Genomic DNA, 250,789 nt, shown 5'->3' on the forward strand with positions numbered 1-250,789 from the left:
CAAATACCTGGCACATCACAGCTTAACAAACTTTGGTGTTATCACTCTTGACTATAACTCCAGTGGCTCAATTTTAACTGCAAGAGGCTAATAACCAGATATTTATACCTAAGTTTCTCTTTATATTGTCCCCCACCTAGATCATATTTCCAAACTTTACTGTAAGAAACAGCTGAAGAGGTTATAAAATGCTAACCCCTGGGCCCACCCCCTGGAGATCCCAACTAAGTGGTCCTGGTTCCTGGCCCAAGAATCAGCATTTCAGCAAGCTCACAGGAGTTGTGGATGCAGGTGGCCCACTGACTACAGCTTGAAAATCACAGATGTAGAACTTATAAATAGACCTGGGATAAGCATGCCATGCACGGGATACTGTGAAATTAACCTGTAAGTAAAATAACCTTCCAGAAAATACATAAACTCTGAGTGATGGAGTTCTTAGCACTCAGTTTTCTGCCATACTTTTCTATATGTCATGACTTTTATGTTGAGATGAATGTTTTTAAAATCAGAAAGCAGTGTTTTAAAAATAATTAGAATTAGAATATGCACTATTGCTTTTAGTACATGCTTTTAGTTTGGGGTCCACTCACATTAAAGATGGAATATTGAAAATATTCAAAGGAAAATACACTAAAATATTAGATGTGGTTCTACTCCTTGGTGGAGAATGAGATATTTTATTTCTTCTTTTACTTTCAGCACTTCACCCCCTTTTCCATTGGAAGAACATTAACTTTATTTTTTAAATAAAATAAGAATGTTTTCTATTCAAAAAGTTATCCTCCCTTCTCAAACCATTTCATAAAGTACCTGACAGTTTTGACAGAAATGATACCAATTCCTCACCACAATTCCCGCTCAGACACTGAAAATAAACTGAGGCAAAGCCGGGAAGGCTGTGAAAACATTTTTCTTTATGTGTGTCTCCAACCTCCTCTTTTTGTTACGTTCTCCCTCTCGCACCGGAATAAGTTTCTCCACTCCAACTGTATTTTCAGGCCTTGACGTTTCCTACTTTTAAATCCCCTCCTCCTATCCAAACAGATATAATAATGAGTATTATCTCATTTGTATCTTGAATTCACTCAAACTCAAGTACTGATTCTCTCAGGGAGCCCCTTGTGCCCAGAGAGATCCCACCCGCCCTGACCCCCTCACCTCCTCACTTCTTTGCTTCCTTTGGCAGAAAGAACAAGGGGCCCAGAAAGTCACCCACCCACACCCACCCGACCTCCCCCACCCCCCTGCCAACTTCAACACTCACAGCCTGGCTGTCACTGGGAGCCTGGAGACCACAGCGCTAATCCCACTGTACCCTTTGCCTTTTGTTTAATCCCCAAGCAGCTCCAGACTCCCAGGTCACACTTTACACCCTGCATTCTCATAATCCCTTTACTGTCCTCTCTTCCTGCACCTCCTTATCTCCTCAAAACCCTTCCAGGATGCTCTCTGGAGCGTATGGTCCATTCATCAGCAAAATCCACTCAACGGCAGCCTATCTCTAAACACAGGTCTGCGGTAACGCAACAAAAATCACTGTGCTATTTAAAACCACCCTATAGGGCTTCCCTGGCAGTGCAGTAGTTGGGAGTCCACCTGCCAATGCAGGGGACACGGGTTCCAGCCCTGGTCCAGAAAGATCCCACATGCCGTGGAGCACCTAAGCCCGTGCACCACAACTACTGAGTCTGTACTCTAGAGCCCGCGAGCCACAACTACTGAGCCCACGTGCCACAACTACTGAAGCCCACATGCCTAGAGCCCATGCTCCACAATGGGAAGAGGCCACCGCAGTGAGAAGCCTGCACACCACAACGAAGACCCAACGCAGCCAAAAATAAATAAAAAACAAACAAACAAACCCAAAACACTGCCCTATAAAAACCACAGAGATTATGGGGAAAACAGCATGGGGGCAAAACATTCGAGAACTTTGTCAGTGACATATTAGAAAAACACAGGAATCGAATAAAAACAGTAGCACAACCTGACACCTGTGAAATGGTGAAGAAAGTCATATACGTTCCAATGAACGCGGCGTTTTACCTTGAACAAGACTTCCAGGTGCCTGTGGAAGCGGCTGTCGACGGGCTGCAGCTTGTGGGTGGTCGTGAGGCAGTGGGAGAAGGGCCCGCTGAAACCAGAGGGCATTTGTAACACCTAATGTGAGGGCGGATCCTAACGCATGTGGGAAACCGAGGCCCTGCTGGAGGCTGGAGGGTGTGCATTTCGTGTCTGCCTAGGGTGCTCCAGTCACCCTGGCGAGCTCTTCTGAGTTTCACTTAGTATTGCTCACAGATGAAATTGCATCTAAGCAAATGTACAATTCACCTTAGACTCAAATGGTTCCCTAACATGTCAACTGTGCTGCACAAATTCCCGTTTCAGAACAAGTGTTACAGGAGAACTGACTCTAGTCCATTCCTGCTCAGAACCCCAAAGCCGCCTTTCCCCTGAGGACGCTGTGTCCTCTCCAGCTCTTCCAAGTGGTGGTCACTGGGACTCAACCTCTCGCTCTTGACCCACTGGACGTACAGATGGGCTAAGTGTCCTCTTTGCTCCTCGCTGCTGCACCTGGACCATTCTCTCCCCTCTCATTTGCCTTGAACACCTCTTCTCTATTGATTTTTTCAGGCATCTTACCTCTGTCACTTCCACTATGGTAACTCTAGGACCTTCTCATTATCAGTTATTGATTACCATGTATTAGTACTAATACATGTAATGACCATGTATTAGTCAGGGTTATCCAGAGAAACAGAACCAATAAGACATAGATAGATAGATAGACAGATAGATAGAGGTAGGTAGATAGACTGATAGATAGATAAAGATATGTACGTATATAGATAGATTTTCTTATGAGGAAATGGCTCATGTGATCATGGAAGATGGCAAGTCCCACAGTCGGCTATCTGCAAGCTGGAGTCTCAGGAAAGCTGGTGTTACAGGTCAGTCCAAGTCCAAAGACCTGAGAACCAGAAGAGCTGAAGATGTAGTTCCCCGTCCGAGGGAGGAGAAGACCCTCCTCCCTCAGCTTAAGCAGTCAGGCAGAGGGATGGTGATTCCAGCCTTCCTCTGCCTCTTGCTCCGTTTAGGCTCTCAGTGGATTTGCTGATGCTCACCTATGCTGGTCACCTGCATCGGGGAGGGCAATCTGCTTCACTGCGTCCAATGACTAAAATGCTAATCTCATACAGAAACACCCTCATGCACACACACCCCCAAAATGTGTAGCCATCACTTTAATATCACTTCAAAATATGATTACAAAGTAGCCAGGTAAGCTTCTTCTGTTAATACAGTTATGCATCCAATAACACATGTGGTGGTGTGAGCATTTTCTAAACATCCTCATTATGCAAGTATTCTTTTTTTTTTTTTTTTGCGGTTCACGGGCCTCTCACTGTTGCGGCCTCTCCCGTTGCGGAGCACAGGCTCCGGACACGCAAGCTCAGCGGCCAATGGCTCACGGGCCCAGCCGCTCCGCAGCATGTGGGATCTTCCCAGACCAGGGCACGAACCCGTGTCCCCTGCATCGGCAGGCAGACTCTCAACCACTGAACACCAGGGAAGCCTGCAAGTATTCTTTTTTAATTTTTTTATTGCAGTATAGTTGATTTGCAATGTTGTCTTAGTTTCAGGTGTACAGCAAAGTGAATCAGTTATACATACACATATATATATCCACTCTTTTTTTAGATTCTTTTCCCATATAGGCCATTACAAAGTACTGAGTAGAGTTCCCTGTGCTATACAGTACGTTCTTATAAGTTATCTATTTTATATATGTAGCTGTGTGTATGTCAATCCCAATCTCCCAATTTATCCCTCCCCCCACCTTATTCCCTGGTAACTGTAAGTTTGTTTTCTAGCTGGTTTTAAGTCAGAACAAAACATGAAATGCAAATATCAGACTTTATAATTTTGTAAACAATATAGTATGAAAAAAGAACTGAAGAAACACTCATCCTCAGACTTGTGGTAGAGATACAGGGGTAGCCGAGAGGTGAGTGAAGCTAGGATTACATTGGCTGGCCTAGTGGAGCAGAATTTAGAGGCTCTCCAGATACAGAACTAGCTGTCCCTGCCTGTCTCAGCAATAATGCTGAGTAAACAGCACCTTGGGGAAGATGAAAATGGGGCTGGAAGGCAGAGAGCAGTCTGCTAATAGACTCTACAGTTCTGATCTCATTCTCAAAACAAATGGCACCAGAAATAAACTGAAAGTAAGTAAAGCAGCAATGCAATCCTGACCCTGCTCACTGACTGCTGAGAAAAGAAATCAACCTCTAACCCTAAAGGGTAAGGCTTTTCTGGAAAAAAAGTATTCTCTACTTCAATCTCTAATGCTCTTTTGTCACAGAATGATATGCAATTGAAAGTTACAGATATGAAGGGGAGCTGGAAAATGTGACTTTAAATCAACAGAAAAAAAATGATCACTAGAAGCAGATCCCCAGATGACCCAGATGTTAGAATTAGAGACAAGGGTTTTAAGAGAACAATCACGAATATGCTAAAGAACTTTAAAGGAGCGGTGCACAAAATGAGAGGAAATTTCCATTATAAGATGAAAAGCCTTAAAAAGGAGTCAGATAGAAATCCTATAACAAAAAATATAATATCTAAAATGAAAAATTCACTGGGAAGGCTTAATAAGAAACAAACTTGACACAGCAAGAAAAAGAATAAATGTTCTTGAACAGGTCAATGGAAATTATCTAATCTAAAGCACAATGGGGAAAAAAAGTGAAAACACGAACAGATCTTCAGAGAATTATGGAATGATATGTAATTTGAGACCCAGGAAGAGAACAGAGAAAATTACAAGGCAGAGCTACATGCGAAGAGATAATAGCAGAGAGTTTTTCAAAAGTGAAGGAAGACATCAACCTATATAGATTCAAGAATCTCAGGTCCCCAAACAAAAATTGTTCGACAAAGAAAGAACATTACACCTACGCATATAATAGCCAAACTGCTGAAAAGCATAATAGAGAGAAAACCAAACCTAGAGAGAAAACTTTAATAATATCCAGATTAAAAGGATACTTTATATTTCAGAAAACAACTTCTATTCAAAAACAATGAAAACTAGAACAAAGGAATGACATTTTAACATGCCAAAAGAAAAACCGTCAACTTAGATTGTTATACTCAGTGAAAAGGTCCTTCAACACCGTAGCCAAAATGAGCAAATTTTCAAGCAAACAAAGTCTGAGAGAATTCATCACCTGCACTACAAGAAATACAAAAGAAGTCCTCTGGGTTGAAGGAAATGATCCTGAATAAAAGCCTAGACGGAATGAAGAGCATCAGAAAAGGTAAATATGTAAGTAAAGATGTAAAATTCTTTTTAATGCTTCAAAATTTTTTCTTTAACGTCTTTAAAACAACCATAACTATAAGGTAGTGTGGGATTTTTAACATGCGCAAAATCAAATATATGACAATAATTCCATAAAAGTCACAAAGGGGAGTAAGTTAAATTATAGTTTGCAAAGGTTTCTTACATTGTCTAGTAAGTGGTATTCCAGATGGATTTTGATATGTTCAGTTTGCAAAGCTTGCATTTTATAACCTCTGTGTAATCCCTAAAATTATTCAAAGAGGTATCGCTAAAAGCCAATAGAAGAGATAAAATGTAATACTAGAAACTACTTGATTAATCTAAAAGAAGACAGGGGAAAAAAGGAACAAAGGGCAAGTGGGATAAATAGAAAACAAGTAAGAAGATGGCATTAACTACATCAGTAGTTAAACATAAATGACTAAATGTTCTAATTAAAGTAAGAAATAGTTAAACTAGATAAATAACAGAGTCCAGTCATTGCTGACTACAAAAGATACAATTTAAACATAAGACAGGTCCATAGTAAAAGGATGGGAAAAAAATCCCTTGCATACACCAGTCATAAGAAAGCTATTGTGCCTATATTAATATCAGAAAAAGTAAACTTCAAGACACAGATCAAGAGGATATTTCATAATGATAAATAGGTTGATTCACCAGAAAGACAAAACAATCCTAAGTCTGCATATACATAATAACATGGTGAAAAATGATAGAAGTAAAAGAAGAAACACAAACATTTATAAACATAGTTGAGTATTTTAACACACGTCCTAGTAATTGATAGAATAAACAGATGAAAAAACAAGCAAGGATGTAGAAGGTCTGAACAACGCTATTAACTAACTCAAGCTAGTCAACAGAATACTGCATCCAAAAACTGGAGAATATGCATTCTTTGCAAGTGCACGAGAACAGTTAACAAAATAGATCATATGCTTTTTCAAAGGAATTTCCTGATAAGTTTCAAAAGACTGAAATTATAAGACTATGTTCTCTGATTCCAATAAATTAAACCAGAACTCAATAATAATAATAAAGTAACTAGAAAATCCCCTGAATATTTTTTTTTTCAGTTGGCAAATTAATTTAATTCACTTGCTTTCACCTTGAGAGCGTATTTCCCATCAATTCCCTCTTCTCCACTCTTTTTTTTTTTTTTAACATCTTTATTGGGGTATAATTGCTTTACAGTGGTGTGTTAGTTTCTGCTTTATAACAAAGTGAATCAGTCATACATAAACATATGTTCCCATATGTCTTCCCTCTTGCGTCTCCCTCCCTCCCACCCTCCCTATCCCACCCCTCCAGGCTGTCACAAAGCACCGAGCCAATATCCCTGTGCCATGCGGCTGCTTCCCACTACCTGAATATTTTTAAATGGTGCAGCATACTTTTTAATAAGCCATGGATCAAAGAACAAATCACAGTGGAAATTAGAAAATGTTTCAGACTAGATAATAATAAAAATATGACATATCAAAATCCATAGGATGGAACAAAATTAGTGCTTGGAAAAAAGTTATGTAACTGAAATGCATGTATTAGAAACAAAATATTCAAAGTCAATGATCTAGGAAGCTTCCGCCTGAAGAAGCTAGAAACAGAACAGGAAAATAAAACCAAAAACACTGTAGGAGGAAATAGTAGATAAAAGAAGAAACTCCTAAAATAGAAAAAAAAAATGATAGAGAAAATCAATGAAGCAAAAGTTGGCCCTTTGAAAGATTAGTAAAATTTATAAACCCTAGAAAGAAAAATATCAGGAATGAACACAAGGACATCACTCTGGATCTCTGACATAAAAGGAATACTAAAAGGACATTATGAAAAACTTTTTCTCTATAAATTTGAGAAATTCCCTAGAAATGAACAAATTCCTTCAAAAATACAACTTTGTAAAAGTAGCACAAGAAGAAATAGAAATTAAAGAGTAATATATCTGTTAAAGAAAATGAATGCCTAATTAAAAAACCTTCCTGGAAAGAAAATACCAGGCCCAGAATTCACTGGTGAATGCTACTGAACTTTTAGGAAGAAGTAATTACAATAATACAGAATTTCTTTCAGTTTACAAGGAAGAAAGAACATTTCCCAATTCATATTATATACTCACTATAACACTGATACCAAAACCTAAAAATGACATTACAAGAAAACTACAGACTAATATTCCTTGTAAATGTAAACACAAAAATCCTTAATAAAATATAAGCAAATCAAATTTAGCAATATATAAAAACGATAGTACTACAATAACAAGTGAGGTTTATTCCATGATTCAAAACTGGCTTAGCATTCAAAACGCAAATAAATGTGTAATTCACTACATTAACAGATTTATGGAGCAAAAATATGCAATTAATTCAGTAGATAAAGAAAAAGGCCTTGATAAAAGTCAATACTGGATCATAGATAAAAAGAGCAAGGTCATAGATAAAAACCAACAGCAACCCCGTATCAGAAGGAAATTTTCTCAATTTGATAAAAACGTGTCTTATAAAAAACTCATAGCTACTACTGTTATTTTTTTATTTTTTTAAATATCTTTATTGGAGTATAATTGCTTTACAATGGTGTGTTAGTTTCCGCTTTACAACAAAGTGAATCAGCTATATGCATACATATATCCCCATATCCCCTCCCTCTGGCGTCTCTCTCCCACCCTCCCTATCCCACCCCTCTAGGTAATCACAAAGCACCAAGCTGATCTCCCTGTGCTATGTGCCTGCTTCCCATTAGCTATCTATTTTACATTTGGTAGTGTATATATGTCCACGCCACTCTCTCACTTCGTCCCAGCTTACCCTTCCCCCTCCCCATGCCCTCAGGTCCATTCTCTACTTCTGCATCTTTATTCCTTTCGTGCCCCTAGGTTCTTCAGAACCTTTTTTTTTTTTTAGATTCCATATATATGTGCTAGCATACGGTATTTGTTTTTCTCTTTCTGATTTACTTCACTCTGTATGACAGACTAGGTCCATCCACCTCTCTACAAATACTCAATTTTGTTTCTTTTTAAGGCTGAGTAATATTCCATTGTATATATGAGCCACATCTTCTTTATTCATTCATCTGTCAATGGACACCTAGGTTGCTTCCATGTCCTGGCTATTGTAAATAGAGCTGCAATGAACATTGTGGTACATGACTCTTTTTGAATTATGGTTTTCTCAGGGTATATGCCCAGTAGTGGGATTGCTGGGTCGTATGGTAGTTCTATTTTTAGTTTTTTACAGAATCTCCACACTATTCTCCATAGTGTTTGTATCCATTTACATTCCCACCAACAGTACAAGAGGGTTCCCTTTTCTCCACACCCTCTCCAGCATTAACTGTTTGTGGATTTTTTGATGATGGTCATTCTGATTGGTGTGAGGTGATACCTCATTGTAGTTTTGATTTGCATTTCTCTAATGGTTAGTGATGTTGAGCAACATTTCATGTGTTTGTTGGCAATCTGTATATCTTCTTTGGAGAAATGTCTATTTAGGTCTCCTGCCCATTTTTGGACTGGGTTTTTTGTTTTTTTGATATTGAGCTGCATAAGCTGCTTGTATATTTTGGAGATTAATCCTTTGTCAGTTGCTTCATTTGCAAATATTTTCTCCCATTCTGAGGGTTGCCTTTTCATCTTATTTATGGTTTCCTTCGCTGTGCAAAAACTTTTAAGTTTCATTAGGTCCCATTTGTTTATTTTTGTTTTTATTTCCATTTCTCTATGAGGTGGGTCAAAAAGGATCTTGCTGTGATTTATGTCATAGAGTGTTCTGCCTATGTTTTCCTCTAAGAGTTTTAGAGTGTCTGGCCTTACATTTAGGTCTTTCATCCATTTGGAGTTTATTTTTGTGTATGATGTTAGGGAGTGTTCTAATTTCATTCTTCTACATGTAGCTGTCCAGTTTTCCCAGCACTACTTATTGAAGAGGCTGTCTTTTCTCCATTGTATATTTTTGCCTCCTTTATCAAAAATAAGGTGACCATATGTGCATGGGTTTCTCTATGGGCTTTCTATCCTGTTCTGTTGATCTATATTTCTGTTTTTGTACCAGTACCATACTGTCTTGATTACTGTAGCTTTGTAGTATAGTCTGAAGTCCAGGAGCCTGATTCCTCCAGCTCCATTTTTCATTCTCAAGATTGTTTTGGCTACTTGGAGTCTTTTATGTTTCCAAACAAATTGTGAAATTTTTTTCTCTAGTTCTGCAAAAAATGCCATTGGTAGTTTGATAGGGATTGCATTGAATCAGTAGATTGCTTTGGGTTGTATAGTCATTTTCACAGTGTTGATTCATCCAATCCAAGAACATGCTATATCTCTCCATCTGTTTGTATCATCTTTAATTTCTTTCATCAGTGTCTTATAGTTTTCTGCATACAGGTCTTTTGTCTCCTTTGGTACGTTTATTCCTAGGTATTTTATTCTTTTTGTTGCAGTGGTAAATGGGAGTGTTTCCTTAATTTCTCTTTCAGATTTTTCATCATTAGTGTATAGGAATGCAAGAGATTTCGGTGCATTAATTTTGTATCCTGCTACCTTACCAAATTCATTAATTAGCTCTAGTAGTTTTCTGGTAGCATCTTTAAGATTCTCTATGTATAGTACCATGTCATCTGCAAACAGTGACAGTTTTACTCCTTCTTTTCCAATTTGGATTCTTTTTATTTCTTTCTCTTCTCTGACTGCTGTGTCTAAAACTTCCAAAACTATGTTGAATAATAGTGGTGAGAGTGGACAACCTTGTCTTGTTCCTGATCTTAGTGGAAATGCTTTTTCAGTTTTTCACCATTGGGAACGATATTGACTGTGGGTTTGTCATAAATGCCTATGTTGAGGTAAGTTCACCTCTATGCCTACTTTCTGGAGGGCTTTTATCATAAATGAGGGTTGAATTTTGTCAAAAGCTTTTTCTGCATCTATTGAGATGATCATATGGTTTTTCTCCTTCAATTTGTTAATATGGCTTATCACATTGACTGACTGGCATATATTGAAGAATCCTTGCATTCCTGGGATAAACCCCACTTGATCATGCTGTATGATCCTTTTAATGTGCTGCTGGATTCTGTTTGCTAGTATGTTGTTGAGTATTTTTGCATCTATGTTCATCAGAGATATTGGCCTGTAGTTTTCTTTCTTTGTGACATCTTAGTCTGGTTTTGGTATCAGGGTGATGGTGGCCTCGCAGAATGAGTTTCGGAGTGTTCCTCCCTCTGCTATATTTTGGAAGAGTTTGAGAAGGATAGGTGTTAGCTCTTCTCTAAATGTTTGATAGAATTTGCCTGTGAAGCCATCTGGTCCTGGGCTTTTGTTTGCTGGAAGATTGTTAATCACAGTCTCAATCTGGGTGCTTGTGAATGGTCTGTTTATATTTTCTATTTCTTCCTGGTTCATTCTCAGAAGGTTGTGCTTTTCTAAGAATGTGTCCATTTCTTCCAGGTTGTCCATTTTATTGGCATATTGTTGCTTGTAGTAATCTCTCATGATCCTTTGTATTTCAGCAGTGTCAGTTGTTACTTCTCCTTTTTCACTTCTAATTCTACTGATTTGAGTGTTCTCCCTTTTTTTCTTGATGAGTCTGGCTAATGGTTTATCAATTTTGTTTATCTTCTCAAAGAACAAGCTTTTAGTTTTATTGATCTTTGCTACTGTTTCCTTTATTTCTTTTTCGTTTATTGCTGATCTGATCTTTATGATTTCTTTCCTTCTGCTAACTTTGGGGGGTTTTTGCTCTTCTTTCTCTAATTGCTTTAGGTGTAAGGTTAGGTTGTTTATTTGAGATGTTTCTTGTTTCTTGAGGTAGGATTGTATTGCTATAAACTTCACTCTTAAAACTGCTTTTGCTGCCTCTCATAGGTTTTGGGTCATCGTGTTTTCATTATCATTTGTTTCTAGGTATTTTTTGATTTCGTCTTTGATTTCTTCAGTGATCTCTTGGTTATTTAGTCATGTACTGTTTAGCCTCCATGTGTTTGTATTTTTTACCAATTTTTTCCTGCAATTGATATCTAGTCTCATAGTATTGTGGTCGAACAAGATACTTGCTATGATTTCAATATTCTTAAATTTATCAAGGCTTGATTTGTGACCCAGGATATGATCTATCCTGGAGAATGTTCCATGAGCACTTGAGAAGAAACTGTAATCTGCTGTTTTTGGATGGAATGTCCTAAAACTATCAATTAAGTCCATCTTGTTTAATGTATCATTTAAAGCTTGTGTTTCCTTATTTATTTTTATTTTGGATGATCTGTCCATTGGTGAAAGTGGGGTGTTAAAGTCCCCTACTATGATTGTGTTCCTGTCGATTTCCCCTTTTATGGCTGTTAGCATTTGCCTTATGTATTGAGGTGCTCCTATGTTGGGTGCATAAATATTTACAATTGTTATATCTTCTTCTTGGATTGATCCCATGATCATTATGTAATGTCCTTCTTTGTCTCTTGTAGTAGTCATTATTCTAAAATCTATTTTGTCCGATATGAGAATTGCTACTCCAGCTTTCTTTTGATTTCTATTTGCTTGGAATATCTTTTTACATCCCCTCACTTTCAGTGAGGGACTTTCAGTCCCACTTTCCATCTGTATGTGTCCCTAGGTCTGAAGTGGGTCTCTTGTAGACAGCACATATATGGGTCTTGCTTTGGGATCCATTCAGCCAGTCTATGTCTTTTGGTGGGAGCATTAGTCCATTTACATTTAAGGTAATTATCGATATGTATGTTCCTATTACCAGTTTCTTAATTGTTTTGAGTTTGCTATTGTAGGTGTTTTCCTTCTCTTGTGTTTCCTGCCTAGAGAAGTTCCTTTAGCATTTGTTGTAAAGCTGGTTTGGTGGTACTGAATTCTCTTAGCTTTTGGTTGTCTGTAAAGGTTTTAATGTCTCCATCGAATCTGAATGAGATCCTTGCTGGGTAGAGTAATCTTGGTTGTAGGTTTTTCCCTTTCATCACTTTAAGTATGTCCTGCCACTCCCTTCTGGCTTGCAGAGTTTCTGCTGAAAGATCAGCTGTTAACCTAATGGGGATTCCCTTGTGTGTTATTTGTTGTTTTTCCCTTGCTGCTTTTAATATTATTTCTTTGTATTTAATTTTTGGTAGTTTGATTAATATGTGTGTTGGCATGTTTCTCCTTGGATTTATCCTGTATGGGACTGTCTGCACTCTCTCCCCTTTTAGCCAGTTTTGTTTTCCACTTCTCTACAGACAACACATCCTCTTACTGCCTATTCTGGGGCTGGCTGCTCCCACTGCCATGCCCTGGGCGAACTCCTGAACTTCAGAGAACATGTTTACTGGGCCCTCTCCTGTCCTTTAGTCTCAATGTCCCTTGACATCCCCCTCCACGCCGGCGTGTGGAAAGCAAGTCAAAGCCTCTTAACACAAGTTTCACTGTGCAGAACATTCAGTGCAGGGAATGGAAGAAGTGCTGGGTAGAGCATGGAATCACAAAAATAAAGTGTCAGGAACCTCAGCCCTTGGGTGATGATGCAGGGCAAGTGTTGGGGGAACTCAGCACTTTGCCCTGCACAATGGCATGGATGATGATTTGGATGGAAAATGGAGCTTTGATTGACAGAAAATAGTGATTCTGATTCCCGGTGCGAGAGAACTCAGAAAATGAAAAGAAGAAAACAAGTGTTTGAAAATGGCTCTTTGCGCAAATACTACTAATTAAGTCATTCATGTGAACGCATTGCCATTTTCCCTAATTGCCATTTCCACCATGCTGCCTATTAACAATGATCTAGACCACCACATATGTCAGATGGACTCAGTTTAACTGGACAGTGTATACCATCATCACAGTTTATAGCTCATGTGGCCTAACCTACCCTATCCGCCCATAAATTTATGGACTTCAATGGAACATTCGCCTCATGAATTTTGTTTACCCCTATAAATGTTGAATTCTAGGAAGCTTTGTGCTTTCCACAGTTGGGAACTTAATCTTTGTTCTCTGCTTCTGTTTATGTCTCTCTCCATGGTCATCCATTGCAAATGCTGCTGCCCTGTTGCCCTTCCATCTGTTGGAACTCAGGCTAACTTCGAAAGACAAAATGGAAACGTCCAGTGTCTCAACAAGAAATTGTTTGGCGTTGTCTCATGGTACTTAATTAAGAAGGCACAAAAGAAGGAGCTCTGCCCTCTGCAATGCTTACGCTATTATCCACCAACTAAAGAGACCGTAAACCATCACTCACTGAGCCATACATCTGAGAGTCACAGGTTCCAAGTTTCCTAAAAGCCCAATTTTCAATATTCTGTCTTTCAACTTTTGGTTCAGAAAATATGGTTTCTGTACTCAGGGCCCACGACTGTCCAGCTGCACATTACCTGAGTTATGCTACCCGAGAAGTGAAGTGTTTCTGATGGCAATGGGGCCAGGTGCTCTGTAGTCCTCTTCACTGTTAAGCATCCCTCAGAGAGAAGAAACGGTGGCAGTGGACAGACCACTCTGTCTGCACAGACCAAACCTCCTCGTGCAGATCTGGCTACACTGATGTCATTGCTGTTTCAGAATGCTTGCTCTTTCAAAACAAGGAAATGAGTTGGGAAGCTATGGTCCACTGTGACAACAACAGGAAGCAATTTTAAATGATGATTGTGTTAGATCCGGATCGTAACTGTGACAAATTACCACACACTGAATGGCTTAAAAACAACTTATGTTTATTATCTTCAATTCTGAAGTCAGACATCCAAAATGGATTGGAAGAAGGCTCTAGAAGAGAATCTGTTTCTTTGGCTTTTCCGTCTTTTAGAGGTAGCCCACATTCCTTGTTCTTGGTCCCCTGGCTCACTCTGATCTCTGCTTCCAAGGTCATATCTCCTCAGATTCTCCCACCTCCTTCTTTCCCTTAAAGGACTATGGTAATTATATCAGACCCACCTGGATAATCCAGGATATTCCAGGACAATCTCCCTATCTCAAGATGCCCAACCTAACCACATTTGCAAAGTCCCTTTTGCCACATAAGGTGACACATTCACAGGGTCCAGGATTGGGATACGGACATAGTAGAGGAGAAGGTGGCGATTATTCTGCCGACTGCAATCATCGGGAAATTTATGCCAAAACAAGGAAAAGCATTCCTAATACAACATTAATTGAAGCAACTGAAATTATATGGCATATGAAAATGTACACATGGAGTAGACAATCAGGGTTAAATGTGAAAAAAGTTTTGTAAAAATAGCAGGATAATACTAGATGCTTTCACCATTCCACCTCTAGCCAATCATTTTCTTTAACGGTATGTTCTAGGCGGGGGAGGAGGGAAGATTTGAGATTCATAGGAACACACAAAGAAAGACAGTAATTAAAATGGAAAAATAGGAAATACGTTTCCTTTATCTCAACAAATAAGCAGAACATTTTCCTTCCTAATTTTTAATGAATGGGACAGAAATAAATGAATGAAAGCAAAACCAAGGTTAGCTTGGTCAGATGGAAGAGTATCACTTCACTTCCATGATTCAGTCAAGCAGACAAAGGTAGTACAGTTATTCATAATAGTAAAAGAGAAGGCAAACGTGATATATGAATCGAGAAACCTAACAGCACCATTTCTTTAGAAATTCTGTGTTTATAATCTGAATTTAATTGTTATCAATTTTTATAACAGCTTTCTTGACATATTTTATGTACCATAAAATTCACATTTTTCAAGTAAATATCAAATGCATGGTTTTTAGTATATTCACGAAGTTGTGCAAGCATCACCAGTATCTAATTTTAGAACATTTCCATCACCCCAACAAGAAACTCCATACCCATTAGCAGGCTTTCCCCATTTCCCATCTCTCCAGCCCCTGGCCACCACTAATCTACTTTCTGTCTATGAAGTTACCTACTCTGGATGTTGCACTTAAATGAAATCATACAACATGTGGTCTTTCGTGACTGGTTTCTATTACTTAGCGTGATGTTTTCAAGGTTCATCCACATTACAACGTGAATCAGTATTTCATTCCTTTTTATGTCCCATGAATACTCCATTGAACGGATACAGCTCATTTTATTTATCCATTCATCAGCTGACAGACATTTAGGGTGTTCTACTTCTTGCTATGAGGCATGATACTGCTGTGAACATTTGTGTACAAATGTTTGTGTAGAAACCGTTTTCATTTCTCTCGGGTGTATACCTTGGAGTGGAATTGCTGGGTCACATGGCGACTTTATATTTAACATGTTGAGGAACTGCCAAGCTGTTTTCCAAAGTGGCTGCACCATTTTACAACCCCGCCAGCAATGTGTGAGGAGCTCGATTTCCAGATATTTTCATTAATACTTGTTATTGTCTGTTTTTAAAATTATAGCAATCCTGGTGGGTTTGAACTGGTTTCTCATTATGGTTTTCATCTTCATTTCCCTAATCATAATGATGTTGAAACTTCTCTTCATGTGACCATTAATGATTTGCATACCCTCTTCAGAGAAATATCTGTTCAAATCCTCTGCCTATTTGTTAATTGAGTTATTTATCTTTCTATTGTTGAGCTGTAAGAATTCTTTATATATTCTGGACACACGTCCCTTACCAGATATATGATTTGCAATATTTTTGCCATTCTGTGGATATGCTGTTCATTTTTCAAAACCAAATACATTTTATGCATGCTTATTCAAGATTATAACAATGCCAGGAAAATTGACTGTGCATGTTATTCCTTTCACATTTTTATTTTCTCTCCATTTCTTTTTTTCCCTTTAAACTTCAATATTACCATTCTAAAATTATTTAATATGTGATTGTCAAAGACAAATCTTACCTTGACATTCAACACAGAGTGGAACTCCTCTCTATAAAACACTTGTTCTTTTTATCCTGCACTGCAGTTTTCATTTCTTTGTACCTGTAACCACCCCAAAAACTATATATATATTTTTCTAATACACGCTCTCACCTCTTATCTCTTACTTATAAAATCGAAGGTAATATCCCACCTTGTGGCTCTACATAGTCCCCGTGGGTTGCTTCTTTCAAATTCAGAACCACTGAGCATGAACTTCCTGCTCTATCTGCTAAACGCTGCTTTTTTCTTTCCTGCTGTCAGTAGTTGCTGCTACGCTTTTGAAACACGAAAATCTTTTTAGAAGCTATAATCCCTAATCGTGCAGGTGATCATCTCTGTCTACAGTGTCTCAAAATTTTAATTTTTTATTAAAAGGATCATCAACCAAAATAACTGTCCTGGAATAAAATGATTCCAGGTCTTTCTTTCTTTTTCTTTTTTTTTGGATCTGCCCATTATTCTTTACTCTATCTTCAGAAAGCTACTGACATACTTTCAAATCATGTCACTTATTTCTTTCAGCAGCTTTTTCTATGACAAGATAACTGTAATCAGACCTGAGATATTCATTCTGCTTTTAATACTTTTTCACTCTTTGGACCTTTCTTAAAACCTAAACTGTTAGCAGTTAAGGTCCTTTCTCAATACTCTCAGGAGGCATTTGGATAAAATGGTTCCCATAGAAAACTACATCCTCACTATGAAAGGGGAGTTATGTGCATCCTTTGGTGATCATGCAGCGTAAAGTACTAATATTTGATAAGGCAAAGCAAGAGTCTTCTCTGTTGTAAAATTACTGTGCATAACTTAAGTTAAATTTCTCAATTGTTAGTAGAGATTGTAAGGACATTTTTTACCCTCAAAGCCTATATAGTAGATTCCATTACCATGTCTGTTCACTTAGCTCTTACTCATATAAAATTACCAGGAAGTTTCACTGCAGCTTGTGAATTTGGCTAGCTAAATTTTCAATGAGGTAACTAAGAGGATTACTGGGTATCCACATAATGAAACATTACATAAGAGACTACTAAAAGCAACTATACACCAATAAAATGGACAACCTAGAAGAAATGAACAAATTCTTAGAAAGGTACAATCTCCCCATCCTGAATCAGGAGGAAATAGAAAATATGAACAGACCAATTACAAGTACTGAAATTGAATCTGTGACTTAAAAACTCCCAACCAACAAAAGCCCAGGACCTATGGCTTCACAGGTGAATTCCACCAAACAGTTAGAGAAGATTTAACAATACCTGTCCGTCTGAAACTACTCCAAAAAACTTCAGAGAAAGGAACACTCCCAAATTCATTCTATGAGGCCACCATCACATTGATACCAAAACCAGACAAAGATACCACAAAAAAAGAAAATTACGGGCCAATACCACTGATGAACGTAGACACAAACACCCTCAACAAAATACTAGCAAACTGAATGCAACAGTACATTTAAAGGACCACACACCATGATCAAACGAGATCTATCCCAAGGATGCAAGGATTTTTCAACATCCGCAAATTAATCGGTGTGATACAACACATTAACAAACTGAAGAACAAAAACCATATGATCATCTCAATGGATGCAGAAAAAGCTTTTGACAAAATTCAACATCCGTATATGATAAAAACTCTCCAGAAAGTGGGCATAGAGGGAACCTACCTCAACATAATAAAGGCCATATATGACAAACCCACAGCTAACATCGTCCTCAACGGTGAAAAACTGAAGGCATTTCCTCTAAGATCAGGGAAAAGACAAGAATGTCCACTCTCGCCACTTTTATTCAACATAGTTTTGGAAGTCCTATCCACATCAATCAGAGAAATAAAAGAAATAAAAGGACTCTAAATTGGAAACGAAGTAAAACTGTCACTGTTTGCAGATGACATGATGCTATACATGGAAAATTCTAAAGACTCTACCAGAAAACTACTACAGCCCAACAATGAATTCAGTAAAGTTGGAGAATACAAAATTAATACAGTAAGTCCCCTACATACGAACCTTCAAGTTGCGAACTTTCAAAGATGCAAGCCTGCGTTCGCATATCCAACCACGTAAGTTAGTTCACATGTCTGGTGTACACTGTCAGGTGCGTGCATCCTCTACAAGTGCTTGTGCGTTTGTGTACTTTACTGTACAGTACTGTATAGAGTAAAGTCGTACAGTATGTTTATTTCAAGCTCAGGATGTCTGGAAGCAAGTGTAAAAGCAGCGGTGATACAGCTAGTACTGCTAAGAAGCACCAAGCAATAACAATGGAAACAAAAGTGAAAATAATTGAGACAGTGGAGCGAGGTGAAAAGATGGTAGACATCGCTCATTCTTATAACACTGAACTCTTTGCTGTGCGGCACAAGGAGCTTACTAATGAAGACCTGATTGAATTGGAGGCCCAGAATAAGGACAAAGAGAGACAAGAGGAAGAAGTAACTGAAGAACCAAAGAGATTCACAACGCAGGAAATGCCAAGGGGATTTTTTTATGTGAGGAGACACCGTTAGTTTTTGAGGCACAGGACCTGAACACAGAATGGTACACGAAGGTTTCAGCAGCCACTCAGAATGCAATCCAGTGCTACCGTCATCTATGATGAGCAAAAAAGAGCTATTACCCAGACATCACTGGATCATTTTTTCACGAGGGTAGGTAGAATCGAATCCAGCAAGGAACCAGAACCTGTGCCATTAACGTCAGGTGTGAGCAAAATTGCAGCTTGCCCTCCATCTCCTATTGCTGACAATCCTTCAGCTCTACCATCTTCCATGTCCTCTCCCTCCTCCAGTCAGTAACTCTTCTTTCCTGTTCACTTGATGCCAGCCCCTGTATGCCAGCTGTTGTACTGGACTATTGTACTTTTCAAGGTACTGTACTGTAAGATTAAAAATGTTTTCTTTATATTTTGTGTTTGTTGTTTTTTATGTATTATTTGTGTGAAAAGTATTACAAACCTATTACAGTACAGTACCGTATAGCCGATTGTGTTAGTTGGGTACCTAGGCTAACTTTGTTGGACTTAGGAACAAATTGGACTTACGAACGAGTTCTCGGAACGGAACTCGTTCATATGTAGGGGACTTACTGTACACAGAAATTTGTTGCATTTCTATATACTAACAATAAAAAAAAATTAGAAAGAGAAATTAAGGAAACAATCCCATTTACCATCACATCAAAGAGAATAAAATACCTAGGAATAAACCTACCTAAGGAGGCAAAAGACCTGTACTCTGAAAACTATAAGATGTTGATGAAAGAAATCAAAGATGACACAAATATATTGAAGGATATACTATATTCTTGGATTGGAAGAATCAATATTGTCAGAATGACTATACTACCCAAGGGAATCTACAAATTCAATGCAATCATTATCAAATTACCAATGGCACTTTCCACAGAACTAGAACAAATAATTTAAAAATTTGTATGGAAACACAAAAGACCCCTAATAGCAAAAGCAATCTTGAGAAAGAAAAACAGAGCTGGAGGAATCAAGCTCCCTGACTTCACACTATATTACAAAGCTACAGTCATCAAAACAGCATGCTACTACCACAGAAACAGACACACAGATCAATGGAACAGGATAGAAAGCCCAGAGATAAACCCATGTACTTATTTATGGTCAGTTAATCTACAACAAAGGAGGCAAGAATATACAATAGAGAAAAGATAATCTCTTCAATAAGTGGTGCTGGGAAAATGGTCAGCTACGTGTAAAAGTATGAAAGGAGAACATTCTTTAACACCATATACAAAATTAAGCTCAAAATGGATTAAAGACCTAAATCTAAGAAGGGATACTACAAAACTCCTTAGAGGAAAACAGGCAGAACACTCTTCCACATAAATCACAGCAATATTTTTTTGGTTCTGGATCCTGGATTAATGGAAATAAAAACAAAAATAAACATATGGTACCTAATTAAACTTAAAAGCTTTTGCACAGCAAAAGAAACCATAAGCAAAATGAAAAGACAACGTACAGAATGGGAGAAAATATTTGCAACTGATGCAACCAACAAGGGATTATTCTCCAAACTATACAAACAGCTCATACAACTCAATATAAAAAAAACCAAACAACCCAATCAAAAAATGGGCAGAAGATCCAAATACACATTTCTCCAAAGATATACAGATGGCCAAAACGGCACATAAAATGTTGCTCAACACGGCTAATTGCTAGAGAAATGCAAATCAAAACTACAATGAGGTATCACTTCACACCAGTCAGAATGGCCATAATGAAAATGTCTACAAATAATAAATGCTGGAGAGGGTGTGGAGAGAAAGGAACCCTCCTACACTGTTGGTGGGAATGTAAATTGGTGCAGCCATCATGGAGAACAGTATGAAGTTTCCTTAAAAAGCTAAAAATAGAGCTACCATATGATCCTGCAGTCCCACTCCTGGGCATATATCGGAGAAAACCATAATTTAAAAAGATACATGCAACCCAATGTTCACTGCAGCACTATTTACAATAACTGGGACATGGAAGCAAACTAAATATCCATCTACAGAGGAATGGATAAAGATGTGGTATGTGTGTGTATATATATATATATATATATATACACGTATATATACATATATATATGTGTGTGTATATTTATATATATATATATATATATATATATATATATATATATATATACACACACACATATACACACAATGAAATATTACTCAGCCATTTATTCAGGTCCAAAATGGATGGACCTACAGATTATCATGCTAAGTGAAGTAAGCCAGACAAAGACAGATACCATATGATATTGCTTATATGTGGAATCTAAAAAAAAATTGATACAAATGAACTTATATACAAAGCAGAAATAGACCCACAGATATAGAAAACAAACTTATGGTTACCAAAGGGGAAAGGGGAGGGAGGGGATAAATCAGGAGTTTGGGATTAACATATATACACTACTGTATACAAAATAGATAAACAACAAGGACCTACTGTATAGCACAGGGAACTATGCTCAGTATTTTCTAACAATGTATGAGGAAAAAGGATCAGAAGAAATATATATGTATGTATAACTGAGTCATTTTCCTGTCCACCTGAAACTAACACAACATTGTAAATAACTATACTTAAATAAAAAATTTAAAAACATGTAAAATAAGACAAATCCTTTTTTCAAATAACATCTTTTCAACTGTTTGAAGAGAGCTGTAATATGACTTATGGGTCTTCCCTTCCTTTGTTCTTTTCACTGTTCTCAACTTGACTTATTGACTTTATTCTAGAATTATAGAATAAACCAGAGCAAATACTTCCCCTTTTCATTGAGGTGTGAATACATTCAGTAAAGAATGTTAAATGTTCAACTCAGTGAAGGGTTGCATCTTTTTATGTTTACTTAATCATCACCCAGATAAAGATACAAAAACATTTCCAGCACATGAGATGCTCTTTTATTCCCTTCCCAATAAACAAGCACTCCCAGCAGCTATTCCCTCTAGCTTAGCACAGAGTGAGTAGACAAAAATACCCAGTTCCTAGTTTCTCCTTGATATGGTCTAAACCACATATTTAACCTCCTGAAATACCAGCTGCTGCTTGAAGCTCTGGCTTCCAATTAGCCTGATTGGGGACCTAAAGGGGCAGGCAATTAGAAGTCCCCCAAGGGCCTGAATGGGTATGTGGGCATCTCTCATGCCTTTGGGACACTGATGAGTCTTGGTACATCCTATTCTCCCGGGAGCCATTAAAAATAAAGACAGCAGGGCTTCCTTGGTGGCGCAGTGGTTGAGAGTCCGCCTGCCGATGCAGGGGACGCGGGTTCGTGCCCCAGTCTGGGAAGATCCCACATGCTGCGGAGCGGCTGGGCTCGTGAGCCATGGCCGCTGAGCCTGCGCTCCGCAACGGGAGAGGCCACAGCAGTGAGAGGCCCGCGTACCGCAAAAAAATAAATAAATAAAGACAGCAGCTTGGACAAATACAAAGGTGTAAGATGTAACCAGGAGGTTGGGCTGGGCTGATTGGAGAAGTTCAACACCTACGTGAGGGCACACTACCAAGACTGCGAGGACAGACGGTTTTGTTTAATGTGAAGAAACCAACACAGAGAGAAAAGGAAAGTGAAGAAACAGGAGAATATGTTCCCAACAGAAGAATAAGTCTCCAGAAACGGATCTTAATGAAAGGGAGATAAGTGATTGGTCTGACAGAGCGTTCAAAATAACAGTCATGATGTTGCTACTGAAGTCGGGAGAGCAGAGCATGAACAAAGTGAGAATTTTAACAAAGAAACAGAAGATATTAAAAGGTACCAAACAGAAATCAGAGCACTGAAGTACACAATAGCTGAACTGAAAAATTCAACAGAGAGGTTCAACAGCAGAGTCTCGATCAAATGGAAGACAGGATCACCATATCTGAAGGTATGTCAGTGGAAATCAACCAGAGGAGCAAAAAGAAAGGGAATGAAAAGGCATGAAGGTAGCTTAAGGGACTCATGGAACACCATAAACGTTATTCTCACCAGATTTTTCTTTCATTTTGTTTCATCCAAGCCTTCTGAAAGGTGGCACATTTTAAACTTAAGTCACAACATTTCCACTTTCTATTGCAAAACTGCTACATGGCTTTTAAAGAGACTAAACCATATAATACATTAAATCTAAGTCTATTTATCAAAATGGTAAATGAGTAGGAATGCATTTAAAACACATCGTTAAGAGTTTTCTGGAAAAGCATTGGGCAATATTATTCCGTAGGAAGTAATGAACTAAAAATGAAAACAAACTTAACACTAATAATTTTAATTTGCATAATGCCTAATAAAAGTGCTTTCAAAATGCCTGAAGGAAGGTTTGTGAAGCACACAGAAATAGTAGAAACTACACTACTTGTTAAATTAAATGCTAGGGAATATGATTTTTATTCTGTTGGTCCACATGCCTTAATTTTTTTTTTTTTTTTTTTTTTTTTGCGGCACGTGGGCCTCTCACTGTCGTGGCCTCTCCCGTTGCGGTGCACAGAGCTCCGGACGCGCAGGCTCAGCGGCCATGACTCACGGGCCCAGCCGCTCCGCAGCATGTGGGATCTTCCCAGACCGGGACACAAACCCGTGTCCCCTGCATCGGCAGGCGGACTCTCAACCACTGCGCCACCAGGGAAGCCCTGCCTTAACCTTTAACTGCCTTCGTATCCTTAGATGTTCAAGAGGAATAATGTTAATGACTTATTACATTTGGTCATGATGAAGAAAAACTTAAGACTATGTACTCTAAATCACATGATGAATATAAATTACCATCTGATTAATCATGAATGATTCACAGCCAGGTTGCTATCCCTGTCCTGATGTCTGAAGGTTCCAAAACTACCTTGAAGGAGCCATTTGGTACCTTAGAAAGAATAGCAAAGTAACTCAAAAGTGTGAAGTTGCAAAACCCATTATTTTAAGAGCATGATTCTAACATAGCAGCACAAAATAAACCCTAACCTTTCCCTTTCTGTGACACAGCTGTCATCTTAGCTTTGACCGTGACTGTTAATTTAGTCGATGACTACTTCAATTCCAGCTGAGCAAAAGAAACTGTCGTTCATTAAAATCCATTTCTCAATTCAAACAACTACCAGCCATACAAGCTGTCCCTGCAATTAAGGAAATGTAAAGTGATGCCCCGCAGAGAGGAAGGAAGTCAGGTCAGAAGCTAGGCCAACAAATCATTTTCTCCTTACAGCTTCCCAGAAAAGCTCTGGCAGGGGACATGACCAGACCATGAACCAGAATAAATAGGTGAAGGTTAGTTTGTATCATGCCTCTATGTATTCACCACACAAAAGAATTCTTTTTCCCTGGACTGCACTAAATTCTGGATTCTGTCCAGATTCCATACACGTTCACTAATTCTGCTACAATCATGTTTTATATTATCAAGAAGTCTGGAGAGTCTTAAGATCACAACATTGGGTAGATCAAGTCTACACTGCTTTCCTTCTGAATTGCCTTAATTATAAATTTAAATAAGCCTCAGGCAGTTATAATTCTACTTCTCAATGCATTCTCATAAATGAACCATCAATTTCTTTGCACTTGAAGTAATTCTTTTTTTGCCTTTCAGCCTAAGAAAATATGAATTCTGCACACAATTATTGCAGTGTTTATTCAAACAGTCATTTATCCCATGTCTTCCTGAAAAACAAAATTATTGTATTCAACATCACCCTGCTACTTTCCTGATAGCATTTTTGCATGTCCTTAATCTGAATACCTTTCTAGGTTGTTTGCTTGATTTGTTTTAAGGAAAATATGAGAACCTGAATCTAGTTCATTGCCATGAATGACTCATTTGGAAGACTTGTTTAAATCAGATACTAATAATAAATACAAAGTGAATGCTCTATCAAGTCTGACAATTCAGAAGCTGCTTGGAATCCACGAACTCAATAGAGAAACGTGGGCTAATTATTGCATGAACCCCAAACAATTTACCAGCTCGCTAGTTCTAGCCCAACCACCACAATTTATCACCACCTTGTTTGTCCTTCCTCACCTCTCCCTCTTTCTGACACAGACATACCCACACACAGACACTTGTACCCATACTCAGCCATTATCTGAGAGATTTAAGTCAACCTAAAAACAAAATTATATGCAGAAAATTAAATGATTGATCTCTCCTTTCATCACACACATAGTCTCCCCATCTCTAGAATATCTTTCAACTACCTATCGTGCAGAGTTGACACAGAGATAAATACACAAACCAGGGCTTCCCTGGTGGCGCAGTGGTTGGGAGTCCGCCTGCCAATGCAGAGGACACGGGTTCGTGCCCTGGTCTGGGAGGATCCCACATGCCATGGAGCGGCTGGGCCCGTGAGCCATGGCCGCTGGGCCTGCGCGTCCGGAGCCTGTGCTCCGCAGAGGGAGAGGCCGCAGCGGTGAGAGGCCCGCGTACTGCAAAAAAAAAAAAAAAAAAAAAAAACACAAACCAATGGGATAAAACACAAAGTCTCAAATAGATCCCACTATACATGGATTTCTGTGGTTACGAATTTTAGAGTGAAACATCACAAAGGGAAATAGAGGGACTTCGCTGGTGGTGCAGTGGTTGAGAATCCACCTGCCAATGCAGGGGACACGGGTTCGATCCCTGGTCCGGGAAGATCCCACATGCCGCAGAACAACTAAGCCCATGTGCCACAACTACTGAGCCCATGCACCGCAACTACTGAAGTTTGTGAGCCTAGAGCCCGTGCTCCCCAACAAGAGAAGCCACCACAATAAGCATGTGCCCCGCGATGAAGAGTAGCCACCACTCGCTGCAACTAGAGAAAGCCCGTGCGCAGCAATGGAGACCCAGCGCAGCCAAAACAAAAAACAGAACAAAAAACAAAGGGAAATAGAAACAGCTTGTGTAGACAAAAGCACTTGTGTCCACGGGGAGTGGGGTATGGGCAACCTACAATCACAAGACAGCAGAGAGGAAAAGAAACTGCAGCAAAACCAATAGACAAAGATAAATGTCTCTACCAGATAAACAGCTCTTTCAAATTTATAAAGAAAACATCAAGCGTTTTATAGATGCAAACAGTGAAAACAATGTTCATCTTAGAAGACAACGCTAAAATACTGGGTTGGCCAAAAAGTTTCTTCAGTTAGTGAAGCCATTGTTCAATAAAATTCTTGGTGAAAATGAAAACTGTCTCTTTTATTTTCACTCAAAACTGAACGAACTTTTTGGCCAACCCAATACCGTTTTACACCTAGTAAGTTAGTTTCAGGAAACGTTTTACAAATGCTGGTGAGACTGGAATAAAAGGGTAAAATTAATAGCACTGAAAATTAGTATATACAGATGGCCAAAAAGCACATGAAAAGATGCTCAACATCACTAATTATTAGAGAAATGCACATCAAAACTACAATGAGGTATCACCTCACACTTGTCAGAATGGGCATCATCAAAAAATCTACAAACAATAAATGCTGGAGAGGGTGTGGAGAAAAAGGAACCCTCTTGCACTGTTGGTGGGAATGTAAATTGATACAGCCACTATGGAGAACAGTGTGGAGGTTCCTTAAATACCAAAAAATACAACTACCATACGACCCAGCAATCCCACTCCTGAGCATATACCTGCAGAAAACCGTAATTCAAAAAGACACACGCACCCCAATGTTCACTGCAGCACTATTTACAATAGCCAGGACATGGAAGCAACCTAAATGTCCACTGACAGAGGAATGGGTAAAGAAGATGTGGTATATATATACAATGGAATATTACTCAGCAACAGAAAAGAACAAAATAATGCCATTTGCAGCAACATGGATGAACCTAGAGACTGTCATTCTGAGTGAAGTAAGTCAGACACAGAAATACAAATATCATATGATATCGCTTATGAATCTAAAAAAAAGGGGGTACAAATGAACTTATTTACAAAACAGAAGTAGAGCCACAGATGTAGAAAACAAACATGGTTACCAGGGGATAAGGGCGGGGGACGGATAAATTGGGAGATTGGCATTGACATATAGACACTACTATATATAAAATAGATAACTAATAAGAACCTTCTGTATAGCACAGGGAACTCTACACAATACTCTGTAATGGCTGATATAGGAAAAGAATCCAAAAAAAAGAGTGGATATATGTATACGTATAACAGATTCAGTTTGCTGTACACCTGAAACTAATACAACATTGTAAATCAACTATACTCCAATAAATTTTTTTTAAATTAGTATAAACATCTGAAAAAGCCACACAACAAAAAAATGCATCCAGAATTATTAAAATATTCATACTATTGAATCCAGTAATGTAACTGATTGATATTTATTCCAAGGAAATAATACAATAGAAGAAAAAACTATCTGCTGAAATGTGTTCACTTCAGAATTATTTATACAATAATGCAACTGCATAATTACAAGAAAACAATTTAAGTGATGAAAATATTATCTGTTAGAATTTGCTCACTGCAGCCTTATTTATAAAGGTGGAGGAAGAAGGCTTAGAATCAAATCAAATTAATATCCAAAAAGAAGAAATTACATAAATAATATCAGTTCCATGAAATACAATATAGCTGTTTTAAATAATTAAAACTGCTATACATAAATCTGAAAATTACATAAGTAAAAAATTACAAATATTTTTCATAAAATAAGTAAAAAATTACAAATATTCTTTTTAAAATTACAAATATAAGTAAAAGATTGCAAATATATTAAAATATAGAGTGGAATTATGGGCTTTTTTCCCTTCAAATTTTCTTTGAATTTAAAAATTTTTTTTTTTTCTATTTTTTGTGCTTAATGGTTTTTAAAATTTATTTAAGGGGAACATTAATAGTTTTTGGTTACACAACAGCTATGTCTACTGAGCAGTATCCTGGGGTTTGAGATTCTAATAAAACTGTCTTAGGTATATTTCTTTCATGTTGTGAGGGAAATGCAAATTAAAACCACAGTGTGTATTGTATTCACCTACAATAAATGGTTATAATCAGAAACAAACAAATAAAAATGCTGGTAACAATGTAGAGAAATTGGATCCCTTGCACATTGCTTGTGGAAATGTAAAATGGTACAGACAATATGTACAGCAGTATGGCATTTCCTCAAGAAGATAAAAATATAATTACAGTTTGCTCAAGAACTCCATTCCTAGATATGTGCCACAAAGAACTGGAAACAGGTGTTCAAACAAAAACTCGTACACGAATATTCATAGCAGCATGGTTGACACTGGTCCAATGGTAGAAACAATTTGAATAGCCATCAGCGGGTGAATGCATAAGCAAAAGAGGGCAGATCTATACACTTCCCTATTACTCCACATACACAGAAATAGAGTAAAATGGTGCAGCAGCTATGGAAACCAGTATGGCAGTTCGTCAAAAACTTAAACATAAATTAACGTATGCTCGTCAATTCCACTTCAGGGGAATGAACCCCAAAGTTCTGAAAGTAGGGAGTGAAATAGATGTTTGTACACCCATATCCACAGCAGCATTTCTCACACCGGCCAAAAGGTGGAAGTAACCCAAGTGTCCATGGATGGACAGATGAATCAATAAACAAAATGTGATATATACACAAAGGGATATTATTCAGCCCTAAAAACTATGGAAAGTCAGACACATGCTACAACATGTATGAGCCTTAAAGTCATTATGCTAAGTTAAATAACCCGGTCACAAAAGGACGACTCTTATGATTCCACTTCTATGAGGTATCCTCCAGAGAAGTGAAACTCAGAGACAGAAGGTGGAACGTGGTTGACAAGGGTTGAAGAGAGTCAGTGTTTAATGAATGCAGTTTCACTGGGAAAAAATGAAAAAGTACAAGAGATGGATGGTGAGGATATCTGTACAACAGTGTTAATGTAGTGAATGTCATAGAGCTATATACTTTAAATGGTTTACATGGTAAATGTTATGCTCAATAAATTTAATCACCATGGAAAATGTGAACAAAGTACTGTTACATGTTACAACACGCATGAACATGGAAAACATCCTGAGGGAAAGAAGCCATACAGAGAAGGTCACCCAGATCATACTCATCTTGTATGCTTTAAAACCGTCAAGGTTGTGAAAATGACGGAAAGTCTCAAGAACACTTCCAGGAAAAGAAAACTCGATCAGAATGGAGAAAGACATTTTCATGCTCTGGGACAGGTGGTAAAAATGGAAGTGGGCCTGTGGCTTGGATTAGAAGGTGAAAACCATAATGATTTCTCATTTGGGGTTATGTGGGTGTTCCCTGGGAGAGTGTCCCTTTCTGGGGGTAAAACACAATGGAAGGTGTCATTTAAATTGGCAAAGGTGGTAAATTAATGATGACCAGGGAATCTGAACTTTAGATAAAGAGTACATTGTACTTGGACAGCAAGTTTTCTGTATGTTTGAAATTATTAGTAAGTAAATAACTTTTGAAAACAAACATGTCAATACCAGGCCAGAAAAGTAGGTAAGACATCAAACTTCATGACAGGCGCCAAGTCCTACACAGATTCAGTTCACCCCAAATAGTTAAGCTAACTACTCTTGTAGGAATCCACATATAATCTTTCCACAGTACCTCTTAATAATACTAGTAGTCACTATGTCTTGGGTGTTGTGGATGAACTGGGATACAGTAGAAACAATGGGATTTTTAAATTACAATTTTCCACATCAAATCACCAAAAGGTAGAAGTAATACATGAATTGAGTAAAGTTGCATTATATGAAAGCAATACACAAAAATCAGTTGCGTTTCTATACACTAAGAAGGAAGCAGAAGTATCAGAAAAATTCAGAAAACAGTCCCATTCACAACTGCATTGAAAAGAACAAAATACCCAGGTGTAAATTTAAACAATGATGTGAAACACCTGCACAATGCAAACTGTAAGACACTCATAAAGAAACTGAAAGAAGAAATATTCTGTGATCAGGCACTGGAAGAATACTGTTAAAACGTTCATGCAACCAAAGCAGTGTACACATTCAATTCAATTTCTAACACAATTAAAATGGCATTTTTCACAGAAACAGAACAAACAACCCTATCATTTGTGTGGAACCAAAACAGACCCCAAATAGCCAAAGCAATCCTAAGAAAAGAGAGCACAGCTGGAGTCAACCTGGCCCCAGACTTCAAACTACACTAGGAAGCTACAGGAACCCAAACAGTGTGGAATGGGCACAAAAACAGGCACCAGAAGAACAGAACAGAGAGCCCAGAAATAATCCAGATGGATATGGATGTGGTCAATTTATGACAAAGCCACCAAGGACATTCACAGTGGAAAGTCCCTTCAAAAAATGATGCCGGGGACTTCCCTGCTGGCGCAGTGGGTAAGACTCCGCGCTGCCAATGCAGGGGGCCGGGGTTTGATCCCTGGTCGGGAAACTAGATCCCACGTGCACACCACAACTAAGAGTTCACATGCCGCAACTAAGGAGCCCACCTGCCACAACTAAGACCGGGTGCAGCCGAATAAACAAATAAATATATTTTTTAAAAAATGATACCAAGTGGACTTCCCCGGTGGTGCAGTGGTTGAGAGTCCGCCTGCCGATGCAGGGGACACGGGTCCGTGCCCGGGTCTGGGAAGACTCCACATGCCGTGGAGCGGCTGGGCCCGTGAGCCATGGCCGCTGAGCCTGCGCGTCCGGAGCCTGTGCTCCGCAATGGGTGAGGCCACGGCAGTGAGAGGCCCGCGTACCGCAAAAACAAAAACAAAAAATGATACCAAGTAAACTAGATACCACATACCAAAGAGAGACACTGGAGACTGTCTACACCACACATAGAACTACCTGAAATCCACACTTCTCCACATCAAGCCCTTCCTCTGTGGGCCCTTCTGAAAACGGAACCCCCTCACCCGTCAGCCACATACCGGAAGCTTCTCCCCATTTTTTCTTCACCTTTCACTCTCATGGCGGCACCTCCCAGCAGGTCCTGAAGACACTGGGGTCCTGTCTGCGTGGACGGGGCCCAGTGCTTCCCAGAAGCTGAAGCCCCAGCGTGTCCGCAGGAGACCGACCTCCTGTCTGCGTCCACTCCGCCAGGCATGGTCAATCCCAGAAAGCCAAGCCAAAGCGCTGGCCCATCCCAGATCCAGGTCAACCACACGTGTGACGCTAACTGGCCCTGCAGGAGGCCACTCGCTACTAAGAGACGCTGAGAGAAGACGCCACGGGCCCTGTGGACTTGGCGCAGGCGTGGTCGCTCTCCCGCCTCCATCCTCGGGGCGGGGCTACAATGGGCGGCGTGGGGACGCTCCACCCTCCCGTCGGAGCCGCTGGCGGGAATGGACGCTCAGCCAGGAGTTCTGGCTCCGCGGGAACCCGGGCTCCATTCCCCGCGCTGGGGGCGGGGCCGCCAAAAACATTTTTTAAAAATAAAAACGAAGGCCCATTGGTAAATAGGCACCAGCCCATAGGCACCTTACAGTGAAAGCAAGTCTGGGGTATGTCTGTTTGTTTGAGAAATAAGGAAGTTCTTCACCAGCTTGTTTCCTTTACCTCCAGGGCACCAGCATCCTTTGTTTGCTTTGGCTTCATGACCAAGTCTTTGCCAGTGGAACATCTGTGAATGCCACGGCCACGTCTGGCCCATAAAACTTGCTACACGCGAATCTGTGTGTCTCTCCTGCTGTGCTAGCTGGGTACAGACAGGCACGTTGGTCTTGGGAGTCATATGTAAAACCTGGCCCAGGCAAGGGCTAGAAGGAGGCTGGGTCCCCAAGTCACTGTTTGGAGAGAGCTGCACACCAATCCGTTTTTGACTTTATGGTAAGTTGCTGAGACATTTGGATACACTAGTTAAAAGAGCTAGTTTTCCTCTACTACCCCCTGACTTTTAGTTTGAGGATTGCAAATTAACTTTAGCAAGCAATTAGTAGGAAGTAAGCTAGACCTTTGTCAGGCGAAAATTAAGTTAGAACTCTGTAGCTCCCGTGCACATAACCCTGATTTTATTCTTTCTATTTCCATAAGGATGTTAATTAGACTTATTGTGATGATCATTTTGCAGTTATACTTAGGCTGAATCATTATGTTATACACCTGAAAATAATATAATGTTATAGGTCAATTATATTTCAGTGTTTTAAAAAACGGTTCTAATTTCTTATCTGCCATGCCCCTTCTTATTTAAACTTTATCTTTTCATCTAAGCAAAACTCATAGTTTTGGTGTCCAACTATCGTATCAATAAGCATTTGAAAATACCCTACCCGATATCATATGGAAGCAGAAGCATTATTGGTTGACTACTCCATAGCCAGTTACACCGGGTGGGTGTTTGGTAGACATTGGTAACCTGTCTAGCAGCCAAAAGTAGGTCGAGAGCAAGGAAAAGGAAGTCTGAGAGCTTATGGCCGTGAATTGCATTCATGTGTCAAAACTCAGTCCCTGTGTCTCTCTTTTTCTTTTTTGTATTCCCATAAAACTTTATTTTACAAAAACAGGGCTCAATCTGGCTTAAAGGCAGTAGTTTGCCAACCTAGAGCATACTGAGAGAATGATGGTATGTGATGAAAGCGATGAGGTAGGTACAACATTCTTCTGAGGCTGATATTAATTTCTCCATTTTATGGATGTGGAAATTGTGGTTCAGAGACATGAAGTAACTTGCCCAACATCACCCAGCTCATAGTTGGTAGCTCCATAATATAAAAAAAGAAGAGAGGGACATGATCTTTGGTGTCAAACAGATTGCTTTTATATCATGGATCTACCAACTATCAGCTGGATGACCTTGGGCAAGTTACTTCATGTCCCTGTGTCTCTTATGGTTCAAAGAGTTTAAAAGTCAACGTGGTTCAGAAAATTTCAAGGGTTCAAAGGCTTTGGAGAGAAGGCTAAAAAGAGTGGTCTGATTTCTCAGCACTGCCACCAGATTGAATTGTTAGAGTATATTCTCCTCAGCAGGGGTGGTAACACTTAGAGACACACGCCACCACTGGCCGTCTCCTGCCCGTACAGACGTCACTCATGATCTTGGCACGATTCCGAGTGCCCGGCACAGAGCCCCGGCAGCCACTAACCATCAATTAGTTGGGAGAACATGAGAGATTGCCGCGCCTGCTCCAAAGGCTGGGAATTTTCTCTAAAAATCTTGCAGTTGTAGTTCAAGGCTGTTCGCCCTCAGACGGTGGAAGGGCCTTCTTGAGCTGACAAAATGATTTACGTGCCTTGAAACAGGAGTACAGACTCAGAAATAGGAACTCTCAAAGAGAAAAGGGAAATACTTTCGAAATCTTAAAAATCACAAATTGTACCATTAACTTTACCTGAAACAAATAAAACAGAAGTGTGTAACTTTCCGTCTGTAATGAACTTATCAATTCAATTAATCAAAACTGATGTGTGATCAGAACCAAAGTGTTATTCTTACACTTACTGTATAATACTTGAGAGCTTTTTTAGAGAAAGTACTATTAAACAACACCCGGAATTAAATATAAACTTTAATACAACAGCATGTATGCATTGTCTGACCCCCTCCTCCCTACAGGTCCCCTTTCTATCACGAGGTGCCCCGATCAGAATGACCATCGTACATGTGCCTTGTGTCTCCTTCTATTTCATAATCTAGGCTCTGCCTACACCTCCATCCTCATGTTCATCACCTCTCAGAAGATACCTGTGTACCAGCCGCACAGAAGTACTTGGAGTTTCCCAAACTCCCCCAGCACTGCATGCTTGAGGCTGCAGTCGCCTCTGCCTAGCACACCCCGTTCTGTCTTTTCCATTTACATGAAATCCGCCTAATCCAGCCCCAGCCTGGCCTCCTCTGCAGACTGTTTCCTGGGTTAGCTGCCCCTCTTCTGTGCTACCCCTCACCCCACAAAGCACTTGACACACGCATTTTTAGTTGCAGGCTGACCTGTTTTTTCTTTTATTTCACAGCCTGTAAGGCCCTTGAGGGTAGGAACAACCTTCCATCTTTCCATGCCCAGAGCACGGTGTTGGTATATAGATAGTTGTTGAAGGAATTTTGTTATGTGATTGCTTGAGTGAATTCTGAAGATTAGAGCTGTTTTGAAAAATAATGCCCAGATCACTCATTAACCTAAGCCCACACCTCAGAGCTTTTTCGTTTGCTAGAACTCAGTGAAGCAGCATGGTTACCAAGATGTTGTAGATTTTGGATTTGTTAAGACTAGGCTTTTTTTTTGCAATTACAATTTACCAGAAGTAGTTTACCAGAACTTTCTAATGAGGTGCTTCTCTTAACACATCAGATGCTATGTTAAAGGTACGTGTTAGCAATGGGAGTATCTAACCCCTATGTTCACTGCAGCTCTATTCACAATAGCCAAGACGTGGAAACAACCTAAGTGTCCATCGACAGATGAATGGATAAAGATGTGGTACATATATACAATGAACTACTACTCAGCCATAAAAAAGAATGAAATAATGCCATTTGCAGCAACATGGATGGACCTAGAGATGATCATACTAAGTGAAGTAAGTCAGAAAGAGAAAGACAACTACCATATGATATTACTTATATGTGGAATCTAAAATATGACACAGATGAACATATCTACAGAACAGAAACAGACTCACAGACACAGAGCACAGATTTGTGGTCGCCAAGGGGGCAGGGGAGGGGGAGGATGGATTGGGAGTGTGGGATGAGCAGATGCAAAATATTATATAGAGAATGAATAAACAACAAGGTCCTACTGTAGAGCACAGGGAACTATAACCAATATCCTGTGATAAACCATAATGGAAAAGACTATGAAAAAGAATAGATATAGATATGGATATAGATATCTGAATCACTTTGCTGTACACCAGAAATTAACACAACATTGTAAATCAACTATACTTCAATAAAATAAATTTTAAAAAACACAGAAAAAAACCCGACGGGAACATCTAGTATGCACTTGTGGAATTCAGCCTTCTGTTGACTCCATTAATTCAATAAATATTTCAATATCTGCTCTATGCCAAGTTGCTCTGGGTGTTGGAAATGCAGTAACGAAAGAAAAGAAAAAGACTAATCACGCCCACGTTGAGTTTACAGTCCCTATGAGGGAGAGACACAAACTATATAGATACATAGTTTGTCAAGAGTTATGGAAAAAAACTAAGTTGGAGTCTAATGCCTGGAGAATGCAGTGGAGGGAATACGGTTGCTACACCATATGGTAGTCAGGGACGGCTGCTCCGGCAAAGTGACAAACACCTAAAGGGAAGGGTAACAGCAAGTGCAGTGGCCCTGAGAAAGGAGACTGGATGGCATTTTACAGGCACGGCAAGGTGTCAGATTTGGCCAGAGCAAAGTAGCAAAAGAAAGTGAGGCAGAAGGTGGTAGTGAGGCAGCAGGTTATGGAGGGTTTGTAGGCTATGGTTAGAAGGTCTGCTTTTACTCTAAGCGAAGTGGGGAATTACTGGAAGATTTTGAGAAGAGGGATGACGTGATCCTACTTTTGTTTTAAAGATAACTGACTGCTAATAACCTAGGTGGGAAAGAATCTGAAAAAGAATGGGTATATGTATATGTATAACTGAACCACTTTGCTGTACACCTGAAACTAACACAACATTGTAAATCAACTATACTCCAATATAAAATAAAAATTAAATTATAAAAAGATAAGTGACTGCTGTGTTAAGAGCAGATGACAGGGAGCCAGGGAGGAACTGGGGAACATAGCTAGGAGACTACAGTAATGATATAGGCAAGAGAAAATGGCAGCCAACCCCCAAATGGTATCAGCAGTGGAGATGGGAAATGTTTGCATTCTGGATATGCTTTGAAGGTTAAGGCAACAAGCTGTGAGTTATGAGGGAAAATATTATGCTGATGATGACTGCAAGGTGAGGAAAATAGACCTGCCATTTACCGATATGTGGGATTCCATTAATGTGTATCTTTGGGGGAAATATAAACAATGCTTACTGTGTTTTATTTTTCTGTTAGATGATAAGATCATATTTATAACTTACATGCTGAAAACTCAGAGGACCGTTTGAGGGTGTACTTTTTCCTCTTCCATCTCTCCCCAGGCACCAAACCCTGGAGCGTCATTCTTGACAAGGTCTCCAATGTCTCATCCACCTTCGCTTTTTCTCTCATGTTCCCTCAGTCAAGTCTCTCAGTGTTTCTTGCTTGGAATAATGCAGCAGCCTCCTAATTGGTCTCCAGCCTTCGATCTTTGATGCCTCCAGCTCCTCCCACGATGAGGAAGTACAGGTGGAATCGTCAACACCACGTTCAAAAATCTCTGATGGCCTTTGCCTGCTGAATAAAGACCATGACTCTCCACGGGGCAAGAACCCACACAACGGCCCTTGTAGCCGTGCGTCTTATTACGTAGCCCACCGTGTGCCTGTTGGTTCTGTTGTACATGCTCTGGCCTCTTAGTTTTATAGGTTTGCACTACCCCCTCCCTCTTTCCAAACCTGCCCCAGCCCCAAACTCACTTCTAACTCTGCATATTGGAATGTTTCCAATCCTTAATGCCCATCATTCCAATGAAGTCCTTTAAGCTTCACCCAGTAAGAATTCATCTTCTCCCTGGTACATAGAAATGTGGGTAAAGATTTGCTCTTAGACTCTGAGATGCTGACCAGCGAGCCTCCTGCCAGACTGGCCAACAGCTGGAGAATGAGACCATGGACTCTTTCCTTACCATATCTCCAATACAGGCAAAGAAATAGATTCCATGACCCCTTTTTCATGGACCAAAATAGCTATAACAGATGATCACAGCCCATATTCCCATGGCGATGACTTTTAGGCTGGGAATGTACCCTAAGGGGACATACTGTCTTAGAACAAACTGAGCTACCCAGGGAAGAAAAGGATCTGACCTAAGGTTGTCCTTTGTCATCCAAAAGAGAAGATCCCCACCTGTAGTCTCTCTTCTTCTAGAACAGGGTCAGCAAACCTGACCCTGAGAGGCAAATTCCACCTACCACCCCTTTCTGTAAATCAATTTTTTTTAATACAAAAGAAGTTTCCTCCCCAACATACTCGTACTTCCTTGGGCCTCTACCTAGTACTCTGTATTGGTTAGTTATGAGTATGTGTGTCTATACCTCCTTTTGGGCAGTGGCCTACTGTATGAGAATGCAGAATTTGTTTTATTACCCACATTTCCACAGTGCCCAGCAGAGCACTGCTCAGAATAGATCCTTAATAAACATCCATGGTGGGCTGAAACAGCAAATTGCCACTCCAGCGACAACAGTCTTAATATTGAGAAAAGACTTGCAGAACTTGTGGTTGGTCCCCGCCCACACATAACCAGTACACACACACGTTATTTTTCAAATTCATTTTCTTTTATTGGATATTATTATTATCATAGTCTGTTTAGAACAACACCACCAAAATAATGTAAGTTTCTTAAAAGTCATATTGATACTCTCCATAAATATAAGTCTCTCTGGAGTAATATTTAGAAACCACTGTAAAATAAATTAGATTTTTTTTCCTTTGAGGCCAACCATGTTTTCATCTGTGTGCAAATAAAAAAAATATTGATTTTTTTTCTCTTTCTTTTACTAAGAAGAATTCTTTAAAATACACTAGGCAAACTGCTTACGTGCTGCAGAAAGCCAGATGTCTTAGGGCACTGAAATAGAAAAATTAGTACTGTGTCTCATAACTTAAGGCTATCTGAAGGGAAAACTGATGAACGTTGTGATTCGGAAACTTGGGGCTAGCTAATTATACTCTGCTTAACATCAGGGATGCCTCCAGCTCCCACTTAATATTATTGGTATAAATGTCTTTTCCTACTAGATTGCTGCCTCAGAGCCACACTTCACTGCCATGTATTAAAATTACTGGTATAAATATATTTTTCTTTACTAGATTATAAATTCCTTGAAGGTTGTATTCCCGAAAGTTATTGAAGTTTATAGATGGGTTTTTCCTCACTAGACTTTAAGTTCCTGGAGGACAGGAACTGTCCTTCACGTATCTTCCACCAGCTCTTACCGTAGATCTTTGCACAGAGCATTCACTCAACAAATGTGAAATTCATCTTGCCCCTTGGCTACTACTCTGTCTGACTTCCTTTCTTTGCTAAAGGACACTGCACCCTCTTCCCAATTTAGAACCTTGTGTGAACTGTAACGGAGGTTCAGCACCTGTAGCAGAGATCCAAAGTAACAGTATTTGAAAGAGTCTAGGTGTAAGCTTCCCAAGACTTACTCCTCGGGGTAGCCCTACCTGGAGCAGGTGACGCTGGGATACTGTGTATGGTTGTGCAGGATACTCATTTTTCCTGATGTCTGTTGCACCACTCTATGGGGTCATATTCACACTGTGGTCTCTGCGACGTGTACCCACTAATGTCACGTCCAACTGCACAGTTGTATCCAGCGGCCCTATGGCTGCTCCATGATGGGAGAGATCCATGTTCCTTTTTCCTATTGCTCTGCTATTCCTAGGGAGTTCCAAGATGCATCGTGCTCCAAAACGGACGGCTGCCACTGCGTCCACACTCCAGTAAGAGCATGCTTCCTGGAAGCCGCATGTGCCACTTCTCATCACATGCTAGTGTGACTAGAACTTAGTCATACAGGCTCACCTAGCTGTAAGAGACCCTGGGCAATACCCTTATTCTCAGTGGCAAGTTGTAAGTCAAGGGTTCAATTACCATAAAAGAGAACAGATTTGGGAGATGGCTACAAGCCTCCATCACAAGCCAGTATGTCCCCTTTTGTTTTGTCACCTACATTTTTAGTTCTGCAATCTTTTTCCCAGCTCTCGTTCTCCTCTGTTCCTGATAACCAGGAATACTTCATTGGCTGCTTTAGTTTCTGCAGTATCATCGGTGAAAAACGACAGCTTTGTCTCCTTCTTCCTCATACTTTTACTCCCCTTATTCTACTAGGCAGGACCTCCAGAACAAAGCTGAATTGAAGATGTAATAGCGGACGTACGTGTCCTGTTACAAGAAGGAAAACATTCACTAGATCACCCTTCAGTATGTCTGCTGTAGGCTCTTTGTAGGTACTAGGTATTGGATTAAGAAAATCCCTCTTTTTCTCAATTTAAAGTACAGGGTAGCTCTAACCAAGAGTTTTTGAGAGATGAAGTATCTTTGGGACCTCCAGCATCCCCTTTCTAATTCCTCTGAGATTTCTTCAGATGCTTAGAGACTCAATGTTCTTCTGTTCTAGCCTTCCTACCAAACAAACTCTGGCTTTCAGTCATAAGGGTATACATTTAAGATGTCTTATCTCTATCCACCTAACAATGTTTTTGTCGTTGTTCCCTTTATTCATTCATGTACTCTCTATTTTATTTTACAAAAGATTTTAGAAGATTTATAAGGACCATACATTAAACTGGAAAAGTAGAAATAGATAGCAATTCACCTCATGGAACATCTAGCTGGTATAGAAAATCATCACTAAGGTGTAGTTAACGCAAATGTATGCAAGTCGTACACTACAGTATTATTAAATTGGACCTGTAAATTTTTCGGATGTTCTTTATAATCAGTTTTGCATTGACTATAAGAAACAATCGTATCAGTTCTTCACAGAAAGTAAAGATTTCCTAGCACTAGGATTTGGAAAAAATTCTTTAATGCTCTTCACATAGGTAATGTAGAGGATATCATCCGTACTCTGAGAGAAATGCACAAGCAGATTGCCTGTGATGGTTTATTGTTTCCGTCAAGGTAAGCAGAGGGCATTAATCCAAAGCAAAACTCACTAAACACAATTTTTCAAGCTACCCAAACGTTTTGGACTAAGTTGCCCGTTACATTCCTCCTTGTTCCACAGGGGGTAGGGCATGCAGATTTTTTGTTAGTCATAATCTTAAAATTTTCTGCAAGTAAGTTTGTAATTCTCTCAGCTAGGACTTTTTCTAATATGAGTTGTGCAGGGGATGTTTCAGTTGTAATTAATTTCTGGCAAAGGCTTCCTGCGACTGCTTAAAGATGGACATAAATGATTTGTCACTCTCCCCATTAGGAGGTGGCTTCATGTCCCCTCCCCCTGACTCTGGGCTGGCCCTAGGTCTGCCTGAACAACAGAATGGGCTGCAAGTGATGCTGGACCAGTTCTCAGTCTCACCTTTATGAAAACAGCGTCCCCTCCTTGCTCTGGGTACGCAGTCTCTCTGCACCCAGCTACCCTGGAGAAGCCAAGGCCAGACAGAACGTCCGTATCCAGGAAAGCCAGTGAAGAGCCCCGGCTCAGCTCCCAGGTGACAGCCACGCGTGCAAGTCATCATGGATGCCCTGACCCAGTTGAGTCCCCAGGTGACTCCAGCCTCGGCTGATATCACATGAAGAAACCGCCCAGCTGAGCCCAGTCAACTCAGGCCGGTGGGAGAGTAAAATGACTTGTTTTAAGCCACTACGTTTTGGGTGGTTTCTTTTTTTCTTTCTTTTTTGGCCATGCTGCAAAGCTTGCTGGATCTCAGTTCCCTGATCAGGGATTGAACCCGGGCCCTCGGCAGTGAAAGTGCTGAGTCCTAACCACTGGACTGCCAGGGAAGTCCTGGGGTGGTTTCTTCACTCAGTAATATACAATAAAAATGCTTCTCATCCACATTTCAATTCACAGCACGCAGTCTTGCTTCAGCCACTCACATACCCACGAACCTGTTCTGGTAAAGTTCATAATTTAACAAATCATTGGGAAACACGATAGACACTTCCCATTCTCGCCTTACTGAAATTCCTGCTGCATTTCACTACTGACCACTCCCTGTTAAAAAAAAAAAAAAAAAAAACATGGGTAATACTTTCACGTGGCTCACAAACTAGAAAGTTTAAAATTGTCACCAGCAAGAAGTCTCCTCTCAGGTTTTTTCCACACCTGGCCAGTTCCACCCCCATCTCTGTCGCCAATGGGTAAAAACCATCTGTATTTTATTAGATATCTTTCTAGAGTTTCTGTATATACATACAAATATATGATGTTTCTCCTCTTCCCACTTTTTAAACAAAACATGCACCTTACACACACTAGTCCACCCCCTTGCTTTTTCCCACATTAGCAAAATATCTTGGGGATTTTTACATGGAGGGAACTCGATTTTTAAATCATATTCTTTAAGAAAAAAGAAAATCTTCTACCATATGGCTATTTCTAGATTAAAATTCTGTTTGGGCTTCCCTGGTGGTGCAGTGGTTGAGCGTCCGTCTGCCAATGCAGGGGACACGGGTTCGTGCCCCGGTCTGGGAAGATCCCACATGCAGCGGAGCGGCTGGGCCCGTGAGCCATGGCCGCTGAGCCTGCGCGTCCGGAGCCTGTGCTCCACAACGGGAGAGGCCACGACAGTGAGAGGCCTGCGTACCTCAAAAAAAAAAAAAAAATTCTGTTTGTCCCACTAAAGGATTTCTAGACCGCCTACACAAAGGTAAGAGATTTTAGAACCTAGGTGGCTCCTTCCTCTCTAGATACATAAATGCCCCCCCAAAACACCATTTCTAACAGAGGCCTGCCCTTACAAGGGGAAAAAATAAGCAAAATTAGATCATAATGGATTTTTCCTATTTCATCTCGTAGGGTACGGCGTTTTTGATTGTCATGTAGGTACCTGACCTTAAGCTTCTGATAGCTGAAGCATCTACTTCAAAGTCATCTATCTCGAATACACACAGTGTCAGAAACACGACTGGACGAAGTCAGGCCCCCCTGCATCCGTGAAGTTCCCCTTTTCGAAAGCCCTGGGTGACCTAGATAACTGAGCACTTGAGTGACCTCGCTTTTCCCTCCTGTAAAGGCAGAACCCAAGTTTGCTCCCTTTCTCTCCCCACGACCTTGCCGTGTGGCCCTGGGATGTGTCCTTGTGACCCTCCAGGACCTGAGTCATGAATCTTGTTTTGCCAAAGTTCCCTGATGGCTGTTGAGGTGCCTTTGGTAACCATAACGAGAACCACGAGGGCTGGGCTGGCCACACCATCACAAGATGGGCTGCAGCCAGTGGAGTGTCTGTGGGGCTCCCACAGGTGGCACGGGCCAAGGTGAGTGCCCCGGGCATTTCTGGGCCACAGCATTGCCACTGATGGGCTGAGACACGAAACACACCTCCACCAAACACATATTCCAATCTCAGAGTGAAAACAGACCCATGCTTGTACTGGAAGAGACACGGAGACAAATATAGAGGAAAGAATGGGAACCGCAACACACAAATCACCTCCGCGTGTGACGAGGCCAAGAGTCTCTTCCTCTGTCTCACGACAGTATCGTAGATTCAGACCACGCGGAAATGAAACGTTCCCCTGACACTGACGCAGGCCGCACCCCGCTTCGGTGAGAAGAAGGAAGATCTTGTTCAGTGAATGCTGTTACAAGTTGAGGTTCATGCGGGTCAAAGCACAATGATTAGATTCTTACCCTACCCTACAGCAGAACACTCAAAATTTCAAATGGAAAGGAAGTTACACAGGCCGAAGAAGAATAAGAAATTGTACTTAAGGTTTTGAGATGTCTAGGTCTTTTTAAGCAAAACATAAAACCAGGGAAAATATTGGCAGATTTTGTACATAAAAACTGAAATCTCCTATAAGACAGAAGCCATCATAAACAAGTTAACTATGAGCACACCATAGACAGAAACACACGTGACAAAGAATGCGTGTAAATAACATACATGCTGTCCCATACCAATAAAAAAGACTAACAATTCAAGAGAAGAGTGGGCAAACAATAGGGAAGGGCAATTCACAGAAAAAAATACAAATAACCAATAAAGATCTGAAGATACGTTCAACTGAAATAATCAAGTAAATATAAAAGGGAAAAAAATGAAAAGATTTACACTGTTTAGTGTAAGAATATGAAGAAATATGTGCTCCCATACCTTGCTGTTGGGATTAAACTGACATAGGTTTTTTGGAGCACGATTCAGTAGTATCCATCAGAATTTAAAACGGGTGTCCTCTTTAACCTAACAATTTTACACCTAGGAATCTCTCTCACATGTGTACATCCGTAAAAAGGTCTAAAAGTACTTGGGGCTGTTCCCTAACCTCTCTGAGCCTGACCCTTCGATGGTAAAATATTTATTATAATATGTGTACCTCATTTGCTTGTTAAGTGAGATAAATTAACACATGGCCTGGTACACAATAAATGTCAGTAAATGTTATATATTGATACTACGATTGTCAGCATTACCGTCTCATGTTATTTTCGTGTCCCTATCAATGATTATAGATTATGGACAAAAATGTCCATCGATGGAGAAATACATATTAAGAAGTAGCATGCATACATACATATGTACACACGTGAAATCTCCAAGACATGCAAGCAAAATAATACATGTTTAGATTATTTCCATTTATGTAACAATTTGTGTGTGTGTGTGTGTGTGTGTAAAGGGGAAGAGAAAGAATAAATGTGTGTTTTTTAAGGGTCTAAAAAGATACCAAATTGTTATTAATGCCTGAAGTATTGGAACAAAGGGAAAAAGTGAAGAGAAACTTACACTTTTTTACTCTAGGTCATTCTGTATTGTTTGAATTTTGACCTTTCTGAACAGCCAGTAGAAGCTGCAATGTTCCCTCCAAAGCCCGTGAACTTGAGTCATCTGAAACCATAACAGTTGGACCATATGCCTTCGGTCAACTCTGACCAATGTGGTCACCTAGCTCTTCAGATTAGACACGAGAGAAGATGATTTACCATCTAGATTTTGCACACCATTTAGGATGTCAGAGATTTATATCTAATTTTTTAAAATGGGGACTTATGATGAGCTTAAGGTTTTTGGAGAATCATCTTATTGCTAACAATGGCAGATTAACGAGGCGTTTCGGAGCAAAATTATTTCATCCCATTCTGATCAAGGAACTCTTCATTTGAGAAACCTGTAACACTTTTATATTCTTTTATTAATACAAGTTATTAATAATACGCTGACATAATAGAATTCTCTAAAAAGATCTTCTGTTGTAAAGATAGTTCTTTCAGCCCAGGGACTCCTGTCAGTGAATCAAAGCCCGCGCCCCACTCCTGTGAGCACTGCCAGGGGGCCAGGCTGGCTGGAAAATATCTCACTACAGCTTCTGCCTTATTTGAAATATTCACTTTCAAAAGGCTTGTCAATCGGGATACCACTTATATCCTAAAAGAGACCAACGCCTAGGTAGCTCCTCTCCACTGTTCCCCTACTAAATGAAATTATAGCTTTCTCCTTCTAATTCAAGATAAGAAAAATAGCTAAATCGAAGCCATCGTTCAAATCGATAAAAACAGAAAAAGTATAGGAAAAGAAAATTCCACCAAAACAATTCTCTGGAAGTGATATTAAATTCTACCCCAGAAGTAAATGGGTTTGATATGACTTCAGAAATTTCACCTGGCACAATATAGTTGTTACAAAACCATTAAAAGCAAATTGTCATTAACTGATTACGTCTATTTGCCAAGCTCTGTGCTACACGGTTATGGATGTTATCTCATTTGCAACTCAGACAATTCCTTACCCCATTTTATGGATGAGGACTCAGAATCTTCAGAAAATTAAGTACTTCCCCCCAAATCTAGCACAGGTCTCGCTCCCAGGTCCCAGTTCTTAGCTGTTACAAGTGTCACCATTCTTTCACTGAAAGTGGCTGATGAATTTAAAAATACCTGCCATCAGAATCTAGTAAAAATAACCTACAGTATTGTTTATAATTTTATTTTGTTAATATTTGTCAAGAAATAAATCTATGTACATTTTACCCCTAAAGAAATATTTATAGCTTTAAATTAATCCATTTCATTCACTACAAGGCTAGAATTAGTACTAAAACAACTCAGCCTTAATTTCATAAAAGTTTAAAATGAATGTGGCAATGACTTCTTTTCTTCTTTTAATGTTTACTGAATGAAACACGTATTTTAAAATAAGCAGACTCCGCTACTATATATAAAATAGATAACCAACAAGGACCTACAGCACAAGGAACTATACTCAATACTTTGTAATAATCTATAAGGGAAAAGAATCTGACAAAGATATATATATCTGAATCACTGTGCTATACACCTGAAACTAACACAACATTGTAAATCAACTATACTTCAATAAAAAATTAATTAAAAAATTTTTTAATTAAAAAAATAAGCAAACTCGAGTGTTCACAAGGTATATATGCATCTAAAATATTTTTAAACACTTCTTCAGGGCTTCCCTGGTGGCGCAGTGGTTGGAAGTCTGCCTGCTGATGCAGGGGATACGGGTTCGTGCCCCGGTCCGGGAAGATCCCACATGCCGTGGAGTGGCTAGGCCCGTGAGCCATGGCTGCTGAGCCTGCGCGTCCGGAGCCTGTGCTCCGCAACGGGAGAGGCCACAACAGTGAGAGGCCCGCGTACCGCAAAAAAACCAAAAACACCCCCAAAAAAACCCACTTCTTCAAAAACTATCTGAATGCATTTACATAAAGCAGATAATTCCATAAGCATAATAATAATTAGGAACTTTTCAGAGCCAAAAATGCTTCGTAACTATGAACATGTACAGCCTGTGAGATAACCAACATTCTTAAAACCTGTTTTTATTTTTTTATTTTATTATTTTATTTTATTTTTTTTGCGGTACGCGGGCCTCTCACTGTTGTGGCCTCTCCCTTGGCGGAGCACAGGCTCCAGACACGCAGGCTCAGCGGCCATGGCTCACAGGCCCAGCTGCTCCGCAGCACGTGGGATCTTCCCGGACCGGGGCACGAACCCGTGTCGCCTGCATTGGCAGGCGGACTCTCAACCACTGCGCCACCAGGGAAGCCCAAAACCTGTTTTTAAAGGTCTTTTTCACTAGCTATGCTCATACCTAACTTTTGCTATCACACTGTTAGTTCATACTACCTAGTACAGATAGTATCAACTCTTCTGCAAAAAAAAAAAAAAAAAATCCTCAAATTTTGAACTTCCTGAAATTTTAATTTCCATTTTTAAAATGTGATACATTTTTTAAAAATTTATTTATTTGTTTTTAGTTTTGGCTGTATTGGGTCTTCGTTGCTGTGCGAGGGCTTTCTCTAGTTCCAGAGAGCAGGGGCCACTCCTTGTTGCGGTGCATGGGCTTCTCATTGCGGTAGCTTCTCTTGTTGCGGAGCACGGGCTCTAGGCACACGGGCTCAGTAGCTGTGGTACTTGGGCTCAGTAGTTGCGGCTCACGGGCTCTAGAGCACAGGCTCAGTAGTTGTGGCGCAAGGGCCCAGTTGCTCTGCAGCATGTGGGATCTCCCCGGGCCAGGGCTCGAACCCATGTCCCCTGCACTGGCAGAAGGATTCTTAACCACTGCACCACTAGGGAAGCCCCTAAAATGTGATACATTTTTAATGCTACAAAATCAGTTTCTATATAAATTATCCCATATATGTTGATTTTGGAACTGAAACAAAAAAGTAATACCTAATCTTAGAGCAAATGCTTATGCATATAAGTCACAAAGTTGTAGCTTTGAAAAAAAAATTTGATGCTCAAATATCAACATTCTCCCAGCTGAAAACTAAGTCATTTTTTTCTTCTTGAGCACATTTAATGTAAATTAATCTTTCCATTTCCTCAGTTCTTAAGATTAATTTCTGTTGTAAAGGTTTTAATAAAGTTCAGTTAGAGTATACTCAATAAAACTAGCTTCTGAACACACACATCTAACCACAAATCTATTTTAGTCAACTGATGATTAAGTCATAAATCACTCAGGCAAAGTATAATTACTTTCTGTTGTGCATATTTCTCAAAAACAGGAACATATACGTTTTTCACAATCTTGAATATATTCCTAAGAGGCGTGCGTGTGTGTGTGTGTGTGTGTGTGTTTAGGTTATTGACCAAAAAAGAAAAGACTAGAAGTTCTGTTCAATAAACAATACTATTGAACTAAAATCATTTAGCATATTTTTTTTTTTTTTTTTTTTTTTTTTGCAGTACGCGGGCCTCTCACTTCTGTGGCCTCTCCTGTTGCGGAGCACAGGCTCCGGACGCGCAGGCTCAGCGGCCATGGCTCACGGGCCCAGCCGCTCCGCGGCATGTGGGATCTTCCCGGACCGGGGCACGAACCCGTGTCCCCTGCATCGGCAGGCGGACTCTGAACCACTGCGCCACCAGGGAAGCCCTAGCATAGTTTTTAACTACTGAAACTATGATGTCCATTTATTTCATATCATTAAATTCAGTACAAGAAAAAAACCTGATTATTGCTCTGGATTTTACTACTGTTCTCTGTCTTACTGCCCTACACTACTTAAGTGAATGGACAGACCAATTACATGGCTATAAAACAACATATGCTTTAAAGAGCACATAAAAAATATCTTACTACCTCACCCTATGCAAATATCGAGTTTTTCATTTGTATAAACTTAAAGCTATGGTGTTCATTTTGGTTAGAGATAATAGAACATGGAATGCTGATTTTTTTCTGTTTTATTAAGTACACGGAATATGGCATTTGTAAGAAGTCATCTCCCTCCGCCCCAATATTTCTCTGTGGCAGTGTTTCTTAAAGGGGTGGTGGAAACTCAACTGCCTGCATCAAACTACCCAGCACCTTGCTAGGAATGTAGATTCCTCAGCCCTACAGCCACTGACGCAAAGCCTCCAAGGGAGGGACTCTGGGGTCCTAGGATCACTCTTATAAAAGCTGTGATCTGAAACCCATTTTTCTAGTCTTTATCCTAAAAAGTAAAACCCACAAAGTGTTAAGTGGATTTAAGAACAACTGCATTTAAAAATATAGGGGTAAGACACTATCCTAAACCAAAAAATAATATGTATTTTTATTTTTCTATTGGAGTATAGTTGATTTACAGTGTTGTGTTAGTTTCAGGTGTACAGCAAAGTGATGCAGTTATACATACACATATATCCACTGTTTTAGATTCTTTTCCCATATAGGCATTACAGGGTATTGGGTCTTCGTTGCTGCGCGCAGGTTTTCTCTAGTTGCGTCAAGCAGGGGCTATTCTTCGTTGCAGTGCATGGGTTTCTCACTGCGGTGGCTTCTCTTGTTGCGGAGCACAGGCTCCAGGCGTGCGGGCTTCAGTAGTCGTGGCGCACGAGTTTAGCTGCTCTGCGGCATGTGGGATCCTCCTGGACCAGGGCTCGAACCCGTGTCCTCTGCACTGGCAGGCAGATTCTTTAACCACTGCACCACCAGGGAAGCCCTCAAGGTCTATTTGATTGAAGCCTGACTTGCCTACTCAAAGGAACGCTTTTGGGAGATTTTCAAAAGAAAATGTTGTCACAGCAGACAAGTGCAAAGGACTTTCAAATACTCTCTTTTTAAAATGAAACTACCATTTAAGCACTTTATTTTCTACACAAAAGACAGCTTAGAATTTGTTGAAACAAAAGATCCTGAAGATAAACTAAATCTAGGGGCTTCCCTGGTGGCGCAGTGGTTGAGAATCTGCCTGCTAATGCAGAGGACACAGGTTCGAGCCCTGGTCTGGGAGGATCCCACATGCCGCGGAGCAACTAGGCCCGTGAGCCACAACTACTGAGCCTGCGCGTCTGGAGCCTGTGCTCCACAACGAGAGGTCATGATAGTGAGAGGCCCGCGCACCGCGATGAAGAGTGGCCCCCGCTTGCCACAACTAGAGAAAGCCCTCGCACAGAAACGAAGACCCAATACAGCAAAAATAAATTAATTAACTAATAAACTCCAACTCCCAACATCTTCTTTAAAAAAAAAAAAGATAAACTAAGTCTAAAGTTTCGGCATGCACTGAGTATATTAATATAGTCCCTGAATAGTTTGACGTATTTCATTTTTATTAAAGTTGATCACAATTCCTACTTCAAGATATTCCATCACTTAAGGGAAAAGAAAAGAATTACAGCTGCTGGTAGGGAGTACAAGTTGAATTAATGCAAATTTTAGGAAAAGGATTGAAAATATTTTTCATAAGACAGGAATCTAACAAGATAAATATGTGAGCTTCTTATACTATATTACCAAAAGGAAAAAGTCCCTGAAAATTTCTTCCGTATAAAAATTCAAGATGAAAACGATCAAAGCCATGTAAACGCAGAATGAACATCAGCGTTTTTGAGAATTAGTAACCTAATCCTGCAAAGGAAATATTAAAAATGTAACATAATAAGAGAAATAGCACCTTCTTAAAAATCAAGTTATCTAAAATGTAAGTTTGCAAAACTATTCTGCACTACAAATCTTCACATGAAATCATTTGAAAAGGAGGTAGTAACACAAAACAAGCAATTCTGAAAAGTTACATGCTGATTGTAAATGCAAAGAATACAGAATAATTAAAGCCAAAATGACACCTACATATCTACAGCAGGCCCAAAGTTCCCTTTCTTTTAAAGTCACACATTTAATAGTGTCTCTAAAACAGGCCAGCAAAGCAGCTTACCTTAATATAAGGGGGAAAATTTTAAGGACATTTTTAAGAATTAAAACATTTTTAGAACTAAAGCATTAGTAGATTATCTTCAGTGTATCTTTCTATTCAACCCATGGACAGAAGCTTTACCATAAGATTTTTGCTATTCAATGGAATTCAGAATAAACTGAGTCTATTTCAGATCATACCCTAAAACGTTTTGTTACCTAAGTACCACAAAGGGATTGTCACAAGATGATTTTTTATTAGATGATTCCACGGTATAGAGCAGCCTTTTTCAGCCAGAGTTCTGAATGTAACAGACACAGTGTTACCATCAGATTCAATGTTACTATGTTTTTTTACAAGTGAGGCCAAGTATATATACATTCTTTCTAATCCCTTAAAATCCTTACAATTGAAAAGCTTGACCTTGAGTAGTTAATTCAAATAAAAATAAACTTGCTTAGGAGTATAATTTCAGTGGCCTAAACATATTTCCAAAGAATATTTTCCAACTGTGACACATACTTGAATATTTTGGGCTTTTTATATGACTACTTTATCTAGATCAAAAGATTTACCATAGCAAGCTATGTCTATGTTTCCAAAAATTGTTATTAATCAAAAATGCTACCTTATAACTTAAGAGAAATAGACCTTGGGTTCAAGAAATGCTAATACATTATTAACAGTTATTATAATTCTGTATTTAGTTTCATTTATAAATATCACTGGCAGGCATCATAATATTAAATCATTAAACTAATTTCTAAATATTGATTTCAAAAGCTTTGAACATATGTTGCAAAAAAAATTTAGTAGAACTTATTTTTAGTTTAAAAACTAACAAAAGTTGTTTTTCCAGGTAATACACCCAATTATTTGTTTTTATGATCATCACCTACCCAGGAGTTGATAATAAACACTTGCATAGTTCTTGGAGAAAACGGACCTGGCACAATCTGAAGGCAAATATTGGCAAATACCACATGTCCCAAGTTATAGTTGAAGAAATAACACCATCCGCGATCTTTCATGAAGCTGTTTATTCTTATTATTAAAACTTGGACTCAAGTAATCCTGGTTATTCTGGAAAAGGCACCTTGTTGTAGGGATCATTTAATCATCCTTTTCGACAATCACCTCTCCGTGAAGCACCTTTCTTCTCTGACGTAACATATGAAAGTAGAGTTGTGGAAACACTTAATTGAAAAAAGAAAACAGAGAAGGTAAGCTATGGTTGGAGATCTTTTATACTTGAAACCTCTTAAACATGGCGGCCTTTGAAAGCAAGCACATCATATACAGTTGCTACCACCCCCTAATATTTACAGTGTTCAGGGTAAGTGTACAAATGGAGGGCCACATACCAGATGCCTAAATATTTTAATGCCATCAACTGTCAGTCTTCTCAGCAAACTTAAATATTTTGATAAATATCTCTTCATAATGACCTGGAAGGCCATGTCTGATTTAGAATTCTATAACTCTTCGGAACACCGTGCCGGAACAGTGCTGCACACGGAAAGCTGCCCCACCTGGCCCCTTCTCTCCACTCCATCGGCTGTCCTGTACCATGAGGGGTCTCGTGAACATCTGTGTGGATGTCCAAGGCCACACAGCCCAGCTGCATCCACCCCCCTCACAAACAGCTGCCCCCTGATCTCAGGGATGTGTACACAGGTAACGGTGCTATAACCCCCAGGAGAACAGACTGGGGAAGAGAGCTATGCAGTCTAGATGCGTGCTCAGTGCCACCTGGGTTGCAAATTCCACGGTCCCGGGTTTCCAGGATGTGATCTGAAGGAAGGGGGTCCTGTGTGGAGTGGTGACCAGCAGTGAGCCAGGACACGGCCCTCTACCTAAAACTGGGCCCAGAGCAAAACCCCTCTTGGCTGGGCATAAGGGTGGTCTGGTACACACACACAAATATATATGTATTAGGTCAGTTAGACAAATGGTCATCCACCCTGTCAAACTTGGAGAATGATTTTGAGCCAATTTGAACCAATACTTTAAGTTATAGGGTAGATGTTGGTGCATGAACAAATTAACATCAGCTACAAACAAGTATACAAATATCTCTGAAAACGATGAACAGAATAGCCAAAACTAATGAACCTAATGACAAAACAAGCTTTGAATATTTTGCTTAGGCAACTGTGGGTAACTACTTCTTGAACTTAGCTCAAATGGAGCCAACATGCATAAAAGATTTTATTTTTTTTTAGGTATCCAACCTTAATTAATGTAACCATCATATTATACCTAAGGGCCTAAATATATTCAGGCCATATAGACTTAAAGCGATTTTTGCAAATACTTCTATAACATCTTGAGTAGTTTAGTAGAAGTATGGGCTTGAGTTCAAACCTTGATCTTATTCACTAGCTGAGCGATTTTTAAAGCAATTCACTTAACCTCTGTAATCTCTAATGGCCCCATTGATAAATGAGAACTAAAAGGACTTCTTTTGAGCACTAAGTGCTCAAAATGTACTTTTATACTTGTAATTAGCAAAGGATTTAATAAGCAAAGTAGAATTAGTTGCTATTACTACTAATACTAATAATCAGGTGGAAAACACCCCCCTGGCTGGCTGATCCTCCAGCAGGTGGGGCTCTCAGGTAACTGACAGCCTCCTAAACTGAGAAGCAGCTACTGGCAAAGGCTGGTCTTCATAGGACACCTGAAAATGCACAGTCACAAGTTACTGGTTTGATGGTTTCAAACCATGATCTCTTGGGCCCTGGGTTTCCACAGAGATGCCTCAGTGGCTGTGAGGAAAAAAAGGCAACCCAAGACCTGAACCTGTAACTATGATAGGACAGGTCTGGCTCTGCTCCAGACCTCCAACATTCACTAGATGTTGCGCAAAGCAGGGGAAGAAACAAGTGTCATAGGCACACCACCCCCGAGCCCTCCTGAACTGGCCCTGGTGGATAATCGGAGGAGTCAGGCTGAGATGGGAGAAGATGAGGGGAATAAAATCACTATATGACCATCAAGGCAATTTGGATTTTGGAAAAGCTTAGAAGTTGGAGGTCCCAAGGAAGTGGCCAAATTTTACGTTCATCCTCTTTAGATGAAATTATTTCATATTGCATCAATGTCGATTTTAGATTCTATGAACATTTCTCATTTCTCTTTCCCCCCGCACTGACCCCAGAGTCTCTAACTTTATTGAGGAGGGCAAACAACAGCTTTGCTTTATCTTCATATTTCCTGCTAGTGATTATCAAAATCTGACCTAAAAATATACCACTTTGTATTTAAATGAAATGACTAGCGTCTCACCAATGCATTGCAACTATTGAAAGGTGAGGAGAAATTAGTGGAAAGACTGAGTTATTCAAAATATTTTAAGAAAAGCAGCTTTTTTTATTATTTTCTAGTACACAGGGCAACACACATAAGACTAACAAGTACTCCTGGATGATCTTTCTAAGTATGTGCTTAATGAATAGAAATGACCTTAGATTTTCTTGGATAAAATGTTCATGTTCAGATACATAATTCTAAATGCTTTCAAAGAGTTCACTGCAGGCTTTATCTTTTCTTTAAAAACATAAATCATACTAAGCTTATTTTTAAGTGATTTTGAGAAGGCAATCATTTGTGTGTTAATTTACTTACCTTTTTTTCTCACAACTCACCCTTCAGTTATTTCAAATTATGAATACATGTGGCACTGAACGGAGGTTTTGATGTATTTTTAAGACATTATTTTTCCTTGTTTATTAATCTGGCATCTTATGACATCTTTTGAAAAACTTTGACAGCATATGCTAAATCAAAGTATAATACTAATAGAGACATACTTACATGGTATATACGAGGCCATGGTTATAAGAAGAAAATAATAGTAGTCAAAAGAGACATTGTATTTATTGGGAAGTCTTATTGAGAACATTCCTGTTTTCTTCACATATGGTAAGGCAGCGTATATTGTAAGAAGTTCACCAGCAACTCCAACAGGATATAAGATGATAAAAAAATTATATCTGGAGAAAGAAAAACCTGACAATTATTTTCTAGAATAATTATTGGATTTTATATCATGATTCTTTTGCTACTACTTTATTTAAGCTTAAAAATTCTCCTTTCTATACATACTTATATTAACCTCACGTAAAAATGTTAATTTTTTTTCACTTTAATCATTTGCTTATTAATTTAATTATCATCGTTTTTTTTTCTTATAGTAGTTTCCATTTTAAGTGGCAAGATCTTAATAAAGTAAGAAGTCAACTTACTTTACAGAACTGAAATAACAATACATTTTAAAGTCAGTGACTGATTGATGCAGTTTTTAAAGTATAATAAAGTATACAAGTATTATAACTATTATAGTGTATTGTAAAGTAAATGTAAGCATTGTAAGGCATTGTAAAAGTAACTGCTTTGACACCTGGAATCATACTGATTTTTTTTTCCCTGCAGCTAGTCATTTGTTGATCAAATGCTGTGTTTTTAAAAAAGACCAGTTATGATCCTAATCTTATATCTAAATCTTGAAATTGCCAAAGTCGTTGTTTGGAGACATTTGGAAAACGCTTTGTGGTTACTAATTAAAAGAATGACTACTTTAGAAAACTGAAAACCACCTGAAGCATCAGTAACTACTAACAAACATACTGCCTAAAACTGTTTTCATGACAAAACAAGGAAGACAGGTTGTTTCCTGAATTTGCACATTAAAGGAATAGTCAGCTTGCTTAAAAGAGAGCTGAGAAAGTTCTAGTCAAAATCCAAGTCCCAGTTTGTTCATTTGGATTGCGGACCATCCTCCAACACAGAGCGGGGCCAGCATCACTTCCACCTACAGTTAGAGGAACACTGCACAAGTGTCCACTAGTGGACCCGCAGGACAGCCTCAAGCGCCCAAGGTAATGACATTTCTTAAGAGTTTCCTTATTCCTATGTGCCAAGGATATGCAAGGACAAGAGGGGACAGAGGGGGGCAGAATTATTTGCCAAAATAGATGAACTGGTAAAGAAAGAAAATGATCCTTCTACTGTCCCTCTGTGTCCCCTCCTTGCCTTGTGCATGGCCTGCTTCCTCACCAGCCTGGTGTAGTTATGTGTGTATTATTTAAATCAATTTTTTCCAACCTCGATTTCCTACCTCAATTTAAAAGTACATAACTGGGCATTTTATATTCCCTTAAGTAAGACATTCAAACCTCTTAAATTTTTTTTTTAACTTTATGTGACTTTCAGATAATTTTTTGGGGGGTAAGATTGTTCTTTATTTTATTTTATTTATTTATTTTATTTAATTTTTTTTTGCGGTACGCGGGCCTCTCACTGTTGTGGCCTCTCCCGTTGCGGAGCACAGGCTCCGGACGCGCAGGCCCAGCGGCCATGGCTCACGGGCCCACCCGCTCCGCAGCATGTGTGATCCTCCCGGACCGGGGCACAAACCCGTGTCCCCTGAATCAGCAGGCGGACTCCCAACCACTGCACCACCAGGGAAGCCCAAGATTGTTCTTTAACTGAAAAAATATCACACTAAGTATAAACTAGGTTAAAGCCTTAAAGACGTGATTATTTTTAATGAAATGGGAAAAAATTACACAATTTATTTGACTTTACTTGCACTTTGAAAAGGCTCTATGTCACCAACTCTCTAAGTTCTGATGGCAGCATGACAGATTTAACTACTTATTCAGAAAGAGATGTGATGTTTCCTTACAGATTCCCAATTGTCATCAAAAATTTTCTGAAGGGACTGCATTTTTGAAATTAAAATGGAAATCAATATGAAAACATAACATTATGCATTTATCTATTCAGTGGGTTTTTCTAGGAACATGTCTGGCAGATAAATAGAATCAAAGTATATTCAAACCATCAAAGCAGGGCAACTCTATAAATAAGAAGCCATTTTTAAGCTTTACTTGAGAATAGCTTCAACACTGGAACATAAATATAAATGTTATTTTAGGTTATTTAATGGGGTTGGCAAATATACAGCTGGTTGGGATCTTTAAGATTCTTGACATGAAACATGATTATTCACGATTATGCTTAACTGACGTGATGTGTTATGTTAACATGTGCATTTCAAAGTTGAAAGATTTTATAGTAACCTGCTTAACATTAAGGCAATTGACAAAGGATTTCTAACAGCAAATTTAAACATGCAATGGTAGAGTTTGGAACTTTTCCAGAAATTCAAGACATGCAAATGCATTCTAAAAGGCGGGCAAAGCATTAGAGACCATTATCTCCCGCAAACAAATTTTATAAATACAGCAAATAAAAAGAGACCATATTATGAATTAGTATTTTCAAAGGTGCTAGAAGTCTGAAAGACGGAGGTCATTCAAAATGGCATGAGATGCATTCTGGGATTAGAATCCAGCTACATTCCAAACTGCCAATTTTGCCAAACGCTTATAAATGGTAGTGCAACCTTCTTATGACAGATGAAACGTTTAAGCTCCAACTATAATTTTGAAGTATTTTGTCATATTCAAAATGGTAAGCCACAAATATCTAAAAAAGAGCTAGAGAATATAAAAACGTTTGAAAGGGTATATAGTATAATTAAGAGTGATAATCCTTTGTAGGGGGAATATAGACAATTTAAAAGGTTTTTATTCTTTTAGGTTATTTATATATACTAATTTATTATATTTGAACATGTATAATATGAGTTATTTAAAAAGGAGTAATTAATAAAAAATGTTAGGCCTTTTGTATAAGGGGAGCAAAAACAAGTCTGACACTAGTTATGAATTACCTTCATAAGCTAGCTATGAATTAATACAAATATCAGAGTTTTAAAAAATAATGGAAATACGGATATTACATTGTTTTTAATATCACAAAGCAGTATTTATAGCATCAGAAAACTGGGAATAATCTAAATTCTAGCAATATAGAACTGAGTCAGTCATACTATGGAATATTATGCAGCATTAAGATTTAGAGAGCTAGATCTAAATGGACCTGTACTGAGTTAAAAAAAGATCTCCAATATATAAACAAAAATCAAGTATCGTATCCTATTTATGTTTTTTTTTTTTTTAAAGAAGATGTTGGGGGTAGTTTATTAATTTATTTATTTTTGCTGTGTTGGGTCTTCATTTCTGTGCGAGGGCTTTCTCTAGTTGTGGCAAGCGGGGGCCACTCTTCATCGCGGTGCGCAGGCCTCTCACTATCGCGGCCTCTCTTGTTGTGTAGCACAGGCTCCAGATGCGCAGGCTCAGTAGTTGTGGCTCACGGGCCTAGTTGCTCCGCGGCATGTGGGATCCTCCCAGACCAGGGCTCAAACCCATGTCCCCTGCATTAACAGGCAGATTCTCAACCACTGCGCCACCAGGGAAGCCCCTATTTATGTTTTTAAAAACTCACATCTGTGTGTTCACATTGCTGTTATTAAAACAAAGTCTGATGGTAAACTCCCAACTTTCTCTCTCCAAGGAAAGGGAGCGGGGCTCACGTAGGAGTACAAACAGGAACTTTCCATGTTTATTCTATATACTAAAACTATTTGAGATTTTTTCACAATGAAAGCATATTACTTTTGTAGCTTAATAAAAATTTTGACACATGAAGATACTGTCAAATTCTTTTATTCTACCTATGTGGGATACCTATCTATATATCTATCTACCTACATATCTTATCTATCTTATCTACCGTATCTATCTATCTAATTTACCTATCTACATAGACATATATGGGATAGACGTTTCTTAACCCAACTGCTCCCCTGCATTTCTTACCACCTGGCATTTCTCACACCTGTTAGTTGTTGTATTTTCTGTCCCTTCCATCTTGAGAGGACAGAGATTTTGTTGCACTCACACCTGCACCTCAGGTATGCAGTAGGTACACAGCATATGTCATTGTTATTATTGTTATTTCAACTCTAAGTGCAACATGGAGAATGAAATGAACAAATCTATGCTGGTTTGTGATTTGTTCTCCAAAGGGCACAAATAATAAGTTGTTTTTATGATAACTTTGTAAAATACCAGCTGCTCAAAGAATGCATACTTTAAAAAGGACGGAACATCTTCTGCTTTAAAAACTGTTGCTTTGGGAGGGCTATGTTTAGAACCCTTGAAATATAAATTTTGTCCTCATAACAAACAATACAATTTCAAATAAGGGTGACTTTTTTGTTTGTTTGTTTGTTGTTGTTCTGGCCGTGCCATGCGGCATGTAGGATCTTAGTTCCCCGAGTTCCCCGACTGGGGATCAAACCCGTGCCCCCTGCAATGGAAGCAAGGAGTCTTAACCACTGGACCGCCAGGGAAGTCTCTAAGGGTGACTTTTTAAAATGTCTGTCTCTGCTACTTTATACACACACAAAAAAGTTGACATTGTACATATAAGATACTAAAACTTGTGGATACTAGGTGGAATATTAAAGTAATTTAAATCAATAACTGATTGATGTAAGGGCCACTTTTAGCAATTACAAGAACAGTATGTATTTAATTCAATGAAAGTCTGTCGTGTTAAAATAATGTCTATGCACTGGAAGTTTCAAATAATTTCTTTAATATGTATTTTGTTACTAAAGCTTGCCTATTTTAAAAGTTTATTTTTAGTGTTTTAGCTTATTTTCCTAACTTTGTTTTGTAGAATAAAAACCTTGTGAGTTGTCAAAAAAAAAAATTTAAGTCAATCAAACAAAATGCCATATTTTTGGCCAAGAGTTGATTTAACGTAATTCCAAAGATGTATATCTTGCTTTCAAGGAAAAATGAATGACCGACTCAGAGGCTAAGGACACTAACGTAGTTTGTCTGGCATTGCTTTCACTCAAGATATATGTTAATATGATTGTTGCCTGGTCATTAAGTTAAGCTTTTAGAATGCAAGGTATAACACTGCTGATTTCAAAAACAGCAGCCTCCTGGCAACACAGGGCTAAGACACACATTTTAATTCTCTGTGTTAGCTCAGCACACAAAACACGCATGCGCAGGACCGAGAGCAACTAAACTGCAAGACATCGTCGCCACCTGGCCCATTTAACGAAGTATGGCAAGTGGTCAAGAAGACTGAATGTGTAGAAGGAATAGCGAGTGATCTCTGTCACCGTCCACGCGACCAGAAAAAGCACCACACTCTCCTCATTCTGGATCTGCAGAATTACAGAGAAAGCCACAGCGTTGTTTAACCCTGAACTTCTTTCTCCACGAAGATATTTTCTGTTTATTATTTGGTACGTGCCTTTTATTATAACGGAGAGCTAAGGTTAGACAGATGCAATACAGAAAACGCAATGCAGTCACCATTAATAAGTCTTTACAAACACGCGATTTAAATGTGCTCTAAGCACAGGAATGGTCACATTTCCATTGGGTTCTCTGTCTCACCCTTCACTCCAGCCAATAACTCAACCATCCCAGGACAACATCAGCCCCTCAAAACCAGTCTGGGAACAATCTGACCCTCGGACTTTCTGTTGGTCGTCAAATCACACCCATCCTACTGCAGCACTAACTCCCGAATCTGCCCACTCACTGCAGCCCTGCTACCACGGTGTCAATTTAGGACCTGATCACCTCTCATGCAGAATGCTGTCACAGCCCCCTATGCAGTGTCCACTTCAGAGGTGGACGTTTTCTCTTAAAAGCAAAACACAGAAGCAAACCAACAGAAACAAAATTGGAAGGTGCTAGTCCCGGGATTTAAAAGCTTCATGGCTTCCCCACTGCTTAACAGGAGGAAAGGGTAAAACCCTCCCACCTGAGCATGATGTTCAATGATCTTTACAGCTGGAGCTCAGAAATCTTGACTTCTTGTGCAACGACTCAACCCCACCCCCAGCTCTCTCTGGGAACACAAAACTTTGTATTATTTCCAGAATATGCTCTGAATGTGTCTTAACACACGCCATTCCCTCTAATTATCAATAGAATGCTCCTCCCTTTTTATTTTTTTATAAATTTATTTATTTATTTTTGGCTGTGTTGGGTCTTCGTTGCAGTGCACGGGCTTCTCATCGCGGTGGCCTCTCTTGTTGCAGAGCACGGGCTCTAGGTGCGTGGGCTTCAGTAGTTGTGGCCCGCGGGCTCTAGAGCACAGGCTCAGTAGTTGTGGCTCGTGGGCTCTAGAGTGCAGCCTCAGTAGTTGTGGCCCGCAGGCTCAGTAGTTGTGGCGCACGGGCTTAGTTGCTCTGCGGCATGTGGGATCTTCCCAGACCAGGGCTCGAACCCGTGTCCCCTGCATTGGCAGGTGGATTCTTAACCACTGCGCCACCAGGGAAGTCCCTGAATGCTCCTCCCTTTATCAATACTTCCCATGGAAAACCCTCTCTCACCTTTAAGATCCAGGTAACCACCACGGCCTCTGGAAAACTTGTCCCAAACCCCTTCCTCTCACCCTGAGCAGTTACGTGCTCCCCTTCCTTGTTCTCACAGTACTGTGTTCATATCTGTATTATAACACTTGCCAATTTCTATCAGGATTTGTCTGCCAAACGCTTGTATATCTACAGCACTCAGCTGATACACTCCTTCCTCGGGGAAGCCTTCCTTCACTCCCTAAGTCAGGCCAAGTCTGCCGGTTACTGCAATCCACACTGGCCTCTTGTTTCAAAGCACTAACACTAGTAAAATCAAACAATTACTTCTGCAACAACTTGTGCACCATCTCTCCCAATTCCAGGCTCCGTGAGGTGGGAACCATACGTGTATTATAAATAGCCAGATTCCCGGCACAGCGTCAGGAACAGAATAGGCGCGTAATTCATACTTGTTGAATGACTCAACATCTGTAGGGCTGCCCCCTACTCCCCGATGGTCAGTACCCCTGACAGCTGAGACTGACTTATTCATTTCTGTAAATCCCGAAGTAAGCACAGTGCCAGGGGTATAGAATGCACTCAATACATGCTGGTTGAATTAATTAAAGATGGGTGGAAAGATGCCCATGAGATACCACTGTTGGAGAAGATTAAATAGTAAAACCAAGGAAGAGATTTTCTGTAATATAAAAAAGAGGCGAAAGGGATAAATTGGAAGACTGGGATGGACACATATATACCACTATATATAAAATAGATAACTAATAAGGATCTACTGTATAGCACAGGGAACTCTACCCAATACTCTGTAATGGCCTATATGGGAAAAGAATCTTAAAAAAAAAGAGTGGATAGGGACTTCCCTGCTGGTGCAGTGGTTAGGAATCGCCTGCCAATGCAGGGGACACGGGTTGCAGCCCTGGTCCGGGAAGATTCCACATGCCACGAAGCAACTAAGCCCATGCGCCACAACTACTGAGCCTGCGCTCTAGAGCCTGCAAGCCACAACTACTGAGCCCATGCGCCACAACTACTGAAGCCTGCGCTTCTAGAGCCTGTGCTCCGTAACAAGAGAAGCCACCGCAATGAGAAGCCTGTGCACCGCAACAAAGAGTAGCCCCCACTCGCTGCAACTAGAGAAAGCCCGCGCGCAGCAACGAAGACCCAACGCAGCCTAAAATAAAAAAATTTTTTTTAATTGGAAAACCCCAATTTATATGGCTATAAAAATGCCAATTTTTGGTTTTGCTGGTGTTTCAAAGCCATTCTACGAACGCACTAAGTCAATGTACAATCACACTTACATCCAAACCCAACCTTTCTTTGGCCAAGGGTTCTGCTTCCTGAAATACAGTTAACACTTTGGATTCCTATTAATAAGAAAGCTTTCCCGCAGGCTCAAGTAGACGAAGTGTTGTGTCACTTACTGGTTTTATACTGTGAGTAACGAGCCACACCATAAAGATTCTTGAACTCACTTGGACCCCAGCCACAAGCACAGAAGTAGGCACAATTCCTTAAAGAAAAAAACAAGTCAACCACTGCCCGAAATGCCATCTATGCCAAACATAAAAATTAAATCAAAAACTCACCAATTAAACAGTGGACTATCTGTAAGCAAACACACAAAAAATCACATGTCAATAGCATACAACATAAAATAAATTCCTGTCATCGTTGGTTTTAAATGCATCTGTAGGGAGTAAATGATCAGCAAACTAAGACTAATTTTGCTCCACTGATATATTTTCAAATAAATATGGCAGTGATAGATAAACAGCGTCGTTGAAAACTTACCTCAAGCAAGGCAAATGTCTGGAAAAATTTAAGTGTCTTCTGAATACTTCTATATAAACCTTTGTGTGTTCCTTTTTCCATATAAAAACGTACCATGGCAATAGCTAGTACCAGCCACCTAGAGAAAGTAAAAGCATTTTATAAAATTCTGTCACAACGAATTCCACTGAATCCTGTAAGGAAATGTCATAATTTATACAGTAATAACATGTATGTGTTGTTATGCTCTCAGTTCATTATTCTATTTCAAAAACCCATAGGAAGAAATGACAAACATCGTTTTTACATCGACTCTTCAAGGGAATAAAGAGAACATATCCGAGATCAACTACATACAAATGTCAAACACTGTGCATTGCATTTTTGGTCTCAGCAGATAAACTGACGGACTGAAGGAATAGGTTTCTGTACCAAAAATGAAGTTATTATAAAGCATTTAATAATTATATAAAAATTTGAGGTAAAAAGCTGTGTGTGTATAAATATGTATTTTATACAAATATATAGTATATATTTATATGTAATTATAGGTAAAAATCTTGAATGAGAATCATTAATTAACACTTTTATCATTTTCTCTAAATAAAAACAATTGTGGTACCACAGAAGGGACACATATAGAAGGTCAGACATAAGCCTGCTTTTAAACAGTGTGTTTTAAAACTAGTGGTTACCAAGGGGGAGAGAGCAGGGGGGAGGGGCAAGACAGGAGCAGGGGGTTAAGAGATACAAACTAGTATGTATAAAATCAGTAAGTAACTAGGATATATTGTACAGCACAGGGAAATATAGCCATTGTTTCCTAATAACTTCAAATAGAGTATATTCTACAAAAATACTGAATCTCTATGTTGCACACCTGAATCGACTATACTTCAATTGAAAAAAAAGTTTGTTTTCGAAAAAGAAAAAATACATATGTCCCCTCCCCCCTTTTAACTTACACTTGGACATTAAATATAGTTGCTGTGAATTAATGGCACTTAGAAACACAAGCTACACCTGTGGAGACCGGCTTTGTCACCCGGGTACTCAATCTCCAAGAGTCACTGATGAGAGGTAACGTTTTTTTCCAGTTTCCTTTGCAATTACAAAAGCACTTTGAAGTTTAAAAAAGTTGCGTCTCCTGTAACTTTTAAAACTCCTTAATAATACACCCATGGAAATGAATAGCTACCCCAGGCTTTTGAAAACAGTGGTCTCCAAAGTGTCTAGTTAAATGAATTTATGAACTATAAAATTTATAATAATTTTATACAGTTTTAACTTTTTAATTAAAGAGAACTCAATAAAATAGACAAATGGCTTAAAGGTGCCTGCAAAGAAACGAGCGACTGAGTGGGGGTGAAAATGCAGACTCAGTCAAACAGCAAGAAAACAGCAGAGAGGCACTCAGCCCCGGGAATCTCTTCTCAGCACACCATGAGGTTAAAAACAATGACCTTTAGTGAGATATGACAAGGAATCCGGCAAGTGCCGGAAACCACCACAAAGACCTTTGAAATGTAGAAGTATTAAGGATAATAACAACAATGATAATGATAGGTACACTTTCAGAATGCTTTCAATGTTCCAGACACTGTCTTATATGCATGTTTAGTATATTAATATTTCTTCCTCACAATAACCCCATGAGGTAGCGACTACTACTCTCCTATTTCACTGCTGTGGAAATAGGCAGAAAGGGCCCTATAGCCAGTCAGCTGGGACCTCAACTCACCACTCATCTCACAGTCTACGCTCTTGAACTACTCTGCTGTACTGGTCTGGCTCTAAGCATATACTGTGCCTTGGGATATTAGCTAATCATAATAATTCATGTATTTAAATTATAAGTAATTTTTAAAGTTATACAGAATGTTATGCTCAAATATTTTAACTGATAGTAGTACGCTATCAAGAAAGTTTGAAAGCCACTGTTTTATACGAAACAATCACCATGCAGAGATATCTTGCGACTTACCCTAAGGCTCAGAGTAAGTAAGTTAATGGTGGAGGTCTCCTAACCCTCACTGCTCTTCCCTTCCTACTGCACCATGGCTTTTACTGGATTCACCTCACAGTTCCATCCCGCATTAGAGCCAACACTCAACCCTGTGCTGGGATAATCTGAGTGTGCTAATCTGGATAATGTTTTAGGTACCTTCCAGGTTTAAAATGTTCTGATTTCATTATCCTCAATTCCAAGTCCTTACACTACTTCTAACAAGAAAACAAAAAGTTTAGTGTTTTCATTCACATTTTCCCATATACTTGTCATTTCTTTTAGACAAATCCAAATCAGATTTTTACCAAAGACCGATTTAAGAGGTAACTGTTAACCTACCAAAGGATTCATCAAAAGATTAATTTAGATGGCAAGTTTTCTACATTTTTAAAGGCATGATATAAAAATCCATGCATTTTAACAGTATAACAAATTTTACTGTTTTCCCATAGGTGGCAGTATTGTACCAACTACTACGTATAACAATACTATCCCCACTCACCTGTTGGAAATAAAAGAAATTAACACTCTGGGGTTAGAAAGGACCATGGAACTATCTATACTAACCTCTCATCTGTTTTTTGGTAAATATGGCCAGGAACTCATCTGAACTAACCCGTGCTCACTTCCTAAGCCCCCCCCCCCACCCAATCACAAAGGGTGAGAATCAAAGTCTCTCTTGAGGGCTCTACATTCAGCTAACGTTGGGTTTCCTCTATCCGTCAGTTTAGTAACTGTAATTTTAAAAATTTCCCAAAGCGACAGGAGTGTCTACAATTAGGAATTCTTTTTTGGACAGTTTTTTTTTAAAAAAATGCCAGACCTAATGATTGCCTAAATATGAACCCAAATAGACACTATCAGTCCTTGACAAAACACTCTCTTTGGAAAATATAAACATGTGTTCCGCATGTAGGTTTCTCACTTGCTTAATTCATTTATTCATTCATTCATCTTCAGGATCAATACAGGACAGGTACTGTGCTAGGTGCTGGGGAATTAGGGATAAACAGGACATAGTTCTGGCCTCAAGGAAATCTTAAGTTGCTAAGTGGAGACAGAACACTGCAGCAACGAAAGAGATGTGGCATAACTTCCTAAACACCTTCTAACACTCACTAAATGCCTTCTTCTCATGCCACTATGGCTACAATTACCCTGAAAAATCTTACTGAAGGTGGAGCTCTTCTAGCTGCCTTCTGGGGCTTCTTTTTCTCCTCAGATTTCTTGGAGACCACCTGCTTTTTGAAGAACTTGGTTATCTACACCTATACTTTTTTTTCTTAATTTCAACACCGCTTTAAAATTTTTTTACAACTTCAAACATATACAAAGGTATAGAGAATGAGTGGTACGATGAACCCCCATTTGCCCACTGCCCTGCTTCAACCAGTATCATCTTATTAACAGTCTTGTTTCATCCAAACCTCTATTCACTTCTTTCCCCACAAGCCTTCCTCCCTGATTATTGTGAATCAAATCTCATACATCCTATAATATGATTCATAAATGCTTAATTATGTATCTCTAAAAGGTTTATTTTTCATAAACATAACCAAAACACCACCACCCCATGTGAAGAATTGAACAATAACTTCTTCAACCACAAAGCTTAGAGTCAAGATACAAATGTCCTTAACAGTCTCATAATTTTTTAAAATCATGATTGAAATAAGATTCATACATTGCAATTAGTTGCTATGTGTTTTATGACTCTTTTAAATCTATAGGTTTCACCTCCTTCCATCCATCCTCATCTCTCCCCTCTTTCTCGTGAAATTTATCTGTTGAAGACCCTGAGTGGTTCCTGCAGAGTTACCCGTGGTCTGGGTTTTGCTAACTGGATACCCCCATGTCATTTATTATGTTCTTCTGGCCTCCGTATTTCCTGTGAGTGCGTAGTTAGTTCTAAAGGATTGATCAGACAGATTCACGTTCAAGGTTAATTTCTCCGTTGTGTTGCGTACTTCCCCAGGGAGCCCAAAATTTCTGGCTGTCCCTCTTCGTTGTGATGTTAGCACCGATGGTCATTATCCACATCCATTATTTCGGCAGTTACTGAGAAATGATGATGTTCTGATTTTATCGCGTCTTTTTTTTTTTTTTTTTTTTGCGGTACGCGGGCCTCTCACTGTTGTGGCCTCTCCCGTTGCGGAGCACAGGCTCTGGACGCGCAGGCTCAGCGGCCATGGCTCACGGGCCCGGCCGCTGCGCAGCATGTGGGATCTTCCCGGACCGGGGCACGAACCCGTGTCCCCGGCATCGGCAGGCGGACTCTCAACCACTGCGCCACCAGGGAAGCCCCGGAGATGATCTTTGACGTTCATACAATCCATACTTCTGTGTGGTGTTCACTGACAACTCTAAACTTCCTTTCCTAGACTACATGCAGACTCGTTTAGTAGCGAACATGTGTTTCAATTTATCACACATAAGGCTCTCATGCCAACAGAGTTAAGCTGAAAGGTTCATAAAAGAAAAAAGCCAGATAAACTGGACTTCAGTAAGATTAGGACCTTCTGCTCTTTGAGAGACATTGTGAAGAGAATGAAAAAGCAAGCCATACCTGATAGAAAATATTTACAAATCACATATCTGATAAAGGACTTGTATCCAGACTATATAAAGAACTTTCAAAATTCAATAGCTGAAAATCAAACAACAAACCCATAAAAAATGGGCAAAAGATTTAAACAGACCCTATACCAAAAAAAGGTACACAACTGGTAAGTAAACCCATGAAGATGCTCAGGGTCATTAGTCACTAGGGAAATGCAAATTAAAATCACAGTAACACAATACACCACTTAGAAGGTATAAAATTAGGACGACTGACCACACCAAGTGCCGATGAGGATATGTGGCAACCAGAAAGCTCATTCACTGCCCGTGGGGATGTACCGTACAACCACTCTGAAAAAAGTTTGGCAGTTTTATAAGAAACCAGCAATGTGACTACCCTATGACCCAGCCATTCTACTCATAGGTATTTACCCAAGGACAATGAAAGCGTGTGTCCACACAAGACTTGCATACAGATGCTCACCACGGCATCTGTCATAGCCCCAAACTGCAAAGAACCCAAATGTCCATCCACGGATGAAGGATAAACAAGTTGTGGTAGGTTCATACACGGATCCACCTACCTCAGGAATAAAATATATGTCTGTTACTCAACACTTCAAGAAATGTACGTGCCTGAACCTTGGGTCTGGTGCTCTGCTAATGCAGACTATGTACACTGTGAGGATATCTTAAATAGTTTCCTTCTGCATGACGTGCATCTTTAAATTCACCACTAGGGGTAGGAATTATCCTTTCTAAACACCCACTGTGTGTCCAGCACCCTGCCGACCACTTCATATCCACTACTTCTTAATTCCTTGTAATAACCTAGCAAAGTAGTTGCTTTGCTACCCTGACCGATGAGAAAACCCAGGGTCAGAGAGGTTATGGAACTTACCTAAGGTCACCCAGCTAAAAAGGAGTGAAAACATAACCTTCAATGAACACCTTCCTGTACTGTTTACAGGTTAAAATCCAAACGTGTTAGCGAGGCATGTAAGGCCTGTGCAGTGAGCCAGGTTCCCCATCCATCTTCCTTTCCCAGCCTACATTGCAGGCCCGCTTGCTGTCACCCCAACCGCACGTCAGCATGAGCTGTTCCCTAACTCCTGCTCTTTCCTCATCCCCGCCGCTCAGTTGGAATGCGATGGTCCCCCTCCCCCGCCCAAAGCTTTCTCTGATCCTCCCTACCTGTCTGACTTGACACCTCTGCGGAACACTTACTTCATCCTGTCTTTTATTGCAATCTACAAATGCCCCAGGTAGCACTTCTACAAGGACAGGGCCTAAAATATTTAGCTTTTGTCTCTCGCTTGACCTAGGATAATGCACTAACACATGTGGACTTCAAAAGTGTTTGTAGCAAAGCAAAAGAATTAAAAGAGAGAAAGAAAGAGAGAGAGAGAGAGAGAGAGAGAGAGAAACGCTCACTTTCCTAGTCAAGCATCTGTTGTGAGCAAGTACAATAAAAATCCTCACATCCTTTAAACTACATTATTACTTAATTAAATTAATTACATCCTGTAGTTCTACTCCAGGAATTCATCCTAAACAACTGATTCAAGAGAAACAAATTAAAGTAAAACATCATTAGAGGCATGATTTAGTCCATTACTGTACCTTAACTCTATTCCCTCTTATGTAACCATGAAAGAGTGTAATTATGAAAACTATGTAGAAATATTTGGTGAAACAGTGAGTGAAAACAGAATATCCTACACAGCAGATACTGTAACTACAATACCCTACAATGTGCATTCATTCATTCAACAAATATTTCTTGAGTGCTTCACGGAGCTGACACTGTTACAGGACGACGCAGACAATAAGCAACAGAACCAATCAGTAGAATTCATTGTACAGTTATACGGTAATAAGTACGATAGAGAAAAATTAAGCAGGCAAGGGGGATAAGGAGTGTCTGTGTGCGGTTTTTGCTATTTGAATGAAGATAGCCACGAAGGCCTCCCTGAGAATGGAGATTTGAGTAAAAATCTGAAGGAAGTAACTCACGTGAGCGATAACAAGGAGAAATGAAAGGCCATGCTAAGCTTATAGAATTAGGCAAGTTCTTTTCTACATTTATGTAAAATTTTAATTCTTAAATATTATTTTGATTGTTTTCAAGACGATTACAAAAAAATGAATAAACCCTCCAAAGCTCTGCTAAAAGAGAAAAACAGAACAAGCAAATGAACAAAAGAACCTTTGCATTAGCAGATGTAAACCAGTATATAGAGAGGATGGATAAACAACAGGGTCCCTCTGCCCCAACCCTCCAATTAAATCGGGAGGCTTTCTTGCATCTCATGCCTATTTCCAGAATTAATCTCACTTGGAATATCTACCCTCTACATATGCAAATCCTATCCCTTCTTCAAATCTCAACACGTTTAGAAAGCCCCCAAAGAGTTAATTATATGGATTATTCCATTTCCGTTCCCCTTGCCTTTTCTTTTTTACATCTTTATTGGAGTATAATTGCTTTACAGTGGTGTGTCAGTTTCTGCTTTATAACAAAGTGAATCAGTTATACATATGCATATGTTCCCATATCTCTTCCCTCTTGCGTCTCCCTCCCTCCCACCCTCCCTATCCCACCCCTTGGCAAGGGACCTTCTCAACATAGGCAGGGAGACAAACAACTTTCGGGGAAGCAGTAATTTGCTGAGCCAGGGAGGAAGGTTAGGAATGAAGTGTGAGAACACAGCTGAGAGCACATTTAATTATACTTCAGGTCGGGTAAGAGACCCAGAAAACTTCAGAGGTGGCTTGGCTAGAAGTCACAGCAGAAACACGGGGATTATTACCCAAAGGATGAGCAGCCTGAGCAAAGACGGAGAGAGCCATGAAGATAAAACTGCATGGTGTTTGAGGGCAGAGTTAGTTACAGTAGACTTCAAAAGCAATAAAACTGGAAAGAGGAAATCAGGGAGATATCGCAAAGGGCCTTGAACGACAGACAGCCTAAATCCCTTCCACAACAGTGGAGGCAATGCGGGGTGGGGGTGGGGGGGTCACCGAAGGCTTTAAACTGGAGTTATGCATTGACTTTCATTTTTTGAAAAGGTACCTCGGCCTTCAAAAGGGAGAGTGGCCTGTAAAGGAAAGGCACAAGACCAGTTAATAAATGGTGGGGGCTTCCCTGGTGGCGCAGTGGTTGAGAGTCCACCTGCCGATGCAGGGGACATGGGTTCGTGCCCCAGTCCGGGAAGATCCCACATGCCGCGGAGCGGCTGGGCCCGTGAGCCATGGCTGCTGAGCCTGCGCGTCCGGAGCCTGTGCTCCGCAACGGGAGAGGCCACAACAGTGAGAGGTCCACGTACCGCAAAAAAAAAAAAAAAATGGTGGGCGTCCGCAAAGTGTTTATTAACTGGATGAGACTAGCACAGAGGACAGAGGATATTTTCAGCCTCCAGGGTATCTAAAGGCTGCAGCACACAGTGGGTGCTCCATTGTTCTCCAGTAGCTTTGACTCTATTAGTTTTCCCTTTCAAGACTATAAAATTTAGTAAAGTGGAAAGAAGTAGCACGGCTCTGGATTCAGACTGTGCCGAAATCCAAGTCTGACACTTGCTGGTTTGGGGAACCTGAGCAAGTGACTTCACCTATTTGTGCCTCGGTTTTCTAGTCTATCAAATGTAATATCATGCACCCCTCACAGGACTGCAGAGGACCAGAAATGACATACTACACCTAGAGTGACTGACACAGTGCCTAGCGCACAGTGAATCCTCAATAGATACCAATATTTTCATTAACTGTATTTGGTATTAAGCACATAGTAAGTACTCAGTACTGTGTCAAATCATTTATTAAATCTTTATCGATCACATTTTTCTATAAGCCCTAGAGAAAGTTAAAGGTATTAAACGTTTCCCCAGATTTGTATAGATTAATAATACTTCATGTGATAACGGGAAAATAACTTTTTTAAACGGCAACGCCATTGAGAAACGCAAGAGCATTTTCCCAACCGGTTTTGAAAAGCGGTCGACACAAGTCACTGTGACAGCTCTTTGCAGAGAGACAGTCATTGTGTAACCTTAACTCGTAAGTCGTACTCAAAGCCACAAATAAAAGTACAGGGTATCAGTCATGGAGCCAACAAGATGCTGGACACGAGTGCTATGCTCCGATCCGGCAGGGTTTTTAGAAAACCGTCCCAAGTAAGAAGCTCTCGGGAGCACTATTACTTAAAAAACAAAACAAAACAACAACAGCAAAAAAACCCCGTAGCGACACGAACAGTTAGGAACACTCTGCCCAACCATCGGCGGCACGAGGACGCAATCCAGGGGCCGGCGGCCGAGGACGCAGGTCTGGGCCCCCGGCCAGACGGCTCCGGGCTCCGGGGTGGCGGGACCCCGGCGTTTCTCCAGCTGCAGCAGCAGCGGCGCCCGCGGCGGCCGGGCCGGAGCCGCCTCCCCGGCGGGGCGGCCCCGCATTCCTGCCCGGGTCTATACTTAACCTCCGGCCCGCGCCCCGCGGCCGCAGCGCACGCCGTGCACCGTATTAGGCAATGCCCCGCGAGCAGGGCCCCGGCGCCCCTGGCCCCCCCGACCACGCTCCATTCAAGCCCGGCGGCGGCTGCAACGCCCCTCCCCCACGGCCACCGCGCCGCGCGCCGCCCCCGCGCAGCGACCACCCCGCCTCCGGGCGCGCCCCCCGGCCCGCCGGCGCCCGGAGCGCGGAACGCCGAGGGGCGGCGGCGCGAGGAGGGCCCCTCGGGGCGCACGTACCCCGCGGTCATGGCGATGATGTAGAAGGTGAGCCAAGTGGTGGCCAGCAAGCCCCGGCGCCTCCTCTTGCCCGCGGCCTCCCTCTCCTCGCCGGCCTCCGAGGCGCCGCCGTTGGTGCCGTCCTCCTCGCTGGACGCCATGGTGGCCGCGCAGCCGGGGGACGTGGACGAGAGGGGCAGGGGAGCGGGAGGGGTCCGGCCGAGCGCGCCGCTGAAGCGCCGCCGCCCGCTGCCGCCGCCGCCTCCGTCAGGCGCCCCATGTGCCGCGCGTAGGAGCCTCGGCGCCGCCAGCCCGGCCGCCCGCAGGGGGAGGAGAGGGCGTCCCGGGCCACCGCCCCGCCCCCGGCCCGCGGGAGCGCGCGCCGCGCGGGGACCCGGCCGCCGGTCCTGGGCGAGGGGCCGCGCGGGGGTCCCGGGAGCCCCTGGGTGCGAGCTCAAGCTCTGCTCTCGGGGAAACCCATCCGCCTCGCCAGCTGGGGGAGCCTCCTCTTGGGGACAGCCCGGGCGTCTTGGCGCAGACTACGGGCGCCTTGCTAGTTAGTGGCTTGAGCCGAAACGCACCTGGACTTGGCGTGGCCCTGCCCCGCCCAGACTTCTGTAAGATTGTTTCTGGAGGTGGAGAGAGGCCGTGGGATCCTCCTGCCAAAGACTCATTCTTCAGAGCTTCTGGGGAGGAAGCGCCAACTTTTCGCACTGTTTCACTTTTCCCAGCCGGCGGAGCAGGCATGGGGCGGGGGGTGGAATAGGAGTGCCCCACCTGCGTGGATTCCACTGGAGCCAGTGTTCTGTGGGCGTTCATTGCACTGCAGCGCGGGATGCTGGATGTTAGAGGGAAACTGGAGGAAATAGGACGTGGCAAGATACCAAAGGAGAAGAGTTTGCGCAGACAGAGGCAACCTACGGGTGGAAAGCTAGCAAGAGACCTTCCCTCAAGAAACGTAGTATCCCACTGTTATGCACTCTGTGTCTCCTTTTTTTAAAATCTTCTTCCAGATACACATGCTTTCTCCTAACAGTTATTTCCTCTTTCCCCTTAAAGCACACAGTTAAGAAGGCAGGCTCTGGAGTCAGATGACTGGAATTCAAACCCCAAATTCCAGGCTCCACCAGTCTTATTAGCTGTGTGAACTTGGGCAACTAAATCTCTCCATGCGTCAATTTCCTCAATGGGAATAATTTTAAAACCTACCTCGTGGAGTTGTTGTGAGATTTAAGTGAAATCCATGTAAACCACTTACAGGCCGGAAACAGTTTGAGTCACCCCAAATCAGTGTGTGAGCGCCATTCGGGCAACTCGGATCTCTGGTGATCCAGTGAAAGAAATTCTGCGCAGGACAAGGGAAGCGATCTACTTGTTAGGTCGTCCTCCGGGAATCTGATCCTGGCCCTGGGCTGGAGACCACCCCCGAAAGACCACGGAGACGAAAGTTGGACCTGGTCCACGCGGATCCTGATCTGGGCTCTGGGCACCTCCCCCAGACGGCACTACCAGCCTGATCTGAGAAACTTAGATAATTTTGAGGAGTATGTTAACAATGGGAGATGGGGAAGTCTGAGGTGTGCCTGGGGAAGGAATACTGGCTGAAAATTGTTCAAATTTCATGAAAACTATGAACTACTGTTTTTAAAGACATTTACATTGGAAAAAGAAGTACAACTATTTGCAAGTGACAACACTGTGTTATTAGAAAAGCCTAATGAATCCACAAAAAAGCTACTGGAACTAGTTGCAGGATACAAGGCCAATGTAACAAAAAGTCAATCCTTTCATACATTCTAGAAATGAACAACTGGAAATTGAAATTTAGAGTAAAACAATCTAATGCTTACCAGCATCCCAAACCGTGAAATATAGAGGGATAAATTTAACAAAACGTGCAAGACCCGTACACTGAACACTATAAACCACTGTCAAGAGAAAGTGAAGACCTAAGTAAATAGCTATTCTATGTTCGTGAATTGGAAGACTCAAGTTGTTCAATTGTCAGTTCTCTCCAAATCCCAGCAGAATATTTTTTAATTTGACAAGATAACTCTAAAATTGATACAGAAATGTGTAGTAAGAATGAAGTTGGAACACATACATATCTGTTTTCAACAGTATAAAACTACAGTTTACAGGACAGTGGGGTAGGCATAAGGATAGACCAAGTATTTAACCAAGACAACGAAAATAGGTCCATACAAAGACTTGGACACCAACGTTCATAGCAGTTTTATTTTATTTTTGCGGTACGTGGCCCTCTCACTGCTGTGGCTTCTCCCATTGCGGAGCACAGGCTCAGCGGCCATGGCTCACGGGCCCAGCCACTCTGCAGCATATGGGATCCTCCCAGACCGGGGCACAAACCCGTGTACCCTGGATCGGCAGGCGGACTCTCAACCACTGCGCCACTAAGGAAGCCCATAGCAGTTTTATTCATAGTTGCCCCAAACTGAAAATAATCCATGTCCATCAACATGTGAATGGATAAACAAATGGTAGTATGTTCATACAATGGACTATGACAGCAATGAAAAGGAGCAAACTACTGAGCATGCAACATGAATGAATCTAAAAAACTCTGCTGAGCAAAAGCAGAAAGATTACTTAGTATATGATTTCATTTATATGAAACTAGAAAAGGAAAATCTAATATACAGTGACAAGAAACAGGAAAGTTGTTGCCTGGTGCTGGGGATGTGTGCAAAGAGAACAGGCTGGGAATAGACACAGGAATCCTTTCGGAATAATGTAAGTGTTCTATTTGTTGATTGTGGTGTTACACAGGTGTATACATCTGTCAAAACTCATCACACTAAACAGATAAAGCAGATGCATTTTATGTATATAAATTATTACTTAGAGTCAATTTTAGTGTCATGCGTAATAAATATTTTAAAGTGTAAAATTTACAATATTGATATGTTTAGCATAAAACCCAAATTTTGTGGCAGAATGAGTTTGTATATTACAGTTAATAGTTTCTCCTCCAATTATTTCTTTAAAACATTGAATATGACATGAGATGTAACATTTTCAGAGTGGCTATATTTTTTAACAAAGTTGAATATAACATTTTGGGGAAAAAACTTTGAAATATCCTAAGAGTAAATTACATGCCAACAGACTTCTAAAACTGTCCCTTTAAAAAGTAAATAATTTACTGTATACCACGTACCAATAGGGGGTACCAAAATGAATGAAAAATGGGGCCTGTCCTCAAAAGACCTACAGTGCTTTTTAGTGGATAAGAAACTCACACAAATGTATTCCAAGATAATGTCAGAAACATACCACCTTTCATACGCCAGGCACTTCCACTGATTTAATCCATACAACAATCTTCACAGATAGGTATTATTAACCACATTTTCAAATGAGGCAGTTGAACTCTGGAGGGATTAAGAAACTTGCCCAAGGTCAGAAGCTAATAAGTAGAGATTTTGATGCTCTTCCTGACACCAAAGTCCGTATTCTATCATCAAATGCAGAGTAAGAGAAACTGAAAAGTGAATCGCGGAGTGCTATGGGAATGACTTGTCTGGGGGCTCAGAAAATCACTTTTGAATACTTGAAGAATGAGTATGATTCCAACAGACAGATTGCAGGAGGATCTTGCAGGCTGAGGGCTCACCATGAACATGGGGGTGGGAAAAACAAAGAAGCTTGAGGATAAGTGAGTTGTGCACTTTGACTAAATCTTAAAAGTATCAGGCGAGACTAGAAACACGTTGAGAACCACTCTATTTTAAAAGGCAGGAGTGAATTTCTGAAGACTGGAGAGAAGGAAAATCATACTGAAGAAACCTCTTTCCCAGGGTTAATATGGCAGCAGAGTGAACTGAATGCAGAAGGTATGAGGGATGCAGGAAATGAGATGAGTTTCAGTCTGAGAGAGAAATGATACAGCCCAGAGCTAGGTTGGTGGTCAACTTCAGCATGAAGAGGGGAATGAATAAGGAAATATCTTGAGACACAGCAGAGTCCCCCCAAAAAGGGTTTCATTTGCTTATTTGTTGAAGCAAAGGGGCAATAAGATATGAAGAGGCTGATTGTCTATGTGAATATTTCATGAAGCAAGATCCCTGTGGTTGTGAGAGGGTTAGCGATTAAGAACATAGATGGAGGAATTAGGTTTCAAAAAGAGAAAGGACCCTTCTTTCTCAGACAGGCATGCAGGAAGTGGAGATGGAGGTATTTTGAGGCAGGGAAAAGAAAGTTGAGGTGGGAGCCTGCTTGAAAGCAAGGTGTCCCCAAAGCAAAAAAAGATTTGGAATAGCTTTCTACATATAACGTTGTTTCACTTTTCAAAACATCTTTTATCAATCTACACATTAGCCCTTGTCTTTAGGGTAAAAATGGATTAGTTAGCTTGGCTTCAGAGCTGTCTACTATAACCTGAACCCAGGGGAGCCAATCGAACATTTATCTCTTAGGAAGTGCCCATCACCAAAATACTCTGACCCAGCTAAGAAGGTCTGTCCATTGTCTGTAAACTGATCTGGCTAACTTTTAATCCAAACTTCCATTCTTTTCTCCCTACCCAAACTGCTATTTTCCCATTCCTGTTTGTGTAAGTCTCATTCACTCTTCAAGGCTACATTCAATACCAGTGTTTTCAAGTGGCTTTCGCTGATTGCTTCAGCTCATACTGGATCCTTATTCTTCCACAGAATTAGTTTGTACTGATAATGTGTCATCCATTCTAGCAGCTAATTATATATTGTCTTCTGCTTTTACTTAACACACTTGTGTGTGTTTTGGCTGTGGGGAAGAATTGCATACCACTGATCATGAACGACTGTATTTTTATTTTTAATTTTTTTTTGCGGTACGCGGGCTTCTCACTGCTGTGGCCTCTCCTGTTGAGGAGCACAGGCTCCGGACGCGCAGGCTCAGCGGCCATGGCTCACGGGCGCAGCCGCTCCGTGGCATGTGGGATCTTCCCGGACCGGGGCACGAACCCGTGTCCCCTGCATCGGCAGGCGGACTCTCAACCACTGCGCCACCAGGGAAGCCCCAGTAATTCACTCTTTTATTGCTGGGAAGTATTCTATTGTATGGATATACCACAGTTTGTTTATCCGTTCACCACATAATTTATCTACTCATGCTTAGATATTTGGTTTTTTTCCAGTTACAAATAAAGCATCAATGAACATTCGTTGACAAGTCTTTGTTGGATCTATACTTTCATTTTTCTTAGGTAAATACTTAGGAGTGGAATGACTGGCTTGCATGGCTGGTATATGCCTAACCTTTTAAGAAACTGCCAAAATGGGCTTCCCTGATGGTGCAGTGGTTAAGTATCCACCTGCCAATGCAGGGGACACGGGTTCGAGCCCTGGTCCGGGAAGATCCCACATGCCGCGGAGCAACTGGGCCCGTGAGCCACAACTACTCAGCCTGCGCGTCTGGAGCCTGTGCTCCCAACAAGAGAGGCCGCGGTAGTGAGAGGCCCGCGGTAGTGAGAGGCCCGCGTACCACGACGAAGAGTGGCCCCCGCTTGCCGCAACTAGAGAAAGCTCTTGCACAGAAACAAAGACCCAACACAGCCAAAAATAAATTAATTAATTTAAAAAATAAATAAATAATTTAAAAAACTACCAAAGTGTTTTCCAAAGGGGTTGTACCATTTTACATTCCCACCAGCCATGTAGGAGACTTTCAGTGGCTCTGCATCCTGGCCAACACTTGGTGTGGTCAGTCTTTGAAATTTTATATTAATGTATTCTAATTGCTGCGTTGTGCTATCTCATTGTGGTTTTAATTTTCATTTCCCTAATGACTAATGGGCTGATCTTCTTTTCATGTGCTTGTTTGTCAATTGGGTATTTTCTTTGCTTTAGAGACTATTCAGATCTCTTGCCCATTTTCTTAGTGGTACGATCGTGTTCTTATCGTTTCAAGAGTACTTTATATATTCTGGATACAAGTCCTTTATCAGATATATCATGGGCACATATTTTCTCCCAGTTTGTGAGTTGCTTTTGTTTTGATGAAGTCCTATTTACTAATTTTTTTCTTTGATAGATTATGTCTTTGATGTCATATCTAAAACTCTTGCCTAACCCAAGGTCACAAAATATTTTGTGCAGTTTTCTTGTGGAAGATTAATAGTTTGGAGTTCTACATTCAGGCCTATAATCCATTTTGAGTTAATTTTTGTATGTGGTGTGAAATATAGATTGAAATTCATGTTTTTGCTTATAGATAGCCAAGTGTTCCAGTATCATTTGTTGAAAACCTATCCTTTCTCTGCTGAATTGCCTTTGTATGTATGTCAAAAATCAGATGTCCATATATGTATGGAAGTATTTCTCAAATGTCTATTTTGTTCCATTGATTTGTCTATCCTTATACCGGTACCATACTGTCTTGATTATCATAGCTTTAAAACAAATCTTGAAATCAGAGTTAATGATTTGTGTTGGTGACAGTGTTAGTGACCGTGTTAGTAATGCTAGTGATATAATGTGATATGTAATGTGTGTTTTTAGCATATAGTGATAAAATTTAACTAGGCTTGATGTGGTTATTTCAACAGGATAAGAACAATGATATCATTAATGGGAAGTGATGTCAGTAACTGAAGAGAAAAAAACAATTAAAAATTTTAACCAGTTTTTCTATTTGTAAGTATCACAATAGGAATGAATATGAGAGAGAAGAAAGCTGGTAGATTCAAGAAGAGAGTATTTATAAAATGCAGCTGAAGTGAGTAAGGGAAGTACAGCTGAAAGCAAATACAAGGAGAAGGAGAACTGAAATGTTAAGAGTGAGAAACCTCTAAACACAGAGGTACTAATCTAGAAAATGATAAATTGAGCACTGTATTTTGGGAGGAATGTTGGATTAATTTAATTTTTTATTGATGTGAAAACTGAGGCACAGTGATGTCATTACCTAGAGCTTACTAGCATCTCCTCTAAAATAGAATCAATCCTACAAATGTGGTTCTAGGCAGAAAGTTGAAAGTCCAACCTTTGTAAGTAAAACCCTTCTGTTCTATAGTCATATTATTATAAGTAAGAAATTCATTCTCGAAGAACAATTTCATACCTTACAAAATTGATAATGAAAACGAAATGAAAGATACACATATGCTATTATAAACATTAATTATGTTAGACTAAACACAATATAAAAAGTAGTATTTTAAGTGCTCCTTTGGGGAACATTTGCTACATAGGCACAGATATAGCAAGGGAGCTTTAGAATGAAGCTGCGTTTTTCCTTCTTACATATTTCCTTACAGTAAGCACATTCATTTTTCACTGTGCCCAGAAACTTTGAGCTACCTTCATAATTGGAGTCATCTGTTTTGAAAATCTGTGGCTTATTTTAACATGCCTGGAAGCCTCTGAAAAATCTTTGAATGGTAAATGCTGGGGAGAAGCAGATTCCTTGGTGACGTCTTCATTTTCAAAGATCCTTCATGATACACCAGCTGCAAACTGAGTCAGCGGAACCACCATAAACCCTCACCAACTGTTGAGTATTGCTAATCCAGTTACCCAGTCATTAGCAGTTATTAGGTTAAAGAAGATGTATAATCTTTATAATAAGCAAGGGGTCAAAAGTGGAAGTCAAGAGTTGAGGTAAAATAAATCAAGGGAGTTTATATTTATTATAAAACTATCTTTTGTTGTGAAAAGCCTATTTATAGACCCTTGCATTTTACAGATTGGTCCGACCTGCTCAAAAAAAAAACATGTTAAACCATGTTAGTCAGAAGAAGCAGTTGTTTTAGAATTATTTATTAGGAGAGCCTGGGAGGGTGGGGCAATCTTGCTGGGTAATGACCTGAGGGTGTGGTTTTCAAACATTTTTACCTTCACTCGTATTTTTAAGTGGTTGTCTAAAAATGTTTCATCAAAACTATAAATTGTTGCAAAGGATATTCTTCCTGGTGATTTTTAAACAGCTTTATTGAGGTATAATTGACATAAAATAATCTGTACATATTTAAAATGTACAATTTGATAAGTATTGATATATATATATCCATGAAACTACTACCACCACTATCAAAATGATGAAGATATACCATCAACCCATCCCTTCCCAATTTCCTCATGCCCCTTGGTCATCTCCAGTGAATCCATCTAGACCCGAAGTTAATTTTGTTAAAGGATTTCAACAAGAAATTACATTTCTTTAATAGAAATAGAGCTATTCAAGTTAACTGTTTCTGTCCTGAGCTTTAGTAGTTTGTGCAGTTGAAGGAATTTGCCATTTCCTTTAAGTTATCTAATTTAGAGTTATAGAGTTGGCCATAATACTCCCTTATTATCTTTTTAATATCTGTAGCATCTGTAGTTACGTCACTTCTCTCATTCCTGAAATTTGTAATTTGTATCTTTTCTCTCTTTTTCCCCTCATCAGTCCGACTACAGTTTTATCAATTTTATTTATTGCCTTTTATTTTCCCCTATTGTTTTTCTGTTTCCTTTTTCATTGCTTTCCTCTCTGATTTTACTGCTTCCCTTCTTCTGCTTTCTTTGGGTTTCATTTGCAATTTTTTCTAGATTCTTAAAACAAAAGCTGAGACAATTGATTTGAGATCTTTTTCCCAGTATATATGCTATATTATAAATATCCCTCTAAATACTGCTATAACTGCTTCCCATAAATTCTGATATGTTGTATTTTCAATATCATTCCATTCACAATACTTCTTATTTTTCATTTTTATTTCTCCTCTGACCAATGGGTTATTTAGAAGTGTTACCTTAGTTTCCAAATATTTGGGGACTTTTAAATATTCTTCTGTAATTTATTTTTAATTTAATTCTATTGTACTCAGAAAACATACTTTTTATGACTTGAATCCTTTTAAATTTATTGAGATTTGTTTTGTGGCCTGGAATATTCTCTATCTTGATAAGTATGTTATGTGCACTTAAAAAGAATACATAATCAGGGGGCTTCCCTGGTGGTGCAGTGGTTGAGAGTCCGCCTGCCAATGCAGGGGACACGGCTTCGTGCCCCGGTCCGGGAAGATCCCACATGCCGCAGAGCGGCTGGGCCCGTGAGCCATGGCCGTTGAGCCTGTGCGTCCGGAGCCTGTGCTCTGCAACGGGAGAGGCCACAACAGTGAGAGGCCCACGTACCGCAAAAAAAAGAATACGTAATCAGCTTTCATCAGATGTAGTGTTCTATCAGTTTCAATTAAGACAAGCTGGTTGATAGTTTTATTCAAGCTTCTACAGCCTTACTGACTTCTATCACTATCGAGACAGGGGAGTTGAAATTTCCAACTATAATCATGGAGTTGTCTATTTTTCCTTGAAGTTCTGTCAGTTTTTGTTTTATGTTCTTTGAAGGTGTCACTATATGCAAAACTATACAGTTTCTCATATTCTCTTGATTATTTGACTCTCTTTTCATTAGAAAGTGATGTTCTATATTTCTGGTAATAGTCTTTGATCTGAAACCAACTTTGCCTGGCATTGATATAACTGTTCAAGTTTTCTTTTGGTTAGTGTTAGCATGGTATATGTTTATATACCATGACATAGTCGTGTATTTAAAATAGGTTTCTTGTAGATAGCCTGGTAATTTTTTATTAGATGTCAGACGTTGTGTATTTTATCTTGTCAGGTGATGCATATTTTTGGGTTCCAGCATGTCTCCAGTGCTCTGCCCTGTAAACCGTAACAACCTTGGCCCCTCTGGACCTGCAGCTCTGTTTTCTCATCTCAAGGAGACTGAGCTCTATGCCATGGCCTGGAAACTCTATCCAGGCAGTAAACAAGGGCAATCATAAGGCTCCCTTTATTTGTGTCCCACCTCTCAGGGATAACTCTCTTTTTTGCCTGATGTCCAGGGTCACTGACAACCGTTGTTCATATATTTTGTCTGTTTTTTCAGTTGTTTCCAGCAAGATGATAAATCCAATCTCTGTTATCCCATCTTGGCCAAAGGCAAAGTCTGAAACCTATATTGCTCTAATGTTTTTTCTTGACTTTAGCACTAAGACCATCATTATAATATTAAGTAGTAGTGTGAAAATGGGCATTCTTGTATGGCTTCTTTTTATAGAAAAATCATTCTCTTTCACCACTGAGTGCGATGTTAGGTCTAAGTTTTTTGAAGATGCCTTTTGTCAGGTTGAGAAATGTTTCTTCTATTCTAGTTTGTTGTTTTTATCACAAAGGCTTTTGAATTATGTCAAATGGTATTTTTCTGTACCTATTGAGATTTTCATATGATTTTTCTCTTACGTTCTGTTAGTATTGTCAACTGCGTTGATTTTCAAACGCTAAAGTAACTTTATATTCCTGGGATACTCTCTCCTTAGTCATGATGTATTCTCTTTATATTCCTGTAAATTTCTTTTTTAAAGGATTATTATTATTTCTGCTAATGAGGGATATTGTTTAATGCTTTGTTATAATGTCTTTGTTTGATTTTAGTGTCAGGGTAATGTCGGCCTCATAAAATAATTAAGAAATTGTTCCCCACTGAGGTATTTTCTAAAAGATTTTGTAGATGTTTGATATTATTTCTTCCTTACAAGTTTGATAGAATTAACTATTGAATTCATGGGTCTAGAGATTTTTGTGGAGTGTAACTAGGAATTTAATTTCTGTTATTGATATATATATATATATATATATATATATATATATATATATGTTTTCAGGTTTTGTTTCTTCTTGACCCAGTTGTGATCATTTACATCTTTCAAGGATTTTTTCCCCCTTTTGCCTATGTTGTCAAATTTATTGGTGTAAAGGTTTTTAAAAGAATATTTCTTTATGAATGTTTTGGTTTAATATTATTTAATTTCTGTAATGTCTTAATTATGGGATCTATAGTCATGTTGCTTCTTTAATTCCTGATACTGGCAGTTTATGTGTTTCCTCTTTATCTTTTGATCTAGATAGAGTGTTATCAATTTTATTGATTTTTTTAAATATTAAATTTTGGTTTTATTGATTTTCTCTATCATTTGTGTTTTATTTCACTGATTTCTGGTTTCACCTTTATTATTTCTCTTTTCCACTTGAGTTCTTTTTCTATCTTCTTAAGGTAGAAGCTTAGCTCATTGACATTAGATGTTTCTTTTCTAATATCTAATGCTTAAACTATTCCTCTAAGCATCACTTTAATTGCATCTCACAAATTTTGATTTGTTTTCACTTTCATCCAGTTCAAAATATTTTCTGATTTTTCTTTGACACATAGGTTATTTAGAACTGTTCTGTTTAATTTTTACATAAATTGAAAATTTTCAGATATCTTTGTTATCTAACTTAATTCTGTTTTAGTCAAGGAACAAAATCTATTTAATTTTATCCTTTAAATTATTTTGAGTCATTATAAGGTCCTGCATATTGTCTATCTTTGGTACTGTTCTGTGTCTACTTGGCAAGAATGTTATCTTGCAGAGTTTGGGTGGGCCATCATAAACGTCAATTTGATCAGGTTGGTTGAGAGAGTTCTTCGAGTCTTCTAAGTAATCACTGATTTCCTATTTGTCCTATCTTTGCCTGAGAGAGGAGTATTAAAACAGCTAACAAAACTATGGATGTATTTATTTCTCCTATCAGTTCTGTAAATCTTGCTTCCTTTTTTCCAGTTCTGTCTTTAGGTTGATACACAATTGATACTAGTATGTCTTCTTGGTGAATTTATGCCTTTATCATTGTACAATGTCATTTATTATCCCTTTTGGTAATTTTGGGGTTTCCCCTCCCTGTGGCACAGTCCAGAAACTGACCGTGGACAGAAAGCTGTGGCAATCGTAGGGCTCAGGGCTTGTTCCCTTTCTCCTTGGCATCCCAGTCTGTTGGTCTAGGTCTGAAAGCAGTTGTTCCATACACTTTATCCAGCCTTCTCTTGGTTGTGGTGAAAGGTAAGTCCAGATCCTGTTACTCTCCCATGGCTGGTAACAGAAGTGTGCCAATTTAATCGTGACATATTTTATTACTACATTTAACAGATATTTATGGAACACTTAGTGGAAAGTCTGGAAATATCAAGATAAGAGAGTCACAGACCAATGCTATACAAACAAGTAAAAAGTTATAATAGTGTGGCAGCTTTCAGATATGGCCCCCAAATTCTTTTATACTCCTTCCATCGAAGGTTGGATTTTATTTCCTTTCCCCGTCAGTGCAGATGCTGCCACAGCTTGTCCGGTAGAATATGACTGAAACCCTGCTGTGCCCGCCCCCTAGCTCAGGTCTTAGAAACTGGAGGTTTTCTCTTCCTGCCTCTTGCAATGCGCAGCCTGATATGCTGACACATAGGAGGTTCCCTGTAGGTGTTCTGGGCTGCAGCCCCAGTGACCCCACGGACTGCCAGTATCAGTGGCCAGACAGGTAAGTGTGCAAGCTTTCGAATGACTGCAGCCCCACGTGTAAAGTCATCCCAGCCTTGAGCCACCCCTGCTGACACTGTGTGGAAGAAAGTCAAGCTGTGCCTGCAGAGCTCTGTCAACTTTTTTGATTTGCAAGCAAAGGAAATGATTATTGTTGTCCTAAGTCGCTAAGGTTGGGTGGTTTTTATGTAGTAAAAGACACTTGGAACAAATATAATACCATTAAGTGCTATGATAGAAACGGCCAATAATCAACTAACAAATACTTATTACATGCCTAGTACAGGTCAGGTGCTGAGTTAGGAAAGGCTTTTGGGAATTGAAATTGAGTGGAGGTTTAGAGAGGGCATGGAATCAGAGCAGGAAAGGCAGAACGAATTGCTTGTTTGAAGACATGGAAAGTATGGGGGCATCAGAAAGACTAAAGTAGAGGGGATGAAAAAAGACTTTAAAAAAATGAGGGACTTCCCTGGCAGTCCAGTGATTAAGACTCTGCGCTTCCTGCAGGGGGCATGGGTTCGATCCCACATGCCACTCAGTGTGGCCAAAAATAAATAAATAAATAAAATTTAAAAATGAGATTTTCAGGGGCCAGTTCTGTAAGGATGTAATGCTAAGGAATTAGAATTTAATTATTTCTTTAATGACTGTATTTCCCATAAGCTATACTCCATAAAAGAGCTTTTATCCCTATGATATTTCCAGCATCTAGTATGGTACTTCGTACACATAAGGAGTTAATAAATATTTAGTAAATGACTGAGTGACTGAAGAACCATAGGAGAATTTTAAAGGAATAACATAATCAGATTTGTGTTTTAGAAAAATCATTCCAGCAGGGGTGTGGAGAATGGTTTGGAGACAGGTAGGTGTATTAACTCAGCTGCCATGAGAAAATACCATAGACTGGGTAGCTGAAACAACAGAAATTTATTTATTTTTTACCATTCTAGAGGCTGGAGTCTGAGATCAGGGTGCCAGCATGGTTGGGTTCTGGGGAGCTCTCTCTTCCTGGCTTGCAGATACAGGTGCCTTTTCATTGTGTCCTCACATGGCAGAGAGAAGAGAAAAAGGAAGGTCTCTGGTGTCTATTCTTATAATGGCACTAATCCCACCATGAGGGCCCCAACCTCATGTCCTCATATAAACCTAATTACCTAATTATCTACCAAAGGCTCCACTTCTAAATGTCATCACGTTAGGGGTTAGGACTTCAACATATGAATTCTGTGGGGACACGATTCAGTCCATAGCAGTAGGAAAGGAGAAAAACATAGTAGGAGGTGAATGTAATAATTCATCCAAAGGATGATAAGAGTGTGAACTAGAGTAGTGTTAGTAACATTCTTAGGGTATTTCTTTTCCTAAACCTTAGAATTATAGTTTTTTCCTGGAGTAACTCCACTTGCATGTTGCTGTCTTGTTTTTAAAGACAGAAGAATTTTCAAAGTCAAACAAAAAAAAGGGATTTAACATTTTTAAATTAACCATAGAATTTCATAAACACATATTACAGAAACACTTGAAAGTGTCTCTACAACGATTAAAAAACTATGGTAAAACTAAAAGTGAAACTCATGTATTTAATGTTTCAGGGGATAATAATGGAAAGCTAACCTCAAAATACAAACCACTTGCACTTTTTCTATTTGGTTTTATGTTAACTAATATTTAAAATGTTTATTATTTATAGCATATTAATGATAAAAGCCCCAAAGAGCTATAACCATTCTTCTAGGTCAGAATACATAGATAATGCTATCAAGACTAATAGTCATGTTATTACTTCACTATTTCCAGTGCTCACATATTGATGATCAAGGCTTGAACAATTTGATCACTAGCTTATCGCTGGCAACAGAATTATTCAGCGAAGCACAAAGCACATCCAAATGCATCTTCATAAATATTTGGCTCTGATACATGGCGATTATGATAATGTGCCCCAGACACTAATGCCCGGAAACTTGAGGTAGACACCTGTTTCTGTCAGCCCAGTAATCAAGAACCGGTTTTTGAGAGAGAATGCTTCACATACCAAGAGTGATGTTTTGGAAGAACTGTATACTCATCATAATGAAACACAAGCAAGTTTTGGTAATGGCTCCTTAAAATATTAAGAACCGGGGGCACTAATGTACCACACTTTTTACATTGCTGTGTTAACTTTTTTTCTGCTCTTGAAAGACATATAGAATCATCACTAAAATATCTGGAAAATATAAAGTGCCTGAAGAGCAAAATATCACGTGTCTTACCATTCAGAGATCATCTGAATATTCTCACCTATTTCCTGTCAGAATTTAAAAGTTGGGGGTATTTTGTAATCTCATATGGTTTTGTAAGCCGCTTTTACAAACTCATGTATTTAGATGTCTGTCTATGTAAATATAGGTCTATATTATCACCTTTAATAGCCGGGGAGTTTTTACTTTGTGTGTACTATGATTTACTGAACGAATACTAGTTAAAACGATTACTTACATTTATTTAGCACTTGCTGTATGCTGGGCACTTAAGGGCTTCGTTTGTGTGAATCCATTTGATTCTCACAACCTGATTATTACTCCTGTTTCATACCGATGAGGAAACTGAGGCACCAAGAGGGAAGTAGTGTGTCCAATCCCTAAATGTCGGGCATTTTCGTGCTTAACAATGCTCTGATATTATAAACAAGGTTGCCATGAATATATTTGTTCACGTTCTTAAAGAATGTCTTTAGGATGAATTGAAAAAAGTAGAATTGTTGGGTCCAAAGGTACTCACGGTTTTAAAAGCTTGTGTTACATACTTCCAGATATTTCTTGCAGGGAGACTGTAATAATTTCATCCAACATTGTGAGTGTACGATTCCCCACATCCCTCTTTTTCATCTTTGTCTCAATGAGAAACACGTATCTAAATGCTACTCTAATCGTCATTTTTCACTTTTAGAAATGGGACTTCATTCTTAATGGATGTTTCTAAGCCCTCCTCATATTCCACAATACCAATCCTGTTGTCCACACGTTGTAAACGTTTACGTGCTACATTCGGAAGTGCTCTAATTTTGGTAGACTTACATAACTTCAATTTACATGCAAGATGCTCTAAGTTCCTTCCAAGAGGGATGCAAAATTCTTTAGAAGATGCTGCTTAACATTTCTAGAGGATATAATTTTTTTGGTAAAGTTATAAATAAAATGACGAAATAGTTTAAGTTATTACGAATCACTAATCAATCGCTAGCTCCATTTTTCAGTTTTCTCTTGTTGCTTGGTTTGGGGCGGGGGGGCGGGTATCGTAGACCTTCTTGCGCTGTGCCACTGCTTTGCCAATCACCGTAATCGCTTAGTGAGTGCACAGTCAGTCAGTAGGTGCCAACGCCCAGCCAGAAGTGCTTTTGACCAAGCCTCCAAAGCGGGCGTTCGGGGCCTCTCGGGAAGGTGCCAGCGCAGCCTCAGCCGCCGCGAGCAGCCGCGCGCCCGACACTCCCCTCGTGGGGACTCTGGCCAAGCCGCCCCGCTCACATGACTTCACCGAGCAAGTTCCTTGTCACCGCAGGCAGAGAATTGAACTCACAGCCCTTTTACTTAGATGCCCTCGAGTGAAGGGGCTTCCCTCCCCCTCCCCAGGGACCACAAAGTTGTGACAACCGACGGAACGGGTGGGAGAAAGGGATCTCCCCTCTCCCCAGCCTCGACCCCTTTTCTTTCTACTCAGCCTCTGATTCACGCCTGGGCTCGCTAGTCGGCTTCGGCGCGCCCGGAGGACCCCGTCCTCCGGAGGTTCCCGACCAAAGCCAAAGCAGGAAGCGCAGGCATCACGGCCACTCTCCCGTGTAGCTAATCAAAGCGGGGCCGGGCGGAGGGGGCTCTGGAGTTGGGCCGGTTTGGGCGGGGCAGGTTCCGGGCAGGTTCTGGGCAGGCGGCGCCGAGGGCGCCCAGATTCCCGACAGGCTCCGCGCCGGGGGCCTTCGCGGCTCCTTCGCTCCTGTCGCCGCCGCCGACGCCGCGGTAGCTGGGGGTCGGTGAGAGGAGGAGCTGTCGCGGAGCCCTGGGGGTCCGTCTCGGTCGCTGTTTTTGTCTGAGGAGCCTTCCTTCCTCGGTCGTACCCTGACTCCCGCGGTGTCGAGAGGGAGTCCCTGCGGACACCTCAGCACGCAGTGGAGATGCCTCTCTTTGCCACCAATCCCTTCGATCAGGACGTCGGTAGGTGCTTCTGCCGCCCCCTGTCCACCTCCGGCGGACCGCGAGCCCTCTGTGCCCGCACCTGGCGGACGGTCTGGACCCCCGGGCCGGGCGAGTCCTGCCCCTTCCCTGAGGCTCTTTCTGTAAGAGTTTGGAGGAGGTTGGGGGCTCGGCGCATCCTCTTGGAAAGAAGGGGGACTGTGAGAGCCTGGGAAACGGGCCTTGAGCTGGGGCTGTGGGTTCCGAAAGAACTGCTGGAGAGGTGGGTGACGAAGGCCGCGGAGGAACAGCTGGGGCGGGAGCTGGTGCTGGGACGGTGCTTCTGGGAGGACAGAGTCGAGAGCTAGGGAGTCTTCGCTAGCGTAGGATGATAAGCCCTGTGATAGAGTGTTTCCCGGGACACATGTCAGACATCTAGAACTAGGGGAATGTTTTAGGTTGGCTTCCTTAGGGGACTTTAAAATCTGTGATAGAACTGTAGCGGGAGGACAGAGCTTCTGGTTCAGGGTGGACTGTCAGAGATCTTGGGAGAGAATGATGAAGATGGAATACTTGGCAACAGTGTAGACGTCATTGGGGGCCGGAGACACTGGGCTGCCTTCCTTGGGTAGGTCTCAGTACTTTAAGTGTGGAAGAGGACCTGGGATCCGAAAATGCTAATTTGTTCTGAATTTGAAATGGTCTATTTTTGGTTTTCTGAGTCATCGGTTTTAGGTACTGATCATACCAATTCAACAGGTTAGTTTGTGTGTGTGTGTGTGTGTGTGTGTGTGTGTGTGTGTGTTTTCCTGGTCTGAGGGTAATAATTACAGGAGTTTGAGTTTTCAGGGAGAGAATTTTGGGGTGATTTGAATGCTCCTAGCATTTGGGGCGCACACGTGTGGAGTGAAAGCAAGTTAAATACCGTGGCTAATTGCTAGAGTAAAGAAGAATAAGGACACCCTAATGGAGTTGCTTTTCATGTCTTTGTATATCTTAATGATAAAAGGTTTGAATCTTCTTTTTAACTCTAATTTACAGCCTGCCACTGAAGCTTGAAGGTTTGGGTTAAGACTAGAAAAAGGTTCAGTCCCATCCCTGCCGCTGCCTAGCTCAGAGTGGAATCATGGGCAAGTTACTGGAGCCCTTTGAGTCCCAACATCCTTGTCTTTAAAGAGAGGGAAGACGCATTCTGTTTGTGGTTCAGTGGAATAGTATGTGTAGCGGGGCCTCCTACAGTGCCTTTATATGGTGAGCAGCGACTAAATGATAGCTTTCTTCGGTTCCAGTTTAAATGAATGTCCTGAATCTTAGCAGTGGATGGAACTTTAGAGCTGACTAGTAATAGTTAATAAATAACTAATTTGGAAATTACATTTAATTTAATAGGCAGTTAGCACACACTGTTTACAGGACACTGCTCAGTGACATAAGAGAGCGATGAGTAAGCAGCATGCTGCTGCTCTCAAGCAGGTGTGTAACTTACCACGTTAACTTCCAGGGCAAATGCTTAAAGTAAAACAATTTCTTAACACCTTCTTCTTCTGTTTCCAGCACCTTGATCTAGTTTTCATGTTCGTATGTAATCTAGCTTCCAATTACCCAATCACTTTTATATCCTGTTGCCTTTTGAACCCACATTTCCATTGGATTCTTAATGTCACACCTTTCCCAGTACCTACACCACCCAGTTCAGACACAGGCTCCTTCTTGCTTTTATACTTTTGCTTGTATTATTTCTTCTACCTTTCTTCACCTACTTACGATTAAAAGTCAACTCAGAATCCAACTCATACCTGAGTCATTTCCTTATTACTCTAACCTAGGGTTTCTTATCAGCGTCACTGCAGATGGTTTGGACCAGATAAATGTCTTTTATCGTGGGCGTCTGTCCTCTGCAATGTAGGCTGTTTAGCAGCATCCCTGACCTGTCCCCACTAGATGCCAGTGGCACCTCTCCCCACCGAAACCCCAGTTATGATTTAAAACATCTCCAGACATAGCTGGATGTCCCCTGGGGGCACAAAATAGTTTCCAGTTAAGAAACACTGCTCTAGCCTACTGTAATCTCCACCCTTTTCAAAACTCCTGCAACACTTTTTGTCTTTACCAAATTATTTCGCATTAAAGATAGTTATATCTTGTATTAAGCCCCTGAACTCTTTTATTGGTTGCCACAGAGTAGGTGCTTAATAAAAGTTTGTTGAATTGAGAACGTGTCCATTGGGCCTGTAGACGGTAAGCTTCTTGAGTGTAGGAACATTGTTTTGCTCCAGAAAAGCTTACTTTTTGTTTGTTTTTTTTTGCTTTTGTTTGTTTGTTTGTTTTTGGCCACGCTGCTGTGTGGCTTGCGGGATCTTAGTTCCCCATTGAACCCACACGCACCCTCGGTAGTGAAAGCGTGGAGTCTTAACCACTGGACCGCCAGGGAACTCCCAGAAAAGCTTACTTCTTAAAGTTAGGTTTTAGTGTTTGGATCAATTCTCTCCTCATGATCCATGTATCAAAATATCGTGAAAGTTTATCTAAGAAGACCTGCCGGAGACCCCAGCAAATCATCCTTGGACAGAGTCCAATAGACTCCCATTTAAACTTTTTCACTAGCATGTAGAATATAGTATGTAGAATACATTTAACAATATTTCTTCTTACTTTGTCAGTGAGTATGTCAGTGATATTAAAGTACTCCCACTAACTCACTTGATATATTTATCACTTAACATTAGCGTATAGTTTTACTACTTCAAAATTAATTGCCTTTAGCTTTATTCATCAATAAAGTGAAATGGTAAATTGGAAATTTACATACTGATATATACCACATAACATTTCATATAAAGAGATAAAATACTGGTGATCACTTTTCCTTTGAAGAAGCGCCTAAATATGTTACTAGAATGTGAGCTCCATGAGGACAGGCATTTTTGTTTGGTTTGTTCACTACTGTATCCCTAACACGTAGACCAGTCTCTGGCACTAATAAACATTTAGTAAACACTTACTGAATACATGAATCTCATTTTGGATGTTATATTTCTTGCTAAGTTCAACTCTTAACTTATGAAGATAACTCATTCCATCAAGCTTTTATTTCAGAGTCCATGGTGACTTGTCTTGCCAAACCCATCAGTCAATTCCTAGTTCATTTCTTTGTTGATCTCTTAACATTCCTCTTTGATGTACTTTATTCACTTGGTTTCCAGGACACCAAACTTTTTCTGATTTTCTGCTTAGCTCTTTTTTAGTCTTTTTGGCTTCTCCTTTTTGTGACTTCCAAATCTTCAGTTCTAGAACTTCTTTTTTGAGACTTTTTTCCCCCTTGGAGTCTTAGGAGGCAATTTAGCTTTGCACTAAGAATTCAGACTCTGGAGCTACACTGCCTGAACTCAATTACCAGGTTTGCTGCTTCCCAGCAGTGTGACTCTTTGGGTTAGTTGCTTAGATATTCTGTGCCTCAGTTTCTTTATCTTTAATATGGGATAGAGAGATGATAATAGTTTTTGGTTTCTTCCCCAAACCTGCTCATTCCTTCACCCTTGCCTGTTTCAGTAGATGGCACTGTTGGTATTTACTGCCACTCATCTCTAATGTCTAGGAGTCATCACTGATTCTTCTTTTTCCTTCACGCTTCATATCCATGCTATCAGCAAGATCTTCTGGCTCTACTTTAAAAATATATCCAGAATCTCATCACTTCTTCGTCTCACATCACTATTATCTTACTCCAGCCATCGTTCTCTCTTTCATAGACTGTGGCAGGAGATTTCTAGAAGGCTTCTTTGCTACTACTCTTGCCCCTTACAATCAGTTCTCATTTACAAAGGTCAGTGATCTTTTAAAAATCTTAGGTACTGTCATTTACCTGCTCAGAACCTTCCAGGAGCTTCCGATCCCACTTACAGGGAAATGCAAGTTCCTTAGTGTGGCCCATAGTCTGGCCTTTCCTATGTCTCTGATATGATGACAGTCTCCAAACACTCTCTCTCATTCTAAGCTTCTTGGGTCTGAATATGCCAAGCTCACTCCTGCCTCTCTATCTATATTATGCTGTTTTCTTTGCCTAGGTTATTTTTCCCCCAGGTATATGTGAAGGTCTTGATGTCCATCACATCATTTCAAGACTCTGTTCAGAAGAGTTTCTAAGAGAGGCTTTCCCTGATTACCTTTTGTAAAAAATATCCATCTTTACCCTCTCTGTGTCCTTGTTCCATTTTGTTTCTTTATAGTACTCAGCTACCTCACATTGATTGATTGGTTGGTTGATTGATTGCCACCTGTGTAGAATGTAAACTCCATAAGGACAAGAACTTTTCATTTCTATTCCTAGTACTTCAGGGACAGTGCCTGGTACATAGTAAGCACTCAATAAGTATTTATTAAAGGATGAGTTATTGATATCTTGCTATCTTTCCGGTCTTGCTTATCTATTTGGTGTTCTAGTATCACCTAAAAAATCAATCTATCAGAAAACTGAACTTATCTTTCCAGTCTAGTTCTTCCTTCATTATGCGGTTATTTTATAATGTTCCAGTTATCTTGATTTGAAACCAAAGAGGCATCTTTGAATCATTACCCTGCCTCTACCAAATCATCATGTCTTTGTTTTTATACTACATTGCATTCCTAGTCACACTACTTTGGACCGGCTCGTAGCCTATAGACTTGGACATGTTTTTAGTCTGTGTTGCTAGCCCAGTCAATATCAAACCACAACCAGTTTCATCTTTGTAAATGTCAATGTCACATTCTTCTTCTGCAGTTTAGTGTGATGGAAAAACCTTGCTTGGGCTTTGGGTTTAAATGGCAGGTGCAGCATTTGCTCTTAGTAAGTGGGCAAAATATGGACATAGGCAAGTACAGAACCCCTCTGAGTTTTCCTTCCACTTGTGTGAATAGGGATAAAAATATCTACCTCAAGGAGTTGCTATGAGGAACACTTAAAAAGCACAGGACGTTCTCTTTATTGGAGTTGAATATTCCAATTCAGCATGTTCAAACTCATATTCAAATTTCTCTTCTCAAGTTTGCTTTTCCTCTGTTCTCATGACTGGTACTTCAGTTTACTTAGTCAGATATGTCAAGAACCTGGGAGTCATTCTTAAATTCTGTAGTTGTAATTTTCTACATCCCCATGGCAAATATATACTGTCTGCTGTGTCCCAGCCACCCTGAACTTGCCCTCCAGGATTCTGGTGCTGCCCTAGTCTGTGTGCTTCTCTTCCTGATAGCTCTTGAGTCCATTCATCTGTCCGTCCGTTCAGGCCTCCCATCCTTTCTGTCCTCATCGCCACTGCCCAGCAAGTTTAGCTTGCTCTCTTAGGAGAGTCCGGTAGCTCTGTTATCCCTGCCTCCAGTCTGTCCCCAGTCATTTTCCAGGTGACAGTGATATTTCTAAAATGTAAATGTAATCATATGGCTCCTCTGATTAAAATAGTTCAGTGAATCTACAGCTTTTCACAGGAATTTGAACTTTTCAACATAGCATATAAGACCTTGTAGCATGTGGCTCCTTTTTTTACCTCTTCAGTCTCCACTCTTTTCCTCAAGGCATATTTCCTTGTTGGTTTTACACCACGGCTTTTTCATCTGTGGATCCTCTGAGCTGCCATACCTTTCTCTTCATTAGTCCCCATTAAGGTTGTTTTGAGGAGATGATGCACGGAAAGCACTTAGCCCAGTACCTGCCATGTAGTATGTTCGGAACCTTTAGAGGCTACTCAGATTCTAAGGGCTGGAATCAGTTACTGTAAAAACATACTCAGGAGAAAAATGTAAAAATCTAGAATACAGGTCTGTTAAAGGTCTGATATCCACTGGGTTAAGAAATTTTGTGCTCATTGTTTCTTCTGTACCTATTTTACTTCTCCTGTAAGCTCTTCTTTCTAATGCTTCTAGATTTTCATTTCTATTTTGTGCTCTTTTCTGAGATGCTTTCATGCTGTTCCTTTGACACCTACTTCCCTTTCTGGTTAGAAGAGCTTCAGATTGCTCTTCCAATGGAATTTCCAGTGGTCAGGAGGGATAGGGATATTTGGTGAAACAAACGTTTTTGAAAAATTGATTCCGATCTCAAAAAGAGGGTAATTTCTTTAAGACTTGCTTTTTCCATTGGCCATTTTTGATGAACTTTTATGTCTCCAAACCGATTGAATGACAGTCTTTTTCCTATAGCCTGAATGTGATGGGCAGTCATCCTCTCAGCATTTCTTACCTCCCCAAATCTTTGGCAGTCATAAATTTTGAGAAAATCAAAAGTAGCTGCTTATCAGAAAAAAGTGCTTCAATCCATTGAGAAGACTACCGAAATTCAAATGAGACTCAGTGTGTGATTTTTCTGGGTACTGCTAGGCAAATTTCTCAATCTCCTCTTTTTGGGTAGAAGGAAAAGGATAATCTGAGGATAAAATGAGATCATTATGAAGCTTCGAATTCTTTAGAAGCAAGTGTGTGTTATTTTCCCACATACCGTGTTTTTGTCTTAGAAAATAAATAGTTTTGAATTCATTTGCTATTCACAAAGCCATGTTGAACTGCTACTGGTAGTTTATACTTTTCTGATGTAAAAAGTATTTGTTATTTTACAATGTAGAAGAACTGCTATAGCTCTTGATCTTGAGGCAGCATCAATAAATAATGTGAACAATTTTAACGTTCTGAAATGGGTTGCATTTCTGATCTGTGTATATAAGTCTGAGTCAGATCCTGATCCTGTTTGTGCATAGGAGAATGTTTAGCATAATATCTGTTAATGACCGTACCAGACACTCCTGGGTTTGCCTTAATTCAGATCATCCTTAGTTATGATAATAGACAATTTGTATTTTAACAGACATAAGCTTGTCATTTCTAGTTAACTATTTACTTTTTAATAAGTTAAGTTTTAATAAGCTTAACTATTTTTAAACAGAGTGATAGGTTTTAAGATTTAAGTGTGTTCTTTTTAAAGAATGCACTAAGCTTTTAAAAAATCTGCTTGGCTACCAGTCAGTGAGGATGATGAATTAAGCGCACTACCAGATCAAAGTGATAACTTGCTTTCTTTTTTCTAAGATGAAGTACAGTCATCCCTCAATATCTGCAGGACTCCCGTGGACACCAAAACTGCAGATGTTCAAGTCCCTTATATAAAATGGCGTAATGTTTTCATATAACCTACGTACATCCTCAAATATACTTTTATTTTTTTAAACTTTATTTAATTAATTTATTTATTTAGGCTGTGTCGCAGCATGTGGGATCTTAGTTCCCTGACCAGGGATCAAACTCGCGGCCCCTGCAGCAGAAGCACGGAGTCCTAACCGCTGGGCTGCCAGGGAATTCCCCTCTCATATACTTTTTAAATTTTTTAAATTTTTTATTTTTGGCTGCGTTGCGTCTTCGTTGCTGCGTGTGGGCTTTCTATAGTTGTGGCGAGCGGGGGCTACTCTTCATTGCGGTGCATGGGCTTCTCATTGTGGTGGCTTCTCTTGTTGTGGAGCACAAGCTCTAGGCGTGCAGGCTTCAGTAGTTGTAGCTCGCGGGCTCAGTAGTTGTGGCTCACGGGCTTATTTGCTCCGCGACGTGGGATCTTCCTGGACCAGGGCTTGAACCCATGTCCCCTGCATTGGCAGGTGGATTCTTAACCACTGCACCACCAGGGAAGTCCCCACCCCTCCCATATACTTTAAATCATCTCTAGAATACTTGTAACCCCTAATAAAATGTCAGGGTTATATAAATAATTGTAAATACAATGTAAATGCTATGTGAATATTTGCCCACACACAGCAAATTCAAGTTTTGCTTTTTGGAACTTTTTGGAATTTTTTTTCTGACTATTTTTGACCTGTGGACGCTGAATCTGTGGACTGTAAGTGTTAGACGGGAGGATATTGTTCAGGATGACTCACTCAGTCTTCTTGGGCTTCAGAGGTATTGGGAGTTTATGGGATAGGGCTCTGGGATTCCTCAATTAGAGCAATTCCACTTGAATTTACTTCACATATTGGTTTCCTTTAAGACACATATTTTATATAAAAGAGATTGTTGAATAATAAAGAATTTTACTAATCTTTGTCCCTGTTTTCTGGAAGGGAACCTGTAAATCGTTGGAATTTCCTGAGTGATAGGAGCGTCTTTCTAACTCATGGTGGGTTCCTGGGACAATACCTTGGTTTATGCTACAGAGATGACTCAGCATGGGGGCTGGTGGCTCCAAAAAGACTAACCTTTTGATAAAGATGGCTGGGACTTTGAGTCACACGGTATCAGCTAGACCTTCAGAAAGGGGGAGGAGGCCTGGAGATTGAGTTCTAGGAGGTGGCCAATCATTCAATCAACTATACCTTCATAATGAAACCCCAATAAAAACTCTGGACACTGAACCTCTGTTGAGCTTCCTGGTTGGTGATACACACTGATGTGCCAGGAGGATGGTGAGTCCCGAGGGCACAGAAGCTTTGCATTTGAGATCCTCCCAGACCTAGTCCCGTGCGTCTCTCTTCATTGGCTGGTTGTCATTTGTATCTTTTATAATAAAACTAATTATAAGTGCTTTTCTGAGTTCTGTGAATTATCGAACCTGAGGGGATAGTGGAAACCCCTGAATTTGTAGCCAGTTGGTCAGAAGTGCATGTGGTTGGAAACCCTGGAGCTTGTTTCTGTGTCTGAAGTGAGGGGAGACTTGGGGAGTTCTGTGCCCTCAACCTGTGAAGTGTGTGCTAACTCTGTGTAGTCAGCATCAGAATTACATTGTAGAGGGTTTCTGCATTGAAAAGTAAAATTTGAAAACCATTGAAGTAGATGTGTTAAAGGTCCATGTTTCTATGACGTTTATGGATTCACATTGCAGTTACATGATTAGATTTCTTATTTATTGAGCATTTAGGCTGAAAGCATGAACATTGAAAGAATTACCCAAAATAGAAATTGTTATTTTCAAGGGATTTACAATTATGGAAGCTTGAACAGGTCAGTTTGACTCAGTTACCCTCTTGGCATACCTGCCAGCAAGAACAAATTAAACAGCATTTAAACATTTGCTTTCAAAGTAACCCATTTAGTTTCCAGAGTAATGTTAAGTTTCTCATTATATTTTCTTCTTTTCCCTCTTCCTTCTTGGCAACAGATTCATTTTTTTCTTAAAAGTCCAGCTCTGATCAGATTGTTTCCTTGCTCAAGATTTTCTAGGCTTTCTGGTGTTTCTTGAATTAATACAGATGCCTCATTTTGTATTTTGGGTCTTAGAGTGCTTCCTGCCTTTCACAAAGTAGTCTCTATTTCAGCCAGCCTACATTCTTCTTTATATTTCTCTTCTGTTTTCATAACTTTACTGTATTCACTTAAATAGAAATGAGTTTATTTTTAATCCTGTTCTCCTCTTAGTTTCTAAATATATTAAGAATCCTTTCCTGATACTCATTCTCTCTCCTCCCAGGTGTTTACCATTTTTTCAATTTGCTTTAAGCTTTGTATTTTTTGTGTGTGATATTTTGTGTGTGATATATTCAGGTCTCTATCTGTTGGTTTCATTTTCCGTTTTTAGAGTCTGAGCTACTTCAGATAGGGTCTGGCCTAGACTAGAAACTTATTCCATTTTGTTGAATATCTGTCCAGCTTTTGTAATTTCCTGCAAATAAGTCACCTTACCATGATCTCAGATGTTTTGGACATTTGTGTTAATTCTTAACAGGAATTAATTTGTGTGAATAATCTGCTTTTAGAAAATGGTAGGGTAATTGGACATAGGTACCCTATCTGCCACTACCCATTGGTTATCACCCACTGCCGCCTTATTATTTATTCTATGGATAGTTCTCCATGGCAGTGACTAACGGGTAGGTGTTGCTATAGCCCTTGGGACCATGATATGGCTCAGGTATTGCAAACCTACAAAGAATTTGGACAGAGTTGGCTATTTGTATTTTCTGCTTTTAAACTGGCTATGACTGACCTCCAGCTCTCAGTAATAAGTCAAAATGGGGAAGTAAGTGTTGCCTGTTGAACGAGGTAGCAGGGCATTGAGGGGAATAGGGGATCAGGAATTTCGTTATCTCATCACCAAGACCTATCATTATAGGTAAGAATCTTGGTATGGATCAGGCTTTCTACCCCCAAACCATCTCAGGTTAAAAAACATGTAAATATTAGTGAAGATCTTGGAGGTGCTGTCTTTTAACATATCTGTTCTTGGCATTACAGCGCTCCAGTTAAGACAGGTTGCCTTCTGCTTTGGTGTAGTTTTTGTTTCAGAAGATAACAGTTACTTCTTTTTGAAGTTTTTTTCCCTCTTACATAGGCTCTTGTTTGTTCTAAGTTGCTTTCTTCTGCGTTGGATTTGCTAATATTTTGTTGAGGATTTTTGCATCTGTTGATATTTTCATGAGAGATATTGGACTGTAGTTTTCTTTTCCACTAATGTCTTTGGTTTTAGTACTAGGGTAATACTGTCCTCATAGAATGAGTTACGAAGTATTTCTTCTGCTTCTGTCTTCTAGATGAGATCGTAGAGAATTGGTATAATTTCTTCCTTAAATGTTTGGTAGAATGCACCATTAACCTATCTATGCCTGGTGCTTTCTATTTTGGAAGGTTACTGATTACTCGTTCAGTTTCTTTAATGGATATAGGCCTATACGGATTGTCTGTCTTTTCTTATTTGTGATTTGGCAAATGTGTTTTTTGAGGACTTGGCCCATTTTTTCCTAGGTTATCAAATTTGTGGGCATAGAGTTGTTGTTAATTACTATGTGCTTTTATTCAACACCACCAAGAAGTCTTTCAGTTTTCAGTGAACACTGACTAGATACCCCACATATTTACCTCAATTCTGACACTATCTGTTTACCTAGGGAGAATATCAGATTCCACAGGTTAAGGGCTCAGTCGTACAAGACTGCCTTCACTCCCCACTTCAGGTGCCAGTCCAGGAGGTTACCTGTGCTTCTGACTGACTGGCTGTAGATTGGAGGCTCCCATGATTCTCTCATGGCTCTTCACCCATAGTAGTATTCATTTAATAGCCTTTTTATGTCCATGAAATCTGTAGTGAGGTCCCCTCTTTCATTTCTGATGTTAATAATTTGTGTTTTCTCTCTCATTCTTTTTTTGGTTACCCTATCAATTTCGTTGATCTTTCCAAACAACCAATTTTTGATTGTACTGATTTTTCTCTCTTTTCTGTTTTCAATTTCATTGATTTCTGCTCTAAATTTTTTCCTTTAGCTTACTTTGGATTTAATTTCCTCTTCTAGTTTCCTAAAGGGGAAGTTTATGTTAGAGATTTTAGATTCTCTTTTCTGATGTATAAATTCAGATTTCCCACTAAGCATTGATATCAAATGCCTCCCACAAAATTTGATAGGTTGTACTTTCATTTTTGTTTAATTCATAATATTTTAATATTTCTCCGGTTTTTGACCTGTGTATTATTTACAAGTGTGTGTTATTTAATCTTCACATATTTGGGGATTTCCCAGCTCTTTTTGTTAATGATTTCTAGTTTAATTCCATTGTAGCCTGTTAGCAGACATTGTATGATTTCTAGTTTTTAAAATTTGTTATGGTGTGTTTTATGGCCCAGAATATGGTCTGTTTTGTTACGTTCCAGGTGAACTTGAGCAGAATGTATTCTGCTGTTGTTGGATGAAATAGTCTACAGATGTTAATTATATCCAGTTGATTGATGGTGGTGTTGAGTTCAACTATGTCCTTAAACTGATTTTCTGTCTGCTGGAACTGTCCATTTCTGACAGAGAGGTGTTGAAGTCTCCAGCTATAATAGTGGCTTCATCTGTTTCTCTTTGCAGTGCCATTACTTTTTATTTCAGTTATCTTGACAGTCTGTAGTTAGGCACATGCATGTTAAGGATTGTTGTCTTCTCTGAGAATTGACCCCTTTACTATTATGTAATGCCTCTGTCCCTGATAATTTTCCTTGCTCCAGGGTTGGCTCTGTCAGAAATACAGCTACTCCCACTTCCTTGTGATTAGTGTTAGCATGGTATATCTTTCTCCATCCCTTTATTTTTAATCTATATGTATCTTTATATTTAAAGTGGGTTCTTGTAGATGACATATAATTGGATTTCATCTTTTGATCACTCTGACAATCTCTGTCTGTATTTAGACCATTAACATTTAAAGTGATTATTGATATTGTTGAACTAATATCTACCATATCTGTTATAATTTTCTAGTTGTAGCCCTTGTTCTTTGTTCCTGTTTCTCACACTTTCCTCCCTGCCTTTTGTGGTTTTAACTGAGCATTTTATATGATTCCATTTTCTCTCCTTTTTTAGCATATCAGTTATCTTTTTTTTTTCTACTTTCAGAATTTACAATATACATTTACAACTAGTCCAAGTCCACTTGCAAATAACATTGTACCACTTCACTGGTAGTACAACTCACCTTCTAGTAGCAAACTATTCCTAATTTCTCTCTTTTGTTCCTGCTGTCCTTGCTGTGATTCATTTCACTTATACACACGCCTGCGCGCGCACACACACACACACACACACACACACACAAATACATACACACACACGTGTATACATGTCTCCTGTATCCTCTCCTTGGAGAACTTTTTAAAACATTTCTTGCAAAGCCAGTCTGCTATCAACGGGTTCCCTCAATGTTTCTTAGTATGAAAAAGTCTTTATTTCTCCTTTCCTTGTGAATAATTTCACAGGGTGTATAATCCTAGGTTGGTGGTTATTTTCTCTTCACACTGTTTGATTCCATTCTCTCCTTGTTTGCATAGTTTCTGAGATGTCAGGTGTAACCATTATGTTTACTTCTGAATAGGAAAGGTGTTTTTTCCTGCTGGCTTCTTCTTAATTTTTTCTTTATCTTTGATTTTCTGCAGTTTGAATGTGATATGCCTAGGTGTAGAGGTTGGTTTGTTTGACAGGTATTGTGCTTGGTGTTCCTGGAGCTTCCTGGACCTGTGGTTTGGTGTCTGACATTAATTTGGGGAAATTCTGAGTCATACTTGCTTCAAATATTTCTTCTATTTCTTTTTCTCCTTCTTCTCTGGTATTCCAACAATGCCTTTGTTACAGCTTTTATAGTTTCCCACATTCTTGGATAATCTGTTCCAGTTTTTTTCCCCCCTGCCAGTCATTTTTTCTCTTTGCTTTTCAGTTTTGGAAATTTCTATTGACATATCCTCAGGCTCAGAGATTCTTGCCTCAGTCGTGTCCAGACTGCTGATGAGCCCATCAAAGACATTCGTTTCTGTTATACTATTTTTGATCTCCAGTATTTCTTTTTGATTCTTTTTTAGAATTTCCATATCTCTGCTTACATTGTCCATCTGTTCTTGCATGTTACCTCCTTTTTCCATTAGAGCTCTTATTAGCATATTAATCATAGTCTTTAAAATTTCTGGTCTGATAATTCCAACATCCTTGTCATGTCTGAGTCTGGTTCTGATGCTAGTCTGGTCTTTTCCAACGGTGGTCTTTGCATTATAGAATGTGGCTTGCTGGAAGCTGGAGACGATGTACTAGATGAAGGGACACCAGCCTTTAGTGGTGTGAGGATCAGGTACTGATAGTCCTGTGATTAGGGCTCAGTGAGCCTCTGCCCCGGGGAGTGAATTTTCATGTGCTGCTCTCCCTTAAGTTGGGACGGGATGGCTACAGTGGGCTGGAGTTGGATATTCCCCTTTTCCCACGTAGAAGGCTAGAGCAGGCTAGCGTTGGGATTTCCCTTTACCCAGGTGGGTTAATCTCTGATAAAACTCTAGTTAGTTAGGGGCTGGTAAAATTATTTCTCTTGAGAGTAGGCCTTGTTAAGAAGAGAATACTCTGGTGTATTTCAAAATTATCAGTTTCTCTCCCCCTGCTGGAAAAAATAGGAGAAATTTTCTGTGATATTCACCTTGAGAACTTGGGAGAACCCATGGAAGTAGAACTCACAAAAGGGCTTCCCTGGTAGTGCAGTGGTTAAGAATCTGCCTGCCAGTGTAGGGGACAAGGGTTTGAGCCCTGCACCGGGAAGATCCCACGTGCTGTGGAGCACCTAAGCCCGTGCACCACAACTACTGAGCCTGTGCTCTAGAGCCCACGAGCCACAACTACTGAGCCTGTGTGCCACAACTACTGAAGCCTGCACGCCTAGAGGCCTTGCTCCGCAACAAGAGAGGCCACCACAATGAGAAGCCCATGCACAGCAATGAAGAGTAGCCCCTGATCGTGGCAACTACAGAAAGCCCGCGCGCAGCAACGAAGACCCAATGCAGCCAAAAATAAATGAATAAAACAAATAAATTTATTTTAAAAAAAAAGCTCACAAAAGTGTGGGGGGAGCTTCCCTGGTGGCGCAGTGGTTGAGAGTCCGCCTGCCAGTGCAGGGAACACGGGTTCGTGCCCCGGTCTGGGAGGGTCCCACGTGCCGCGGAGCGGCTGCGCCCGTGAGCCATGGCTGCTAAGCCTGCGCGTCCGGAGCCTGTGCTCCGCAGCGGGAGAGGCCGCAGCGGTGAGAGGCCCGCTTACCGCAAAAAAAAAAAAAACTAACTAAATAAATAAATAAAGTGTGGGGCTCCCCTAAGCCTAGGCTTCTCTGGAGTTTTAAGTCTCCGACTTGTGCACACTTCTCCTCTGGCAGTTTGGCAGTTTCAGTTTAGATTTTTGTGCCCTGGTACTGGTTCCTGGAGATGTTTCTGCTCAGGGGCTTCTGCTCTGTTAAGTTGTGATTCCGTATATCCACCTATCTGTTTGTCTCATTTTGGGGGCAGCAGTTTGCCCTGTGACCTCACTTCTGAGGCATCTAAGAAGAGTTGTTGACTTTTCACTTTGTTTACTGTTTTACTTGTTAGGATGAAGTGAATACTTCCAAGCTCCTTACATGCTGGACTGGAAAATGGAAGTAATTGCTTATTTTTGGTGCCTAAGTCTCAACTATACCTGGTATCTCCTTGTCTAGAAAAGAAATTTGCTTTACCTGCAGAAAGTAAACCATCACTCATTTGCTCCGAGGGGGAGAGGTGATTCCTAGAGCCTGTAAGGAAGCAAAGTAGGGACTACCTACATTTCAAACAGCATTAACCGATTTTGCTAACTTGGAGGTCCTCTTTTTCTTCTTCATTCTCAATTGCAGACATTCTTTCTGCTATGAGTACTTGAATTTTCTGAGGATTCAACAGACTGGTTCTTTTTTTATTTTTTAATATTTATTTACTTAATAGATCTTTACTGGAGTATAATTTCTTTACAATACTGTGTTAGAGTGAATCAGCCATATGCATACATATATCCCCATATCCCGTCCATCTTGAGCCTCCCTCCCACCCTCCCTATCCCACCCTTCTAGGTTGTCCCAAAGCACCGAGCTGGTTCTTAAGCTTTTTTTTCTTACTGCCAATACAGGATTCACCTTTCTTGGGTCTTCTAAGTAGTTTGCCATGTATCAATGTTGTCCTATAGCTTTTGAGATATTGTTGCTGTTATTGCTTCTCATGTTTTCCTTATCCTTGTATGTTTGTGTTAAAGAAGAAAAAAGTCCCTTTATTGTAATTAAGAAAGGGATCTAAATTAGGTGATTTGGTTCAATCTGCCATACCTCTGTTGTTGTTTTCAACTTGTCAAGTTTTTATTTAAGGGAACATATTCAGTTAAAGCTTGGTTTTCTTTTGCTCAGCACCGCCCCCCCCCCCCCCCCCCCCGCAACAACAGAATCAGCAAAACTAGATAGTTAATTAATTTAATTATCTGAAACATTTTGTTAGAGATCTGTGCCTAGTCATGCTCTTTTGCTGGCGAGTAAAGCTAAGAATTATTTGAATGAAAGTATTCCTTATTTTAGTCTTTCTGTGTGCAGAAAGGGATAGATTTGTGCGCACGCGAGTGTGTGCGCGCCTGCGGGTGTATTTTTATAACAAAAAATCAGTGGCCTATTTTTTTTGATACTAAGTAACAAACAAATAAAGTATAAATGGGGAAAATAATTATGATAGGTAATAAAGGTGCCCTACCTCCTTTTAAAGATGGAATTAAATATTTCATTAACCAGGTGTTGACAACTATTGTGATTTGTTGATATTTGATTATACTACAGTTTGGTAATTTGAATGCGATCATTTACCTCGTAAAGATTTTTAAAAATAATGTGTCTGCGATTTCTTTTTATAATATACAGAGAAAGCAACCAGTGAGATGAATACTGCTGAGGATTGGGGCCTCATTTTGGATATTTGTGATAAAGTCGGTCAGTCTCGCACTGGGTAAGTGTTGCAAAGTTTCAAAGGATTTTTATTTATTCTTCCTGTTTATTAACATGAATGAAACAAGAGTTAGAAGGTAAAGCATACTACAATCACAATTTAGTTTAAAAAGAGAATGTTTTTGCTAGTGAGATTTGAGGAATCATCCCATTTAGGTTACTCCCTGTAACCAGGAGGAACAACATGACTGGTAACAATGTTGATACTTTAATTATTCTCCCTTGTCCATAATTGCCTTCTGAAATCTAACTTTTCCCACTGATTTTTAAAGAAAATTTTATTGAAGTGTAGTTGATTTACAATGTTGTGTTAATTCCTGCTGTACAGCAAAGTGATTCAGTTATACATATATTCTTTTTCATATTCTTTGCCATTGTGGTTTATCACAGGGTATTGACTATAGTTCCCTGTGTTCTACAGGAGGACCTTGTTGCTTATCCATTCTCTATGTAATAGTTTACATCTGCTCATCCCTAACTCCTAGTCCTTCCCTCCCCCCACCCACCCTTAGCAAACTCAAGTCTGTGCTCTATGTCTGTGAGTCTGTTTCTGTTTTGTAGATATGTTAATTAGTGTTATATTTTAGATTCCACATATAAGTGATATCGTATGATATTTGTCTTTCTCTTTCTGACTTCACTTAGTATGATAATCTCTAGGTCCATCCATGTTGCCGCAAATGGTGTTATTTCATTCTTTTTTATGGCTGAGTGGTGTTCCATTGTGTGTGTGTGTGTGTACACACACACAATGGATATATATATCCAATGGAATATTATATATATATATGTATGTGTGTGTGTGTGTGTGTGTGTATTCCCCAAATCTTCTTCATCCATTCATCTATTGATGGATATTTAGGTTGTTTTCATTCCCGCTGATTTTTAAATTCATCAGTGATTTCTCAATTACCAAGTTTTTTGGTTATTTCTGTGTTCTTTTCTTCTCTGTCACATGTGCCCATTCGACCCAACTAATCAGTGACTGTTGAAAGAGAGACAGTTTTAGGGAAATAGAATTGTAAACTTTCTGGCATACAGACTTTTTGGTACTACAGGGCTTTCTCATCAGTGCCGCAAAGGGATTTACTGATGTACAGAGTAATGGTTTCCTTCATTCCTGGGCTAATAACGTCCAGTTATTAGTAGCCACATTTACCCCTTTGTGCCACACAAATATTGTTTTATTTACGTACTTTCATGTGAAGAATGTTTGGGAGCACTGCTGGATTCTGCTTGATTCTTCTGGTGGTAATTTTAACTCTCTGATGGTGCCTTCTCTGGCTCTTCTTCCTTCCCTTCTAAATAGAGATAGTTCGTTAAACTTTCTTTGATCCATTTTTTTACCTGATACTTTTTCTTTTGAAATCTCCCAGCTTTCAAATTTCTTTATGTGACATCTGTAGTTTTAGCTCTGAATCCCTAACTCAAGCACTAATATTGGGGATGCAGCATAATTTCTGAACATCACACTACATAAGCCACGGCCTCACATCTAGAATCCTGAACTCATGTCTCCTTTTGCTTTAAACCTACATTCCCTCCTTTGTCCCCTGTCTCTGTTAATGACAAGGTTATTCTTTCATTCACACCTAAAGCCTCAGACCCTCCTCTGCATTTAGCTTTTTACCAAATTCTGTCAGCACGCCTCCATAATATCTCTCACGATATTGATGCCATAGAGTCTCCTTAGTTAAGTTCTTGAACATTGGTCAAACCAGGTGGGGCAGTTTGTGTTTAAGTCCTTTCCACCCCGTCACTCAAGCCCTTTTTAGTACGTAATGTGCTCCCTCTGGCAGGTTCCGAAGATTGTGGCCTCGACCATCCCCTTTGTTGTCTTTGCATCCTTTCCGGCCTGGTTAGTTCCTTAATTTAGTTGATGTTTGAGTAGTTACTGTGTGTTATGTGTCTGTTCCTTCTTCTCTACGTCTATTGGCCCCACTTTACTTGAGCCATCCTTAACCACGCCTAGCCTAGTGAATTAACCTTCTGGCGTTTCCTTCTGTTTCCATCTCTTTTCTGTCCAGTTCTTATAGCCGGTGGCCATTTGACAACTCTGACCATGTTACTCCCCTGTCTTCCATACTGAGTTAAGTCTAGTAACCTCCTTAGGCCTCTGAATCATTTATTTTTCATTTACTTCTTTTGTAGTTACTGATCTTTTCAACTCAAATATTTGAGCTGCCAATGCTTTTCTGCTTTATTGTAATGCTTTTGGTCATTGTGTTCCTTCAGTGTCGAATATTCTCTTCTCCCATCTCCTATCTCTGTGTCTCATATCCTTCCAGACCCACTATGGATATTATTTCTTCCACAAAGGCCTTCCTTATCCCTAGTACTGAAAATCATTATCGAAAACCTGAATCCTCAAAACACTCTATTAAAACCAATCTTATTTGTGTTTTGCCTTGTATAATAGTAGTTTATATACATCTAGTAGACTTAGATTTGTAGGATGAAAGGTCTATGAATTTTTGTTGTGAAGAGGAAAGCAAATAGCTTAGTGGCTGAGAGCATGGCCTTTGGAGTGAGACTGCCTGGGTTCAGATCCTGGCTCTGACTGCTTAGCTGTGTCACTGGTGGGTAAATAGTAACTTTCTTTTCTAGTTTGCTACAAGAGAATAAAAGTATCTTTTTATAGGGGGCTTGTTTTGAGTGTTAGATTAGTTAATATATATAAAGTGTTTATAATAGTATCTGGTGCATGGTTAAGTGGATACACCTTTGCCTCTTTTTTTTTTTTTAATGGCTTTACAATGTTGTGTTAGTTTCTGCTGTACAACGAAGTGAATCAGCTATATGTATACATATATCCCCTCCCATCCTGCCCATCTAGGTCATCACAAAGCACCGACCTGAGCTTCCTGTGCTATACTGCAGGTTCCCACTAGCTATCAGTTTTACACATAGTAGTGTATTTATGTCAAACCTGCCTCTTTTTGATTAAAATGATATTTTGTGACAGTTTGTCTGTTGAGGACTAGGTATCGACCTAGCTCCATGCCTGTGTATTTTGGAGATAAAACTTTTATCTAGCATTCCAGTTGCAAAGTCCCTCCTCTCTCTTTTCACTCCATCAGTTTTCTTTTTATCTTTAGTTTGGTAGTCTTCATTTTGTAGATACTTTTTATAATAATTTGATTAATTGCTTGAAATGAAAGGACAAACTCCCTTTCATTACTAGAAATATTCCATATTTTTCTAGTTAAAAAATAAAGTTGTAACCCACCTAAAAATCCTGTATGATGTGTCATGGAGATTTAAAGAGATCAATTTGTTTTTCTTCATGTTAACATTATTATACTAGAAATGATAATCTGTTATTTTTTCCCTGTCTTTTCCTGTGATGAGAACTGTTCAGATCTACTCTCTCAGCAACTTTCATATGTGCAACAAAGTATTGTAACTGTACTCTCCATGCTGTACATTACAGCCTCAGAACTTACTTATAACTGGAAGTTTGTACCTTTTGACCCATTTTATTCATTTTGCTCACCCCTCTGCCCATCTGACAACCACCAGTCTGTTCTCTGTTTCTGTGAGTTTGATTTTATTAGATTCCATATATAAGTGAGATCATATAGTATTTGTCTTTCTCTGTCTGACTGATTTCACTTAGCATAATGCCTTCAAGGTTCCATCCATGTTGTCCTTGTGTACTTAAAATGTACTAATTTATAGCTTTAAGTAATTGTTTTCTATTTGCTTTTTGTTGTTATCTAGTATCAGTAGGTTTAGATAATCCTCATTCTTTAATTTTTTCAAATTTACTTTAGACAAGATATTCTCTCTCAGTATTTTTCCTTAGTATTTCATTATACTTTGGAGATTTAAATTGACATTATGCTAAATCTATGAATTTACTTAGGAAGTGTTTTCAGCTTTGCTAATTTAAATAATGAGAGGTAGTTCTGTTTTTTTTTTTTTTGCGGTATGCGGGCCCCTCACTGGCTGTGGCCTCTCCCGCCGCAGAGCACAGGCTCCGGGCGCGCAGGCTCAGCGGCCATGGCTCACGGGCCCAGCCGCTGCACGGCATGTGGGATCCTCCCGGACCGGGGCACGAACCCGCGTCCCCTGCATTGGCAGGCGGACTTCCAACCACTGAGCCACCAGGGAAGCCCTCTGTTTGTTTTTAATCAATATTTTTTCCTTTCCTCTTCCCTTCTTTTCCTTTTTTCTTTTTCACTTATTTTTTCTTCCTTAATACTTGCTCTCTAGTTCCTTTAAATTCTCATTAAGTTAATTTCCAAGTATTTATTTGTTTGTTTATGGAAATGTGATATCTCTTTATAGCTCTTATTAATAAAGAATTGTTTGAAAAGGATTGTGTAGTAATTGAGATGCCATTCTAATATTACTAGGGTTTAAAAAAATCAAACCCACAAAATTTGCTTATGTGTGTGATTTCTCTTTAAAAATAATGTTTTACATTCATATCCAGTTGTATTTTCATTATTTTCACTTTCTTGCTGTACCTTGATGATTTCATAGTAGGAAATAAGCATCAGGGCCACATTTTGACTTTCATGGGCCGTCAGCACTTTTGTCTTCCTGGTTCCCTTTCTCCATAAAAAAGTAATAAAAATATTTTATGACTGCATTATTATAAAGGCAAGTGCATTATCATACATGAAAACATTTTCTTTGACCCAAGTTTGTGGCATTCAGCACAGTCACATTGTTGTGGGATCATCACCACTGTCCATCTCCAGATTTTTCATCATATCCCCAAGTGAGCTCTGCCTGTTAAACAACTTACCACTTCCCCCTTCCCCAGAACCTGGTAACCACTTACTGTTTGGTTTTAATTTTTAAAATTATTTCATAATTAGTTATATGGAAAACATGGAAATCTGGTTTATGTTGTCTAGGAATCTAGATACATATGTTTAGTATGGGTTGCTGATGGTAGCGTGAGAATATTGAACCAGTATTGTAGGTTGTCAGTGAAGTATTCTAGGTACCTGGTGCGCTTTAGAAAAGACTGAGACATGTCATTGGTGTGAGAGGGAAAAGGGGACATGAGTTTTCCTGAGGCAGATGTAGATAGGGCAGGTTGAAGTAGAGGCACGTTATGGACGGGAATGCAGTTCATCAGGTTACTTGTATACTAGGCAACAGTCTAGGTTTTTTTTTTTTACAAAAACATTGCCATATGGTATTAATCTGTAACTTTACAAAATGTACAGATCTATTTAAGAGGACAGATTTAGGGACAGTTGAGGGAACTTTAAGAAAAGCATTTCTATTTCAGTAAGATTCTTTTTTAAACAAAATGATTTGTAACCAGCAATATATTGTAGAATTATTTAGTGCATAAAGTAACTTATATTAAAGTCTTTCTTCCCTAAGAAAATAATATTTAAAAATCCTTTTGGGCCCTTTTTAAAGAATTCCTTCCTTCCTTCCTCCCTCCCTCCCTCCCTTCCTTTCTTTTTTTCGAGTCATCTGTTTTGGAGTTATGGTTGTTTGGGAAATATTCTCAATTTTTAAGGGGAAATGAAGAGCCAATTATTGTGAAATTTCATTTGGTCAGAGAACTGTGACCCAGAAACATGGTTCCAGCAGTATTTCGAAAAACCCTCTTTAATTCTTCCTCTTTAAAAAAAAGTACTGTTCTTTGAGCCACACATACGTGTGTATTTATGTTTGTTGATTTAAAGAAATACTTATGCTTATGAAATATGTACTTTTTTGTTTCAAAAATAGATACTCACATGGCTCAAAATTTAAAACAGTTTAAAAAGATGAACATTGACAAGTCTAACTTCTGTTCCTGTTTCCCTCCTCCATCCTCTATAGGTAACCACTTCTGTTTCTTTTGTACCTTTCCATTGTTTCTTTACACAAATACGAATATCTTTTCCCTGCCGTAATAGACAATAAGCATATTATACACTATTCTGCATTTGTAATTATTTAATTCCCTAATATATCCTGTCAGCCTGAAATGTTTGAATATGCTGGACTTAAAAATTCTGAAAATTTTTTTCTGATTTCCAAAGATTCACGTGATTTTTAGTGTGCAGTTCTTCCAACGTCTAAGTACTGAAAAATACTTAGCCAGTGATGTCATATGATGGACTGAAAAGTCTCTGTTCAGGATCAAGAGAACTTTCAGAATAATAGTAGCAGTTTTCTTTAACATAATACATAGCTTCCCATAATAAATAGCTTTTGTCTATTAGTTTTAATTGATTTGATTATAATTTCATATATAAAAAATAGATGTGAGGATGGGTGTTGATTATCCACAATAAAAAGTTAAAGTTAAAACTCTGTAATTGACATCCAGATTAATTTGTGCTATTATTTTATGTCTTAACTGTCTTTGTTTAGCTTTAGACAAAAATATAGTTGACTGAGAGTGGACAACGTGATAAACTTTTTTCTTTACTTGGATAAGGGATCTATTTGGATAGTAAGTCTTTGATTTATTCATACAGAATTAGAAGGAGAAAATGATAGTCATTACTGATATTTTGTGAAAAATATAAATATAAGCCTTTGGGAAAGAGTTTGTTAAAAGTATTTTTCATTGGCTTTATGTTGTCTTGTCCTGGACCCGGGCTTTGACTACTTCTGACCTTTAGCTGGAGGTTGATAGAATATGTCCTGATTTTTTAAGGGAAGAGTAATCTCTGACCTAGACTTCTTCAAGTTGGAAGGGCAGCATCAGTTCTAGAAACAGATTTCTTCCAACATATGTCTTGTAATGATCATACCCTCCATTTACTGGCCTTAGGCTTGACAGTCTTTTCAGTGTCTTTTAAGGATAATAGCCAGCATTTACTGACTGCTTATTATCTGCCGGCTCTTGTTTAAGTGCCTTATAAACATTTTATTTAATCATCACAACAGCTGTAGGTACTCTAGTTTTTTCTAGTTAACAAATGACAATCTGATTCATATTTAGGATTTTTTAAAATGTAATTTAAACTAGGGGAAGAGTTATAGCAGGAATAAAATTAAAGGCTTTTTTGTAAAGCGTGATCTTGATTTCCTGGTCTCTTTCACTTTCTTAATGTCACAGAATTACTTCAGTTCATTTCATTCTTTTTGTATCAGTCGTTTTTTCTTTTATTTGACAAACAGTGAGTACTGGCTGGGTATCATGCTTTGGGTCTAGAGTGGTGAATAAAGCAGGTACAGCCTTTGTCATCAGCTATGGTAACAGTTTGCCAGTGGAAGATAGAAATAAACAGGTAATGGTCTAAGAAGATAGTGAGCAGAGGGCTTCAGTGGAGAATAAAAGGGAGACCTACTTAGGTTTTTCAGGGAAGCACAGGCGTGAGGGATAACATTTATACTATGATTTTAAAGTTGAGAAGAAGCAAAGAGCTGCAAGCAGAGGTCCCAGGCAGAGGGAACAGCCTTCACGTGAATGCTGCAGGGTAGAGGACACTTGGCGCTTTCTAAGAACTTGAAAGGTACGGGCTAGCCGGAGCAGAGGTGAGTCGCCCTGAGCAAGCACAGAGGTGGGTATAAAGAGAGTGAGTGGGTTAGAGAAATGGAAGATGATAGTTGGAATCCTTGAAATGGAGTTTGTAGACCTTGACGGTTAATAATAAGGTGGAGTCAAAAAGCCAATGGTGTTGGAAGCATCACTTCCGTTAAGACAGAAGTAACATTAGAGAGAGCAGCAGTGAGCCAGGAGTTAAAATCATTGAAAGATGAGGGGACAGTGAGGTTTTTTAAATGAGAAGATCTGAACTCGGCTGTTTTAGGAAAGAGGGAGGGAGAGTGGTTTTGAAGTAGCAAAGGGAGCAAAGAGGACCCTTCATTTAGGAGGTACAAGAGCCGTGGAAGACTGAAAGCTACCACTTGAGGTGGCTGCAGGAGAAGTGTTATCTTCCTTGGAGAGCCAGTTTTCTGTAGAGCAAAAGGACCAGGGGTAGGGCCTTTTGTTGATCATGGGCTGTGACTTCTAGAGGGTCCAGTGGAAAGATTGCAGAAGCTGGGGAGTAATGGATATGCAGAGCTGTTTAATGATGGAGAGGATAGTCTGGAGCTTCTTGTAGGGACTTGTCTAAACAAGAATAACAGGCATATGTTCTCAAGTTCTCAATTATTGGATCGTAGAGAAAGTTGGGTGCCCAAGACTTGGTCTTGACTTCTGCAGAAGGAACCTTGGAGTCCTGGGAAGGAGTGGTCGGGGCTCCCTTTGACCCCTTTCCATAAAGGTGAAGAGGCTTGAGGTGGGTGGTCTTCCAGAGTCAAAGGTACATTCTTACCGTTTTCTGGGATGAACATCTTTTTCTGTATTTAAGAGCTGTTTGTGCTTCCTTTTCTGTGAACTGTCTGTATCCATCCTTTCCTCATTTCTAGGAGTCCTTGATGTGTTAGGGACATATCTTGTTTGTTTTATGAATTGCGTATATTTTTCCATTATTTTTTGTTTTTTGTTGTTTTGGCTGCGCCACACAGCTTGTGGGATCTTAGTTCCCGACCAGGGATCGAATCCAGGCCCTGGCAGTGAAAGCGCCAAGTCCTAACCACTGGACCGCCAGGGAACTCCTTCCATTATTCTTTTGACTTTGTTTTGTTGTTTTTTCCATTTAGAAAATTTTGATTTTTATATAGCTGAATTTATCAGTCTTACAGTGTTTAGAATTTTGAGTTATACGAGACTTGCCTTCTCCAGGGTTTTAGTAGAATTATCTCATGTTTTCTTTATGGTTTCGTTTTTTGTTTTATAATTAATAGACTGTTTTTTTTAATACAATTTTAGGTTTAGAAAAAAATTGAGGGCTTCCCTGGTGGTGCAGTGGTTGAGAGTTTGCCTGCCGATGCAGGGGACACGGGTTCGTGTCCCGGTCCGGGAGGATCCCGCATGCCGCGGAGCGGCTGGGCCCGTGAGCCATGGCCGCTGAGCCTGCGCGTCCGGAGCCTGTGCTCCGCAACGGGAGAGGCCACAGCAGTGAGAGGCCCGCGTACCGCAAATAAAAAAAAAAAAAAAAAAAATTGAGCAGATAGTACGAAGAATTCCATAACCCACTCCCACCCCTTATATGCAGTTTCCCCTATTATTAACATCTTGCATTAGTGTGGTATATGTTACAAATAATGAACCAATATTGATACATTATTATTAACTAAAGTCTATAGTTTACATTGGCTCACTCTATATTATACAGTTTTATGGGTTTTGACAAGCCCATAATGACTTATCCATTATTACAGTATCACACAGAGTAGTTTCACCATCCTTAAAATGTCCTGCACTCCCCCAATTCATCCCTCTCCTTTCTCTCTCTGAACCCCTGACAACCATTCATTTCTTTTTTTTTTTTTTTTTTTTACTATTTCTATAATTTCGCCTTTTCCAAAATGTCATACAATTAGGATCATATAGTATGTATAGCCTTTTCAGAAGCCTGTGCACTGCAACGAAGAGCCCATGTGCCACAATGAAAGATCCCTCGTGCTACAGCTGAGACCCGATGCAGCCAAAAAATAAATAATTATTAAAAAAAATTTTTTTAAAATTATGAGTCAAGACATACCAATTTTATTGTTTTTAGTGATTCCTCTCTCTCCCATATGTTATATTACATTGTATTCTGTTTCACTGAAATATACTCCAGTTTTATATGATCTGAGAAACTCAAAATATCATACTAAATTTAAGTATTCAGTGACTGTTATCTATACTTCCATTAACCCTCAATATTTAGTATGTAGAAGTTTACCTCCTTTTCTGATGAAGTCCTTCGGGCACGTGAACTTGTTCTTTAAATAGCCAAATAACATAATTTGTAGACTATATTCATGTTCCATCAGCTATCTCATAAGAAATACCTATTTAACAAGCTCAGAATCAGAATTTGATATTTGTATTCAGTGTTTTGCCCTTTTCCCCCTTGCGCTCTGTAGACTGTGTTTTATGTAATTTATATTATGAACCAAATATGCACTTTGAATATGCCATTGAATATACAGTTATTATTCATTTCAGTTCTGATTTCTTTCACATTTTATAATATTAAGCTTATTTTATAGTTAATGTAATGCCTTTTTGCTTTTGAAAACCACGCCCTATATTAGACTCCCTTTAGTGTTCAAGGAGGGTTTATATTCTCTGTTAATTAAAATTTTTTTTTACTTTGTTCAACAAAGATTTGAGGTCCCATATCTTTTAGTGTGTGCCTGCTGGGTACTAAGACCTATAAAAGTTATGCATACACATATCCCCTCCCCACTCCACAATACAGTTACACATATATCCCTGAATTGTGAGTTGTAGTAAAGCACTTTTTATAGCATGTAAAAAGAAAATGTAAAGTTTAAATCACTCTAAAGTAGCTTTGAAAGCTAATGTTGTAAAAGTAACTTGATAGAAGAATATGTTTGTGCTTTCTAGAACTAACATTGAGCATCTCTAAGTCCCTGGCATGATTCAGGAAGTAATGTAATAACATACTCAACAGGAAGCATTAAAGTCCCCTTTTACAGATGAGGTCTGTCAAGCCTCAAATCTTTTTCTACTGAATCACAGTGCTGCTTTTGTCTAGCAGTAGATCTCAGCCCAGTGGTGGTTTAGGGATGGTTTTGGTTGTCACAATGACAGGAGGTTACTACTGACATTGATTAGGTGGGGACCAGAGATGTGATACGCCAGATAGTCTTGCACTGCAGGAATTTTTCTGCCCCTATTTAGAAACATACTGTTAGTATCTTCGTACCTTTTCAGTCCTGCCTCAAAGGTGAGGAGAGGTTAACCGTGCAAGCACATTCATGAACTGTGCTATACACTGTTATTTCTGTTACTTTTTTTTATATTGCTTTTCTTCTATATTTACAATACTTTAAAGAAAATGTCCTATTGTTCTTCTGTCAGGCCCCGTGAGGGGGATAATAAAGAGGTGGTACCCTCTTTTTGAAAAGTTGATTGATCTAAAATCATTGGTTTAGTAATAGGTGCAATAAGTAGTATTTGAATTCACTGCCTTTTCAATGGTAATAATTTCCTCAAGCGTATAAAATCTCATCACAGTTTAACCTGTTATCTTTATAATACAAAAGTACTTTTCAATTAAGATGTAGAGATGAGACATATTTTTAAATAAGAAACTTTTAAAAACTCATACAAAGCATAAGATCTCACAAATATTGGCTCCTTTATCCAACTAAATCATTGAATATTTTTGGCTTTCTCCTTATATATTAATGGAAAGACGTTTTCAGTAATCTCACTAACTGGTGACTAGAGATGAATGCTGAGCTATTTATCTGTCATACTGTACAACAACATACCTACAAGTAGATAGACATTTGTAAGTAATGTGGTGACAGTTTTGGAAATGTACTCAGGGCTATTCAAAGAGATTTGAAATTTCATTTTTCTTTGAAAAGAGAACTGTAGGAATGCAAAATTAGTTTTAGTTTTCTTTGGTCCTCTTAACTCTAGATCTGAGCTACATCCTATGCATGTTTAACTTTCTGAATTTAACTGTATTCTTTTGCAGCCCCCTCAATTTTATTTTTCTTCAAAACTTGTTCTTCTGTCCATTTAGTGAGCTCTACGTGCTGTCTTAAATTCCAGTTCCCCTTTCTCTTACAGAGTGTGTATATCTCCCTGCACTGAGTATGACTCTTGCTCAGAGTATACATGTTTTAAACAACATGGCCCTGAATATACAAGCCATCTTCTTCACCTGGTGCTCAACATAACAGTTTTGCTTCAGTAATTGAGGAGAAATTGCCTGTATTGAGCATATTTGGGAGATGGCAGAATATGTTCTGCAACAGTAACTCCCTAATCAAAGAAAATTGATTAACTGCCATTTTTGCCTTATTATCCTTACTTTGGAAACTCAGCAAACAGTACAATTCCATTACATTTTACAGTGGTGTGATTTGTGGTATGGTCATTTATCACATAGTAAGTTAAGAGAGTTATTTTGGGGTTGGAAAACTGGGAAGGGTGAGAGAGAGTTCTTTCCTTGTTCTTGTCTGTATCCTTGACCTCTCCTATCTTTTTGTTTTCCAATCTCAAGATAAGGCAGAGAGAGGATGAGTCTTACAAAATGTTTTAAAATACCAAAATGGAGTTTTGGGAAGGGTTTTGAGAGAGATCAGGATTTGACTACCCTTTACGAAAGGTTGGTGGTGGAAACTGTTGGTAGACTCCTCTAAATGCACATGCAGATTTTATCTTAGCAGGTAATTTTACAAAATGCTTCATTAGTATGTATCAACAGTCCCTTTCCTCACATCCTGTGCTCCTCCCAGCACTACTTACTATGCATTTTCCCCTCATCACGTAATTTTTCAGAAATAGATTTTGCGAGTGCATGTACATTTTCCACATAGAAAGCAAACTCAGTGGAAGATGCAGAAGTTGGTAACAAATAGAGCTTTATAATGACGATTATTCAGTTATTCTAAATACTAATTATTGTACAACAGTGAAAATTCGTGTCTTTCCCATTTAGTTCAATGACTTCTTGAGCATCGGCCATGTTGAAGACATAGAACCTGAAAGATGGAGAGTGGTGTGGAGAGAGGGGAGCTGGAGTGAGAGGGTCTAGTGGAGAAGAGCCCCCTCCTAAGGCTTTCTTTTCGTGGAAGCCCACAGTACAGTGTATTGAGGTGGCCTGGAGTAATGTTGTGAATAATGAAACGGACTTTGATGCTTTAGTTCATCAGAGCTGACATATGCCGAGGCAGCTGTGTCCATTCATGAAAAGCCTGTTTTCTTGTCTGGTCTAGGATTCAAGGAAAAGACAGTAGAAGCCACAACTAGATGGAAGTACTGCCTTTTTTTCTCACTCTTGTATTAACTACGTGTCCGAGATCTATGCATAAAAAGATAATGTTTGGATGAACATAGTTTTGGCTGGGCTGACCATGCTTCCAATTTCCCTTGGATAGTTTCACTCTATGCCTGCTGTTCTTGTATTACGCCTGGTTAGCACCCCCTTTCACTCTCAAAGGGGCACTTGTATAGATGATAAATTATACAGACACTATATTTGTAGTCCATTTTCATTTGTCATTGAGAGGATAATAGCCATAGACACCTACTTTAAATTCAATTATAACTCTTAAACCTTTTTAAAAAGAATATTTTAGCTATAATTTTTTGTTGAATTGTAAGATTTATAATGAAATATATAAAAATATACTTTCACATCTGTATTTTACTTATCGTTTTGTGGAAATACTGAAAAGCTGAATTGAAAAAAAACACGGAACAGAATGAGGTCGTTAAATACTACATTTTTGTGGGTCACTTCTGTTGTTTAATAGCGCCAGTTTTATACACAGTTCTGAAGGGATTTTTTTTTTTTTTAGCTTATTATACCTAAAAAGATATTGCTTTGTTGGCATACATAAAGTGTTTGTCAGGACTTATAAACATTCTAGTTGGCTTTTTTGGGCATTATCCTTTTTATGGATGCAATAGCCAACTTTGCTTTGGTTCCAGACATGTCCTTGCCTTGGTTTTTAAAATTGGCTGTGGTTAAACATTTCAACAGTATAGAAATTAGTGAAATAAAAAGTAAAAAGTTCCATTTCAAAGCCCCTTTCTCCATCCTCTTTTCCAAAAGTCACCACAGTTTAGATTTCTTTCTTTAAAAAAAAAAAAAAGTGTGGTTTATGAACAATACGTCAGAAATTTCATTTAAAATTTGGTGGTAAAGCAAGTATTGAGGATTATTTTCTAAAATGTTTTATTCACTGAGCTGAATCATCTTTGGATCATTATTTTTAAATGATTTGAATTTTGGTATTTAGATAATTTGGCCTCTGCCAGTGCTTTGAAATGATAATTTTGTATTTGTCAACATGCTTTTCACAACTGCAAAAATTAGCATGAGGTCACAGATTCTGGCTCCTAAAATAAGTCCAACTGTAAAAAAGGCAGAATCTAAATAATGTTATATTATTTCTTCAGTCTAATGATGATGGTTTTAGACACTTTTAATACAAAATCAGTAGAATAAGAGCTGCAGAATCATGAGTTGAATGCTTGACGTATAATAGGTATCCCATAAATACAATTTTTCCCCCTCTTTTTTCCATGCTCTTTAGGTGGAAAGCTTCCCAACAGGCAGTGAAACAACCTTAGAAACAGAAATTTTATTTTTTATTCTAATATCTCCCTATTAAAAATGACTTTTTTTCCTGTTTATCATTAGTAATTGCATTTTCAATCCTTAAAGAAATTTTTTAGGACAATTATTCTTACTGGCCAATTTTCCCAGGGCTCAGTGTTGTTCAGATCACTTGATACTGTTTTTTCTTTTGTATGTGTGTGTCCAACTGTCCATTTCCTAAACTTCCATCTCAAGTGGAAGCTCTGTATGTCTGCAGTTAAATAGTAACTGTCCATTTCCCCCTTCTCTTAGCCACTGGTGACTTCTATTTTACTTGTATCTCCATGAATTCGCCTGTTTTGAGTACCACGTATAAGTGGAACCGTGTAATATTTCTCCTTTTGTGTCTGGCTTATTTCACTAAGTATGTCTTCAAGGTCCACCCATGTAGCATGTGTCAGAATTTCATTCTTTTAGGCTGAATAGTATTCCATTGTATTTTGTTAATCCGTTCGTCTGTTGGTGGAGATTTGGCTGTTGTGAATAATGCTGCTCTGAGCATGGATGTACAGATGTCTGCTTCAATTCCTGCTTTCAGTTCTTTTATTTGCGTATTCAGCACATAGTGGTGGAGTTCCTGTGTCACGGGGCAGTTTTATGTCTGACTTTGTGAGAAGCTGTCAGACTTGTCCACAGTGGCTACGTTGTTTGGTTTCGCATCGCCGTGGGCACCGCTGTGCATAAAGGTTCCCATTTCCCCACATCCCCGGCTCGTTGCCTCTTCCTTTTTAATGTGAAATCGTGTCTCACTGTGATTTCATGTGCAGCTCCCTAATGATGCTGAGCGGTTTTTCTTGTGCTTTCTGGCCATTTATATACCTTCTTTGGAGAAATGTCTGTTTTGAGTCTTTTGCCCATTTTTGAATTGGATTATCATTTTTTTGTTGTTGAGAGGTAGGACCCCTTTATATATTCTGGATATTAATCCCTTATTAGATACATCCTTCTGTTTCTATCAGGTTAATTTCATCCAATTAGTTAATTAGTTCATTTTATATATTTTTTCTTCTCTGGAAGTTTTATCGGGTTCTTTTTTGTATACCACTTCTTTCCTTTGCTATGTTGATGATTCCTTGTACATCCTTGATCATACTTAAAATAGCTTATATAATTTCCACATTTTCATTTGACTGAGTTTTCTCCTAGTTAAGTGTCACTTCTTCCTACTTCGTGTCACATCTGGTAATTTTTGATTGAATGCTTAGTATTATGAATTTTATATTGTTGAATGCCAGGTTTTGTCATACTCCTGTTAAAGAATATTGGACTTGATTCTGTTAGAGGTTAGGCCTGGATCAATTTTATTCTTCTGTGGCTTGTTTTTTAAGCTGTTATTGGATGGATTTAGGATAGTCTTTTGGGATGGTGTAGCCCCATCACCAAGGCCTAAACGCTCTGCTGCAAGAACTGTCCACTTTGGTATGAGCTCTGACAGCTGTGTGAGTTTTGGGAACCCTTCAAAGTAGAGCTCTCAGTCACTTTTTGTCCAGCCTGGTGGGCAGCAGACCTCAGTGGACCCATGCAGGTATCTAGCACTCTTTCTTCATATAGCTCCTCTACTCTGTCCTGCAAATTCTAGCTCCCACAGCCTGCCGGAATTCTGATTTCTGTCCCCTCAGTTCAGTAAGATCACCACCATCTTCCTGGGATCAGCTTCTCTGTGCTGAGATCCAGAAACTGCCTTTAGACAGAAAGCCTATTTCGCTACCTGGAAAGTGCCCCTGGGTAGAAAGCTGAGGCAGACGTCTGTTTATCTAATTTGTGTTCTTTCTTAGAGATCATCATTCAGCGCTACCTGTGGCCTGATGTCCCAAATGTATTTTAAATATATTTTTCCAGTTTTCTAATTATTTACAACAGGAGTGTAAGTCTGGTTCCAGTTATTCCATCGTGACTGGAAGTGGAAGTCTTGGTCTGTCATTTTATTTTCAAAACTTTCCATCTAGAATTAGCCCAGAATGCCTTATCTATGATCGTTAAGGAAGAGAGCCTGTTAATTTTGTTTGAAAAATTTAAAGGAACTTTTTAGTGTACAGTTTTTCAATTGTGTCATTAGTAAGAATTAAACTTCTCTACCATATTCTCCCTTTTGTATCATAGTCTATTGCCTTTTATAGTTAAGGGGAAAAAAAGTAGAATGTACTACTAATTGTTACATTTCTTATTTTTTAGACCTAAAGATTGTCTTCGGTCTATTATGAGGAGGGTGAACCATAAAGATCCTCATGTTGCTATGCAGGCTCTGACTGTGAGTGGTTTCATTTCAAGATCTAACGCAAAATTGTCTACCGAAATTGAGCCCTTTTAACTCCCTATTTTATTCTTTTAGCTTCTAGGAGCGTGTGTATCAAATTGTGGCAAAATTTTTCACTTAGAAGTATGTTCAAGAGATTTTGCTAGTGAAGTAAGCAACGTATTAAACAAGGTAAGGCACATTATTTCTAGAAATGAATTAGCACTGTCTTCTTTCTTCATATATTTTATTCAGTTCTTCACATTTTAAATCACAAAGGACTAGTCTGTGCTTTTTTTTTTTTTAACCTTTTCTAGGCTACGTCTGTCCATGTATACGTCCATGTTAGGTTTTGCTGAAGAGACTACACATTTATGTAACTTGGAGATTTGGTTTTGGCCAAGCCAAATTAGAAAATATTTAACCTCTTTTCTTCACCATTCCTTTCTTCTGATGAAAAATATGTGTATTTCTCTGAATAAGAGGTACCAGTTTACTCTAGGCACAGTTTTTATAACCATTTTTTTTTTTTAGTCACAGAGGTCATCTACTTAACTGAATGTAGAGTTAAAAATTCAAATCCAGCAATTTAAGGAATTTAAAAAATTTAATTTACTAAGTAATATGTGAGTTTTCTCAGTAAAAATTCATGCATTCTAAAGGTAATTATTTCTGGCCTTTCTGGGGGGGGATAATTATATATAAAAAATGTTTTAAGTGTTAAAAGGGAAAATGCTTCATGTTTTTTGGAAAAAATGAGTATTTCCAGATTTTAGTAGGAAATAGTACATAAATAAGTATTTAAAATTCTGTACTCCTTTTAGAACATGGTTATGTGATAATTTTTGCCTGTTCTGCTTTATTCAGTTATATTTAGGTATTTTGTGCTAATTATTTACCATTCTTTTGATGTCCTGAATGTCCATCAAAATGTACAACGGTTTATGAAGAGATTCTAATGTAGTATTTTCCTTAATTGAAGATTTGTACTCAGTATTTAGTAACGTGAACAACTTTAAAAAGCAAACAGTTGCGTATAGGAGAAAGAACTCTTTATTTTTCAAATATTTTACAGTGAACATATTGGTTTTATACTTAAGGGGGAAATGTTATTTTGAAGAAATGAAGTTTCCAGGAATATCGGCATATAGTAGACCTCATGCCAGGCCTCAGATAATTAAGTAACTGGGTAAAAACACAGCCATGCACATTAAAAGTCAGGAATTAGGAATAAAGGAATTGTACTATTTATTCTCTCTTTCCAACTTAGTTTTCATTGGTCTGCAAAAAAAGAAAACAAACTTTTCTATGTCTTCCTCATAGACAACACTTGCTTAGTTGCAAAACACTCTGAAAAGTCCTGTCTTTCTGACCTCCAGAATAAGTTACTATATATCTAATGTCTTAATATGTTATGAGGTATGTGATGGTATCATCTATTTTTTTTCATAGTGTGGAAATAAAACTAGTTTATTTCTAGTAACTATCTGTATTTTCTTATGTGTCATCTATAGCTAGGGATAATTTATGATTTAAAAAGAGATCTGCAACACTTTTAAGTTTTATATTTACGGTATCTGTATTAAATCATTTGCCAGGAAATTAGTGCTTTTTTATTAATTTTTTTTCTCTGTTTTTAAGGGTCATCCTAAAGTGTGTGAAAAATTAAAGGCTCTTATGGTTGAATGGACGGATGAATTTAAGAATGATCCACAACTTAGTCTAATATCAGCAATGATTAAGAACCTTAAGGAACAAGGTGTTACATTTCCAGCTATTGGCTCTCAGGTATTTTATATAAATTTGTGTGTGTTCTACAGTTCGTTTCTCTAAAGTAGCTATGTTTATTTGAGTTTTTCCTCCAAACCCAGGTAGTTTTTAATACTCCAGAGGAATTTTTGTTAATAATCTTGCATATAAAGTTGCCAGAAAAATATAGTGGAATGTTAATGTGTTCCAACTTCTATTTCCCCACTGTTTCTCCTTCTTTATTAATGAATTCATTTAACGTTTTTGCAATTAAAAAATTTTTAATATAATTTTAATAATACAGACAAAATTGCTTTATTAGGTAATACTGACATTCTTGTTAAATGCTCTTGGTGCTGTAATTTTATCTACAAAGAATGACAGCTCAAAAATCAGGTTTCGTTAAAATTTAAGGATGTGTTTAGAGGTTCTTTGGATTATGAAATTTATGAGCACCTGTATTAAAAAATGGTAGGGAGATAAAAGGGGGTCATTGGGAAGAAAAATTCCCCTTAAGAGCTGACCAGCACGTACGTGTCTTCTTTCTTTTTCCTAATAAATATGATTGACTGAAAGACTTAACTTGCCTTAAAAAAAATTATTTATGTAATGAGCTCAATCTCTAATTTACGTCATATAGGAGAAAAAAAGGAAGATTATCTCTTTTATTCCTTTTCTATTCCGGTAACCATCCTTTAGGATGCCCAGCTAACTAAGTAGGCTTAAAGTGTGTGGTAACTTACTGCACTGTCTTTCCCCATTGTATGGCTTGGGGTAGAATATAATGAGTGATGTGAAAGCATGAGCAGAAAACTCTTAGTTGTAGAGGGCTCACATTCAGGGTTTTGACCATTTCAAGGGAATTATGAAGTGGTTCATCCAGACTTATCTAGACTTTCTTCCCAAGGCACTTCTAATTTATGTAGGTACTCTTGAGATGTGAAAACCTAGAAATATATTTTGGAGATAAAGGAAGAGAGGATATTTTTCTTCTTATTTGAAAAAATTTGGCTTATGAATAGTTTTACAATGATAAATTACATCTTTGAGAAGTAGTCATTCATAATTGATAGCTCATTTTTACTACCTCAGAATAATTTCTAAATCTGTATAATTAAGGAATAATTTTATGCAGAATAATCCAAGATATCTTATAATAAGATATCCTTGACAATAGAAGCAATGTTTAATTATCGAAGAGTAGACTCACTGTGGAGAACCAAAGAGTGTAGTTGCTTAGTGGAATGGCAGGTTCTGTATTCTGAGAACCTGTTCCAGAGCTTGTTACTTACAGTGTGGTTGGTCGGCCATCATCATCACCGCCTGGAAGCTGGTGAGAACTGTAGCATCTCATTCACGGGTGGAAATGCGCCTCCATAGCAGTGGATTCATTGTGTCCATTTTAACAAGCCCCCCGATGACTCTGTTTTGAGCAGCACGACTCTTGAGGACAGCTTTCAGTGCAGGTGAAAACTGCATTTCAGTCCCTGTAAGAGAAGGAAGAAGAGTTACTGATCCATTTGATACGTAGCTTTGTTTGGTTAACCTAGAATCTCAGATAGTTGTGGGAACAGCTCTAGTGATCCTCTAATCTAATCCCCTCATTTTACAGATGAGGATACTGAGACCCAGAATGGTTAAGTGACTTGCCCAGGGCCACAGCTAGTAGTTGACAGAGCTGGAACTAGGACACAGGCCTCCTGACTCTCAGTCCAGTGTTCCTTCCACTACACGATCCTGCCTTCCGTTTGATATTGAGGTTAGTAGATATGTGTCTGTCCGGACTAGGCTTCGAAGGACAAGAAGTGGAGTGAACACTGGCAAGAGCGTTTACGTACTAATTGGTGTAGATGTGAGACTACTCTCCTGTTCAAAAGATTCAGGGTGTAGATCAGCAATAGTAAAGTTAAGAGTTACTTTTCTTTTTTGCATCTAGATCTTATAAAATATGTGAAAGCTCATTTTGTTATAGTTGCTGTCTTTCAACCACAAGAAATATGTAAAATGCGTATAAAGTAACCTATGATAAGGTAGAATGGTGATGTTTTTAATAGTAGTTTCTGAAGAGGTTTTCGTTGAAAACCATGTTTGTAGAGAGCTTCATGTTTAATTAAAAAAAAAATCTATCATCTGGGATCAACTGCAGAAGTCCCTCCAGATCTTACAGTCACTTAGTTGCTTAAGCTGTTATTACATTTTAATCAGACTAGACCTTTGTTAGCATATTTTTAAAAAAGGTTCTGGAAACGAGAATTTTTTAAAGTATATGTTTTCATCCAAGTACAGAAGAAAATAATATAAAAATATTAAGAAAAGTGATACTTGAGTCACCTAACTCTTGCTGCTGTGGTTCTCTTAGCACTGACTTTGGACACTGAGGTTGAAGTGATGCTGGCACTGCTACTGTTTGACTGGTTAATCAGACAAGTAGCGTTGCTATACTTGGAACCTGATGATAGAAAGGAACTTTGAAAAGAGAGCAGTTCAGGAATGTAGGGCTTAATATAGCTTGTTTCTGCACTTCCTACTTGACCAGTAGAGATCCCTTCTCAGACCACAAAAGATCAATATGTCTATTTTGTGAAGTTCACAAATTGTGAAAAAAATTCATATATAACAATAAAGGTTGCCTCTGATGAAGCATACGTTCAATTTTCAGAAGTGTATGATAATTAAAACATTTTTATTTAAGGAAGTTTACAACTAGAGGTGGGTCAGATTGAGAGTGCTTGAAGTTCTATTCACTGAATACAAAAGCGCTCTTCTAATCAGCTTTTCTAAAAATAAATGCCTTGTGTATTTGTTTGACATTATAAATATATTAAGTGGACTATTGCACGGTATTTACTATAATGTTGAATATTTTGCCTTTCATTTACTCAACAATCATTTATGAGCTCTTGTAATATTTAGCTCCATATACCCTCAAGGAACATGCAGCCTGGTTATGGAGACAGACATGTAAGCAGAGAATTATAATAGGAGCTGAGATTTATTGCCTGTTACTATGTACTGGGCAGTGATCTAAGTGCTATGCATTTGGTAATTTGAATATTTTTTAGAATTTCATTTTTCTTAATTGATGGCTTTGGGAATTACAGTATACATTTGTAACTTGTCACAGTCTATTTTGAGTTAATAGCGAATTATTTCACATAAAATGTAGAAACCTTGCAACTGTAGAGAGTTTATTTACTCCCTACTTCAGCACCCTTTGTGCTGTAGTTATCACATGTATGGCATGTATCACCTCTGCATACATTTTAAGCCCAGGAGACAACGTTATATACTCTGTGATTTAAACCGTGAATGGCCTTCATTGCATCTGACTTTGGAAGCTACGTGTGCTGATTTAATCCTCATGACAGCCCGTGGTGTGTGGGCCATTGTTGTCCTCATTTCGCAGATGAGGAACTTGAGGCCAAAGGAGGCTTTTAGGCGCTCAGGGTTCATGTGTTAGAAGGTGGTGCATCTGGGGTTTGAACCGCATTAGCCTGACTCCCCATTAGCCTGATTCCCCAGCTTGCGTCCTTAACTGTCCTTAACTACCCGAATCATATAATACCTTGTTTAAAAGTGTTACCAGAGGGGCACAGAGGAGGGAAGGCTTAATGAGAGGGTTTAGGAACGTTTCACTGAGAAAGTGATTTTCAGCTGTTCACTGACTGGTGGGTTGAATCTCACTAGGAAACAATGTGGATGGAGTACAGTGAGCCAGAGGGGAGGACGTCATGAGTAGAAGCAAACGTGTGTCACAGCGTGTGTGTGTGTGTGTGTGTGTGTGTGTGTGTGTGTGTGCGTGCGCGCGCGCCAACAGTTTCTGGTAACTGATAGAGTGGTTGAAAAATGAGGCTGGAGTCTCATTGGCCTCGATGGCCACACAAAAACTCAGCAGCCATTAAGACTTTAGAAGCTTGTAATTCTGTAAGTGTGAATCAATGTATGTATTTATTTACTTGTACACTACCTTATATACAAAATATGTTTAAGAGGTAGAGTAATATATTGTCAAAATTAACTGCTAGTATTTTGGTTTAGAAAATAGTATAATTTTTTTTTTTTTTGCGGTACGCGGGTCTCTCACTGTTGTGGCCTCTCCCATTGCGGAGCACAGGCTCCGGACGCGCAGGCTCAGCGGCCATGGCTCATGGGCCCAGCCGCTCCACGGCATGTGGGATCTTCCCGGACCGGGGCACGAACCCGTGTCCTCTGCATCGGCAGGCGAACTCTCAACCACTGCGCCACCAGGGAAGCCCGAAAATAGTATAATTTTATGAGCATTTGTATTACTGTATATCAGTCTGGATTCCTAAAGATAACATCCTGACTTTTGATCTGGAAGGAAACAGTAAAACTCTTGAATAGATATTTAAAAAATTTTTAAACTGCTTGTTTTTAAAGTAGTCACCTCCTTCCCACTCTCAAACCCTTTTTGTTGAAATCTCCTCTAGTCTGTCTTCTCTGGTTTGTATAGTGTCTGCTTCTAGTTTAACCTCTTCACACAAACCTGGGAGAGTGTGGCTAGACTGTTAACCCTAAGAAAACAAACTCTCTCAGTCTGTTTTCTCCAGTTCTACCTGTTCTCTGGCTCCTTTCAAAGAGGAGGCTGCTCAGGTTCAGATTTCTTTCTTGTTCAGAAGTCTGTGGTGGATTGATGGGAAGGGTCTTGTGAGTTCTTAGATTAGTTGGGGGTAGGAAAATTTGAGAACAACTTTCAAATATCATTTTCCTTTTTTGTGTGTTAGGCTGCAGAACAAGCAAAAGCAAGCCCAGCTCTGGTAGCCAAGGATCCTGGTACTGTGGCTAACAAAAAAGAAGAAGAAGATTTAGCAAAAGGTACATTTTTAAGTCCCTGATCATGGAAAGAAGATAGGTCTCTTACTTGATGTTTATTTTCCCCCAAGATATTTAAAAATAAAAGAAATAGGAGTTCACAGCTAAAGTTGAAATCTACTTGTTCTCCTTTGTTCCTCTCTTCAGTGTCATTTTTTTCCTCTCCTCTTCCGAGGCAACTGCTATCATGTATGTCCGTTCAGTTTATGTTTCTATAATGTTTTTACTACACTATCTATGTGTCCATAAACAATACCAAATACTTTTTTGTGTCCAACAAATTCTTTTTCATAAATAGTGTACTCTAGGTATCATCTACAACTTGTTTTTTTCATGCAACAATATGTTTGAGATCTGTTCATAATGAGACATGTATATCAAGTTCATCTGTTTTAACTGCTGTGTAATATTCCAGTGAACTAATAAATATCTGCTGTAATTTATCCTCCTACTGATGGACAGCTGGGTTTTCTGATTTTTTTTTTTACTATAACAAGTAAGCTGCACTGAGTATCCTTGTCCACCTTCTCTTGTGTGTGTGTGTGTGTGTGTGTGTGTGTGTGTGAGAGAGAGAGAGATTTTGTTTTGTGGTATTGTTGGCTTATGGAGTAGGTACATCTTTAACTTTGCTAAATAGTTATAGTATTTCCTTTTCCATCAGCAGTGTATGAAAGCTTTTATTATTCACTTATTCTTTTTAGACTCATGACATTTGCTATTGTCAGAGTTTAATTTTTGTGACTCTGATGAGTTTGAAATGATACCTAATTGTTTTAAATTTTTATTTTCTTGATTGCTAGTGAGGTTCAGTCCTTTTTTGAACATTTATTAGCTGTTCTGATTGTCTCTCTTTCTGTTTTTTTTCTAATAATGATGTATAGAACATCTTTATTTTGGATATTAATCTTTTGCCTGTTATACCTGTTATAGATATCTACTCTTGGGTTTTGGCTTACAATTTAAACTTTGATAATGGCATGTTTTATTAAACAAGTTTTAAATTTTCATGTAGTCAAAATTTTTCCTTTTCTTTTATGATTTTGGGTTTTTTTTTTAATGTCTTAAGATATTTTTCTCTCCCCCAGGATCCTGAAAGATATTTTTCTATGATAATTTTAAAGTTTTGTTTTCCCATCTGGTCTTTTATTCATCTAGAACAGAAATGGAAGGGAAGACGGGGTTATGTGTTGCACTGAAAGCAGGGTAGTCAATTCATTAAGATTATGTTACAGAGCCTGTGTGACTCATGGTGATGGCCTGTATTAGGGGAGGAGATAGAGCAGACACATTTGAAATCTATTTTGGGGGATTTGTTAGGTGAGACTTTACCATAGTTATTTCCAAATTCCAGTTCTTAGACTAATTACCTAAGAATGACCTTTGGAACAATAAAATGTAGGTTCTCAGATACTTCCTTTGGGACTCCTATTTAGTAAGCCCCCAGTGAAGGACTCAAGCTTGGGACTTTGGACTTCCCAAGTGATTTTGTTTATTATTTGGTAAACTTAAGCTACAGAAATACATTGAAAAGATGAAAGAAAATATAAAATATCTGCAGCTAAATTAAACAAAATTGATTTGAGTTTATGTCTTTTTATTACCCAGAATATTTAAAATTGTACCTGTTCAGTAAAAATAGTCATCATGCTGTTCATTTTTTTTTTTAGTTTATTTTTTAAGCTCTCAGTGTGAATGAATGAATAAAACTGATGACATTATTTTTGTTCAATATTATATCAGGATATGTCGTAGTTTCCCTCTACATTATTAGAAGAAGAATACTTTTTACCTTCAGATATCTTTTTGTACTTCTTAGGATTGCTGGGTATATTAACATTTGGGATCTTTTTAAACCCATTATTTTCCAGCCATTGAGTTGTCGCTGAAGGAACAAAGGCAGCAGTCAACCACCCTTTCCAATTTGTATCCAAGTACATCTAATCTCTTAACTAACCACCAACACGAAGGCCGAAAAGTTCGTGCTATATACGACTTTGAAGCTGCTGAAGATAACGAACTTACTTTTAAAGCTGGAGAAATTATTACAGTTCTTGATGACAGGTGATGGTTACTATTAAGTTGAACATTCATGTGAAAATATATAACATATTCTGTGTTTCATATTATTCTTGCTGAATGCCTTATCAAACGTAATAAAATCAAATACTGATGCAGGTAGTTTTTCTGTAGGACGGTCGGTTGCTTTGCTTGTGTCATACTGTCTGGATTCGTATTTTGTAGCTTAAGTTTTCCTCGTCTATCATTTAAATGGGTTTTATATGTCTTGGAGGCCTAGTTCACTCTATTCATTTTTGGTTCCATCTTATAATATAGATTGTTAAATAAGTAAAAAAAAAAAAGGTTAAGATTTTAGAAAATACACCAAATATATATATATGTATATATATGGAATTTATAAGAAATACAAAATATATTGAATTAATTTATTTGCACAGAATAGCATATCAGTGTGGAACAAGTTCATTTTACATGGTGTTATATACGTTATATCATAGGGGAGGTGATACAGTGCATCTGTTTTTCTACTACAGCTTTATGTTTACTTGAAAATTAGTTGTTACTGACGATTATTACTCATAATGAAGTGCTAAAATTTGCAAGTGTTTTTTTTTTTAAGTCTTTATTTTTTTTAAAGGGAGAGCTGACCTGGCAGTTTTTTTTTAAATAAATTTTTACTTATTTTGTTTATTTTTATTTTTGGCTGCATTGGGTCTTTGTTGCTGCATGCGGGCTTTCTCTAGTTGTGGCAAGCAGGGGCTGCTCTTCATTGCGGTGCGCGGGCTTCTCATTGCGGTGGCTTCTCTTGTTGCGGAGCATGGGCTCTAGGTGCACAGGCTTCAGTAATTGTGGCACGCGGGCTCAGTAGCTGTGTCTCATGGGCTCTAGCGCGCGGGCTCAGTACTTGTGGTGCACGGGCTTAGTTGCTGTGCAGCATGTGGGATCTTCCCAGACCAGGGCTCGAACCTGTCTCTCCTGCCTTGGCAGGCGGATTCTTAACCGCTGCACCACCAGGGAAGCCTAAATCTTTGTTTTTGAGGTTGGATAAATGCATTAGGTTTTTTTGTTTCTTTCGTTTTAATATTTATTTATTTATTTATTTGGTCGCACCGGGTCTTAGTTGCAGCAGGCGGGCTCCTCAGTGTGGCTCACTGGCTCCTTAGTTGCAGCACACGGGCTCCTTAGTTGTGGCAGGCGGGCTCCTTAGTTGTGGCTCCAGGCCTTCTTAGTTGCGGCACATGGGCTCCTTAGTTGTGGTGTGTGAACTCTTGGTTGTGGCATGCATGTGGAATCTAGTTCCCTGACCAGGGATTGAACCTGGGCCCCCTGCATTGAGAGCATGGAGTCTTATCCACTGTGCCACCAGGGAAGTCCCTGCATGTGGTTTTTAAAGATCAATTCAAATACATTTAAGATTATTCTTATAGTATCACACTTACATACTAATATGTTTTCTTGAATGGAAGAAAATGAAGTAAAGTTTGAGCTGGTTAGCTGGAAGTTGCACAAAACCTTGATCATTCATTCATTCAAAAAGTATTTATTGAGCACTTGCTAGCTTTCCTTATCCTAGGTGCTGGGGATCCAGTGGTTAGCGTGGGTACGCACCCGGGAGTGTGTTCCTTGTGAACATTTTGTGCTGTAAATGGTGTTACTGTCATGTGTGTTCTCTTGTCGGGGGGAAAGTTTCCTAATGTGTGCTAGAAAGAGCACTGATTAGGAATGGAGGTCTGGATTCAGAGCCTACCGTCTATCTTATAAAGGATTCTCACGCGGGAGCCTATGAACCATTCGAAGTTGACAGTTTTCAAGTGTGGGGACCTCTGTTTGAGGGAGAGAGTTCAGAGCCTTGTACTAGATCCTCGAAGCGTTCGCCAGCCTTCCAGAATATGAGAAAGAACTGTGTGTTTAATAGCGTCTTATCTTCTCTGAGGCCTCATCTCTAATTTGTAATAATGATACATTCACTTCCTCCACTGGATTGTTGTGAGCTTCAGATCTGGTAATAATATAGGTTAAACACTATAAAAGGTAAAGATACATAGAAATAAAAGTTCTTTGTTATAGTAAGGCATTCTTTCTTGTTTCTCTTAGTGACCCCAACTGGTGGAAGGGTGAAACCCATCAAGGCATGGGGTTATTCCCCTCTAATTTTGTGACTGCGGATCTCACTGCTGAACCAGAAATGAGTAAGTATTTTCCAGCCTGTCACTGGATGATGATCCACAGTTCTCTCTAAAATTCAGCTTTCTGGAGCAGAGACTCTCCAAAGTTAGTGCCGCCAAGGTATTTATTAAAAATGCAGCTCCCCGGTCAGATTATTTATGAGGAGTCATCTAATCATCTAAGAATTGAAATCATCTGTCTACCAAGATTATCTTAAGACAGACTATGGACTTTTCTTTAAGAAAAAAAAAAAAATATATGTATATATATACACACATATATATATGTATGTATGTATACATATGTCATTGTAAAAATGCAGATTAAGAAGTGTTATAGAATTTATGCATTATGTATTTTTGGTATCATCAGTTGATGAAAGGGTGACAAATGCAGTGTAACCTTATAGAGAGTTCTTCCTATTCAAAGGTTAGCTCATTTCTCTAGTGTCCAGCCCCAAATTTGGAAGCAGTGGCCTCTTAGCAACTTAATAGCTTTCCTAAGCCACCATGTCAGATATTCAGAAGGAGCTATAACGAATCATGTCAATAACTTTTTGAGTTTCAAACCTTTGCTGACTAGGAGAAACAGACTAGAAAGTGGGGCGAAGGAGGAAAAGTGATATTACTGGCAGGCGTAATCATTGCAGGACATGTAACTGCCAGTAGTCTATCGAAATATTGGTAGGCGGTTCACTGTATTTCTAGGCAATACTGTAATGAATCTTCATAATGATGATTTTGTGGCATCAAGATTAAGTCACAACCTTCCTCTTTTTAAGGAAACAGAAATATGTTCTAATCTAGAAAGATTTCTGTAGCGACTGAAATGGTTAGAATTTTAAGAGTGTTTTTGTAAGTAAGTTGGTAAGCTACAGTTATCTTGGCAAAATATCTCATCTTTCTATAATGCCAGGTAGAAGAGATCAAAGAAAGTTATAAATCACGATCTGCTTTGGTCATTTTTAGTTTACAGGAATTTTAAGAAAAGATCTTTGTCTCAGTTGTCTTTTTATTTCCAACAGTTCTTTGTACTGAATCTCATCCAGAATACAGACTATATAAATGTTTATACAGTAAATGAAGCGCAAGTGTCTGTGTATTAACAGTAAAGATACACTTTTCTTTGAAAACATAAAAATGCTTCTCTTTCAAGAGAAGGCTTTAATAACAGACCAGATGTTACAGATCTTTGATAAAGTAATGCCCTCTCCTAGTTATTGTTGGGATGTCTTGTGTCACTTTTATAGAGACAGATTGTGATACCCATTCCTTTAATAAAGTTCTCTTTGGTAAACTCAGAAAACGTCCTGTGGAACCTTGTTTAGATGGCAGTGCATAACGTGCTAACTTTTTAATCTGGGCTGATGGTCGTGGGGGATTTTGCTTGATTTTTGGGTTTGGGTTTGTTTTTTTTTAAATCTTGAAATAGCTGTTGGAAAGGATGGAATTGTCTTGGACTTCCATTCAAGAGGAGATCCAAGATCTCAGGTAGATAAAGTAGCCATCTCATCTTTTTTTCCCATTATATAGAAATGTAGCCTTAAAATGAATATTCTAGTTATTTTCATGTGTTTCACTCTGGACCATGTAAAAGAGAAACCAGAGCATCAGAGCTTATACAGTGGAGTTACAGTTCTCAGGCTTGGAAAATGAGTGTTAGCAAGATCCTTGTAGCATCGTTCTTTAGCAGCAAACAGAAGCCCATTTCACTGAATGTGTCAATTAGAAGTGCCTGACCTACTTAGCTTGTTTTCGTTTTGGAGAGGCAGTAAGATTTCGTGCAAGCACTGTATTTTATATATGTATATGCATAAACACATCTGTGTGTGTGTGTAAAATATTATTTATACACACATACACATAATATACACACAAACATACACATACATACAAAGTAATAGTATTAGTCCCTGAGAGAAAAAGCACTGCAAACTTGTGCATGGTCAGCTGTTAGGATGTGAAGTCTACCATGTGTTTCTTATGGGTAGCAGCCAATGCAGTGCTGTCCCAGCTTTCTGCTTGTTAATAGCTCAAGATATGAAAGCAAAAATATGTATAGCATATGGCTCTTTTTCTTCCATGGGAAAGTGAAATCAGCTGAAACTGGTTTCGTATGTAGAGTTTTACTTTATGGTGACTTGTGTGGGATGACTATATTCCTTATATTGGAAATTAACCTATTTTCCATTTATATTCTATAGCATAGAATACATAAGTGATATGACTTCTTGTTCTCGGAGTAAAATCACAGGCCAGATTCCAGTAGTGTGGGCTAATAGAGCTAGAATGATTGGCGTTCAAATCCAGGCTTTGCCGTTTATTAGCTTTCTCCTATGCAAGCGTTCTTAATCTTTCTAAGCCACTGCTAACCTCATTTACAAGATGGGCATATCTCATAGGATTGTATTGGAGCTTCATTGGGGGAAATGTAATATTCCATTAAGCATATTTAATAGTTTAATTAATATTATTTCCCTTCCTTAATTCTGCCCCTTTCCCATCCCCCTGATTCTTAATTTTTATGAATACTGATGGACTACATTGATACCAGGATGAAAAAATCCCAAAAGGAAGTTCATTCCTTTAAAGCTGTATGTGTTTCTCAGTATTACTTTGGATAAGATTAATTACTATGTTAATCATAACCTTATACTTGCTGGTTAATGTTACATTGAATCTTTTTAAAGATTGCTTTGTTGAGCAAGAGAAATACGTGCTTCTGGTTTGCAGATCCCCTAATAACCACCTTTTCAGTTGCAAGAATAATGTAACTAAAAAATACAGACTGATTTAGTGGAAAATTCAGATCCCTGCCAAGGCCACTTGTAAAGCTCTCCACTGGCCTGGGTGTCATTCCCTTAGTTTAAAAAAAAAGACTGAGTGGCGTGAGGGGAATATATAGCTAACTTCCCAATTCATTACATTGAAAGAGCGTGGCCTGTGGAAGAGTGGAGATTTTTCTTTGAAAGGACTGGTAATTTGAAAAGAGGATTTATTTTCAATAGCAGAATTCATTTATGCCATTGTAAAACTTTGCTTTCTGTTCAGCAGTTTACTAAACTCTCATATGTAATAGGTGATTAATCTTTGTTCCAGAAATACAGTTCTTATTTTTAGTGAAGTATCTGTTATGGAAAACATAAAATCTTTAGAAGAAAAAATTAAGAAGTCTTCACAGAATTTCATAATGTCATGTTCTGTCATGGTTGCCTAAATCTGCAACCGAATTATCCCTTAAACTGAGTTTCTCAGATTGAAGGGAATACAAGAAAAATCCAAGTTCTCTCCTTAAAGTGCTTTTAAATAAAATTTTAAATTTATAAGGAAACGATAAATGTTACATGTTTTACAGTTAAAACGGAGAAGAAGACGGTACAATTTAGTGACGATGTTCAGGTAGAAACGATAGAACCAGAGCCGGAACAAGCCTACATTGATGAAGTGAGTGATTTCCTGCCTGAGAGCATCATACTGAATTCACCATTGAAGTTGCAATGGTTTTCTTCTCTTATTTAAAAAAAATTCAGTACTTGATTAATGCATGTGTTTTGTTGTTATACAACTTCAAATACAGACGAAGCAAAGATTCTCCTGGAAAGTTCCTCCCTAGTCCCATTCTTACCATGTCAGTGCTTATAGTTGTACCTTATTATTTTAATTCCTGCTTAATATTCCGTAGAATGGACTTATCATGACTTCATTATTCTGTTGTTGGACGGTTAGGTTGTTTTCAGCTCTTTGTGTGTTTTTTGCTATTACAAACACTATCATAATGAGACTTTTTGGGTATATTCAAAAGAATGTGTGACTTTTTTTTTTACATCTTTATCAGATTATAATTGCTTTACAATGTTGTGTTAGTTTCTGCTGTATAACAAAGTGAATCAGCTATACGTATACATATATCCCCATATCCCCTCCCTCTTGAGCCTTCCTCCCACCCTCCCCATCCCACCCCTCTAGGTTGTGTGTGACTTTTATTTTTAAATGCTCTGGAAATTATATTCTTTGTAACATTTTAAACTAATGATGAAAAATGAGATGTCATCTTTAAACTATGTGAGGGGATTTGTAGGTTTTTAGCCTTTTTTTAGAGGAGCCAGAAGCAGAAAGTTTGAAGAGCGCTGTTTTAGCGAAACGGGTTGTAGAAGCTGTGCTGAGAGCCCCCAGAGGATGTACTGGAGTCCGGGACAGTTAGGTTTGGCTGTAGCATTCCATTGGAAAATGCATGCTAGCGGTCTGTCTAGAAACCTCATTTCTCTGATAGTAGACAATTTCAAATAGGGTGTAGAATTCTGTAAACAAAGAGAAGAGAAATTATCCATGTATTAGTTGACCCTCACTCTCATTTTACTCCCCTCTCCTTTTTTTGGCTGTAGGCAAACTTTTCTGACATGTGCCTTCTTTTTTAGACTACTTAAAATGAAAATTGTGAATCTTTTACATTGAAAAATAATATCCATTTCTAAATATGGAATTCTTTTGACTTCAGAAGAGTGTATTAATATACGTGTGTCGTTTTCACTCTCTAGTGATTAATTCATCTCTCAAACTGTTATCCTTCTGTACAGAGTAGAGTTTTGTTTTGGTATAAATAACTACTTTGCTTAGAATTGGTACTCTTTAAATTATTTACCTAAGTAACTATACTCAGTAGCATAACCATGTAAAAACCATGAATGGAGAAAAGTTTGTAATTATTACAGTAATATTCTTTGGTACATGAGATCTATATTTTGGTTTTTTAAAACTTGCGTATAGATACATCTCTACTAATGTAATGTATAGATGTATTTATGTAATGATGCCTTCATTAGTTCTGTTGGTCTTACAGCAAAAGATTCTGAAATAGATCTGAGTCATTGCTTTGAGATGCCTTCCAGCCTTTCACATAGGAGAATAGAGAAGCCATAAATCTTCCTCCTTTTTTTGATGACAAAGTGAAGCATTGGTGGAAAGAGAATGTAGAGTAAATCCTTCTGGTGCTACTTAGAAGAACAGCTGTACCAGAGCTGAGCTGTGCCTTACTGAAACAGCTGCTGTATTCTCCCTTGTAGAGAAGTAGTAATGGAGCTGTTAGTCACAAGTACTGCCAGCTTGAGAGAGAGGTTACACCTGTCAGCATGGCAAGACTACAGCTGCCCCTAAACAAAGTGACACAGAAGTCCACTAGCATGACTTAAGAGATTAAAGAACTCACATGTTGTAAGTTTAAATGTTGCTCTATTTCTTCTCATCTAAGAGAATTTCTGGTAGCCGTTTCAAAAGGGCTCTGACTTCACATGATAGAAAAGAGAACACACGGACAGTAAATACATAGAAGCGAAATTGAAGTCTTCATATCTGTGCATTACAGGATTAGCCACTATCTAACGAATGAAGTGAGAAGGTATTGTTGCATAATGATTTGTTACTTTTTATAGTAACAGTTTAATTTCTGTAGGATAAAATGGACCAACTGCTACAGATGTTGCAAAGTACGGATCCCAGTGATGATCAACCAGATCTTCCCGAGTTACTTCATCTTGAAGGTAAACCTTGTTTTCCATTTCCCTTGCAAATAAAGAATAATTAGGATTAAATCTAGTGTTCTGTTACAGAGTGGTTTTATATTTAAATAAAATTGAAAATGATATAAACAATGTTAACATTTCTGACTCTTCTGTGACCAGTCTCACGTTTATATGCAGTTTAATTGAACCTTTGGTAGAATTCAAATTCATATACTTTTCTACCCAAATTAAATATTTTATTCAACATTTAAAATGTTATAAAATGAAAATTGGTATTAAAAATTTCTGAGATCAATACAGTCAATCTAAAGTATTGATTTTATAAATAGCTAGGAAAATCAGTCTTGGGTTCTGTGGGCTAAGATTAATTAATAGAATTTTTATTATTCCAAATTAGGTCTTTTATTCCTTAAACTACATGAATATCCATCAGAGAGTTGCTTTCTTTTGCTGCATTTTCTTATATTTCTTTAAATCTTGTCATCTTAGCCATGTGTCACCAGATGGGGCCTCTCATTGATGAGAAGCTGGAAGATATTGACAGGTAAAAGAACATGCGCTCCGTCTGTACTGTGTACCTTCTTCTCCACAGATCTCTCTAAACTGCATATTGGAATAGAGCTGCCTTGTATTTTATTTTATTTTCATTTTAAAGATATGCCCGTTCTCATTCACTTGTTTTCTACTTGATGTGGGAATTAAAATTAGACCCATCTGCCCCCACTCCTGCTTTTAAATGAGGATTTATTTGACTTTCATTATGTTAGTCTGTTTTAAAAATAAGGGTTAACTATTATAATCATATTTGCTGTAAGCGGCATCATCAGGGCCCACACATGACCCATCTGTTATTAATGAGGGAAACCTGGATATTTGAGGTAAAGTCAAGTACAATAAGCTAGAGTCCTTCCAGCACAGCACCTAAATCTGAAACAGTTTTGGTTGCCTTGGAGCTAAACTATAGGATATTTTTTTTTTCATTACAAGGTTAAATTTTTAATAATGTCTACTTACACCACTCTTTGCCATTTTTGCTATTTTGATACATCTTATTATTTAGAACATTATATCATTTAAATAGCAGTTATGTGTCACATTATTGTATATTTCAGAAAACATTCAGAACTCTCAGAGCTCAATGTTAAAGTGATGGAGGCCCTGTCCTTGTACACCAAGTTAATGAATGAAGATCCAATGTATTCCATGTATGCAAAATTACAGAATCAGCAGTATTATATTCAGTCATCTGGTGTTTCTGGTTCTCAGGTAAGCTTTTAAAAATGCAAGTATTTCATTTTAAATTCTCAAATATATTTGAGATTATTTGGAATAGCTGTGTTTTTGTAAAAAGTGAAACTTTCTAAAAGTGATGTTTGGAGTAAAAATAAAGTTAAAAAGATTTTTTCACTTGACATACTACACATTTGTAGTATGCTAGCTATAATAATAGTTCTTGTTCTAAAAAATTATTTTTCTGCAGGGGTGCACATCAATCACTGTCAAGCTTTAAAAAAAAAAAAACAGATACTTTGACTCTACCCAGACCTATTGAATCCAGGCATGAGGCCCAAACATCTGTATATTTTTAAAGCTTCATATCTAATTATCTAGTTAAGAACTACAATTTTTGTCTGTCTGAGTAAAATTTCTAATTATTACTAAATTCTTGTGAGTGTCTACCATTTTCAGTTTTATAGTGACTTTCTTTAATCTGCATTTTTTCCATTCCTTTACATGAGAATGTGTGTAATGCAACAGAGAGCGCTTTTTCCTCTCGTCATGCCCAGCAACTATTTCAAGAGCCCATTTCCCACAAACTCACTAAGTTCAGGGTATAGGGAGTAGTTAGTTAGACACAGCATTTTATCCATGTAGGGTAGCATAAACTTTGTGCAGATGAATTTTTTTTTGACGCAGTCCACTTCTGGAGTGAGGGGCCAGAACCCTGGAGAAGAGCAGCCAGGCCTGAGAAACGTGAGGCTGGATGACACCTACCCATGAGTCTTGATGCCAGTGTGAGCCAGCAGACAAAGAGAAACCCTTCACGTTCAATTCGCAAAGTACAAACAGTTGTATTTGTGAGGACTGGACTAGCTGCGTCCATAATGAAGACCTTTTGGATTCTGTGTGTAGTGAGTCTCGTGTGGCTTAACACAGCCTTCAGATGATTGTTGTTTTGTTTCCTGATGAGTGTGTTACTGTCCTAACAGCTGCTACAAGTCTCACTCCCTGGACAGTGGAGTTCTGTTTTCAAACATGTGAAATGGAAGGATCTAATGGATACTACAGAAAATTAGAATATTATGTGTGTTTAAGATTCGGGGGGCACTTAAGACTAATCTCTTTAGCTTAAAACAAGTATAGTTTTTAGGTGCAGGGGTACGCAAACAGTGGCCCAAGGGCAAAGTCCAGCCTCCCACCTCTTTTTTAAAATCAATTTTTACTGGAACACAGCTGTTCTCATTCGTTTCTCCATCGTTGCTGGCTGCTTTCTCTATGGGCAGAGCCCAGTAGTTTCAACAGAGCGCACATGGCCCACAAAGCCCACCCCATTTACTGTCTGGGCCCTGGACAAAGAAGTCTGCTGACCTTGCTTTAGGAGGATAGCTTGCTCTATGTTCAGTAAGCTGTAACTTAGGAGATACATCTCTGTGTAGATGCCTAGAAACAAATGCAGACTGTTGCTGTAATGCAGTGAATTCAAACACACTTCTTCAGCATTTGGGGGTTCATTTTAGGGAGATACAGTATCAACGTGGAAAGAGGGATTATATTAGTATAAAATTTCAAGGTAAGTTTCTTTACTGCTTCTGTACGGAGACAGACACGAGTTTAGCTAATGTTTCCCTAAAAACAAAAATCATCAGAAGCCCACTTCACTGAAAAGCACTTTTTAAAACGCCTGTCGTAAAGCAACTGTACCCCAATTAAAAATAAATAAATAAAATCTACATAAAAAAATAAAATAAAATGCCTGTCACCAGAAGGAACTCAGAAAACCATTTCAGAGATGTAATCGTTGCTCTTTTGTAAGTGAATGCATGCCTGTTGAAATCCGAGGGACCCTAATGTGTTTCGTCTCTGACTGTCCTAGGTGTACCCGGGCCCTCCTCAAAGCGGTGCCTACCTGGTCGCAGGGAGCGCGCAGCTGAGCCAGCCCCAGAGCTACAGCCTTCCCCCAGAGCAGCTGTCTTCTCTCAGCCAAGGAGCCGTGCTGCCTGCCAGCCCAGCCCTTCCTAGTCAGCAGGCTCAGGCTTCCTACCCCAAGTAATGTGATCATTGGCTCTTGTTTGCTTTTAGTGTTGTTAAAACTCTCAGGTGCCCTTGGTCGTCTGTAATCATAAAAAATGGATAAGAAAAATCCAGGGTAGGTGTCATCACTGATGCCAGACGGTCAGCCCCGTCTGTGGTGGCAGGTGGGTTCTGTAGGAACCCCCTGCAGTGCTGCAGTCCTAGCCAGCATGCCAGCCCTCTGTCCTATTGAGTTCTTGAACTGCTGTATTCTGGTTTTAGCTTTGTGTTTTTTATATTCCTTCCATCATAATTTCTTTTGTTTTAATCTGAGTCTGTGATAATATTTGTTAAGAACTTCAATGTAACTTAAATTTATTTTGATAACTATAATTTAATGCTTTACACAGATTTCACATAAAAGCTGGATGTTCCTGTGGTTATTATTTTAGAATTTATAGTTCTGGGCTGTCTCTTAAAGACAAATATTCCCTTCTTTTTACCCTGTGTGGGAATTTAGTATATATCACAGCACGATAAACCACATGAAAAGAGACAGTACAAGAAGCTGTACGCCCCTGTGGTTCATGGGGCGAGTAGCTGAGTATGAAACGACAGGCCCATTGTTCTGGTCATTTACTTAGAATGCCCCTATCATGTAAATGATTATATTTATATAATCATATATTCATAATTTATAAATGCCTTTTCTACTTCAGTGGGCATCTAAGCGGAAGTCGTCACTTTGGATCGAATAGGTAGGCTTAAGAATTCAGCAGTGTGTAACTCCAGAGGTCATGATGTTCTGACTCACAGCAGGAGTTTCTTGGTGGCACAGGTACAATTTCTAGGGACCTTTCCATCAATGTTGGAGTTGCCCAGAATGCTCCCATACTGCCCTCACTATTGTATTGTTCATCCTCCAAAGAGTCCCACTCTGGGGATGCTTGGGGATTGTCAAACATGATTTTGTGGTCACATCTCGTATTCTGAAGTGACCTTAAGAAGGATGGTGATGCGGAAGCCTGTTACAGGCATCAAACAGCAGCAACACGAAAACAGCGCCCCCTACTGGGTCATGTAGCTTAGGAAAAAGTTAGCTCTAACTCTGTTTGTCCAAGGACTTCTGTTTCTTTTCTTTTCTTTTTTTTTAAGTCTCAGTTTGGTAAAAAGCGAATACCCTTACATAGAAATTGGTAGGGAGCAACTATTAGGAGAGTAACATGCTGCTTTAAAATTAGATCAAAGTGAGTAGAGGTAGGTATTGCTGAGAAGTTAGCCAGTGTACTCGAGTAGTATGTATAGGAACCTCTCAGATACTTTAGTATTAGCCAGAAGTGCCGCCTCTGTCCCAGCTAGTCCTCTGTTACCATGTCACATGCTGCTCTGGATGTTTCATTACTGGAGATTACTTGGGATCCATTCTTAGTTCAGAGCCTTGAGGAATTATCCTTGTAAGTGAGATTCTCTGTTGGGAGGTTCTTAAACCGTGACGTGCTGTAGAGCCAGAGCACCTTGCCCCTGTTTGCTGGGGGCTGCTCTGTCCTCTTCTGCCATTTGGATGCGAGACCCCCGTGCAGGACCCGCGCTGTGTTCCAGGGCCTGGCTACTGACGTGCTGTAGCTGTAAATGTCACCTCTCCAGAAACACGAGCACATTTCAATAGGTGCTTTTTGCAGAGCATTTCCTTGAAACGTGTAGCCCTCTTCGCTGGGCTAATTGCTGCTTGTTCTTCAGCTCTTAGCTTAGCTTCGTCTTTACTAGAAGCTTGTCTTGCCTTCGCACCTCGCCAGCACTGTTCCTCCTCTGATGCTGTCTCAGGCCCCCAGCACCTCGTGTTATCGTGTCGTCCTCTGTATCTCCACTAAACTGTCATATCTTGAGAGCTGGAGCGGCAGCTTTCACCTTTAGAGCCACACTATGTAGCACAGAGTTTTACACCTGGTAGGAACTCAGTAAATATTTGATGGTAATTTCAAGGGCTGTGTTAGGCCAGTGAGATATATGTTTCAATACCTTGAAAAGGCTTCACACAGGCTTTGAGGCAATTTTTTTTTTTTTTTTTTTTTTGTGGTACGCGGGCCTCTCATTGTTGTGGCCTCTCCCGTTGCGGAGCACAGGCTCTGGACGCTCAGGCTCAGCGGCCATGGCTCACGGGCCCAGCCGCTCCGCGGCATGTGGGATCTTCCCGGATCAGGGCACGAACCCGTGTCCCCTGCATCGGCAGGCGGACTCTCAACCACTGCGCCACCAGGGAAGCCCAAGGAGGAATTCTTTCCCCCCCGCCGTTTTTGGTAGGCAGGTTTTTTCATGTCCCTCAGTTTGTATCTAGGAGGCAATTTCTTATTCTTTTACATAGAATTTTGGCTTTAGGGTGGTCACTTTTCCAGACTTCTGTCACCCTAGGGTGATATTGCTGATAACTGGGGATGGTGGTACTGATACAGTTTTCTAGACCTACCTGAGTGATGGTGGCCACGATGATACTAAGGTGACCAAAGCTACGTATTTACTTGTTGGTTATTTCATTTTACATCTGTTAAACAGATGTTTTCTGTGTCTGAGTTTGACGTTGTAGGTATAAGTGAGATCATACGGTATTTGTCCTTCTCTGTCACAGGGGCAAGGTTTCCTTCTTTCTCACGGCTGAATACTATTCATGTGTGTGTGTATCTCTATCTCTGCCTCACACCTTCTTTACCCATTTATCCCTTGACGGACCCTTAACTTTTCCCGTTTCTTGGCTATTGTGAGTAATGCTGCAATGAACATAGGAATGCAGATACCTCTTTGAGATCCTGATTTCAGTTCCTTTGGATATATGCCCAGAAGCAGCATTGCTGGATCATATGGTAGCTCTATTTTTAATTTTTTGAGGAACCTCCATACTGTTTTCCATACTGACTGTACCAACACTGCATAGATGTTCTCTTTTCTCTACATCTTCGCCAGCAGTCCTTACTTCCGGTGTTTTTGATCATAGCTAGTGCAACAGGTGTGAGGTGATACCGTGTGGTTTTGATTTTATTTTTCTGGTGGATAGTGATGTTGAGCGCCTTTTCATGTGCCTGTTGGCCATTTGTATGTCTTCTTTGGAAAAATGTTTATTCAGGTCCTCTGCCCATTTTTTAATCAGGTTGTTAAGTTGGTTTTCTTATAACATCTTTATTGGAGTATAATTGCTTTCCATTGTTATGTTAGTTGCTGCTGTATAACAAAGTGAATCAGCTATAAGTATACATCTATCCCCATATCCCCTCCCTCTTGTATCTCCCTCCCACTGTCCCTATTCCACACCTCTGGGTGGTCACAAAGCACCGAGCTGATATTCCTGTGCTATGCAGCTGCTTCCCATTAGCTGTTTTACATTTGGTAGTGTATATATGTCCATGCAACTCTCTCACTTCGTCCCAGCTTACCCTTCCCCCACCCCATGCCCTCAAGTCCATTCTCTACGTCTGCGTCTTTATTCCTGTCCTGCCCCTAGGTTCTTTAGAACCTTTTTTTTTTTCAGGGTTCCACGTATATGTGTTAGCATACGGTATTAGTTTTTCTCTTTCTGACTTCACTCTGTATGGCAGACTCTAGGTCCATCCACCTCACTACAAATAACTCAATTTCATCCCTTTTTATGGCTGAGCAATATTCCATTGTATACATGTGCCACATCTTCTTTATCCATTCATCTGTTGATGGACACTTAGGTTGCTTCCATGTCCTAGCTATTGTAAATAGTGCTGCAATGAACATAGTGATACATGGCTGTTTTTGAATTATGGTTTTCTCACGGTATATTCCCAGGAGTGGGATTGCTGGGTCATATGGTAGTTCTATTTTTAGTTTTCTAAGGAACCTCCATACTGTTCTCCATAGTGGCTGTATCAATTTACATTCCCACCAACAGTGCAAGAGGGTTCTCTTTACACCCTCTCCAGCATTTATTGTTTGTAGATTTTTGGTGATGGCCATTCTGACCGGTGTGAGGTGATACCTCATTGTAGTTTTGATTTGCATTTCTCTAATAATTAGTGATGTTGAGTATCCTTTCGTGTGTTTGTTGGCAATCTGTATATCTTCTTTGGAGAAATGTCTATTTAGGTCTTCTGCCCATTTTTGGATTGGGTTGTTTGTTTTTTTGATATTGAGCTGCATGAGCTGCTTGTATATTTTAGAGATTAATTCTTTGTCAGTTGCTTCATTGACAAATATTTTCTCCCATTCTGAGGGTTGTCTTTTTGTCTTGGTTATGGTTTCCTTTCGTGTGCAAAAGCTTTTAAGTTTCATTAGGTCCCATTTGTTTATTTTTGTTTTTATTTCCATTTCTCTAGGAGGTGGGTCAAAAAGGATCTTGCTGTGATTTATGTCATAGAGTGTTCTGCCTATGTTTTCCTCTAAGAGTCTTATAGTGTCTGGCCTTATATTTAGGTCTTTAATCCATTTTGAGTTTATTTTTGTGTATGGTGTTAAGGAGTGTTCTACTTTCATTCTTTTACATGTAGCTGTCCAGTTTTCCCAGCACTACTTATTGAAGAGGCTGTCTTTTCTCCATTGTATATTTTTGCCTCCTTTATCAAAGATAAGGTGACCATATGTGTGTGGGTTTATCTCTGGGCTTTACTTTCTGTTCCATTGATCTATATTGTGCCAGTACCATACTGCCTTGATTACTGTAGCTTTGCAGTATAGTAATTGAAGTCGGGGAGCCTGATACTTGCAGCTCCGTTTTTCTTTCTCAAGGTTGCTTTGGCTCTTCGGGGCCTTTTGTGTTTCCATACAAATTGTGAAATTTTTGTTCTAGTTCTGTGAAAAATGCCATTGGTAGTTTGATAGGGATTGCATTGAATCTGTAAATTGCTTTGGTTAGTATACTCATTTTCACAATGTTGATTCTTCCAATCCAAGAACATGCTATATCTCTCCATCTGTTTGTATTATCTTTAATTTCTTTCATCAGTGTCTTATACTTTTCTGAGTACAGGTCTTTTGTCTCCTTAGGTAGGCTTATTCCTAGGTATTATATTCTTTTTATTGCAATGGTAAATGGGAGTGTTTCCTTAATTTCCCTTCAGATTTTTCATCATTAGTGTATAGGAATGCAAGAGATTTTGGTGCATTAATTTTGTATTCTGCTATTCTACCAAATTCATTGATTAGCTCTAGTAATTTTCTGGTAGCATCTTTAGGATTCTCTATGTATACTACCATCTCATTTGAAAACAGTGACAGTTTTACTTCTTTTCCAGTTTGGATTCCTTTTATTTCTTTTTCTTTTCTGATTGCTGTGGCTAAAACTTCCAAAACTATGTTGAATAACAGTGGTGAGAGTGGGCAACGTTGTCTTGTTCCTAATCTTAGTGGAAATGGTTTCAGTTTTTCACCACTGAGAATGATGTTGCCTATGGGTTTGTCATATATGCCTTTATTATGTTGAGGTACGTTCCCTATATGCCTACTTTCTGCAGAGTTTTTATCATAAATAGGTATTGCATTTTTTCAAAAGCTTCTTCTGCATCTATTGAGATGATCATATGGTTTCTATCCTTCAGTTTGTTAATATGGTGTATCACATTGATTGATTTGCATATACTGAAGAACCCTTGCATTCCTGGGATAAACCCCACTTGATCATGGTGTATGATCCTTTTAATGTGCTGCTGGATTCTGTTTGCTAGTATTTTGTTGAGTATTTTTGCATCTATGTTCATCAGAGATATTGGCCTGTAGTTTTCTTTTTTTGTGACATCTTTGTCTGGTTTTGGTATCAGGGTGATGATGGCCTTGTAGAATGAGTTTGGGAATGTTCCTTCCTCTGCTATGTTTTGGAAGAGTTTGAGATGGATAGCTGTTAGCTGTTCTCTAAATGTTTGATAGAATTCGCCTGTGAAGCCATCTGGTCCTGGGCATTAGTTTGTTGGAAGATTTTTAATCACAGCTTCAATTTCAGTGGTTGTGATTGGTCTGCTTATATTTTCTCTTTTTTCCTGGTTCAGTCTCGGAAGGTTGTGCTTTACTAAGAATTTGTCCATTTCTTCCAGATTGTCTGTTTTATTGGCATATAGTTGCTTGTAGTAAGCTCTTATAATCCTTTCTATTTCTGCAGTGTCAGTTGTTATTTCTCCATTTTGATTTCTAATTCTGTTGATTTGAGTCTTCTGCCGTTTTATCTTGGTAGTCTGGCTAATGGTTTATCAATTTTGTTTATCTTCTCAAAAACCAGCTTTTAGTTTTATTGATCTTTGTTATCGTTTTCTTCATTTGTTTTACATTTTTTTCTGATCTGATCTTTGTGATTTCTTTCCTTCTTCTGACTTTGGGTTTTTTTTTGTTCTTTTCTAATTGCTTTAGGTGTAAGGTTAGATTGTTTATTTGAGATGTTTCTTGTTTCTTGAGGTAGGACTGTATTGCTATAAATATCCCTCATAGAACTGCTTTTGCTGCATCCCATAGGTTTTGGACCGTCATGTTTTCATTATCATTTGTTTCTAGGTATATTTTGATTTCCTCTTTGATTTCTTCAGTGTTTTCTTGCTTATTAAGTCGTGTATTGTTTGGCCTCCATGTGTTTGTATTTTTTACAGATTTTTTTCCTGTAATTGATATCTAAGGTCATAGCATTGTGGTCAGAAATAACACTTGATACAATTTCACTTTTCTTAAATTTACCAAGGCTTGATTTGTGACCCAAGCTATGATCTATCCTGGAGAATGTTCCATGAGCACTTGGGAAGGAAGTGTGTTAGTTTTTGGATGGAATGTCCTATAAATATCAATTAAGTCCATCTTGTTTAATGTATCATTTAAATCTTGTGTTTCCTTATTTATTTTCATTTTGTTTGATCTGTCCCTTGGTGAAAGTAGGGTGTTAAAGTCCCGTACTATGATTGTGTTACTGTCGATTTCCCCTTTTATGGCTGTTAGCATTTGCCTTATGTATTGAGGTGCTCCCATGTTGGGTGCATAAATATTTACAATTGTTATATCTTCTTGCATTGATCCCTTGATCATTATGTAGTGTCCTTCTCTGTCTCTTGTAATAGTCTTTATTTTAAAATCTATTTTGTCTGATATGAGAATTGCTACTGCAGCTTTCTTTTGATTTCCATTTGCATGGAATATCTTTTTCCATCCCCTCACTTTCAGTCTGTATGTGTCCCTAGGTCTGAAGTGGGTCTCTTGTAGACAGCATATATATGGGTCTTATTTTTGGATCCATTCAGCCAGTCTATGTCTTTTGGTTGGAGTATGTAATCCATTTACATTTAAGGTAATTATCAATATGTTTTCTTCCTATTACTGTTTTCTTAATTGTTTTGGGTTTGTTATTGTAGGTCTTTTCCTTCTCTTGTGTTTCCTGCCTAGAGAAGTTCCTTTAGATTTGTTTTAAAGCTGGTTTGGTGGTGCTGAATTCTCTTCTTTTGCTTGTCTGGAAAGGTTTTAATTTCTCCTTCAAATCTGAATGAGATCCTTGCTGGGTAGAGTAATCTTGGTGTAGGTTCTTCCCTTTCATCACTGTAAATATGCCCTGCCACTCCCTTCTGGCTTTCAGAGTTTCTGCTGAAAGATCAGCTGTTAACCTTATGGGGATTCCCTTATATGTTGTTGTTTTTCCCTTGCTGCTTTTAATATTTTTTCTTTGTATTTAATTTTTGATAGTTTGATTAATATGTGTCTTGGTGTGTTTCTCCTTGGATTTATCCTGTATGGGACTCTCTGCGCTTCCTGCACTTGATTGACTATTTCCTCTCCCATATTAGGGTAGTTTTCAACTATAATGTTTTCAAATATTTTCTCAGTCCCTTTCTCTTTCTCTTCTTCTTCTGGGACCCCTGTAATTTGAATGTTGGTGCATTTAATGTTGTTCCAGAGGTCTCTGAGACTGTCCTTAATTCTTTTCAATCTTTTTTCTTTATTCTGCTCTGTGGCAGTGTTATTTCCACTATTTTATCTTCCAGGTCACTTATCCGTCCTTCTGCCTCAGTTATTCTGCTATTGATTCCTTCTAGAGGATTTTTAATTTCATTTATTGTGTTATTCATCATTGTTTGCTGTTTCGTTCTCCTAGGTCCTTGTTAAATGTTTCTTGTACTTTCTCCATTCTATTTCCAAGATTTTGGATCATATTTACTATCATTACTCTGAATTCTTTTTCAGGTAGACTGCATATTCCCTCTTCATTTGTTTGGTCTGGTGGTTTTTTACCTCGGTCCTTCATCTGCTTCATATTTCTTGTCTCCCCATTTTGCTTAACTTACTGTGTTTGGGGTCTCCTTTTCACAGGCTGCAGGTTTGTAGTTCCCATTGTTTTTGGTGTCTGCCTCCAGTGGGTAAGGTTGGTTCAGTGGCTTGTGTAGGCTTCCTGGTGGAGGGGCCTGGTGCCTGTGTTCTGCAGGATGAGGCTGATATTGTCTTTCTGGTGGGCAGGTCCACATCTGGTGGTGTGTTTTGGGGTGTCTGTGAACTCAGTATGATTTTAGGCAGCCTCTCTGCTAATGGATGGGGTTATGTTCCTGTCTTGCTAGTTGTTTGGCATAGGGGTGTCCAGCACTGAAGCTTGCTGGTCCTTGAGTGCATCTGGGTCTTAATGTTGAGATGGAGATCTCTGGGAGAGCTCTCACTGGTTGACATTACGTGGGGCTGGGAGGTCTCTTGTGGACCAATCTCCTGAACTCAGCTCTCCCACCTCAGAGGCTCAGGCCTGACACCCGTCTGGAACACCAAGACCCTGTCAGCCACATGGCTCAGAAGAAAAGGGAGGAAAAAAAAGAAAGAAGGAAAAAAAATTACAATAAATAAAGTTATTAAAATAAAAAAAATTAAAATAAAGAAATAAAGTAATAAAAAAGAAAGGAAGAGAGCCCCAAACCAATAAATCCACCAATCATAACAAGCACTAAAAAGTAAACTAAAATAAACATATAAATCAGAAACTAGTCAGTTGCATACAGCAAACCCCAAGTCTGCAGTTTCTCCCAAAGTCCATTGCCTCAATTTGGGATGGTTCGTTGTCTGTTCAGGTATTCCACAGATGCAGGTACATCAGGTTGATCGTGGAATTTTAATCCGCTGCTCCTGAGGCTGCTGGGAGAGATTTCCCTTTCTCTTCTTTGTTCGCACAGCTCCTGGGATTCAGCTTTGGATTTGGTCCCACCTCTGTGTGTAGGTCACCGGAGGTCGTCTGTTCTTCGCTCAGACAGGACGGGGTTAAAGGAGCCGCTGATTTGGGGGCTCTGGCTCACTCAGGCCGGGGGGAGGGAGGGGCACGGAGTGCGGGGCGAGCCTGCGGCGGCAGAGGCCAGCGTGACGTTGCACCAGCCTAAGGCGCGCCGTGTGGTCTCCCGGGGAAGTTGTCCCTGGATCACGGGACCCTGGCAGTGGCGGGCTGCACAGGCTCCTGGGAGGGAGGTGTGGATACTGACCTGTGCTCGCACACAGGCTTCTTGGTGGCAGCAGCAGCAGCCTTAGCGTCTCATGCCCGTCTCTGGGGTCTGTGCTGATCGCCGCAGCTCGCACTCATCTCTGGAGCTCGTTTAGGCGGTGCTCTGAATTCCCCTCCCCTTGTGCACCCCGAAACAATGGTCTCTTGCCTCTTAGGCAGTTCCAGACTTTTTCCCAGAGTCCCTCCCTGCTAGCTGTGGCACACTAGCCCCCTTCAGGCTGTGCTCACGCACCCAACCCCAATCCTCTCCCTGAGATCTGCCCTCCGAAGCTGGAGCCTCAGCTCCCAGCCCCGCCCGCCCCGGCGGGGGAGCAGACAAGCCTCTCCGGCTGGTGAGTGCTGGTCGGCACCGATCCTCTGTGCGGGAATCTCTCCGCTTTGCCCTCCGCACCCCTGTGGCTGCGCTCTCCTCCGCGGCTCCGAAGCTTCCTCCCTCCCCACCCCCCATCTCCACCAGAGAAGGGGCTTCTAGTGTGTGGAAACTTTTCCTCCTTCACAGCTCCCTCCCAGTGGTGCAGGTCCCATCCCTATTCTTTTGTCTCTGTTTATTCTTTTTTCTTCTGCCCTACCCAGGTATGTGGGGAGTTGGTTGCCTTTTGGGAGGTCTGAGGTCTTCTACCAGCGTTCAGTAGGTGTTCTGTAGGAGTTGTTTCACATGTAGGTGTATTTCTGATGTATTTGTGGGGAGGAGGGTGATGTCCACGTCTTACTCCTCCGCCATCTTGAAGGTCCTCCTGAATTCTCCTGGATGGCTCCAACAAGGATGGTTCCCAGGGTAGTTTCTTGTGGCAGAAAGAATTCAGAGACAGAGGGGGAGGTCAAGAAAACAAAGTGATGATTTATTTAAGCGATGGATTTTTGTTTTTTTTTGCCATTGAATTGTATGAGTTCTTTATGTATTTTGGATATTTACTCCTTACCAGATAATGTGATTTGCAAATATTTTCTCCCATTTCATAAGGTTGCCTTTTAGTTTTGTTGATGGTTTTCTTTGCTGTGCAGAAGCGTTTTAGTTTGATGTAGTCCCACTTACTGATTTTTGCTTTTGTTGCTTGTGTTTTTGCTGTGTATTCAGGAAACCGCAGCCGAGACTAGTCTCAACAACCTTTTTCCCCTGTCTTTTCTTCTAGGATTTTTACAGTTTCAGGTCTTAAATTTAAGTTTTTATTCCATTTCAAGTTTATTTTCGTGTGCGGTGTAAGACAGGGGACCTTTTTCATTCCTCTGCGTGTGGTTATCCGGTTCTCCCAGCGCCGTTTGTTGAGGAGACTATCCTTTCCCCACTGAGTATTCTTGGCTCCCTTGGCAGATACTAGTTGACCATTGATTTGGAGTTTCTGAGCCTCAAGGCTCTTAGGGGCTAATGGAGGCAAACACACACAAAGTATGTTGTTACAACACAAATTACAAATAAAGGTATGTGCAGAGTGCTTGAGGAGCCTCAGGGTTCAGGGAAGACTTCCAAGAAAAATATGCTCTTAAGACTGGAGGAAAAAGTAAGAATGATTGTCTGTCATGGACAAAGATGTGGGTCTCATGCTTTTGTTTACCTGACATGCTGTGAAATGCATGGTACCCATGGAATGGATGAAATGGGGAGCAGTGAAAACGCACGGTGCATGTTGGGCGTTACCAGTGGTGCAGTGTTACTAAAGGGTTAAAGTCTCTGGGGGAGAGGTGAGAGAGACGCTTGGACTTATTGACAAGGACAATGGATGGTCCGAGATACCATGTTAAGGAGCTTGGGTCTTGTCTGGGAAAGCCCGTAAAGAGCTTCAGATGGTGATAGTGTTGATGGATTCATAGGGACTAGATTAGGAGCTGGTGGGCTAGTATATTAGGCAAGAAATGATGAGTGTCTAACTACAAGATAGGGATGAGAAAAGGGTTATTTAGAGATGAGCAAATGATTGCCTATGGGTAACACGGTGGGGAGATAGTGCAGAGCAGAGAGATGAGAGAATTGCTGGGTTTTAACCTTTGAACAACTGGGTGGATGGTAGAACATTTAAGTTGAGATAAGGAATATAGTACAAAGTGGGAATGATTACAGTGATAGCTAACATTTATGGGGTAGTAAGCACTAGGTGTTGTGCTGTATGCTTTATGTGTATTAACTCATTGACGGTAATAACCCATGAAGTAGCTACACTATTATCCCCACTTTATAGATGAGAAAATTGAGGCAGGGAGCAACGGCTAAGGTCCCATTTAGCTAAGATACAAAACTAGGCATTTTGGCACCAGAGCTTAGCACTTAGTCTCAACATGATAACAATAGCATTGTTGTGACCCTTATCGATGTGACCAATAGCGTGAAACCTAAGTTCTTGTAATACTTTATATTTCACAACACAACACTTGTGGAATGATAATGGGTGATGCCTTTAAGCATGACTTACGTGGTTACATTAGTTGGTGGAATATAGTAGCAAATGACTATCTGTTATAATAGTGAATTGGTTTAATTTGTGCAAAGTACAAGAGTATTGGATTTACCAACATTGATTTATAAACAATCTAGGAATTGAAGAAAAGTTTAAAAATAGGCAGTATTTTGAAAATTTTAGGCAATTGCCCATTGTATAGCTTGTTTTACATTTTTCACAGAGAGGTGGGGGGGAAATCTGCTTGTTAAAGCTCTTCGTATTTCTCTTTGTATCCTGGTGTCTTACACATAGTGGAAACTCGACTGTCAGGTTGGGGATGGGAAGAGAGGAAGCCGAGACATGAATCAAGACAGCTCGAAGGAGTTCTGGTCGGTGGGATGGGATCCATGCACAGTGGGGGGCACCTTGCACAGGAGCACACTGGCAGGTGGTCGGTCCCAGCAGGAGGCGAGGCAGGATGTAGCCGTGGGTGCAGACAGTGGGTAAATGTGTTAGTGGGAGTAGATAGAAGGTCTCTGTTGTTTGCTTCTCTGTTTTCAGGGAATAAGACAAAGGAGGATATCAGGTCTTCATCTCCCCTAGTCTTCCAGCACTGCTCTTAGGGACCAGCCATTTCCGTGCGGCCAGACCCAGTGGTCACTTCCTTTTTGAAATACTTTCTTCACTTGGCCGTGACCGTGCTCTCTTAGTTTTCCTTCTGCCTTATTGCCACTCTTCAGCCTTCTTTGCCAGTGCCTCTTTATCTCCCTGACTTCTAGCTCTAGAGCTCAAAACGCAGAGTGCTTTTTCCTCTGTCTGCAGTCGCTCCCTGGGGGATGTCATTCAGGTCCCTGACCCTGAACGCCGCTTGTGTGTGCCGATGACCCCCGAATTCGAGCTCCGAGCCCTTACCTCTCTGCTGGGCTCCAGACCCGCATAGCTGACCACCTGCTCACTGGCATTTCTTGGCAGTCTCCTAGGTGTCTCACTTGACATGTCCAAAACTGTGCTTGATTCTCCCTCCCCAAATCTGCCGTGGCCCTTATCTGTAGTCTTTTCCTTTTCAGTGAATGGCTACTATACCAGAGTAGAGTAGGACTTAGTTCTAAGATTTTACCTCAGACATGATGTAAACTTCCTTTGATGGAAGTTCCTTCAAAATTGGACCCTTCCCTCCCCTTTCCTCCATGGCTCTCGCCAGCCGCCCGACGGGCTCTCACAGGGACGATTCCAGCAGCCCCCCAGTCAGGTCACCTGGCTTCTGTCCTGGGCCCGGTGAGCCTGTTAAAGCCAAGTCACATCGCATCGCTCCTGTGTCCACAAGCAGCCAGTGTGTCTCCGTCCCACTCCAGTACACGCCAGAGTCTGCACGGCCCTGCATCTGCGGCTCCTCCTCCCTGCTTCTGCCGCGTCACTCTGGCTGTCCAGGCCTCCTTGTAGCTCCTTGAACATGCCAGGCCTTTTCTCTTCTCAAGGGCCTGCTTTTCTCCTTGCCTGAAAGCCTGTTTTCCTAGCTAATCGGTGTCACTCCCTCCCCCTCTTTCCAGGTCTCTGCTTCAGTGTAGCTGTGTCTGAGCAGCCTCCGGGACCACCCTGGATACCCAGGAATCTCTTGTCCCGGGAACTCGGGGGTTCTCCCACGATGCTTTACGTTTCTTCATACCACCTCTTGTTACTACCTCTTGACATATTATACATTTTTTTATCATCTTTTTTATCCTGTTAGAATGTAAGCTCCATGATGATAGGGACGTTTCCCCCTTCCTTCTTGATGATATCCCAGTGCCTCAAATAACAGCGTTTGGCACGTTAAGCTATTTACTAAGTATTTATTGAATGCGTTGCATGAATGAGTAACTGTTTCATGAACAGCTTTCCTGTTCATCTCTAAACGGCTGGGTAAGTCAGTGTTGACCTAACCGAGTGTTCTTTCCCTTCCACAGCACGATGGGCACTTCCGTTCAAGGAGGCACGTATCCCAGCCAGGCTTCAGTGTATAGTCCTCCTCCTGCCGCCCCCGACGTCACCATATACCAGAACGCAGGGAGCAGCCTGTCCCAGGTGCCGAACTATACTTTACCATCGGCGCTGCCCCAGCCACCTCCGCCCCAGCAGCCGTACTCTCCGAAGGCCCTGCTGTAGGGCTGGGATTCCTCTTTGTGGCAAATACCTGCTAAACGCCGATGACAATGTTACGAGATTCTTTGATATCTTAAGATTTGTTTATCCTCAGCTTATAGGAATCGTATCTTGGTCAGCAAGTTCCAATATTCAAGAAGGGAGACCTCTCTTCAATTTGCACTGACTTTTTAGAGGTCCTCCCCTCCCCCTCCCCCAGAGGAATGAAACTACTTACAACATCTAATTCCTTTCGTAATATGAAAGAATCAGTGCAAGATTATTTGTCTCGTAAAATTACCTGGTCTGCAGAAAGTCAAACTGGCAAGCACCGTTGTGGCAGATGTGTGCATAGATCGCTGTGTAACTTCACTCGTGGCCACTTTGAACCACGGTGGTGATCATGTGAATATATTTAACACTGTTAACTTAATTGACATTGCTGTTTTATTTTAATCATGAGCAACTACCATGTTTCATAATGTTTTGTGTAAATTTAAGAGAATTACACTGTCCTTTTGAACTGCAAGAGAACAATGCTGTAGCATATGTACATGAAGGCATTATGTTGTCCATGTTTCAGTTTCCCATTAAACTGAACCTTCCTTGGAGTAATTGTGCGCTGAACACACGTATGTTATGTCGTTGTGTGGCCTCTGCATACTACTAGCTGTCATCACACCAGCGTACAGTAGCTAAATTTTTGGTGCATTTATAGGAAATGATGATGTTCCCTTTTAAACTTTTACATTTTGGCATGATATTTCAGAATACTGTGGGACCATGAGACAAAATTAAGTTGGACCACATTCTTTATATCTTACTTTTAAAGAAATAATGTTAATTTACTTTTTCCTAGTTGAAGATAGTAATTAGGTTTCTAAGCTGTATACTGTGTTTATTGGTGGCAGTGACACCAAAGATAGAGGCAATGGATAGAAGCTTTGAAACTGGAAAGAAAACATGAATTACACTACGTTTTCAAAGTCTCTTGTAATTATTTAAGCTATAACAAAATTTGATTCATCTGTCTTATTCCACTGCTAGTCTTTTAAATATGTCTTTAACACAGTGTATCCTTCAATTCTTCATTAAAATGGATGTAAGTGGATGTTTCAAAGTCATCTAGATTCCTGGCTTTGCTTAACAGTTTGTTTATTTATTCTTGTCTTTCAAACGGGATTTATGGGCTGCTCTCTCTCTTAAAGTTCTAACTGGAATTATTTTGGCTTCTTATTCAGGAGTAGTTTGAATGAATGCTTTTCTTTTAATCCATATGTGATACGTTTTCTACTGACATTTTAATCTCCTTAAATATTTATAATTTCCCTAGTTTTGTGCTATTATTTAAACAACTGAAAAATTGAGTTGAGCATCGTAGTAAATGAATTGATTTAGTAACAGGTGTCACACCATACATGAAGATTTAATTTATATTTTCTGAGACTATTATGATCAGGTACTTGCTTTCCTTTTGGCAAATGATTCCATCTTTGGCAAGGTAGGTTCAAATTTAAATCCTCATCTTCAACTTAGGGTGTTTCACCCTAGTGTTGTGTTTTCCTGAGTTTAGAGTACGTTGCCCTCAAATAGTAATTTTAAAATTTGAATTCAAACTTTACATTAAAATTTTTTTAATACGTTGTTTTTTGATGAACATTGTCAAAACCTTGTACTCTTTCGCATTCCAATTTGAATACTCTAGTTTAAGTGATACACTTCGTCTCAAGTCATATTGTATTTTTCTCTTTGTCTTTTGATGAATTCCTGTTTACCAATGGCAAATGTATCATTTTTCCCATTTTATTTTGATATGCTTCATGATGTAAAATTAATGATATATTCTCTAGTATGTGTTTTGCCCTGTAAAAGTCAAAGAATGGTGAAGTGAAAAAAGACTCCCTTTATTACAGTGCATATGCAAGTTTCTTTACCTTTATAAAGATTTAAATGATGAATACTTAAAACTGATACTATATTAGTTTGCAGTTTTCACTTATTAGGTATAAAAATAGCAGACGGAAAAAATTCCACTGAAAAGGAACCACTGTATTTTCCATCTTTCAGATGACATGGCAAGGACGGAAATAGGAAAGGACCAGTTAGGAGCACAGTGATTTTGTTCTGCAACCAGGGTATGTGTTGCACTTGCGTAAAATCTTTCTTTAAAAGATAGCTGGCCCTTTTTAAAGGGAAAAGGATTATTTATAAAAAGAACTAACTATAATGTGAATTTCTGTGAAGCAAATTTTACTTCTCAGTTTATTTCCTTTATAAAGTTTGTGTATCCATAAGCCAGTGACATTTGAATGGAAAAATTCAGCCCAGTTATATACTACTAGCTTGAGTAGCCAACAAACCCCACAGTCAGTTGGATGGACAATATATCAGTGCCCTAAACCTACCTAGTAGGAATAATATGTAGTATGTCCTTACCATGATTTTACAGTCTTTTCTAACTCCCTGGTCCTGCTTCACTGTTACCTGTCTCTCCTACTCAGTGATGAACCTTTTCCTGTGCCCAGAGATTCCCTTCTTTATAGTAAAAACTTCTGGACCTTGTTTCTATACCTCTTAATTTTTGTAATTAGAATGCTTAATAGACCCCTAACATTCTTTTCTGATAGATACAATTTTCATATATGACATGTGTATAATTCAGCATGAAACTATCTTTAGTCCCAAGCTTCAAGTTTATACAAGATAAGTTAGTGTCCTATATGATAAACCATGCAACTGCAAAAACTATATAATTATTTTCTAAAATGAGGTCCATTGGTATAATTGGTCAAATTTTTACTTCTTTAATACATTAAAATTAGTTTTCTTTTTCTCATCTTACTGATTGTATTAACAATTATGTAGCATCCTGTTATATAACTCTTTAAATATTTAATAACAAAATTATAGTTTAAATTCTTCACTCATATCATTTTCTAATTAAAAAATTTTTTTTCATTGTTGATGAATCCTTGTACCCTTTAGAATAAATATATAAAAGAAACTTACCTAAATATTTTCTCAAAGACGTTATGTTCAGTTATCTTTTATTTTAGAATCATGGTTCGATTAAGTGTTCTAGTCAAATATCTAGATTATTTTCTATGCTGTTTATAATTACGTGCCCCCCTGGTTTTTAAGCAAAGCTGCCTTGAGTTTTATGTATTCTTTTTTAGTGTGGTCTTCCTTTGAAATTATAATACTTAGTAATTTTTTTCCCTGAAGTTTTTCTAGCTTCAGCAATATTTTTTCCTTATAATATTCTAGAGCATTTTAAATCTCAGTGTTTAAAATATTAGGTTTCCTTATTGAACAAAACCTAACATTTTATTGGTGATAACTTGTGGTCATACTGTTTGTTCTTTGTTGATTTTTCAACTCCCTAGCTTTATGTTAATACTTCCCTCTGCCATTATTCTCTGTTTCCTGCTTCTTTTAGAGTCAAGAGTTTCTGATAAAGATTGCAGATTAAATTATTGTGTCGGTAAGCTCTTGTATAAACGCGAAAGCAACTGATTCTAATAATCGTTTGATGTTCAGAGACTTAAAAAAAAAGTTATGTCTGTTTTAGAAAAGAGTATATACAAATTCATTGATCTGCTGCCCTCATCAGTAACAAATACCTTTTGAGTTTATAGCCTCAAAATGTGTCTATGTATTTACAAATTATAGAAGTTCTACTGTAGTAGAACTAATACATATAGTACTAATAGTATTAGTATATAGTATATATATAGTATATACTATATGTATTAGTACTATAATAACATATACTACTAATACATATAGCACATTATGAAACACACCAAAAACAGAAATCTTACAGGGCCAGAGATAAATTATTAATAGAAATTCTAATATTTTCTTCCCGTATCTCTGGTTCATTTAGTCTGTGCCCTAGGATGTATATGCCCGATTTGGAGACCACTGTTTCAGAGGTTAAGATTAAGCAGAGGGGAGTACGATGTTACTAAGTTGGCCCTTTGAAGTCAGTATCTGATACTACAGGTGGTGCTTTTCCCAGCAACTCTTATGTTGAGAATTTTCAGACTTACAGAAAGGTTGAAATAATGTATTGAACACCTGAGTACACTTCGTCCTGATTGACTAATCATTAACATTTTGTCACATTTGCTTTATCTCTTTATGTATGTTTATATATACGTGTGTGTGTGTATCCATGTTTGTGCATAGGTGTGTCTGTATGTGCATATGCACATATACTTTATTGTGTGAATAGACAAAGTTACAGACTTCGCACTAAACTAGACACCTAAGCATTTCATCTTGTATTTTGTAAGGATAAGTACATATTCCTTCATAACCTAAACCGTTGTCACATCTAAGAAAATCAACAGTAATTCTGTAATATTATTCTTACCAAACATCCCCAAACTGTTTTATAGGGACAGTTTTTTAAAAATCCAGGAAATATATCACATTTTTAATGTCCATTTATTCTCTATTAATCTGGATTGATCTCTTCTTTTTTTCCCCGCCTTTTTAAAGATCTACACCAGTTGTCTCATAGTGTGTCCCACATTCTGGATTTACCTCTTCTTTCTTTATGATGTTATTTAATTAACTTGATGCACTGTTCTCATTATAGTACTCTTTATTATTAATTAATCCCCCCAAATTGCAGTCAGAACTATGTGACTTATGGTTACAGGGGATGAATCTAAATTTTTAAAGCTCGTATCAGAAAACTGTACATATAAATGAACATTGTTAGCCTAAAGTATGGTTATTCTGTATAAGAGGCGGTGTGCTCAGGCCATTGATGCTACCGTGGCTCAGTACAGTTTTGTGTTCTCCCTTTCAAATTGCGTTCAGAGTACCTGAAGAAAATTTGTGCCCTTGAAAAAAATAATTGGCTCCCCTTGTCCACCATTCAAAACCAAATGAGCTTTTCTGAAGCTTGTGAATGTACCTGATTCACTCTGGATGGCTTTTAGGTATTTTAGAAATGTCATCAACAATTATAGCACTTTGTTTTGGGATGTGTACGTTTTGGCATGTTTGTTTAAAAAGACTTCTCTTTACCTTTTAGTCATATCTTCTATTAAGATATTGAAATCACTTCAGAGGAAGGGAAATCCTTTCTTTTTAAAAGTTCTAGTTTTTACTTATTTTCCTCGAATTGGTTGCCAGATTGGAATCAGGCCAACTAAAATTTATACCCACAGTCAAGTTAGAAACACATGCAAGTTACGATAATGTACACTATCAGGTTGTGAAATAGCTTGTTTAAGCCCTTACATTATTTCAGTTGGTTAATGGCTTTTAAAAAAATAGAATAAATGTTTGGAATCCATTGTTTCTGTGGCAGGATATATGAAGTTTCTTAAGTGCAGGATAATTAAATATCTTGTTACTTTAAAAAGAGATATGTAAACAATTGAGAATGTTTTTGATTAATTATGTGTAATATTATGTTAGGCATTTAAGATGCCAAATGTGAAACGTCCATACGGCATGATTATTTTCCTCAGAACTAAAAACACACAAAAAATACCTATGTACTGGTTTTGGATTTTGTTCCTTTTCCCTCAGAGAAAAATAAGTTTCAATTTAATATCTTTGATATTCTGTAATTTAAAAATACAATGATAACACTTAGTTGTGAAACATGACTGAAGAAGTTGTAGTGAAGAATACAGGTAAATTCATTTAATAATTACCAAAGAAGCTTCATTATAACAAGTCCATTTCTATAAATGGCAGACGGCACAGGATAAAATGAAAGATTTCAGTATTTGCATTGTAAAATGTCCGTTTTGACCACATGGGTTTTTTGTAAAGGATGTGGTAATACTTTTGGTTGAAGAAAAGAATAAGAACTAAATTATGTTATGGGAGTTTATTGGAGTTCTATTCTGCTATGAAGTGGAAATTTCAGTTCATTGCCCTAGGAATTTAGATTTTAACCCAGATATATCTTTTCTCAAAAGAATATCTTGCTAGATATGTGATCCTGGCAGTTCCGTCAATCTCTTGGGCCTTCTACTTATTTATAAATTGTAGTGTTAGTGTAACTGTTACATGATCCTTTGAAGCTTGCAGAAATTTTGTGCTTCAGATCCTCAGCCTCCCTGCCATTCAGCCTGGATAACTCATCTGTGCCACTGCAGTTACCTCATAGCTCAGAAAAGGAAAAGGTACTGAAACTCGGGAACATGTTTCCAGCACACGGTCATAACAGTATACTCCCTGTGAGTAATCTGGGGATACCTGATGTTCATTAGTAAACTCCTGAGCCTTTTGTTGATGTTTGAGTGACCCCACCAGGAACATCTGCACTTTGAGTAGAAGCACTTTCATTTGATAGTACTTTCACTTTCATTGGGGGAAGAATTAAATAATTACGACTGAAGCATATACTGTTTTCATATCTTCGAGCTAAAGGAGAGAGGTAGCATTGGACTGTATGAAATTTTACCGTTTTTGATGTTCTTGTAGGCAGAGTTGGGTTTATTGACGTGAAAATGATGATGAAGCCAACATACTATATACTTGCCATCCTTTGGCTCTTTTATTTAGTAAGTAAGCAGATTACCTGAAATGTTAGAGAACTATGGAAAGTAGCAGTTTCCATCTTTGAGGCTGGCCAAGTGAGTCTTTTTCTAATATTCCAAATAAGGTACACAATCAGCAACGGCATGTTTTTACATCACAAATATTTGGCCTAGAAAAATGTCGTTATACATTGTTACAAGTTATTAATGTTAATACACATAAATATTAGCCGTTAAAGGTTTTTTTCTAGTCAACTTTTTTCTTGTATGTCAATCAGTTACATGTGTCTGTTATTTTATATAGTTATATAAAACAATTCCAAGGGTAAAATATATATTTTTTAGTTTTCTTGTTTGCACTTTAGGCAATTACATACCCTGCTGGCATTAAAGAAAATTCTTTCCTAAATTAGTTTATGCTGAATCTGATAAAAAAGGCTTATATCAAGTATTCAGTAAGGTAGATGATAAGCTTTTTCGGGGGGGGGAAGACAATTTCCAATTGTTATCACTGGTTGTGTCATATTCTCCCTTTGTAAGCAGGAATAGTCACTGACTTCAGAATCTTTTTTGCTGTCTCTTGCTAATTTTTTCAAGAATAATTCCGGGAGTTTATTTTATTGTTTATTTTAACTCTTTTCCAGCACTTGTATATATTTAACTATGAGGACCTATTTGAAAAGCAAAAAAACACCCCCAAATTTTATTATATTTGCAACATGACTCTGTTTATGCTTTCAGTGGGGAACGTTAACATTGGGTAAGTGTCCAGTTTATACTAAATGTTTGTTTTATGTATGTTATACTTCACAGTGGTCAGGGAAATTGTTCTTAAAAATTAAGCAGAGAAGCATAGATTAATAGCTAAAGGAGCTGAGTTTAGGCATAAAACATTTGTTTTTAACAGTTTTGTCAAAAACACTTTAAGATTAAAAACTTTGAAGTATTATTTTCCATTTTTGACGAAGAGGTAAGCGTCATTAAATTAAAATTGACTAGCATGATCTAAATTACTGTGTGTAGTATGTTCTGAAAGTCATATTTCTAAATATTCTTTTTATCTAGTAATTCACAGCTTATTAATCAAATGCTGTGTATAACTCATTTTTTTTCTGGGTATTTACAGCAAGAGCTATTGTCTGAGAAATGTAAGATTCTATACATAATGTTTGAAATCAATTCAAGGGCAACCTTAACGTTGTCTAGCAGATAACTCCTGTATATTGGACTTGAATGGTTGTAATTTTGGTGACCTGGAGCTCATAATAGAATACAGGAAATTCTGTCATTCACGTATGTGCTCTAAAAATCACTGTGCTGTGCATAACTGCAAACTAAAAAAGCCTTAGGTTTTGTGGGGAAAACTGGTTAAACTTCAGCAATGACATACTAAAGAGTAAAAATAAGAACCTAATTTAGGGATTTCCCTGGTGGTCCAGTGGTTTGAACTCCGAGCTTCCACTGCAGGGGACACGGGTTCGATCCCTGGTTGGGGAGCTAAGATCCTGCAGGCAGTGCAGCATGGCCAAAAAAAAGAAAAATCTAATATAAACAGTATTAACTGTTTTACATGTTAAATGGTTTCTAGATCCATGAATATTACAATAAATATGGCACTTTGCCTTTAAAGAGACCTGAGGCATGCCTGTGGGAGTGGGTGTGGGAAGGGTTGTGTTTGTGGATTGACTGAAGGTGGGCGGAGGGCCCGCTGGTGTCGGAGGGCAGGTTGCGACACCAGACCTGGGTGAGCTGAGGGCGCTGGTGGTGTGAGGTGTGCACGCGTGTGTGTTTTGCCTATTCCTGCATGTGTTTTGTGCGTTCAGTTTAGCCGGGTGCACTTCCCCCACCATTTCTCCTGCACGAAGCCCCGCAAACTGGAGTTTGCATTTTGTTCACATTGTTCCTCAGTGTTCTCTCCTGCAGCAAGCTTTGTTTTCCAAACAGTCATTATATCAAAACTGACTCTCAAAGTCATTTAGAGATGGAGAATGAGTGGCTAGTCACTATTAACTTCTAACTTAAAAAAATACCTTTTATACTTTTAAGCGATTGATAAGAATTATGGATATCTAGGATACAAAGCTTTCTTTCCCCCTACTAAATCAGAAAGGATCCCAGTTGAGCATGTGAGCACATTCAAATTCAAAGAATTATGCATTTTGCTTTATTATAGTGAGAATATATGCCCTACAACCTTGCCCTCTCCTTCCAAAAAAGAAAGGAAAATTAAGGAAAACCATTGTATTCTGAGTTAAGTGGGCATAGCCATCATGCCATTATTTCCATTGATTTTTAAAATTAACTATTAATTTGTCCTTCAGTTGGCTGACTTTTGAATGTGTACCAGGTTTTCAAGGTTTACTAACTGATTTCTAAATTTTTACCTATTTCACAGCACTAAATATAGTAGAAGTACTTTTACAAATCAGAAAATATGAATACAGGTTATTTACATGTTCATTTTGACATCAACAGATTTTTGTTTTGTTGGACAAAATTCCTCCATTTATTTCTAAAGCATACTGTGTAAATGAGCGAGTCTTCCTAGGGTTGAGGTTATCCGTGTTGGTCACATCTACACTGGCTTATTGCATTCACTTTTCCTGGTCCTCAGTTTAATCATCTATAAAGTGAGTTATGTCTCTTAAGTTCTGTTCCAGCTGCACTTCCTCCAGGTGATGTGAAAAACAGCATCGCTTTAATTTTATTTATTTAACAAGCACTTGTGTTGTTCTTACTGTGGGATGGGTACCACTCTAAGTGCTTTTCAGATAACTCATTTAAACTAGGGTGACGTTGGAGGTGAGGAAACTGAGGCAGAGAGTTTGGTAATTTGCTCAAGGTCACCCAGCCAGGTGAAGGCGAAGCGGGGGCTCAAACCTAGGTAAAGGTTGCACTCTTGTCCATCAGTTTGTCATTGAAACATTGATTCACTCTGTACCGTGTGGAAACTCTGGATGCAGCTGTGGAGAATGAGGCAGGCCCCTGCTCTCCAGAATCTTCTCACTAAGGGAGGATTTTGTACTCGTGTGTGTGTGAGTGTGTGTATCCCACATAAGGACTCCAAGGTAGATATCTGTGAGACTACCACATTAGAATGTAAAAATATACATTTTCAGGTGAAGTAATTGGTTCCATGTTTCTAACTGGTTTATTTAAGATGGCTTAAATAAACCACAGGGTTCTAATCTGATGGTGGTAAACTAGGTGAGATTCTTTCAGGGGACTATGGAGACACGATAGTCAAAAGGCCTACTTAATTGATACCTAAGATTAATGATATGTGTAGAAATTAAAATAGTTATGCTGAATCATTTACCTTAAAAGTTCTTAGTCAAACCAAATCCCCTGTATGTATGTTAATATGAGCTTCTTGAGGATCGGAATGGAATCTTTTTCATCTTTTTATCTGTATTGTACCTAGAATAATATTTTTCCTACTGTATTCATTTAAGTGTTGAGTGAATGATCAATTCAGTTTTACAGTGTGCAAGATGATTCTGCAGAGAGCTCTGTGTCTGTCAGGGACCTGCCAGGAAGTCGAATTACACTCAGGAGGTCAACTGCACAAACTTTCGTGAAAGAACTACTTACTGAAGACTAAGGGAATGAGCAAGGGAAGTTGAGGCATCCTCTACCGTCAGGACCCCTGAGTCAAAAGGGGTAAGTGCTCCATAGCAATGCACGGAGCCCAGTGAGAGCTGGACTCATTGGAGGAGGGACAGACGGACAGAGCTGTGACTGGCACAGCAGCAGGAAAGAGGCGCAAGGGGAGTGAATACCCTGGTGTCCCCTGCTGCCCTCGGATCTCCTGCTGGGCCGCTCATTGGCTGAACCCAACTGGAATACAGAATGATGGGGACATCCATGTGGGGGGACAAATGGAGAACAGCCAGCATGGGAGAAACATATCTGGATGTGTCTCAGTCCATTCAGGCTGCTATCACAGAATGCCATAGACCAGGTGCCTTATAAGTAACAGAAATTTATTTCTCACAGTTCTGGAAGTTGGGAAGTCCAAGGTCAAGACGCTGGCAGATTCAGTTTATGAGGGCCTGCTTCCTGGTTCATAGCTGTCTTCTCACTATAACCTCTAACGGCAGAAGGAAGGAGGTAGGCAGCTCCTTGGGGTCTCTCTTATAAGGGCACTAATCCCATTCATGAGAGCTCTGCCCTCATGGCCTAATCGCTTCCAAAGACCCCACCTCCAGACACCATCACACTGGGGCTTCGAATTTCAACATGAATTTTGCGGGGACATAAGTATTCGATCTATAGCATGATTGAAGCGTGCATTGTCATTGAATGCAATTTGATTCACTGCTTGCAAAAATATTAAAAATTTTCCTCTATCAATTGTATTATCACATATTTTATGAAAAGCCAGACATGTTCTAGGTGTTTTCCAGTTAATCGTTTAATAGTCACATTGCTAAGAGTTTACATAAAGTACTGAATTTAAATTATCAGTAGGTGGGCTTCCCTGGTGGTGCAATGGTTAAGAATCCGCCTGCCAACTCAGGGGACACGGGTTTGAGCCCTGGTCCAGGAAGATCCCACATGCCGCGGAGCAACTAAGCCCGTGCACCACAACTACTGAGCCTGCGCTCTAGAGCCCACGAGCCACAGCTACTGAGCCAGCGTGCCACAGCTACTGAGCCCGTGTGCCACAACTACTGAAGCCCGCGCACCTAGAGCCCGTGCTCCACAACAAGAGAAGCCACCGCAGTGAGAAGCCCGCGCACCGCAACAAAGAGTAGCTCCCGTTCGCCCTGGTTGCTGCAACTGGAAAAAGCCCGCACGCAGCAATGAAGACCCAATGCAGCCAAAAATAAATAAAATAAATTATCAGTAGGTGGTGCTGCTGAGATTGAATCCAGAAAAATCTATAACAGACACTTAACTGAAAGATTAGGGTTCAGACAGGTTATGTGGGAAAGAATGTGACAGAGCCGTCAATTTCTGATTTATTGTTTTCCATGACATCTGAAAAGCATTGATTTTTAGAATTTTGATTTACTTAATATGTGGAATATTCTGGATTTGCCCAACAAAGGAGCAGCAGTGGATGTGTCTCCACAGAATCTGAAGGATAGGCATGTTATAGATCATTTTCTGACATGCTACACTGGGGATTAACTATTGCCTTCGTGATTCATTGCTTTGAGATGTAAGCAATGAATCAAAATATGCATCAAGATTTTTTAAATGGTTCGATTTTAATTTCCTGGAGAAGAGAATTACATGCAATTTAACAAGTGCCCCCAGCAGTCCTTGTGGTCACACTGGTTTGGAAAATGCTGACAACATTTTGCAGCCGCCTTCTTCTGGCCTACGTTTCCTTATACACTCGGCCTGAGTTTTCACAAACATTCTGGGGTCGCAGTCACCTTTGAAAAGGTGAAGAAAGCTGTGGACCTTCTCCCCAGAAAAATTCTCCCACCTAGAGTGTTACATATAATTTCAGGTGTTTCAGAGATATTTACTTATTTATTTATTTATATTTATTTATTTGATGTGGACTTTTTTTTTTAAAGTCTTTTTTGAATCTGTTACAATATTGCTTCTGTTTTATGTTTTGGTTTTTTGGCCGCGAGGCATGTGGGATTTTAGCTCCCTGAACAGGGATCGAACCTGCACCCCCTGCATTGGAAGGCAAGTCTTAACCGCTGGACCTCCAGGGAAGTCCTTCATAGATATTTATAGTCCATCTATAGAGGCTATTTTATGAACCCCTGTCCTATAGAATAAGTTTAAAACTCCTCAGTCTAGATATCGAGGCTTCCCCTAACCTCGGCCCACCCCACTGATGGACCCTTTTGCCCCATTATTTCCATCATAACTCAGGAGGTGTGAAGATGAAAAGATTTTATAGATTACGTTCTTGACCATAATGGAAAAATTGAAATCAAAGAACCCGTATGGTTTCTGTACAGCCTGTGTGAGTTCTTCATACTACAGAATACAGTCTATTGAGGAAATGATGTAGGCAGGATTTCATATTTTGCATCATTGACATCTTCCAGGAAAAAAAAATGGTAAAGGAGATTGCGTTGACCTGTTAAGCCACTTTTTTCTAGACTCAAAGACAAGCCTTTTATTTCGAGCATAATTTTAGGGCCATGGCGTACCACAGGGAAGTGTGTTCTGGCAGCACTGTGGTGAAGCATGAGGGTTCACGTCAGGCTTCTTCAGTCTTTTTCCAAAACTTCCTTTGGCATCACCAGGCCTGGATTCTACCAGCAGAGCTGTCAAGTCACTCAAAGTTTTCTTTTTATTATTGAGACTAATAGGTTTGTTACTAGTCTGAATCAACTTAGCAGTTTGCTACTGACTGTAATATAAGTTCAAAGTATTATTATCAATACAGAGGAAGGTCTATAGACTAATTCCAATATCTTAGGTCAGATCCCAAATAGATATTAAAAATAGAAATCATATCTGGGCCATCACCTCTGTGATGGTGATTTAACCACTACATTGTGTTCACTTCTATATTTATTATAATGATTAGCTAGCTGTTTATGTAAAATTGGTTTATCCAAGCTTAAGTAATATAGGGAAAAAAAACCCATAACTCATGTTGAGTGGCAAGACAAAGTTTTTAAAAACACATGCAGAGTTTTAAAATGTAAACTTAGTTCTTTGTATATATGAGATTTTCATTTATTTATTTCCCATGATCTCGTTTTTTTTAATGTATTTATTTATTTATGGCCGTGTTGGGTCTTCGTTTCTGTGCAAGGGCTTTCTCTAGTTGTGGCAAGCGGGGATCACTCTTCATCACGGTGCGCAGGCCTCTCACTATCACGGCCTCTGTTGTTGCGGAGCACAGGCTCCAAACGCGCAGGCTCAGTAATTGTGGCTCACGGGCCCAGTTGCTCCGCGGCACGTGGGATCTTCCCAGACCAGGGCTCGAACCCGTGTCCCCTGCATCGGCAGGCAGACTCCCAACCACTGCGCCACCAGGGAAGCCCCCTTGATCTCATTTTAACAATAGTGTAAAGTTGAAGATGGAATTCAGCAGATGTTTGAGCACCAGGGGGATCTAACAACTACTAAGTGGACAGAAAAAAAGTTGGCATAGCAGGCCTGACTGCCATTTTTTTGAAAGTCCTGTTTCCAAGGTTGGCCCTTGGCTGGCATTTGGGAACTTGGATTTGAGGAGGGTTCCCACCATTCTCACAACTGACAAGAGTGGCTCACTGGGCCTAAGCTATTTGCACAAATGATGTGGTTTATGCTGAGCACCTGCTTTCCTCTGGGAGTCTGGAATCTGGGGACATGTCAGGTAGAGCGTACCTACATGATCAGCCCCAGTAAAAACCCCAGGCACTGAGTCTAGAGAGCCTTCCTAGTTGGCAACATTACACATGTGTTTTCACAGCTTGTTTCTGGGGGAATTAAACTCATCCTGTGTGACTCTGGACCAAGGACTCTTAGAAGCTTGTACCTGGTTTCCCTGGACATCCCCCTACGTGCCTTTTCCCCTTGCTGGTTTTGCTTCAAGTTCTTTCAGTGCAATAAATTACAGCCATGGGTACAGTATGCTGAGCTCCGAGAGGCCTCCTAGTGAATCATCAAAACTGCGGGTGGCATTGGGATCCCTACAACACAACAAGATCCCGTCACTGTCTTAAAGGAGGTCACGAATGTGTAAGGAAAGAAAACGTACTTTAAAACTACAGCACGAGGTAGAATTTGGTAAGGCATTCAGTACTATAAGAAGAGATAAGGGCTAATATTGCAACTCGGGAGTTGCACAGGCTTTAGTCATTTCAGTGTTTTGGAGCAAAAGTTTTTCTTCAATTTTATTGTGGTAATAATCGGCACACAAAAAAACCCACGTAATTAACGTGCACCCTTTTGTGAGTTTGGACGTATGTATATATACTCGTGTTACCATCACCACAATCAAGGTGATAACCATATCCATCATCTCCGAATTGCCCTTGTGTCCCTTGGTTTTGTTTTTGTGGTGAGAACACTTAATATGAGATTTACCCTCTTAAACTTTTAAGTGCATAATACTTTAATATTAACTACTGGCACAATGTTTTAGAGCCCATCGCTGGAACTTGCCCATCTCATATAACTAGCTTTATGCCCATTGAACAACAACTTCCCATTTCTCCATCTCCTGGTACCACCATTATATTGTCTACTTCTGTGTGTCTGGCTATATTAGATGCCTCATATAAAAGGAATCACGCAACATTTGTCCTTCTGTGACTGACTTATTTCACTTATTATGTCTTCAGTGTTGTTGCAAAGAGTAGGGTTTCCTTCATTTTTTTAAGGCAGAATAGTATTCCGTTGTATGTATATACCACAATTTCCATATCCATTGGTGCTAGTGGACACTTGGGTTATTTTCATTTCTTGGCTGTTATGAATAAGGCTGCAATGAATGCAGGAGTGAAGATACCTCTTCAAGATCCTGATTTCAGTTCCATCCCAGAAGTGGGATTGCTGGGTCATCTGGTAGATGTATTTTTAATATTTTGAGGATGCTCCATACTATTTTCCATAGCAGCTGTACTGTTTTACATTCCCACCAACAGTGTACAACAAAGATTCCAATTTTTCCATATCTCTCCTCGCCAACCCTTATTTTATTTTATTTTATTTTTTTTTTGGATAATAGCTATCTCAACAGGTGTTGTCTTGTTCTAGATTTGAGAGGAAAAATTTTGCTTTTTCACACTGAGTATGATGTTAGCTGTGGACTTTTCATATATGGCCTCTATTGTGTTGAAGTAAGTTCTTCTATACTTGATATAATTTTTAGAGTGCCATGAAAAAGTGTTGAATATTGTCAAATACTTTTTTCTGCACGTATTGAAATAATGACATTACTTTTTGGTCCTTCATTCTGTTAATGTGATGTTGTCACATCGATTTGCATATGTTGAACTATCCTTACATCCTAGGGATAAGTCCCACTTGGTCATGCTTTATGATCCTTTTAATGTGTTGTTGAATTAAGTTTGCTAATGTTTTGTTGAGGATTGTTTATATCCATGTTCATCAGGAATATTAGCCTGTAGTTTTTTGTTTTTTTCTTGTGGTGTTTTTGTCTGGCTCTCCTATTAAGATGATGCTGGCCTAGTAAAAGGAGTTTGGATGTGTTCTCTCTTCTATTTTTAGAAGAGTTTGAGAAGGATTGGTATTAATTCTTCTTAAATTTCGATGATAGAATTTACCTATGAAGCCCTCTGGTACTGGGCTTTTTTTTTTGGTTGTTGGGAGATTCTTGATTATTGATCCAATCTCATTATTTGTTATTGATCTATTCAGTCTTTCTGTTTTTTCTTGACACGGTCGTGGTAGTTTTTAACGTTTCTTCTAAGTTATCCAATTTGTTGATATATCATTGTTCATAATAGTCCCTTTTTTTTTTTAATTTCTGTGGCATCAGTTGTAATGACTCCTCTTTTATTTCTGATTTTGAATTTTCTCTCCTTTTTTTTCAGTTAGTTCAGCTAATGGTTTGTTGATATGTTTATCTTTTCAAAAAATAAACTAGTTTTATCTGTTTTTTGTATTGTTTTCTATTCTTTATTTCATTTCATCAGTTTCCGCTCTAGTCCTTATTATCTCCTTCTTTATGCTAATTTTGAGCTTAGTTCTTCTGTTTACTTGAGGTGTAAAGTTAGGTTGCATGAGATCTTTCTTAATGTAGGTGTTTATAGGTAGGTGTAGGTGTTACTAAAAACTTCCTTCTCAGTACTGCTTTTGCTGTATCCCCTAAGCTTTGGTATATTTTGTTCTTTTTTTTCATTTGTGTCAAGATATTTTTAAATTTCCCTTTTGACTTCTTCTTTGACCCAGTGGTTGTTCAAGAGTGTGTTGTTTAATTTCCATGTATTTGTGTGTTTTCCTGATTTCCTTTTGTTACTGATTTCTAGTTTTATTTCATGGAAGAATGCAATAAAATAAAGTAAAAAAGATTTCAGTCTTCTTAAATTTGCAGTGACTTGTTTTGTGACTTAGCATGTGATCTATCCCAGAAAATGTTCCATGTATGCTTGAAAAGAGTATATATTCCACTGCTCTTGGTTTGGAATATTGTGTATAGGCTGTTAAGTCAAATTGGTTTATTGTGTTGTGCAAGTCTGCTGTTTAATTATTCATCTGCCATCTGAAAGGTACATCCATTGTTGAAAATGCAGTATCATAGTCTCCTACTCTTATGGTTTTGCTGTCATGATATGTCTTGATGTATTTCTTTGTGAACTGATGATTTTCCATAGTGGTATGCTTTGATTTCCCTCTTCTTTAGCTTTCTTGTATCTACTGTTAGATTTTGCTTTGTGGTTACCATGAGGTAGAACATCTTAAAAATATAAAAGTCTATTTTAAGCTGATAAGTTTGATCACTTATAGAAATTCTACCCTTTTACTTCCCCCCACTTTATGTTTTTGATGTCACTGTTTATCTCTTTTAATATTGTGTATACATTAACAAATTATTGTGTCTACAGTTTTTTTGTGGTTTTTTTTGGCCATGCCATGCAGCTTGTGGGATCTTAGTTCCTGACGAGGGATCAAACCCGGGCCATGGCAGTGAAAGCGCAGCATCCTAACCACTGGACTGCCAGGGAATTCTCTGTCTTTTTAATACTTTTGTACTTTAACCTTTATACTAGCATAAATGATTAACACACTACCATATTACAGTATTAGAGTATTTCAAATTTGACTATATACTTTACCAGTGTTTTATCTTTTCATGTTTTCAAGTTACTGATTAGCATCCTTTCCTTGATGAAAAAAAAACTTGGAAGAACTACTTTTAGTATTTCTTATAGGGCAGATCTAATGGTGATGGAATCGTTCAGATTTTGTTTTTTGAGAAAGTCTGGATCTTTCCTTCATTTCTGAAAGACAGCCTTGTTGGGTAAAGTGTTCTTGTTTGGCAGGGTTTTTGTGTTTGTGTGTTTGTTTCCCCAACACACTGAATATATCATCTGACCCTCTCTTGGCTGGCAAGATTTCTGCTGAGAAATCTGCTGATGGACTTATGTGGGCCCTTATATGTGACGAATTTATTTATCCTTTTTCTTTAATTGTCTCTTTGATCTTAGGCTGTTTTATTACAATGTATCTTGGAGAAAATCTTTTTGAATTGAAAATTTGGGACCTGTTAGCCTCATGAACTTGGGTGTCCAAGTCTCCCTCCAGATTGAGAACTTCTCAGCCATTATTCCTTTCAATGAGCTTTCTGTCATTTCTCCCTCTTTTCTTCTGCGACTCCAACAATGTAGATCGTTTCTCTCAATGGTGTCCTACAGTTCTTGGAGGATTTGTTGACTCTTTTTCATTTTTTTTTCTTGGGCTGCTCTGACTGAAGGATTTCATATGACCTATATCCTAGTTTACTAACTTTTTCTATTGTGTGATCAAGTCTGCTATCAAGGCTCTCTGTTGAGTTATTCACTTCATTTTATTCTTCAACTCTAGGATTTTTTTTAATAGTTTCTGTTTCTTTGTTGAACTTCTTATATTGTTCATGCATTGTTTTCCTAGTGTCCTTTAGTTGTCCCTGCTTTAAGAGGGTTATTTTGAATTCTTTGTGAGACTGTTCATAGATCTCCCTTTCTTTAGGGTCAGTCACTGGAGCTAATCATGTTACCTTGATTATTAGTGATCCTGTGGCTTTGTGTTGGTTTCTGTGCATTTGAGGAAGTAGGCACCTCTTCCGGTCTTTACAGATTGGCTTCAGCAGGGAACGCCCTTTACTAGTGAGACATTCCAGGTGAACCATCTGGTGTTGTCTGTGGTTGGCCTTGCTGATGGAGGCCCTGGGCTGGCAGCTCTGGTGCCTGGATCAGCAGATGGGCAGGCTTGGTGCCTGAGTCCTTGTGGTCAAGCCTGGATCCTGGCTCCACAGAGCCAGCTAAACCTGGGGTGTGAACCTGGGGTGAGCCCAGTGTCTGGGTCTGCAAGTGTTGGCTTGCTGCTAGGCTGGGCACCTGGCTTCATGGAGCTAACATGGTGCTGGGGTGGGTTGGGAGCCTGGGTCTGTGATAGCAGACCTGGCACTGGGCCTGGCCGGGAGCCTGGGTTCATGGGGGCCAGTCTGGTGCCAGTGCTGGGATGGGCTGGGATCCTGGGTTTACAGCAGCCCACCGGAAGCCTGACACCACAGGAGCCACCTGGGGCTGTGGAAGCTGGCAGTGCTGGGTTCTGCAGTGAAGCTGGGTGCTCACTTCATTCTCCTGCCACGGGAAGGATGTCTGTTTCCCCAATGGACTGCCCAAGTTTAGGTAACTTCACATAATGTGATTATCTTTCCTGCCATCTTCAATGCTCTTTTCTTATTTCTGTGCTCCATCCAGGTGCTGTAATCCCTCACCTGGAGCTCTTAGCTCCTCTGAAGGTATTTTTACAGGTGGATAGTTGTTCCAGCGGATGTTTCTGGGAGAGGATGGGCACTGGAAATTCTAATACTGCCGTCTTGCTGATGTTACTCCATCCCATTTTGTTCCTGTGTTCTCCTGATTTTGCTTAGTTGTTTATCTGTGTTCTTTGTAGTCCATGGGGTTTTTTAAGATGATTAGTTTGAATTCTTTGTCCGTCTGTGGAACTCCATTTCTTTAGGGTCAGTAACTAGAAGTAAATGTTTCCTTTGGTGGTGTTATGTTTCCCTGATTCTTGGTGATGTTTGTATCCTTTGTTGGTGTCTGTGAATTTCAAGACCGTCTCAACAGGCTGGCTCCAGAAGGGAAAGGACTTCATCAGTGTGACTCAGCCTGGCCTGGGATCCTGGGATTCTGTATTTTGGTATTTGGCATCCACAGGCAGGGAGGGTTCACTTCCAGGGTCCTTGGGGTCTGTAGTTCAACAGTGCTTGTGGGGTTTGTGATGGGCAGGACTGGCTAGTGGGGTCTCTAGTTGAATGGGGCCGGCTGGTGGAGCTCTGTGGTCAGGTGGGGTCGTTTGTGTGGCTGCGGTGCCGTCTCTGAGATCTGTGCGTACTAGCCGCTGAAAACCCCTACTTGTTTTTAACTTCTTAACCGTCTGCAGGTGGTCTAGCTGTGCCAATTTCTTCAGTTTTCTGCATGAGGTGAGACAGAAGTGGGCCTCCTGAGGAGTGCCCTGAAATGCTGGGAAAGTTGGATATGCACCTTGGTCTCTCTTTTCTCCACTAGAGAAATCATGGGCCAAAGGGGATCCTTCTTGGTGTTGATGTGCCGGCTTGGGGGGCGTTGGGGGACAATGCAGACAAAGTGAAACTGTTCTTCTTATCCTTTTAAATGTGATTTTTCTTAGTTTTCATGCTCTACTGGGGTGCTGTAGCCTCTTCCCTGGGTTCTGGAATTCTCACAAAGGCATTCTTGTCCATGGATAGTTGCTAAACTGGTGTTTCTGTTGGGAGACTAGGGCTGGGGACTTCCCATTCCACCATCTTGCAGATGTCACACCTTGGAGCAAACTTAAAAGTCTATTCTATTAAGACCTTTGAAGGAATCTTCTATTTCTCTAGCTAGACTAGTTTCTTGAGCTCGAGAATGTGCCTGCTTTTATTCAGGAAACTTTATCTGAACCTCTGGGTTGACCACGTCCCCTTCCTCTCTGCACTGAAGATGACTCGGACACGCATCTCTCATTGCACTCGTACTGAAATGATTCGTGGCTCTATCCGTCTCTTCAACCAGATCGTAAGCCTGTAAGGGCAGAGAGCATCATGTCTTGGTCATCTTTGTATCCTTGCATTAGCATAGTAGCTAGCATAGAGAGTCCACTCAGTTCATTTGTGAATTCATTATGTCACTCATTCAATGAATAATTATTGAGATCTTACTATGTGCTAAGCACTAGTCTAGTATGAGTATATAACAGAGAGCAAAACTGGTAAAAATTCCTGCCCTAAAGAAACTTACCTTCTAGTTGGGGGAACAGACAATTAACGTAATAAATAAGTCAAATAAACGTTATGCTATTAATAAGTAAAAAGAAAAAGTGGGGAGAAGGATAAGAAATTGAAGAGGGAGAATACTGGAGTTTTGGATAAGCAGTCTCACTGAGAAAGTGTCATTTAAGTAAAGACCTAAAGAAAATGAGGTAGTTGGCTCTTTGGATATCTGCAGGAGACAGCAGCAAGGAGGAGGGCTGGGTGAAGCCTTGACGCCTGGCGTGTTTGAAGAATATTGAGAGAGAGTAATAGGAAATGAAGTCAGAGAGAAATGTACTGAGTGGTAGGGCCTTGAAAATTCTGGTAAAGCCTTGGGCTTTTACTCTAAATGAGATGAGAAGCCAATGGGGGGCTTTTGACAGAGAAGAGATCAGCTGACTTACTTCATTTAATGTTTATCAAACTAAATAGTCCAAGAAGACATATTAATTATGTACATTTATAGTCTAAATGGTAATTTAGGTCAGAAGATTCCAAACCCACAATATCTTAAAACTATCCTCTTAAAACAAACCAAAACAAACCTGCACCGTGCAATGGATTTAGGGAACGTTGCATTTAGGCCAACCACTTAGAGATTTTGTTCTAGCTAGATTAACCAAAATAACTGGATAATTGTCACTTCTGCATACTTTCTGAAGATATGGGTATATCTACTCACATTGTTCTCAAGTTATTTTATCTTAAGTAAGGAACAGTTGGAGTGCTGCAAACCTACCATCATATCCTTAACCATGAAGATTTGGGAAATTTAGGTTAAATCATTCTTGTGAACTTTGGGATGAATATGCGGTAGTTAATTAGGGCTATATCTACACTCAAATGGCTTTTATTTCTTTGCTTAAATTTGTCACTTTGGAATACTCAAAGGTCAACTAGATTATTGTAGTCCCTTAAAAAATAAAAGCTGAGAATTACTGTAAAGAATGAAGTGACTTCCTGCCCCTCTTTAATATTCTAATTCTTAGGTCCCATTTATATACCACTACACACAATTTGTGTTTATATAGCAGGAGTGGGAAGTTTTAGTTCTTCCTTTCTTTCCTGCTTTCTTGAGATCTGGACAATTATGATAGAAAAAATTTTACAAGAGAGCACCATTACTTTTAAAAAGTAAGGACATTCTAGGGCTTCCCTGGTGGTGCAGTGGGTAAGAATCCGCCTGCCAATGCAGGGGACATGGGTTCAAGCCCTGGTCCGGGAAGATCCCACATGCCGCAGAGCAACTAAGCCCGTGCACCACAACTACTGAGCCCACACTCCATAACTACTGAAGCCCGCATGCCTAGATCCCATGCTCTGCCACAATGAGAAGCCCACACACCGCAATGAAGAGCAACCCCCACTCACCACAACTAGAGAAAGCCCGCGTGCAGCAACAAAGACCCAACGAAGCCAAAAATAAATAAATAAATTTATTAAAAAAAAAAAAGTAAGGACATTCTATACAATTTGTTAATTTGAAGCATAAAGTCACTAGATACCAGATATTAAAAGGGTTACAAGAGTGAATATGCTGTCGTCTTTGCTCTTACAGAGTTGTTTATTTATAAATAGCCAGAGAGATGAAATTAATCCTTTCCCTATAATATGAATTTGTATAGTCTGGACTATGACAGCATAACATTAGTAAAGGGGCTTATATCACATGGTAACATAATCTTACTGAGTTTACTTCAGGTGATTTATTTGATGACATCATCTTATGAGGATCGGTAATATATTTTGGAAATACTCTTTGGAAATGATAAATAATCAGTAAATTAAGTGTAGGGACACACTTTTGCCTCTTCCCTGGGCTCTTCGTAGATCCAGCTTGATCCCGAGAGCAGTTTCACTGCCACCAGACCCTGCCTTTTTGCATATCAACACCACGTGATCACAGGAAACAAGCCACGGATATGCCAGAACATTCCTGGCAGTTTGTACATTTTGTTTCACAGAATGAAATGCCGAAAACAATGAGCAAAACTTGAGATTACAAATGATCTTACTAACAATTTAAGAGACTTTCAATTTTTGACTTCCTGCCTGCAGGAAGGAAATGGCAGTTGGAAGTGTGGAGAACAGGTGCTACCCTGGACAGCATGATATCTTCTGCTTACTAAAATAAAAAACACTGCATCAACACTCCTGTGTGGAAGTGAGTTCTAACCGCAAGACTCAGTCTTTCCACCACAGACCCAGCTTCAGAAAACCAAATCTGTTTCCTACCAGGAAGTTGTTAAAGCCAGCATTAAAGAGCAGACTCAGGGACAGATTTCTTCAAATCAGTCTTGTGCAAATCCAAGTAAAGAATTTGGGTGGTTTGAAAATGTCCCCCTCCGTGTCCTTCTAATTACTGGCAGTGCAATTGCATGGTGGACTCATCAGGGGACTTAGAAGGGAAGGAATCAGGATTGGCATAAACTGGTCCCAGCTGAAGGGGTAGGTGATCGTAAACCCTCTCTTGTATCCCTTTGTCTTTGTCTCCGAGTCAGGGGTGTGGCATTATTTTTTCCCCAGTAGCTTAATGCTGGCATCATGGCTTTCTTTTTCTTTGGCGAGCTCACTAGTTACTCTATCCCTCATGAAGGAAACTTCCCTGCCTCCCATTCTGTTCTGGAAAATTTAGACAAATGATACTTTGGAAGGGCTGAGGACCCTGAAATGATTAAAGGCTATGCCTCGGACCAGACAATTACCAGACAGTCCTCTCCAACGTCCTTCATTAACGATGCAAATTCATCATGGATATGCATTCTTGAGGGCATGTGGGTTGGAAAATGTTGGGAAAGACATTGTAACATTGGGACCTATAAAGTCTTTGTGAATGCTTGTAAGGGGCATAGTCTTTTCTGAACACGCATCGTGAGATTAACAAGCTCTGCAATCCCTTGGAGCCATGGCTATCTAGGAAGGAGACATGGCGGCTGTCATTGGGACCACTCAAGGACATTGAAACTCATGAGCTGAGTGAACAGACTGTATTGGGACAGGTAGTACATGACTTCTCCTTCTGAAGGGTCAGTGTAGGAACTGCATTCTCTTGGAATGAAAGACGAGTTAGCCATTTTCACAGCCTAGCACATTCTCCCCGCTGCCCACCACTTCTCTTACCCTTCATCTGTTCATTCCTTCCTTTCCCAAGTATGTACTAAGGGCCTATTGTGTGCCAGGCATTGTGCTGAGAAATGATGGTACAAAGATGAAAGCAGATGTTCTCTGCCTTCAAGGAGCTTGCAGTTTTGTAGGGAAACCAGTGTGCAAACATTGTAGGGAGACAAGTGCTCCAGTGGGAGTATTTGAAAGCTATTTTACATACAGGAGGAAATACTCGCTTCTACTTGGAGAAGGAGAGTAAGGAAAGGTTTCACAGAGGCTAAAACCCTTAATCTGGGGCTGAAGGGTGAAGACTACACTTATTCACACTGTCCTGTGAGGTCAGGAGAAGACATTCAAATTCAACCCTAACTGCCCAGGGAGGAAACAGTTCTTCAGGGCATTCCCCCATCTCCTGCTTGCCTCTTGGCTATTTCACTGCTATTAACTACAGCCACTGCAGGGATAAGTGGGAGTGAAATTTGTTCATTTTGCTTGGAAGTGAGGGAAAACAAATTTGTGGATGGAAGATTCTAAAAGATAGAGCACAACATTTTTATTAAGCTGGGATTTCTTTGTTCAATTGACTTTTTTTTTTTTTTGTGGTACGCGGGCCTCTCACTGTTGTGGCCTCTCCTGTTGCGGAGCACAGGCTCCAGACGTGCAGGCTCAGCGGCCATGGCTCATGGGCCCAGCCGCTCCACGGCACGTGGGATCTTCCCGGACCGGGGCACAAACCCACGTCCCCTGCATCGGCAGGCGGACTGTCAACAACTGTGCCACCGGGGAAGCCCCAATTGACTTTTTGATTTTTTTTTTTTTTAAGATGTTGGGGGTAGGAGTTTATTAACTTATTTATTTATTTTTGCTGTGTTGGGTCTTCATTTCTGTGCGAGGACTTTCTCCAGTTGTGGCAAGTGGGGGCCACTCTTCATCGCGGTGCGTGGGCCTCTCACTATCGCGGCCTCTCTTATTGTGGAGCACAGGCTCCAGACGCGCAGGCTCAGTAGTTGTGGTTCACGGGCCTAGCTGCTCCGTGGCATGTGGGATCCTCCCAGACCAGGGCTCGAACCCGTGTCCCCTGCATTAGCAGGCAGATTCTCAAGCACTGTGCCACCAGGGAAGCTCCCCCAATTGACTTTTATTAGTCTAAAATTATTTTCTAATTTTTATGCTTGTGAAATATTCCAACTATGCAAATATTAATTTAAAAAACAACGCAAAAACCCCTCTGCCCCAACTCACCCATTCCCCAGGGATATCACTCTTAACAGTTTGGTGGACTATCTTTCTGGATCTTAAATTTACATTTAAATCTACAACTATAGTATTTCAGAACAAACATCCATTTCTTCTCTCTCCCACCCCTCTCCCCACCTCACTGCATCATGAAAATTCTTAAAATTATTTTTCAGAGAAAATACAATTATACTATATAAAGAAGATTGCTGTAACAATATATAGATCTTGCTTTGAGTCAACAGAAAAATCGATACATAAGTTCATTTGTGCCATTTTTTTTTTAGATTCCATATATAAATGATATCATGGGAAAGAATCTAAAAAAGAGTGGATGTACATATATGCGTAACTGATTCACTTTCCTGTACAGCAGAAGGTAACACAACATTGTAAATCAACTATCCGGCAATAAAAATTTTTTTTAAAAGTAAAGGTTTCTTAGAATTCCCCTGTGAAACCAAAAAAAAAAAAAAAAAAGAGGAAAGAAAAGAAAAGAAAAATCAATGCAGGTCAAAATTCACCTCTAATCAACTTGACTTTGATTTTTTTTCAATCCTCTCCTCTGAATCATCCAGTAGTTTTACATATTGTATCTGTATGATATTTGACCCCTGCTCATAAACACATTTTTCTTTTTTTTTTTTGTCTTATATTCAAGCCCTTTGGTTGCAAAGAATGGAAGCCCTGTTTTGTAAGAATACAGGTGACCTGGAGAGTCGAGCAGCTGGGGGACTGGTTTTCTTTGTGTGCTTGTATCGCCCCATCGATCTGTCCCAGTCAGCTCACTCTCTGGATTGACCTCTATTCCCTCACCATTTGGCTTCCATTTGTTCATTCATTCATTCACTCATTCGTTCATTCACTCATTCATTCATTCACTCACTCATTCATTCAGCTAGTTACTGAGTTTGACCACATGTCAGGGGTGGTTCTAGCACATACAGTTTGAGCCGCTCTGATCCTGACTCAAAATCATGGCCTCCTTTAACTCCACTTGTCAAATTCTCCATGTTTTTTAGTTCAAATTCCTGTGGGTGAGAAAGTGATTGGCCTAGGTTATGCCAGGCCACGTTTAGACGGCTGGACCTTCTGTAGCCCCATGCCTGTTCATCCAGATGTGGCTAGAGGAGGGGGGTGGAGGCCTGGGCAGGGTAGGGCTGTCCAACTCACTCCGTACACCTTCTTAGGTCCTACCTGTGTGTCTGTGTCATCTCCCTACCAAAGCGTAAGTCACTCACTAAGCCTCTACCATGATCTACCATGATGTTACAGGGGTAACACAATCAGTCTTTCCTTTACATGGAGTTGGGCTCGTTGTGGGCAGAGGACAACAGTCATAAACTCCCTGCCACTCAAGGAAAGCACAGCTAGTATCAGGGCGTTCCCTGTGGTGGAGAACAGCTGGTCCCATCACGTGAATGTAACACTCTTGGCCTTATCTTTGAAGGTAAAGGTGAAGAGAAAATAGGAACTGGAGGAAGATTAGAGGCGAGAAATATAAAGTGAGTCTCAGTTTCAAATTCCCGTACATGGAAATAAATGGAATTACAGTCCAGGTAAGATCCAGGCTGTTTTTACTCAACACCTGTCTTCAGTTACTCAGATCACAATTCCTATTAAAACGCAAAATTTGTGGAAGAAATTATAATACATTGTAGCACTAGATGACTCAAGACCGAGGGTTAGGAGGTTAAAATCTAGTTTGTATCTAGTATCATTTAAACAGAAATTTTGTCAGGGATGATACAGAGAACTGATGTCAATGGCATGCTATTAGAAATAGTTGCCTTGACAGAACCGCTGCTCAGATGGTTTTCTGCCCCATCCTTTCGTATTCTTGCTGTCCTTCCAAGTCTCTTCTTTCATTTGTGAGGGCTTCTGCTCCACGTCAGTGCATTCGAGGTCAAAGAGGGTAACTTGACCACTGGAGGAGCCACCTGTCTGATTACCCTGCAGTGGGAGGGCAGGAGGTGTGACTCCTCGGGGCCACCCCCAGAATCCTGGGTGCATCCCGAGAGCCAGGCAGCCCCGGGGTCCCTTCTGCGAAGGGCCTTGGGGGAGAGAAGCTGAGAGAAATGCACGCGGGGGTCGGGTGGTGAGGTGGGGTGGCATCTGACACAAAGCCAGCAGGTAGGAGGGGTTGGGTCAGCGTGTGTGGGTGCCGGACTCTCCTCGTCGCTCCTGCACTTGCTGTATCAGGCTCCTCTGTGGCGCCCAGGTGGCTTCCCTGTCTCTAGGTTAATACCATTCCTGCCTTCCCTTCACATCAGCACCATCCCTCCTTTCCAGGTGTTCAAGTGACTCCTCTGTTCAGAAAATGCTTTTTAACACACACACATGTGCACACACGCACACACACACGCCCCAAATCCTTCATGGGACGTGGACGTTCTGACCCCAGACGATTTTTCTAGCATCACTTTCCCTTGGGTCCTGCCATACACACCGGACTCACCACCATTCCTCCCTCCTTGCTTCTTTGCCTGCCTGAAATGTCACTGACACCCCAACACCCACCTTCGGGCCTCATCATCATCTTTCCCTCCCCTTCCCACAGCCCAGAGAGGGAGTTCTCTGGGGTACCATGGCATTTAGGCTATACTTCTGACCTCAGTTAATTTTTTGTTGCCGTAGGTTTGTTTCCTCCATGGATTGTGAGCGTTTTCAAGGCAGGAACCTTTGTCCCTCATTCACTGTTGCAACCCACACCCAGCAGAGTGCTCATCACAGCTGTTCCAAAGTGGTTTGCAAAGGAGGGATATTCATGGGGACCACTGTTGTCTTTTAAATATTTGATATTTGCTTTTGGACTAGATATAGATAACTCTGCATGTGTCGGTCCTGACAACCAGTTCCTCGTATCGCCATGTTAGCTTCCTGACCCGCAAAATAAAAATAATGCTGGTCTGTGTTGCATAGCAATCAATGTGCAAGAACAAACAAATATTTCAAGTACCAGGAAGAAGTCTTGTTAGGAGACTGGCAAAGTGAATCCAAACTCCCTTTTCAAGCACTTGGAAGAAAAATGAGGGGTCATTCTCCTAGATGAAGACTCAGATTTTGGGTTTTTCTCTTTGCCTGAATTTGCTTAGATATAAAAATAGGGGATTGGGGGCTTCCCTGGTGGCGCGGTGGTTGAGGGTCCGCCTGCCGATGCAGGGGACACGGGTTCATGCCCCGGTCCGGGAGGATCCCACATGCCGCGGAGCGGCTGGGCCCGTGAGCCATGGCCGCTGAGCCTGCGCGTCCGGAGCCTGTGCTCCGCAACGGGAGAGGCCACAGCAGTGAGAGGCCCGCGTACCGCAAAAAAAAAAAAAAAAAATAGGGGATTGGATTATGTCTCTTCTTCCCCTTTAACTCTAAAATTATATTATTGCAATGGTTCTACTTAACAAGTGTTAAATATTACATAAATTTTTTTTGTGCTCAAATTCACAATAAAGACTACATTAAAAGACCCCGCTTTTACCGATGCTCCAAAGCATATTCTGAAATTCATTTGACTTGTAGTAACGGATGTGCAAACACATTAAGTGATCACTTCCACAACTGCTCTGTTTCTTTAAGAGACCTCGGTTGTTAAGTTGGAAGATCACTGAACCATATGAGGGTCAATAAAAGAATAAAAAGTCACTGGTTAGTGATTCGAGTACAAGGAACTTGATCCCAGTTCAGTGTCTGTGTGTCCATATGCCGCTCCCGGTCAGAGTGGGAGCGTCTGGTCCCCAGGTGCTCGCCCTTCCAGGATGGCTTCGAGGAGACTGATGAAGCTGCTGTTCTTTGAGCTCCTTGAGCTTGCTGCCTTCTCTGTCCCCACGCTGGTGATAATGGAACAGTTTGCCGATGCCTATCAAAGCACAAGGGGTACACCTGGCAAAGCGCATTATTGGCTGATTGTTTCCTGTTCCATCGCCTATGTATCTTCAGTGACTCTTTTGATTTGGGTTCCCGTGAAAGTTCTCTTGTACAGGAAACGTCATCTTTACCAAAAAATCAAAGGATGGTAAGTAACAGAATTCTTTAGCAGGGAACCCCTGGGATGCTTTCAGAGAGATTTTCTCATGTACTCTGGGTAAGGATGTTAGAGTAGCACACAGGTACATAATGGGAGATTAAGGAGAGGTAATAATCACTGTTTATATAAATGTGTTCCTATTATGGTATCTTCTATATTTTTTTATCGGGTCATTTTTTACTGACATGTGTTCCTAAGAGCTAGCATGAATCTCTGATACTCTGAGTAGTAATTGTTGTACTAATTCCTCTGTACACAAAACTGCACGAAGTTTTCACAGTTAATTTACAGAAATCATAACTGTAAGGTTCTAATATAGAATTTTTTCTTTTGTGTAAAACTGAAAGTAATGTCTGTTAAAATGTTTATATTGCATTATTTTGTAGCTCTAAGGCGTCCTTTGAGCATTAACCAACTGAGATTTTTAAGCAAATTGGTTCCTTTACTTAGATTTTAAATAATTTGCTATGTTGGTAAATTCTATTACCTTGGTGAGGGGAGGGGTAAGTAATTCAAATAATAACACAAATATTTTAAATAAATCAAGGTTTAATATGGATTGAACTCAGTTTAACTAATGACTGTATTGATCCATGTAAAGGTAATGAGAACATATAATTTCTGATCCTCATATATTTTTCCTTTTAAATCTTCAGATCTGGTTCTTGTCATCTGGGATTTCTTTGTTTTCTTTGATAAGTTAAATTTTTCTTTCATACTAATCTTTCGTTTTTGCTTTTTTTTTTTGGCTGCATTGGGTATTCGTTGCTGCGCTCAGGCTTTCTCTAGTTGCAGCGAGCGGGGGCTACTCTTCGTTGCGGTGTGCGGGCTTCTCATTGCGGTGGCTTCTCTTGTTGCAGAGCACAGGCTCTAGATGCATGGGCTTCAGTAATTGTGGCACATGGGCTCAGTAGTTGTGGCTCACGGGCTCTAGAGCGCAGGCCCAGTAGTTGTGGCACACGGGCTTAGTTGCTCCGTGGCATGTGGTATCTTCCCGGACCAGGGCTCGAACATATGTCCCCTGCATTGACAGGAGGATTCTTAACCACTGCACCACCAGGGAAGTCCCCATACTGATCTTTTAAAGTTGAACAACATAGGGACTTCCCTGGCGATTCGGTGGTTAGGACTCTGTGCTTCCACTGGGGGGCCTGGGTTTGATCTGTGGTCAGGGAACTAAGATTCCGCAAGCCACACGGTGTGGCCAAGAAAACAAAGTTGGACAACATAGAACACATTTGAAAAGCGAGGAGTCGGGAATTTTAACCCAAGCAAAGGCAGAAATGTAAAAGTAATAGACACAGCAGTATAGCGAGAAATCCTGTGGCAAGGGTGTGGCGGGGGAGGCATGAAGCGTGGGGCGCAGGAAGGGCTCTTTAGGTACCGACACTGGGTGTCAACCCCCAAATCACCAGGGGACTCAGTGCCCCGCGGGCAGAGCTCCTGTGAGGTTTCCGAAAATAGATCACGTGGTTGGCATCAATGGGGTTTAGGTGTTTTCCAACACTTGACCCAAATCTTCAGCATCAACTAAGGGGTGGGTCTGAAGCTGAGCTGGGCCCTCGACCCCTCACACCCGCTAGGAGTGGCTTCAACTGTTGAAGACTCCTGGCCAGGCTGGGGAATGTGTAAATGAGTACAGGAGTAAACCAGTGGCAAGCTGGTCATGCCCAGGAAGGTGCTCTTTGAGTTTTTTTACATTGGCTCAATCCCTAGGACCTTAGGTCTGAATATCATTCAGGCAGCAAACCTTCCCATGTTGCTTACTATTATTAATATAATATTATTGTTATTGTCATTAAGCTATAATTGCTTCTTTACTGATCACTTATTATGTACTATAAAATTTATGTATGAATTTCATTTCATCCCATACCACCTTGTGAAGTATATATATTTTATGAGCTTATCATTATTATTTCCAAGACGAAACTGATGATTAGAGAGGTTAAGAAACTTACCCGGTCAATTGACAAGTGAGTGAAAGGACTATACTTTGGACCTAGGTCCATCTGATTCTGTAATTGGTACTTCTAACCACTACCCGAAACTGCTTCTTTGAAGGATGAGGTCCCAGTCTCTGGGGGCAATTGAAAGTAAGGAAGAGAAGTAGTCTTTCATTTCTACCCCCTAGTGTTTGTGTTTGTGTTTGTTTGCTGTTTTTGTCTGTACATCTGGTCCAGCTACTCCCCTTGTGCTAAGTTGTCTTCGGCTGTCACAACAATTACATCTTCCAGTGATTTCTTTTGGGAAATACTCTTCCAGTCTTTTTCTTCTATTTGTGGGTGTGGCCGGCCATGAGTGTTCTAAATAGTTTTAGATAGAGGACAGGTTATCTATGATTTCAGTGAAACTGTTCCCTCATGACCTCTTTTATGAGCCATTATTATCTCTTACTGGCCTAGAAAAGAAGAAATTGTTACTGAGTACTAGTCTAGGAGCCTTACACATTCCGTACCATTAAAGTTAAACTTTATGACAACCTAGTAGGTATGCACTAGTATTCTTGTTTTATAGATGAAGAAATGGAAACTTGAACATGTGATTAACTTTGTCTAGTGACAAAGCTTATAACTGGTGAGCCCACACTGATCTTATCGTGTGCTGTTTCTTCTAACTTACGCAACTTCTCCTGTATTTTTTCTGACTTTGAATGCAAAGTGTGTTTCAAGAAAAATGCAATTCTTCTAGTGTCATTAGGATACGTTTCCCCTAAAGATGTATATTTGGATGTTATATATGGGTCCCAAAAACGAGTATAGGATATTTTAATATATGTGGTAACATAGCGTGCGTGTGTCATATAACCCGATTCCTAGATGAAGATGATGCAAACATTATTGCTACTATAGAAAGTAGGGATTGAAAGTATGAATTATTTTTGAAGAATACTTAAATAGTTGTTTATGTGAGATTTCATAGATTCTTAGCATTCACAGATACACTGTCGATGGGCCTATTTGAGAACCTCTCTGTATGTCCACGTTGGCGTCATGGGCCCTGTGAGGCTGGTATTCAGGAGAGAGTGAGTCAGCCAGCTAGTGAAGCCCTGACAATATGGCTGAGGGTTGCAGACCTGAGTTCAAATCCCAGCATTGACCCTGATTGGGAGACCGTGTGTGAGTTCTTTAAATTCTTTAAATTTTAGTTTTCTCATGAGCAGAACAGGGACGACCTAGTTTCTTTATTGGGTTGTTTTAAGAAACTGAATAAGATGATGCATGTAAAGTTCTGAGCACAGTGCCTGGCACATAGTAAGAACCCAGTGAATATTAGTGTTGGGACCTCAGACTGAATCATGTTTCCATTGAAAACATGATCTGGGGTAATCCTCAGAATGACTCTGAGAAGCAGTAGAAGTAATGATAAAAGTGATAAAACTGAAGAAAATTCTATGTTATAAGTGATACTCTGCATATCTGGAGAATCTTGTAGGTCTCTTTTATCCTTTGAGAGTAAGGAGGGTCAATAAAGTGGTATCATGAATATCTTATAAAGTATTTTGCATATATACATAACATGCTTTTATTTATTTTTTATTTTTTTTAAATTGAAGTATAGTTGATTTATCATGTGTGTTAATTTCTGCCACATGGCAAAGTGATTCAGTTATACATATATATACATTTTTTAATATTCTTTTCCATTATGGTTTATCTCAGGATACCGAATATAGTTCCCTGTGCTATACAGTAGGACCACATTGTTTGTCCATTCTGTATGTGATAGTTTGCATCTGCTCATCCCAAACTCCCAGTCCATCCCTTACCCTCCCCCATCTCCCGCTCGGCAACCACAAGTCTGTTCTCTACAGTGTGTGTTTTATTTGTCATTTTCTCACTTGACCTGCATGCCTGTGTTGCAAAGTTGAGGGAATGGATATAATTGCCATTCTATAAGGCAGGAAACAATGTCAGAGAGCTTAAGACACGCACTAAACCAAAAGTGGTCTGAACTTTTATCTGGTGTTCTTTCCTTTATTCTTGTTAAACACTTCCTCATTCTTTTGGAATGATTGTTCCTTTTTAGGGTTGCCTGTCATAATTTATCAAAGACTAGGGAGCTGGTTTGAGGAACAAAGAAAAGCTATTTATATCCACACCAAATTTTATATCCCAGTAAATAAGAGGAATCTTTGCCCGGGATATCAGTGAATAGGTGAAAACATTGACAAACTAGCCGGAAACTGAAGCAGATTTCCTCAGACAGGGTACCTTGGGGCAGAATAATCCTGGAGGACTTTTGGGGATTCCCAGACTGCTGTGGAAGTCAGGGCAATCCTGGACGGTGCTAAGTTAGAAAGACTCCAACATTTTGGAACATTTTACCTTGTTTACATCCTTAACATATGCCCCCAGATTTGCTGTTGATTTGTTTCAGGTGGCAGTGGTGGTAGCAGCAGTAATAGTTATAGCTGTCATCAGAGTAAAATAAGAGAAAATATTGGCTGAACAATTACTATGTACCAAGCAGCATTGTAAACACATCGCCTGTATGACTTTAGTTAATTCTCGAAGATTTTTGAAGAAAGCTTACAGTGCCCATTTAACAAGTGAGGACATTGGGGCACGGAGGTTAAGAGACCACCCAGCCAGTGAGTAGGGAGCCAAGCCCAACCCCAGGGTGTCTGGGGTCTGAGCCCCTAAATGGTCCACAGTAACGCACACGAGTGACAGGCTAACCCGAGGAGGGAGAGCTCGCTCTTTTCAGCACCTCTGAGAAGGTCATCGGTGAGTTACCACGAGCTAAACCCTGGTGCTTAACAGTTACCTCTTCCCAGAGCATCCCCTTTCTTTCAGTCTGTCTGTCATCTTCTGAAACACTCAGGACTGATCATTTTCTCCTCCTTGATTACAGGCTTTCTCTGCTTGTCCCACAATCTCCAGTAATGCGGCGTGAGTGGATTCACTTTTGATTTTCTCTGCTGCATATGCAATGTCGCCAGATTCCATGAGTTCTTTCTCTTTCATCTCTTTCTCTTTCATTCAGGACCTTGCTCTCCGTGGCTGTTTTCCTCTCCCCAGTCAGGCGCTGATTTCCAGGGAGGTGTGCACTTGAGGTTCTGGCCTAGTTCCCCAACTTTTCACCTGTTCAGGTCCAGCGTCAGATCCCTTGTTCTGGTCGCTTGTGTTCAAAAGGAGGCACGAAGAGCATTTTATTAACCTGCTGCGGCTCTGGCAGCCTTCACCAGCTGCTGTCCTTGCCTTGGGCCTCTCTGTCCCAGTCCTGTTGACAGAGTCATAATCTGCTTGAAAAATGGTATCTGCATGTCAGTTCCACCTTTAAAACTCTACGCTTCCCCTTGCTTGTAGAATTCAGTGTTGGCATCATTCTGAAGCTGGAAGGCACCATAGCGTTCATCTAGGGCACTATTTCTCACAAGACAGTCTGCCTCTGATTTTAAAGGGAATTTACGACTTTTTGTGTCTCTAATTATGAGAAGAGCCTTCCTTATTTCCTTGTATTGAAATAAACTCTGCCACCATGTAGCTTCCTTCCAATCTTCCTTGTACATGTCACATCCTCTGGCCCCTTTATATGCCAGTGAATTTGGCCATGGCCGGGAGCTCTGCCCATCGCCCCCTGATTCCCGCTTTTTATTGCTTTCCTTTTTTTTTTTTTATAAGATGCATCAAGTATTTTATTTATTTTTTTTTGAATATTTCTTTGAATTTTTTTAAATTGGGGTATAGTTGTTTTACAATGTTGTGTTAGTTTCTACTGTACAGCAAAGTGGAGTTCCCTGTGCTATACAGCAGGTTCTTATTAGTTACCTGTTTTATACATATTCGTGTATATATGTCAATCCAATTCTCCCAGTTCATCACCCCCCACCCTCTACCCCTCACCCCCCAAGATGTGTCAAACATTTTAATTCGGAAGTTGCATACTTCAACTTGCATAGAAAAATTTGGCCTCATCAATCAATTTTCAATGATTCGACACTTGCCAGTTTCAGAGTACTGTCCTTGTTATGAAATTACGCTAGCATGGCTACAAGCAATTAATTAGCCACATATAATGGTCACTCTCAGTAGCATGAGCACATTTCTTTCTCTTTTTAAAAAAATTGTATGGGACTCTAGTTGATGTACAGTGTTGTGTTAGTTTCAGGCGTACAGCAAAGTGAATCAGCTATACGTATACATATACCCCTTTTTATTGCTTTTCAAGCACTCTCATCGGCTCTCATAAACTGTCCCTTGTACAGTGACGACTCCCACGTTGTGTTTCTAGGGGTGACCTTTTCTCTGAGCTCACTGACATCTTCTCTTCTCCAGTGTCCAGGCTCCATCAGTATTTCTTGTCTTATGATTTCTGGACCTTTTACTCTTTGGGATGCCTCCTTGGGATGCTGGTTGGCTTGTTAATGTCTGAGTGTGGTCTCATTGATACCACACACCTTCAATTTATTACAGAGCACAATAACGCGAAACGAGGCAAAACAAGGTCTGCCTGTATATTGGTTTTAGCCAACAGTTCTAAGTTTTAAGGCTTGACAATAAACCTCTGTGTCTGGACACTGTCCTCTGGGCTCCTCAAGGTGAAGGCTCCACCCTCTGGGCCTTGGGCAGCAGCCCTGCTCTCTGGATCTGAGGAGGGAACCCCTGGGCCTGTGGTGGCAGCGGCAGCTTCCCCAGCCTCTGCAGCATCATCAGAGTCGTTCTTCCCTTTTCTTGAAGGATAGTACATATTTGCATCCATATAGCTCTGTTTTAGCCTGTTTCCTGCCAATCGTACCCAGAAGTCTCTCAGCCTTTCTTCATTTTGTCCCATCTCTGTCCCCCTTCAGTGCAAGCTGTCAGGGTTTCTGCTGAGATGGTTGATTGGATTCGCAAGCCACACCCTTACTGTTGTCTCCAGAACATGCTGTCTCATTTTTTGTATCTTTTGCAATATGGATAGGGTGAGAATTTTCTGAATCTTCAAGACTGGGCTTTTTTTTGTTTAACAATTCCTTCTTCAATTTCTCTCTCTCCTCTTGCATTTTACTCTAGTCAACAAGGAGAAACCAGGCAGTGCCTTCAACACTTTGCTTAGAAATCCCCTTAGCTAAGTGTCTGAGCTCATTGCTTACAAGTTCTCCTTTATACTCAACAGAACACATTTCAGCCAAGTTCTCTGTCACTGTATAAAAAGGATCACCGCTCTTCCAGTTTCCAGTAACACAGTCTTCATTTCTGTCGGAGATCTCACCAAAAGGACTTTTAATATTCATGTTTTTAGCAACATTCTGTTCATAATAATATATGTATTCTCTAGAACAGTAGAGGCTTTCTGTACAGCTCTCCTCTTTCTGAGCTCTCCGCAGAATCTCCTTTAACTTCCATATTTCCACTAACATTCTCTTCTGGATAATCTAGCCTTTTTCTATCCTGCATCTTCAGACTCTTCCAGACTATCCATTACCGAATTCCAAAGCCACTTCCACATTTTGGGTATTTGTTACAGCAGTATCTCACTTCCCTATAGCAAAATCTGTGTTAGTTTCCTAAGACTGTCATAACGAAGTACTTCTAACTGGGTGGTTTAAACAACAGAAATTTATTGTGTCACAGTTCTGGAAGCTAGAAGTTCAAGATTAAAGCGTTGGAAGGCTTGGTTCCTTCTGAGGGCTATGAGGGAGAATCCAGTCCAAGCCTCTCTTCTAGCTTCTTTTTTTTTTTTTTTTTTTAACATTTTTTTAAAAATCTATTTTTGGCTGTGTTGCATCTTCGCTGCTGTGTGCGGGCTTTCTCTAGTTGCGGTGAGAGGGGGCTACTCTTAATTGCGGTGCGCGGGTTTCTCACTGTGGTGGCTTCTCTTGTTGCAGAGCATGGGCTCTAGGCACGTGGGCTTCAGTAGTTGCAGCATGCAGGCTCAGTAGTTGTGGTGCACAGGCTTAGTTGCTCCACAGCATGTGGGATCTTCCTGGACCAGCGATTGAATACGTATCTCCTGCATTGGCAGGCGGATTCTTATCCACTGTGCCACCAGGGAAGTCTCTCTTCTAGCTTCTGATGGTCTGCTGGCAATCTTCGGCATTCCTTGGCTTATATAGATGCATCACCCTGATTTCTGTCTTCATCTTCATATGGTGTCTTCCTGTGTTTCTTCATGTCATCTTCCTTCTGTACATATCTGTCTCCAAATTTCCTTTTATATAAGGCCACTGGTCTTTTTGGATGGGGGCCTGCCCTAATGACCTCATTTTAACTTATTACCTCTGTAAAGACCCTATTTCCAAATAAGGTTACATTCTGAGGTCCTGGGGGTTGGAACTTCAGCATGTCTTTTAGGGAGGACACAATTTTACCCATACCACTCATTAATAAATTAGAAGCATATGTTAGCAGTAAGTCAAGATTTTCAAATACAGGTTATCATTATTTCTGCTTAAATAAAACACAGATTTGGATTAGTATTCACTTATTAACTAGTCTGTTCATTCATTTAGCATTTATTGAATTCCTACTCTGTGCCAGATATTCTCCAGGGTTATGGGGTTCTTGAACTTGGATGAGAAACAAGTTACATCTCTATTTTCGATAACCTCTGATTGAAAGATGGCATTTCTTTCCATTATGAATGTTGGTAACAAACCACAGTAGTATTAGCAGGACCTGCAATTTTATTACATAGGTTTTTTTTCATATCACATTACAATTGTTGCAGATACTTCAGATTACGGTTTATGATCTTCACTACCTTGAAATTATGAGAGACTACAGTTTCCACTAGATCTTGAATGCTCCAAAGAAAATAAGAAGACACTGTATTCTTAGATAAGTGTATATATTACTAACTCAACATTTTAAAAGAATGTGGATAACTGTATTACTTTTTTTTTTTTTTTTTTTTGGTGGTACGCGTGCCTCTCACTGTTGCGGCCTCTCCTGTTGCGGAGCACAGTCTCCGGACGCACAGGCTCAGCGGCCATGGCTCACGGGCCCAGCCGCTCCGCGGCATGTGGGATCTTCCCGGACCGGGGCACGAACCCGTGTTCCCTGCATCGGCAGGCGGACTCTCAACCACTGCGCCACCAGGGAAGCCCAGATAACTGTATTTCAATATAATTGCTTTGTTTTGTGGTCCATGTATTTTGTGCATTTAAAAATTCTATTCTGAGAAGGGTCCATAGGATTTAGCAGATTCCCAGGAAGTTTATTGTACAAAAAAGATTTAGAAACATTGTTCTAAATGCTGGAGCTAAAGTAATGAATAATTCAGATAAGGTACATAGTCCCATGGAACTTACCTTGGGGATAGGCACACAGGAGCCAGACATGGAAGATTATGATCTAGATTTAGGTCTACGATCTAGAGACACCCTGGCAAAAAGGAAGAGCCAGTGTAAGCCTCGAAGGTGGGGCAAGCTTGGTGTGACCACAGAATAACCAGGATGCTAGTATGGCAGGAGTAAGTGGATGGTGGGGAAGAGGCAGGTCATTCTAAGTGAAGAGAGTAGGAGAAATAAGAGAAACCACATCACGTAGAACACTTAGGCAACAGTGACAGGTTTCAATTTTATTCTAATTACATTAGTCATACATTGAAAATATTTTTAGAATCTCTAAAATATACAAATGAGTGTATTTTGTGGTAAAATACACCTAGCATAGAATTTACCATCTGAACCATTTTCAAGTGCACAGCTCATTGGCATTAAGCACATGCACATTGGTGTGCTCCCATCGCCACCATCGATCCACAGAACCCTCTTCATCTGGCAAAACTGAACCTCTGTAGCCATTAAACAGTAACTCCCCATTCCCCACTCCTCCCAGCTTTGGTGATTTTTGAGCAGGGCAGTAACAAGAGGTGTTTTACATTTGAAGAATCAGACGTTTGCTCTACGGAGAAAATATTGCTAGGCAAGAAGAGGGACACTAACAGGAAACTGGTTACGAAACACTGCAGATGAGATATGATAGTGAGAGAACCACGGTGTTAGCAGAGGTTGATTCAAAATACATTTTGGCATTAAATCATCAGACGGCATTTGATGATGATTGGAATGAGTATGGGTTCTTTTTTAGGCATGTTAAGTTTGAGTTGCCTATTAGATTAGACATCTGAGTGGAGGTGCCAAATAGATAGTTGGGTGTCCAAGTCCAGAGCTCAGGATAGAGGCCAGTGTATATACACTATAATCTGTTTGTGAGTCATGGGCAAGTGGGTGGTGTTTAAAGCGATGGGATGGGCTGAGATCATCAGGGGAGATAATATAGATAAATAAGGGGTGCAGGAATAATCCCTGGGGCACTCTTATTTTTTAGAGGTCAAGCTGAGAAGAGGATTTAAAATTCCATCTTCTGGTTTTAGCAGGTTGTACTGAGTCTGGCTATGAGAGATGGGCTATCCAATGCCCTATCTTATGTCTATACCTAGAACATCTAGGATGGGACTGGGGTAGAGTGAAATGGTGGGACCAAGAAGAATTCTTAGTCATTTGTAAGACAATACTTTTTGAACTTAAACACATACTATCCTATATATGTAATTCATATAATATGTATTTAACTTAGGAAAGAGGGGGTAAATATTTCACTATAGAAAACCTCTGAGTATATTTTATCTTCCCATAAATTAGTGATGTTAAATATACATTTTAATTCTCTCTGTCATGATAGACTATTATAGATTATATCTCAATAGCTATTTGTTTGCTTGATCACGCAAGGCTTAAAAAGTGGTCCAAAAACAAATTTAAAAACTATGTGATTTTTATGTCTATATGATTTTTTTTGGGGGGGGGGTGGTTCACGTAAAAAAATCCAGGTGTTTTCACTCTAAATCGTCTTTAACTATCCAACAGTATATTGTTTCTAAATATATTGTTTGAAAAATCAGTTTTACAACATGGGGTATAGTATCACTTGAGAAGGTCATGCTGTTCTTTTTTTCAGTTGGTCGCCAGACCCTGAACTCTTGGGCAGGATTCTGATGAATGAATTTTGAAAATATCGAATGTCATTTGTCTTGTACTGTGATGCTTTTAGCAGTCGATGGTTTGCTAATTATTTGGAAACCTCTCACCCCTTTGTTCTAGAAAAGCATTCCGGCTTTTGTGTGTGTTCCCCTTTGCCATACTCAAACATTTGGGAAATGGAAATAGGGAAGTAGTAGCTTCTTAGAAAAACTATAGATGAATGGAACAGGAACTGCAAAATTGGCAAAATGTAACAGGAACTGTTGATCTTGTACATTATTGCTTTTGCTTATTTTTTCTCCTTTGCTAGGAGACCTGTTATGATGATGTGTGTAATCCTCACCACACTTCCCAGCTTCAGCTTCTCTATAGCAGTGACCAAGGTATGGAATTTTGATTTCTTGTCCTGCAAGATTTTGAGTTTTTAAAATGTCCCCTGTTATTAAAATTTCATAGAGTGGTGTGCCCAAACAAATTTCTTGAAGTTTATTATTTCCGGTCTTATTCTAAGTTGCAATATATATATTTAAGGTACTAAGATCATTGTTACCTCTGTGATTGTGGAGGCAAGTATAGCAGCCAATTAGAAAAATTGCTTCTGTGTTTGTATGTGTGAGAAAGGAAAGTTATTTGAAAATAATAAAAAAGCAAGGAATTTGAGATTACATCCACATGTGTTTCTTCTAACCTGATGTTTTTCATGAGTGTCCTCGGTTCTAAATGGAATATCCAATCAATATCCAAGGGAGCAACCACTCACATGCTAAAGCTTTGATAAGATTCCATTGACAAATAATTTGTGCACGATGTTTATTTGAAAATAAATTTGAGTTTATGTTTCAATAAATGCAGCTACAAAGGGACTCTGATGAATGGATATCTGCAGGGCAGGAATACTATAGGCAGAACTTTCAGCCTGTGAGGACTCTATTACCCAGAGAGTTCAAAGCAGAATGCCCTGCTAATCTTATTAATTTTCAAGGTGCTGTGAAAGATTTAATTTTTTTAAAATTTATTTATAAGATTTTCATTTACATGCTGAGCAGGTAGTCATTAAGTGCTTATTACATGCCAGGTACTGTGTTAGAAACTGAGGATAGAGCACTTAGAAAATTTGACAGTCTCTGGCCTTCAGTAATTTTTTATTGACAGTAGAGAGAAAAATAAACAGGCAGTTAGAATAGGTATGATCAGTTCTGTGAGAGAGGTGAGTACCAGGTAGTGGATGACATTATTAGAAATTACATGACTGTTGGGAGATGTCCTACATGTAGCATTAGGACAATACATGAACACACAGAATAACCTCAGAAGGCCATACAGATGGACTTTGCATCAAATTGCAACACACAAATATTTTAATCTAGATTTATCATTTTCTCCTTCCTCTCCAAAGACCTTGTAAAGCACTTGGGAGGTTCCCAAGAGCTTTGAAAATTCAGTGTACAACACTTTCAAGGAACACCACTATCACAGATGATGCTCTATCTACAGTTTAATTGCTCTCTTGGGGATTCTTTCCCGTTATGTCTCACCCGCTGTTGGATATTTTTCTTTCCTTTTTTCTTATTTTTCACTGAAATCTAACACACAAACAGAAAAGCTCACACAACATAAATACACAATGTTAATGGAATACCACAAAGCAAACTCCCATAGAAACACTACTCAGGTCAAAAAATAAAACTTTGTCAACGCCCTAAAAGCCACTTCCAATGACTACCTTTCCCTCCATCCCAAAGGTAACTTCTATCTTAATTCCTAATACCACAGGTACCACAGGTTAGTTTATCTGTTTTTGAAAGTTTTATAAAGGGAAATCAAATTATCTATTATCTACTTACCTGTCTATCTAATTTGTATCTGGCTCCTTTTATTCCAAAGTATGCTTCATTCATGTTTTTCTGGTTAGCTGTAGTTCATTCATTTCCGTTTCTATATTTCATTTCATTTTATGAATTTATCGTGAAGTATTTTACGAATTCATCATTTTATGAATATATCACACTTTATTCATCAGTTCTACTCTTTGTTTTTAAATGGGCAAAATATTTTAATAGGCATTTCACAAAAAAGATCAACAAATAGCAAACAAGCACATAAAAATATGCTGAACAGGGCTTCCCTGGTGGCGCAGTGGTTGAGAGTCCGCCTGCTGATGCAGGGGACACGGGTTTGTGCCCCGGTCCGGGAGGATCCCACATGCCGCGGAGCGGCTGGGCCTGTGAGCCATGGCCGCTGAGCCTGCGCATCTGGAGCCTGTGCTCCGCAACGGGAGAGGCCGCAGCAGTGAGAGGCCCGCGTACCACAAAAAAAAAAAAAAATGCTGAACATTATTGGTCATCAGAAAAATGTAAGCTAATCACAATGTGATACTACTACATACCCACAAGAGTGGTTAAATTTTTTTTGTTGTTTTTGTTTTTTTTAAGTTAATTTTTATTGGAGTATAGTTTCTTTACAATGTTGTGTTAGTTTCTACTGTCCAGCAAAGTGAATCAGCTACACGTATACATCATCAGTTCTGCTCTTAATGGCCATTTCAGTTTCCAGTTTTTGCTGCTGTGAATATCCTGGAACATGTCTCTTGGTGCCCATGTGCAAACATTTCAGTTGGTTAAATGTGTAGGAGTAGAACTGATGGGTCACAAGATGTTCAAGTACTCAGATGTAACTGACAGTGTCAGTTCTTCAAAGAGAGTATACTAATTTAGACTTCCACCAGCAGAGAACGAGCGGTCTTCGTGTTCCTCATCCTCAGCAGCACTTGCATTTTTTTTTTTTTGCGGTACATGGCCTCTCACCGTTGCGGCCTCTCCCGTTGCGGAGCGCAGGCTCCGGACGCGCAGGCTCAGCGGCCATGGCTCACGGGCCCAGCCGCTCTGCGGCATGTGGGAACTTCCCGGACCAGGGCACGAACCCGCGTCCCCTGCATCGGCAGGCGGACTCTCAGCCACTGCACCACCAGTGAAGACCAGCACTTGCATTTTAAGTCTTTTTATTTTAACCATTCTGGTGAGTATATTCTTGAATTGCATTGTAGTTTTCAATTGCATTTCCCCAATAATTAATGAGATTGAGCATATTTTTCATCTTGCCCATTTTTTCTAATGTCTTGCTTATCTTTAAAAATTGATTTGGAAGAATTATTTGTATATTCAGATTTCAAGCCCTTTTTTGATTATATGTATTGCAAATACCTTTTCACTCTGTGACTTCGTACTCGTTTTTTTTTTTTCACGGTACGCGGGCCCCTCACCGCTGTGGCCTCTCCCGTTGCGGAGTACAGGCTCCAGACGCGCAGGCCCAGTGGCCATGGCTCACGGGCCCAGCCACCCCGCGACACGTGGCATCCTCCCACACCGGGGCACAAACCCACGTCCGCGGCATCGGCAGGCAGACTCCCAACCACTGCACCACCAGGGAAGCCCATGTGACTTCGTACTCTTAATGGTATCTTTTGATGGAGAGAAGCTCTTAATTTTAAGAGTCCAATTTCTTTTCTTTATGGATAGTTCTTTTGGTTACTTGTTTGACACGATTTTGTCATATTGTGAATCTGAACCTTGAGGTCCTGAAGATACTCTCCTATATTATACTTTGGAGGCTATATTATTTTGCCACTCTCTTTTAGATTCACAATCCACCTGGAACTAATTTTTGTATATGTTTTGCAGTAGGGAATCAAGCGTTTTTTCCCAAATAATATCTAATGAACTGAGTACCATTTATTAAAAAGCCTGTCTTTGTCACATTTATTTGCAGTGCTGTCTTTGTTATAAATCAGATGTGGGTATACCTGGTCTATTCTGAGCTTTATTTTCTGCACTGCCTACTTCTCTATTCCTGTGCCAACACCACACTGTCTTAATTCTTGTAGCTTTATAATAGCTCTTTATATCCAGAAAAGTAAACATTCCTATCTTCTTTTTCTTCTAGAAATGCTTCCACTTGGTATCCTCATATTCATTTTTTAAATTTTTTTTACATCTTTATTGGAGTATAATAACTTTACAATGGTGTGTTAGTTTCTGCTTTATAACAAAGTGAATCAGTTATACATATACATATGTTCCCATATCTCTTCACTCTTGCATCTCCCTCCCTCCCACCCTCCCTATCCCACCCCTCCAGGCGGTCACAAAGCACCGAGCTGATATCCCTGTGCTATGCAGCTGCTTCCCACTAGCTATCTACCTTACGTTTGTTAGTGTATATATGTCCATGCCTCTCTCTCGCTTTGTCACAGCTCACCCTTCCCCCTCCCCATATCCTCAAGTCCGTTCTCCAGTAGGTTTGTGTCTTTATTCCTGTCTTACCCCTAGGTTCTTCGTGACATTTTTTTTTCTTAAATTCCTTATATCTGTTAGCATATGGTGTTTGTCTTTCTTTCAGACTTACTTCACTCTGTATGACAGACTCTAGGTCTATCCACATCATTACAAATAGCTCAATTTCGTTTCTTTTTATGGCTGAGTAATATTCCATTGTATATATGTGCCACATCTTCTTTATCCATTCATCCGATGATGGACACTTAGGTTGTTTCCATCTCCGGGCTATTGTAAATAGAGCTGCAATGAACATTTTGGTACATGACTCTTTTTGAATTTTGGTTTTCTCACGGTATATGCCCAGTAGTGGGATTGCTGGGTCATATGGTAGTTCTATTTGTAGTTTTTTAAGAAACCTCCATATTGTTCTCCATAGTGGCTGAACCAATTCACATTCCCATCAGCAGTGCAAGAGGGTTCCCTTTTCTCCACACCCTCTCCAGCATTTATTATTTCTAGATTTTTTGATGATGGCCATTCTGACTGGTGTGAGATGATATCTCAATGTAGTTTTGATTTGCATTTCTCTAATGATTAATGATGTTGAGCATTCTTTAATGTGTTTGTTGGCAGTCTGTATATCTTCTTTGGAGAAATGTCTATTTAGGTCTTCTACCCATTTTTGGATTTGGTTGTTTTTTTGTTATTGAGCTGCATGAGCTGCTTATAAATTTTGGAGATTAATCCTTTGTCAGTTGCTTCACTTGCAAATATTTTCTCCCATTCTGAGTGTTGTCTTTTGGCCTTCTTTATGGTTTCCTTTGCTGTGAAAAAGCTTTGAAGTTTCATTCTGTCCCATTTGTTTATTTTTATTTCCATTTCTCTAGGAGGTGGGTCAAAAAGGATCTTGCTGTGATTTATGTCAGAGAGTGTTCTGCCTATGTTTTCCTCTAAGAGTTTGATAGTTTCTGGCCTTACATTTAGGTCTTTAATCCATTTTGAGCTTATTTTTGTGTATGGTGTTAGGGAGTGATCTAATCTCATACTTTTACATGTACCTGTCCAGTTTTCCCAGCACCACTTATTGAAGAGGCTGTCCTTTCTCCACTGTAAATTCCTGCCTCCTTTATCAAAGATAAGGTGACTATATGTGCGTGGGTTTATCTCTGGGCTTTCTATCCTGTTCCATTGATCTATCTTTCTGTTTTTGTGCCAGTACCATACTGTCTTGATTACTGTAGCTTTGTAGTGTAGTCTGAAGTCAGGGAGCCTGATTCCTCCAGCTCCGTTTTTCATTCTCAAGATTGCTTTGGATATTCGGGGTCTTTTGTGTTTCCATACAAATTGTGAAATTTTTTGTTCTACTTCTGTGAAAAATGCCTTTGGTAATTTGATAGGGATTGCATTGAATCTATAGATTGCTTTGGGTAGTAGAGTCATTTTCACAATGTTGATGCTTCCAATCCAAGAACATGGTATATCTCTCCATCTATTTGTATCATCTTTAATTTCTTTCATCAGTGTCTTATAATTTTCTGAATACAGGTCTTTTGTCTCCTTAGGTAGGTTTATTCCTAGATATTTTATTCTTTTTGTTGCAATGGTAAATGGGAGTGTTTTCTTGATTTCACTTTCAGATTTTTCATCATTAGTGTATAGGAATGCAAGAGATTTCTGTGCATTAATTTTGTATCCTGCTACTTTACCAAATTTATTGATTATCCCTAGTAGTTTTCTGGTAGCATCTTTAGGATTCTCTATGTATAGTATCATGTCATCTGCAAACAGTGACAGCTTTACTTCTTCTTTTCCGATTTGGATTCCTTTTATTTCCTTTTGTTCTCTGATTGCTGTGGCTAAAACTTCCATAACTATGTTGAATAAGAGTGGTGAGAGTGGGCAGCCTTGTCTTGTTCCTGATCTTAGTGGAAATGCTTTCAGTTTTTCACCATTGAGGATGATGTTGGCTGTGGGCTTGTCATATATGGCCTTTATTATGTTGAGGAAAGTTCCGTCTATGCCTACTTTCTGCAGGGTTATTATCATAAATCGGTGTTGAATTTTGTCAAAAGCTTTCTCTGCATCTATTGAGATGATCATATGGTTTTCTCCTTCAATTTGTTAATATGGTTTATCACATTGATAGATTTGCATATACTGAAGAATCCTTGCATTCCTGGAATAAACCCCACTTGATCATGGTGTATGATCCTTTTAATGTGCTGTAGGAGTCTGTCTGCTAGTATTTTGTTGAGGATTTTTGCATCTATGTTCATCAATGATATTGGCCTGTAGTTTTCTTTCTTTGTGACATCCTTGTCTGGTTTTGGTATCAAGGTGATGGTGGCCTCGTAGAAGGCATTTGGGAGTGTTCCTCCCTCTGCTATATTTTGGAAGAGTTTGAGAAGGATGGGTGTTAGCTCTTCTCTAAATGTTTGATAGAATTCGCCTGTGAAGCCATCTGGTCCTGGGCTTTTGTTTGTTGGAAGATTTTTAATCACAGTTTCAATTTCAGTGCTTGTGATTGGTCTGTTCATATTTTCTATTTCTTCCTGATTCAGTCTTGGCAGGTTTTGCATTTCTAAGAATTTGTCCATTTCTTCCAGGTTGTCCATTTTATTGGCATAGAGTTGCCAGTGGTAATCTCTCATGATCTTTTGTATTTCTGCAGAGTCAGTTGTTACTTCTCCTTTTTCATTTCTAATTCTATTGATTTGAGTCTTCTCCCTTTTTTTCTTGATGAGTCTGGCTAATGGTTTATCTATTTGGTTTATCTTTTCAAAGAACCAGCTTTTAGTTTATTGGTCTTTGCTATTGTTTCCTTCATTTCTTTTTCATTTATTTCTGATCTGATTTTTATGATTTCTTTCCTTCTGCTGACTTTGGGGGTTTTTTTCTTCTTCTCCAATTGCTTTAGGTGCAACGTTAGGTTGTTTATTCGAGATGTTTCCTGCTTCTTAACGTGGGCTTGTATTGCTATAAACTTCCTTCTTAGAACTGCTTTTGCTGCATCCCATAGGTTTTGGGTCGTTGTGTCTCCATTGTCATTTGTTTCTAGGTATGTTTTTATTTCCTCTTTGATTTCTTCAGTGATCACTTCATTATTAAGTAGTGTATTGTTGAGCCTCCATGTGTTTGTAATTTTTACAGATCTTTTCCTGTAATTGATATCTAGTCTCATGGCGTTGTGGTCAGAAAAGATACTTGATACAATTTCAATTATCTTAATTTTACCAAGGCTTGATTTGTGACCCAAGATATGATCTATCGTGGAGAATGTTCCATGAGCACTTGAGAAGAAAGTGTGTTTTGTTGTTTTTGGATGGAATGTCCTATAAATATCAATTAAGTCCATCTTGTTTAATGTATCATTTAAAGCTTGTGTTTCCTTATTTATTTTCATTTTGGATGATCTGTCCATTGGTGAAAGTGGGGTGTTAAAGTCCCCTACTATGAATGTGTTACTGTCGGTTTCCCCTTTTATGCCTGTTAGTATTTGCCTTATGTATTGAGGTGCTCCTATGTCGGGTGCATAAATATTTACAATTGTTATATCTTCTTCTTGGATCGATCCCTTGATCATTATGTAGTTTCCTTCTTTGTCTCTTCTAATAGTCTTTATTTTAAAGTCTGTTTTGTCTGATATGAGAATTGCTACTCCAGCTTTCTTTTGGTTTCCATTTGCATGGAATATCTTTTTCCATCCCCTTACTATCAGTCTGTATGTGTCTCTAGGTCTGAAGTGGGTCTCTTGTAGACAGCAAAGATATGGGTCTTGTTTTTTTATCCATTTTGCCAATCTGTGTCTTTTGGTGGGAGCATTTAGTCCATTTACATTTAAGGTAATTATCGATATGTATGTTCCTATTCCCTTTTTCTAAATTGTTTTGGGTTCGTTATGATTGGTCTTTTCCTTCCCTTGTGTTTCTTGCCTAGAGAAGTTCCTTTAACATTTGTTGTAAAGCTGGTTTGGTGGTGCTGAACTCTCTCAGCTTTTGCTTGTCTGTAAAGGTTTTAATTTCTCCATCAAATCTGAATGAGATCCTTGCTGGGTAGAGTAATCTTGGTTGCAGGTTTTTCTCCTTCATCACTTTCAGTATGTCCTGCCACTGCCTTCTGGCTTGTAGGGTTTCTGCTGAGAGATCAGCAGTTAACTTTATGGGGATTCCCTTGTGTGTTATTTGTTGTTTTTCCCTTGCTGCTTTTAATATGATTTCTTTGTATTTAATTTTTGACAGTTTGATTAATATGTGTCTTGGCGTATTTCTCCTTGTATTTATCCTGTATGGGACTCTCTGTGCTTCCTAGACTTGATTAACTATTTCCTTTCCCACATTAGGGAAGTTTTCAACTATAATCTCTTCAAATATTTTCTCAGTCCCTTTCTGTTTCTCTTCTTCTTCTGGTACCCCGATAATTCGAATGTTGGTGTGTTTAATGTTGTCCCTGAGGTCTCTGAGACTGTCTTCAGTTCTTTTCATTCTTTTTTCTTTATTCTGCTCTGCAGTAGTTATTTCCACCATTTTATCTTCCAGGTCACTTATCCATTCTTCTGCCTCAGGTATTATGCTACTAATCCCATCTAGAGTATTTTTAATTTCATTTATTGTGTTGTTCATCATTGCTTGTCTCATCTTTAGTTCTTCTAGGTCCTTGTTAAATGTTTCTTGCATTTTGTCTAGTCTATTTCCAAGATTTTGGATCATCTTTACTATCATTATTCTGAATTCTTTTTCAGGAAGACTGCCTATTTCCTCTTCATTTGTTAGGTCTGGTGGGTTTTTACCTTGCTCCTTCATCTGCAGTGTGTTTTTGTGTCTTCTCATTTTGCTTATCTTACTGTGTTTGGGGTCTCCTTTTTGCAGGCTGCAGGTTCGTAGTTCCCGTTGTTTTTGGTGTCTGTCCCCAGTGGCTAAGGTTGGTTCAGTGGGTTGTGTAGGCTTCCTGGTGGAGGGGACTAGTGCCTGTGTTCTGGTGGTTGAGGCTGGATCTTGTCGTTCTGGTGGGCAGGTCCACGTCTGGTGGTGTGTTTTGGGGTGTCTGTGGACTTATTATGATTTTAGGCAGCCTCTCTGCTAATGGGTGGGGTTGTGTTCCTGTCTTGCTAGTTGTTTGGCATAGGATGTCCAGCACTGTAGCTTGCTGGTCGTTGAGTGAAGCTGGGTGCTGGTGTTGAGACGGAGATCTTTGGGAGATTTTCGCCATTTGATATTATGTGGAGCTGGGAGGTGTCTTGTGGACCAGTGTCCTGAAGTTTGCTGTCCCACCTCAGAGGCACAGCACTGACTCCTGGCTGCAGCACCAAGAGCCTTTCATCCACATGGCTCAGAATAAAAGGGAGAAAATGTAGAAAGAAAGAAAGAAAGAAAGAAAGAAAGACAGAGAGAGAGAGGAGGGAGGGAGGGAGGGAGGGAGAGAGAGAGAGAGAGAAAGGAAGGAAGGAAGGAAGGGAAGAAAGGAAGAAAGAAAGAAAAGGAAAGGAAAGAAAGATAAAGTTATTAAAATAAAAAATATTAAGAAAAAATAATTTTTAAGAAAAAAAAAAAATCGGACAGATAGAACCCTAGGACAAATTGTGGAAGCAAAGCTATACAGACAAAATCTCACACAGAAGCATACACATACACACTCACAAAAAGAGGAAAAGGGGAAGAAATCATAAATCTTGCTCCCACAGTCCACCTCCTCAATTTGCGATGATTCGTTGTCTATTCAGGTATTCCACAGATGCAGGTACATCAAGTTGACTGTGGAGCTTTAATCCGCTGCTTCTGAGGCTGCTGGGAGAGATTTCCCTTTCTCTTCTTTGTTCTCACATCTCCCGGGGCTCAGCTTTGGATTTGGCCCTCCCTCTGCATGTAGGTCGCCGGAGGGCGTCTGTTCTTCGCTCAGACAGGACGGGGTTAAAGGAGCAGCTGATTTGGTGGCTCTGGCTCACTCAGGCGGGGGGAGGGAGGGGCACGGAGTGCGGGGCGGCCCTGCGGCGGCAGAGGCCAGCATGACGTTGCAGCAGACTGAGGCGTGCTGTGCGTTCTCCCGGGAAAGTTGTCCCTGGATCCTGGGACCCTGGCGGTGGCGGGCTGCACAGGCTCCCCGGAAGGGTCTCTGGGGTCCGCGCTGTTAGCCGCGGCTCGCGCCCGTCTATGGAGCTCCTTTAAGCAGCGCTCTTAATCCCCTCTCCTCGCGCACCAGGAAACAAAGAAGGAAGAAAAAGTCTCTTGCCTCTTCAGCAGCTCCAGACTTTTCCCGGACTCCCTCCCGGCCAGCCGTGGCGCACTAACCCCCTGCAGGCTGTGTTCATGCCGCCAGTCCTCTTCCTGCGCTCCGACCGAAGCCCGAGGCTCAGCTCCCAGCCCCGCCCGCCCCTGGCGGGTGAGCAGACAAGCCTCTCGGGCTGGTGAGTGCCGGTCGGCACCGATCCTCTGTGCGGGAATCTCTCCGCTTTGCCTTCCGCACCCCTGTGGCTGTGCTCTCCTCCGCGGCTGCGAAGCTTCCCCCCTCCGCCACCCGCAGTCTCTGCCCGCGAAGGGGCTCCTAGTGTGTGGAAACCTTTACTCCTTCACAGCTCCCTCCCTCTGGTGTGGGTCCCGTCCCTATTCTTTTGTCTCTGTGTGGACTTTCTAGCCTTTTGGGATATCAGAGGTCTTCTGCCAGCATTCAGTAGGTGTTCTGTAGGAGTTGTTCCATGTGTAGGTGTATTTCTGGTGTATCTGTGGGGAGGAAGATGATCTCCGCGTCTTACTTCCGCCATCTTCCCCTCGTCTCTCATGTTCATTTTAGAATCAGCTTGTCATTTTCCACAGAAAAGTTGGAATTTTCATTGAGATTGTATCAAATTTTATCATTTTTTAAAATCTTATTTTCTAACTCTTTGTTTTTGGTGTGTAGGAATAATTTATCCATTTTGTGGAGATTTTCCCCATTTATAATCATATAGTCTATGAATAATGACAGTGTGTTTTTCTTTCCAATACTTCCACTGTTTATTTCTTTCTCTTGCCTTGTTACACTGGCTAGGACCTCTAGTACAGTGTTGAATAGAAATGGTCATGGTGTAACCTTTGTCTTATTCTTGATCTCAGAGGGAAAACTCTTAACATATCACCATTAACATGATGTTTGTCATAGCCTTTTTTGTAGATACCTTAAACAGTTGAAGGAAGTGCTCCAAAGCCGAGCTGGGTTTACCCAGCTCTCTCTTCTTGGAAGACCCAACACTCTAATGTTTGCCCCCCTAGCTCTTTGAGCTAGGACTCTCAGAGGCTCTGCTTAGCGGTTGGGTTGGGAGAGATTCCCCATTCCACTATTCCAGGAGCCTACTGTTAACTTTTTATGCACATTTACCAAGCTCTGTCTTTAACTGAAAGCTCTTCCATTGATATGAACCCTTATTACATCTTTAGAAATGGTTCAAAACCTTGTGGGGTTGAGCACCTAAAAAGCTGAAAACCAAGCTTCTAGTCTTTTAGTAAATGTATGTATAATTAATTTAGCACTGCTTTCAAATCTGCAAAGAATTGTGAACAAAGAAAGTACAAAAATTTAATGCTTCTAAATGGTTTTCTGAAAACAGGTTCAAAAGAATATTAATGATTCCACTGATATGTTACCTGACCTGCCAGTCTCTTTGGTTCTGACCTGCTTGATCATGGTTGATATTATTGAAAAACTCAGGACATATCCTCTTAGAGGGAGGCAAAAGAGTAAGTATTCTTTTAAATACAAATATTTTTTAAAGTTTCACATATAGTTCACCTTTCTCCCACTCTTGTCTGTTGACATGTTTAATGATATATTTTAAGAGCTAAGATTACAGATAGAAGATTACAAATGAAGATATCCAAATGTAATTGTAGCTATACAGTTATTCTTTTTTGATTTTGATAGTACTGACAAATGGATAAAGTTACTAAATATTTAATACTAAATCTTTAATGTTTATTCTAACATGAAAATTACCTAAGTCAATTATTATAGATTTGTATTTTTAGGAACTCTCTCAAAACCTTAAGTTGAGATGAATAGAGAGTTTAGTCTGCATACCTTTGATACAGGAATTAATATGACTGCTGCAGATACGTCCTAGAGATTTCTGTGTTTTTAATCGTGGATTGTCAAAAAGCTAAAGATCATACTCAAAACCAAGATATGCCACATTCTTCCAAAGGGAGCAGTTGAAACTAAATATTGGTTGGCCTTTAAAAAAACTATTTTGTTAATTGAATATTTTGTTCGGTCAGTCAAAAATTCCCTCAACTTTCATTTAATTTTATGTGATGGTATCTGTGTTTGATTTACAATATTTGCATGGTATGGTTATTGTATGGCAAACATTTTGCATTTGAAATGGGTAGGTTTTGTTAATCATTCCCTGACGGAGTGGATGGGAGAAATTGAGTGAGTCATAGGAGAACGCTTTGGGGTAATAGGGCGACTACTACAACCAGGAAGGAAAGCACTAGACTCATTTCTTATGAGCCATCACCCCTCCAGTCACTCTTGCTCCTCAGATTGAAAAGCAAAACTGAGTTGGAGGCCACCAGGAAACCTGAGACTCTGAGCTTCATATTTTGCACTTTGCCCTTGGGTGGCAGATGATAGACTGTTAAGTTTAACATAACACAGGTGACAAGGTAGATAAGATGGCAGCCAATGAGTCTGTTGAAGAAAAGGTACTCCCGAGGTACATCTGCCCTCCACAGACAAGTGTATTTGTCTTAAACTGAGGATATTTGGGAATCGCCAAACCCTTTACTACTTCTGTGGACTGCTTAATGACAAGCCCATTTTGAAATTGGACTGTTTTTAATGAGTCTGTATTTTCCATGTTAATGTGAAGTTGCTACGTTTTTAGTGAAAATTCTCTTTTAAAAAATGCACATGTATATTTTTGGGAATCATTTATTGGCGTTTTATATTTTAAGTGATGAGTTGGATTTTTAAAGGGGCATTTTCTTTGTATTCAGAAGTAGTGATGAAAAGAGAATCAAAATAAGAGAACCTCAAGGAAGAAGTCAGTCTTGGGGAGAAGACTCTAGAACATCTTGTTCAATTGCTGCTTCTTAGTTGAAGTGCCTCTTTCTTGAGCTTTTTCTTCTCTGCTCAAACTTAGGAAGGCTAATGTCTGGTTAAATAGCGCCACCGTTTAATAAAATCACACTTTAACATACTAGCATTCATTCAAAATACCTTTGTAAATATTAATTATATGTGTATTTAATTTTTGTGCAGACTTTGAACTCAATTCGTCTCCTATACTCATTTTAACAGGCATACTAATAAAATCAATTGTGTGAATTTTTAACCAATGGGGTATTCTCATTTATCCTCTGGAACGTAAATTAATACATAAACTCATAAACATAATACGTAAATCTGAATATAAGCAAGTACGCTATAAATACGGTTTCACTGCATGTGCTACCTCAGAATCAAAGCAGTAGGGTAAGGGTGTGTGACAGCAAAGTTTAGAATAATTTGTGTCCCTTTAGAAAATGTTGAGAAAGAAGTACATTCTCTTCTTTGCTATCCAGATAGTTTGACATGCATCCATACTAGTCAACTTATAGAAGTTTTCACTTTATGCCAGATGAAACTAAGGTACTCTGCAATGCTTGGATTTATGGACACACTTGCACTACCCTACCTTGAAGTACAGTTGATTTACAATGCTGTGTTAATTTCTGCTGTACAGCAAAGGGGTTCAGTTGTACATATATAAACATTCTTTTTTTATATATTCTTTTCCATTATGGTTTATTACAGCATATTGAATAGAGTTCCCTGTGCTCTACAGTAGGGCCTTGTTGTTTGTCCGTTCTCTATATAACAGTTTGCATCTGCTCATCCCATGCTCCCAGTCCATCCTCCCCCACAATCCCTCCTAACTATACTGTCTTAATTCCAAGCTACCAAAGTTTGATCTTTGTATAGTTTTTCTTTTTCTAAATTTAAAAATAAAAGTTCTATATTTGACATATGCTTAAAACAATCTTTCGTGGCCCAAAGAATCCTTTCTGCTACTTCATACTACCAGTTGAAATACCTAAGTATCGAGTGATTACCAAGCCGTAACATTTAAGTGGATCATTTCCCATAGACTGGGGCTCACTTGGGAATATTTTTTGGAACACAGATCTCTGAGGCATGGCAATCTCACAGATGCACATAGCACCTAATAGTGTCAAATCCCGGTCATGGGAATAAATAATAAGAATACAATATATAGCCTGCATGTCCCCCACTCTTACTAGTATGTGGGTACAAATGAACACACTTTTACATTTCCATCTGAATTTTGCTAGCTCAGTCCCAACCTGTTAGTGACTGGACCTCCATTTCTCTTCCTCTCCCATATTGTTCTCTCTCCCCTGTTTTAATTTTTTTGGCTGCGTTTTGGGTCTTCGTTGCTGCGCGTGCGCTCTCTCTAGTTGCAGCAAGCGGGGGCTACTCTTAGTTGTGGTGTGCGGGTTCTCATTGTGGTGGCCTCTCATTGCAGAACACGGGCTCCAGTAGTTGTGGCCCGTGGGCTCAGTAGTTGTGGCTCGCAGGCTCTAGAGCGCAGGCTCAGTAGTTGTGGTGCACAGGCTTAGTTGCTCCGTGGCATGTGGGATCTTCCTGGACCAGGGCTCGAACCCATGTCCCCTGCATTGGCAGGCGGATTCTTAACCACTGTGCCACCAGGGAAGCCCCTCTCTCCCACTTTTAAATGAGACCCTATATGGGTCTCCCGTGGTCTCATTTGTTGGTCTAGACTGTTGAATATCCTCTTGCCCCTACTTTCCTCTCAGCTGTCTTTCTCATGTTCAAACAACTTCGTGTGCTATTTTCCCACCACCCCTGCTCGACTCTGCTCCAAACACCCTTAGTTACTGCTGTTTCTTGCCTCTGGGATATTGCTTGATGTTCTGCTGGTGTTTTGAATTGATTACCTTTCCCCTGCCATTGGAGTATTGACTTCCCTCCCCTGAGTTCTACGTTCCTAGAGAAGTCCCACACAGAGTCATGGAATAGCTATTTTCACTTAGAAACACAACGCTTTTATCCCCAGAATGTATATGGAATCACAGACTGTCTGGGCTTTAATGATTTCAAGTAATGGCCATTCAATCCACTGGAAACCACTGTTTCCTCTCCTGCCACTAGATGTTATGGCTGATTCTGGTAGAGCTAGACTCCTTCTTCTTTGGGAGTGGCTTTTTTTCTGAGGAGCCTCATAGTTTGTCCTTACATCAGCCTCACCTTTACTGTCTGAACCCCAAATCATGGTCACCGTTAGATTCTCCTCCCTGCCCCCACCAAGATTCCTTAACTCCCATATAAACCAGTGACTGCAGACAGACATATAAGGGAGTCTGTGGTTAGGAAGTGAGTTTTCAGTTCTCCCTGCAGGACTTATTAGAGTAGCATGAACCCAGCTTGGGCACCATATTACAAAGCGGTATAATAGCGTATCGTGGTTGAAGTACTGTAGGGCCCCAGGTGACGGCAAACTTCATTTTATCTAAGGTGCTGGAGGTCAGAAAAGACTAAGGGGAATACCTGGAATTTGTACGAGTTTGTAGGCAGACATGGTGAAGAAAGCTTTCTCCACAGAAGGAAGGTTGGGTCTCTAGAAACTCAGGTGTCCATGTAATAAGCGGGCATGTTTGGGAGGCAAAAATAACTTCGGCTGCATTTCTCACCCTGAGTAGGCAAACCTAGCGCTGGAACGGAAGTTGCCTTCTCTTTTTTTTGTGGTACGCAGGCCTCTCACTGTTGTGGCCTCTCCCGTTGCGGAGCACAGGCTCCGGAGTGCAGGCTCAGCGACCATGTCTCATGGGCCCAGCTGCTCCGCGGCATGTGGGATCTTCCCGGACCGGGCCACGAACCCATGTGCCCTGCATCGGCAGGCGGACTCTCAACCACTGCGCCACCAGGGAATCCCCCGGAAGTTGCCTTCTTAAGACCAGCTACTGTTTGCTTTTCAAATAGTCAATTTGGAAACCTCCAAAGCTGTAAAGATCTTCTGGAGGTGGGGAGAGCAGGAGGGGGAGGCTGAACTGGGGTCTCTGGATGCCCCAATTCCTACTTCAACCAGAGAAACACAGCTTTTGTTTGTTTAGGAGTTAGCGTTTTATGTAAGATTTCATTGGAAAAAGTGCTTCTTCTAAATGTCTGCAAATCAATGTAGGACCTCATTTAGAGTTGTTGGCTGTACCTATATCCAGCCAATTCTCAGCATCTCCAGCCATTAGTCCCATGATGACACCGCACAGTCTAGAAAAAAATGTGACCCCCTCCAAGGTCTTGTGATCGTTGCTGCTCTGGGGGATGAGACGATGCAACGCAATCCAATCCCATCTAATACAGTGCAATTCAGCTTTGCAGACAGAGCTGGATCATCCCGGTGGAGTACACACAGGTTTGAGGCCCAACACATATAAAAACCAGGTAACATTTTTAACATTCCACTTTTGAATTTTTAAAATTTCCCATGTTTTCTGTTTCTCCAAAATAACACATATTTATTTAAGGATTATCAAATAGACATAAACAAAAAAGAAGAAAATGGAAATCAACCAGAGTTCTACACACTAGAGATCTATAACTGATAGCATCTTGATGGGTGTTCTTAAGAAAACCTACTTTATAACTTTTTTTTCCTCAACAATGTGTGGTGGGTATCATTCTTGTTAAAAAATGGTGGATATTGGGCTTCCCTGGTGGCGCAGTGGTTGAGAGTCCGCCTGCCGATGCAGGGGACACGGGTTCGTGCCCTGGTCCGGGAAGATCCCACATGCCGCGGAGCGGCTGGGCCCGTGAGCCATGGCCGCTGAGCCTGCACATCTGGAGCCTGTGCTCCGCAACGGGAGAGGCCACAGCAGTGAGAGGTCCGCGTACCGCAAAAAAAAAAAGGTGGAGATTATTCTTGTTATTACATCTTCTACTGCATCATTCGTTGGCTGAAAAATATTTCCATGTATTAAGGAGCCATGACTTATTAACTTATTGTTGGACAACTAGATTTTCCCCCTAGTTTTGAGCTATTGTAAACACGACTGTTAATGACTTGTTCGGAAGTGAGAAGGGTTGAGAAGAAAAGGACAAGGATGTGGTTAAAATGAGTAAGGTGGTGTTTGTTTGAGTTGGGCAGGGGAGACAAGCCAGGTTAGAGGACACAAGTGTGGATGGTGCAGGGGGTCTATGTTTACAGGGACCCTGTGCTGTGTATGGGAGCCATCAGCCACTGTGCGAGGTAACTAGCCAAGCAGAGGCTGGGGACAGAGTTAACTGCTGCTGGGCGGCAGCCGAATGATGTCAGGATGATGACCATAGACAGTGTCCTCAGAAGACCCTGAGCATCCGCACATGCCCAGACTCCTTGGCAACAGCGCTTGCCAGAAGAAAGGCACAATTATGGACTGGCTGCTCATGAGGACAAACACAGAGGGGGTCGCAGGGGGTTGTACCAAGGGGGTGGCAAGATGGTTTGGCTATATTAGGGCTATCTGCATAGTCAGACGTGACTGGCTAGAAGTGAGATGGACAGGCTGTTTGAGTAGAAACCATCATAGCTCTGCAGAGGAGGCGGTTTCCGTCAACACATCAGGAACAGGTGCAGCGTAAGGTTTTCAACTAAATCTGCTCTCAGTGGCCCTACTCCAGTTCCTTCCGTGTAGCCTCAGAGACTTGAACCAAGTGCTGCAGGGACTTTGGCAGCACAGACGATTTTTTCTTTAGGTGAAATGCCTCCGTGTGCGACCTCGGGCTCAAGGATATGCAAGGTTTTAAGGCTGGCACCTGTAATTTTTTTTAAGTTCTCCAAGCAATTCTGATGCCCACCTTGATTGAGAGCCTTTAATTATACATTAGGAACTGAGACAAAAAACAAGTTAAAAGCCGAGAGATGAAATCCAAATTCCTAAAGGAACCTCCTTTCCAGATTTCCTTGGAATGGAACTCATCACTCTGTAACCAACTTGAATGTAAGAGACATCACAGAAGGTAAAAGAAAAAAAAAGGGGGAGACACTACTTTTCTCTGAATAAAATGAATGGCGTTTTGAGTCCCCCTTTGCTTCTTTTTCAGAAAAAGCTTATCATACAGTCTGAGCCCAGTATGTGAGCTGGGTTTCCATAAGTGTTTTGCAATGTGGCTAGAGAGTACGTGTGAGGAACACTGTGTTTGCGGCCATGCCAAGAAGGGGGAGGATTTCCTTTTAAACCCTCCCTTTGCTATTTAGAAGAAGGAAGTTTCAGGAAAGTATGTCAGCTCTAGGATTTTTTCCCCTTCTCAAGAAGCAAGTAGCCATTTACCGGACTGAGAGTGAGAGAAGGGTAGAATTTCTGATTTATACCTTCTACAGAGAGACCAGCTGTCAGGATTAGGACAGTGTAGACCGAGCCAGAAACTGGACTGCAGTGGGTCCCTGTGTCAAAAGGCATGGGGCATCAGGTGCTGCCAGAAGTGAGTTAGGACTCCCTTTAATTAGGACAGCTTTCCATGATTGTAACAATTTGGCATTTAATTGTTAATTTTTTCCTAGGGAGGCAGACTGAGTTAGGACTCCCTTTAATTAGGACAGCTTTCCACGATTGTAACAATTTGGCATTTAATTGTTAATTTTTTCCTAGGGAGGTAATAAAATGTGTGAACAATTTTAATACATAAAGTGAGATTTTTGAGAATTGCAAGATATTTTCAAAATAAATATTTTCGAGGACTCTAAGAGTAAGGGAACCTAAAGAATTCAGCATGCATTACTTTATAATAGCAACAAAATTTTATGGCTCCAGCAAGAAATTAAAGGCATAGGTCACTGATTTTCAGTATCTTGATTTCCTTGCGCAGGATTGAAGAGAGTGACACAGGTTGTTGAGCTGGTGGCCAGACAGCCTTTTGTTTGCATCGTGTATACATCAGTGGTAGGGTCCAGTGCATAGGGACACCAGTTTGCTCAGACTCTGCTTTCACAGGTGATTTTAGGCCCCCAAGTCCCCCCTTTTCAGGTGGGATGGATGTTCTAAAGCAGCGGTCCCCAACCTTTTTGGCACCAGGGACCGGTTTTGTGGAAGACAATTTTTCCACTGCCCCATGGGGGGCGGCAGATGAAGCTTCCCTCGCTCGCCCGCCGCTCCCCTCCTGCTGTGCGGCCCGGTTCCTAACAGGCCGAGGACCTGTACCCGTCTGTGGCCCGGCTGCTGGGGACCCCTGCTCCAAAGTATGCTTCCTATGAACTCACAAACGCTCTCTTCTGGGAACCACGCATCGGCGCTTTCATCCCCTGCCTGGTGCCTCCTACTGCCGCCAGTGCCCGGGAGGCTTTTGAATCCCTTGAGCCACCCCTGGCACCCCTGGGGATGCCGGCCCGAGTCCAGGGGCTGTGCAGGCGCTGTGCCGCGCATGCGCGCACTCTGCTGGGCCCACAGCCAGCGGTCTTCCCTTACCGTTGAGCTGCACGGTCCCCAGGCTGCGCTGCCAGGAGCTCCAAATGCCTTTTAGGGCTTCTTTACCTAATCAGTCCGTGGTCTCGCTTAAAGGGCTCCATCTAGCACCCAGGCCAGAGGATAGTCTGTGCAGGATTCCCAAGTCTTCCTGTGATGGGAGGGGATTGAGAGCATGGGGACCGGGGTTGGGGGGAGGGCGGGTATTATTCAGCCTGGTTTTCACGCTTTGGCTTACCTGCCTTAGTGCAGATTTTTCTTTTTTCCTCCAGAATGCGCATGGCTCCATCATGCTCATAGTCTCTGGAACAGGAATTCCTCCAATCTTTTATGCAGCAAATCTTTATGGAGGATCTGTTCCATACCAGACACTCCACTAGGCTCTGGGAGTGAAGTGATGGGTGAAAACAAGCAGAGCCCCCATTGCATGGAGCTCACTGTCTAGTGGGTGTGGTACCACGTTTCTGAAGGACACTAACAAATACCTATGATTAAAACTGAGGTAAGGGCTCGGAAGGCCACAGATCAAGCTCATTCCCACATGTGTCCATTTTTGTCACCCTGATTGGGCTCACACTGGGGGTTCTAGCTCTGGTCTATATCCAAGCACTTAACTAGTAGAGGAATTTCAAACCACTTAGAAATCTAGAATTATTTATTGTATATATTAATGCATATTATATATAATATACTTATTACATTGTTAGCATAATTCATATTATCATTATTATAGTATACATACTATATTAATATAAATGTAGAAAAATAAGTTTTCTACTTATGTACTGTAAATTAAATTACATTCTCTCAAGAACAAATACTGTATGCTAACACATACATATAAAATCTACACACAAAAAAAATGTTTCTGAAGAACCTAGGGGCAGGACAGGAATAGAGACGCAGACGTAGAGAATGGACTTGAGGACACAGGGAAGGGGAAGGGTAAGCTGGGACGAAGTGAGAGAGTGGCATGAACATATATACACTACCAAATGTAAAATAGGTAGCTAGTGGGAAGCAGCCGCATAGCACAGGGAGATCAGCTCAGTGCTTTGTGACCACCTAGAGGGTGGGATAGGGAGGGTGGGAGGGAGACGCAAGAGGGAGGAGATATGGGGATAGATGTATACGTATAGCTGATTCACTTTGTTATACAGCAGAAACTAACACGACAATGTAAAGCAATTATACTCCAATAAAGATGTTTTAAAAAAGGGAAAAAAATAAATTAACTACATTCTCTGATATAAACACATATCAAAGAGGAGAAGGACCAGAATATCCCAAATGAAAAGCTGAAGATTAGAAAATGAAGAAAGTTTTCTCAACCTTAACAAATGGAATTTTTAAGAATCGATAATATTGTCAGTTTTTAGCAATTCGTGTCTAGTATTAGCGGGAAAGATGGTCTTTAAACTACCAAGCCTTCCTGCCGTGTCCTCAGACAAAAGAATTCCCGTAGAATTTCCTATTGCCTAAAATTCAGAAATGAATTTATTTCTTGTCAGATTTATGCAATGCCTAGCAGGGAACTGGAACTGAATCTGAGGGCTTTTGAATTTACCAGATCACAATACAATGCCTTTTGTAAAGAAAGTTGTCACAATTGTCTCACAACTGAGAATGTATGCCCAAGAAGTCTTGCAGAACTGATGATAGGTTGAATTCATTAGTATTATTAGTTATTATTATTTGATGAAACCGTGCATACAGTTTTGAGCACAGAGAGTAGTATGCTGGTCAGTGTTTAAACAACCGTCTCTCCGGGTGGGGGTGGTGGGGAAGCCCTGATTTGTAGCATTTGCCAATTTTTTTCCGGGGTGAATACTCTCACAGTGACCAATTTACAGATACCAAGGTGGTATCGCTGAGCACTGATCACGGAGTTGAGAAGAGGTACACATGGCTATCAGCTGGTGCAAGCTGTCTCTGCCTGCATAGGGTATATCTGTGCAGTAGCATATTTCTTTGTGAATAGGCAAACCTAAGAATTAGTCTCTGTTAGTTTGACACTATGTCTCCAAAGTTTTGACCTCCCCTGATATATGGGATACTGGGTAGCAGTGTAACTATAACCAAAGTTTAACTGTAATCACTGTTACTGCATTCTATTTTCTATTCTCTTCTAATTCATTTAAAACAATTATTTAATGCACATAGGGCTGTTTCTCTGTGTCACGCACTATTTTAAATGCTTTACAAATGTTGACTCAATCCTTCATCATAACCATGCTGGGAGGTCGGCGCGGGGTTTTGTCATTATTACTTGGCAGTGACGTTACTTGTCTTCCCAACCTCAGACGTGCTCCTCAAAGGAAACTGTATATAGACACAGGTCAGCGAGTTTAGTCAGTGGAGACGGTGAAAATAACAATGTTTGTAATTTGCATTTTAAACACTTAAGAGTATCAAAGTGTTTATTTTAGATGGAGTGTATTTTATTATTTATTTGTATATTTGTTTTATTTTTTTAAACATCTTTATTGGAGTATAACTGCTTTACATTGTTAGTTTCTGCTGTATAACAAAGTGAATCAGCTATACATATACATATATCCCCATATCTCCTCCTTCTTGCGTCTCCCTCCCACCCTCCCTATCCCAGCAATCTAGGTGGTCACAAAGCACCCTGTTGATCTCCCTGTGTTATGCGGCTACTTCCCACTAGCTATTTTACATTTGGTAGTGTACATATGTCCATGCCACTCTCTCACTTTGTCCCAGCTTACCGTTCCCCCTCCCTGTGTCCTCAAGTCCATTCTCTACATCTGCGTCTCTATTCCTGTCCTGCCCCTAGGTTCTTCAGAACCATTATTTATTTATTTTTAGATTCCATATATATGTGTTAACATACAGTATTTGTTTTTCTTCTTCTGACTTACTTCACTCTGTATGACAGACTCTAGGTCCATCCACCTCACTACAAATAACTCAATTTTGTTTCCTTTTATGGCTGAGTAATATTCCATTGTATATATGTGCCACATCTTCTTTATCCATTCATCCAATGATGGACACTTAGGTTGCTTCCATGTCCTGGCTATTGTAAACAGAGCTGCAATGAGCATTGTGGTATATGACTTTTTTTGAATTATGGTTTTCTCAGGGTATATGCCCAGGAGTGGAATTGCTGGGTCGTATGGTAGTTCTATTTTTCGTTTTTTAAGGAAACTCCATACTGTTCTCCATAGTGGCTGTATCAATTTACATTCCCACCAACAGTGCAAGAGGGTTCCCTTTTCTCCACACCCACTCCAGCAGTTATTGTTTATAGACTTGTTGATGATGGCCATTCTGACTGGTGTGAGGTGATACCTCATTGTAGTTTTGATTTGCATTTCTCTAATGATTAGTGATGTTAAACATCCTTTCATGTGTTTGTTGGCAATCTGTATATCTTCTTTGGAGAAATGTCTGTTTAGGTCTTTTGCCCATTTTTGGATTGGGTTGTTTGTGTTTTTGATAGTGAGCTGCTTGTATATTTTAGAGATTAATCTTTTGTCAGTTGTTTCATTTGCAAATATTTTCTCCCACTCTGAGGGTTGTCGTTTCATCTTGTTTATGGTTTCCTTTCCTGTGCAAAAGCTTTTAAGTTTCATTAGGTCCCATTTGTTTATTTTGTTTTTATTTCCATTTCTCTAGGAGGTGGGTCAAAAAAGATCTTGCTGTGATTTATGTCATAGAGTGTTCTGCATATGTTTTCCTCTAAGAGTTTTATAGTATCTGGCCTTACATTTAGGTCTTTAATCCATTTTGAGTTTATTTTTGTGTATGGTGTTAGAGAGTGTTTTAATTTCATTCTTTTACAGCACCACTTATTGAAGAGGTTTTCATTTTCCATTGCATATTCTTGCCTCCTTTATCAAAGATAGGGTGACCATATGTGCATGGATTTATCTCTGGGCTTTCTGTCCTGTTCCACTGATCTATATTTCTGTTTTTGTGGCAGTGCCATACTGTCTTGATTACTGTAGCTTTGTAGTATAGTCTGAAGTCAGGGAGCCTGATCCCTCCAGCTCTGTTTTTCTTTCTCAAGATTGCTTTGGCTATTCGGGGTGTTTTGTGTTTCCATACAAATTGTGAAATTTTTGTTCTAGTTCTGTGAAAAATGCCAGTGGTAGTTTGACAGGGATTGCATTGAATCTGTAGATTGCTTTGGGTAGTAGAGTCATTTTCACAGTGTTGATTCTTCCAATCCAAGAACATGGTATATCTCTCCATCTGTTTGTATCATCTTTAATTTCTTTCATCATGTCTTATAGTTTTCTGAGTACAGGTCTTTTGTCTCCTTAGGTAGGTTATTCCTAGGTATCTTATTCTTTTTGATGCAGTGGTAAATGGGAGTGTTTCCTTAATTTATCTTTCAGATTTTTCATCATTAGTGTATAGGAATGCAAGAGATTTCTGTGCATTAATTTTGTATCCTGCAACTCTACCAAATTCATTGATTAGTTCTAGTAGTTTTCTGGTATCATCTTTAGGATTCTCTATGTATACTATTATCTCATCTGCAAACAGTGACAGTTTTACTTCTTCTTTTCCAGTTTGGATTCCTTTTATTTCTTTTTTGTGTCTGATTGCTATGTCTAAAACTTCCAAAGCTATGTTGAATAATAGTGATGAGAGTGTGCAACCTTGCCTTTTTCCTGATCTTAGTGGAAATGGTTTCAGTTTTTCACCATTGAGAATGATGTTGGCTGTGGGTTTGTCATATATGGCGTTTATTATGTTGAGGTAGGTTCCCTCTATGCCTACTTTCTGCAGGGTTTTTATCATAAATAGGTGTTGAATTTTGTCAAAAGCTTTTTCTGCATCTATTGAGATGATCATATGGTTTTTATCCTTCAGTTTGTTAATATGGAGTATCACATTGGTTAATTTGCATATACTGAAGAATCCTTGCATTCCTGTGATAAACCCCACTTGATCATGGTGTATGATCCTTTTAATGTGCTGCTGCATTGTTTGCTAATATTTATTGAGGATTTTCGCATCTATGTTCATCAGTGATATTGGCCTGTAGTTTTCTTTCTTTGTGACATCCTTGTCTGGTTTTGGTATCAAGGTGATGGTGGCCTCGTAGAAGGCATTTGGGAGTGTTCCTCCCTCTGCTATATTTTGGAAGAGTTTGAGAAGGATGGGTGTTAGCTCTTCTCTAAATGATTGATAGAATTCGCCTGTGAAGCCATCTGGTCCTGGGTTTTAGTTTGTTGGAAGATTTTTAATCACAGTTTCAATTTCAGTGCTTGTGATTGGTCTGTTTATATTTTCTCTTTCTTCCTGGTTCAGTCTCGGAAGGTTGTGCTTTTCTAAGAATTTGTCCATTTCTTCCAGGTTGTCCATTTTATTGGCCTATAGTTGCTTGTAGTAATCTCATGATCTTTTGTATTTCTGCAGTGTCTGTTGTTACTTCTCCGTTTTCATTTCTAATTCTGTTGATTTGAGTCTTCTCCCTTTTTTTCTTGATGAGTCTGGCTAATGGTTTATGAATTTTGTTTATCTTCTCAAAGAACCAGCTTTTAGTTTTATTGCTATCATTTATTGCTATCTTTGCTATCATTTCCTTTATTTCTTTTTCATTTATTTCTGATCTGATCTTCATGATTTCTTTCCTTCTGCTAACTTTGGGGTTTTTTGTTCTCCTGTCTCTAATTGCTTTAGGTGTAAGGTTAGGTTGTTTATTTGAGATGTTTCTTGTTTCTTGAGGTAGGATTGTATTGCTATAAACTTCCCTCTTAGAACTGCTTTTGCTGCATCCCACAGGTTTTGGGTCATCGTGTTTTCATTGTCAGTTGTTTCTAGGTATTTTTTGATTTCCTCTTTGATTTCTTCAGTGATCTCTTGGTTATTTAGTAGCATATTGTTTAGCTTCCATATGTTTGTAGTTTTTACAGGTTTTTTTCCCTGTAATTGATATCTAGTCTCATAGCGTTGTGGTCAGAAAAGATGCTTGATACGATTTCACTTTTCTTAAAATTACCAAGGCTTGATTTGTGACCCAAGATATGATCTATCCTGGAGAATGTTCCATGAGCGCTTGAGAAGAAAGTGTATTCTGCTGTTTTTGGATGGAATGTCCTATAAATATCAATTAAGTCCATCTTGTTTAATGTATCATTTAAATCTTGTGTTTCCTTATTTATTTTCATTTTGTTTGATCTGTCCATTGGTGAAAGTGGGGTGTTAAAGTCCCCTTCCATGATTGTGTTACTGTCGATTTCCCCTTTTATGGCTGTTAGCATTTGCCTTATGTATTGAGGTGCTCCTGTGTTGGGTGCATAAATATTTACAGTTGTTATATCTTCTTGGATTGATCCCTTGATCATTATGTAGTGTCCTTCTTTGTCTCTTATAATAGTCTTTATTTTAAAGTCTATTTTGTCTGATACGAGAATTGCTACTCCAGCCTGCTTTTGATTTGCATTTGCATGGAATATCTTTTTCCATCCCCTCACTTTCAGTCTGTATGTGTCCCTAGGTCTGAAGTGGGTCACTTGTAGACAGCATATATATGGGTCTTGTTTTTGTATCCATCCATCCATTGGAGTATTTAATGCAATTACATTTAAGGTAGTTATCGATATGTTATGTTCCTATTACCGTTTTCTTAATAGTTTTGGGTTTGTTATTGTAGGTGTTTTCCTACTCTGTGTTTGCTGCCTAGAGAAGTTCCATTAGCATTTGTTTTAAAGCTGGTTTGGTGGTGCTGAATTCTCTTCTTTTGTTTGTCTGGAAAGGTTTTAATTTCTCTGTCCAATCTGAATGAGATCCTTGCTTGGTAGAGTAATCTCATTGCAGCTTTTTCCCTTTCATCACTTTAAGTATGTCCTGCCACTCCCTTCCGGCTTGCAAAGCTTCTGCTGAAAGATCAGCTGTTCACCTTATGGGGTTTCCCTTGTATGTTATTTGTTGCTTTTCCTGTGCTGCTTTTAATATTGTTCTTTGTCTTTAATTTTTGATAGTTTGACTAATATATGTCTTAGCATGTGTCTCCTTGGATTTATCCTGTATGGGACTCTCTGCACTTCCTAGACTTGATTGACTATTTCCTCTCCCATACTAGGGAAGTTTTCAACTCTTCAAATATTTTCTCAGTCCCTTTCTTTTTCTCTTCTTCTTCTAGGACCCCTATAATTTGAATGCTGGTGCATTTAATATTGTCCCAGAGGTCTCTGAGAGTGTCCTCAATTCTTTTCATTCTTTTTCTTTATTTTGCTCTGAGGTAGTTATTGCCAGTATTTTATCCTCCAAGTCACTAATCTGTTCTTCTGCCTCAGTTAGTCTGCTATTGATTCCTTCTAGAGAATTTTTACTTTCGTTTATTGTGTTGTTCGTCATTGTTTGTTTGTTCTTTAGTTCTTCTAGGTCCTTGTTAAACATTTCTTGTATTTTCTCCATTGTATTTCCAAGATTTCGGATCATCCTTACTATCATTACTCTGAATTATTTTTCAGGTAGACTGCCTATTTCCTCTTCATTTGTTTGGTCTGGTGGGTTTTTACCTTGCTCCTTCATCTGCTGCATGTTTCTCTGTCTTCTCATTTTGCTTAACTTACTGTGATTGGGGGTCTCCTCTTCACTGCCTGCAGGTTCATAGTTCCTGTTGTTTTTGGTGTCTGCCCCCAGTGGGTAAGGTTGGTTCAGTGCGTTGTATAGGCTCCCTCGTGGAGGGGACTGGTGCCTTTGTTCTGGTGGATGAGGCTGGATCTTGTCTTTCTGGTGGGCAGGTCCAAGTTTGGTGGGCATGGAGTGCGGGGCGGGCCTGCGGCGGCAGAGGCTGGAGCGACATTGCACCAGCCTGAGGCGCTCCGTGCGTTCTCCCGGGGAAGTTGTCCCTGGATCCCGGGACCCTGGCAGTGGCGGGCTGCACAGGCTCCGCGGAAGGGGGTTGTGGATAGTGACCTGTGCTCGCACACAGGCTTCTTGGTGGCGGCAGCAGCCTTAGCGTTTCATGCCCGTCTCTGGGGTCCGCGCTTTTAGCCGCGGTTCGCACCCGTCTCTGGAGCTCCTTTAAGCAGCGCTCTTAATCCCCTCTCCCGCGCACCAGGAAACACTGGTCTCTTGTCTCTGCGGCAGGTCCAGACTTTTCCCCGGACTCCCTCCCGGCCAGCCGTGGCGCACTAACCCCCTGCAGGCTGTGTTCATGCCGCCAACCCCAGTCCCCTCTCTGTGCTCTGACCGAAGCCCGAGTCTCAGCTCCCAGCCCCGCCCGCCCCGGCGGGTGAGCAGACAAGCCTCTCGGGCTGGTGAGTGCTGGTCGGCACCGATCCTCCGTGCGGGAATCTCCCCGCTTTGCCCTCCTCACCCCTATTGCTGCGCTCTCCTCCGCGGTTCTGAGCTTCCCCCTCCGCCACCCGCAGCCTCCGCCCGCGAAGGGCCTCCTAGTGTGTGGAAACCTTTCCTCCTTCACAGCTCCCTCCCACCAGTGCAGGTCCCATCCCTATCCTTTTGTGTCTGTTTATTCTTTTTCCTTTTGCCCAACCCAGGTACGTGGGGGGTTTCTTGCCTTTTGGGAGGTCTGAGGTCTTCTGCCAGCGTTCAGTAGGTGTTCTGTAGGAGTTGTTCCACATGTAGATGTATTTTGGGGAGGAAGGTGATTTACACATTTTACTCCTCCGCCATCTTGAAGGTCCTCATTATTTTTTTAATCTCTAAAAGTACTTTGACTGAAAGTGCTTTGTGTGCTTCATATGTTTTTAAAATTTTTTTCATAAGACTGTGACTTTTCTTCTATTCCTGATTTTTTTTTTTTTTTGTCTCAGCATGTTATATTTAAATCATTAGCAGTTTTCTTTCTCTAGACCATTTTCCTCTCAGGGAAAAATTGATTTCAGGGACTGTGCATCAAGACTAGTCATACTTTTTCTGAATGAGTCTTTAATTTGATCTTCTGGTTGCTGTGAGTTGAATAACAACCTCATTTCACATCAGCTGCCTTGACGGCCTCAAGAGCCTCTTTGATGAACCCCCAGGTCCTCTCTAGCTCCCGTGCCCTGCATTGTCCTCATCTTTGGTGAACTTAGAATAAACTTAGAATCAAGTCCGAAACGTTTATCGTGGCCCATTAGCTCCACATCAGCTGGCTTTGCCACGGACAGTTTTGTCTAGTTCTTAAGGGTCTGAGGTTCACGCTCCATCCCTCTCCTTGCTCGCTGTGTGACCCTGGAAACAATCCTTAATCTCCCTCTGCCTCAGTTTACTCATCTTTAAAATGGGAACATAATAGTATCTACATCATAGAGGTTTATTATTATTATTATTATATTGAAGTATAGTTGATTTATAATATTGTGTTAGTTTCAGGTATATAGCAAAGTGATTCAGTTATATATATTGTATATATTTCAGATTCTTTTCCATAATAGGTTATTACAAGGTGTTGAATATAGTTCCCTGTGCTCTATGGTAAATCCTTACTGCTTATCTGTTTTATATACAGTAGTTTGTATCTGTTAATCTCATATTCCCAATTTATCTCCCCCCACACCTTTCCCCTTTGTTAGCCACATCATAGAGTTTTTCTAAGGATGAAGTGAATGGATGCATAGAAAGGGCTTAGAAGGGCACCTGGTATGGAGAAGACACTTAGTAAGTCTTAACTTCTCTCCTCTTCTTCCCTCTCTTGCCCCCCACCAGCCCCTCACCACACTCTCCTCCTTTCAGCTCATTTTAGCTGAAGGAGCTTTACACCTACTCTTCCTAACACCTGGAAATTTCCTTTCTCCATTTCTCACATAATTCATTCCTATTTATTCTTCAGTCTCTGCTTAACTGTCACTTCCCAGATCCAGGGGGCGGAGTGGTGAAGGCAGGGACATTATCCGCTGCATCATTCTCATTGCCCAGCCTAAGCTTGGAACAGCACTCTACAATGTGTCTGCTGACAGCAGACAGCTTGGGTGTCCAAGTGTTCTAGCCCTTAACCAACATCAGGTGCAGTCTTTTGGCCACGCCATGTTGGGATCTTAGCTCCCCAACCAGGGATCGAACCTGTGCCCCCTGCAGTGGAAGGTGAAGTCTTAACCACTGGACCACCAGGGAAGTCCCTGTCAGGAGCAGTTTTGAAGCTGTTGTTTGGAGAGGCAGTTTTGAAGCCTGTCCCCCTACTAACGGCGCTACCTAGCACTCGCCTGCTGTTGGCACTTGAGTCCAGCCCACTTCCCCTTCAAAAAGGCCATTTTACCCCTAAGCTGAGATTTCCTTTTCCAAGTTGCCTTTATACAGTGAAATGTTTGAATGAATAAAATTAAAATGTTGATTTCATTTTAAAAGTTCATTTTTAGTAGCATCATTCCTGTTTTGTTTTTAGGTGCCCTTTTTTCTGATTCTTCTCTCTCCTTTTGCTCTCTTTTTATTTAAATAACTTTTATTGCTTTCTTTTTCTCTTTGCAAGAGGAATACATGTCACTCTAGAAAATTCCTCACTACTGATTTGTTACGTTGTACTTACACTTTCCCTGTAAGTGATCTAAAACTTTTGGGGAACAAGTTAGAGATAGAAATACATCACTATGAAGAAATAATAAAGCAAAAGAGGTGTGAGTTACCTACTTAAACATTTATCTGTTATCAAAATTGCATTTCCTGGGCTTCCCTGGTGGCGCAGTGGTTGAGAGTCCGCCTGGCGATGCAGGGGACGCGGGTTCGTGCCCCGGTCCAGGAAGATCCCACATGCCGCGGAGCGGCTGGGCCCGTGGGCCATGGCCGCTGAGCCTGTGCATCCGGAGCCTGTGCTCTGCAACGGGAGAGGCCACAGCAGTGAGAGGCCCACGTACCGCAAAAAAAAAAAAAAAAAAATTGCATTTCCTTATTTATTTGGCGTGCACGGTGAGGATATAAAGTTGTTTTGGCGGCTGGCATAAGCTGTGGGGAACTACGCAGCAGGCCTGCTATTTTTACTTTTTATTTTTTATGTGTTGTATTTCTTTCTTTTAAAATTAATTAATTAATTAAGGTTTTGGCTGTTTTGGGTCTTCATTGCTGTGCACAGGCTTCCTCTAGTTGTGGCGAGTGGGGGCTACTCTTCATTGTGGTGCGTGGACTTCTCATTGCAGTGGCTTCTCTTGTTGCGTGCTCGTGCACCTAGAAGCACCTAGGCTTCTAGGTGCACGAGCTTCAGTAGTTGTGGCACACTGGCTCAGTACTTGTGGCTCTTGGACTCTAGAGAGTAGGCTCAGTAGTTGCAGCACACAGGCTTAGTTGCTCCACAGCATGTGGGATCTTCCTGGACCAGGGTTCGAACCCATGTCCCCTGCATTGGCAGGCGGACCAGGGAAGTCCTCTACTTTTTACAGGGCAACGTGAGCCTTTAAGGAAGTGAGTAGATTGCTCTCTTGTGTTGATATCTTTTACAGATTTTGTACAAGTAAATATAATTTTCCTCAAATAGAAGCCCTGACAACTAACAGCAACAATAAAAAGAATTCCAGCTATAAGTGGAAATTTTAAAAATAATAATTTGGAGGGAAACTAATCATGGAGCCGAAGGGAATAGTATTGAATACATGAATGTTTATGTGACTGGAGGATAAACTTGCTGGTCTGTTCTAATGACCAAATGAATTCTTGACGTCCTCAGCTCTACCCTGCCCTTTGGGAGGCCAGCAGAGCTTTCCAGCTCATAGTTATAATGCTTCTTACTTGGAAAGAGGACAGCAGAGACCCTAAACTAGTCCCCAAATCTAAACTAGTCCCTAATGAGCCGTGGAGAAATATGAGGCTGATTTTACCAAATACACATGGATTAGGGCTTTTGTATTTCATTAAAAATGAACCCTAGCTAAGAATTCGTTGTTTGTACCAACAGCTCTTATCCTCAGATATTACGACTCCCAATGACTGTTTAAAAAATGTTATTGTGTCACTTCTTAGATTGCACTTCCTGGCTTTGAAACAATGCTGAATTTGCAGTCATCCTCAAAAGCCCAAATTATATGCTTTGTTCCTCATATTGACAAAGGAATTTGGATCTTCATTTGAACACCTTGATCTACTACGAGAGGTGAAGGAGAGTGCTCTAAGACTTGACACACTCTAAGAAACGTATTTTCTATATTGATTTTTTTTTTGGTAAAGTAAGAGATACAATTGATGCAAGTGAGCATCTGAGTTTAAAAACAGATGATATTATGATTGTTAAAATAATAGTAATTAGCATATATTTTTCTCTCTTGAATGTAATTTATCAGAATGATTCCTTTCTCTGTCTGCCTTACTTCATTAAGTATGATAATCTCTAGGTCCATCCATGTTGCTGCAAGTGGCATTATTTTTTTCTTTTTTATAAATTATTTTTTATGGCTGAGTAATATTCCATTGTCATATGATATCACTTATGTGTGGAATCTAATTTTAAAAACAACACAAATGAACTTATTTACAAAACAGAAACAGACTCACAGATCTCAAAATCAAACTTACGGTTACCAAAGGGGAAACATAGGGGGAAGGGATAAATTATGAAATTGGGATTAACAGATACACACTACTGTATATAAAATAGATAACTAACAAGGACCTACTGAGCACAGGGACCTACTAGAGCACAGGGAACTCTACTCAATATTCTGTAATAACCTATATGGGAAAAGAATCTGAAAAGGAATGAATATATATATATATATATAAAACTGAATCACTTTGCTGTACACCTGAATTGACAAAACATTATAAATCAATTATATTCCAGTTAAAAAAAAAAGATTCCTACTCATGCCACTGTGACATCTAAGTTTGATAAGGAAGTTTCTAAGGGTTATGGTTCCTAACATTTATTTATGAATGATTCATACCACAAGCAAATAATATCTCATCAAGAATTTATTTTTTACTTGATAAATATACTCAATTCACACTTAAAATTTAAAAATAATTAATTGTATAGAAAGAAAACTGAGGTTTGTCCTTTAAACAACTCCTACTTATAGTAAGCAAGCCTTTTATTAGTCATTAATCATAATAACTTATTTGTTTTAAAATGTTTTCACTTCAGCTCAGTACATCTCAGCAACTTTTATTGACTTTGTGTCTTTAACCTTTAGAGCTATTCCATCTAATGACTCCCTTTAAATTTTGTCTTATCAAGTAATGTGGCAGCTCAGCACATTTGCTGAGTCAGCTTTGTCAAGACCTGAGAAATTCCTTAGCAATGAAAACGGTGCTTAAGTGTTCAAATATTTGGAAAATAATGTGCTAGTCCTTTCATGTAGAAAAATCATACTATCAACAGTTAGTAAGTTCTGCGATTTGAGCTTCCTTCATAACCCCAACCTCAACACCCATGTGTATACAGACAGCCACACACATTCCCTTTCTCTCTCTCTGTCTCTCTGTCTCTCTCTCTCTGTCTCACACACACACACACACACACTCACTCACTTTATGATGTTAATGAGGAAATGCCCTACTCATTCAGATGCCTGACATGTTGACCAGCCACAGCTTCATGGTCACAAATGAGATACTTTAGTCTAACCCATCGCACTGACGAGTTCAAAAACTCCGGGGGAAAGAACAGCTTAAGAATCTTGGATACAGAATGTTATCCTTCACTAAGGCTCTCTCGTGCTCTCTCATGATCATGCTCAAAAGACCCTCTTAGCACCAGACTCTAAGCTTGGCGATCTGGGTTGTAGTGATCTCTGTGGGCGTCTAATAAAATAAGATTGGACCATTGAACTTTTGATTCATTTGATTTTATGATATGTATCTGTTTTATAATTAGCATGTGATGTATTGCCTCTAGAAAGTGCTAGCAGCCATAAAGTTAAGGGATTGTCAATTGGGGTCAAACAAGTCTGGGCGTGAATTCCAGCTCTGCCCATTCCTAACTGTGTATTTGAATTTAGGCATCATTTCACCTCTTGTACTCCAGTTTCCATGTTTATCGAATGGGATAGTAATCCCTATCTCTCACCTTTTTATCTGAGGATTAAATGAGATAATGTGTGAAAGTGCTTACTTAGCTCAGTAACCAGTAATGGCTATTATTCTGAAATGGTAAAAATGACTTAGGATCCATACCCAGGGAAATACAAAGACACAAAGAGCCTTCTCTGCCTCTGTTTTTTTTGCACTGTGCTACTCATTGCTATCTTGAAATTCCATGTGTGAAACAGACCTCAAATAAGAGAACACTTAAATTTCATTTTTAAATTTAAATAAAAATTTAAATATCTCACTTTAAATAAAAATTTAAAAATCACAGTTAAATAAAAATTTAATTTAAATAACAATTAAAATTTAATTTAAATAACAATTAAAATTTTACATTTTAATTTAAATAATTTAAATTTAAGTAAAATTGAAAGAAAAGTTAAATTCTAAATAAAAATTTAAAATTTAAATAAAAATTTAAATAAAATTAGAAGAAAAGTTAAATTCTAAATAAAAATTTGAAGTTAAAATGTAAATAAATCAACTTATTGCAGGTAACGAAGACAGGCACGTCCACACGACCAGTTTGCCCCAAATAAAAACTGTGACGGATGAATTGAGGCAAAATGAAAACCTGACACCTTCGCAGCCAGCCGGGAGGACCCGGCTGTCATGGCTACCAGGAGCCACAACAGAGGGCTCGACTCCTGAGCTGGAGGGACGCCAAGAGCCCACCTTCGAACGGGGAATCCTGAGAATGATGTCGCAGCAGGATGTGCGCGCTGAGATCTTCCTCTGGAGCTTTCTGCTGTGGTCGGACACCATAGAAATGGTGCGGGTGGCCGGGCACCACAAAGTGTACACGTCAGGCTGGGTCTACCCCGTCTACATCTTCAGTTTCATTTCTCTTCTTCGAATGATACTGACCCCCCGGAACCCGCTTCTGAATTCCCTGGGCATCGTGCTCCAGGATCTACCCTTTATCTTTGTTAGACTTAGTTTAATCATTGGCCTGGGAACGATCACACCCGTCTTGGGCCTTTGTAAAAATGTACTCGTGACTCTCTCTTATGTTTACTTCAATTACTTAACCAAATTCAGGATTTTCTCTCCCTTTGAGGTATCTTTTTAACAAGGGAATGTCCCATAGTCAAACCTCTTTGTTATGCACATGCACGCATTTATAATCTTTTTGGGGGGCAGGGATAAATTTTTGTGCTATAGGAAGAAATGAAGAATAGATGCTAGAGAAAAAAACTATTTTTAAAAACTGTAGCATATCAATTTTTAAAATGTATACAAATGGTGCTAAATTTAAGCAAAGTTATAGTCTTCTAAGTTGGTTCCCCTTGATCTCTAGAAAATGTTAATAGTTAATTTTAGTTACGTATTCTGCACTTTTTCTAAAAGCACCCTTCAATAAAGCCTCTTAAAAATTAGAACATGTTTTCCCACTAAGTTAGTCCAAGAATGAAATTTTTTTATTGTTTATATAAAGTGCATCACAAGAATTAATTAGTTAAAATTTATTTTAGGAAATACACTTGTAATTATGGAATAATGTTTAGATTCTTTAAAAACATTTGAATTGTAGTTTTAGGGTCTCCTTCAAATATGGAATTATGCTCCTTATTCTGCTGTGGCAAGCGACTTTTATGTAATCAATTGTTTTCAGCATAGAAAGCAGTAAATTTAGTTTCAGACATTTGACTCAGTTTAATATAATGAAGTCAAGGTACACCAGTAAGACCTAGATAAAGTTTTATAATAGGAAGCCATTAATTGAAGAGGGAGATTTCAAAGTAGAAGAATATCTTATTTGCGGAATTGGATACCATCATGAAAACAGTCAGGTACAAGCCCTGTTTAAAATTAGAAGTTCAACTTACAAATATAACAGCAAATGCATTAGTGTCTTATGTGATAATAAATAATGGTTATCCTGATGTTAAATAATTAGATACAGAATTATGCGATTTGCTTTCCTATGTTGGGATGCTCTCAGATACTCATAGCAGGGGCTATCCATTCTGCATACATTTTCAGATGCTAGAAAGATTTCTGAGAGGCTTATGTGTGCAGAGTAATGTTTAACATAGGCATTCTCTGCAGTGATCTGTGATAACAAATAGCCTAAAGAATGGATAACTGAACTTGCCTGCCACTCCACCAAATCCCCCAATCTCACTCTCCCCTTATGCTTTATGGTTTTTCCTTACACCATAAGAGGAGATCTATTCACAGTTGTTGAAAGCTTAGCTTCTGGCTTTATGACTTGGGGTGAAATCTTTGACTACTGTAAACCCCAGTTTCCACATCTAAAAGATGAGTATATTACTAATACTTTAATAGGGTTAAATAGTACTTTATAGGATTGAGAGGATTAACCGAGATAGGGAATGTTCTCATTACCTTGTCTGGTGAACTATAATAACCCAATGAATACTAAATATTTTAATTGTACCCTAAGGAGAAACAGGTAGCTTAAAGCATTGTTTAAATTTTCCTGTTTTATTCTTTTCTTTGTTCTACTTACCCTCTGGGAATAATAATTTAAATCATGCATTTGTGAAAAGTAAAATATAAAATCTTCAGATTACCTCAGACCATAATTTTTCATCAAGTAGTATTATGTCCAGAAGTGAGTAATCCACTGAATATACAGATTAAAGTTGAAGTATATAAGTATTCATTCATCAGGCATTGGAGTGTCCCTCCTATGAGTTCTCATAGAACCCTAACTATAGCACTTTTTTAAGACTTTCATTATGTTTTACTTTTCTGAGTTCCCCATTAATCTTTAAATTCCTTAAAGAAAGGCCCAAGGATATCTTGTTTAACAATGTATCTTTATCTTCTTCTGTCAATCCCACAGAAACTTACAATACTTATAATTCTAAAAAAATTATCATATAAATAATTTCTTTCAAGTCATACCATGATAATCTTCTTTATGAAGAAGAATTTATAACCAAGTAGTTGACTCTAATATCCTTAAATATGAAAATATTTTACATACATTTATATTTATCTTTGTATTGGAATTTATAGAGTGAAAAATGCTCAGATAAGCTGAAAAGTATTACTTATTTGAGTTTAGGATGCATTTTGTATCTAATATTTGAATATGAATATGCCTGATATTTTGGAAAGTGGCAACACTTTGTATAAATAATGAAGGCGTGTACAAAAGGCTCCATGTAGGAGGAAAATTATTGAGTATGTAGTTTAATTTAATAGTTTACTAAGGGTGTACACGTGTATATAAAGTTCAAGTCTATGATATTTAATAGGCATTGCAGCAAATTTGAATGAAACATTGGTAGTTCTACACTGTGTGATTAAATGTTATGCTATTAAAATTATATTGTAATTCTCATTGCTTCTAATGATTTTTGGTATTAAGACCCATGTAGCTTTTGTGTCCTTATAAAAAGTTATGAAGTTAACTTAACATATAGATTAAAATTAAATGGATGGAGAAAAATATACCATGCTAACATTAATCAGAAGAAAGTAGAAGTACTTATATTAATTTCAGACAGACCAGACTTGAAAGTAAGGAAATTTTTCGAGGGTTAAGAAAGGCATGATTATGTAATAATAAAGGAGTCAGTTCTCCAAGGAGACATAATCCTTAATGTGTATACACCTACAGAGCATCAAACCACATAAGGCAAAAACTGATAGAAATGCAGAGAAATAGATGAAACCACTATTATAGTTGGAACCTTCAACACCCCTCTCTCAGAAATGGACAGTTCCAGCAGTCAGAAAATCAGTAAAGACATAGTTGAACTCAATGACACTATCAATCAACTGGATATAATTGACATCTACAGCCTACTTCATCTGATAAAAGCAGAATATACATTCTTCTCAAGCTCACAAGGAACATTTACCAAAATAAACCACATTCTGGGGTGTAACAGAAACTAACAAATTTAAAAGAATAGAAATAATATAATGTCTGTTCTCATAATGGAATTTAATTAAAAATCAGTAACAGGTAATAGAAAAATCTCCAATTATGTGGATATTAAACGTTTCTAAATAACACATGGGTCAAAGAAGAAATCTCAAGAGAAATTAAAATATATTTTGGAGTAAATAAAAATGAAAACAAAACATCGAAATGTGTAGAACGTAGCATAAGCAGTGCTTAGATGGAAACTTATAATATTGAATGCACATATTAGAAAAGAAAGATCTACAGTCAATAAATTAAGTTTCCACCTTGGGAAACTAGTAAAAGGAGAGCAAATGAAATGCCATGTAAGGGGAGGAAAAGAAATAATAAGAATTAGAGCAGAAATCAGTGAAATTGAAAACAGAAAATCAATAGAGAAATCAATAAAACTACAGCCTGGCTCTTTGAAAAGATTGATAAAATTGTTATGCCTCTAGCCATGCAAACTAAGAAAAAAAGAGAAGACGCAAATTAGCAACATCAGAAATTAAAGAGGGGACATCACTACAGATCTCACTGAAATTAAAAGGATAACAAAGGAATGCTATGAACAATTCTATGTCCACAAATTAGACGACCTAGACAAAGTGGATCAACTTGAAAGAAGCAATCTGTCAAAACTCACACAGGAAGAAATAGATGATCTGAATAGGCCTATACCGAGTAAAGAAATTGAATCAATAATTAATATCCTTCCAAAACAGAAAGCACCAGGTACAGATGGGTTCATTGGTGAATTCTACTTAACTTTTAAGGAAGAAATCATACCAATTCTCTGCAATCTCTTTTAAGAGGACAGAAGAGGAAGGAATATTTCCTAACTCATTCCACACAGCCAGCATTATCCTAATACTAAAACCATACAAAAATATTACAAGAAAACTACAGAACAATATCTCTCATGAACATTGAGGCAAAAATCCTCAACAAAATATTAGTAAATCAAATACAAAAAGATATAAAAAGAGGGAGGCAGAGTCAAGATGGCTGCACGGAAGGATGCAGAGTTCCTGTCTCCCCACAGGTAGGGCACCTGCCGGTTGCTGTTGGGAGACCTCAGCACCCAAGGAGATGGGAGGAACCCCCGAGAGACTGGGTAGGACATGGGGGGAAGTGAGGAGGTAGGAGAAGTGGAGGCTGTACAGGACTGGTGCCCCGAGGGGTGGCTGAGAGAGGGGAGGGGTTCCCATGTCTGGAGGGACCCTGGGAGGGCTCAGAGGATAAGGGGGGAGTGTGCCTAGTATGTCCCCTGCCCAATCAGCTCTGGGAAGCCTGCTGGGCTCCTGGGCCAGGTCCTCCACCCTCTGAAGGCCCCCTCCAGCCTGCCTGGGTCCTCGGGGCCTAGGAGGGAGATGGGGGGTGGGGGAGCAGAGGAGAGGCGGATGGAGAGGGGCCCTCCAGGATCGGAGGATCAGGGGAGGTGCAGAGGGTGTTTCCCCTGACACTCGGGCCCAGGGAGCCTGGGTCCCAGACCTGGACCTGGTCCTTCACCCTCCAAGGCCAGAGGCACTCCTTGGCCCTTCCTGCACGTTGAGACTAAGCCCCACACCCCCGAACCCCCAGGGCCTTTTCTGGCCCTGTGGGTCCTAAGCATAGGCCCCGCCCACTGCCTAAACCCCACCCCTGCCTAAGCCCCACCCCCACAGCCAAGGCCTTATTCAGCTTTTTTTTCTTTTTCCCTCTTTTTTTCCTATTGTGATTCTGTTTTACCTTCTGGTTGTTTAATCTATATTTTTATTTTTTCTAACATATCTGTTAGTTTTCTAATTTTATTTTTTTCCCTTTGTTATTGTTTTGCTCCTTTTTTTTTTTTTTTTTTTTTTTTTTGCTGCCCTGTACGATTTGCAGGATCTTGGTTCACAAGCAAGGGGTCGGGCCTGAGCTCCTCTGGTCGAGATCCGAGTCAGGACCACTGGACTAGCAGAGGACCTCAGACCCCAGGGAATATTCATTGGAGTGAGGTCTCCTGGAGGTCCTCATCTTGGCACCAAGACTGAGCTCTACCCAACAGCCTATGAACTCCAATGCTGGAAGCCTCAGGCCAAACAACCAGTAAGACAGGAACACAAACTGACCCATCAAAAGAAAAAAAAAAGAGACCACAAAAAAAAGGGTCACAGATGAAGGAACAAGGTAAAAACCTATAAGACCAAATAAATGAAGAGGAAATAAGCAACCTACCTGAGAAAGAATTTAGAGTAATGACAGTAAAGATGATCCAGGATCTCGGAAACAGAATGTAGGCACAGCTCGAGAAAGTATAAAAGTTTTAAAAAGTTCTAGAAGAACTAAAGAACAAACAAACAGAGATGAACAACACAATAGCTGAAATGAAAAATACACTAGAAGGAATCAACAACAAAACACCTGAGGCAGAAGAACGAATAAGTGAACTGGAAGACAGAATGGTGGAAATAACTGCTGAGGAGCAGAAAAAGAAAAAAGAATGAAAAAAATTGAAGACAATCTCAGAGACCGCTGGGACAACAGTAAACGTACCAACATTATACAGGTCGCATCCCAGAAGAAGAAGAGGAAAAGAAAGGGTCTGAGAAAATTTTCTAAGAGATTATAGTAGAAAACTTCCATAATATGGGAAAGCAAATAGTCACCCAAGTCCAGGAAGCACAGAGAGTCCCATACAGGATAAATACTAGGAGGAACATACCAAGACACATAATCAAACTAACAAACATTAAATTCAAAGAAAAAATATTAAAAGTAGCAAGGGAAAAGCAAAAAATAACATACAATGGAATCCCTGTAAGTTTATCAGCTGATTTTTCAGCAGAAACTCTGCAGGCCAGAAGAGAGTGGCAGGATATACTTAAAATGATGAAAAAGAAACACCTACAACCAAGATTACTCTACTCAGCAAGGATCTCTTTCAGATTCGATGGAGAAATCAAAAGCTTTACAGACAAGCAAAAGCTAAGAGAATGGAGCACCACCAAACCAGCTTTACAACAAATGCTAAAGGAACTTCTCTAGGTGAGAAACACAAGAGAAGAAAAAGACCCACAAAAACAAAGCCAAAACAATTAAGAAAATGGTAATAGGAACATACATATCAATAATAACCTTGAATGTAAATGGATTAAATGCTCCAACCAAAAGACACAGACTGGCTGAATGGATACATAAACAAGACCTGTATATATGCTGTCTACAAGAGACCCACTTCAGACCTAGGGACACATAGAGACTGAAAGTGAGGGGATGGAAAAACATATTCTATGCAAATGGAAATAATAAGAAGGCTGGAGTAGCAATTGTCATATCAGACAAAACAGATATTAAAATAAAGACTATTACAAGAGACAAAGAAGGACACTACATAATGATCAAAGGATCAATCCAAGAAGAAGATATAACAATTGTAAATATTTATGCACCCAACATAGGAGCACCTCAATACATAAGGCAAATGCTAACAACCATGAAAGGGGAAATTGACAGTAACACAATAATAGTAGGGGACTTTAACACCCCACTTACACCAAAGGACAGATCATCCAAACAGAAAATAAATAAGGAAACACAAGCTTTAAATGACACAATAGACCAGATAGATTTAATTGATGTTTATAGAACATTCCACTCAAAAGTGGCAGAATACACTTTCTTCTCAAGTGCACATGAAACATTCTCCATGATAGATCACATCTTGGGCCAAAAATCAAGCATCAGAAAATTTAAGAAAATTAAAATCGTATCAAGCATCTTTTCTGACCACAACACTATGAGATTAGAAATCGATTACAGGAAGAAAACTGTAAAAAACACAAATATATGGAGGCTGAAGAGTGAACTAATAAATACCCAAGAGATCACTGAAGAAGTCAAAGAAGAAATTAAAAAATACATGGAAACAAATGGCAATGAAAACACAATGACCCAAAACCTATGGGACGCAGCAAAAGCAGTTCTAAGAGGGAAGTTTATAGCAATTCAATCCTACCTCAAGAAACAAGAAAAATCTCAAATAAACAATCTATCCTTACACCTAAAGCAACTAGAGAAAGAAGAACAAAGAAAACACAAAGTCAGTAGAAGAAAAGAAATCATAAATATCAGAGCAGAAATAATGAAATAGAAACGAAGAAAACAATAGCAAAGATCAATAAAACTAAAAGTTGGTTCTTTGAGAAGAAAAACAAAATTGATTGATAAACCTTTAGCCAGATTCATCAAGAAAAAAAGGGAGAGGACTCAATCAATAAAATTAGAAATGAAAAAGGAGAAATCACAACTGACATAGCAGAAATAGAAAGGATTTTAAGAGACTATTACAGACAACTATATGCCAATAAAATGGATAACTGGGAAGAAATGGACAAATTCTTGGAAAAGTACAATTTTCCAAGACTAAACCAGGAAGAATTAGAAAATATAAACTGACCTATCATAAGTAATGAAATTGAAACTGTAATTAAAAATCTTCCAAGAAACAAATGTCAACGAACAGATGGCTTCACAGGAGAATTCTATCAAACATTTAGAGAAGAGCTAACACCCATCCTTCTCAAACTCTTCCAAAAAATTCCAGAGGGAGGAACACTCCCAAATTTGTTCTATGAGGCTACCATCACTATGATACCAAAACCAGACAAAGATATCACAAAAAAAGAAAATTATAGGCTAGTATCACTGATGAACATAGATGCAAAAATCCTAAACAAAATACTAGCAAACAGAATCCAACAACACATTAGAAGGATCATACACCATGATCAAGGGGGGTAGGAATGCAAGAATTCTTCAATATACGCAAATCAATCAATGTGATAAACCATATTAACAAATTAAGGAAGAAAAAACATATGATCATCTCAGTAGATGCAGAAATATCTTTTGACAATATTCAACACGTATTTATGATAAAAACTTTCCAGAAAAAGGTCATAGAGGTAACCTACCTCAACATAGTAAAGGCCATATATGACAAACCCACAGCAAACATTAATCTCAATGGTGAAAAACTGAAACCATATCAACTCAGATCAGGAACAAGACAAGGACGTCCACTCTCACCACTCTTATTCAACATAGTTTTGGAAGTCCTAGACTGGCAATCAGAGAAGAAAAAGAAATAAAAGGAATACAAATTGGAAAAGAAGAAGTAAAACTGTCACTGTTTGCAGATGACATGATACTATACATAGAAAATCCTAAAGATGCCACCAGAAAACTACTAGAACTAATCAATGAAATTGGTAAGGTTGCAGGATACAAAACTAGTGCACAGAAATCTCTTGCATTCCTATACACTAACAACAAAAAATCAGAAAGAGAAATTAAGGAAACAATACTATTTACCATTGCAACAAAAAGAGTAAAATACCTAGGAATAAACCTACCTAAGGAGACAAAAGACTTGTACTCAGGAAACTATAAAACACTGATGAAAGAAATCAAAGATGATATAAACAGATGGAGAAATATACCATGGTCTTGGATTGCAAGAATAAATATTGTGAAAATCACTGTACTACCCAAAGTAATCTACAGATTCAATGCAATCCCTATCAAACTACCAATGGCATTCTTCACAGAATTAGAACAAAAAATTTTACAATTCGTATGGAAACACAAAAGACCATGAATAGTCAAAGAAATCAATTTCAATTCATTTCAAAGAATGAAAAACGGAGCTGGAGGAGTTAGGCTCCCCAACTTCAAACTATACTACAAAGCTACAGTAATCAAGACAGTATGGTACTGGCACAAAAACAGAAATATAGATCAATGGAACAGGATAGAAAGCTCAGAGATAAACCCACGCACATATGGTCACCTTATTTTTGATAAAGGAGGCAAGAATATACAATGGAGAAAAGACAGCCTCTTCAATAAGTGGTGCTGGGAAAACTGGACAGCTACATGTAAAAGAATGAAATTAGAACACTCCCTAACACCATACACAAAAATAAACTCAAAATGGATTAAAGACCTAAATGTAAGACCGGACACTATAAAACTCTTAGAGGAAAACATTGGACAAACACTCTTTGACATAAACCACAGCAAGATCTTTTTTGACCCACCTCCTACAGTAATGGAAATACAAACAAAAATAAACAAATGGGACCTAATGAAACTTAAAAGCTTTTGCACAGCAAAGGAAACCATAAACAAGACAAAAGGACAACCCTCAGAATAGGAGAAAATATTTGCAAATGAAGCAACGGACAAAGGGTTAATCTCCAAAATATACAAACAGCTCATGGAGCTCATTATCAAAAAAACAACCCAATACAAAAATGGGCGGAAGATCTAAAAAGACATTTCACCAAAGAAGACATACAGACGGCCAAGAGGCACATGAAAAGATACTCAACATCACTAATTATTAGAGAAATGCAAATCAAAGCTACAGTGAGGTATCACCTCAAACCAGTCAGAATCGCCATCATCAAAAAATCTACAAACAGTAAATGTTGGAGAGGGTATGGAGAAAAGGGAACCCTTTTGCACTGTTGGTGGGAATGTAAATTGAAACAGCCAGTATGGAGAACAGTATGGAAGTTCCTTAAAAAACTAAAAATAGAACTACTATATGACCCAGCAATCCCACTACTGGGCACATACCCTGAGAAAACCATAATTCAAAAGGACACATGTACCCCAATGTTCATTGCACCACTATTTACAATAGCCAGGATATGGAAAAAACCTAAATATCCAACTACAGATGAATGGATAAAGAAGATGTGGTACATATATACAATGGAATATTACTCAGCCATAAAAAGAATGAAATTGGGTCATTTGTAGAGATATGGATGGACCTAGCATCTGTCATACAGAGTGAAGTAAGCCAGAAAGAGAAAAACTAATATCGTATATTAATGCATATATGTGGAATCTTGATAAATGGTACAGACGAACCTATTTGCAGGACAGGAATAGAGACGTAGATGTAGAGAATGGACATGTGGACATGGTGGGGAAGGGGAGGGTGAGACCAACTGGGAGATTAAGTTTGACATAAATTCACTACCATGTGTGAAATAGATAGCTAGTGGGAACCTGCTGTATAGCATGGGGAGCTCAGCTCAGTGCTCAGTGATGACCTAGATGGGTGGGATAGGGGTGGGTGAGAGAGAGGTCCAAGAGGGAGGGGATATAGTTATACATATAGCTGATTCACTTTATTGTACAGCAGAAACTAACACAACATTTTAAAGCAGTTATACTCCAATAAAAAAAAGCTATAAAAAGAATTATACACCATAATTTAGTGGGATTTATCCCAGGTGTGCAAGGCTGGTTCACCATTTGAAAATCAAGTAATGCAGTCCATCATATCAGCAGACTAAATAGGAAAAATAACATGATCTTATCAATTGATGCAGAAAAAGTGTTTGAAAAAATCCAATATCTATGATTTTTAAAAAATCTCAATAAACTAGGAATAGAGTGGAACTTTCTCAACTGCATAATGACTATCTACAAAAAGCCTACAGCTAACATCATACTTAATGGTAATAAATTTGAAGCTTTCCCATTAAGGTGAGATATAAGGCAAGGATGTCCCCTCTCACCACTACTTTTCAACCTCATATTAGAAGTCCTTACTAATTTAATAAGGCAAGTAAAGGAAATAAAATGTATACAGACTAGGAAGGAAGACATAACACTTCCTTTATTCACAGATGACATGATCATCTACGTAGAAAATTCATAAAAATTGGCCAAAAAAACTCCTGGAACTAAAATTGATTATACCAAGATTGCAGGATACAAGGTTTATATACAAAAGTCAGCTACTTTTCTGTATATCAGGGGATGAACAAGTGAAATTAAAAATTAGAAACACATTAATATTTACATTAGCGCCTCCCCAAATGCAATACTTAGGTGAAAATTTAACAAAATATGTATAAGATCTATATGAGCAAAACTATAAAATGAAAGATTTCAAAGGAGAACTAAATAAATGGAGAGATATTCCATGTACATGGATAGGAAGGCTCAATATTGTCAAGATGTCAGTTCTTCACTTGAGCTGATCCAGAGTTGATCAACTGTATCTCTATAGCAATTGTATCAACTGGTCTATATCTATCAACTTGATCTATAGATTCAATGCACCCCCAATAAAAATCCCAGCAAGTTACTTTGTGGATGTTGACAGACTAATTCTAAAGTTTATATGGAGAGACAAAAGATCCAGAATAGTCAACACAATATCGAGGAGAAGAACAAAGTTGGAGAACTGACACTACCTGACTTCAAGTCTTATTATAAAGCTACAGTTGTCAAGACAGAATTTTATTGGCAAAGGAACAGAACAGAGAAGCCAGACATAGACCCACATAAATCTGTCAACCAGTCTGAGAAAGGAGCAAAATTAATAAAATGGAGAAAAGATAGTGTTTTCAACAAATGGTGTTGGAATTACTGGACATCCACATGCAGAAACATGAATCTACACACAGACGATATACTCTTCACAAAATTAAGTCAAGATGGATCACAGATCTAAATGGAAAACACAAAACTATAGAACTTCTAGAAGAAAACATAGGAGAAAACTTAGTAACCTTGGGTGTTGTGATGCCTTTTAAAATATAACACCAAAGATATGATCCATGAAAGACATAATCGATAAGCTGGACTTCATTAATATTAAAAACCATCTTCTCAGTGAAAAACAATATCAAAAGAAGTAGAAAACAAACCACAGACTGGGAGAAAATATTTACAGAAGACAAATCGATAAAGACTGTTATCCAAAATACACAAATAACACTTGAATTTCAACAATAAGAAAACAAGCAATCCAATTTAAAAACGGAAAAAAGACCTGAACAGACACCTCATCAAAGAAGATATACAGATGGGAAATTAGCATATGAAAAGATGCTCCAAATCATATGTCATCAGGGAAATGCAAATTAAACCAACAATGAGATGCCACTGCATACCATTTAGAATGGCCAAAATCAAAGTACTGACACCACCAAATGCCAGTAAGGATGTGGAGCAACAGGAACTTTCATTCATTGTTGGTGGGAATGCAAAATGGTGCAGTACTTTGGAAGACAATTTGATGGTTTCTTACAAAACTAAACATACTGTTACCATCTGATCCAGCAGTCATGCTCCTTAAACATGTGCCCAAAGGAGTTGGGAGCTTATGTCCATGCAAAAACCTGAACGTGGATGTTTTTAGCTGCTTTATGCTTAATTCCCCAAACTTAGAAACAACCAAGATGTCCTTTGGTAGGGGAATAGATAAATCAACCTTGGTACATCCAGACAATGAAATACCATTCAGTTCTAGAAAAGAATCAGCTATAAGGCCTTGAAAAAACATGGAGGAAGTTTAACTGTATACTAGTAAGTGAAAGAAGCCAACTGGAGAAGGCTACCTACTATATGGTTCAAAACTATGTGACATACTGGAAAAGGTGAAACTGTAGAGACAATAAAAAAAATCAGTAGTTGGGGTGGGGTGGGGAGGGAAAAGAGATGAACAGGAAGAGTACAGAGGATGTTGAAAATGAGGGAGGCTATCATGTGTGGGTGCAGGGGAGGAGATGGGAAGTCTTGTAACTTCATCTCAATTTTATTGTAAACCTAAAACTGCTCTAAAAAAAAAGTCTTTTTTAAAAAAGTAGTCAAATGTAAAATAGATAGCTAGTGGGAAGCAGCCGCATAGCACAGGGAGATCAGCTCGGTGCTTTGTGACCACCTAGAGGGGCGGGATAGGGAGGGTGGGAGGGAGACGCAAGAGGGAGGAGATATGGGGATATATGTATATGTATAGCTGAGTCACTTTGTTATACAGCAGAAACTAACACAACAATGTAAAGCAATTATACTTCAATAAAGATGTTTTAAAAAAGTAGTGTAGTCGTAAATATATAAAAAATGATTTTATATGTTTTAGGTATAATTACTCAAGTACTATTTGCTGTGAAAATCTGCACTTACACATTTACAAATCTTAATTTGTCAGAATGATCCTATTAAAAATCTCATAATTTTCCTTGCATTGAAATTGGAATATTAATGGATTTTTCAGAAAAGCCTTCTCTACAATGCATTTCTTTATTTTTCTTTTTAAAGATGTAGATACCTGAGGGAATAGATTTTCCAGACTATTTTAATGAATAAATAAAAAATATTACCTTCCAAATAGCTAAAAATTATAGGTAGTGTTACATATTTGGTGTAATTCTGAAGAAGATGCCTACTATTATTGGTCTTGATTTCCATCTATAAAATTTGGGTCATTTTTAGATCATAAAAGTACATTTTTTGCCTTATTCTTAAATGTTTTTCAAATGTTAAATGGGTCACATAATCTTATACTTAAAATTTTTTGTAATGTTAAATAAGTATTGCGTGGACCAAAATGTTCGTTCTGTTTTTTCTGTAGGATGGCTCTGGTAGCACTTAGCTGTCTTTAACTTCATTGGAAACAATTTTCTTAGCGTGCATTTTAAAAAAGACTTATGGGCTTCCGGGAAGATGGCGGAAGAGTAAGACGCGGAGATCACCTTCCTCCTCACAGATACACCAGAAATACATCTACACGTGGAACAACTCCTACAAAACACCTGCTGAACGCTGGCAGAAGACCTCAGACCTCCCAAAAGGCAAGAAACCCCCCACGTACCTGGGTAGGGCAAAAGAAAAAAGAAAAAACAGAGACAAAAGAATAGGGACGGGCCCAGCACCGGTGGGAGGGAGCCGTGAAGGAGGAAAAGTGTCCACACACTAGGAAGCCCCTTCGCGGGCGGGGACTGCGGGCGGCGGAGGGGGGAAGCTTCGGAGCCACGGAGGAGGGCACAGCCACAGGGGTGCGGGGGACAAAGCGGGGAGATTCCCGCACAGAGGATCGGTGCCGACCGGCACTCACCAGCCCGAGAGGCTTGTCTGCTCACCCGTCGGGGCGGGCGGGGCTGGGAGCTGAGCCTCGGGCTTCGGTCGGAGCGCAGGGAGGGGACTGGGGTTGGCGGCGTGAACACAGCCTGCAGGGGGTTAGTGCGCCACGGCTGGCCGGGAGGGAGTCCGGGAAAAGTCTGGACCTGCCGAAGAGGCAAGAGACTTTTTCTTCCCTCTTTGTTTACTGGTGCGCGAGGAGAGGGGATTCAGAGCGCTGCTTAAAGGAGCTCCAGAGACGGGCGCGAGCCGCGGCTAAAAGCGCGGACCCCAGAGACAGGCATGAGATGCTAAGGCTGCTGCTGCCGCCACCAAGAAGCCTGTGTGCGAGCACAGGTCACTCTCCACACCCCTCTTCCGGGGAGCATGTGCAGCCCGACACTGCCAGGGTCCCGGGATCCAGGGACAACTTCCCCGGGAGAACGCACAGCACGCCTCAGGCTGCTGCAACGTCACGCTGGCCTCTGCCGCTGCAGGGCCGCCCCGCACTCCGTGCCCCTCCCTCCCCCGCGGCCTGAGTGAGCCAGAGCGCCCGAATCAGCGGCTCCTTTAACCCCGTCCTGTCTGAGCAAAGAACAGACGCCTTCAGGCAACGTACAGGCAGAGGCGGGGCCCAATCCAAAGCTGAGCCCCTGGGAGCTGTGAGAACAAAGAAGAGAAAGGGAAATCTCTCCCAGCAGCCTCAGGAGCAGCGGATTAAATCACAATCAACTTGATGTACCTGCATCTGTGGAATACATGAACAGACAATGAATCATCCCAAATTAAGGAGCCCTGTGGATGAAAGGCTCTTGGTGCTGCAGCCAGGAGTCAGTGCTGTGCCTCTGAGGAGGGAGAGCCAACTTCAGGACACTGGTCCACAAGACACCTCCCAGCTCCACATAATATCAAATGGCGAAAATCTCCCAGAGATCTCCATCTCAGCACCAGCACCCAGCTTCACTCAACGACCAGCAAGCTACAGTGCTGGACATCCTATGCCAAACAACTAGCAAGACAGGAACACAACCCCACCCATTAGCAGAGAGGCTGCCTAAAATCATAATAAGTCCACAGACACCCCAAAACACACCACCAGACGTGGACCTGCCCACCAGAAAGACAAGATCCAGCCTCAACCATCAGAACACAGGCACTAGTCCCCTCCACCAGGAAGCCTACACAACCCACTGAACCAACCTTAGCCACTGGGGACAGACACCAAAAACAATGGGAACTACGAACCTGCAGCCTGCAAAAAGGAGACCCCAAACACAGTAAATGAGAAGACACAAAAACACACCGCAGATGAAGGAACAAGGTAAAAACCCACCAGACCTAACAAATGAAGAGGAAATAGGCAGTCTACCTGAAAAAGAATTCAGAATAATGATTGTAAAGATGATCCAAAATCTTGGAAATAGACTAGACAAAATGCAAGAAACATTTAACAAGGACCTAGAAGAACTAAAGATGAAACAAGCAATGATGAACAACACAATAAATGAAATTAAAAATACTCTAGATGGGATCAATAGCAGAATAACTGAGGCAGAAGAACGGATAAGTGACCTGGAAGATAAAATGGTGGAAATAACTACTGCAGAGCAGAATAAAGAAAAAAGAATGAAAAGAACTAGGACAGTCTCAGAGACCTCTGGGACAACGTTAAATGCACCAACATTTGAATTATAGGGGTTCCAGAAGAAGAAGAGAAAAAGAAAGGGACTGAGAAAATATTTGAAGAGATTATAGTTGAAAACTTCCCTAATATGGGAAAGGATATAGTTAATCAAGTCCAGGAAGCACAGAGAGTCCCATACAGGATAAATCCAAGGAGAAATACGCCAAGACACATATTAATCAAACTGTCAAAAATTAAATACAAAGAAATCATATTAAAAGCAGCAAGGGAAAAACAACAAATAACACACGAGGGAATCCCCATAAGGTTGACAGCTGATCTTTCAGCAGAAACTCTGCAAGCCAGAAGGGACTGGCAGGACATATTTAAAGTGATGGAGGAGAAAAACCTGCAACCAAGATTACTCTACCCAGGAAGGATCTCATTCAGATTTGATGAAGAAATTAAAACCTTTACAGACAAGCAAAAGCCGAGAGAGTTCAGCACCACCAAACCAGCTTTACAACAAATGCTAAAGGAACTTCTCTAGGCAAGAAACACAAGAGAAGGGAAAGACCTACAATAAAGAACCCAAAACAATTAAGAAAATGGGAATAGGAACATACATATTGATAATTACCTTAAATGTAAATGCACTAAATGCTCCCACCAAAAGACACAGATTGGCTGAATGGATACAAAAACAAGACCCATATCTTTGCTGTCTACAAGAGACCCACTTCAGACCTTGAGACACATGCAGACTGACAGTAAGGGGATGGAAAAAGATATTCCATGCAAATGGAAACCAAAAGAAAGCTGGAGTAGCAATTCTCATATCAGACAAAATAGACTTTAAAATAAAGACTACTAGAAGAGACAAAGAAGGACACTACATAATGATCAAGGGATCAATCCAAGAAGAAGATATAACAATTGTAAATATTTATGCACCCAACATAGGAGCACCTCAATACATAAGGCAAATGCTAACAGGCATAAAAGGGGAAATTGACAGTAACACATTCATAATAGGGGACTTTAACACCCCACTTTCACCAATGGACACATCATCCAAAATGAAAATAAATAAGGAAACACAAGCTTTAAGTGATACATTAAACAAGATGGACTTAATTGATATTTATAGGACATTCCATCCAAAAACAACAGAATACACATTTTTCTCAAGTGCTCATGGAACATTCTCCAGGATAGATCATATCTTGGGTCACAAATCAAGCCTTGGTAAATTTAAGGAAATTGAAATTGTATCAAGTATCTTTTCTGACCACAACGCTATGAGACTAGATATCAATTACAGGAAAAGATCTGTAAAAACTACAAACACATGGAGGCCAAACAGTACCCTACTTAATAACAAAGTGATCACTGAAGAAATCAAAGAGGAAATATAAAAACACCTAGAAACAAATGACAATGGAGACATGACGACTCAAAATCTATGGGGTGCAGCAAAAGCAGTTCTAAGAGGGAAGTTTATAGCAATGCAATCCTACCTTAATAAACAAGAAACGTCTCGAATAAACAACCTAACCTTGCACCTAAAGCAATTAGAGAAAGAAGAACAAAAAAAACCCAAAGTTAGCAGAAGGAAAGAAATCATAAAGATCAGATCAGAAATAAATGAAAAAGAAATGAAGGAAACAATAGCAAAGGTCAATAAAACTAAAAGCTGGTTCTTTGAGAAGATAAACAAAATTGATAAACCATTAGCCAGACTCATCAAGAAAAAAAGGGAGAAGACTCAAATCATAGAATTAGAAATGAAAAAGAAGTAACAACTGACACTGCAGAAATACAAAAGATCATGAGAGATTACTACAAGCAACTATATGCCAATAAAATGGACAACCTGGAAGAAATGGACAAATTCTTAGAAATGCACAACCTGCCAAGACTGAATCAGGAAGAAATAGAAAATATGAACAGACCAATCACAAGCACTGAAATTGAAACTGTGATTAAAAAATCTTCCAACAAACTAAAGCCCAGGGCCAGATGGCTTCACAGGCAAATTCTATCAAACATTTAGAGAAGAGCTAACACCTATCCTTCTCAAACTCTTCCAAAATATAGCAGAGGGAGGAACACTCCCAAACTCATTCTACGAGGCCACCATCACCCTGATACCAAAACCAGACAAGGATGTCACAAAGAAAGAAAACTACAGGCCAATATCATTGATGAACATAGATGCAAAAATCCTCAACAAATACTAGCAAACAGAATCCAACAGCACATTAAATGGATCATACACCATGATCAAGTGGGGTTTATTCCAGGAATGCAAGGATTCTTCAATATATGTAAATCAATCAACGTGATACACCATATTAACAAATTGAAGGAGAAAAACCATATAACCATCTCAATAGATGAAGAGAAAGCTTTCGACAAAATTCAACACCCATTTATGATAAAAACCCTGCAGAAAGTAGGCATAGAGGGAACTTTCCTCAACATAATAAAGGCCATATATGACAAGCCCACAGCCAACATCATCCTCAATGGTGAAAAACTGAAAGCATTTCCACTAAGATCAGGAAGAAGACAAGGCTGCCCACTCTCACCACTCTTATTCAACATAGTTTTGGAAGTTTTAGCCACAGCAATCAGAGAAGAAAAGGAAATAAAAGGAATCCAAATCGGAAAAGAAGAAGTAAAGCTGTCACTGTTTGCAGATGATATGATACTATACATAGAGAATCCTAAAGATGCTACCAGAAAACTACGAGAGCTAATCAATGAATTTGGTAAAGTAGCAGGATGCAAAATTAATGGACAGAAATCTCTGGCATTCCTAAACACTGATGATGAAAAATCTGAAAGTGAAATCAAGAAAACACTCCCATTTACCACTGCAACAAAAAAAAAATAAAATATCTAGGAATAAACCTCCCTAAGGAGCCAGAAAACCTGTATGCAGAAAATTATAAGACACTGATGAAAGAAATTAAAGATGATACACATAGATGGAGAGATATACCATGTTCTTGGATTGGAAGAATCAACATTGTGAAAATGACTCTACTACCCAAAGCAATCTACAGATTCAATGCAATCCCTATCAAACTACCACTGGAATTTTTCACAGAAGTAGAACAAAAAATTTCACAATTTGTATGGAAACACAAAAGACCCCGAATATCCAAAGCAAACTTGAGAACGAAAAACGGAGCTGGAGGAATCAGGCTTGCTGATTTCAGACTATGCTACAAGGCTACAGTAATCAAGACAGTATGGTACTGGCACAAAAACAGAAATATAGATCAGTGGAACAGGATAGAAAGCCCAGAGATAAACCCACGCACATATGGTCACCTTATATTTGGTAAAGGAGGCAGGAGTGTACAGTGGAGAAAGGACAGCCTCTTCAATAAGTGGTGCTGGGAAAACTGGACAGGTACATGTAAAAGTATGAGATTAGATCACTCCCTAACACCATACACAAAAATAAGCTCAAAATGGATTAAAGACCTAAATGTAAGGCCAGAAACTATCAAACTCTTAGAGGAAAACATAGGCAGAACACTCTATGACATAAATCACAGCAAGATCCTTTTTGACCCACCTCCTAGAGAAATGGAAATAAAAATAAAAGTAAACAAATGGGACCTAATGAAACTTCAAAGCTTTTGCACAGGAAAGGAAACCATAAACAAGACCAAAAGGCAACCCTCAGAATGGGAGAAAATATTTGCAAATGAACCAACTTACAAAGGTTTACTCTCCAAAATTTATAAGCAGCTCATGCAGCTTAATAATAAAAAAACAACCCAATCCAAAAATGGGCAGAAGACCTAAATAGACATTTCTCCAAAGAAGATATACAGACTGCCAATAAACACATGAAAGAATGCTCAACATCATTAATCATTAGAGAAATGCAAATCAAAACAATGATATATCATCTCACACCAGTCAGAATGGCCATCATCAAAAAGTCTAGAAACAATAAATGCTGGAGAGGGTGTGGAGAAAAGGGAACCCTCTTGCACTGTTGGTGGGAATATAAATTGATACAGCCACTGTGGAGAACAGTATGGAGGTTCCTTAAAAAACTAAAAATAGAACTACCATATGACCCAGCAATCCCACTACTGGGCATATACCGTGAGAAAACCATAATCCAAAAAGAGTCATGTACCAAAATGTTCATTGCAGCTCTATTTACAATAGCCCGGAGATGGAAGCAACCTAAGTGTCCATCATCAGATGAATGGATAAAGAAGATGTGGCACATAAATACAATGGAATATTACTCAGCCATAAAAACAAACGAAATTGAGCTATTTGTAATGATGTGGATAGACCTAGAGTCTGTCATACAGAGTGAAGTAAGTCAGAAAGAGAAAGACAAATACCGTATGCTAACACATATATCTGGAATCTAAGAAAAAAATGTCACGAAGAACCTAGGGGTAAGACAGGAATAAAGATACAGACCTACTAGAGAATGGACTTGCGGATATGGGGAGGGGGAAGGGTGAGCTGTGACAAAGCGAGAGAGAGGCATGGACATATATACACTACCAAAGGTAAGGTAGATAGCTAGTGGGAAGCAGCCGCATAGCACAGGGAGATCAGCTCGGTGCTTTGTGCTCGCCTGGAGGGGTGGGATAGGGAGGGTGGGAGGGAGGGAGACACAAGAGGGAACATATGTATATGTATAACTGATTCACTTTGTTATAAAGCAGAAACTAACACACCATTGTAAAGCAATTATTCTCGAATTAAAAAAAGAAGACTTAATCAAAATTGGTAAATTTTTGTGTAGCCATTTTAATATTGAAGATGGAAGAAAAGAAGCAACGTTTTTGGAATATTATGCTTTATTATTTCAAGAAAGGTAAAAATGCAAATGAAACGCACAAAAATATGTGTGCAGTGGATGAGAAGGTGCTGTGACTGATAGAACGTGTCAAAAGTGGTTTGTGAAGTTTTGTGCTGAAGACTTCTCGCTGGATGATGCTCCACTATCGGGTTGACCAGTTGAAGTTGATAGCGATCAATTGAAAGAATAATTGAGAACGGTCAACGTTATACCACGTGGGAGATAGCTGACATACTCAAAATATCCACATCAAGCGTTGAAGATCATTTGCACCAGCCTGGTTACGTGAATTGATTTGATGTTGGGATTCCACAGAAGTTAAGTGAAAAATACCTTCTTGACCATATTTCCACATGTGATTCTCTACTTAAATGTAATGAAAATGTTCTGTTTTTAAAACAAATTGTGATGGGCAATGAAAAGTGGATACTGTACAACAATGTGGAACAGAGGAGATCGTGGGGCATGCGAAATGAATCACCACCAACCACACCAAAGTCCAGTCTTCATCCAGTGAAGGTGATGTTGTGTATATGGTGGGATTGGAAGGGAGTTATCTATTATGAGCTCCTTCCAGAAAACCAAACATTAATTCCAACAAGTACGGCTCCCAATTAGACCAACTGAAGATGGCACTCGACAAAAAGCATCCAGAATTAGTCAAGAGAAAACGCATAATCTTCCATCAGGATAACGCAAGACTGCATGTGTCTTTGATGACCAGGCAAAAACTATTACACTTTGGCTGGGAAGTTATTATTCATCTTCTGTATTCACCACACATCGCGCCTTCAGATTTCCACTTATTTCAGTCTTTACAAAATTCTCTTAGTGGAAAAAATTTCAATTCCCTGGAAGACTGTAAAAGGCACCTGAGAAAGTTCTTTGCTCAAAAAGTTTTGGGAAGATGGAATTATGAAGTTGCCTGAAAAATGACAGAAAGTAGTGGAACAAAAGGGTGAATACGTTGTTCAATAAAGTTCATGGTGATAATGAAAAATGTGTCTTTTATTTTTACTTAAAAAACTGAAGGCTTTTTGGCCCACCCAATATATTATAAAGATGTATGCCATGCCAAACAAAACAAAACAACACATTGATTGCAAAACTATAAAACTCACAGGCTCTTCAAATAGTCTGCATATACTGTAGATTACAGTGAATCTAAATATACCATCTGAAGAGAATTACAAATTAAAGTCAACTTTTAGATAAATAATCCAATACAAAGATTTTTTGATTGCTATAAGGTAATTATTTTCTATTAAATTGCAAATGCATTATTGGTGTTTTGATGTATTTTGATAGGATTGGAAAATCGAGGAATAAGAACATAAAAAACCAGTTTTCTGTCTTTACATTTTTAAAGTTTTTACTTAACTGCGTCATTGTATCTTCTTTTTTCCTTCTGAGTTGAAATTATCTTGTTATCATTTGAGCAAATTTGCCCATTAAAAGATAGAGATGGTTAAATAAAACAAACTTCTGCATCAGTCACCAGTTTTAGCTAGGAGAAATGGTAGAACAGGTTACCAAATAATTTGTGGAGCTAATTTTCTTGAAATTGTTTCAGAAGAGAGGAGTCACTAAGTTCATCTTATATGGAATTGAGTGGATGTGAAGGGAAAGTCTAAGAGGAAATGAAATAGTTCAGCAATTGTCTTACCAATTAGAAAAAATGAGGATTTCCTTTATTTTATAGAAATTCTTCTTTAGCTTGAAGGAAGTACTAGTTGAAAACAACCACTGTCATCAATAGCAAACCAAAAACCAGAACCAAAACTTAGTAGAAGGGTATAAAGAGGATTTCATTTTAATGTGGTAAAATATACATAACATAAAATTTATCATTTTCATGTACAATTCAGTGGTTGCAAGTATATTCACAATGTTATGCAACTATCACCACTATTTTCAGAAATTTTCATCATCCCAAAGAGAACCTCTGAACCCATTAAACAATAGCACTGATTCTCCCCTCTCACACCAGTCCCCAGTAACCTCTATTTTTCCTGTCTCTATGAATTTGCCTGTTCTACGTTCATCATAGAAGTGGGATCATGCAATATTTGTCCTCTTGTTTCTGTATTACTTCAAGATTGTACATGCGGTAGCACATATCAGAATTCCTTTTTATGGCTGAATAATATTCCATTGTATATATATACCACATTTGTTTATTCATTCATCTACTGATAGCCACTTGTATTGCTTTTACCTTTTGGCTACTATGAATAATGCTGCAATAAACATTGGTGTACAAATATTTGTTTGAGTCTGTGGTTTTAATTGTTTTGTGTATATACCTAGAAGTGGAATTGCTGGATCATAGGGCAATTCCGCATTTAACTTTTTAAGGACCTGCCAAACTGTTTTCCACAGTGGCTATACCATTTTACATTCCCACCAGCAATACACAAGGGTTCCAATTTCTCCACATCTTCATCAATGCTTGTTATTTTCTGTTTTTGTTTTTTGATAATAGCTATCCTAATGGATGTGAAACGTTATACCATTGTGGTTTTGTTTGCACTTTTCTGATGACTAATGATATCGAGCATCTGTTCACACGCTTATTGGCTACTTGTATATTTTCTTTGGAGGAATGTCTATTGAAGTCCATTGCCCATTTTAAGAATAAGTTGCTTTGCTGTTGCTGTTGAGTTGTATTTCTTTATATATTCTGGATCTTAATCCCTTATTTGGTGTATGATTTGCAAATATTTTCTCTCATTCTGTGAGTCGGCTTTTCACTCTTTTGATAGCATCCTTTGATACACAAGTTTTTAATTCTGATGAAGCCTAATTTATCTACTTTTTTCTTTTGTTGCTCTGCTTTTGGTGTCATGTCCAAAAAGAAAAAATCATTTGCCAAATCTAATGTCATGAAGTTTTTTTCCTAATGTTTTCTTATAAAAATTGTATAGTTTAGCTCTTAACTTTAGGTTTTGATCCATTTTGAATCCTTTCTGCATTGAATGGCCTTGGTACCTTTGTAAAAAAATCAATTGAATGCAAATACGAGGGTTTATTTCTGGCCTCTCTGTTCTATTCTATTAGTCATTATGACTCATTTATGCCAGTACCACACTATTTGATTACTGTAGCTTTGTAGTAAGTTTTGAAATCAGGAAGTGTGAAATCTCCAATTTTGTTCTTTCTCAAAACTGTTTTGGCTAAATGGGATTTCTTATGAATTTTAAGATGGGTTTTTCTATTTCTGCAAAAAAAATCTTTGGGATTTTGATAGGGATTGCATTGAACCTGTAGATCTCTTAGGGTAGTATTCTAAGAGATAGTATTCTAAGAGATAGGGTGGTATTGTCATCTTAACAGTGCTTTGTTTATCATTCTATGAACATGGGATAGCTTTCCATTTATTTAGGTCTTCTTTAATTTCTTTCAGCAATGTTTTGT

The 250,789-nt window shown here is 39.5% G+C and overlaps 3 protein-coding genes and 1 long non-coding RNA gene across 7 annotated transcripts; 2 read left to right on the plus strand and 2 right to left on the minus strand.

Moving 5' to 3' along the window:
* Positions 1-37,496: 37,496 nt before the first annotated feature.
* LOC141278118 (uncharacterized) lies at positions 37,497-44,747 on the minus strand. The gene is made up of 2 exons (XR_012330441.1): positions 41,810-44,747; positions 37,497-40,371 (listed from the first exon to the last, which is right to left on the minus strand). It is a non-coding gene; the product is annotated as an uncharacterized lncRNA (long non-coding RNA).
* A 5,243-nt stretch (positions 44,748-49,990) lies between these two features.
* HACD1 (3-hydroxyacyl-CoA dehydratase 1) lies at positions 49,991-70,677 on the minus strand. The gene is given in 8 exon segments (XM_019933514.3): positions 49,991-50,164; positions 52,788-52,966; positions 57,953-58,074; positions 60,669-60,757; positions 60,834-60,852; positions 61,039-61,156; positions 70,333-70,525; positions 70,528-70,677. Coding segments are annotated over 8 exon segments (867 nt in total). The 5' UTR covers positions 70,592-70,677; the 3' UTR covers positions 49,991-50,081.
* A 15,932-nt stretch (positions 70,678-86,609) lies between these two features.
* Positions 86,610-178,038, plus strand: STAM (signal transducing adaptor molecule). Of its 4 annotated transcripts, XM_073801700.1 has the most exons (18): positions 86,612-86,838; positions 102,919-103,003; positions 119,280-119,355; positions 119,437-119,532; positions 120,982-121,128; positions 125,835-125,925; positions 127,791-127,983; positions 130,036-130,130; positions 133,462-133,550; positions 135,553-135,640; positions 136,112-136,166; positions 136,735-136,888; positions 138,717-138,889; positions 152,602-158,991; positions 159,939-160,054; positions 162,773-162,957; positions 163,294-163,407; positions 177,823-178,038. In XM_073801700.1, exons 1-14 carry the CDS (start codon positions 86,799-86,801, stop codon positions 152,798-152,800), a joined length of 1,581 nt encoding a protein of 526 aa, XP_073657801.1. In that variant the 5' UTR covers positions 86,612-86,798; the 3' UTR covers positions 152,801-158,991; positions 159,939-160,054; positions 162,773-162,957; positions 163,294-163,407; positions 177,823-178,038. The 4 variants fall into 4 exon arrangements, with proteins under 4 accessions (XP_033708380.1, XP_073657802.1, XP_073657801.1 ...); XM_073801699.1 differs by having other exon boundaries at positions 152,602-162,957; XM_073801701.1 differs by lacking the exons at positions 159,939-160,054; positions 162,773-162,957; positions 163,294-163,407; positions 177,823-178,038 and adding an exon at positions 139,573-139,691 and having other exon boundaries at positions 86,611-86,838; positions 152,602-152,734.
* A 2,824-nt stretch (positions 178,039-180,862) lies between these two features.
* On the plus strand, positions 180,863-229,421 carry TMEM236 (transmembrane protein 236). Its single transcript, XM_019933518.3, has 4 exons — positions 180,863-181,541; positions 192,776-192,848; positions 204,313-204,442; positions 226,597-229,421. The coding sequence occupies exons 1-4, from the start codon at positions 181,285-181,287 to the stop codon at positions 227,172-227,174; spliced, it is 1,038 nt and encodes a 345-aa protein (XP_019789077.1). The 5' UTR covers positions 180,863-181,284; the 3' UTR covers positions 227,175-229,421.
* The last annotated feature ends 21,368 nt before the right edge of the window (positions 229,422-250,789 follow it).

This window comes from Tursiops truncatus, chromosome 2 (genome assembly GCF_011762595.2).
Source record: "Tursiops truncatus isolate mTurTru1 chromosome 2, mTurTru1.mat.Y, whole genome shotgun sequence".
Taxonomy (NCBI): domain Eukaryota; kingdom Metazoa; phylum Chordata; class Mammalia; order Artiodactyla; family Delphinidae; genus Tursiops; species Tursiops truncatus.

Bases quoted from the DNA above. Each gene is read 5' to 3' on its own strand.
- STAM (XM_073801699.1), top strand. From the start codon at position 86,799: ATGCCTCTCTTTGCCACCAATCCCTTCGATCAGGACGTCG. The intron at 86,839-102,918 runs GTAGGTGCTTCT...TATAATATACAG, and splicing joins TCCCTTCGATCAGGACGTCG to AGAAAGCAACCAGTGAGATG. The intron at 133,551-135,552 runs GTGAGTGATTTC...TAATTTCTGTAG, and splicing joins AACAAGCCTACATTGATGAA to GATAAAATGGACCAACTGCT.
- TMEM236 (XM_019933518.3), top strand. From the start codon at position 181,285: ATGGCTTCGAGGAGACTGATGAAGCTGCTGTTCTTTGAGCTCCTTGAG. The intron at 181,542-192,775 runs GTAAGTAACAGA...CTCCTTTGCTAG, and splicing joins TACCAAAAAATCAAAGGATG to GAGACCTGTTATGATGATGT. The intron at 204,443-226,596 runs GTAAGTATTCTT...AACTTATTGCAG, and splicing joins TCTTAGAGGGAGGCAAAAGA to GTAACGAAGACAGGCACGTC.